The sequence below is a fragment of the Sturnus vulgaris genome, chromosome 1 (genome assembly GCF_052056855.1).
Source record: "Sturnus vulgaris isolate bStuVul1 chromosome 1, bStuVul1.hap1, whole genome shotgun sequence".
Classification (NCBI taxonomy): domain Eukaryota; kingdom Metazoa; phylum Chordata; class Aves; order Passeriformes; family Sturnidae; genus Sturnus; species Sturnus vulgaris.
The window spans coordinates 32,186,749-32,475,106 of record NC_142243.1 but is presented as its reverse complement, the minus strand read 5'-3'; the positions used below and the strand labels follow the sequence as shown (position 1 = coordinate 32,475,106).

At 39.7% G+C, this 288,358-nt stretch overlaps 4 protein-coding genes across 16 annotated transcripts; 3 read left to right on the top strand and 1 right to left on the bottom strand.

Annotated features, from left to right (window-relative positions):
- The first annotated feature begins 5,882 nt into the window (after positions 1 to 5,882).
- Positions 5,883 to 8,471, top strand: CYCS (cytochrome c, somatic). 3 transcript variants are annotated; one of them, XM_014894321.2, is made up of 3 exons: positions 5,883 to 6,135; positions 6,904 to 7,080; positions 7,231 to 8,471. In XM_014894321.2, exons 2-3 carry the CDS (start codon positions 6,912 to 6,914, stop codon positions 7,377 to 7,379), a joined length of 318 nt encoding a protein of 105 aa, XP_014749807.1. In that variant the 5' UTR covers positions 5,883 to 6,135; positions 6,904 to 6,911; the 3' UTR covers positions 7,380 to 8,471. The 3 variants fall into 3 exon arrangements, with proteins under 3 accessions (XP_014749807.1, XP_088019317.1, XP_088019323.1); XM_088163191.1 differs by having other exon boundaries at positions 5,988 to 6,131; XM_088163197.1 differs by having other exon boundaries at positions 5,993 to 6,017.
- Positions 8,472 to 46,852: 38,381 nt separating this feature from the next.
- Positions 46,853 to 131,758, top strand: OSBPL3 (oxysterol binding protein like 3). Of its 9 annotated transcripts, none has more exons than XM_088163156.1 (24): positions 46,853 to 46,980; positions 65,356 to 65,475; positions 86,321 to 86,564; positions 92,918 to 93,034; positions 93,242 to 93,295; positions 93,505 to 93,618; positions 94,333 to 94,503; positions 98,009 to 98,135; positions 98,965 to 99,068; positions 99,214 to 99,306; positions 99,907 to 100,063; positions 102,454 to 102,584; positions 105,291 to 105,398; positions 108,184 to 108,318; positions 108,992 to 109,085; positions 112,044 to 112,294; positions 114,099 to 114,236; positions 116,907 to 116,970; positions 119,951 to 120,029; positions 122,129 to 122,273; positions 123,555 to 123,699; positions 124,353 to 124,479; positions 125,001 to 125,123; positions 126,305 to 131,758. In XM_088163156.1, the coding sequence occupies exons 3-24, from the start codon at positions 86,472 to 86,474 to the stop codon at positions 126,399 to 126,401; spliced, it is 2,667 nt and encodes an 888-aa protein (XP_088019282.1). In that variant the 5' UTR covers positions 46,853 to 46,980; positions 65,356 to 65,475; positions 86,321 to 86,471; the 3' UTR covers positions 126,402 to 131,758. The 9 variants fall into 9 exon arrangements, with proteins under 9 accessions (XP_088019282.1, XP_088019290.1, XP_014749809.1 ...); XM_014894323.2 differs by having other exon boundaries at positions 46,862 to 46,980; positions 92,915 to 93,034; XM_088163168.1 differs by having other exon boundaries at positions 46,865 to 46,980; positions 92,837 to 93,034.
- Positions 131,759 to 141,674: 9,916 nt separating this feature from the next.
- On the top strand, positions 141,675 to 167,388 carry GSDME (gasdermin E). The gene is made up of 11 exons (XM_088163120.1): positions 141,675 to 141,842; positions 143,366 to 143,477; positions 145,807 to 146,037; positions 147,160 to 147,352; positions 154,866 to 155,037; positions 156,019 to 156,139; positions 160,918 to 161,106; positions 162,695 to 162,822; positions 162,939 to 163,125; positions 164,462 to 164,535; positions 165,749 to 167,388. The coding sequence occupies exons 3-11, from the start codon at positions 145,827 to 145,829 to the stop codon at positions 165,977 to 165,979; spliced, it is 1,506 nt and encodes a 501-aa protein (XP_088019246.1). The 5' UTR covers positions 141,675 to 141,842; positions 143,366 to 143,477; positions 145,807 to 145,826; the 3' UTR covers positions 165,980 to 167,388.
- A 5,527-nt stretch (positions 167,389 to 172,915) lies between these two features.
- Positions 172,916 to 227,026, bottom strand: PALS2 (protein associated with LIN7 2, MAGUK p55 family member). 3 transcript variants are annotated; one of them, XM_088163101.1, is made up of 12 exons: positions 226,864 to 227,026; positions 199,259 to 199,380; positions 194,399 to 194,551; positions 186,072 to 186,224; positions 185,352 to 185,579; positions 184,073 to 184,204; positions 182,059 to 182,158; positions 181,445 to 181,513; positions 180,274 to 180,435; positions 177,714 to 177,916; positions 177,166 to 177,294; positions 172,916 to 174,848 (listed from the first exon to the last, which is right to left on the bottom strand). In XM_088163101.1, the coding sequence occupies exons 2-12, from the start codon at positions 199,373 to 199,375 to the stop codon at positions 174,672 to 174,674; spliced, it is 1,623 nt and encodes a 540-aa protein (XP_088019227.1). In that variant the 5' UTR covers positions 199,376 to 199,380; positions 226,864 to 227,026; the 3' UTR covers positions 172,916 to 174,671. The 3 variants fall into 3 exon arrangements, with proteins under 3 accessions (XP_088019227.1, XP_014749821.1, XP_088019236.1); XM_014894335.2 differs by having other exon boundaries at positions 199,259 to 199,377; positions 226,864 to 227,019; XM_088163110.1 differs by lacking the exon at positions 226,864 to 227,026 and adding an exon at positions 226,126 to 226,144 and having other exon boundaries at positions 199,259 to 199,377.
- Between the last annotated feature and the right edge of the window lie 61,332 nt (positions 227,027 to 288,358).

The following is a 288,358-nucleotide window of genomic DNA, read 5'->3' as shown; positions in this document are numbered from 1 at the left end:
TTGCACAGACTTTGGCATCAAGAAACATGTCTGCCTGCATGGAAACCAGAGGATGGGCCAAGGGAGATAACACTGCCTGAACAGAACCCTCGCTGTGAAGTTCCTCAGCACCAGACAGCACTGATGGAGCTGCAATATTCCTTCTCTAAGACAGAGCACAAAAACATTTACATGATTCCATAAAAGAAGAGAGGAAAAAAATCCTCACAGATACCAGTACTGAAAGAGACACAAGAACTATGGTTTCAATGCTTTTTTATTTCTTTAACTGACACATTATTTTAAAAATGGAGTAACAAATAAAAAGAACTTTAATACAAATTGTCCAGCCTTTCCCAGAGAACCATAATAAATCCAAACAGTAAAGAGAAGAGCAATTAGAGTAGCCCAGGACATGTGCAGACTACTTGAGAACACTAGAAGAGCTTGAGCCAGAGGCTTTAAAAACAACTATTCTAGAGAAACACATTAGTGGGATAAACACTGGTTTGGAAAGACTAGATTCATTAAAGGCTAAATGGATTAATAAATGAGCATTACAGTCTGACTGGGAATAAACTTAGAGTGGGTATGACAAGATGATTTTTAATGTCCACAGTGGGGGCTTCAGGAATAGCTAAGGAGAGAATCAGAAAAGAGGCTGCTTCTGTTAATGAAAGGAGCCATGACACAGTTGCCAACAACAGCTGGGGATCAGAGTTACTGCCCCAATAAGGCTCTTTGCAGGGCCTCCCTAACACCAAACTTCCACATTCAAAGGATCCTCTGCTACTCTGCAGGGTGTCAAATGCCAATAAAGACAGCACTGCCATCACACACAGCGACAAACATGATTATTATGATCTATGGAGTCTCTCTGTGCACAGCACGTTCCCAAAGCCTCCATGCTCTAAGGCTGACTGTGGTCTCTCCAAACACACATTTCTATGTCAGACTATTGTGGCTTGTCTTTCAGACTCTTCTCTCCTTTTCCACTCATTGTCTAAGACAAGAATGTTTCAGAGAACTGGAAAGGCCACAGAAACTGTATTTAAACTGAAGGGAAGTCTGGTAGAGGAAGAATGGGATTTAGTAGTCCCTCCAAACATTTGAAGAACGTTTAGGATGAAGCAGGAAAGCTACCAAAAATATGTAATGTGTTATTAGGTGCCAGGCCTAGATGGCTGAAAGTGATTAATAAGGGATTAATATTGAGCATTAATTTGGGGGTTATAAAAAAATTCTAAGACCAAGAGATAAAGAAAGAACAGCTCTGCTGATATGTTGTGGTCACAGAGCTGTTTTAGATTCCTGAGAAGTGTGAACAAAAATCAACTAAACAAATACAATATATTTAAATATCTTGAATAATTTTTGCAAAGATTTTTGAAAATAAGGAAGCAGCAAAGGAAACTTTTGTGGAAAACTATCTCATAGTAGAATGCAAAGAATTACACTTAAATTGTTATTTTCTGTGGGCTGACAGATTTATGATGCTACTGCACAGATTTCAGGAACATAATATTGGAACAGCTTTTTCAGGAACAGCTCATATTGGTTCAATGCATATCTTAAGAAGCTGCAGCTAAGTGGGGATTAGAGAAGCAGAAACGGCACACAGATATTCATTAGCGTTTTAACAGTTAATTAAATGAGGGATTATTCAGTTACTTCCTATAGAGAACCTGAAGCAGGAGCAAAATACCATTGTGTTTTTCACTGAGAATTTTTTCATTGCATTCTTCTAAGCTGTCCCATCAAAGAATCAGATATATTTCCCTTTCCCTTCAAGCAAATCACCAGAGTTCAGGAGACTGGCAGGATCATACCCTGAATACATAGCTCAAACAGAACCTTGCTTCCAGCTAGTCCTTATCCACTGAACTTTCCCTTACAAAAAAGAGACACGAGCAAAGAATCATGGCTATGACTTTATTCATGTGTGAGATCTTCAGGAGGTCAGTCAGGACACCGTGCCCCAGCAGTGCACTATTTTCTGTGCAAGTATTCAGAGTACAAAGGGCTCCAAGGCTAGCAAAAGGATATAACTAAAACGACATGAGTCAGCGACCTTATTTTCCATTAGGAAAGGATACTCATTTTCTATCCCACCTTTACACATTTCAGAAACAATGAGACTTTTAGTTGTCAAAACAGAGGTGATTTATGCATTTATTAGGACACAAGAAGAGTATAGGAGATCTAAATCTAGAGGATTTAGTACAAAAGTAACTGAGCAGCATAATAAAAAAGTGAAGTATGAAGAAATTTAGTCCAAAGAACTGTTGAAGTCAACTCAGCCACAAGTGGATTTTTAGATGGATGCTACCTCCTGGAGGAATTATTTTAAAATAATTCTCCTGCCTTTTGCTCTGCTGTGAGTACAATTCAGGACAGCAGAAAAGGCAGAATATCATGTTATTTGGATATCTTGCAACAGTTAGTTTTGTTCAGCACACTTCCTAAGTAACAAAAAGAAAAAAAATCTGGGAATAGGATGAAGGCAAAAAGACTGACATAATTTTTTAAAAGCCTTAGAGACATATCCTAACAGCATAAGAAAAACATCTTTCACACTAGCAGTTTGGATTAAGTGTCTTCAGAGCTCTGAAATTCCATGTTTTAGGATTACTAACTCATCCTGGGTAGTTTTTTGTGTCTGCAAAACATCTAGCATTCATCATTGTCAGAAACAGTACTAAACCCCTAATCTGTTCTAATATAACACTTGACACATACTTAAAGTCAGATGTAAAAAGAAGCAATGAAGCTGGGCTATTAAAATCTGATTCTAAAACTACTACTGTAGTTCCAGTGTGTAATGGCCTGTGCTAGTGAAAAGGAAAAGGTATTCCAGATGTAACCACAGCAAATAACTGAAAGACTATAAATTATGAGCCTTCTAGGCAAACCACAAGGCAAATAGTCTAATGAATGCTAATGTATGTAAAATATAGAGAACTGAAATTGCACCCCGAGTCATTTTAGTTTACTCCAACAGTTCAAACCCACAAAGCTGAAAAGTCCTGCCTTTGTCTTCAGTGTTGCCTCTGGAAGTCCCTCAAAACACTCTGCCCAACACAAGAAGCCATGTGTAGGATTTCCCATATATGTTGCAGATGCCACATTTAGCAGAGAAAACAAAAATTTCGCTATTAGCCTGTCCTGTCACAGAGCATTTAAAAAAGTAAATACTGGGCATCTTGAACAACACCCTTTCCTGCACCTTCTACTGAACTTATGAGTCAGTTCTTACCACGTTGTTGCTCCAGATTCACCCCTAGTAATGCCCAAACGGGCCCAAACAGATACTAGAAATCCTCTCCATTCAAGATACCTCTTTTTTACTGGTGAAAACACATCCCTAGCCTACTATCTTGTTACATCAGGCAGAATTTCTGCTTCCACTAATAATATAGTATGGAAACCCACTAACACTCTGTATCATCTACACCTTCAGGAAAGGGTATTACATTATGACTGCTGGCAGCCAGTCACACTGCAGACATCTACGTGGTCAGTTCTAAGGCTGAGAAGATAACAGTTCATTTCACAGACTGATTTTAGTACACTAATCTTTAGCGCTGGAAAGCTCAAAGGTTGAGTATTTTCCCTGAGAGCATTATTTCCTTATTTCAGAAGTTTAATAAAAAGCAATCCCGTTGTCTTGAATTAAGCTGCAGTCTTCAAAAACAGCTTCATGGAAAAAACCTGAAGAAAACATTGCCACAATGTCCCTCTGCATGCATCAGAAGGGTTAACTGTGAAACACAACACGTAATTCTCAGAATGGAGCATACATATTTAAAAGGCAAAATGCAACAGAAATTAAGAGAGTTACAGATGCTTGAAGTTTGCATTCTGTGAAGAAAGGGAGAACCTCTGAACAGATGTCAGTGGGCATCAGTCCACATCAAGTGCTTAAAGAAGCTTACACTGCTGTGATTTCTTAGAACCCCTTAAAAGGTGCTTTCAGCTCCCTCCTTCCTTAAAGATTGGAGACACCCGTGGTTTTATCACGAGTCTTCTGATATTAAGTTACATCTTGTCCTTGGAATCATCTAAGACACAGAAGCCTTACTAAATGAAACTCAGTCTTTACAATCATGATAAAAAGTCTAAATATGAGAATGAAAGGTACCATGAAGGTTCTAAACCAAATGACAAATAAAAGAAACAGAGGATGCCTTTCGTTTTTAAAATAATATTTTTCCACCTCATAATGATGAGAGTATGACATGATTTGAGATTTGAGTTGGGCAAGAGCAGCAGAATTCAAGATGCCGATTTAAAGTGGTTTCATTGCACTATTTCCTCACTCTTAATGAAGAACATTAACTTACCTGTATATCATAAGCAAAAGTTTTACTGTGGCCAGTGAACTGTCAATAAGATCACAGTATAAATTGTTAAAAGTTTAAGAATGCGTATTTTGTACATAGCTTGTGAAAAAGTGTTAGAAACGGCACAAAACCTGTGTCTCATGTTCTAGAAACCACAAACTTTGGAAGGCAATGCACTAGTCTGAACTAGAGAGTGATGATTTCAGAATGGTCTTGTGAATTATCTGAAAAATTCTGCCATCAGAGGAACCCTTGATGTGTTTTTACAGTCCTCACTCCTTTCTGCTTCATGGTGACACTTCACGAGCCCTGCTCCATGGGCAATTACAGAGGCACAGCTATACCAGTTACAGCACAGCATAAAAGCACATACAGGAAAAAAATGTTTTTCAAATGCCAGACAGTGGAAAATTTTGACAGTTTTAATGTCCATAGTTAAAGCAAACAGTTCAGGTCTTGTGAACACTGGACATTATTACACTGGGCTTTTCCCACAGCTGTTCCTCCTCTTTGCCAAGGAGAGTGAGTGAGATGGCAGTTATGTCTGGAATTCACCATTTAAATTCTGTTTGGAAGGCCACAATGTGTGAATATTGACATGTCCTCTTTGAGCACTACCACACTGCTGGGCTGGCATCTGGGACAGTTTCATCCCTTCATGTGGCAGTCCCTTCCATAACCCACTCGTCTTTGTCAGAGCAGGGCGGCTTTGTCATCCCCCACACACGGAGGATCCAGCCACATACCTGCTCCCCTCCAGCCCTTTGTGGGGCCGTGCTGGCAGGCGGCCCTGGCCCCCTTCTGCAGGGGGATTTCACCTCACTTTGGCTACTGCAAACATCACTACTCTCTTGGAGAAGCTTCTAACTCATGGACAAGCTGGTGAAGAGCCTGGAGCACATGCCCTGTGAGGAAAAGCCAAAGGAGCTGCGGTTGTTCAGCATGGAGAAAAGGAAACTCAGAGACCTTATTGCTCTCTACAAGAGCCTGAAAGGAGGCTGTAGCAGATGGGCCCTTTTCTCCCAGGCAACCAGGGACTGGAGGAGAGGACACAGCCTTAAACTACACCAGGGGAAGTCCAGGTTGGGCATCAGGAGCAATTTCTTCACAGAAAGGGCGATTAGACATTAGAATGGGCTGCGGAGGGAGGTGCTGGAGTCGCTGTCCTCGGAGGTGTTTAAAACTGAGCATGGCACTTAGTGCAATGCTCCAAATGACACAATAGTGTTCCTTCCATAGCATGGACTCGACGACCGGAGGTGTTTCCCGCCGTCCCTGCTGCTGTAATTCCGTGATTGCTCCTTTCCTCCCGCCCTCACGGCCCGACCGGCACCACTCATCCCAGCCCCGCGCGCGCGACCAGCGTAACTCCCCCCACGTCACTGCCTAGGCCCCGCCCACCGCCTCGGCCACGTGTCGAGGGCGCCGCGCCACCCTTGCTTCCACTTGCTCTGTGCGCGTGCGCCCGCCACCCCCGCGCCCCGCAGCTGCGCGCCCCCTCCGCACCAGCGTGACGTCTGACGTCACTCCGCCGGGATTGGAGGAGAGAGGCGAAGAAAGGAAGGAAGTCCGGGGGCCCGCCGGTCGCAACCTACCCCGCTATCCTCCGACGGCGTGACGTCAGCGATTGCAACCAATCAACGCTCCAGAAGCCGGCACTTGATTGGTTGTGAGGGTGGAAGGCGGGCCGCAGAGGTTGGTTGCGGCGGTGCCGGGTTACATAGGGCGGAGTACAGCGTGTCCTTGGGCGCAGACGGATCGGGAGGTGCCGGGAGTGCGGTCGTAGTGTTTGAGGGCGCAGCGGGACAGGCAGGTGCGGGTGGGCGGCGGGGCCCTGCGGGGTGGTGACGGCTGGCAGGGGCATGGGGCGGGCAGCGTTGCTCTCGGCCGTGCTGAGCGCCATTCCCGCCTTCCGGGGCCGCGGCCTGAGGTGGCGGCCGGGGGGCAGCGGAAGGTCACCGTGGGGCCAGGTGGCCCCACCGCGGGCGGGGGCCTGAGGAGAAGCTGGAGGCCAGGCCGAGTGCCGGTAGAGCCGGAGCCGGGCGGTGCGGGCGTCCTTGGGTGCTCCCGCCTTCTCACGCGTGGCTGCTGGCGGGACCCCTGGGGTTGTCCCGGGTCATGGTGACAGCCGGCTGCCCTCTGCTCTCCGGCCCTGCCCGGGTGTGTGGCTGGTGCGCTTTTTCAGCTGCAGAGGAAAAGCCTGCCCAGAGTCCTGTGCTTTTACACGAGGTCGTTTACGACTAGGAACCTCCTGTTACAGCTGCACGAGTTAGGTTAAATTTGTTGTTCAGAAATTGTCGCCGTACCCTCTAAATGCTGTGAGGCAATTACTTGGTCCGAGGAAAGGTTTTTCTGCCCTTCAGGCACGTTTATCACCTTGATACCTTTAGGTAGTCTCATGATTCCATGCTAATCTTCAAGCCTAGGAGCTGTAGCTTGTGGGCAGAGAGTGTACCGGAGAATCGCCAGATTCACGTGCTGCATATGTTAGTTTTGTAAATCAGCAGGACACTTTTTAAAGTTTCAGCTCAGTCGGTGACCTTGAGGTTGCAGTACTGACCTCTGTGTGTTCTTGGTCTAGTATTGACAATGGGAGACGTTGAGAAAGGCAAGAAGATCTTTGTCCAGAAATGCTCCCAGTGCCACACGGTTGAAAAAGGAGGCAAGCATAAGACTGGACCCAACTTGAATGGCCTATTCGGACGCAAGACTGGACAAGCTGAGGGTTTCTCTTACACGGATGCTAATAAGAACAAAGGTAAACTTAAAGCTGCCCCTTAGGGTTCAAAAATACTCAGTTCTAGGTGACGGTTTTAAAAGCCTGCCAAAAATTGAGCTGAGAACAAGAATATAAGTGTTTACTATTTGGAATTTGTTAACTGTTGGGGTTTTTTTTACTTTCTTTTAGGTATCACCTGGGGTGAGGATACTCTGATGGAGTATTTGGAAAATCCAAAGAAGTATATTCCTGGAACAAAGATGATTTTTGCGGGTATTAAGAAGAAGGGCGAGAGAGCAGACTTAATAGCATACCTCAAAGTTGCCACTGCAAAGTAAAAGTTATTTGCTGCCTTATTTATTTCACAAAGGAGATGGCAATGGAAATGTCTGTGATGAGATTGATTTTTAAACTTTCTATTTTTACATGTACTGTGTCTAACCTTAAAATCTCTCTCACCTATCAGATAACTTTGCTCATGGTGGGTCACTGGAGTACACGCTTGTTTGGCAGCCATTAACTTAACAAAGACTATGTAATTGGGTTCAGTCATCCTTGATCATAAAAATTAAAAAAAAAATAAATAAACATTTCCTGCCTCTTCATTGTTTAAAAAAATGTAAATAACCAAATGAGTAATTGTCAGTAGTATAATAGCTTTGACAGCTCAGCTCTTTAACATCAAAAAGCAGGGTGGTTTTTGGCATCTTCTGCCATACATGTTCTGTTACATTAAAAACAAAACAGCAAAGGCTATAAAAAAACCCCAATCCCAATATAATATTTTTCTAAATTTAATCAGTGCTAGGTGTTACAATATGTATTAATCTGTCTAAAGCTTGTGATAAAAATGCATTTAATCTAAGTACTGTTAGTGAACTGGCAGTTGTGCCCAGCCACTTGTCTTTTATCTAGGAGAAGCATGTTACCTAATTCATCCAGACTTTGACAGCTGCATGCACCTATAGAGTATAACTCCCCTTCAGAAATATCTCCAGTTTTGGCGTGTTGTTGATGCCCTTTGCTCAGTAAATCTTCTGAGAACAGCCATTTTTAATGTAAGAGATAAACATCTTGTTCTGGGAATATGAGTGCTAATGGTCAAGCTGAGAGTTACTTAATTTTCTTAATTCAGCAGAAACATTCACCTAGAATGCATTGTTACAGGCAGTTTCAGATGAAGAGGTGCAGGAATGAATGTGCTGGTAAATTAAAAAACAAGACAAAACCAAGCAGTCTTCCTCTGTGCCTGGCTGTAGGCATCACCATTACTTCTGAAGGTTCTGTCTCGCACATTGTAAAGCAGTATTTTTAATGTTTTAACTGCATTTTTTCATACTAAATTGTTCAGAGGAATGTATTTACTGTGTACCAACAGTAAGGCATAATTTGGAGCAATCAATACTGTAAATTAAAAAAATTAAAAGTTTTGCTTGCTGTATGTGTATGAAATTAAGTGAAAAACAGTGGGAATGTAGAGCAAAGTTGGGTGTCCAGATGTACATCATTAGGAAACAAGACAAAAAAAAAAGCTCCACTTGGAAAAAGGTAAATTCTAATTGAGTTGGTGGGGGAAAGTATAAATGTGGCAAAATTAGTATTTTATACCAGATCCAGCAAAGCTCTTTCAGGGATATGGTGTTTAACATGATTTTCTGCTGTGCTCCCTGCGTGAAATGGGAGAAGACTCAAGGTAACTCAAAAGCTGTAGCTGTGCTGTAGGATGGGCTGCATTTGATTTGTATGAAGTAGTGTACTCAATAATGCAATTGCAAAGGGCTTCACTCAGAGTAAATGAGTGAAAAGAACTAAAATAACTCACAGTGGTCTCAGTGATTGCTACCATACGTGTTGTGATTATTTTTTCTTTCTAGGCTAAACTGCAAATGGCATTTCTTGCAACCATTGATACAGTATTAACTACAGCAGTTTTTTACTAAAATCTTGTTATGAGAAAACTTAATTGTAGTAGTTTGTTGCTGTTCCAATTTTCATAAGTGATGTTTGTCATAGCACTTCTATGACTATGTAGAGCTGAGTTTTTTTCCATGCCAAAGTCCTGATAGAGCAGTTGTAGGTACAGAATGTAGCTGTACCCAGCTCTGCAGTCTTCCAAGATGATGATGGAGAGAGTTGTGACACTTTGTTCTGTTAGCACTTTTATGAAAGAGGACTGTGATCTCCAAACTGCCCTTCTTTACAACTTGTTTCTTCTCTAGATCAATTAAGGAAGAAGATTTTTTTAGTGAGGTGTGATAATTCTGTACAGATTATGATTTGCAGCAAGTAAGTTACCCATCATCAGAACAACGTCAGGAGGAAGCAGAGCTGTCCTTTGCCCAGAGTAAGCGGAGGACACAATTTAGCTTGGCTCTTCTATCTGTCTGTACAAAGACAAATGTTATGTTACTTCTACATAACACTGAAGATTGAAAAAATTTAACTAATTCTAGACTCAGCATGCATCCTTGATAACATGTTAGGGAAAAGGCCATTTGGACCTTTAAAATTTCATCTTTCTATGTATACATCTCTAGATAGCAATGGCTTAAAAGTTTTGTAGTAGGTAACTAGCAGCCATTTGCCACTGGAGAAACACAATGCTGTGATGTGTTTACTAATGAATAAGCAAAGAATATTGAAAGGCAAGGAGATTAGATTATCACTTGAGGTAAGTGTTAATGCAAGGGTTTGGGTGGGTTCTTTGCAGGGTGGGAAGGGGCATCAGGATCAGTTACATAATTAAGCTTTAGATCTTTGTTTCCCAATTTATATTACGGAGTAGATAGATGGGGTTTTCCTTTGTTGTATGAAGCACCAAGTTTAGTGGTTTTCATTCTGACAGTGATACCAGTCTAGACACTTGGTATTTCAGTAGTTCCATTACAGTTCCCAATTAGGGAATCAAAGCACCACTGCCAAACATTGCACCATCCTGTAAAAATTTTTCTTGGCTACTAGTTCACAGCTTTGATGGGACATGCCTTTGAAACTGATCTTACGATATATTCACATGTAGTTATGCAAATGAATGAAGATAGTTAATGACTGGAAAAAAGGTGAAATCCAAAAGCATACTTTTTCATAGTGTGACTTGCAAACAAGTAGGATACTTACAAAGTTGCAAAACTTTAATTACTTGTATGTAAAACTGAAATCTAGTGATACAGAAGCCCTTATGTTTATTTAGTCTTAGTGTAACCACTCTACAACCAGCCTGGGAAAGTTCCATTTGTTGCTGCCTGTACATAATAACTATAAATTACACACAACTGAAAATAATTGCTTCAGATAAAGATCTTCATTTTGATAGATTTAGTCTTGTATGGGATTATGTAATACTTCTCCTTTTTTTGGTATAAAATACAGCATCAGTTTCTAAAAGATGGGTGGTACACTAGCTTCCTTCTGTTACTAGGGGAGAACAAAACCAACTATAAATAATAATTAGATATGCTAGTCTCTCACATATATCAAAGCCCAGTGAAATACACACATTTACCTCTATAGCAAGGTTTGTCATTTGCTGTTATCCAAAACACATCCTAAAATCTCATCCAGGGCTAAAGGCAACAGAAATCTGTTTTACTGCATACTGGATGAGTTGAACCATTTCAAACTGATGTCCTGAAAACGGGGTTACTCTGGGAGGCGGGCAGCCCAGAGCTAGCAGTAGGGCATGTTAACCCTGGAAAAGAGTATGAAATCCTGTCCCTTCCCCGTGCTGCAATTGCTGAGTCAGGACTCCAGATAGGTAGTTGTCACTCTGCTCATGATTTACAGCTTGCATGTGAGCACTTGAATCCTGTTTTCCAGGATTGTTCTTGTGACCTGAAATACAGAAAATATGATGGTCACCTTTTGGATGATTGCTTTCTGCTTAAAGGTCAGTGTCACAGGAGGTAAAGAAAGTGGGTGCTGTTTACTTCTGTAACACCATTCAGATTCACATCCTCAGTTTCCAGAAGGCTACAATAACCAACAAACTCAACCTGTGTGCTGGGAAGGAGATCCTCTATGCCTCTCTTGAAGCTGTCATTATGCAAAACGAAAGCCAAAAAGAAAATTAGCAAAAGAGGAACTAACTATAGCACAGTGTTCAAAACACATACCTGGGAGCAGGGGAGGTGTGTTCTCTCCAGGTTATTTATGCATTTAATTTTAACAACCTTGGATAAAAATAAACCTGTCAGTGGAGATCAGAAGTCATTACTCTGCTGGTTTTACATCTCATTAAAGCTGTTCAATGCAGTTTGCTTATGTAATGTAAGCCACTGCTTTTTTTCCTTTCAGAATCACCCACTCTCCAGATCCATCTTCCCTTTCCTCTATGTGTTAAAGCTTATTTTTGTGTGTAAGTCTGTGCTGTCCCTGTCTTACCCCCCTAGCAGTCTTCTGCTCATAAGCACTGAAATGAAAAGCTGTTAGCAGAAATACCAAGCTGTATTCTCCCCCTTACAATAATTCATAGAAATTGGTTTCTAATGGCCCTATTCAGTTGTGAGTGTCTGGTGACAATTTCTTTCTAAGATCTCTCATGGTTCTTAAGATATGGAACATTACCTTTTATTGGTGTTTTTTAATTCTAAATTTTTAAGAGCTAACTAAAGCAGGTAGTTTTATGTGGCTTTTACCTGTACTATGTCTCAGGGGCTTTTGTTAGTATGAGATACAGAAGATTATATGAGCATTCCCTGATGTATAGTCCAGATAAGAAGAAAGGTGTGTGTATATGCTGCATTTTAAAGATGTTATGGTTCTCACCTATATGGCACAAGTACCATCAATAACCTGGTGCTCTTACCCAGATTTCATTGCAGGAACGTTCCTACCTTGACTGTAACCAGCCTTTCCATGAAAGTGTGTCTCATATCTCTACTTCCACTGTTGATTTTTTGTTTGGAGAACGGAGAGGAAAGGAAATCAGACTTCTCCATACCTTGCCATGTTTGCTATAAGACTCTGTCATTTTATTTCCAGTTATTCAGTCAGTTTATTTGTTATTAATCACAGAATTACTGAATCATTTCAGTTGAAAAAGGCCTCCAAGATATTGAGTCCAACCTGTGATCGACCTTGTCAGCTGGACTGTGGCACTAAGTGCAAACAATGTCCAGTTGTTCTTGAACACCTCAGCGATAGTGACTACCATCTACCTGGGCAGTCCATTCCAATGCTTAAAAACCCTTTCCTTAGAGAAATTCATCCTGAACCTCCCCTGGAACAGCTTAAGGCTGTGTCCTCCAGTTGCTGGTTGCCTGAGAGAAGAGGCTGATCCCCACTTGGCTACAGTCTCCTTTCAGGGAGTTGTAGAGAGTCACAAGGTCTCCCCTGACCCTGCTTTTCTCCAAGCTGAACACTCCCAACCCCAGCTCCCTCAGATTTCCTTGTAGGACTTGTTCTCCAGACCCCTCACCAGCTTTGTTGCCCTTCTCTGGACTCACTCCAGCACCTCAATGTTTTTCCCATAGTGAGGGGCCCAGAACTGGACACAGAACTTGTGGTGCAGCTTCAGCAGTGCAAGGTAGAGGGACAATAATTTCTCTGAATATTAGATCTGTATTCCTTCCAGTGGTGTTTTTACAGGAAAGGTATCACATTTTCAATTCCACAGATTTTTGCCATAGTGAATAATTTTAATTCTAATTCTGATGTACAAATTGTCACTGGTTAGCTTGCCCATCTGGCCTTTCTCCATTTCACATGTTACAATTTATACTTTTCATGTCTGAACTCTATGCAGCTTCTTGTACTTTACTATTCAAATGTAGTCTTTATTTAGACATCTCTTAACTCTAGAGTGGACTCTAAAATGTACATCTCAAACTGATGTGGACTCGACTAAAGGTAAAGACTTTACTTGAAGAATCCTTCTACATGGTTTCAATTTTTTTTTCTTTAAATTCACTGAAAAAGGTTCCGTTTCAACTGGATACCTAAGAAAATCTTTTTGTGTGATCCTCAGAAACATGCTTCCAAAAAACAGCGATGGAAGTGCTGAGAAATGTCTTTAACTGGCTGCACTTGATCAGTTTCTTGCTTGCACTCAATGAACAGGAGAGGGAGCCAATGTACAAAAAAGCTGCAGAAGAGTTGTAACATGCTCTTGAAGGTAATTTCAAAAAAAACTCAGTTTGAAAGACGAATTTCATTTGTACACAAAGCAGGTTTAATGCAAGTGCTCAGCAAAAAACGCTGGAGGTGATTATCCAGATGAATACAATGATATGTCTGCAATAATTCTGTGGTGCTCTGAAGTCTTAAACCAAATCATGTTTTATATTTCATCTGGCGTGCTCAAGTTTGAAATAGTCTGTGTTAAATTTCAGCCTATTCAAATGGTAAAAGATTCAGCTAGAAAGCAAAATGTTTCTTTCTGACTGCTCAAAAGAATCTTAAATCAAAGGTAGCAATGAGTAATCTGGCTTTGTTCCTATTGTAGAGCTCACTTTGATGTCATCAGTTGAAGTATTAAGCTTGAAATGAGTATACAGGTAATATAGTTTCTCCACTAGCAGTTAGGCAGAAACACTTTTGTTTTGCTGACTTTTGTTAGCAAAAATGCACTTTTAAATCTGTTTTTAATAGTGCTTTATGGATCATGCTGTGTGATAATCTTAAATTACCCTGAAAACCATGATGTTTTACAATATATGTGTATCTAAATACTAGCATTGATACTATATAAGATCCTAGGAAAACCAAGATTTGTAACATTTAGTTAGAATTTTACTTAGCCAGGATATTTCTTATGAGGATATCAATGTTAATTTAACTATCAGTATGGGTTTTCTGGCACATGCCTGATCATGAAGCCTTTGCAACTCTGCAAAAGACCATGCTGCCTTTTGTCCTATCGGTTCATGGTCAATGTGCATTGTTACAAGTTAAGTGTGTTTTGCAGTGCCTAACTCTACCAGGAGTAGTCTGATCAGACATTAAAAATTTAGCTCATATATGTGTTTGCTATCACTCTGAATTCTCAGAAAGATGACATCTCTCTCTGTACCAGCATCCAGTGACACATCAGAAAAACTCCCCAAAGAGAGATGCAATCAAAGGCAGAGCTTGGCAGATGAAAGATACTTTCACATCAGAAAATCTATCAAAAACATAGCGTAGTCGTCTACAGATGAACTGGATCATAGGATAGAAATCAAGATGACACAAATGAAGCAAAGAAAAGGGAAGCAAAGTGGAAATTAAACAGGGTTAGTACAGGGTGACATAGGTTCAACAGGGACAAAGAATGTGTCTGTGATTTCACCTATTGCAGAATTAAGGGAAAAGCAGTGGAAACCCAGAAGTAACAAAAACCAAACTTTTATATCTTCAGTTGAAGGTTTAGAGAGAGTGGGTGTGTGTGTTCAGTGAGTGTCTCTTTGGTTGGGTGCATTTAATTTTGTTTCAGCTATTTGAAGTCATCCAATTGAGGCTACCTGGCTCCAGCAGTCTGCACTTCATTTCCACTGGTTTTACTGATACATGTCCCACATTAGCAAATCAGCCAGCTGAGAAATGGTGTGATGTTTACTCAGTGCATGTATCAAATGATGTTTGCAGAGCTGTAAGCTCTGATTCTTCAGGAATGCCGAAGCCTAATGTCCCCACTTACACACCATGTTTGAGTTACACTGCAGTTGATAGCATAGCTTTAAATTTCACTCCAGCTTCAGATCTTACCTGAAAAGTACAGGTCAGTAATCTTTAGTAGATGGAGTGAACATTTTTTACTGTAGATAAAAAGGCAACAAGAAGGGCTCTAGCACAGGAGAGAGTAGTCATACAGTAGAGTCAGCATGAAAAAGAGCCTTTGTTCCAGATATCTAAAAAATACTGGTGGGGAGCTTGGCTTAAATTACATTTACATTGCCGGTATATTTTATTTTAAATTTAAGGATGCTAGTTCTCTGAGCTGCTCTGTGCCAATCCAGAATGCAGTTGAAAGTCTCCAGAAGTGAAGATAAAAAGCCCAGTGAATCCACATCTACTGCAGTGCCATCTGTCTGGCTCTTTGCCTGTCTGGCTCTTTAACAGCAGTTTTCACTTTCTAGGTAGTGCAGGCTGATGCTCTGACTGATTAGGTTAGCCAAATTTATGTCTTTCTCTCAGAAAATGGTTTCCAATAAGCTTTTTTTATCATCTCAAGATTTCAAGAAAACTATTTCTTCGCTAAAGCAGTTAGTTTTATTTTTCTTATACAGTCAAATCAATGCTGTGTATACAACTGGTGCTATTGCCAGGACAGCCGAAGAGGGAAAGGTCACCATGAAGGCTTCTCCTGCTGCCTGAGTGAGCTGGGATAATCCCCTCCCAGGGCTTCACACCATGACCCAAAGACAGCACTGTCCCAAGTTGTGTCTGGCAGCTGGAGTGTTTTTGTCATAGCTCTAGAAAGCCTTTCTGGGTCCCATGCCCACTGCTACTGTGGCTGAAAATGGGGGGGAATTGAGGGAGAGATAGAAACTGTCATCAGTTTCTGCACTGTGGTGTAAGGGTTCGGTCTGAGAGAGTTTGCAATTTGGGATGCTGTGCCAAGAGATGTTTTTCCACACAGATTTATCTTAAATCTTGGCCTCCCCACTGCCCATTACCGATAATGTCTGCTACCTCTCACCTCCTCTCTGTGCAGCTCCTTTCCCTGCAGCAGGAACTTCCAGTAACCAGGTCACAGACACTGGTTTGACTTCCTCAAAAAGGGGGACAGTCTCCACTGATCTTCCAGGTGTGGGGAATTTTCTTTCTGCCGTGTTAAAATTTCAAAACATCCTTTATTTTTCCCCTTAGGGTTACAGATTTTGGTTCTTACTTTAAAGAACAGCACAGGATCTTAGGGTCACCAAGAACAGAATCTTTAGGTTTTTCCAAGCCTTTGGAGTAATCCAGTCACTCATCTGCTTAACTGAAAGGGTTGGGATCCTCATTTTCTGTAAGGTCTTCTAAGATTTGGGGTTTTTGATTTTTTTCCTGGGTAGGTTGTTTGTTGTTCGCTTGTTCATTTGTTTGCAAGAACTACTAATAGGTTTTAATTTAGAGCCTTTGAAAGGCTCTTCTTCATGGGAAAAGAATATAATACCATAAAAAAGAGGGCTTTCCTTTTATTTTCCTATTTGTCTATCTGCTTGAATTTGACCCTGAGGGACTTCAAATACAGGGTAATTATTGGGTAAGTGTTTCTTACTACTTCATCTGCAGATATTCCCTTTATTGGTGCACATCATGTACTCAATTTCTCTTTATTTATGGATCTAATGTAATATAAGAGCTTGTAGCTTCACTGAAAGTAATAGTAAATATCAAGTGTACATTTTAGGACAGCACTTGACATGAAAAGATTTCAGAGGCAGATTTCTTAACTTTCAGTAGAAAAGGTACTTAAGTCTAAACAAAGGCTTTAAAGTAACACAATGAGAATCTTTAACTTGAAATTTCATATAAGAACAAGAAAATATTAATGAAATTCTGAAATGTTTGATCCTCTGGTGATCCATCCTGTTTTCTTTTGCTGTCAAATGTATGTTGCAGTAATTGCTGAAGCATTCAGCCAGCAAATGCTTGGTTTAAGCTATTTTCAAGAGACATTCTGCATAAACGCAATAACTTGTTCATTTTTCTTTTATTTTTATTTAATTGAGGGCCTTGTCTCTCCCTCTCACACATGGAGGGTGGAAGAGGAAAGAGGTGCTCATGAGCTCTGACTGCTGTATAGAGCTCTTTCCAGTAGCCATGGATGTAGTCCATATGGGTGGGACTTTATTTCTGCTCTGTGTCTTGTTCATGCCTACAGTTTCTTTCCAGCCACAGAGGAGGAGACCTTCTCCCTCTTCATGAAGCCACCTTTTAAAGCAAGGCCTGTTATTTGTTACCTAAACCAGTCTTTTCCAGTGAATGTAGGTAGAACCAATCTGAGTTTGTACAGTCATGTTACTTTCTCTGTTTCTTTGCAAGTTTTAAGTGGTGCAGAGGTTTTATTTTATAAATACAAGAGTTTTCACTACTCTCAGGAATGGTATCCACTTACAATTGTAAAATTATATGCTTTGAACTTTCTAGCTGTGGGAAAATAGACATTTGTCTAAATTTTGCAGGTAGGTGCAAGGTTTGCAAGGTGCAAAGGTTTGCCAAGCTTTGTAGGAATTACATAGTGCTACAAGCACTTTCTAAGTGTTTAATAGACTTCGGTAAGTTCAGAAATGCTGAGGCTTTTTTCTTATGCTCTAATGCATATATGAGATTGTGAACCTGCCAATACATATCTAATCCCAAAAAAATGCAAGTGCCGGGAAGTCTACACAGCGTGACAGAAGTATAAAGCATGTAGTATGTATAAAGCATGCCAGAGGTGTGAATTTGGCTGTTAATTTCTTGTCAGTCTCAGGGAACCCAAGGTCTTAAAACATTGCATTGTTGACTATAAATCAGTGTGGACGTGTGTCCCACATCTGCCAAAAGTTTTGCTCCTACACCCAAACTTCATTGGATAGGATTTACTCTCCATATTTGCCTTGGTTTTATTTCCCTGCCACCATAACCAAAATAAAAACCTCATCTCAAGGAATTTCATTTGTATACACCACTCGTTAAGGCATCTCAATAGGGTCTTGCAAGACTGGTGTGCGTGTGTGTGTGTTTGTATATTTACTTATTTATTTATATATATGTATTTTAAATAATATATATATTTATAGGTTTGGGCTTTTTTCTTTAAGCGTTGAATGCTTCTGTGATTCTGTGTCCTTTCCTGAATTGTTTCTCTGTGGCTTAAAAAGTCTGTCTCAGAAAGGCTTAGAGGCCAATATTTACATTCCTTGCTTGAATTCCATGTTACTGAAGACATAGAGGAGGCAGCCCAATAATTACACTGAAGTGAATGTTTTGCTGCTCTTGCATTGAATTTCATATAGCAAGAAAAACTCATTTAATGACTGAAGCAAAAACTTTGGTTAAAAAGACTTCCTGTATGCAGAATCCCAGATTTATGTCCTTTATATCCCTAGAGGGATCAACTCTTCATCCTTCATTTATCCAGCATTAAATAGTCCATTCGGGATGAGCTTGTCTACCATGAATGGATGCTGAACTTTCCATCACCCCCAGCACAGCTCCTTCTGAAAAAGTTGTGGTTTCTCCATTCTCTTTGAATGAAGTCTTGTCTTTGTTTTGCTCTCCTGTTTGCTCACTGATTGCTATCTCAAATATATATATGTGTGTGTATATATATATGTGTGTGCGTGTTCTGTAGTCTCTTGCTGCTTCACAGTTTATGTACAGATGATAAGAAATTTAAAGTCTTCAGCATATAAGTTATTTCTATAATGATTACATCAGTGCATGAGATTTGATGCAATGACGGATTTTTATTTTTTTTTAAGTAATGATCTCTACTAATTCAGAACTCATAAATAGGATGCAGGGTAAATATATGTAGCCCAGGAAAATGTTTTTAGCAATCCTGTTTTTGCAGCTCCTTTCCTCCTAGTCAGATGCATTTTCTTGATTTGTGTCTGAAGCTCAGGAGGAAAATAATCAGCTTTTGTGGGATTTAGGCATTACAGTGGTTCTCTGTTTCTAAGCACTCAAGTAATAAAGGCTTTCTGAATTATCTCCAGCATACAGTATTACTATCTTTCCAAAATTGTCATTGTAGTTGAGTTTAATGGCTCGTCTACAGCTTAGAAGTAGCTATAAAAATAAAAAAATATGGCACCACAGCTACAGATTGAAATCCAGAAAGCTGTAGGTCTCACTCCAAGAAAATATCAAATGCATTAGCAGAACAGGACTTCATTAGCAGCATTAAAAGTTATCATTTACGGGAAGGCAAGCTCTTCTTTGGCAGATATTTCAGTGAATGACAACAGCTTCTTGAATATTTCAACTAATATGCATTGACAGCTGGTTTAGGGCAGCAGGTCTAAAAGCATTTAAAATTACAGCAATGTTCCTTAGTATAAAGATTTGTTACTGCACTAATTTTCTTCATTCTAAAAAGACATGTTTTAGAGTGTTTAGTGTATACTAATGTTCATATGTAAGTAAACCCACAGATACGTCTCCTAGCTAATTATGTTGCCCAGTATCTTTCTAAAATATAATTTTCGGTGTGGGAAGGGGTTGTTTTGGTTTGGATTTGGTTTTTTTTGGTTGGTTAGTTGGATTTTGGGGGGGTGGGTTTGGGGTTTTTGTGTCCCTGTAGAAAAATAAACATATTCTACATTTTGCTACTTTGTGACTTACAATTTTGCTTAGGGTTTGCTCATTTTTGGGACTGAGGAGGGTTGTATTTTTTCCTTCTGCTTCTCCTCCATCTTCACCTCTTTACATGAAACCTACATAATGCTCATCATGCCTTCCTTCAGCCCTGGCAGGATTTGTTGATGATCTCTTGTTTCTATGTAACCTGCAGTGAGTCCTCTCCTAGGCTCCTGCCACTGCCACGCTGAGGTTTAGCTTTCGTGACATTATCCTTCTGGGGAGGATAGATAGTAGGATAGATTTCTTGGATTGCTGCAAGCCACCTATCTGAATAAGAATATACCACTGCAGTTCAAAGACTGGAATTGTTTCCTGAGCCAGCAAACCAATATTGATAATATTTCTTATTTGTTTTGACAGGTTTTTTTTTTTTCTCTTCAATCTCATTATTATTAAAAGCATAGCTGCTATAATTTTGATTTAGGACAGCATCATTCAATGTTGCAGAAAATCAAGATCAATTTTAATTAGGCTTTCTCAATTATCTTTTACTTACAAGAAGAGAAAATCAAAGTGGATAGAAATGCTATTGTGTCTCTGAGGAAATCTTATTTACACATGTAAGGCTTGATTCTCTTCTGTTTTATAGTGACACAAATGAGGCATAAATGTTAGGCACAATGTAAATGTAGACTGGTGTAAAAGCAGCGGGGAGGGGAAATAATTTGGGCTTAAGATGGGCAAAATAGAGAATATTTAGATGCAGGTAGAGTGCATGATCTTCAAAGCAGAGAAGGCAAAGACAGAAAGTCCATGAATCTGAAGTGGACAGGAACCTGAACTCAAATCCTGCAGGGAAGTACCAAAGGTAGCTGATTTGATGTCCCTTCCCAGTCTTGCAGCAATTATTTGTTTCCAGATAGGCCTCTTCAGTCAGCAAGGTGTGCAGGTAAGACAGCTGACAGACAGAAGGGGAACATAACCATGTCATGCAAGCCTTCCCTGCCCCTCCAGGGACTGGGAAAGGAGAGGAAAGGCAGACACACTGTCCTTTTCCCATCTCCTGTTTGGTTCTGCCAAATGCACCTTGCCATACCTAAGACTACCCAGGGAGTTTCTGGAAAACAGGAGAGCCTCTCAGCAATGGTTGAGGTGCTGCAGAGCCACCAGGACCCGCCTTTGCTGTTCCCAGGCCTGGGAGCAATCTCCATAAAGGAAACTTCTCTCCCAGGCAGTTAGAGAAGTCATGCAAGCCTCATTTGCTGTCACCACATCTCAACATAACCATGAGCCTTTTTTGTGATGGAGCTGGACACTCTTGCTGTCATATTAAAGGGGATAAGAAAATGAAATTTGAGAAGAAAGAAGGAAGGTAAGCAAAGTCAAGGTAAAATCAAGCCTGCTCTTCAGTGCATTACAGAGAGGAGAGTGGAGACAAGAAAATCAGCAAGTTCTGGAGGGAAGGCAGAGGGCACCGTGCCAGTTAACAGTGGGAACTGGAAGTGCATAGAATTCACTCGTTTGCTCACATCTAAATTTCTACTAATGTTTTCAACAAAAACAGCCATTAAACAGCAACACATATATACAGAAAAGCTGTATTGTGGAAATGGTCACTACAGACCACCCTGTGGCACTAAAGAACTGCCTGAGCAACACAAGGAGCTGCTTCCTCTGGCCACCTACTGGCACTGGTTGCATGTGTCTGTCCTGGCTGCCACTTATTAACAGGAGCTTTGGCATCCCTGACCCAGCTGCAGTGTCACCAAAACAATCAAAGTTTCCTCGAGTCACTGAAAAATCGACTACATAATTGTCATTTGGCAAGTGTGTGGAGAGGAAAGAGCAAATCATGCAAGTGTTTTTGGTGTGCTCCATATGCAGCACCTAGATGGAGAAATGCATGGATACATATAAAAGGATGAAAATTCAGTTGCAGAAAGGAGTAAGGGAAATGTGGAAGGGGATGAGGAGATGGTGAAGAGGCTTTGTGGTAGAAAGAAGATCCCCAAGACTCCCATTCTTTGGGAGGAAGAGAACAAAAGTCTGGAGATAATCAAGGGAAAGGAAAGCTGATTAAGTGCTCACACAGAAATTAGGGAGGCAGACCTGATGACATTTATTATGGAGACAGCACTGAAAGGAGGACAGTCATAGGAAAAGCAGGTGGCTTTAGGAAGGAGCAAAGCAAATGCAATTTAAAAGAATCACAGATTTTCCACGAAAAGAGTGAGACATGAAGAAGACTACAGAAAGTTTATCCAGACATAAAAGGATGGTGGTGGAGAAAAAGAAGGTAAGAATCAGAGCAGGACTAGGATGTTTTTGACTGTTTTATTGAGTGTTTGGCCCATCGAACATTGTGCCCTGTAAGTGACTAATAGCTTGCTTCCCTCCCTAGATTCTACTTCTTTCAACACAGCCTACACCATCCTCTTTTTTTCTTCCTTCTGAAAAGCTGCGTGATCTTGCACTCACACAACTGAAAGTCCATAAAAATTCAGAAAAAGTAATCTTGCAGCAAAAAGCAATATTACAATAGCGAATCACTGTGCCTCCACAGGCAGCAGCTGCAGGAATGGGGTCTAATTTTCACTCTGATCAGCTCTTCAGCTGAGCATTTTCATATGCCTGTGGTCTCATTCTGTGCAATAACTGAGAAGTAACAACTGAAAACTATGGAGAAGCTTCATATTATTAATTATGTAGTTACTTCATTAGTAGGTAGAACATACATAACAGGACTACACTGAAACAATTATAAATTATTCAGTTGAAACCATACTTTTCAAAATGCCTAGGCAAACGATGCTCTATTTCATATGGTTTTGAACTTTGTATCTTATTTGTCCATAAATACATGGATCCTCTAATTTCTTTAATTTGTTCTTATGCAGAAGAAAAAGAACACCCATGATTCCACTTTCTGTGGAGGAATTTCAGAACATAGCATTGGTAGCACTAAATAGCTCATTTAGCTAAGGCTTATTTGCAAACAGATAAAATAATAGCAATTTGTGGAAGCATCTTTCACTGCTGAAATTGATAGTCCTGTAGTGTCATCTTCTGATTAAAGTTGTTTTGGAAATATGGAGTAGGGAAAACTACTACCCAAATTCTGTTTGTGTTCCTTTTAATAGTATTGGCCTACAGTTCAGTAATAACCAAAATGTTGATTATACATAAATATAGAGAAAGTTTCTATCCTCTGATAATAAATAAAAGTCTGGAACCATCTGAAGCACAGGTTTAATTTCAACTGGAAATTAAGTTTTAAAGAAGTTTTTTATGCCTGACAGGCCAGGAACATTACTGGGTCTTTGACTAGAGTATTTTCATTTCTGATCAGCTTCCTCTATTCTTCTTAAATGTGTGCTTGGGAAAAGGCCTGGTTAAAGGATGTTTAGCAGTCAAGTAAAAGCTCCTTTAGGAAGCAATGTTTCTGTACTCCCAGATGGCAGCAGAAATGGGGGCTTCTGCAATTTTCTTCCATTCTAAGCCTGCTCATCTTTTCACTCTCAGGGGTAGGTGCACCTGTGCTGTATGATGCAGCACAATGTACAGATTTTCAGGCTCATTCTTACTGAGCTATCATTGGCAGCAAAGAGAGAAGAGCTGCATTAGCAAAGCACTGCATAAGAGCCAAATCCTCCTGCTGAGAAACTACCCTGCATGCCTCTATTCTTTTATCCCTGAGCATCACAGGCACTGTGTCCAGGCATGGAAACACAGGCAGTGTTTCTGAGGGGGAGAGCACTGACTGCTTTCCCCAGTGATTCACCAGCTCGGCCTGCCCCTTAACAGTCTGTGCATGGTGTCCTGTGTCCCAAGGACATGTTCAGTCGTGGGTGACACACAGAGGCCAAGAGACCTTTGCATCTTTGGCCCCTGACCAAACTCCTCCAAGAGAGGAGAGGCAGCGGCTGTCTGGAAACATTGATCAGTATTGACTGGTTTCTTTCTCAAGCCTAAGCAGAGCAGGATCCCTCCTTTCTAAGGGAACTGGCTGTGCAAGGTCCTGAACCAGCAGCATGTGTCAAGTGCCCCTGGAACGCCTGGGGAGGCTCTGAAGTCATTATAGCCAGTGTTTTGACCAGCGCCAGGAACAGTGCTATTGATTTTGCTCTGTTCTCTTCTCATCAAGCTGAGTCGAGACTCTGTTCCTCTAAAAGCTGCATTAGAAAAATGTCAGCAGAGGATCTGCTGCACCTCCACATACTGTTCAGGGAGCTCATGGGCTTAGCTGGGCCTGATGTGGTAGGACAGGATATTGTCATTCTGATTGATTGCTGGAAATCTGTTGTTATGCCGGGCTCTGACTGTCCTGAGAAAGAAGGAGTATTGTGCCAAGCCTCATAGTGAGTGACTGCAGTTCTATAAATCAGCTTTAGTGCTTGGCTTGTTAGAACCAGAAGCAAATGAGAGGCTAAATGAGCAATACTGGTATTTAACTATGCATGAGATATGATGCACAAGGCCTGCGTGTTGGATGTACCATCAGTGGATTCAGTAATGAAGCTCTTTACTGGGGAGCACTCACTTTCCTTTAGCCAAATGACAAGAAATGCTTTTTGGCATCATATGACTGTGATACTGCAAGTTTTGCAGTGCAGAAATAAACTTGAAAATCTAATTTAACACTGAGCAATAACTTGCTGATCACTGGCTGTTAGATTTATCTTCAAGTAAATCACCTTACTCTAGACAACAGCAATTGATATTTAGACATAGTGATGTAATGGGCAGTTAAAAAAAAAAAAAGAGCAATGTCTTCATCTCTATGTCTCATAAACTCATTGTCCAAAATATATGTAGCTCTACTTAAACTTCACCCATGTCCTCTGCAGGTCTTACTGCAAGTGTTGCAGACATTTGCTGCTTAAAGAATGATGTAAAATATGAGACAAAAATGGTTGTGATTTATTCTTTAGGCTGCTTGTTGCAAGATTCAGACCCAGATTCAGCCCTCCTTAGGGCAGTTTTGTGCTGCACCCTGGGCAGAGTGCCCTTGAAAAGGGCAGAGCTGGTGTGTTTGTGGACTACACTCCAAGGTGTATTAAGCAGCAAAGGTCGAATTCTGCTTGCTCTGTGAACTTTTTTTTAAAAGTCAGAAAAAGCTAAAGGCAAAAAACCAAAAGTACTTAGTCTATAAAGAATATGCTGTCTAAAACCTGTGTTGAGATCATGTTTAGTAAACACTGCATTATCAGGACATCAATGTGATTCCTCTAGTAAAGCTGAAATCAGACTTTATTGTTGGAAAAAAAAAAAGAGGCAATAAACCATTCTAGCTGTATTTGCACTTCAGTACTGATGCCAGAAGTGCCAAGCTGTTACTCAGAGTCCAGCTTTACAAACATGAATCTACCTTTTACCTTTTGCTGAAGTGCTCTGTTACATAAGAGAGTTCTCATTTCTTTTTTTCCTGAGAGGTGGGATTTTGTTATCCTAGTTCTGCTGAGAAAAGCTCATAGGAAACACCATTATGTCCACTGGCTTTAGCTCATACCTGAAACTCATTTTTCTTCCATCAGTCTGTCCTGTCTGCATTGTCCTTCCTCCCATTCCATTTTCATTTTTCTTCTTCACCCTTCTCTGTCTCCTTGAGCAGGTAAGACCATACACCTCCATAACAGCTGGATTAGAAAGCTATGCTTTAAAGAGGCTGAATGCTAATGCCAGCTCACCAGATTTCACAGGCTGTGGATTTAACCTAGCTGCAAGGGTGCAAGGAGTGCTGCAGAAGCACAAGCCTCATCTTTATGTCCTGCATTTTCATACTGCTGTGTCTACATTATTTTGTTGATGTAGAAGTGCAGCTAATTGCTCAATGACTCTTTGTCAGTTCTTCTTTTCTAGAGACTCTTTGCAGACATGCTTCAGCCACTGGGATGATCAGATAAATGTGTCGGTAAGGATTTCTATCTGACTGCTGCTGGACCTGACAAATTCACCTTGATACAAAGAAAAGCAAGTCTTTCCTTTTTGTGTCTTACACAAAAATACATGTATAGCCTCCTACCATATGTTTCTCATCCCTTTGGGTCTGATTGTCACACCAGCAGGCTATAGCATGATGGAATGTAAGTTTCCATTCCCATGTTTTTCCCACCCCATGAAAAACAGACAAGATCCAGAGCATCCCTCACTGTCTGGAGTTTGTGGCTGAGGAGTCCTACTGTGCATTTGGACTGCCAGCAAATGTTTTATTTCCCTGTCTGTAAAGAGCCTGTACTTCAGTGTTTTGCTTGAAATGTCCCACTATCTGTCTTAAGGACTGAGGAGACTGTGGTTGCTGAACTCAGCACTCCAAAGTGTGTGCAACTATTACTGTCATTCAGAGATAATGATTGTGCTAGACCCTCTCATTCACCTGGCCTGTTTTATCAACAAAGTTTGCCCAGCACTTGCCAGACAAGTATCTTTTACTTAGAAATTATTATATAGTTATGAGCACTGATAGGACACTATTGCATGTCTATTAGAGGAGGCCAGCACAGCTGATTTGCAGAGCCTGGGGCCTAATCCTTCAACATGAATGAAGCTGAGATGGAAATGTCTTCCCACACTTCAGCTCATGCAGAAGTCAGAATGCAGAAAACCTTTGTTGTGACTGATAGCACAAGTAGGCCATAGACAATCCCAAACTGCAGGAAATGCATGTTACAAGATTAGGTAAGCATGGCAAAAGAGTCCAAGACTGATGCAATCTACATCATTTCTATCAGTGTCAGAGTTTTTGCTTTTCTCATTGGAAAATAAATGCTTTTGTATTTTCTTCAATGGAAGATTTTAAAACAAGAGTGAAGCAGGTGTGCAAGTGTCAGGAATAATCCCCATATTCTTCTTGCTGCCAGTGTCCTTGGAAACTGAGATTGGATTGAGATTTTCCTCCCTTAATTATGTCAGTTTTAATTTGCTGGCTGTTCATAAGAAGCCACTTGCCTGGAACAGCTGCTGGGGCTGTGTAAAATTAACCTGAGCCATGTCCAGGGTCTGGCAGATGGGTGCTGCTCTCCACGAGCTGACACATTTGGTGCTGACGTCCCATCTTGAAGCTGAATGCAGAAGGCTGAAAGCTGGATACGCCCTGGAAATCAGCATTGTCCTGCCTTCCTCTGAGTTTATCTTCTTAGGCCTTGCAGAGATGGATTTGCGGGGGGAAAGCGGGAGGAACGTAATTCTCCTCATCTCTAAGTCCACAGTGTGTTTTGTATCAGTTGGGGAAGTGCCCATGGCAGGGACTGTTTTCTCCCTCAAAGTGTCATCATGACTCTCTCATAACTAACCCTGAGTGATGAAATACCTTTGGAAAATCCTAATTCCCTCATTCTCACCCTAAAGGACATGATGAACTTTCTTGAACTAAGGCAACTTTGCTCTGGCTGGTTTACTGCAGCTAAAACACAAGGTGATTCCTAGGTAATAAAGGTGGTTTACCCTGGGATCAGTCTTGTGTGCTGTTGACCCAGTGTGGCTACCTCTGGGCTTTTATCTAGAAATTTTTATCTCATGGCAAGTCAGGTTAGTGTTTTTGCCCTTGTTTCACCTGTTCTCTGAATTCTATTATTCAGCCTTCAGTGCTCTCAATACAGTCACTGGCTGCAATTTTCCCAAGACTAGTTCTGTCCTGTCACTCTAAATGTTCAAGTTTCAAATTAAGGTTGTGTTTCATGGGGAAAATCAGCAACATCATGATGAGTCAAGGAGAAGTATGAAGTCAGTTGACATAACTTGAAAAGGGAGAAACCTGCACATTGAGATTTTATTCTACAAAATGCCTTTGAATCAATTCAGAGCACTCTATCATCAAGGACTAAATCCTCAAGGATTAAGGACCACTTTAGTCACATTAGGACCACTTCAATTCTAAACAAGGACAGCCACTTAGGGCTTTAATGCATGTTGATTTTCCACGGTCAGATAAATTGGCTTAACTTGTTAAAGTGTGTCCCTTTGCTTAGAAACTCCAAGTCTCCTTTGTTTTGCACTTCTGCTGTGTCCTACAGGAAAGGACTGCTGCGTCACACCCGCTGCCCCACGTGTGCACAATCCTCTTTCCTTCCCTAAGTCACTGACTCATCCTTTCCATCAACTCTTGACTCTCTTTGCAAAGTTTTGTATGCTGCAAGCTATATAAAGAAACAAATTTTATTCAACTGTATTAGCAAGCAGCCTGGAGGAGTTTTTATTTTGGGGGGGGGGGGGGGTGGGGGGGTGGTGAGGGGGGTTCTGTACAGAAACCAGTTTCCCCAAATCTTTAAACTTTCCAAAACACTCGGTTCACATTCCTGAGTTGTCAGGACTACTCTGTGGTTGTGTTTTACTTCTTCATTCAGTGTGTTCTTTATTCAGAGCTGATAATTCTTCCAAAATTATTTAAATTATGCTACAATTACCATATTTCACATAGAAATAACAAGTCCATCTATTCTCTCACTGTAATTAGAGAGTAACATAATGCATTTGAAAATAAATAGCCCAGGCATGAGGTGGTTTTATGGAACAATACAGAATAAGTGGGTGGACAGGAATGTGGAAATAAAGCCAGGATTTGAGTGGTAAAAATTGGCTCATCTTCATTAGCTTTCCAGAGCTACAATAGCTTGAACTCTTGCATTTGGCAATGAGTGGTAAAATTATAAAAATATGTAGTATCAGGAGAAACATGTCCTTTTAAGCTTTCTTTCAGTGAATTTCTGCTGGCAGCAGCACAGCTTCTGAACAAATGATCTAAAGTTAGATTTCTGTAGTTGCACTCTTGGCTATAACTGGAGTTACAGCAGAGAAGCTGTGTAGAACAAGGGGTGTCTCTGTGATAGTTGGAATGACTGGTAATGTGAGCTTGCTCCATATTGTAGTGAACTGAATAACCAGGAAATACAAGAGCACAGACCAACACTTTATGATTTGTAATTTTATGCCACTGAGCAATGGAGAGTAAGGAACATTGAAAATTTTCTTTGATTTTTCCTCCCTTCTTGCTAGCATAGCTGCTTCTTTTCCTGGAGTGCTGTTTTTGAACAACAACAACAACAACAAAAAAGGCTACATACCTTTAATAAAAATCAGGATACAGGTTTCAATTCAGGGTGCTGCTGGAAGTCGTATTCCCATCCTGCCAATCACCCCTAACTTCATATCACGAGTCTCCTACACCACAGCTTCTGTTTATAGTTTCTTACAGGCAGATTCTGGTTTGTATAGATTGGTTGGTTTCCCTTGGCATCTTTCAGGAGATCATAGCCAGTGCTCAAAAAAGAATGAAGCACCTAAAATCTGCTTCAGCCATCATTTTGTTAGCATTAAGAGGAGAAAATCAGACCTTGTCAGCTTTCTGGTGCAGAATCAGTGGATAGAAATGTGTTTTGAAACAAGACCTTATTTACTTGTTGGTTGTTGTTTAAGGAAGTCAGGTCATTAAATCCAGTTATTGATATCAATCTTTACTTGAGATTTTTTTTTGTCTATTCTATTTTTCTCTAAGTCAAAATATGACAGCTTAGAGCCATCTGATCATAGCTGTGCTATATTTATTAGTTAGGAGTCTTGATAAGATGTGGCCTTATGACTCTCAAAATATATTCTTCCACTCTTATTTACTTGGTGCTTCTGGATGAAAGCATCTCTTCAAATGGCTTAACATAGCACTTAAATATCATTAATTTGCAAAATATGGAGCATCAAAGAGAAGAATTGCGTCATGCTCTGTCCTCCCTTATTTTTCAGGCTAATATAAAATAGCATATGCTTCTGTTATTGAACTGGAAACAAGTTGTTGCTTTTCTTAAAATTTAGGTTATGGTAAAAGGCTAAACTCCTACACACTTCCATGGGAAATATCATATATATGAATCAACAACACTGCATTTCCCTCCTCCCTGATGCTAGGTGTAGGGCTTCTGATCTCTCCCAGCAATGAGGTTGTGTGTGCTGTCCCATGCCTGGTCTGATGGCTGGGGTTGTAACCAGTACATGGTTTTCATAGCTCCTGGCTGAGTTTCACACTTACACTACTCCTATTCCGAAATTAGCAAAAGTATTTGTGCAGACCTCTAGTGAGCTGTTAGATTGTTTTGCATGGCTGTCACGGGTTCCCTACAATCACTGATTCAACACTCATCTGTATTGCCACCCAGTATGCTGAGGTAGACCACAGGAGTATTGGAGGACCAAAATTTGCTCAGAATTGTTAATGCTGATAACAGTTGAGATACCTGTGGCATTTTAGATGACATCTGCAGTTCTGGAAAGGCTGGGTAGGGAGAAGTCAGAATAAAGATTCTGAGAACTTGCACAGTGCCTCCCTCCTCAGATGATAGCTGCCAGGGCCTGCCATCATCACTTATCTGCAGACAGAAGGACATGAGTAATGCTTTGGATGTCACCCCACACCTCCTCCGCTTCACAGCAGTGATGCTGCTGCAGCAGAGCCACAATCGCCCCCTGCAATCCCGGGTGGCAGCAGGAATGCAGTCCCACTCGCATTTTATATCACAAACATCTGGGCATAAATTACACTTTGGCCTTGGCTAGAAAGAAATGCAGAGCTGAATCTGGGTTTTCTTCCCTTGATTTCTGGTAGTTCTCTTACTTGAAGCAGCACACACCTCCTATCCTTCACTAGGTTCTCACTTCTGTAGGTTCTCACTGTCTAGTGTATAAGGATTCTTCTTTGTGGGTTGTTTTTCTTAGAGAGAGAAAGAAAGAAAGAACAAGTTGGTTTGTATTCTTCACTGACACATCTTAAGGAAATAAAGTGTGTATCAAAGAGGGATGGCTGATCTGAGATGTGAAGATCTGACAGATGACTGGATGGGAGCAGGAAAGAGGGAGCAGCAAGGGAACTCAGATGAGATTTCTCTCTAACAGCAGCTGGTTAACCAGTGACTGTACCTGTAGCTCTTCATACCATGTGCTCATTTGTGCTCATTTGTGCTCAGCATAAAGCCCAAAGTCTGTAAACATGAGACTATAGGAGGAGTTTGAGGTGAGGAGAATTTAGGAGAGACAATGACTGGGGCCATGGTGATGGCAGTACTGCATGAAACATGGGTGAGAGATGGATTACTAATACATGTTAGGGCTCAGGACACATAACACACATCTGTAGCTTGTTAGGCTTAGTTTGCTTTTGCTTTTCTGCTAATGGAGTAAGTTATTTCCCTCTTTAGTCCCAATTGCCATAGCTTTGTCACTGTATCAGCTCCCCCATCAACGACTAGGAAGGCAGACACAAACTTCCACAGCAGCTTGAAATTTCTGCATGGCAAAAAAGAGTGTTTCCTAGCCAGGGAATATCTCCTGAATAACTGCAGTTAGCAGATGGAAGAGCCAGAGCTCTGAAGTGTGTGTGTGTTTCTGTCAGCACTGGTTCTCTCTTTTGGTGCAGCAATCTCTACAAATTAGAGGCAGAAGTCACTACAGAGCCAGCTCATGTAAGCAGAGCTTACCCAAAGTGTAGTGTTCAGCACCTTTTCCTACTCTTGGATATCTGATGTGTTTAGTGTGGGTATTCTGCAAACATGGATAGGACTTATCGAGCTGTGACCTTGAAAGAGCTGCTGCTATGCAAGAAACCAGATTCTGCTGTACAATGCTAGTGGAAAAGTCACTAGCAGCCTACAACAGAGTAATCTGCCACTTCCTTGGTGACTGGAGTTTTTGCACTTGGCAGCATGCCTAGTTCAGAGTTAGTACAAATAGAGACTAAGTCTAGATCTGTTACCGACTTCCACTTGCAATAGATCTGATCGCTGTTCCCTTTGTCAAGGTTGCAGTGTCACCCTTTTGCAGTGCAGTATTATGTTCTTATATGACTTGAGTTTTATTGAAGTCCTAGGGCAAAACACTACAGCAATAATATTTTTGTAAGCCTCCAAGGAAGTAGTAGGATACAAAAAAGTTAAAAGACTTCCAGGATCTGTGTTACTCGTCATGTATGTGATTTGATGTAAAGCATTTTGGAATTTTGCAGGACCTGTAAAAGAAAGTGTTGTGTCTTGTCAGAAAACAAATGGCCACTGGAAAGCCTGGTGTCAGAGAGTAAACCAGAGGCTTTGCATAGTATTTTTTTCACCAGGCTGAAAGATGCTGCAACAGTATTCTTTATAGACAGACAATGGACCTAGTCTGCAAAAAATCGTCCAAAACATAAAAAGGCCACAAGTTTACTCTTCAAAAGATAGGAAAGCCAGCATTTTTTATTTTCATAATCTAGGACTGTGAAGATCTAGCAACAAAAAGTGAAATGGAAAGTGAAATGGAATTTGTATGCCAAATTAGTGACACTGTCTTTTTCCTTCTAAGAGTTCTATCACAGTCAGAGTCCTCACTACTTTGTCTTGCTGCCCTCACTAGTAGGTTTCAGAAACTCTCTGAAAAGATAAATGTTTGCAGCTTTTATGAGTGCATCACTGGAATGCTGTCAGAAGAAAATGCCTGCTCTGAGCAAGGTATTGAATTGCCAAAGAAGGTATCTCTTTATAATCAAGGAACTAGAGATCTCTGACTTTTCTCAGCTCTGCTTACAAGTGAAAAAAATGCTACATCCAAATGGATAGTTTAACATGCCCTTAAAGAAAATATATGACCTCCAGAAAGAGTTGACAAGAATTTGTTGTGGAGACAGAGAGAAGAGAAACAGATTGCTAATACAGGGCTAGTGCTTATTATCTAGATGAGCTTAAACCACAGGAAGACATAGGATGTCATTGCAAATCTCCAGTGCTTCACTTCACACCACAACAAGGACTTGGGCTTAGTCACTCAAGAATATTCACTGTTAGATGTGGGCAATTTCTTTGAAAAATAAATATTACTATGACTCAGCCATACACCAGTCAATTTTATTGCATTGTAAATCAATTCTATTCCTGATAATTTAATTTTACTTGCACACATTTTAACAGTTTACAGACTTCTTAATATTGATGAATTTCCATAAAAAATTTTTTAATTGCATCCAAAAAAGGCTCTTCCCATGCACACATATTTGAAACACCAGCATTTTTTTAAATCAGACTGGTGTCTCCTTTTCATGCTGCATTACTTTGGTTCAGGTGCCTACTTTCAAGGTTAAAGGTGTCAGTGCTCCTTTCCCACTGAGAGGTGTGCTTTGGAGTGCTTTTGTACTAGCTGAGAAATCTTTGGAGGAAAACAGTAATTATATGACAATGTTCTTTTTTTGTCTTTTGTATTACAATAGCAAAGAAATGCACAAAAGTCACAAGATCTGACATCATCGCTAGCCCTGGAAATTCAGACTGCTTTAAATAAGACAATGTCATGGATGAGACAGAGCAAATGACAACCCATCATTGATCCGGGAACTGAGCATTACTTAAAAACCAACAAGATTAGAATTTTTACCGTTCTTAATTATTTCATATACTGTCCTACTGTCACCTCAGTGTTACGTCCTTTAAGTCTCAACTTCCCAGCAGGAACATCACTGTTCAACCGGCAAGGCCATCCCTTGGCATTCACCTACACACATCCCTCAGGTCTCTAGCATCTTCCTCCACATTCAGGACCTTTCCTGTAGCTAAGATCTCCACCATTCTTTTTGCAGGCCACCTTCCTTTTATTGAGACCACTTCCTATTGGGAACCTGTCATTTTATCACCTGCTCTTCTTTACAGAATTCAAAGACCCCATTGTCCCTGGTCTCAGTAGTCTGAAGGACAACACATATGATCAGCCTGGTAACTGGTGGCTCTGTCTCGTGTCTCTTCATTAGTTGCAGGATTCAGAATCTACCATTTCCATTTAATCCAGATGTTACCAAAAGTTGCTACCAGCCTGTGCCAGTTGCAGTTAGAAGCTGGCTTCTAGGCTGAACTTGGTGGTCCATAAGTTCAGCTTTAGACATTCTCTCCAATACACGTACATCCAAATATCTGTCCCCTGTAGCTTTCACAATTTAAGTCATTTTTTCACCTAGGGCAGACAGGGCAGAGACTTTCTACCTTTCTCACCCAGTGTTAGTGTGGATTAAAGTTCTTGGGGCAAATGCTTGAGAACAGGTACTGAAGTGTATTCTGGCTGGGGAAACACTGCTGAATCCTACCCGGGTTCTACTGGAAGAAGGAGACTACTTGGGAATAACTTGTACATTTCTATCTTCCCTGGAAGTCCATGGAGGCCACCCTTAGGTTGCCAAGCTAATTCAGCAGCACAATCCTGCAAAGTTAGTCAGCATAATCCTGCAAATTTAGTCGTGAGGGAGGTGTTAAGGATGAGTTAGACTGGCCAGTACGAGAGTTAATAAAAACACTGGTAAAAATAGGCATCAGCACATGCAAAGAATAGGCAATCCTGCATTACAGTGCTTTTCAAACTAGCATAAACTCAGTGCACTAAGTCCTAGGGTGCATCCTCATGAGAGCATGGCTATATTGCTTCCAGATTCAACTCAGCTCACATGGAGCCCATGGGGACATCTCCACACTGTGAGCAGAGTTACCATGCCATCTAGTTAATTCTCCACCAGCTGACTAGGAGGAGACTGTCATTATTTTGGGTTTGGGTGGGCTAATATAAACTAAAGCTCACTTGCTTGTATTTCATACAATCTAAAACAGAAAGAATGAATCTGGTGTCTAAGATGTTATTGTTTTACTGGAAATCTGCTCCATATTTCCAGTACTTCAGTGCAGATTTTATCAGAGACTCTTCTGCCTTTTTCTTCTTCTGTATTTCCAGGAGGTAATTTCTATTTGCATAGTTATTTCAGCTGGATCAGATAGCAAAACTTCACTTCATTTAAAATGACTGAAAATTATTTCAGTCTGTTCATTGTGAAAAGAGGCCCCAGAGTGCTGGACATTTGCAACAGAAAACTATTTTTAGTCTGTTTTCTTAAGGAAGCAATGTCTGCTCAGTGAAGTTGTTTGTTCACCCATCTATCAATTTACCTCTAATAACTATGAACATCAGACTGATTTCTGGCAGATTTGGCAAATTTGCAACATTCCAGCAAATTGTATCAAAGCCCTGTGGTTAGGTAGAAAAAGCCTATTATTTCCTTCATGGTGCAGGAAAAGGAGGCACTCAGGCAGTGTTCTTTTGGGTGAGAGCAGACTGACCTGTTCATTTTGTTACTGATTGACTAGGTGCTGAGCTTGAATTCAGCTACAGCACATCTGGCCTCTTCCCTGCCTGCTAATTAGAGGACCTGGAGTGAGGCGAAACTATTGTAGGAGAGATGAGGGACATGTAGGTAAACTTTGCAAGATGAAGGGAAATCCATAGTTATTGAGTCAAGCTTTGTGAGAAACATGTAGGTAAACCAATTTGTAAGAGAGAAATGTTCACTAGTTCTGCTGTCCATGTCGTACTGTCTTCTCTTTTCCTCTGAAGTTTCTTACTCTGAATTTTTTTCTTCCATTTATATTCAGAAATCTCACCTGAATGATTCAGATCTTTTCAGCTGGCAGTTTGAAGATATCTGCCATTGCCATTGAGCCTACATTTCCTGAATAAAAAGACAGTCACCTTTCTGGACACCTCCTTCCTGAGCTGCTGGGCCTCACAGAAGCTCGAGCAGCACATCCATTCTTTACCAAACACTTTGTGCCACTTTCCTTCCTTTTATTTTTTGGGGAGCGGATACTGAATATATAACTCACATTGATACTGGGGACCTTTTTTGATAACAGTTGACAGTTATGATTTGTCATGCTGGTTATGTCTGGATAATTTTCTTTTAGGTGGGAAATTTCAGGAATTGAAAGCATAGAGATTTTTAGCAAAAAGTGCTTTTTAAATTCAACCTAAATGTGGAAGTGATAGGATGGCCACCTGAGGAGGTGAGAGGGGGAAAAAAAGGGAAAAATAGTAGAAGAATTGTTTGGGTGTGCACTTAAGGTACATGTGAGTCTGGGGAAGGAACAAAATAGAAAAGAGAGTGACAAAATGAAGGAGTAGAAATGCAAAAAGCACACAAAAAGCAATGTGGAATGTCTTTGAAAAATACCTTTAAGTTTCAAGGGCTCTGATGCAGCCTGTTGTTAACTGACAAAGACCAAAAGAAGCTACATGGCATCATATTGTTTTATTGCCTTTCATTTTCTTCTTTAAAATGTTAATACTTCACTCACTTCTTGACAATTGCTGAACACTCAGCAGATGTCTTGGATGAACTGACAGCATGCATTTGCATCCTGAGCACCACAAATTGATTTGACAGCTAAACTGGACAATTTAAACAAAAAATGGTTACAATCAAGACTACAGTTTATCATCTTGTCAAAAGAAACCCTGGAAAACACTGGTTCATTTGACACAAATATTCCATTCAGCCTCAGAGAAATACTTTACTTAGAAAAAAATACAGTCTACCCCTGCAATTTTACTGTTCCTGCTTCTTCAATGAGTAAGCATGAAGTGGAAGCCCTAACCTCGTGTCTAAAGCATTTTCTGGGAATCAAGCATTTCCTGACAGGATTCAAGTTTTTGGGTTTTTTTGTGGGGGAATACCACTAATTAAACACACTGGATTGGTAAAGGCATTAAAGCACAGCATCTTCCTAGGAATAGTTTAATCACTGCCAAGATCAGAGATTCATTCTTTTCCTTTTCTTTTTTTTTTTTTTTTTTAACAAGGAAATGAAACAATTCAATCTGCATCCTTTGGCACAGCTTATGCTGTGGTAGCCCTGTGGCATTCCCCCATGGCGTGTAGACTTCCCCACAAGAAGAAAAGGGAACTGGTTCTTATGATTTTTCCAAGTGCTCCAGTTACTACTTCACTTTTTTGAATCCGGCCCTTTGATATTTTTTGGGTCTTTTCTTGCTGAAACTATTTGGCTAGTCAGTTCATGTTTGCAAACAGTCTTGAGATGACAGCAACTACACTGACAGTTTTACTGGTGCTTTTTTAATGGTCTTCTTGCCAGCTGTGCTTAGAGCTGTCCTTGGAGGTTGCAGTTCAACCAGAGCCCACTGCACACAAGTGTGCTACAACTTACATTCCTTCCAACAAACCTTATCTTGAACTTTCTTTGTTGGTATCCTGATTTTGGCTGAGACTGGGTTAATTTTCTTCCTAGCAGCTGGTGCAACGCTGTGTTTTGGATTAAGTATGAGAAAAATGTTGACAACACACTGGTGTTGAGCTGTTGCTAAGTAGTGCTTTCTCTAAACCAAAGACTTCTCAGTTTTCCATGCTTTGCCACTGAGGAGGCACAAACAAGCTGAGAGGGAGCAGCACAGCCAGGGCAGCTGATCCAAACTGACCAAAGGGATATCCCACACCACAGAGCATCATAAACTGGGGAGAGTTGGCTGGGAGGGGCAATCTCTGCCCAGAGATGGCCATCATCATTCACTGGACGGTGAATGACTGTACTGTGCATCACTGGGTTTTTTTCCCTTGAGTTTTATTTCTCTCTCTCACTTTGTTACCTCCCTTTTCATTACTATTAGTAGTAGTAGTATTAGTACTATACTTGACTTTATTTCAATTATGAAACTATCATTGTTATTATTATTATTTTAAACCACAAGTTTTTCCCTTTCCCTATTCTCCTCCCCATCCCACTGGGGTGGGGGAGTGTGTGAGTGGCAGTGTGGTACTTGGTTGCTGCTAGGGTTAATCCATGACAGTTGGCATTTCGTTTACAATTATATTGCTTCCAAACGTTTACAGTAGCTTTATTAGATCCATCTGCTATTCATAATCCTCCCAAACTCTGCCAAACCCAAATAATCTGTATCACAAGCAAATTTTACTACCAGACCATTCATCCTTTCAGACTCTGAATACTATACAGAACAGTGGCTCCAGGCAGGGTCCTTGGGGCTTCCTGCTATTAACCTTTTTCCATTTTAAGAGGCAGTAATTTATTCTAGCTCTTTATAGTCTCTCGTTCAGATAGTTTTTAACTCATTATATTACTTTACCTTTCACGTCTGATTTTCAAGTTTCTTTCCATTCTCTTGGAAAAAGACTTTATTGACAGTGTTTCAAGACTCTCAATTAATTTTGTCTCTTCATCCTTCACTAGCCAGTATTTCAATACTGAAATAATGTTCACATCTTTGAAAATAAATGCTCTTCCTGACATTAGTAAGTGACTTCATTTTGGCTTATCCAAACTAGTGCATGGGAGGCATATTTGCTAGTTTTTCTCCCCCTATTGTTATGGCTATTTCTTCCAATCTATGATAGTCCCCCAGCTGCCTCAGAAATACACCTTTAATTCTTTACCTCAACACTGACTAAAACTCTATAACCTGTGCGATTCCTAAAATCAACATGAGTTCCACTTTAGAGAGTGAATATTGTGTTTTTTCATTTTCTCCTTGCAAAGTAAATGTTTGCCATAACACATTGCCTTAGCTTTTTGAGGTCAGTTTAACAGCCCATTTAGTTCAAAGGCCATTTTTCATTTTGCGGAATGGATTTTTTGAATTGAGCTGCTTCTTATTTTAGTTCTTACTGGACATTCTTATATCACCTGCTCCCAGTTATGTAATGGGATTTAATTTCACCTTTTCAAAGAGTCTTTTTCAGGAGTCTTTTTCCTTTGTTAGTTGTAAAAACCAGGTAGTTATTTCCTGCCATTTGATTATACTAATTATTGTGATAGTCATAGAATCTTTAGGCTGGAGAAGGCTTTAAGATCAACCATTACCCCAGCACTGCCAGGTTCACCTCTAAACCATGTCCCAAAGTGCCACATCTATGTTTTTTAAATACCTCCAGGAGTGGTGATTCCACCACTCCCCTGGGCAACCTTTTCCAATGCCTCACAACCCTTTTGGTGAAAAAAATTTTTCTGATATCCAGTCTAAATCTTCCCTGGCACAACTCTCATTCTGTAGTTTGTTACTTGGGAGAAGAGGCTGACCCCTACCTGGCCACACCCTCCTTTCAGGCAGTTGCAGAGAGGGATAAAGTCCCCCTTGAGCTGCCTTTTTCTCCAGATTAAAACTCCCCCAGCTCCCTCAGATTTTGCTCCAAACCCTTCCCCAGCTCCTTTGTCCTTCTCTCTGGACACTCTCCAGCACCTCAATGTCTTTCTTGTAGAAACTGAGCACATGATTTGAGGTGTGGCCTCACCAGTGCTGTGTACAGGGTGACAGTCACTGCCCTGGTCCTGCTGGCCACTCTGTTGTTGATACAGGCCAAGCTGCCAGGGGTCTTGGCCACCTGGGCACATGCTGGCTCATGTTCAGCTGCTGTCAACCAGCACCACCAGGTCCTTTTCTGCCAGGCAGCTTTCCAGCCACTCTATCCCCAGCCTGTAGCACTGTCTGGGGTTGCTGTGACCCAAGTGCAGGACTCAGCTCTTCACCCTGTTACATGTCATAGCCTTGGCCCAGTGATCCAGCCTGTCCTGACTCCCCCTTGAAGAGCCTTCCTGCCCTCCTGATGATCAACACTCCTGCCCAGCTTGGTGTTCTCTGCAACCTCTGACTGAGGGGGCAGTCCATGTTCTCACCCAGGTCATTGATAAAGATTCTGAACAGGATTGGCCCCAGTACTGAGCCCTGGGGCATGATGAGTGTGCATAAACAAATCTGTGTCTCTGCCAAATATTTTCCTTCTTCACTTATGAATGGAGGACTTTCTGTTTTTAAAGATTACAGTAAACACTAGTTCACCCTCAGTTCCTTCAAATGTGTACAGACCGATCATGTCAACATTTTCAGTATAATATTTGCTGAACTTTTCAACAAGTTAATTTTTATTTGGTTTTGTTGGGGTTTTAAAAATTCTATTAAAAAATAACAGCTTACTGAAATAAAAATCTTAAATGTTTATTTCAAGCTGGTAAATCTCTACCTATTTGTATTCAAAAAGAGATTTTAGAAGTGGCTGACTTTAAAACCTTATACAGATATCTCTTTCCAACACCTCTTCTGGAGGCAGAAAAGTGGAAATGCAGCTGCACATCTCTGTCATGGCTGAGGGCACTGTTAATTGAACTTGTGCTAAGTGACTGATAGCAACTGAGTGGATGGAGGTGACTGAATAACTGGCTATACCTGGGGTGCAAGTGAGTAAACTTCCTTTCATACCTTTTACTTGTGACCTCTATATTTGTATTTGCCCAAGGTGGGCTGTGTGGGAGGTTTGCTTTTCCTCCATTTTACTTTGTCAGCCGGTTGTGTCAAAGTGTGGCACTAATGCCATAAATACTCTTGTTCTTCTCTTTCTCAGCAATCACCTTTGAGTTCAATTAAAGGCTCTCATTGCTTTATCATTGTCAAAACTTTCTTAACCACAGAGACCCATTCTCAGCAGTAAACCCTTAGAAAAACAGCATGGATGAAAGGATGCATTGAGCAATAGGCTGTGTGGCCCATCTTACCTCAATTATCACGAGGAAATAGTGGGGGTGAGTACTTCCCACAGCTGCCTGGATTCTCATCAATATCTTGTGATGCAAGGAAAAATCACTGCGACTCAACATTTTGATACATTAGGTGAGGCATCTGTCACAAAACTCACTGAACTTAAAGGATGATTTTTCCATTGATTTCAACAACTCTAGATGTGGTCAGATGCTTCTGCCTGGAACAGTAATGTTACTTTAAATAAGACAGAAGATTTTATTTCTTGGATTTTTCTTCTGCCTGGAACCATTGCTGACCTCTGGCAAATAAAAAATAAAGCCTGACTGGACTTATTGACTTGTTTTGTGTGGAGCCAGGGTTATGATGTCTGGGAAGACATATTTTTCTGTCAAATAAGGTCTACTAGCAGCAGAAGAGTGGGAAGTAAGCTTACTAGTATGCATCTGAACTGTTTTAAAACTCAGGCCATGACACTAATGGCTGCAGTACAAAAAGAGGAGAGGCTACAACTGTACCCCAGCAGAACTCAACCCACCTAGCTTAGTTTTTCCACCAGCTAAGAGTAACTTGGCAGTCAGACTGAACAGTTTTCTAAATGGAAATCTCCTCATGCAAAATGAGCAGTTCATTCACAGCAGCAACATGCTTTCTACAGTTATCATACCTATGAAATTCTTACCTATGTACATATGTCCAAAAACTGTGACAGTGGATAGTTTTGCTACATTAAGTGTTACAGAGCTGTAGGTCTGGGGGGGTTGTGCTTGTTTTAGCTGGGGTAGTGTTAATTTTCTTCACAGTAGCTAGACTTCGGCTGTGTTTTGAATTTGTGCTGAACACAGTGATGATGATATGTTTTTGTTATTGCTGAGCAGAGTTTGCACAGAGCCAAACATTTTCTGCTTTTTGTACTATAATGCTGGTGAGGGAACTGGGGGTGCATGAGAGGCTGGGTGGAAACACACACAGGTGACTCCAGCTGTCCAAAGGGATATTCCAGACCATGTGATATCATGCTCTGTATATAAAGAGAGGGGGACAAGCAGGAAGAGGGGGACATCTGCAGTCTGTCTTCCCAAGTATGTGTTAGGCATGATGGGGCACTGCTCTCCTGGGGATGGCTGAACACCTGCCTGCCCATGGACAGCAGTGAATTAATTCCTTGTTTTCCTTTGCTTGTGTGTGCAGCTTTTGCCTTGTCTATTGTATCTCAAGCCATGAGTTTTCTGGCTTTTATCCTTCTGGTTCTCTCCTTGATCTCACTGGTGGGGCAGTGAGGGAGTGACTGTGTGGAGCTTGGCTGCTGGCTGGGGTTGAACCACGACAGGGTGTGAAGTATCAATAGGCACAAACTGAATGTAACTATGCCTAGTCTGAGAGCTAGGAGACTGTCTGATCACTGGAGCAGGAAGGCTCTGGAACAGCTCTTTGGTTGGAGGCCAGAAGCTTAACTTTCCAGTGAGTATGATGAGAGTTGGTTCTCTGTTCTTCTATTCTGATGCCAGTCAGGAATAACTGTTTCCTAAGTTAAATGTCTGTAGCTGGACTTGCACACATTGTTGGGGTCATGCTTGTTACTGCCATTATTGATACACATTATTATTCTGAGTATCACATGCACTCAAATGAAGTGCTAGCAATTTCAGGGAGTTCACACAAGGGAAAACTTTGCTCATGCTGAAGGAAATGTACCTTGTAGGTCCAATTTACAAGGTCTGAGCAATATAATTTATTTTCCTTTGAAGTGAAACGCAAAGGTATCTATCCTATGGTCTTCCAGATAATAATTCAGTGTCTTATCTTACCTTCTGTGTTCATGGTCCCAAAAGAATTAAATAACTTGACATCAGCAGTTTTTGTGCATTAGTGTTTCCACATTTTTTCCTCTTGTGTATATTCAAAGAAAAGGAACAGCAAAGCTAGTACTAATAAGAGAAACTGTGATCCTACTCTCAGAGCAGAAAGCATGACAGTCATCAAAGATTAAAGAATCTCTGCAGATCCTCTGAGGAAAGAAGAACAGGGACCTAACCTCTGGATTTGAAGTGCTCCATGCTATGTGCAATACTTGAAGGAGAAAGAATAACACAAGAGGCATGCCTGGGCCTCACCCAGAGCCCAGGGAAGTAAGTAGAAACTTTGGTTGCAATGGACAATTTATTAAGCCTTCCATCTGCTTCTAAGTGAGACTGAAAAGCCGAAGGACCCATGGGTGTGGAATATCTCTGCTAATCCTTTGTGCTCCACAGGAGGTTTCTGTCTTTCCTACTCCAGGCAGAACCTCTCACTAGCAATCAGAATAACCAGGTCTGAATCAGTAGCTAATCAGTAATCAGTAGGCCTGCATCAGTAGGGATAATCTGGCCTGCAGTGCACTGAATTCCACTGTTGCCCAATAGCTGCATTGCCCTCTGCCAGCTGAATGGCATCTGGCTGCCAGATTCTGCAGAGACCTGCATCACATCTCTGCAAACATGCTTTCTGAATACAGGAAACCTCCATGTACTCTGATGTTTTCTGCCTTAAGTAATACCGAAATAATAGGACTAATTTTTTTTGTTTTTATCTGACGGCCTTTTAGATAAATACTAAAATCCCAGAACACTTGAACGAATGAGTAATAGTCACCAATGAGGGGGAGGAGAATAAATGTTATAAAACAGCATCTGGTATGTATGAAACCAGCACAAGACTGAGAAATCCAGGGTCTCCAATTGCCAGTTTGTTTAACTTCTCCTCTTAAGGGAAAATGCTACTATAAAAAAAAAAAATCAGAATAACTTTCTCTTGAAAACTTAGAAGTTTCCTCTCATTTCCAAGGCAGTATTAAGTTACTGCTTGAAAAATGTCCTCGTCTGTGTGACGAAGGAACTCAGTGATTCTTAATTCCCTGTTTCTCTAGAGGTCTTGATGTTAGTTTTTCTCATTGACCACACAGTGACCACTTGACATTTGAAGTTGGCTCTCAAATGCAGTAAGCCCGGGAGCCAGACCAAATGCAAGTAGGCCCTCACAGTTTCCCTGGAGCTAAGTAAAAATAGACAAAAATCAGCAGCAAGAAAAATACTTTTAATACTCATGATGAATGTTACTATTTGGAATTCAGTGATTGCCAAGTCCACAGATCCTACTGTGGCAGCTAATGCACAAACACAAACACAAAATACACGGTTCTTGAGAGTCGACATTTTTGGCTTTTGGGTCTTTTTTAAGCAACATATGTTGCATGTTTTCTCTGTTTCTTTGTTGTGTACTGGTGCCTTCTGGGACAGATCAGCAGTGTTGTGGAAAGAGCCTGTGAAGCCATGTTATGTTGTCAAGTCATGTTATATATGTTTTGTCATGTTACACAGGTATACACTATGCGTGCTCATGGCAGCCACAATAAAGCCGTACATCTTTTTAATGTTGCTGCCTGGTTCTTCCTATCCAGCTTGGTAAATTTTACACCAGGTCAAACTTCTTTTGACCATTTGGCACAGGACCTCGTCTCGAGTGCCCAGCTGGTGGATATTAATTCCATTTTCGTTTTTCACCTTCCCATTTTGACTTACTTCTGGTCACACACCTGCTTTGCCAACATGGAAAGACTACAAGCCTTCCTGCTCTCTCGCTGCCCTCATAAATAAGCAACAATCAATATAGCAGTTTGTAAGAAGGAAAGGAGTAAAGGATGCTGTGATATCAGGTCTGCTTTCCCCCACAGCTGTAGGGCTCTGATCACCATACAACTGATAAGGCACGATCAAGATTGTTGAAAGTATTGCAAAAATTAATGAATTTTGCAACACATATGGGATGCTCTTACCTCAGAGGTATCCAAAAGGGCTTTGAAGGGAATTTAACAAGGCTATTTCTAGCTGGGGAGCCAGAGAAGTTATGGTCATGTGAAAAGAGGCCTGGGCAGCCTAGGGAGATAGACAGGCATTTAGAAGTACCAGCAAGAAAGACACAGGAAAGGTGGTGCCAATAGCTTCCATAACACCAGCCAGTAAGTGCAACAGGACAACAGCAACGTTTGCCAAGGCACTGTCAGTGGGAGAAGGCTCCTCAGTGGTGACCAAGAATAACATAGAAGGTACTGGCATAAGGACAGAAATTACATCATGGGCAGGACTGGTGGAAAGAAGAAAGCTCTCAAGGACAGATTTATTTTTGTGCATGAAGAAAGATGTTTCTTTATTTCAAGACAGATAACTCCTGTCCAGGACTGAAGATACATGTGCAGAGTCATCAGAAGAGTTAGACAGATGAATCCAATAACTGCAACATGCACAACTCTTCTGCTGCTCACACCTCAGTCACAAGAACACTGAAAAATATATCCATCTGCTGTAAATGAAGAAGCTCTTTACAAAACTTATTTGTCAGTTGTTCAGCTCAAACTACAGGACAAAACTCGTGTCTTGTAATGAGCCTTTCTCTTTGTGGTCCATATACACGGAATGGAAGCTGGCTCACTCACCAGGCTAAGATTGTTTAAACATGAAACATCATTACTTGTCTTTGAGTTCAATAGGGATGCAATAATTATTTTTACCTAATAATTAAAGGGAAGAAAAATCAAGCTGGAAATCAAAATGCAATCCCTTTCATTGCACCACTGGAAACATTATTATGAATTGTCTTTACAAAACCATAGGAAAGAGCATGCTGAAAGCACACATATTTTGGTAGAGTTTTTATTTAGACAATGTAATTTAATTCTGAATTATAATAGATCAAAGCGAAGCTGAATTTTAAAAAATACCTGTTGGATTATGCATAATGGAGTTCCTCTTCTTAATAGCTCTGAATAGATGACCGTGTCATGAGGCTCCATCAATCAGAGCAGAAAACCCAAAGAGCAAGGGTAAATTGAAGGTTAAGTGCATGTTGCTGAGGAACACCCTAACCACCTTCCTTTTATGATTATAAACCGGATGAGTTTGTGTTGATGGATCTATTAAGAACAAAAACCAGCAATCTATATTCACACAGAGGCTTTCTGCCCATACATTTCCCCCAGTGTTTACAACCATGTTGTATTTTGCCATCTCAGTTAATGAACTGTCACTATTTCTCTGTGTGTTGCTTTTCTAGCAGAAAGAATGATCTTATTCTTAAAAGTCTGGTTATTACTTTATTTCTAAACTTTTCCTTAGTGCAGTAAAAGGGAGCACTCCAATATTTTTTTCATTTTTTCTGTTTGACAGAAGAGAACAAAAGGAAACAAAGCTCTAAATCCATAACAAGATCAAACTCCTTCCTGATGTAAATCCAGTGAAATAATGTAATACAGCCCATGGATGCACCCAGTCCATGTTTTTTACACAGGAACAAGAGAAGTCCTAAATATTTCAGGAATCTCAACTAGGGCAATGTCTCTACAGCAAGACTAAAGATGGAGATTTTGGCCTGGGAGAGAATTTTATTTTTGCACTTTGTGTCTTTTTTATTGAAGGGCCTGGAGATTGTACATCTTCAGGGTGACACATGGTTACTTTCTAAATTAAGAGGTGATCTGAGTTTGGTTCTAGTGGAAGTTGGAACAGGCCACACATGCATAGGAAGCATGTTGATGCCTAACAATGTGCTACTACATCATGGAAACACTGGAAAGGTGTACCATTGACATATTCCAGGTGTCTAATTTTTCCTTGACTGATTTGCCTGCTGCAAGCTGTTTGGTGCCTTTAGTTCAAAAATTGTGCTCTTTAAAATGACAGGGGCTGCTAATTTTGCTCTAAAACCTGGAAACCTAAACCTTATCCTAAAATCAAACTTTTATAAAATCTGAAATCCACAGAATTGCTATATGCTATTGTTAAACTCTACTTGTTTGCAAACTGATAGATACCCTCTGGCAATGCCTGAATTCCCACACAGCAGCAATGTGGAGCTACATTAAACAATACAATGAAAACTAAAACTACTTCTATTGCTTTTCATTGACTTTGATGCTTGATGCTGACTAAAAAGTCGTTGCTTGTGCTTTCATTGTACAGGCAGCATCTCCTTAAGCTATCATCAGGCTGTATAGCTACAGTCAACAGCAGAGGCATCAGAAGCCCTCTCTGCTGTAGCATCACACAGGCCAGCTCTGAAAGCAGCTTTCAGGGTGTTTGGGTCACTCTGCTGCTGACGGTTTGGGAAGCCTACATTGGATAGTGTTCTTACTAAAAGTGATATTCTACGGCCTCTCTCACACCCTTACAAGGTTTTGTTCAAGGTGCCATGTACTACTCTGCTCCTGGGTTATGCTGCCTCAAATTCCAATCCGTGAATACCATTCCTAATTTTTGAGATGTCACTTAAGCTTGCTCTTCCAAGTGCTTGTGCTCCTTTTTAATGCTGTATGAATGGTATACATGAAGAAAACTGTTTCTGTTTCCCTCCAGTCGAGAAAAGCACCGTGTTCTGAATGGAATTGAGAAACAGCTGATCAGCTTTGGGCATGTGAGTCTGAGTAAAGAAACCGGGGTGGTTCTTCCCGCCCCCCTCCGTTTCTCCTAAGTGTGGATTAAATAGCACTTTGTAAGTAAAAACGGTGCGAATGGTGTGCCAGGTCACATCCCGTCTACCTCCTCGCTAGCAGTAACAATTCTTGAAAGATTTAGCGCACACATTCAGGGTTCATGGAAGCCGTCCAGCGCGCTTCTAACGGCTTGGATCTAATTAGTCATTCAAGTTGTTTATTTTTAAATAAGGTACAGAGGAACAGGATAATTTTAGGATGCCGGTGCAGGGTGGGGGCAGCGGGGGAAGAGTGGTTCTTCCACGGAGGAGCTCTTCCCGAGGCGGATGGCGAGGTCGGGCGCGGGAAGCGCTCCCCGTGAGCGGGAAGTGATGCCCACAGGCTGCTGCGGATGCGGGATCCCCCGACAAACCCTCTCCGCCGGCGCCCGCTCGCACTTCGCCCCTTAGGACGCGGGAAGCCGCGCCCTCGGGAGCAGGCGGCTCAGGGAGCCATCGCTGCGGGATTAGCTCCGCGCCTGCCCTGCCCTGCCCCAACCGCTTTAGGCGGGCTCGGGGGCTCAGCTCCGGCTTAGCCCGGGGCTGCTGTCCCCGCGTCCCCTCGGGCGCCGCTCCCCACCTGTCGGCGGGCGCTGCCCGTGACGTCATGGAAACCCCGCTGCCCCCGCCCCGCCGGCCGGGAAGGCGGGCGGCTCCGAGCGGCGCCTCCGAGCGGCGGCTCCGGGCGGGGCCGGGGCGGGGGCAGCGGCAGCGGCGGCTCCTCCCGTTGGCCGGCGCGGCCGTCAGTCGAGCGCGGCGGTCTCGCCGCCGGTCCCGCTCGTGGGTGTTCCTCGGAGCGAGCGCTCAGCCCGTACCGGCCCTTTATGCCGGCGGCTGCCGCTCCTGCTGGGCTCCTTCCTTCCTCGCTCCTGCCTGCGGGGCGCCGCTGCTCGGGAGCCATGGCGGGGGTGCCCGGCGGGCCGTAGGTGTGCAGCTCAGGTGAGTGTCCGCCGTAGGGATGGGGTGGAACGGAACGGGACGGGACGGGCTGGCGGCGGTGGCCGCTTCCCTGGCCGGAGCTCCGCGGGACGAGCGGGGCCGGGGGGCGGCAGCCGGGGCGAACTCGGCACGGGAGGAAAGTGGCGTTTTGGCGCCCAGAAAGCGCCTTCCTCGCCTGGCTGGCAGCGAGGGCGCCCACGGCTGCCGGCCGGGCGGCTGCTGCCGGTGCAGCGCCTTATCCCTCCTGCCCCCCGAGCCCTCTCCGGCCGCGCTGTCACAGCCCCACGAGGCTGTTCCGGAGCCGCAGCCAACTTAGACACCTTCCCTGCTCCCGGAGGGTGCTGCTGGCGGGTTTCTTTTGCTGCCGGAGCGCTCCATGTGGCAGCGAGACGGAGCGAGCTCCAGGTGAGCCGGGACACGCCGGACGGCCGCGGGCCCGGCGGTGCGGCTGGAGCAGCGCTCCCGAGGCTGCGGGCTCCGGGGAATCGCCCGGCAGCCGGCGAAATGGAACTTCGGAAATCTTGGGCGTGTTTGCAAAGCCATCGATCTCTGCTCAATCTGTGGTTTTCTATGCTCATGAGAGATAAAGAAGAAGGAAAAAAAAAGCCACTATTGTTATTATTTTTATTTCTTGCCTCTGTCTTAAATAGGTTAATTAAATCCAGCTTGTTTCTAGGTTGATTTAATTTCCGTTTGAGGACCAATTAGGCAATATGAGCTTTTAAATACTCCATTATTTGAGAACTGTTTGGTGTAAAGTTCAGTGACAGTGAAGTACTCTTCATTGAGACTGTTTTACTTTTACTAGAAAGATATCTAGAATAGCTAGACAAAAGGGCATTTAGTCAATGTAAGGTAATTTTCTGCCTTATGTTTTTGTCCTAGGCCCGCTAATGATGGTAACAATACTCTTCTCTCTCTGTTTTCTTGAGAAGGGACAAAGGGAGCAGTTGCTTCATGCCTTGACTTTCATCGATTAATCACAGAGTCCAGAGTGTTTCACTCATAGAGTTCAGTGTTTCACTCTACTTAATTTCAACAGAGCTTGTAAGTCCGGTTTGGGTATTTAAAGCGTATGTTTTCATGGACATTTTCTGTAAAGCTATGGGTAGTGACAGTTTTAAATGAGCTTGTTTTTTTTCTTGTTTAAAATGTTTTTAAATAAGACTCTCCAGTCTGCACTCCCAATAGATTAAGCTAACTAGTTTTCCATTGTAGCTCCTATCCATTTTTAAAGCAACAGCATTCACGAGTCTTGATTCTCTTTACTCTTATATTGCCTTCTCCACACATTGCATTAGGCCCACTTATGTCCTCTCTTTTATAATTTTATATAGTATCTGGGTTTGCATGCAGGGAAGGTGGGAGAGGCCTTTTAAGTGCTGGAGATGTTCTCAGTGTGTGTGCACTGAACAGTTGTGGTTGTGCTGAAATTATTAGTGTGTTCACCAAGGACAGGAAATGATGGTAAGCTCAGTTGGAGTCTGCCTGTTGCAACACTGCGTGGCTAGCTCATTCACTGTTGCAAATGTAAGTATACTGTGTTTTATACAAAACCTTATTTGTTTGGGTTTTTAAAGTAGATGTGTGTACATTGTTGTAAAGAACTGGGTCTTGTTCAAACCACATCTATTGTAAACAGATGCGTGTCAGCTTAATTTCCGTGTTTGTTTCATTCTTTAGGTCTTGTTACATACTGAGGAGAAAATAGGGTCAAATGTGGCATTTCCCGGACCTTATGGTTTCTAATTGTAAAACTGAGTTTTCAGTTTCTACAAATGGTGCTCTTAGCTAATGAGAAAAAGCAAATGAGAAAAGCGTCTCTGTAGAAAAGTTAATTCATATCTAAAGTGCTAATATGTTTTAGGTTTAAATTGGATTTGATGCTAAGTGCATTTCAAAACCACGCAGTGATGAACGAGGAAGAATGAGTATGTTAGCGTGCATGGGATACTTTTACAGCTCAGAAGCAGTGTAGTAGCTGTATCAGCATATTTTGATCTCATTAAATTTAATCTACTTTAGTGCAGTTAAGATTTGACTTGCCAAAGTAGCAAAGTTTTGCTGGTAAAAGGCTGGAGTATAGATACTGTGATACTAAGAAACTTCTAGGGGAACCTAATTGCTTTTTTTTCTGTATCAAGTTTCAGATAATAGGATGCAGATACACTGAGATCTGACAAACAGCTCTCTGGACCGGGACTAATATGTTACCAAATTTACCCTGCTCTGCTCCTTGAGATGCTGGATTTGCATGTCTGTCTTCTGCATTAGTGATTATGTTCAAACATTATACTTTGAGGGGCAGACACTGTTTTTAGGCTCCTGCAGTTGTGACTTGTGCGACATCCTTGAATACTGTGCCTTGAAATACATATTTCATTGCTTAAGATTCTCATTTATCCGAAGGACAAGGAGTCTGTGTATTGTAACGTTCTGTCCTGTTGTCGGTACTTCTCTTTATTCTACTAACATAACATGTATCTCCTCCATGTTAATCTCTAATTACCTTAGAGGGAAGTTTTCTGTCTGCCTTCAAGGTTGAATGATGTGGGTGTTGATGCTAATGACTGTGATGGCCTAGGTAAAGTTGTAGGCATAATAGCTAAGAAAAGCACAGCTCTGGGTCTGACCCTGGGAGGCAGGATATCTGTAACTCCTTCTCCTTCAATCTGTTTTTATTTGTTACTCATGCAAAGTTCTTGAAGATGCTTGTGGCTTTCACATAGGGTATGTGTTCGGAAATAGATTCTATTAGATATGAAGTTATGGTATGAATGAACAGCGTTGGGGTTTTGGAACTCTGTCAGCATGAAGCTTGTGCACATCATTGCAAGTCACTTGAAACATTTAAAAATAAAGTTGAGGACAGCCTCAGCTGGGGAAGAAAATGGAGAACTTAAATTCTTTCTGATTTTCTGTATTCAGCTGTTGCAACTGAGATAATTATTAAATGATCAGAGCTGTTGTGGCTGCTGAGTTTGTTTGTTTGGGCGGTTTGGTTTTGTTTATTTCTAAAATACAAATTGAATGGCAATTCTGGTACCTGCCTTGCTACTAAAAGCAGTGAGGACTCTAGGAATGCTGTCTGAAACTGAGAAATGTACTTGTCCATTGCAGCTCAGCCTGTACTGTCCTGCCTGTCTGGTGTGCCTGACTCAGTGCAAGCTCCTTAGGGTAGAATTCACGTGTTGGTGTGTGGCACTGAGCACAGCAGGGCCTAATCCTATTTCAGTGTCTGGGCACTCCATGATGTTAACCATGAAAGTAAAGAAATAGAGTTGAGCTGTTTTCAATCTGGCAGGTGCTGAGCAGGTTTTGCAATGTCTGTTTGCTATTTGCTAATGGTTCTGAGTCTTTGAATGCAGGCTATTCTAGACATGCCTCTTGAATTGTGGAAAACATGTACTGATAAGCAAGACTTGACAGGAATCCCTGTTATGTGCAACAGGAGGAACAGATGAGAGAGAGAGAACTGACTTTCACTGACCACTAAGCCCTAAGCTGAACTGGTACATTGTGAGTTGCTATGTGCATGTAGTTCTTAGAGATATCTCTAAACTAAATAATTATACATCTGCCTGTGAGACAGACATCCTAACATAGAGATAGTGGCTGCCTAATAGCATCTGGTAAGTCACAGGAGGAAGGCTGCAGATAGGGTGTTCTATGTGTCTGTTGTTTGTCAATATTGTAATCCTTGAGACTGAATGTGAAAACTCGTCCTTTGAAGTCACTGAAAAGCATACTAGGCAAGCTCTGCATTCCGTGTCCAGCCATGAGGTGTGTGTGTATATATCAAGTCCAGTTGTTAACCTACAGGTACCTGAGCTGAACATTTCCTCTCTAGTCTTTAAGTTGTGGGGGTTTGACATCTGAATCATATTTAGTTTGGCAAACACAGTTGCTGCCGTGTCAACGCTTAATTATTTCCTTCTGAACATTTTCTTTGGCAGTTGTATTAACATTGAATGTGCAAACAAATCTCCCTTTCCTCTGCTTTACTATATAATGCATAGATTGAGAATTAAGGACATTTTTCTTTTGATTCATCTTCACATATTAGCACCTTTTAAAGTCATCTTCAGATTTTGCCTGCATGCTGGTTGAAACCTGAAAAAAATCACAGCAACACTGTGGTAGTATGTGGTGCTATGGTTGTCAAGCAGCAGTTGTATGTAATTGCTGTACTTAGAACAAAGGCAGTAGAAATACAAAGTAGTAAAGGTGAGAAACTCATCCTTGTTTGTAAGTGTTTCTGTGTTTACTGTAGTGGTATCTTTTGAATTTCAGTAGTGACTTTTTTCATTATCATTAGAAAAAAAAAGTATTGGGCTTTCTGGCCATTCTGTGTATCCTCTGATGAATGTTTTCAGGGTAAAAATCTGAAATATTTCCCTTACTGAATGTAGTCATACTTTTCTCCCATCTTAATTGCAGACAATTATTTTATTACTGCTCATGATGATACTGCAGAGTCTGTTATCACAACTGTAATCTCCTATCTCTCGTGCCAGTCACTTAGGTCACATTTAGGTCATTTCTCTCTTATCTGATGCCACTTATTCTCGTGATGCTGGACGCTTTTCCTAGTCACAGTCAACACTTTTTTGCTGTTCCAATTTTAGTCTGTTCCACTTGCATATAGTTGTTGGTGAAAGTGAATGAAGCTCCTGGTGTTAATGGTTCAGATAAGGAGCAGCTGTGTGGATACACTTCATTTGCCTCACATGTATGCTCTGCCCAGAGAGTAGCTGAAACCCCTGAAGAGACAATTTCTGAACAGCCTGGCAATCAGCAAAAGAGCCATGTGTGCCGGAGACTTTATCCTTCTCAGTGCACAAGCCCATCTGTGTCACTGTTAATTCTGCTTGTTACAGAAGGTTAAGTCCTGCCCTTCAAGTTTTCATGTGAGCAGAGTAGGACATAGTTCTCTGGTACTACTTTCTTCCATCTTGCCTGTTAAAAACATTTTGTTGCAATGTCTCCCTCTTGTCCAAGATAATTGCTTTGTCAGAGTGCCTAGAAAAATAGCCTTGAGGAGGGATAGAGTTACTTCATGCTCACAGTTGCCAAAGTGAAACGTACGATTCTTATTTTTACAGAACTACTTCTGTCCTGTCTGCAGTGACAACACATGACTTCGAGACCAGTCTTGCTAAGTGTTACTGTCAAAAAGGTTCTGGTGCTACCTCAGGCTGTGAGGCATAACCGTGGCATCTGTCCTGAATGTGATGTGGAATGCATCTTTCCCATACTGGCAGCTGAGACTGCATTGGCTGTGACTGTGCTGCCAGAAAATAAGTTTGTTTAATAGTCTGATAAAATGCTGTATTCTGAAGGAGAGTGGATGATTCTATCATTTTTCAATATCTCTTGCTTGCCACAAATGCAAGTGCTAAGATTCCCTACACAAAGCTTTGACAGCATAAAATCTGAATTTAAGTGCAATTTATGATGGGAGGAAGGGAGGAAGTTTCGCTATGAATGTGATTCAGTCACTGTCAGTCTCGTATAGCTTAAAAAAAGAAACAGCAAATGTCTGTTAATCTTCTGTGGTAGTGCTCGACTGATTTGAAATAACAATGTGTAAGTCATCAGTAGCAACAGCGATCCTGAATACAGGCAAGTGATTATTGTCTCTGTATTTGGGAGCAGATGAAGCGAGCTCCAAAGGATGTGGGCTACTGAGTCTCTGCTAGTTCAGGATGACTGTGGTTAGGAGTTTGTGGTGCCTTTCTCAGGTTCACTCCCTGATACCTTGCTGCTTGCCAAAGGAAGGCAGGCTGGTACTTGCTGAGAGATGCCTTTCTACAATTTGGTAGCTGTGTGGGGTTTTCCCCCTCAGCTGGATGTATCTGTGTCAGTGCAGCTTAGAGGTTCATGGGAACCGTGCAGCCATTTACGTAGCAAGTCCATCATTTTAGCAATGATTTCACCACCTCCAGCAAGGTAGGCTACCTAGAATGCATCAGGCTATTTGGAGCTGACATTTTTGCTGAAAAATTGAAGGTGTTTGCTTATTAAATAAGCAAACAAAAAAAAAAAAGGGGAAAAGATGTTTAAGACTATGCCTGAAGAGAAGGCTTCTCCCTAACTTTTTTTTTGGTAGTAAGAGTAATTAATAGGACTCTATGGTCTACCCTGGGAACTTGTCAGAGCTCCATGTTACTTGCTGTTACTGTTAAATAGGGTTAGCTGAATCACTCAGAACAGGCATGTTCAATTTCCTTAAAAGATAACATTCTGATAACAGCCTTGTCACTTCTCAAGATATGCAAGAGGACCAGAGACAATAGGCATTGAAACAGGGGAGGTTCCATCTGAACATCAGAAAGTTTTTCCTTCCCTGGGAGGGTGAGTGAGCACTGGCACAGGTTGGCCAGAGAAAATGGAGTCTTCCTCCTTGGAGATGCTCAAAATCTTTCTGGATAACCTGTTCCACATGACTCTGCTTGAGTGAGGGGTTGGACCAGATGCCCTCCAACTAGGGGGTCCCTTCCAACTTGAACCATTCTGTGATAGTTTTACTAGGGTATTTTGAAGCTTAGTGTGGTGCAATTCTGCTCTTCAAAATCTTAGACGAACAAATTAATTTTAAAAAGCCAGCCAGAGTCTTGCCTGGGCCTTAACAAAGTCAGTAAGTAACCCTGAGGTTGGGATGCAGGTCATCTGTTGTGCAACAGGGTGCATCCATTGTTGGAGTAGGCTTCCTTGGAGAATTGGTGATGTCTGTCTGAGAGAACTTGAATTTTAGAAAGAGCTAGAACTACTGGGGTTTTCTAATTTGCTTGATACTGAAGTCAAATAGCAGCAATATGTATATGAAGAGAGGAGACTCTAGGCTAGATCTTGTCCTGTTATTGAACTCTAGTAACAACCATGTTAGGAAAGAAGAGTTAATATTTTTTGTTTGCTTTCTGATTAAGATCAAACAATGGAAGGAAAAGAGGTTAGGTGTTGGTCTACAGGATTTTGTCATGTCTTGGCAAGAAAGATACTGGTTTTTTAAGATGTGAAGTCAGTATGTTTGCTCTTATTAGTGTCAACAAATACTGTTTAGTAAATAGAATTGTGTACAACACAGATGTATCATGGACCCTCATTTGCCTGCAACTGTGATATCTGTGTCACTTCTAGGCTGAGAAGGCAGCCAGCTAGTTTAGATTCCAGGGAAATTTCTGTGCCAAAAATATCAAGATAAAGTATTTTAATTGATTTTTGTCTTCCTTAACTGAATGGTTCTGATATTGTTTTACTGAGTCACCTAACTAGGAAGTTAACAATTCATAGTTCTTACACTGCTGCCACAGCTGCTGAAATTCAGGAAGTATAAAACACATTCATTCTTTCCTGCTGTTAAAAAAAAAAAAGTTGTATCAGTGTGTTCACGTTCAGATTTCTTACTGTATTTCAAGTCCACCAATTTCAACTGCAAGACATTAAATCAGGAGCACTCAGTTATGATAACTTTATAAACCTTTTTAAATTAAGGCTCACTTATTGAATATCTCCCAGTGCTTAGAGAGTGTCAAATTGTTGAGGATGGAGCACTTGCTGAGATAGGGAACTGCTACTGTGCATAAAGTAAGTTCTTGCCTTTTAGCTGATATGCCGTTTATTTTGTTGAAACAAGCTTTTTAAACATCCTATTTCTTAGAACAAGAATACAAATGCTTCTCTGCAATCATGTTTTTTTACTCAATAAATATGGAACTTCAGATTTGGAGATAAGAGGTTAGAATTTTCCACAGAATGGCTGAATCATAGTCTTCTCTCCACACACTGACACAATTTTACAGCTTATTTTCCTGTGTATAATACTATATTGAACTTTATACTTGAAGTTCAGCAGGATCAATGCTTGCATTTGAAAATCAACAGCAGAGCCATTGCCAGGATAACACTTTGGCTGATGACACTTGCTGTTTGTTTGCTTGTTTTTGAAAGAAGAAAAAAGAAGTAATGTCAGGCTTTGACAAAATAGCATATTTTATAAATGTGGTTTATAAATCCTTTTTTTTCCCCCTCTATTGCCAGAACACTTAAGTATACAATATCACTTTCTTCTGCCATGTCATGTGTGTGCAATTGTTGGTGTATTGAAGATCCCTTGCAGATAATATTACATTTTAAAAGATCAGGTTTCAAGTAATGGGACACCATTGAGTGTTTTTAAATGCGTGCAAGTAATTGTTTTCACCAGAAAAGTTTAATGATCTGCTTTTAGTCCTAGTTGATTACTTTGATAAGCTGAGCAGGGAAAGTGCAACTTCCTATTTATTTCTGGCTGTACTGTCAACCATCTCTGTTTTTATAGAAGTGGTTTCCTTAATTTCGTAGTAATTTGGTGCTAGAACAATGGCTGTATCTCAGTGACATAAAGTGACTCTTCTCACTTTGGGAGATAAACAGCTTCCTATTTCAAGAGGCTTGAGAAATCTTGGATTCTGGGGGACAGCTCAGCATTTGAAAACATTGGTGTTTTCCTAACTGTGGTTGCCATTTCAGTCTTGGCATTCCCGACTTGACAGTTCACACTGAACTACCAAACGCTCCTTGTCAAGCGAGTTTGCATTATTTACTTTAATATGACTAGAATGCATGGTTATTATAAACACACCCTTCTATTCAGTGCAGGATGAGAGCTGTTTGCTCAAATTTAAAGAGTAGTTCAGTCTCCAGAGCCCTTCTACGAAAGGATCATGTTTGCTTGCTGTTAAGTGAATTCAATGTTCTAAGCTAAAAAGAAAAAAAAGAAGTTTGTCTCTTGATTATCAGAAAGATGCAGTGCCTTTCTGGCTATGACATGCACTCATTTCATGCAGAGCTAGAATTCTTGAGGGATTTTCTTTCTTAATATCATTGCTCACCACTCTGCAACTGCATTGCTACTTGATCTACCTTGTGATGGCTTACTTAAGAAGAGAGATGGTATAGGTTGTGCGTTTGTCGTACATTAATTTATTGATGAAATCATCTTTTATATTAGCCCAGCATCATGCACTTACAACTGATAGGAAGGGTGGCATTCAGTAATGGAACTAGGGATGAAGGGCAGGAAAGCAGGATTTTATATTTTTTCTTAAATAATAATGTACAAAACTTAAATTTTTCTCTTTTTTTTCTGGTTAACCAACTGCTTTTTTAGTTCCTTGTGGGTTTTTTTGGCCCTTGAAAATCATGAGGGTGTTTTGAGTAAATACAGCCAAGTCATCTTATGAAGCTGTTCTGCCCAGTCTTCGAATGCCACTGACACATTTGCATGCAAAACTGCTTTGTGAAATGTAGGAGGAGTGCAAACAAAACTTACAAGGTATGGGTGGGTTAGATTTGTGCTCGGATTGACTTTGAACAAGGGAATCGTTCTAATCTCCTACTTCCTCCTTGCATTGAGATTCTGAATTGCTTGTTTCTCTGTGTCTGAGTCCCAGAACTCTGGGGACTGTAGTTGTCTTTGGAAAGGCAAGCACATGCAAAAGGGTTGACATCAAATCAAGAAGAAAATATGCGTAATTTTCATTGTCAGAATTGATGTAATTGAAGCTACCTATGACTGGTAGCATAAACATAAATTCTAAAGCATACCGTTTCCTTGAGCTGCCACTTTTAAAAATTACATTTCTTTTAAAAACCCCATAAAGACACACAAAAACTTAGCACAGTAGAAATACAATGTAAGCAAGTAAAGATGAAGTAATTTCTTTTTATTAATGAAAACCTAAGAGTATTAAGGCAAGGTCAATTTTCAGCCCAGATTAAATCAGCGATAATAACATTGGCAAGTGGTATATAAATACTTCCTTGCTGAAGGTGACTGTACTGACACATAATACCACTGGAAGAGAATTCCTGGATTCTCATGTTCCATATTTGTTGCAGTCAATGCATTTGTATATTCCTTTTTGTAAAGCTCCCAAACATCATCTTAAAGTAGTGAAAGCTTGTCTCATTTACAATTTATTTCAAAGCTTGTTTGGACTAAAACTTTATTCCAGGATTCTGGCTGAAAATACCTACAAGCAGTTTGTATGTCCAGCTAAATAAAACTAGTATTTTCTCTCGGTATTTATAAGAGCATGTGCACCCTTTATAAAGCAGTTTTCTCTCTGTTTATGTAGGGGAGACTGTCTTTCCCCCAGTCAGTTTAGCAGACTTGCATTTAGGCTTGAAGAGATGCAGGGAATCTTGTGATATGGCTGATTAGGTATGCTCGTGGTATTCATTTCAGGACAGTATTCTGCTGTCAATCTTCCTTGCATAAACTTACGTATATCTCACCTCTGTCTTAGGTGTTATTTTTAATTTTTGACCAGATTAGATACTGGCAGTGCCTTTTTTTGACACTTCCCTATATGGCTCTGTATGAAATGTAACGGGTAGCTTTTTTCTCTTTTCATACCTTCACCAATTTGGTAATGAGTTGATCAGACCTGTATTCCATGCATGTGAGTGCCTTCCTCTCCTTGGTCACTTCCCACTGTCTCAGCAGAACTTGTGCTTGGCTTACTTCTTGATCCTGACCTTGCCTCCAGGGCTGATGAGCTGCATTCCCTGTCACTGCTTCTGTTCACGTGGCTCCTCTCACCTGGTGTCCCAGTTGTTGAGTGCATCAGATGTGCCTCTATACCTTGTGTCAGCAGCAGCTTTTAGCAGACACTTCAATTCCCTTGCCAGTAGTAGGACTATTAAATAAAACTATCTCCAAGATAATTCTTGGCAGCCTCTGGTGATCCATGTCCAGCCTGATAATTTTTTGTTGTCTGTGGCCAGTCAACACTTTGCAATTCTTTTACCAAAGATCATTACCAACTTGTTTTAGTGCCGCTGTTGTTGAGTCCAGATGAGATCTAAGATTTCTTCTGTTTTTAATTTTTTGTAAAAAGTTGCTCTGTTACTATTGACTGCATGGTACTGATTGTAGTAGGGCTGATGTCTTTTTGCTTTGCTCCCCTCAGCTTCAACTCTAAAGGCAGGCATTCTGTTTGCTTTCCTGCCATCAAAGAATAACTTCAACTGGGGTTTTTTGTCTGCTTTAGAAATACAGATTATAGGTGTTAAATTATTTTGTTGGCTAGAGGTGAAGTAGACACAAAGCTTGAGAATACATGAAAAGTTTATTTGCAGTTTAATGTACCTTTTTTTTTTTTTTTTTTTTTGTCAAAATCTGTAGTGGTTTCATCTGTTTTTCTTCACACATTCTCAGGAAGATGTTACTTTTAATTTCATGCTGGTTTCAGTAGTTTCCAGGTCTGTTTCATAGTCGACATCCTATTGGCTCTTTACTAAGAAATTTTCACTTCCAGGTTACTACTTCACATAGTTTCTATGAGTTGTTGAAGAATTTAATTTCTAATATCTTTTAAATCAAATTTTTTTAAAGCTATAACTTTATTCCTGTACTTTAACATCTGAGGTGCAACTTCTTTAATCAGCTTCTCTGCCTTTTGGGAGCTGTGGTGAAGTGCTTATCTAGTTGGGCCTATTTCATCTTTCAAGTTATCTATTGCATGCTGCATCCCATGAGGCATTTCCAGATTTGTTTATGCACATTTAATGAAGCAACAACTCAGCATTTTCAATTTACAGAGTCTGAACTCCTCAATCTACCTGACTACTTAAACTTCATATGAGTCAGAAGTTAATCTCTTGTAATGCCCAACTCACTGGGTTATTTTTCATTCTAATAAAATAAAGTCTGTTTCAAGGCTGGTTTCTTTGAATCTACTGCGGACTCTGAGCAAGGCTGTCCTTTTTAAGTGTGGTTGGTTTTGGTTTGGTGTTTTTGGTTTGTTTGTTTTTCAACTCAGTCGTATTCCATAAGTTATTTTGCAATAGTGTGTTTGGAGTGTTTTTTCTAAATCTATCAAAACGTTAAGCAGTGTATATTTGAATACCTCCTTCCTCTATGGGTTTTTTTTGAATAGCATATGCATTTCATTATGTTTTAGTCACTAAGATGCTGTTGTCCCTATGATATTTAATCTTGTATTTAATTCAGGTGCATTAGTTTTGTAGCAGAGTCCTCTTTTTTATAAGTACACAAATACTTAAGAATATTTTATCTTGTCATGCCTGTTTACCAGGGCAAACTACTTGTCTGCTGAACCCTGTTCTAATCTGTGCTAGGACTTTTAGCCCTTTATCAAACAATCAGAGATAAGAGTCCTTCTTGGTCACATTCTCATTTTCCTGTACTTGTGTGTGGAGGTTGTGTGGGTGCCCAACAACTCTCACTCCTCACTTTCATCTGTTACTCCCTCCCTGGGTGTGTCACCTTGTCCTTCATGGTCAGTGTCCTTGTCTCATAATTGAGAGCCCTTGAGCAGGAGAGTCCTGCTGAGTGACTCTGAAATGCTGTAAGGTTTCACCCATCTTTCTCTCTCCTCTTTATTTTAATGCCTCTTTATCAAGTCACTTGAGATATAGCTGGATCAATTGTTTGAAGTCCTGCCATATAAATAATCTCTATAGTCTGTCTGTCCCCCCACCTTAAGTAACCTTGAACACCCCAGATAGAATATGGCTTTGAATCAGCAGGGAAATACTTACAGAGCAAGGGAGAAGGGGAAAGCAAATATATGTGAAACTAGTCACTTAAATGTGACTTTTTATATTTTATAAACATAAAAAAAACCCTTATGTTGCATTTAAGTGAGTATAAATAATTAACTGAAAATACTTACGTGTCATTTTCTTTCAGTCACAAATACAGTAGTAGCTGTTGCCAAGGTTTATCAGCAGCTATTGCTACAGCTGAGGCAAACTTGCAGGTCATCAGATGTAGAGAAAAACATCTGGTCAAAAAATAGATTATGGAATTTGTCAACATCTTGACTGGTCACATCTATTTGATTTTTTTTGTTTGTTTTGTTTGAGAAAATGTCTCTGAATAAACTTATTGTGATTAGATTGAAGCTTCTGTAGGATGGTATTTATTCTGGTGGATATTATATATTTACTCTGATGGATCTTGTTGTTTTAACATAATTGCTTTTGAATTAATGCTTTCATGACCATTTTGTGAATATTTAGGCCACAATTGTTCTGACCTGTGGCTGATAATGCTGCGCTTTTTTTCTTTTTTTTTTTTTTTTTTTTTTTTTTCTTTTTTTTCTTTTGTGGCTTTCTTTACATACACGTGACTCTTAAGAGGGGAAGGAGTTACACTGTAGATGTTCTAATTTTGGAGAGGAGAGCAAAATCTCTTCAGTGTTACGGATGACAAGAAAACAAATTACCTTTTTCTGATATCTTTTCTCCCCTGCTAATCCCCAGACCCAGATTTAGAAGCGTTCTGCGTCTTCTGTGTGCTTCCTTTCCTGTCTGATGCTGCAGTTGACTGATCTCCACTGCTCCTCCCTCCTTTTGCTTGTGTGGGTTTTTCTGCTGCTATCTTTCTTACAAGGCAGGATGGGTGCATGTCACAGGGTGATTTCAGACGTGGGGAGAGGGTGAGAGGCTGCTCGGTGCCCGGGGCTTGGCTGCCTGCCCTGCCCCTGTCCGAGAGCGGAACACTCGGCTCGGGAGAGCCCCGCGGAGTGCCGGGGCGCTGAGCTCTGATTCACGGCAGCTAACACATAGCTCTGGGGCTATATTTATCCACAGAACATGCGTGATGTTTTGTACACTTTGCAGGTTTTTTTTTCAGACCTTCATTTGCTCCAAATAGTCTGTTGTGGTCAGCAGAGTTTTAAGATAAAAACGTGTTCTGTAAGAGTAACCGGATCTAGTATAAAAAGTGCCTCCAGTACCCATCCCTATTTTTGATGCTATTTATCCACACTTTGATTTGTTACTTCTGAAAGAAATATCGAATGGGAATGAGTATCATGATTTTGTGCTTTACCAGAGGTTGGTAAATGAAGTCTGCACCTGCGCTGGCAGTAGAGAGCCTTTCTGTTCTGGGGCAGCTCAGCGAGCAGTAGAGCACAGATATCCCAGTGCAGAACAGTGCATGTCAGGAGGCTCACTTTAAAACCTCTCTTAAACAGCAGCCAGACATAGTTCCTTTAACCTGTCTTATTCAGCTTGGTCTGCACCTCAGAATGGCAGGTCAGAGGGCAGAAAATCAGTGGCATACTATTACCTTTGGTCTTGTTCAGCGTAGTAGGTACTTCTTGGCAGCCCTCCAGTGTTTCTAAAGTGCTTGCACAGCTCTAGCACAGGCAATCCTGGAACTTTACAGCTGAAGTAAAGGTCCAGGCATTTGGTGATTCATATGGTCTGGTAAATATTTTCCATAAGTAGCATTATTCTTCTTTTCCCCAGTCAGTAAAGAAGGGGATGGATGAAATCAGAGAGGAAATAGTAAGATTGTCAGATGATGGTTTGGAGGGGAGAGAAAAAAGTTTGGTGTTCTGGCCTGAGGGGAAGTGGGAAAACATGTCATTGCAGCAGTGGTTACTTTTAATTTATCTCTATGGATTGTAGAAAAACTGTGAGTGCTTTAATTACATAATGACCTCTAAAATGAAGGTGAACAGAAATGCTGAATTCGTAGAACAGATTTCTAGCTGTCAGCCAAATTTCCTCGGTGAAACCCGTTATCAGCTCGGAGAGGGGAGAAAATTAAGCTTGCTGTATGGAACTTTTCATTGCATTTTTCGAGATCTTTATTGGGTATTAGAAGACAGAAGAGCGAATTTGTTTCATGCCTTTATCAGAGTGCCGCAGTCTCAGCTGTTCCAGCAGATTTCGGACCCCCGTGTGGAAGCTGTGCCAATCCAGTGGCTGCAGGGAAGGGGCAGGCTGCATGTGAGTGTGTAGCCTTGCTCCTCTTCCTGCCCCGTGCTGCCCCAGAGAGGTGGCACAGGAAGAAGTGTGTGGGCACCACGGCTGGCAAAGACAACATCCTCGACTGGAAGCACAGGGCAAGCAAGACTTACAGTCTGCTAACAAAGCAGCAAAATGGCTTAGTTTGAAAAGGTGTGCATGCCTCCATCACCTGCTGTAACTGGAAGCAGAGTGGTGGAACGGGGGAAGCGTTTGGCCTCTTGAAAAACAGGAGTTGTGAATGAGTGTTGGAGACTAATGTAATCATCTTAATGGTCTGCTTCCTGCTTTCGCTGTGGTAACGTGCCACTGTGTATGCCTGTATGCTCTTTCCAACGAGATTTTTCTCTCCTTGAAAGACAGAAAAGCTGAGGGGGAGCTATTAAATTCTGAAAGCTATATTTAGCTGGGAGCAATTAAAGCTAGCACTGTATAATGACACTTGAGACTAGCTTATCCATCAGGCAAACGGTAAGATTTTAATGTTTGCTTTCAGTCAGACTTGGCAACTTTGCTTGCATTCATTAAATTATGCATTTTAGAAGGTGTGTCTGGTGCAGATTGTTTTGGAGAAGTTATTTGCTTTCTTGCTTTGTTCCTACTTCCATTTTCAGTGTAAACCCCTATAGTCCCATGTTGCTTTTCAAAGTGGTAGCTCTGCTTTACGCTCCAGTCAGCAGATGCCTGGTTTGTTCTTTACATCATCTTTATGCTTGCATCATATTGGTGCAGTGAAATGACTCTGCAAACACTATGGCTAAAAAATTGGCTTTTTCCCGCTTTGGTTATTAATTGGATTAATTTTCCACTCTAATTTCTCTCTGTAGTCATGGTGCTACCAGCTTTAGTAGAACTTGCTGTGGGGATAAATGACTTAACTTTGAGAAGGGAGAGAATTGGCTGGTTCCTCCCCAAGGGCCCAATTCTTCTCGATGCAGACTTACACCAAATTGCACTCTATTGCCAGACTGAGTCTTTGTTACACTCCTGGTAGGCTCTTCTGGAAACAGTTAGAAATATGTAGCTTCCTTAGGACTAATACAGTACAAAACAGCTTAATTAATTGCTGTAGATTTGTTAAAAGGTCAATTATTGCACGTTCATTCTTTCCTTGGGTGCCAAATAATTAATTTTCTCAGTTCTGCAATAAATGAACATCCCTCTATGATGCTCACATGATCTATAGTCATCCACTGTGAGATATATTTGTTGCTCAGTTTGTCCTTCTATTCCAGTGCATCAGGCTCTAGAACTTTTCTGGTCTAATGTTTTTGAGTATGTCTGTACAACTATGGGTTACTTTTTTATTACACAGGCAGAGAAAAAGTTATGAATCAATCAACAGTGCTGTTAAGCTGATCTGGATTTCCCAGATGATTTTAGAAATTGTGTACCTGTGTTGCAAAATATTCAGAAACAAACTCATATGAGTGCTTCTTTATGCTCAGTGATCAGAAGAGATCTCTTGAGTACAGTGGTTTGGGGACCAAGGGGGAACACGCAGCCTTTTTTGGACCAGCAAATTGTGGGGGAAATTTCATTTTGGAAGGAGGAAAACTTGATGTCTGTGCAAAAATGTGGAAAGATTGTGGAACAGCAAAAGCATCACTTGGCTTTATGGGGTGACTAAGTGTTTGATATAACCATCAGCTTCCTGAACTGCTGATGGCCTGAGGTACCCAGTGAAGGATGCTTAGGCTGTGTCTCCTTAGATCTGTCACTTTCCTTTAGGGCCCTTCTAGGGTCCCTGTTACTTCAATATGATATGAAATATACTCCTAGTAACTAACATAGCTCTTTGTAACCTGTATCACATAATTTTTTTCCTGTTTTTCTTACAGTGCTCATGCGAATAGCACAGAGAAAGGCACAAATTTTTCAGATCTAACTTGTTGGATTTTTTTTCGAAGGCTTTTTATAAGGTTATTCTGTTGCCTTAACCATGACAAGTTTTTAATACATGATTAGTTGGAAGTTTCAAATGTAGAATGGCTGAATTTTTGAGTTACTGGGAAAAATGCCAGCCATAGATTTGGGAAAGGCTGAGTAATAAAATCATAAAGCTGGTTCATCGCTCAAATATGTTATTTCAGCTGCCTCTGCCCACTGCATGTTCCTACAGGCTAAAAATGTCAATAGGCTCTTATATTAATAGCTATTTTAGGATTCTAATCCTAAAAGGCAGTACAATGAAAGAATCTTAGATTAACAAAAAATATCAAAGTTAACACATCAAGTGTTCTTTCTTACTCTAGTTAAAAAAACTTCCACCCTTAATACTTAGATGATTAAAATGCACAGGTTCATGTGTTGAATTATCCTAAAATTAAATCACAGATGTTTAAACTACAAGCCAGATGGGGACGGTGGCATTTTTAGGAATTGATACAGAAGAAGCAAGAAATTGAGGGTTAATGTGAAATTAGGAGATATTAAATGTAGACAGCTGATAGAAGAAGGCAAAAGTACAGCTCAAAACTGAGTTGAAAATGGGGAAAAGAATTTTATTTTTCCTTGGAAAATATAAGATGGTAAGAATAATATTAAATAAGGGCAGTAATGACAATTCAAGAAATGTAGAATTTAATTTCATTACTGAATTACAGCTGTAGTCCAAAACAGCATGTAGAAGTAATAGCTAAGAAAAAGTTAAATTGGAACAGTAAATTCAAAGCTGTTATCACAAGTAATTTGAAGAATTCTCTGTTTCTCATGTTGATTTTGAAGAAAGATCAGGGAAGCCTCAGCACTGGAGAAAGTTTAACAATGTACTCGTTTTTTATAAACACTATGTGGTACTCAGACACTGGTTTGTCTGGGGCTGATTGATTGCAGACTTTTGGAAAATTTATCATCAAGCTGATATGGGAAAGACTTGGTGCAATAGAAATTCAAATCGAATAATTGGAATGAAAGACCATGCAGTCCATGAACATAAAGGCAGACTAAACCATTGTTCCTTTTTAGCTCAAATGAAGCACGTTAAACTTTGTCATAAGCAATTTCTGTTGGGTAGCGTTCACGTTGTACAGAGAAGTCCTGCAGGCTGCTAAAACTGTAAAAGTGGATTGTCTTCAGAAAAAGTACTTTTGACTAAATGCCAAACCCCTGTTTCAGTTGCTTCAAAGCAACGGCTGAATAATGACACAAGTTTGTCAAAAAGTAGTACCCTGGCATCTATTTCTGTCCAGGATTCTTCTTTCTTGTTTTGTGCTGATAAGATTGGGTTCCACACAGCCTCAGTAGTTACACACTTGTGCAGAGTTCTGGATCTTTGGAGCAGGAAGGGATTCTCTTACAAAATGCATCACTCTCATAGTGTATTAGTAGACTAAAACTCAAGTTGCTTAGTTATATGTGAGAATGTGGCTAACCTGAATTTTTAATGCATACCTTTCAGAAAAAAATATCAGTTGTAGATGCTGTATTTTAGGGAAATATTTTGCGAGGGAACAATGCACAGAAAACAAGCCAGAAAAAAATTCAGATATTCATATGTTCTACTTGTTACTTCCATTGTTCTTCTTAGGTATGAAAGGACAGTGCAGCAGGGAGTTTTATTTCTCATCTGATTTTTTTGTTTGTTTGTTTGTTTTTCAGATCCAACACAAGACTCATGTGAGCTTGCCACATCTTGCCTAATGGCATAGCTCATACTTTCACTTCTGTAAGAGAAGAGATTTGGATTCTTCCTGGTGGCAGTGATCCTACCCAGTCACTGTAAGTCAGTCGCCCTTCTATCATGGCTGTGTTGCCCTCCTTCTGGGAAAGCAGAGGTTAAATTGGTGTGGAGCCTGTTTCAGCCTAAAGAGGACAGGACCAAAGAAGCTGTGTAAGAAGCTTCCTGGTGTGAAGAATTCCTCAGTCAATGGAGAATGGGAGAGGAGTGCAGTATAGCTGTGAAGAGGCAGCAATTCAGTCCCCCTTTGGGGTAAGACATTGTGCTTAATTAGATGTCCAGAAGGAAGTGACAGGGAAATAGAATAGGTAAACCTGGAGTTGTGCTAATGTAACCTTTTATTCTGCTGAGACAAGGGTAATTGTTCAAAAATACCTCAAAGGACCTGTGTTGCTTTTGAGGCAAATGGGGAAAAAATAACATTTGTTGGGTTGTACTGTGTTTGGGTCCCCTTCAGTCTAAGGCTCTGGAGTTTCCACTGATGACCTAGCGAGTCAGGAATGGGGACTCTCACCCATTGCACCACTGCACTCTGTGGTTTGTGTCTCCTTCTGAAATGTTCTCTCTAGACTGCAGCCAAATATAGGACTTGGGCAAGGTTGAGATTATGTTATCATTGACATTGAAAAACTTCTTGTCTTGCTGGTGAGTTTTTTGCTTGAGTGCTCTCTAATTGTGAGATTTAGCATTAGGAGAAAATTCGGTCCTGAATCATATTTCCAGTCGTGGCATTTGTGGCATGTTATCTTCTCTAATATGTAGAGAATAATGCAATAAAATAAAAATAATGTAAATATAGCCACAATGCATTCTGAATACTTAACAATTTCTCTTTTGGTGTAGGAACACTGATAATGTATTTGAACTTTCTGGCTAGCTGCTTGTGCTGCATTTCAACTTTTTAATGTTTGTGTATCTGCGTGTGTATAAATACATATATTGTTGTCCTTTTAAACCTGTAGGGACTAGATTTTGTATTTTAGAGCACGTAGGACAGCTAGAATGTTGTAGGCCTTATGTGCATGTAATTTACATATTTGATTGCAGTTTTGGAAGGCTGAGTGTTCTGAACTGTGCAGTTCTTACAGTCTGTGTATAAAGGGATGTTTTTAAAGTCTGTCTTGATAGCCTTACGTGGATCTTACACTTGTAAACCAGAATTTGGCACTGCTGTTTGCACATATTTCTTATTGTACCTGTGTTTGTGTAGGTTTAATCACTGCTTTAAGCTTGGTGAATTTTTAGGCTGAATCTCTGCTTCTCTTGTGAGTGTGCAAAGGTATCACTAGCTCCATGATGCCCAGTAGGAACTTGCTTTCCTCTGGAAAGCTGAAGATGAATCATGAGAACTGAAGTATGGAGCAGGCACAAGGACTGAATCTTTGCTAGATGTGGCTGCTGTAAAGCACATTAAAAACATATGTTTTCAGCTTCTCTAAATTAGAAGCTGTAAAGGTGTCAGTGGAGGAGAGCAAGGAGTGGAAAATACTTTCACTTGGTTATTTCTGTTGGTAGGTGCTGCTATGCTGCTCCAATGGGAGGTGCCCAGTTGCTATAGGATCCTTTTACCTATGAAGATAATGGAGTTTATCAACATTATTACATAACAGTTTGCTGATAAAGCTGGGAAGTTTTATGTTTAAGTAGCAAACCAAAGTTTTGTGATTGCCTAATGACTTTGAATGCATTTCTGTATGAAGCAGAAATTAACATAGACCTGCCCCACCCCAGTGTGCCACATGTGGCAATTTTATTTACAGAGGGGGTTCCTGTGGAACAGATACATTTGTGACTTCACATGGAGTCATGCAGGAAACCTGCGAAAAACTCTGGTCAAGACCTTCCCTGCTTGTCCTAATCTTTCTCGTGTTCTCCATTGAAAAGCAAGGGTGGTAGGTTTACAGGGATACAAAACTGATAGCATTTGAACAGTTACAAAAAGGGAATTTTTCATTGCTCCTCTAAAATAGCGGCAGCAGAAGACTGAAATGAGAATTAGGATTTATCTTAATAATACTTCGATTTTCATACTGGCATAGTACAATCCTGTTGGTATATGTTCTTGGAATGCATTAATACTTTGTAACACCATGATTTTTGAGATGCATTAAATCTCACATGAGCACACGGTGCAATTTCACTGAATAGCTCTGCATTTTGAAAAAGGAAAGAAACAGTAGCTGGTGCTCAAAGTGAATTCACCTTTAAGTGGCTATCTTAAATTCGTTTTTATAAGCTTGAAAATTGAATGTATGGCTGTTACAGAAGCAACTTCCATATGTCACTGAGCCTTTAGAAAAATTCTTTACTGCTCTCCTGAATGTAGGAAAATGCAGTGAAAGAAGTGATCTTCAGTCCACATAAATTTTTTTAAAAGAAACTTAATGGAAACCTTGTGTATTCTGGTCTTTGTTGGTATTTTCTGTTAGCTTTGCCGATCTGAAATTCCTAGCTGAGTTCTTTGGTACAAATATTATGTACATTGAACTATTTGGTTTTATCTCACTTGTGAAAGATATTTAATTTTACTTTTAAAGCTGAATATTGGCAGCTCAATGCTGTCTGCTGGCTCTTTATTTATATTAAAGATTCTTTATACAGAACAAAATATTGTCTTAAAATATGCTATTTAGTACTTCTGAAGGAAAGAGAGGCCAAATCTTAGCATGTCTATGCTTGTAAATGCAAAAATGTACAACCCTGGCTTTTGTGTACAAGCTCATGACCATAAATTTAAGCCACTTCTCTCAAATGTTTCTTTTGGAATTAGCTATGAATATACTAACTTGTTCAGTGAATAGTAGCTTAGGTAAACCTCCTACAAAAAAAAAAAAAAGAAAGAAAAATGCTAAAAAGGCTGTTTGTTAACTTCTTGTCTTACTAGTTGCTATTGAAACAAATTACTTTTGTTATTGTTTAAGACCAAAACGACCTGTTACATCTGAGTATCATGGATGGCATCTGTGGTTGGGAGGGATGAATAAGCAGGTTACCTACCTCGTGGTAGCATAGTTTGTATTTTTCAGTTTAGTCATAGATACTTTGATCTAAAACAGAAAACACATGTTTAGACAAAGGAAGTGTTTGAAACAAGTAGACTACTGATTTTATATGATCTCAGATCAAGTCATTTTTAGAACTTGTTCCAGTAGAAAGTAAGTGTGAAATTATGAAAAGATGGATTAAATATACAGGCACAGTTTCATTAATACAGCATGATATTATTAATCATTTAAATGCATCTTTTAGGACAAATTGTTGCTTGTAAATGCCAAGTGTGTCAGGCTTGAGATAGTGTGACAAGGTTGTGAACTCCTCGACTCTGTGGTGCCAAGGTGACGGACCATTCTCCCTGGATTAAGGGCAGAGTATGCCACACACATGAAAATTCAGGTCTTTTTAATAGTTACTGCTTCCTGCTTTGGCAGAGACTATGAACTTTAAGTGCTTGAAATAGCTAATTAGCATAGCCAAAAGTAACTTAGAAGAACATGAGTCTTGTCTCCTGTTATGGAAACTTTCGATTGCTTATGCTTAAACGCAGAGAAAAGTAGCAACTACTGTGTCTGGTTGTTCCAGAGACAATCAGCTGGGTCACCCTTCCCATTTTAGCAATTGGAACAAGTTGCCTTCTTACTGACATTACAGTGAGAATTTTATGAAGTGGGATTCTGCATTTTGCTTACAGAAAGTGATACAGATAGTCCATATCTTACCAGTGAAAATCTTTTCATCACACCCTCACTGAGCAGAAGCATACACTTTTCATGAGCTTAGTCCTTTGATGTACATAATTTTCTTGCTTGGAGAACCCAAAAGAACTTGCTTCTTCTTTTAAGAGTAGCTCTAAGAGACCACCTCTGTCTTTCAGTATATGCTTGAACATGTGCTTCTGCCATCCTTATCTTTTTGAAAAAAGATGGGGTAAATTTTTCTTGTCTTTGCTTACATAACTTCTGGATATTTCTTTATTTGTCCACCACCTGAAGAGTGGTAGTAAAGCCACAGATCCATCAGAAGGCAGAAGATTTGTCATGTTTCAGAGGTAGCCTTAGGAATGAAGACCAGCAGCTATGTAGCTGTGTAGTTTCAGGGCCCCTCTTTCCAGTTGTGCCACAGCAAAGGTTTTGTGTGCAAAAGAATTGCAGGAGTGTGGAAGAGAAGGTTGGAGTTGTTAGTGGGCTCCTCTAGAGTGGTAATGAGGATATGAGATTTAATCCCCAGTCCTGCCATGTGTAACAGTGAATGAGGCTTGGCTTTGGCCTCTAGTGGCTGTTGCTTATTCACTGATTCCTAGTTTATGTGCCTTACACTCACATTTGCTTCAGAGAAAAGGTCTTATTCTTGTTTTAATTAATATGGCAGGTTCTTGTAGCACCAGGCATTTCAAGACTAAATGAAAATGACATTGCTTCTTTAGGTTGGAAGAAGCTTCCTACTAAGCAGAAAAATATTATGATTATTGAAGTAGTTACTTCTCAAGGAGAAATAAAGATTAAAGACTGAGTAAAATGTTAACAGTATAATTTGAGCTACGTGTATAAAGTTGAGTGGCTTCTTCAGTTTCAATCTGAGCTTCTGTTACATTAATGTGTTTTAACCTTATTTTATCCTTGTGTGCTTGCCAAAGAATGTAATGTCATAGATTTTTTCATTGCACTTCTTATCAAACCATATATGAGGGATGAAAAATGGTGAAACCTGATGAAGCATCATTATCAACAGTGATGAATAAATCAAGATGTTTTAAGGAAAATATAAAATTTGCAGAGTTTGTTTAATGAGTTTTTTAAACTTACCCAAATTTATGCATCTCACTCACAAAATGTCTGTTGTGGAGACACACGACCAACTCATAGCAAGAACTTTTCAGAATAGAAGTACATTCTCACATCAAGTTAAGTTTCAAGAACATTAACATTCTCAGAGAAAACCAAGAAAAATGTTACCTGATAGGGAGTACAACACCCTGCCTGGTAACTTGGAGACACAATAATGAGCATCAGAGCAATGATGAAAATAAATTGATGATAAAATAATGATGATAAAATAAAATTATGAAAAAACTTTAAGAAGCCTTCAGTGCAGCAGTGTGTTTTGCTGTGACTTTCACTGCTCTTCTGTTCTGAGAAGTCCAGGTGACTTCTGTGTCTCCACATCTGGAGGACACCTGGCCTCTGCTCCTGTATTTTTGGAGGATGGCAAGTTATAAAAGAAAAGGAAAATTTTTGATCCAAGACCAGATTTCATTTGATGCTTTACTTTGAAAAGTAACAAAAATTATCCTTAGTTTTTCCCCTTTAAGATCTGCCCATGATATGTTTGTCCCCTGGAGTTTTTTACTTCCAGTGCATAAATATCTGAACAATTTGACAACTGTCCACAGGTCTGTTTGAATGTACTTCAAGCTGTACTTTATTTTAAACAGCAGGAAATAGACTTTCAGAAAAATCAAAGAAACTCAAGTTATTTTTCTGCTTTAGAAGTTTAATAATAAAGAATTAATCAAAATATTGACACTAGTCTTTCTGTAGCACTGCATTTGTTTGGAACTTCTAACAAGCTGTCAAATGCTACAAAAAGAAATAATTTTTATTCTTGGGAGCTCTAACATGAGCTCAAAGGTAGAAATTGTCAGCTGCATTATTGGTCCAGAGGCAGCAGTACTCACTGTTGGTGACAGGGGAAAAAACTGTGTGTTTCTGGTTGAGGGACACCAATAAAATTGAGTATTGGTGATGAGAAGGAGGACTGGAGAATGGCCCTGTCCCTTTGTGTGTGATTTTTAAAATTTTTTTTAGTGCCAACTTTTATGGGGCAATAACTCTTCACTTGGAAAGATTTAAACCATTAATGTTGTTTTTAACACATTGGGATGAGTCATGTGCCACTCCCTGCCTGCATTTATTTTTGTCACCACTGGACAAAATCATAGTAACAGGTAGTTAGCAAAGTAAAATGTACCTTAAGAAAAGCTAGTTTATAGTTTTACCCTTCATACCATTCAGCATCTGGCCAGCAGCTTTTGAGGGAAAATCCTTGTTTGAGGAGAAATAGAAAAAACATTCATTGTTTAGCTCAAGCTATGGAACTCCAAAGGAAATTGGATTTTGCATTGTATGGAGTGAGACAGGCTGTAAAATCTAGAACCTAAAAGTTCAATGGATTTTGATTTATCATGAGTGTAGTATAAAATAAACATTTTCTATGGCTGTTTGTTCCATCTTGTCAAATTATAGTTTGTACTTCACCTTTAACATTTTTACATACGGTTTATGTTTCAAGCTTGAATTGTCTGGGTTTTTTGTTTATTGGGTTGGCTTTTTTTCCCCTCTTTTTGTTGTTTTGTGGTTTTTTTTCAAGGCCATATAGCTATTGAGGAAATCTAAAAGAAACCACTAATTAAGAGGTGGTGATAGCTAAGTAACAGCTGTTAAGGGCATGATTCAGCATCTCCTGCTGCAACCAGCTTCCCCTGCAAGTTGTGAAATCTCAATCTCTCCTGTTTTTGCAAAGACCTTGGTAAGGAAGTGCAGGGTGCAGAGATCACCACAATGGGTGTGTGGTGGGTTGACACCAGGTGCCCACCTAAGCCACTTTGTCACTCCCCTTAGCTCGATGGGGCAGCAAAAATAGAATGGAAGGCTCATGGGTCGAGATAAGGACACAGAGATGGCTCAGCAATTGCTGTCATGGGCAAACCAGTCTTGACTGAGGGAAATTAATGTAATTTAGTGCCTGTCAAATATGGGTTAATGAGAAAGAAACCTTAAACACCTTTCCTTCACACCTCCCTTCTTTCTGGGCTCAACCTCCAAATCTACTTCCATCCTCCCAGTGAGCAGAAGTGGGGACTGAGGGCTGCAGTCACACGTTGTCTCTGCAGCTCTTTTCTCCCCAGGGGGAGGACTCCTCACTCTGTTGTCCTGCTCCAGTGTGGGGTCTCTCTGATGGGAGACATTCCTCCACGAATTCCTCCTTTCCATGGGCTTTCCATCAGCTGTTGCAATGTGTGTCACCTGTGGGGTCACAGAATTTATGGAATGCTTCTGAAATGGGGTTTTGGCTTTAGCTGGAGGCCCTTTTAATAATATCTCGTAAGAAATAAGGAACCACTGATGCCATCTTTTGCCTGGATGTCTGGGTCTGTGTGGGATGCTCCAGCTGTGCTGTACAGGCTATTCACTGAAGAGTTGGACTCAGTGATCCTTGTGGGTCCCTTCCAACTCAGAATATTCTGTGATTCAGTTGTCACCTGTGGGAAGATAAATTCATGGGTTTTTTTCAGTTACATAACCATGCATCACATTTCATTTAACTTATAGTCCAGAAATCTGACTGTAATGCACTTGATATGATGTGTGCATTTAAAACACAAAGGCATTGTCATAGAAAAAATAAATGTGCATATTAATACTAGATTATAAAGAGATGATTAACACTTGAAGAAGGTGCTAGTATCACTTCAGATGCATGTATAGAAAACAAGAATATAAATATACCTATACTTTGCATAGGTACTGGAAATGAAATGGTTTCATGACCTGCAAGAATTATGGGGTTTGCCTTGGAAAGTGCAGCAGAAGTTTTTAGCCTGGTGAATGGAGCAGAGCTGCTGAAGGTGTATTTGGTAGAGAGGAAAGCTGCAGTCCACCTGAGGCAGGTGGCAGGCTGACTTATTGAGTGCAGGGGCCAGCTCAGAAGGCCCAGCCATGCAGATGCTGAGTGAAATGTCCAGATCTGAGTCTCTGCAATGAGTCAGAGCTCAGGGGCTTCTGCCTTTGCTTCCAAATGTGCTGCCATCAGTCTGGTGTAATCTAATAGGCAGTGACCTTTAAGTGCCTTTTGGCCTTGTGGCATCAAGCTGCTACTGCCACAAATGACAATTAGTAAAATTCCTCTCGTTAGACTGCAGTGAACAAGGGGTAACACTATAAGGGTAAAGAAGATGTATTTTCCTTTATAAAGAATATTGGTATCACAAAAGCATCCATATGACTGCATGTGTTTGAATTTCAGAGTATTGTGAAATAATTATGAAAACTAGCAGTGTTGATACTTATATTTAAGTCAGCAGGAGCAAAGAAGTTCTGGTTCAGTATGTTAAAAGGAAGATTGTTTAGTGGTTTTGGATAAATTGTGGCAACTCAGTTTGGACTGTTTGTTTTCACCGGATTTATTTACTTTGCTACCTGTGAAATACCCTGTTTCTGTCCATGGGCACATGAAGGCTCATTAATGTTGTTGAAGTAATGTGTCTGCTTGTTCAACTGAAGAAAAGTCAGGCCTGCAGCATCCTTGTAAGTGGTTTTGAATCTAAAAAACAGTGGTTGTTTATGTACAAAATGTTAATTGTCACTGTGCTCTCTTCAGACATAACTAACGTGTGACTTAATTGAGATAGGTTAGCTGGGATTCATTATGTTCACAGAGGACGTAATGCATTTGTCACATGCATTTACTTTCTCATGCTTAATGCATAACATCCAACTTGACAATTCCTGCACTTGTTGGTGAGTTTAAGCTTCTTAGATTTACTGTGTAAGGTGGTTAAGCTGCTGGTTTTAACTTCCATATGCCTAATGCTTTTTCCATGTCCTCACCTAGCTCCAGAAAAGTATCCCAGGCAGAGGGAATGGGGCAGGGAGGAAGACAGAGAGAAACTGAGCTGTTCAAACTGGTAAAAGGAGATGTGAACCCTGAGCAATTAATGGAGTCCTCAGGCAAAATTAATATAAAGTCGGGTTCCTCTGCACAAGGCCACAACATTTATTGGAAGCTTTAATTATTTTAAAGCCCTGTATGCTGGATTTGTATGGACAATCTGTAAGAAAAATGACAGACTTTTCAAAATTAGTCGCTGAATGCCATGGGGAGTAAAAGCAAATTTGCATTCCAATTTTGGGAACAATACTGAAATTTTGAACAGACTGGCAGTTGGTAATAGGTCAAAATTTGTATTTCTGGGAATGCTATCATTTATGTGAAAGGAAAATGTGAGCTCTGAAAGCTTTTACTGCAGTTTTGGGTGTAAATGAACTTCAGCTTAGGGTGGCTGTTTTAGGAAGCATGAAGATGCAATCAGTTTTCACTGGATGCTGTTCAGAGCCTGGCATGTGACTACCAGTTGTCCCATTTTCAAAATCCTTTTTCAAAAACCTAATGTATTGTAAGGAGAGGGATCAGAGTATTTTTTTCCAAGTAATTCGATAACTTTTTTGTACTTGACACAAATATAAATTATTTACATTTTTATGTATGCACTTCATAAACGAACTGTCCTGTGGCTGTAGTAGTATTTAAATTCAATTGGCCAAAATGACCAGTTGGAATACAGCACCAGGTCCCCAGAAATGTTTTGTGTTGTACTGTATTTTCTTTCACCTTTTAAAGGTGCGATACACGTTCAACATGATAAACAGTCTATTCCTAAAATCATCTCTTGTGATGCAGATGACAAGCGTTTGCTTGGAGGGTGGCAGGAGAATCCTGCTTGTTTTGCCATTGTGTTATATAATTTAGTAATGACTTGAAGCAGTGAGCACCCTCACTGTGATCCGCCTAACTGGCAATGTAAAATCACTCTAGAGAACAATTTTTTTGCTCTCTCACCCTGGGAACCATACGGGAAGAGTTTCAGCAACACCTCTTTTGTTATTCTCACTTTTAGTGTGAGTATCCTACTCTGGAAGATATCATGGGGTGAGCAGCCAGGTGAGTCAAGAGGTTTGAGAAGAGTCTGAAATAGGAGCTGGGGCACTGCCAGCTCCCACTGCCACCTCGTTTGTTTGCAGCTGGAACAGACAGTGGACTGATTTTCTTATTTTTTTGAGTACAGAAGAGAAGCCTGTGAAATTTCAAATGCTGATAATGACTTCTCCAAATGTCATCCTTCCAACTGCCACTGGTCATTCCCAGATTGATTTTTAAAGTGATACTCCATGTAAATCCTTGTTATTTTGGTGTAACAGTACTAAAGATTTTTGGAGTTTTGGACATATTTTATGATGTGATCTTAAAAACAGTATAATGTGTTAGGAGAAATAATTGGGTGCATTTTTATATGGAAATCTTTAGGGGTTTTTTAATTAAATACCACTCACTGTAATTTTTTTCACATCGCTCCTCATTTTCTATATACATTTAATTTTTCTACCTTTTCACTATTAAACACGTTGAACAAAATAACGAAAACCAGTTCAATGGTTCTGTTTTATTGCACAGGTGTATGTTTTTCTACAAGACATTGTGAGCTATGACAATGCTCTAATGTCTGCAAACGTCATGTTTACCAGTCAAGGCTGGATGAAAACTTTGTGCATGTTGTTTCAATATTGAACAGCCTTGGAAAAGCCAATTTTATGTCAGAAGTGTAATTTTATGCTGTGAACTTTGTGAAGGTGTTTTCCTCCTTTATTCTTTCTATATTTTATAATGTTGGAAGTATGTTCTTGAATAAGTTTCTCAGACTTCTAATGCTGAAAGTACTGCTTGGTGGCAAAATCGTAAAAAACACATTGAATGAAAGATTAATATTAGTAAAAGTTAAGAAAAAAAATGTAGGTCATCATGGGTGAAGTAGGCGTGAATGCCATCTGCTAAGAAAATAGCTTTCAGTATTATGTTTCCTGCAACTTCATATGTTGTTATTTTAGTAATTTCAGATATTTTTATTAAAAAAACCCAAACCTTTTAGTGTCCCTCTAAGAAATTCTTTGTTCTACTTTGCTCTTCATAAATTTGTCAAGAGAGTTATATGAAATAAGACTTAAGTATTGTCAGAATTCACTTTATGCACCATCCATAATTAACCACAGGTTTGATTTATTTTTTGTGTTGTAAGTCCTGATGGTCTAGCAAAGCCAGTGCCATATGCCAGCAGTTTAAAATCTAACACAAAGCTGATGAAGTAGAGAGAGAGACAGAAGGCAAAGACTGGTAAAACTCTTTTAATATTAAGCTGTTTAAGGGGACTCTACATCACTTGTAAAAACTTTTGTTTATTTATTGCTGGTTTTGTAGCCTATAATTAAAATTCAGCTTGTTAGTTCCTGTTCAAGTATGACCAGCCTCAAGAATGCTATGAGGCAACCAAAATGTTGGACTGTACACATTATAAAACTCTTCATGTTGTTCTCTGCCATCTCTGTGGCCTGCTTGCAGTGACTGGAGCTGAACTATAAAATTACACACTACTTAGAAATAAAAAATATGCATAGCTTAGTTGCACCACCCTTTCAATGAGCTCAAATCAAATTCTGTGTAAATTATTCATTCTCTCATATTGCTGAGGCATCCTAATTAAAACCTTCAATCTTTAAACCTCTAAAAATACTTGAGAATGAGAGCGTACCTAAAGCTTTTTTCAATCATGGAGCATTTATTTTTTTTTTAATTAAATTCAAATAGCTGCTAGCTTGCACTAACCCGAATCTAAATGTAAAATTAGAGACAGAGTATCTTGTTCAGAATTGTCTGGATCATTTGAAAATAACACTACTTCTACTTTCTTGGTCACCAGCTGGTGATGACTGTCCCAAAGCAAAGTGTGTTAACTAATTGCTGTGACAAAAATCGTGCTCTACTGAAGTGGATCAGGGAGAGCTCCTGTGATTTTTATTTTTTTAAAAAATGTATTTATTTTTTGTCAGGGAAACTACTGATCTCCAGGGAAGGACAGTAACAATTTGCTTGGGAGCAAGACTTTCTTTAATTACTTTGGTGGATTTGAAAATGAATAGAGTTGGAGCTGTAAGCTGTCAATGGAGGCACTGAACTGCTACTGAGACCCATAAAAGTTGTCAGCAGCTTTGTATTAACTGAGCTCTATTGCTGGAGGCTGGCCATATTTTTACCTTGGGATGTAGCAGACATCCTATTGTAGTAAACTTGTATAAACAAACTTCCTGCAGTCAAACTCTTTGGGTCTTCCTTGTTCTGGGCTGTCTGTAATAGTTACACTATTCACAGTTTTCTTTCTTTGGCAAATCTCTGAACTTGCTTTTAGATTTTGTACCCTTGTAGCTAGGCAGAGGCAGGGCAAGATGCAACATGAAGTCACTCTCTCCGAGATGGACCTTCTGATCTTCCCAAATATTGGATTGCAACTTCTGCAGCTTTGTGTTTAGTTTCTTCCCTTTCCAAGGGCAAAAATTCCTTTACCAGCTCTAAGTTGAGTCTCTGTGGTAACCCTAGTTGGATTTGTCTTCCCCTCCAGCATTTCAGACCTTGAGGATGTGGTGGTGGCATTGAGATGGGGAGAGGATCCCTTTTATGGTTCTTTCCTGTTCAAGAGCTGCCCTGTTAACCAGGCAGAGACCCTCACTTCTGGCCTGCATCTTTTTTGTCTAACCCAGCGTTGTGGTTGGTACTTCGCCATTTCTTATTAATTAGGAAAAACATTGCACAAAGTCGTTCACATTTATAATCTGGATTCCCACATCTCTCTGCTTTTAGGTCTCTTTCAGTTTGTCTTTTCCCTATGCCATGAAGATAATGTTGCAGAAAACTTGATCCGTGGAACTGCTTTCCTGGTTCCCATTGTCAAGGTGTTCATTACAAACATAAATATGAATGGATTTAAGACCAGATGTGATGCAGGATCTTCCAGGAGTGTGGTTCACGGCATCTGTGACTCATGGTTCCTGTCGCCTGCCTACATGGACGTGGGTGACATGTGTTTCCAGGCACAGGGACAGCTGCAGGCAGCCTCCTGTCTGTCCTGCAGGAGCTCCTGCTAAAGCCTTAATGGTTTTAATTTGTATTTCAAATGAACACATTTCTGTGAGAGATTTAGGCTGGATATTAAGAAGAAATTCTTTACTGTGAGGGTGGGGAGGTACTGGCACAGGTTGCCCTGAGAAATTGTGTGTTCCAACCCTGGCAGTGCTCAAGGCCAGGTTGGATGGAGCTCTGAGCAATCTGGTCTGGTGGAAGATGTCCCTGCCCATGGCAGGGGGGTTGGAACTGGGTGATCTTTAAGGTCCATTCGAGCCTAAGCTATTTGATGATTCTGTGGTTCTCTGTATACCTTTTTCCTTCATGCTGACTTTTGGTTTGTTGTTTTGTTTTTTGGTTTTTTTTTTAATTAAAAATTTGGAATTAGCAAACTTGTACCTTTTGGCATTAATAATAAAATTACTCAGCACTTGTAGTACTAATTGTCTTCAGTATATGTTATTATTTCCTACAATGCATTTCTAAAATGCTGGTGTTTGCACATTGTGTGTTTAGAAGCAGAGTGTTAAGAAATTAGTGGCCTCTCACCTAGGGTGGTATTAGAAAGTTAACACTGATCTGCTGACAACTACCTGCCCTTGTTCAGAACACTACACACCTCTTTTGTGTTTTCAAGCTCTCTTAATATGAAAGACCTTCTGTAAAAAAAAATCTACATAATACTTAAGAGAAAGCTGTAGTGCTACATATTAAAATACTAATGTTGTAAAGTACACTGGAAAAGGCATCCTTGAGTGGACAAAGACAGAAGCCTCTAATGTTACATTAAAGTGATCAAGAAGAAATATGACATTTTTATAGCTTGTCATCATTGCACTTTATAAAATGTGTAAATGATTTTCTGTGCATCCTAGGAAGAACTGAATCTTGTTACTACAGTTATTAAAGTTATTAAGATTTAAATTTTGAGGTAATAGGCCTGCTTACAAAGGAAAAATACTAAACATTCTCAAAGAGAAGCACTGTTTCCTTTGTACCTTTTTTCTTTTAGCAAATAATGATATACAGGACAAATTACAATTCCAATGTGTCATTAGAAAAACAGGTTTCTGAGAGGGGGATCAAAATTTGTTTGTTTGGTTTGGTGGGTTCTGTTGGTTCTTATGGTTTTGGTTTTTTGTTGTTGTTTTTTTGGCTTTTTTCTTTTTTTAGAAAGTAGATTATGCCAAAGTGTGAAAGGTAAAACAGCACATCAAAGAGGACAAAGCAGCTTTGTCAGATGCTGCCACTCTTTAATGAACATGTCTAGCTCTCCTGCACGAGATGAAAAATCTGTGTTGTGTTTGCTGGTCATAGCACCCCCGTGATATTTTCCTTCAGACTTTGGTGAGGATCATTCCTGGGTCACCAAAACTTTTCCAGTATTTCCATTTGGTGTTCTACTTAAAACCAGACGTGACTGGGTTTGGATTTCTTTCTCCATAGTTAAACCAATTATGTCAGCTTTTTTAATAAAATGTATTGTTTTATGTTGGCCTTGATAGATTTATGCATCTCACATCTTTATGCAGTTCATCAGGTCACGAAGAGCCAGTCTGATTCAAAGTTACACTGATACCTTCAATGATTTGACAGAAAAGTGATGTCTTTTTCTTGATGTGCAGACAGTTCTGTCTTAAGATCTTGAATTACTACATGCTGGCAGACTGACAGATATTTCCAGAGTTATCATTGTGCCTATCAAAACTGAATCAGGGACAATAAATAGTGTGTATTTCAGTAGCACTTTAGCAATAATGACTGCAGTTTGGAAAAGGAATAAGCCTCAGGGCACAGTGAAATATCTTTGTTTTAGTGAACAAGGCAAAGCCTTAAGTAGTAAGAGCAGAAAAATGAAAGACAACCAAGTTCCTGCCAAATGTTTCCCACTCAGGGATGTTATCACTGAGAGATGGGCCTTTCCAAGGTTTTTAGTACAGACTGTAAAGTGATATCATGTGCCTGTTATTTTCCTTACTGAAAATGATAATGATCTTGTCTCTCTCTCTCCCTCTCTATTGCCCGATCACCTTTTGTAAGGTTTCCTCCAGCTGAGCAGCAGTTGAGTGCAAGCAGACCTGCTCCTGGTTTGTTATTTGAGCAGAGGGAGGATTCTCTACCTCCTCAGCCCTGCTGTGTGCAGTGTATCTGCTGCTGGCCAAGGCTTTGATCACAGCTCAGGAGCTGTTGTTTTGTGCTCCACCCTCTTGGCAGGGAGACTGTAGCCCCTCTTTTACTGGGTCACAAATTGTCCCCCAGCTTTTGGGTTATTGTTCATCCATGCCAAGAGCTGGAAGGGGCTTGTGCAGAACCCTCAGTCATGTTGTGAGCCCTGAGCTGCCAGGCAAGCCCTTGGCAAGGCTCCTTCTGAAATGGGGCAGAGAGAGAAGAAGGAGAATATTAATTATTTAGGACCTGACTGTGAGCTAGGTTAGACCTGCTAGTTATTGTGCTTGAAAGTTGGGTGGAAAAGGTAGTATGATAGCTGACTATTAATATAAAATTGCTGCCATTACGGTGTGTATTTTCTGTATCATCCATCACCAAGACTTTTAACATGTCTATCTAGTTTATATACCCAGTAAGTTTGGGTTTTTGGTACAAGTGCAATCTATCACAGATCTCCTGGGAGGATGGAAACAGTGTCAAGAGTATGCATTTAAAATGAATCATGTAATGTGCAGTATTATAGCCAGTTTCTGTGGCGGATGTGAGGAAAAGGTGGTATTTTTATATGTACTCGTATTTCAGGATGCTGAATGACCTATTTCTAAAATTACGTAAGATTTTTCTAATGCAAGGATTGGATTATCTGCCCCAAGGTTTAGTGAAACAGCAAATATTTGCTTTGCTTCGGGAAGTCTAACTAGACTTGACATCGAAGCATGTTCTTGGATGTTTTTCTTGGGATGTATTCTACTGAATTGTTTCTGGGGTTTTGTTTTGTGGTTTGTTTTCTGGTTTTGTGGTTTTTGGGGTTTTTTTGCCTTTTGTGCACTGGGACATACAGGATTTTCTTTCATCAATGATGAACATTATACATGATAAGCAATCTCTTGTTAAATGCAGTATGGTTGTTGTTTGTCTAGCTTTTCCCCTTTTCCTCTGTCTCTCTTGATTAGACTATTAGGAGAGTTTTCTTTGAACTAAATTTTCCTCTTTTGGGTCACTGACATGGCATGATTAAGTTGCTACAAAAGTCTCCTTAAGGAGACAGGCTAGATGGAACTGTTTCTTTGCATCACAGACTACTTCAGAGTAGTATTTTTCATGGCTGATGAAAACATCTGCTCAAGAGAAGTTATGATTTGGACGAGCACCTATCTGATGGAAGGCAGTTCTGAAATGCTTCCTGTTATTGTTAGTCTCCCTAAGCTGTTTGAACTTTTGCTTTCAAAGACAGGTTATTAAACCTATCAGTAAGAGTTGTTTTAAACTGCTTCGTGTTTGTTTCTGCAAATTTTCTTTAGTAAAGAGAATAGCTAGTAACAGAACAGGATTTATGTGCTTTGACCTTCAGTAGTGTGAATCTTACAGTAATTGAGGAATAGCAAATACCTGCCTTGAAAAGACATCTCCAACAGTTGTACATGGTGTATCTGTAGCCTATAAATAATTCTTTCCTAATTTCAGCCAAATGAGACACCAGGATAGATTAAAGTTGGCAAATTGAACCATAACAGAGAGAGACATGAAAGCAATACTAGGAAAAGACTATTGCTTTGTTTATCCAGGCAGATGTGAGTGAATGCAATTTAATAATAGCTGCAGAGCAAAGGTTTCAGCACAAAGTCTTTTTTTAATTCTGTGAAAGTCACTCAATGTTGCTTGCAGCTCTGATTTGGTTTGCTCAGTTCCATGCTTGCTGTATCCACCTGACTCTCATCAGGCTTTATATTGTTTCTATTCTTCTATCCAAAAAACCTTAATTGACCACAGAATGAGATGTACACTTCCAGTTTTGCTTCTCAAAGTCTCTAGTGTTCCTTCACTGCTGAATCAGCTTTGGAGCAGCTGTTAAGGCTTTATTTTTCCTCCAGAACCATGGCAAAAATAATTGCATAATGTTGATTTTTTTTTTTTTTTTTTTTTTTTCTGCAGTTATACATATTTTTTTTCTAAATTTCTCTTCTTTTGTGAGATGGGAAAAATCTTTGATTTTGCTGTAAGCTTGTTGTTTTCAGAATTGTGAGAGATGAAACAATGCTGCAAGGCTGCTTTGAACGTGTGCACTTTTAAAGGTTTGAGGACAACCTCGGATGGTACTTCTGTAAAAAAATAATTGTGTTCCTGTTTTACATATTGTCATATGTTTACATTAGCTTTAATTGATGTAGAATGATAAGGCTCTTAGTAGCAGATAAGTAGAGAAAAGTGCTTTTTATCACCTTATAGTATAGTAGCTCTACCTAATATTTGATACTCATGTATGCTTAATTCTTCAAAATGCACCTGGTGAGGTCATTTGCAGAGGTACTCATGGCCTACTTTTGCAGCTGTTGGCTTTATAGAAAAGAATTAGGCCAATACTTAGCACAGTGAAAATTACTGTCCTAAATTTATTTGGATTTGCCTCAGCCTCACATTCTGAGTTGCCTTTTTGGAGTAGGCCAAAGAAAGTGGCTCTGTGTGCTCCAGAGAAATGTGGGAACAAATACAGCTCTGAGACCATCCTGTGGCATGGAAAGGAGCAAACTTTAATGAATCTGAAGCAATTGGATCGTGATGACCTTAAAAATCAATCAAAATCAAAAGTTGCAATCTTCACTTCATTAGCATAACACTGTTTTTAATGCTTGCTTTAAAGTCGTATTGCTCTTATACCTGGTGGCCTTAATTTCCACAGGTAATGCAAAATATCATTTGCCCTAGAGAGAGCCAGTCACTACTGCTGAAAGCCAGCCAAGTTGGGATGCAGAATCAGTGTTTTCTCACCTTCCTGGAATAGTAAGTGAGTTATTGTTGAAGGGCAGCCACAGTTTTCTTTTTTCTCTTCTAAACTTGAAGGGAATTTTAAAAAATGAGCACAAAGTTGTAAGTTGTTGCTGGAATACACAGCAATTTTTACAGAGGAGTTGGGGCCATGATCGTTATTCATATAGACTTTTTCAAGCTCAGATCTGGAAGTCTCAAGGTAATAAGTTAAATTACTGGGGAACACCAATAGAATAAAGCATTTTGGAGAGAGGACACATTTTTCACTCCTGAATTCTTCAGTGCTGCTAAGAAAAGCCTTTCATCCAGCCCATGCAGTAATTCATTTGAAGGAATAAAGGAAAATTCAAAAGCTCAACTTTAGAAGTAGACTGACAAAAAACACTTCAGGTGCACTCTTCTGGATTTACCTCACCTGTCCCCTGCTCCTTTTTCAAGCACCTCTTGTTAGGTAGTGAGTCATCTTCAGCTCATTTGAATTCTGGAAACGTGCCCATCTCACTCTTTCTGATTCCAAAGGACAAATGACATTGCCCTAGGAGATCTTGAGTACTTCCTTAGGTGGTGTAAGTCTGTGTCTCTCTGACGTCAATGTTAGCAAGTGGAGCAGTGCAGTAAAACTGGACCCTTGTAGTCAGTCACTTAGGAGATCTAACATCAGCCCCTGTATAAGATGAGGCAGGACAAGCTCTAGGCTGGTGTTGTGGACTCAAGGCTTTGAGCACTGGATGCAATCCTAGAGCACATTTAATCCAAGAGGGATTCAGTTTCCATGTTCCAAGACTGCTGTGCAGTGCAACCTTGTTATTACAGGAGATTTGCAGAGAAAGTACCTCTCTGCTCTCTCCTGAAACATTAGTGTAGCCAAACCTTAAGTGTGTCATTTAGACTCCATGCCAGAAACATGCTGATAGAAATATTCCTATGATTATATAGCTTCTCTCTGTGTTGAAGTCCAAGAGACTTCTAGTGTTTTTTAGTTACATGACACTTCTAGGACATCACAACTATTGTGCTGTGTGTTCAAACAGGCAAAGGACATTGTATATCTTAAATCTAATGTGTCCTGGAGATATACCCAGTGTTTTTTGCTGCAAATTAGAGCTTGTTCCTTGCCATGAACTCTGCCAACCACTGCCAAAATGCCAGGTAGTCACCAGTGAAAGCTGAAGGTGCTCATTCTGAACAAGAGCAGTGAAGAGAGCAGGGATTTATCTGAGCAAAGTGTGTTCCAGGGGCAAAGCACTTGCTGCCTGGTTTCAAGGGGATGTCTGAACAATGAGTTTGCAGGAAGAGTGTTTCTATTCCTGTTGAGACTGTTTGACCTCTGCTTGTTAATACAGATATTATAATTAAACTGTTTTGCTAAATGAAGTTTGCAAGTAAAGAAGAAAGTTAGCCTTTGTATTTACTCCATAGTTTAAAACCTGGGATGATTCTAACCTGCTTTTTAAAAAATGGAAATAAATATAAACCTGTTAAAAGTACTAGTTCTTAATGAAATACCACATACATTTATCTTCCAGATAGAAAGTGAGCACACCTTCTCCAAAATGCACTACTCCTAGTCTCAGTCATAACTTACAGTTTGAAGTCCAGGTGTTGGGCCCAAATCACATAGACCTTGCTGTCACTTTGCTGTTCTGGGGTTTTTTTTTGGCCTTCATTGTGCTCACTGTCTATGTAGCTCTCTGATGCTTCCTGGAATATTTACCAAGCTGACTCACCTTCACTCCTGGAAGAACCTCAGGAGAGTTCATTTCTCACTTCACTTGTGGAGGTTGGGGCTGCATCACAGATTTGTTCTGGAGGCAATAGAATATTTCTAACTAGGTAAAGTAAATGCCATAAGGAGAGATTGTGTTTCAGGTGAAAAGAGGTTATGTTGATTGAAATGTTACAGCAAACTCTATTGCCAGAAAGCACTGTAGACTGGAAAAGGTTTCTGTTCAGAAGCTGGATGCTTCAGACTACAGCTGCAGGGAGAGAGATATTCTGCTGCAGAGTGTTGTCTTCATCTTAAATACAGCACCTGGTTTTAATTTTGTGTTCTGGTTGGTTTTTCTTGTCTGTGGCTTTTGATGTATTGCTTTGTTTTGGTTTTTTAAGGAAAATTAATTCTTAAAATGTACAAGACGTTTTACTAGGGATCTGAAATTACTGCTTCTCTCAGAATAGAATTAAAGCTTAAGGAAAAAATGAATGGCAAACTTCAATAATCAGTGATCCCAGCTCAGGACTGTTGTGACAGTGCAAGCAAGGGAATTGTGAAGTAGTGCCTCCCTGTTTTGGTAATGAAATCTCTCTTCTCTCAGTGGAAACTTCCTTACCTTTCTCAGTGGCTGTTCTTGGATTCTTCCTAATTGCGAATAATTTGCCTGAGGCAATAAAATTCGAAGTGATACACAATTTATACAGCCACCTCAAGTCTTGGAAAGCATCACTCTTTTGTAATGTCCTCTGTTTGGATTTTGGTTTTGTTTTTGGTTTTTTTTAAAGTATGCAGTTACCATGACAACTTTTACCCACGCTGGAACTCCCTTACTGGGAGTTCCTGGCATGGCTTCTATTTGCATGTGCTGCAAGGAGCACTGTTATTAAACAGACTGTTAATTATTCTTTCCATCACTTGCTGAGACAACTGATGTGACAGTCGATAGAGCTTTCTGATTCCAGGTAAAAGTGGTCATGCACAGCTCTATGCTGCTAAGTTTTCATGCTCACTGCTTTTAGGTATTACTCTGTTATGTAGAGGGGGTTTTTTGCCTTATAACGTGAAGCCATGCTTAGTTGTTTAAATTATCAAGAAACAGAGAAAAAGATATATTTATTTGATTATACCATAATTTTTGGTGACATTTTATTGGATGTTTGCCTCTCACTTTGCATCTATTTTGGTCCATTTAATATAGAGATTTATGATTTTCTTTGTGCGTGTTTATTAATTTTTAAAAATTAATTTAAATCTGTAAAAATATGCTCGATACCGTGCTTTGTCCTCTGAATAAATAGCTACAATTAAAATGTTTTTAGGATCCAAAATTTATGTCATTCCTATTTGAGACTTGCAAATTTATCTTAAAGTGATTATTCAATTTATTTCTTATAAAATACAGTAATGTGCTCAGCTTGTGTTACCAAAGGCTTTATTATGATTCATGATAGAATGTGGCAGCAAGAGACAGCATCTGATAACTTGGCTTTGTTTCGTTTTTTTCTTCTTTTCCCTTTTAGGAGTTTCCATGGGATACAGATCATGCCACTGGACTGCATTTGGGTAAAGGACGAGTTCAGTATTTCTCTGAGGAGTCTTCCAACACATTTTCCAGATTACCTTTTAATGGTGTTCTAAGTGAGCTTATGTGAAACAAATAGTACTGAGATCATGAGTGAAGAAAAATACTTTGGTGCATCCCAGAAAATGTTGTCTCCTTCAAGAAGTACTAGCAGCTGCTCCTCCAAGCAGGGAAGTCGACAGGTACATTTTTTTCACCAAGCTGAAAGCATTGCTAAGATTGGCTGTTACTTTTTGTCTTAGATATCTGCAACTCTCTTAAACCTTGTCTTCCTGTTGCTTGCTTGTTTTATTTCATCACTTCTTTGCTTTTCTCACTCATTTTTTGTTTGTTTGTTGGTAGCAGTGTCTTGTTTTGAGTCACACATTACTGAATAGCAGGCATGTGTAAAACTGGAATGCTTACAGTGAATTTTGATTTCTATCTTATTGTATGTATGATGTCTTCATAGTGAAATAGAGCTGCTGTAGCATCTTGGTCTCAATGATTTAATCCTGAAATACCAAATCTCTTCTGTTAGGCACTATTTTTTGTGGCAGAATATTGTGTGACTGCTCTGTTTATCTCAAGTTTCCAAGGAAAGGTGTGCATGCATGTGAAAGAAGAATTCATTTTTCATGAACCTGACACAGGGCTTCTTTGAATGCCCATGTGTGCTGGCTGTTGCTGTAAAGCCATAGATAGCAAAACGAGTATTCACATAACAAGATGCATCTGCGTGCCAAATGTAAAGACTGCTTTGTTTTCTGCAGAGATGATGCTAATCTTTAAACCTCTCCCTTTCAAAAGATGTGTCTACAAGTGTTTGCACCTTGTTGAGGCTGCTGAACACAGCTTTGTTTGTGGGCAAGAAATGCTGACCTGCAGCGGCACTGAGAATTAAACTTAAATGTGCTCAATCCATGTTTGCCAAGTCGTGAGCAAAGTATTCAACATAAACTTTTATCTGTACGAGTGCTGGCTTAGTGGAGCTCTTGAAGCCGCCTCAGGCAGAGATTTTAATTGGAATTGAGCATCCCAATCCCTCAAAAGCTTTGGAGTCCTCAGCTGTGTTTTGAAACAGCACCTGCTCTTCTAGGACTTCTGGCCCTGTTCATACAGTTGGCAATGCAGCCAAATGTCTCAACAATTTATGACTTTTAAAGTGCTGCTCTTGTGAGAAGTGCTGTGCATTTCTAGTACACTGAACAATAAAATCCTTGCTCTAAGGACATCTTTTTGTTTTCCTGCAATATTGTTTCTTATATTCTCCATATGAGATTACCTTTGAAAAATCTAATTTAAAAGATTTGGTATTGTCTGTTCAACAGTTTGTGTCTATCAAGTGTTATCATGTATTATTGAAATAATAAGATTTACGTGAGTATGACTAAATCCACTGGTGTGTAATACAGCCATACTTATGCCATTTATTTGCCCTTTCCTTCTGTATGTTAGTTTAAATGACAATACTTTAGGTGTTCTATTAAGAAAACAGCGACCATCTAAAGTTGTATGAGACTGTTAAAAATCCCCTAATCAAAAAAGAACCACATGTGCAATAATTTTCAGGAGCTTTTGTTTGTATTTGTTTTGGTGTTTGTTTCAAAATCCTGGTAGAATGGTGGAATGTAACACTGTTACTGATACCTTTTTATTAATAGCATCGTGAAAGTTTTTATAAATGATGTTGCCAGGTGCTGTGCAGGTTAGGGAGTCACATGCTATGATTTTGGTGTTCTTTTCTTCATGTTCCAGCTCCATGGGGGTTTCTTATTCCTCCTTCAAACACTTGCATCTCTTGTGCTCATGGCTTGTGGGTTAGTGACAGATCTTCCTGCAGGTGCTTTTCTCTGTGCTGCTGCTCTGATGCAGTACTTCTGTGAATCTGATTAAGTAGAAAGAAGATCTGAAAGATCTTGGAGCAGGGTGAAGTTTGCCCAAAAAATAGCAGGATCTGAATTCTGAGTCTCTCATGGTTTCCTAGACACAGACTTTATTGCTGGTGTATGCCAGCCCCAAATAAGTGACCTGATGGCATGGAAGAGCAGTAGTGCCAGGTGCTGTGTCTGCTGTGGTTTAGTTACATATTGGAGGGCTGCTGTGTGAAGCATGACTCCTGTGATGCAGAAAATGAGCCACTCTGCCAGAAAGGAGTTGACTTAAGCAGAGCTACAGGACTTTGAGGGATCCACTCCTTCCTTTGTTATATTTGGTACCCATTTCCTGTCTGATATGGTACATTTGCTGTCTGAACTGAACAGGTTAACAGTTAATCCTCTTCTAGTAAATTCACCTTCAATTTGAAGCCTCATGAAAAATTAGAGGCTACTGCCACTTCCCACCACTTTGCTTTTCTCTTCCCCTCTCCTTCAGTTATGGAAAGGGATTTCTTCCACAGAGACACAAGTCAGATTCTTTTTTGTGAGGAAAGAAAACTGGTGTTGATCTTCCTTTAAATTTAAATTGACCTGTGATCGAAAGAAGGCATGTTGTGCTAATTATTTTTAAATCTAATATGTTAACTAACTTTTAAAATAGGTCCACCAGGGAAAAGCTTTGTGACAGGAGAACCATTAAAAAAACCTCATGTTCCATAAAAGAAAATTAAATCACTTCTGCCAATTTTATGAACCGTAACAAATGCCTTAGTTGCAGCTGATGCCAACCCTTATCCTCCACAAAGTAAGTTTCTATTTTTGGCAGTTTAAAATATTTGGTACAACTGACTGCATTTTGCACTGGAAGAAAGTGTTGCACTGTCATCTGTTTTGTTCAGAGAACTGCAACTGCAAGCATCAGTCTGAGAGCCATTCAGAATATTACTTCATACTTTCCCCTGAAATAATTTGCCTTAAGGAGCTTTATGATTCAGAATATTGCAGCAAATAAGAAGGCTTTTATTATATCAAACAAAGAAAATTAATACATTAACCTAATAATAGACTTATCTCTGAAAACCAAAGTCTATGGTTTTTTTCCTCAGCCGTAGCCCAAGTATGGGCCAAGGAGTGTGTATAGTGGGATTTTTTCAGTGCAGATCTGAAATGAGAACCTTTGGACCTGAGAAAAGTAAAGATATTTTTGCTCCCTTAGCCTCAAGTGAAATTTCTTCCTGGACAGCAAATGCAGTGTTGATCATTTTGTGTAGATTTTGGCCCATAATGATGCAAAATCTTCTATAGCACCATAATCTCCAAACACAACCAATCCAGACATCAGACTTATGCTAGAATTGTTAATGCCATTCATCTGGGAGTTTTGGGGTCTTTTTTGGGGGTTGTGTCTTTTTTTTTTTCAAGTTAGTGCCGTGTTTTGGGCTATCTCTTTCAGTTCCCTGTTGTGGGGTAAGAATAAGCAAAAGGGAGTATAATCTGAATGCTTTCAGGAAATTTTTTGTCTCCAACTTGCTCCTCTGCTATTTCAGAGGGATGAGTAGAGATGATAATCGACCAGCCTGATTCATTTGCCTTCATTTTAGAGAGTAAGCAGTTTTCTTTCACTTCTGCAGCTGCTCCCAGGAATAGCCAGCTGATGCTTTTTCCTCATTCAATGAGGTGTCAAATTTCTTGCAAAACAAAAAACCTGGTCAAGATCTATAGGGTCTGGGTCAAGCAAATGGATCCAAAACCAGTCATGTCAGCAGTGTTTTTGAAAAATGTGAGAGTTTGTTCAGGTAAGAAAGGTTGGATTCTTCTGGAAGGATGTAGATTCTGTTAATGCATCATGGCACCTTGCATGTATCCAGCAGATCCCCAAACTGTTAATTCTGTGAGCTTTTAAGAGGATCCATTTCTAATTCAACTAAGCTACCTTTACATACAGCTGACAATGGAAGTGTGAGGTTCCCAGAGTACAGAGATGAGTAGCAGACTTGCCTTCTACCTGAGATTTGGCAGGCTGTCAAGCCTGTTTGAGAGGAAGCAGTGCTTCCCCTTCAGCTTTTCTTCCCATTTTCACACTTTTTATTTGAGAAGGCACATTCTAGGCCACCTTGCTCACCTGAAGAACTGTGATAAATATGACTTTCCTGCAGGAATGTGAGAGATACCTTGTGTCTGGACTGGAGGAGACGTCCAGGCAAAATTTGCGTTGTAATGCAGGGAATGTCATGTCCTGTATTAAAAAGTCTGATCAAAACTATTAATGCTGTATATTCCAGATGGATGTAATTGGCTGAGCTATTTCTCAGCTGATTTCTTTCTCTTCACTCACACATCCAGTATCATGGCTCTGTCTCATTTCAGAAGTCTCTTTCTTTCTAAGCTTATCCTTACAGAAAGATGAGGCTCTGTGGTGACTCATTGCAGCCTTTTTGAGTACTTAACGGAGCGTAGAAAAAAGAGAATGATTTTTACACAGTGATAGGACAGGGAGGGATGGTCTTAAGCTGAAAGAAGGGAGACTTAAATTAGCTGTTAGGAGATTTTTTACTGAGAAAGTTGAGACCACTGAAGCAGGTTGCTCAGAGAACTTGTGGATGCCCCATTCCTGTCAGTGTTCAATGCCAGGTTGAGTGGGGCTCTGAGCAGCCTGGTCTAGTGGAAAGTGCCCCTGCCCATGGTGGGGGATTGAAACTAGATGATCTTGTAAGGTCCCCTCCAACCTGAGATAATCTCTGGTACTGTAAATCTTCCTCGATTGAGATCACATTTCTGCTTGTCTCCTACAATCAGACCACCCTTTCAGTGATACACTGTGCTTATGCTTAACCAAACTTTGTGAAAACCTAATCCCAAAGCTGGAGAAAGTTCTTTTGGTAGGTACACCACTAGAATATTGAAAAGGATCTACTATTCACTACTACCAGGTTGATTCTCAGTAGAAATGTTATGTGTTTGGTACTGCAGTTTAATATATTTTGGCAAGACAAGGGAAATAGCTTGCTCAGTATTTGGCCAAAACAGCTTCTAAGCCCTTCTGGTTACTTTCAAGAAGAAAGAAACAAAACCATAAACACAACATTTTCCTTAATCTTGCAGCTGCTCCTGTTAGTTCTTAATTAGAATTAAAAGACAAAATGTGTTCTCTCAAAAATTTTGGTTAGGACAACTGCACTTTTGACTTGTGTTGAGGTAGTACAGCATCCTTGGATGGTCTGTAGGGTGTTGATTGACAGGAGCTGCTCAGCCCCACATTTCCACTGCTTGTGGCCTGTTATGTGGTGTGTGTTGGGAGACTAAACTCAAAGCAGGAAAGCAGAGCAGCTTACAGTTTTTTTCCTATTAAATGAGGCACAAGGAAAATAAGAGACATAACGGAGTGCCACCAATAATGTGGTGGAATTACTGGATGCCTTTTCAAAGATGGTTTCCCTGTAAGGCCTTATTACACAAGTAATGAGCATATTACCTGATGTATTTTTTTTTCTGGGTTTATCGAGGTGAATTTTAAGGATTCTGAAGATGGACAAATGAGGACAGCTAGAACACTTGCTGATTTTTTTGTTTAATTTTGTTTAATTTTTCTTTTTAAGTTTTTTTTTTTTTTTTAGCCAGTCAAGTTCTTTTTGGGAATACTTCCCTATGTATCTTACAGGGAGTGCCATGAGTACTTACATATCTGGAATAGTTCTTTTTTCCCTAATTTGCTTCATACTGGTCCTTTTTGTTATTATACTCTATGTATTAAAGTATTCTTTGTCTTTTTCAAATATAAGGGGATGGTACTGGCACATACCATTTCCTGTCAGTTATTTATAGTTCTGCATCTGCCAAATCCTGGCAATAAATAATTCATGAGGTCTCTGATCAGAAATCTTGAAACTCATGTTACATTGTCATTTGTAGTTGTTCCATAAATAAAAACGATAAAAATACTATGAGATTTAGACTCTTCTCTTTTTTTGTTGCTGCAGGGTCTTTCATTTAAGAGTTCCTCATGGCAAAAAAGAGAGATTAGCTTTTAATTAGTTTTATCTGATGAACGGTGACTTCTGGTTTTCTTGTAGTTTCCATTTATGTCATATTCCTCATAGTACTTGAGCTACTTCCCTGGCTTTCAAATTTGTTTTTAACTTAGTTCGATTTAATTTATTTTATTATTTTTACTTTGGGGAGGCTGCAATTTGCACCAAACACAAAATCTTGAGTTACTGAGTTTTTGGCAAAAGAGTTTTATAGGAAAAAGGTCATCATTTTTGGTATCTTATTTTTTGCTTCATAACCTACAAAACCTACCCTTTAAACATGGGCTGTTTCTGTCTCTGATGACAAAAGGTTTTTTGAAAAATTATGGCTATGCTGTGGTTATGAACTCTGTGTGTGTATGTATGTGCAGGAAAAGATACATATAAAATTCTGGCAAGCACATACATTCAGTGAAGGATGGTATCATAAAAATTGTTTTATTCAGTGGTATTGTTTCTATCGAAATGAAAAAGAACCTTATCTCTCTGATGATACATAACAAAGTGTAAAGATGGATCCTTGATTATATTTCAACATCAATTGGGTTTTGTCTTTTTTTCTTATAGCCTTCTTCTTCTTGAATCTCTCTTAACAATTCAGTTCTTTGGAAGAAATAAGATCTACATTTGGATTTTCTGTTTAAGCAGGACAGCTGGGAAATTGTAGAAGGACTCCGGGGAGCAATGAATTGTACCCAGGAGCCACAGAAGCAGGAGGGATGCTTGCTGAAAAAGAGGAAATGGCCTCTGAAAGGCTGGCACAAGGTAGGGAAGGAATGTGTATCTGAAAGCTTGATGCCACATGAATGGGACTTGCTTGATGTGATTTTGTGACAAAAAGGTTACTTAAAAGCAAAGAAAAGTATTCTCCAAAGAAATGGAAGAGGGCAGGATGTGTTTGTGCTATTTTTCTGTTTGTGGCTTTTTTGGTGTGTTTTGTTTGTTTTTAATTCTCTTTATTTCTATTCACAGAGATACTTCTTTTTGGACAGAGGGATTTTGAAATATTCTAAAAGCCGAGCTGATGTAAGTGACCTGAAACCCTTTAAGGCCTTTATAAAGTAAAAAATATAAAAAATAACAAAAATTCCTTACTGTTGGCAATGAGAAATAGAGTTTTCAGTAGTTCTAAACAGTAGGTTGAGAGGGGAAGAAATGCTGATTTCATAAGGTAATATTTATCCTTTTGCTTTCATCTGGAATGACTGTGTTTTCACTTTTTACTTTTTTTGCAGATAGAGAGAGGAAAACTTCATGGCTGTATTGACGTTGGACTTTCTGTCATGTCTGTAAAGAAATCAACAAAATGTATAGATTTGGATACAGAGGAGCAGATATACCACCTGAAGGTAGGTCTTCAAGATTTTTATAACCTTGCTCCCAAACTAATACGACATTAGCTGTGTTGAGTGGAGCACTATTTTTTTTTGACAGCAAGAGATCTGTTAGTTATACTAATGACTTCTTTGTCTCATCAGATTAGTTTACACTTCATCACTTGAGAGGTCTTATTGTATTGTTTCAGGGCCCAGAATCAGTAACCCTGTTCTGAACAGAAACCTGGCAGATGCCTCATGTTCAGCAGCGCTTTTTTCACTTATTGCACAAGTGCTTTTATTTTCAGTAGTCGTATCTAAGTATTTTCCATAGTCAAGTATGGGGATTTATACTTGTGGAATAAATTGTTTTGAAATACATCAACACAATCAAATTTTATTTGTAATTAGTTAAACACTGACCTAGCTTTAACTATGGCAATTAAGAAATGACAAATTAAATGTGTGGGGGTTTATTGAAATTTTAAGGGTTTTTTAATCTGTAAGTTGCTCTAGTATTGTTCTGCATTGGAAGGCATAATTACTAACTGTAGTTTCTTTTTTTCCCTGACTTTATGTTGTGATTTCTGTCATGCCTAAGCTCATACAGTGCACACAAAGAAAAACTTTCCTGATACTTTGCCAGTAAAGGTCAGCCAGGCTAGCTGTCTAATAAGCACAAAATACCATAATTTCTTTTTTAGTTATTTTGGATGTGAATGTCATCAACCCTGAAATTTTGTGTAGGTGAAGTCTCAGGAGCTGTTTGATGAATGGGTAGCAAAACTTCGCCATCACAGAATGTACCGTCAGAATGAAATCTCCATGTTTCCTCATGATGCCAATAATATTTTCTTCCCTGCGTCTACTACTACGGACTCTGTCCCTGGTTTCTGTGATTCTACTCCAGGTAGAAAGGTAATAGTTGTTATTTATAAATAATGAGCTTTCATAAGGATTTAAATTAGTCTAATGTGTGTTCATTAAATAAAGGGCATAATGGAAGCTTGTGGTAGCACTTAAGTTATGTTCTAAAATGTCAAGTGGAAAATTTATTATTTATTGATTTACACCCAAGCAGTTTCCTTTATGATGCTGTTAAATTTTATAGTAGTTTTTTCACTATTTTAATCCAGTAAATTGTACTTTCACAGTGAATTTCAAAACTGTTTGAGTAAGAATCCTCATAGTTTTTGGGACATATATGGTATTTGTCTGATATGTGCTAGTGAATATTAGTCATAGAAGAGTATACTCAGCTAGGGATTTTTTTCCCTTCGGCGTTTTGCTGTATACCCTTTAGCAAATAAACCCTCTCCCCTTTTACATGAATGAAGCTGACTACTTAACTAAGGAGTTTATAGGAATTATACAAGAAGCCATCAGCTGGGACCAGTATTTATATTTTTAACTGAGGCAGAAGCATTATTCAGATCAATCCAAGGGCTGTGCTGTAGGTGGATATGGGGTCTGGATGGGTCCAGTCAGCAGTGTGCATGTGTTTTGGTAAAGTCTGTGAATTGCTTTCACAAATGACCTGACAAATGCTCAATCCAGCCCCATTAATGGTCTCTTTGCAGTTTCATGGTGTGTGTTCTGTGCCTGAACACAGCCTCTGTGCCTTCAGCTGTCTGTACATGGACTGGCTGACCCTCACCCAAAGCAGCTCTTCTGCTCCAATGTAGAATTACTGGCAGCAATGCCCTCCTTGTTCTCCTTCTGTCTAAGGCTTTCTTTTCCCTGGTGTCACTACTGTACTATCTGAGCAGACTTGTTCCCCAAGACCCACAGTTCATCCTGTAACTGAGTGTGAGTTTTAGCAAACACAGAGCAGTGTCTGAACAGCTTTTTGCTGGTGGTGGAGAGGGCGGGGATCTGTGTGAGCGGGCGCTGAAGGAACCATAAGTCACCGTGCTGCGGGAAGAGGGCTGCTGTGCAGAGCTGTCTGCACGCATCCCGTGTGCCAGCAGCTCGCAGCTCTGACAGCCTGCTCTCCTGAGGCACTGTCTGCAAGGCTATGGCAAATCTCCTGTGACCATTTACTTGTTTTCTCCTGAAAAACAGCAGGGATAGAAATGGGGAAGAATACTAAGGGCAGAAATGGAACATTACAAAGTCCATGGTGCATTTATGCTGGTGCCCTCAAAAAAAACCCCAAAACCCCAAACCTATGTGACCAGCATATCTAAAATCTATGCTTACTGTCAGGAAACTAACCATTTCTTCTTTGGCATGAAAGACTTTAATTCAGACTATTAATCCAGATTTGCACTGCAAAGAAGCCCTACTTATTTTCATGTGAAAAATAGAAGGGGATAGTTCTTAAGCTGCAGTTAATCACCTTAGCTGTGCTCAAGCTAAATGGAAGTCTGCCAATTTACACCAGCCTTAGCTTGGTGTTAGTTGATATCACTCCAGCATTTAGGTTATTTTGAGAAATATATATCAAATGAACTTTGAGCTGCATTTTATTTGCTTTTAGCAACACCTGATCAGTTTTTGCATCTTTTTTTTTATTGTTGAGAGACAGATGTAGGTATCTACACGTGTTTATGTGCAGTTCTTGGATTCTGAAACTTAACTGATCCAGAGTTTGGAAACTTTGCTGATCCAAAGCAAAACTATGTAAACTGGAGCTACACAATCTCTCTTTTGTCTGCTTCTTGGCAATCCCTACGTTCTTTCTTTCCTCATGTTCATGTCAATTATGTATATGAGTTCTGGAAAAGCTGGTTAGGTGAGGCCAATTTCTGAAGAGATAAATGTGGAATTAGTTCACAAAATGCCATATAATTGCCCATCGTTAAATTCAATTTACTTCTTTTAAAGGTGCTGAGACGATTATTTGGATAGATATATGTGTGTGTGTGTATATATATGTATATGTCTAAATATATGACTAAAGCTTGTACAGCTTTATGTAGGAATAAGCCAGCTAAGCTGCATTGATTAATTTAAAAACAAGTGTGCTCACTGATACTTACTGCTATTGCATACTGACACAATACTGAATGACGTGGATGGTGCCTTTTATTTTATTCTGAAACTCAGATTGGTGGTTATACCATAAATTTAAAAAGGCCAACTAAGAAAGCTGCAACTGACTGAGATGTAGATGAAGTTTGTTATTAATAGATTTAAAATTAGTACTACTGGAGTTCTGATATAAAGTGAGCAGGCAGTAACAAGGTTTGTAAATTGTATGCTTCAGAGAAGAGGCAAACAATTTAGTCAGCTTTTCTCATAACCAGTAAAATGTCTGTGTAATGGCACTCAGATGAAACAGTTTAAAGCTGATTATTAGCAAGATGTTGACAAAGAATGTGATTTGTGCTTCTTCCTGACCTGGGTTTTATTGAAAATGAAAGGTTTAGTAAGATGTACAAATGATTAGGTATTTGAATTATTTGTAGTTACATCAGAGGAGAAAACGGCATTGTGGGCCACAATCAACTGGTAATAGAACTGGGTAAAAATTGCTTCCCATTGGAAGCTATTTTATTAAGCTCAGTTAGCTCTTATGCAGAATTTCCATAATCTGTTGAAGCACCTGATGATGGGCACTGCTGAAATTTAACTAAGTGTGAAAATGTTTGCTGAGGTGTTGTCAAAGGGTAGCCTTTAGCCAGATAAGGTGTATGGCCATCCCTGTATTAAGGCCTGTCAAGCCAAATCCATGCTGAAGCCATTCAACCTTGTGTAAAATTTTAAATGACATCTAGTGTCAAAATTTTAAATGATATCTTGCTTTTACACTGAAAAACAGCTTTAACAAATGTGTGTGTTACATCTAAGTTACTTTTGGGGCTTCTTTGGGAAGTGAAGAGGAGGAACAGAATGTCTGAATTTGGTCCTCTTCAGATATACTTTAATTGCTTTACAGAATCACTAGGCTGGAAGAGACCTTCAAGATCAAGTCCAACCCATGCCCTAACACCTCAACCAAGCCATGGCACTGAGTGCCACATCCAGTCTTTTTTTAAACACATCCAGGGATGGTGACTCCACCACCTTCCTGGGCAGACCATTCCAGTACTTTATCACTCTTTCTGTAAAACACTTTTTCCTAATATCCAGCCTATATTTCTCTTGGTGTAGCTTAAGACTGTGTTGACTTAATTTATGCAGAACTTGGCCCTTCCTCAATGTTTAGTTTTCAGCAAATTTGCATAGTTCCTCGATTTTTCCTACTGCTTGTGGGCAGCAGTTACATTAGTTATTATGGCATTGTGCTCAATGACTATATACCTAGTCTAGATCATACACTTTTCCCCCTCCATGTAATTGATGCCTTCAGTCCTTGTCCATGTTCATGGCCCTCAACTGGTGGTTGTCAGAATTTGTGCATACAACATTAAAATATTGTTTTAATAATTGTTTTAAAATATTGTGTTAATAATTCACTTGTTCTTCTTTGGAACAGGCAGGCAGCTTGACCAAACAGAATTCAACGTCAACTGGAGGTAATTTGTCATTTTCTTTTTCGAGTAATGAGTCCAGGATTTCATCTTGGCTACAGTCTTCTGAAGACATGGAAAAATGCTCAAGAGGTAATGATATTTGAAGAAAGTTGAAAGTAGCCTAATATTTCCCCTAGCTTTTCTTAACAATGAGAGTATTGTACACTAAGTAGTCATTACTGTTAGAATTTTCTCTGAAACTGGAGGAAGAAAAGAGGTGGTTGTTGATTAAGTGGTTACTCACTTGTGTGCAAAAGAACTGGTAATTTTGCATGTGGGGGTATCAATTGTGGGCAGCTCTTCAAGGAACCAATTCATTTCAGCACATTTTCTTTCATATGGGAGCATCACGTTGAGTAGTAAAATTTGAACATCCTTAGGCTGGAAAAAGAGAAGCATCCAAAACCTAGTAACTTAAAAAGCACTAAGTCTTTGTACTTCAAATTCACCTTCTGCTTTCATGCTTTTCTAGGAGCATGAAGATCTTTCTCATGTTGGCAGAGTTTATCTGATATTTATTTGTTAAATTTCTACCTGCCAGTGAGCTTCATCTCTAATGCAGAGGAGCCTCACCTCTAGGTCTGAATGCACAATTCAGTGTTGATGCCTGTGGCCTTGTTACCCTCACCATGAGGAGCTCTGACAGATCTCAAACTGCAGAAATTATCACATTCTTCTCATTTTTCTGCATCCAGCTAGGAAAAGATACCATGATCATTTTGCACACCATATAAATTCATTCCAATATTTTGAACTTGAATATAGAATACAATTATTTCATCATTTCAAGTCTAATGCTTTTAGTCAATGAGTAACTTAAGCTAGCTGCAATCAAAATAAGACTAACCTATAAAGAAAGAAAATTGTCAGTGTGTCTGTTACTTTAGGGCAACTGAAAATATTCTCTTATTCCAAACAGACCTCTCCAACTGTCACACATATTTACTGGAAATGAACCAGCTGTTACAGAGCATGGATGTTCTTCACAGGACATATTCAGCACCTGCTATAAATGCTATGCAGGTTTGTTGTTTAAAAGCAAAACCAAAAACTATTTTCCCTTACAATTCCAAAAATATAACCCCAAATCTTAAAGAATCGAGGTATTCCTTAGTGTTGTTAGATTTATGGCAGTCTCTATTGTTTTTGTCCCGTGTGTTGTTAAAAGGTTGGACCTTTTGAAAGCCCAAAGAAGGAAAAGAGAGCACACAGGAGGTGGCGATCCAGAGTTGTTGGGAAAGAGGCTAAAGGAATGTTACAGGTAACTTCAGTCCTTTCAGAGCCCATCTTCCTCCAAAACTTAGTTGTTGATCTCTTCTTGGCATGACCACTTAAAGAAATATGAATCCTTTTTAAGTAGAGTCCTGTGTTAGCTCATTTTAAGTGGTAATATATCAGACAAAACACAAATGTGTTGTCATTGGTGTCTGCAATAGAATCTGTCCAGTTACCTTCAAGACACTGGCCATGTTTACCCATTTTCAGTCTTCTCTTACTTGTTTGGTTGTTTTTTTTTTTAAATCGGTACAGATTTTTTGCAAATTCTCTAGATAGTTTTGTGCACATTTGCATCCAGAGGCTATGTGATTAGATATTTATAAGTGGGGGGAAATAACCTAGCATATGTAAGAGATCTCAATGAGCTTGTTTTGTTGAGTTTGGCAATCTCCCATTATGGCACCTTGGGCAAAGTTATACCTCTGGTTTCATTTGCCAGGTGTCATCCATTCAAAGCTTATTGATAATTGACAGTAATTTTTTTTCATTTTTGATGTCTCCAATATGGAACCCAGGTGGGTACAATAAAACAAATTTTCTTTACAGTTTATAAAAACATCACAAATTACTATCCTGCTTACAGGTGCCTTCAGTATTTTCTGCCCCAATGAGACTGCATGCTTCCAATCCAAACTTATCTACAATAGATTTTGTAGAGGAAAAAAATTACTCTGATGGCTCTGAAACATCATCAGAATTTACTAAAATGCAAGAGGACTTATTTCATGTTGCACATAAAGGTAAATGAAATTGTCTTTTATAAATGGTTTTATATCATCCCAATTTAGGTAATGCTATGACTTCTGAGAATGCTTCCTGTTTATTGTTTAGAAAAAGTAGAAAACACTCTTCCTTTAATTTCCTTGAGGAATTGCAAGTGTTGAGATCTTGAGTTGTTTGAAAAAGGTGGCTTAATCACCACTTTTTAGGGTTTTTATTCAACCCCTTGTTTTATGTTTGATTGTTTTATTTGTTGCCAAAAGGTAAAATACCTAAAACCAATTGCTAGAAATACAGCAGACTGTACTCTCTTGTGTTTGCACGCATGTTTGTGCACATATGGGCACATTTATGTTTCTATATTCTCTGTGCTTCACTGTGGTCCAGAGTCAACATTTGTTGGTGATGCAAGGGTTGCTATGGTAGTAACCTATTTTTAGTGTATACAGAAGAGTAAATCATGCAAAGCAGCCAGAGGGGGAGCTTGACTAGAAATATTTCTTCCCTCAGAAACATTTTTCATTAGCAGTGCTTTGTTCCATCACCCTTCCACCAGAAACATTTTTATTGTTTAAGTGATCTTGGTGGGGGAGGCACTTAAGCATTTATAGCTGGAAGGCTTTTGGGAGGATTGGCTTTGTCCCCTTTGGCACACGATAATGGCTGATGGTATCAGTCAGCATCCTTTGCTTGCTGGTCCCCTTTGGTGCTGATGCATCTTGACTCTGTTATGCAAGGAATGCATGTATGTAGTAAACTTCATAAAGCCAATTATAGTCAAATCTGACGTATGTTTTCCAAAAGAAGAAAAGTAGTGAGGGTGGGATACAGTTGGAAAAGTTGCTGTTAAGCAGAGCAAAGAAATCACCTACTCAAGATCATCTTACGGGAATTGCCCATGACAGAAATTTTGATTAGATTGATCCACACATTTGAATTAACTTTGTTATATTGACTGCAGAATCATTTTACTATGAGGATAAAGATTTTTTCCCTAAAGCTACTTCATAGCACACCCCTTACCAAAAAAAAAAAGAGTAGAGGAGAAAACTCCTGTGTCACCATTTTGATACAAATTGAATAAAATGTAATATTATTAGTTAGCTAGGTAATAACTCTTGAAAAGTAAAGTTAGTACACAACATATTAAATGTCATTGAAGGTCACTGAAGATTCATGTTAGCTACATATAAAACAAAGCCTAACAGAATAGATGACAGTAGCTATATTTCCCTCCCCGCTGTGCGATACTGTTAAAGATTTCTTTGGGTAGTATAAGAATTAGCTTTGATAATGGTTTGCAGTGTTGGAATATACCTTAAGAATAATTTTTCAGAAGACTGAATTAGGTTACATAACTACTCAGTGAAATAATGAAGATTCAGGTTAACTCAGAGTGGATAATTAAAAGAGAGAAGTATTGGGAATTTCTTGTTGTTTGCCCTTATCATGCATCCATACTCAGATTTTCTACCTTCATTTCCCTGTAAATGTATTCATTCTTGCACTGGCAAGTCTCATGACTGTATTACAGGGCTTGATCAGGTCCTCAGAAGTCCTCTAGCATTCCAGTCAGATGAATGTTGAAAATCTACACAGACAAATACTGCTCAAATAAATTTTTATTCCTTGCTGTTAAAGAGAAGATGCAATATTGTAATGGTGAAAAAATCTAAATGGAAAAAAAATTCTAAAAGTGCATTTCCCCTATGAAACTCCCTGTAATGATTTTAAAACTGCATGACCCGTTGTCTGATTTAAATGTATTGGGCTGGTGATAGTGCCTCAGGAAGGAGTAGAAGTGGCAGCATAATATGCACATCATTCAGGATCTGACCCTTTGAGTCACTGAATCATCTAACAAGCTGAAATTTCTCTCTCACAGAAAGAGATGACAAAACACAACACCACAGTTGACTTGCTTGTGGGGAAACTACTAACCCTATAGCTGTGGCACAGTATGTGTTATAGCTGCCTTTTTTTTGATTTTTTTTTCCTATTTGATTTTTTTTTTCTTTTGTCTCTTCTTCTCCCCCACTGGAATTTATAAGGAATATGGAATAGAGTCATGACCATCTGAAGATTCAAGCTAATTGGGAAACAAAAGCAAGTGAAGAGCAGATGTGGTTAGTTAGCTTTGTTGCCATCTGTCACAAATAATCAGAGTAATTTTGGCTGTGGCTAATATAGTCAACACAGTAGCCTTCACCATAAACATGTCTCCTACAAAAAAATCTACCCTATAACCTTGATTAATATTACTTGTTTTTAGTAACCCACTCTGGATCTCTCAATCTAAATTCTTGTTTCTCTCGCCATAAATGATGCTTTATTGGGGTTTTATGTAACTGGTGTATATACAATTGGTTGCAGCTGTTTTTAACTATCACTTTTTATGAAATTGTTCTAGTTTACTTCACCTTGAGGTCGGCTTTCAGCACCATATCTACAGAGAGAGAAAAGCTGAAGCAGATGCTGGAGTATGATGCATCCTCATCTCCATCTGCACAAATAGTGGGCTTGAAGAATGCCTTAACATCTGTAAGTGACATACTGAAGCTCAGCAAGCTTCATTGTCATCAAATACTACTTTTAAATTTTAGAGTAGTTAATTTCTGTTTCTTTAGTGTCAACTTACTTAATCATAGTAAGTTATTATAGATGTTTTTCAAAGACTTTGCTAAATGTTAAAGGTATTGTCAGATCACTGGAGTTTGATAGATGGATTGATTTAGGTATGTAGTCTAATCTGTATCATTTGAGATAAAGAATCAGAGGGCTGCTCTGTGACCATGAGTCTACTTTCTTTCTAAACATGCTTTCTTTCTAAACATACTAAACTCACTTCTGATGGGTTGCAGGTTTTCTTTTCCTTTACCTAAACAGCACTCAAATATTCACTGTATGACTTGGCATAAAATAAAGGTGAGAGTGGCTGAATGCACTCAGCTGTCCCTTCTAATGCACAAGAGCTTCACTATGCTGCACCAAGGCACTGCAAAGCAAATTCAAGCACAACTTGTTTATATTGACTTCCAACCTCAATTATCTCTCAGTCGTCTAAAAGCAGCAATGGAGCTGTTAGGGCAGAGTTCTAAATGACAAAAGATTGTGCTCTTTAAAAAGGTGGGGGTTTGGTTGGTGTGCTTTATGTAATTGTAATTTGAGACCATAAGTTTTCAGCTTGGTCATGTTTAAAAATGTCAACCAAACTGATCTGATTCCAGAGAAATGAGGGCAATCATTACCATGGCCTTAAAATTTCAATGTTTATTGCAAACACCACATCAGATGCAGGGGAGACTCTCTGGCACTGATCACTGTGATGTAGATAATCTTAGAACTATTTCAATATGAAAAATTCCCTTTGCTTTACAAAAGCTGCATGTGGTTGTAGTTTTTAAGTGTATGACATGCCTCTTTGCCTGGACCTATAGAGGCTGCCATGTCTCCACAGTATTTAGAGAAAGTTGAAGCCTGTTTCATAATATTGTACTCGTTCACTTGCACTTCTTTGTTTCTGGCTTTCAGATGTTCCACTTCTGATATTTGAATAGGTGACTTTTATTTTTCCAGTGTTATTTGTCTATCATTTTATATCAGAAAATCAGTTTTAAGATTGTCGAACTCAAGGAACACTCAGTTTAGCATTAATTGTTTTGTTTTCTGGGCAGTGAAATTTGGTTGTCCATCTTCGTCCTGTATGTGTCCTTTAAAAAGAATTCTGTTAGGTCTTATCTGGTGCTTAATTAGTCTTGTAGCCCATCCAGAAGTCATCTGTGAACCTTGGATGTTTCAGCAAGGTAATCACCTATGAGGGATCTTCTTTAGCTGCAGATCTGTAATGTCATGATGCCAAGAGAAATTTTCTCACCCCGTTCAGCAGAGATCCTGTAGGGGAATGGAATGAGCTTCCTTTGAAGACATTTGGAAGTGTGGATATGAAAAACTTGACATATTTTTAAGACTTCCCTGTAAGAGAGAGTCTTGTGTTAATGACTTTGGCTTAGTGTTTATTGCTGTTCATTTTAGTTTTTTTTCCTGTACAAGAGGACCAAGAAAAAAATCACTCACAGGTTGAAAGCTATCAAACATAAGTCTGTTTTGCTCCCATCAGCCTGGCAGTAAAAGAAAAATTCACAGATTTAAAGTGGATAAACCACCACAAAACTAGCATGTCTGCCTCTGCTTCTCCCTCATTAAGACAGCATCCTTGACCTACACACATTCTAAAAAAAGGAAATACAGAGTGGGAAAAGATAGAGTATTTCTGGTTTGGGAGGAGGAAGAAGACAGCAGGAAGAAGAATACATTTTGTGGCAAATAATAAAAATGGGAAGATGCCATTACAGGAGAGCTATTTTGCACTTGCCTGATGAGGATTTAACACAGTGCTGACCTTTTGACACAGTAGGGATATATATACACACCTTTATGGCAAATTCAGACCACATACAGTTAAAGCCACAAATAAGTTTTCTACCCTTCATCATCACATTGAGCCTACTGTCTTTCCTGCACCCAAGAGAGTTTCCAGCACAATTTACTGCCAAAAGCAGAAGAATGTGTGGGATAAAGCGGATGTATAAACACATCCTGGTATTGATTCAGATCACTAAAATGGGATGTAAGTCTTCAATATTGGTCCAAAATTAGTAACACAATCTTTTATTTCAGAGACATTTTCATTGCAGGGTTAGGCTCTCTTCCTACAAGTCTAATTGACATCTGTCTGTCAGATGCACCCGGAATAAGTAAATAACATGTAATAAACATGAGTTTGCAGTAGAGGCTTTTTATTCTAGCCATTGCCATTATAATCTGATAGGACATGAATTGCACCTGTTACCTGTGTGAATTTGTCTTATTTCTCTGTCATTGGAAGGCAAAGGAAACTGCCAGTATGGGAAAATCAAATGGTTTTGGATGTGGCAAGAACTAATGTTGAGAGATGGGAGTGAAGGAAGGGAGCTTGAAAAGAAAAATATCCCTGCCATCTTTGACTTTTTTCTTCCACTTATGTCTCTGTTTCCTCACACTGGAAAAAAAACAGTTTTAATTTGAGACATAAGTAGTAAGATTTGAAGCATTTATAATAAATTATTTGCTGAACCAGTAAAACAATGATATGGTGGTGGTGTTTTATACTGCACTTTAAATAGTCTTAGCCCCTTTTTATACAATAAAACCACGTTCAAGTTAGTTGAGAGAACTTTATATCCCCAATATTTTTGTTAAATATTCCAGGCAATAGCACAAAACACAGATCTTAAAGACCGGTTACGCAGAATACATGCCGAATCTAAGATCATTGATTCAGCATCTAATGCAAAATCGAGCCCAGATTTGGTGAAGGTGGGTATGGATTTCCTCTCTCAGTGATGTCCGTTCCTCCAGCCCCTATATCTAGACAGTGCTGCCCAGCTGCCTCTCGTCCTGTTCTCTGTGCCTCCCTGTGCTGTGGTGTGGTGTGCTAGCAAAGCCAGTCTGCTTTCCTGGTTGTGAGTCATTTCTGATGATGCACTGTGTAATACTAGATTTCAAAGACTTTCCTTGTGAGCAGGTTTCCTGAGCACATCTTCCATTGCTTTTTGCTACTGGTTCCTGGTGTTCTCCCTCGCCTCCTGCCTGCTTCTCATTCAGCATGTACAGAGCTGCCACCTGGTCACCCTTGTGCCACTGTTTCTCTTGCCCTTTTAGTCCTCTGTTAAGTTCCATAGATCTTTTGTTGCCCATCTAAGTGCTGTTAGCCCAGAATGTTGGCTCCAGTGTGGATCATGTAAGGTTTAGAACGACTATCAGACATTTCCATGAAAGGATCAAAGTTAATGGAACCCACAAAAGTCCTTTCAGCCACTTAGTCTTCTTTGTGTGAAGCCAGGAATCTTCTACATCGAGTTAGGCAGTTTGAGATTCAAGTGATGTTCAGACAGTTTTTTTTGGCTCGCTGCAGAATGCATGTGATTATGGTGTAACTATAGGTCATAAGATGTAGATGTTAATGGTGTTAGTGAGGGAACCCAGAACTGTGTTATTTTTGATGGATTTTTCAAAATGTTAATTCATACAAAAACCTCTGCTTTGCTTGTAGTATAAATCTTTCATTAGAACTTGAGTGGATGTAATGCTGGGGCTTTTATGTAACTAATTATTTCCTTTTATTTTTGAAGACAGTTTAGTCATTCCAGAACAGATTCCATCTGTTCGCTTCTAGTTCAGTTCTGTTTTAGTGGAGCTGTGTTTTGGTCATATTTAGCTGTTCAGTTTTGGAGTTTTTTTCCCTTTAGGTAGTTGATCATTCTAATGCCTTTTGCTTTAAAACCCACGAGAATTTGAACAGCACTTTAACTGCTATCCATTGTTAGTTTCAGGAGCTATTTTCTTATTTAGTGGAGGTCCTTGCAATGACAATGGGTTATTTCTGAAACTTGTGCTATGTGCTATAGACACACAAAGAGACGCATATGACAAAAATAGCTTTCAGAAGGTCCTTTGGAGGTTGCATTCACAAATTCCCTCTGGCATGGCTTGGGATGGAACTTAAGGATGAAATCACTTATACTGGAGAAGCCTTATTTTAAGACTGTCTGAGGACTGTGATACAGTAGTGCTGCTGTGAGGAAGACGGGGCCACTGCACAAAATTTGTCACTATATGAGACATTGGGTGCTGTGATACACCTGAGAAAATTGAAGCAGTATAAAATAGTATCTCAAGTCTTTGCATCAAGGAAAAGTTTTGTTTGTTGATTGTGTAATTTAATTATATTTCCTTGGGCCAAAGTGGGAATATGGAATGAGAAAACCTGAGGCTTTTGAGTTAGATATAAAAACCTGATGCTCTTTTATGAGTCTTTCCTGCTCATTTTCCTTCTTGGATTCAAAACAGTATTGGAAACAATCCCAAGTAGCAATGCTTATGTGTGTAAGGTTGTTTTTTTTTTTAAACTTGTAGGCTAGTGTAATTGCCTTCCTACAGGAGGGACAATGTTGAGGTTCTCTTTTATCCCTGCTGTAAAAGGAGGGTTTTTTCAAGTCTTTCGTTTAGCAGTTTGTTTTGTTTCCATGTCACCACTATCAGCGTGTACCGAATGTCATTCCCTATCGTAGCTAAACCTACCAGCAGAAAAGCTTTGAAAGAAGATTTGTCACCTTGATCGTGGGCTTGTCAGGCTGTTTATTTTGTGGGCGTGTCAGACTGTTTATTTTGTTGTTCTGAAAACAAAAATACTACAATTCCTTCAAAATTATGATATGGAAGGCTAGTAAAGCACATCATGCAGAAAATCTTGGGAGCAGCTAATACACTCCTTTGGGCCAGCATAGCTCATTTCCTTTGTGTTGATGGAGTTGTCAGGGAAAACAGTAGCACACAAGCTTCTCCAACTTTTTTACTGCCACCACAGGATGAGAAGTCTCACTGGTCACCCCACCTTGGCCAGGCCACCTGTTGGAGCTGTGCTTGCACCAACGATGTGTGGAGCTTCCATGGGAGGGGCTGTCGAGGTCTCTGTGGCAGGAAAACGTGCCTCCAGCAGCAAAAGCAATTCCAGTTACATGGCTTTAATAACATGTTGGGTTTGGGTTGCATGGAGCTGTGTGAATATGAAGGAATGGTTTCCAAAGCACAGCATAGAAAATTAGTGAAGAAAAAGAGCTAGGAAAACATTACTAATATATGCTAATATATAAAGAAAGCAAATTTACCCCTCTGAATTTTGTAGACTAAGCAAGGCTTGAGGAGGAAAAGATCAATTGATTTGCTAAGATCAGGAAGGAATGTGAATCAAGGATGTAATATAAAGAGATGGGAGTTTTGTCTTTTTGTGGGCATTTTGATGATACACTTGGATATATCTGGCTAAGTCATTCAAATAGCAAAGCATTTTTTATGCAGCACCTTAGGTGATTTACTCAATATGCATTGCTGTATTTTCCTTCTTTTTCCTTCTCTTCGGTCTGTTTTACTTTGGTTTTAAATCCCACTTCGAAACACATGCTATCTTTCACATAAATTGAAGAGGAGCATGTGCAATCTTCTCCCAGTGTTTTACAGCCCTTCAAGTTAGGAGACTGTGGAATTGCATGATGAATGTTGTTTGTGGTACTTCCTCACTCAAAACGTTTTTTCTTTTAAACAGGAAAATTCAAGAGAAGAAGGCAGAGGTCTGGTTCACCAGGTCTCCAATGAAAGCAGGCTGTCTATTGCTGACTCTCTCACAGAATTTTTTGATGCACAGGAAGTCCTGCTGTCTGCTAGTTCTTCAGAAAATGAGGTCTGAGCAAGAAGACTGACATCATTCAGATGTATTTTCTTATCTGTTTATTAACATGCAATCTTTCTGACTGCCAGAAAATTTAAATTTTCAAAACATTTAGAAATTAATATGCCATTTATATTTATTTGTTGTCATTGTCTTTTCACTGTAAAGGGTAGCAATTATTATGAAGAAGCCTTATATACACAGTGAGGGAGATGGCAATTAAGTAGCTTGTATGCAGACACTGCAGACATTGTAGTCTGCCTTCAATCATTACAAAGATGCCCAGGGAATTGCATCACAAAAATACTTATTCATAACCCTCCTTGTGGTACCTGTAGGTACCTTGAGGCTGATGTCATGCATATTGAAATTTATTTGATCACTTTTTCTTCTCTTGGGCTTCATAAAAACCTTGGCTTTTGATAGAAGGAAAGCCTTCTTAGTTGTGAAGCCAAGGAAAGGAAGCATGTCTCCACTCAAGTTAAAATTTCAATTATAGTGATCTCTCCCAAACTCAATTGTGCTTCTTGGGACTTTGTAATACTTTTCTATAGTACTGAAACACAGCTTAAAGGGTTCAATTATATCAAAACAACAATTGCAGCTGAAAGTAATAATTTATATGTGCATTTGGTATTATTTTAATGAGTGATGTATCTTGCTTTTTTCCCCACCCCACACTCAGGTATCAGATGATGACTCATATGTAAGTGATATCAGTGATAATGTCTCAGAAGATAACCTAAGCAATGACATGGAGAATGAAAGACAAACTTTAGGTAAGTTAAATGGGTTTTTTATGCCACATTTTGAGAATTTTATTTCTGTTTGTTTGGAATATTTTTTTTTCTTCTCTTACTTGATAATTAGATATTACACGTTTTGAGATGTAAACAGCCTGTGTTTTTTCTCAAATAGACTCAGACTGGTTTGGAACTGCAGATTCTGGCTAATCTGCTTACCTGGGCACTGTTGATTAAGCAGGATGGTGGTTCTGTATCAGCAGGGAAACACCTCCTTTTCTTGGCTTCTCTGATGCAATGGCAGCTCCCTCTAAGTTTCTCATGGCCACAGGATTTTTCAAAGTACTAAGGCCCAGCTGTTTTCATTTTTTCAAAAAGTTATTTTTTTTCTTGTCACACTGTATTTTCAGTCTGCAGTTTAGCAGCTGCTTTCAGAAGTCCTGTTGTTTTAGCAGAACTCTGTGTTTAAAGGAACATGAGAATTATTACTCACTGGCAGCTGTGGTGCATGACTGTAAGAACTTCTTTCTTGCATGTATTAATCATGACGGTTTTGTTAGTATATGTGTGATTTTGTCCTTCTTATGGAAAGAGACTCAAAAAAAGGAGAAGATTTGGTCATTGCAACCTAATTGGCTTTGTGCCTTCAACTAACCACAATGTTCTTCCCAGTCTAACAATATATTTTTATTTTCAAAAATGCTGAACAGTGATTTCTTACTAGCAGCTGTTTGCTGATCATCTCCAAGGACCAGCAGACTCCTATGAACTTGGGTAGTTTGATATGTATTCTGTAACTGTTCAAAATGAAGAATTTTTAATTTTTTCTTTGAAGATAGGAAAGCATGCAAATGAATTTATCTCATGATCCGGACTTTAGAAAGCTGTATTAATGTGGCAGTTCATCTTTTTCTAACAAAGACTGTCATTGAAGCTCTTCAGTATAGGAAGTGCCTCTGCATGCTTCTGGTGCATGCTATTTCCGTGCTTTGGGCAGCCTGCCACTGCCATTAATAGAAAACTGGATATCTTTCTCCTACAGGGCTTTATCTGCACCATAAATTGTGGGATTATGACAAAATCCTCTGGCCACTGTAATGCCGAAGGTCAGATGAGATGTTGATAATGGTCCGTGAAAGTCATTGACTCGAACTGGAGGTCAGATGTCTAAAGCTCCTTCAGCATTCACCCTGTCTGTCACAGCTCTCTCTGTAATAGAGACTAGGCAAACTTCACTGCTTAGAAAATTTGGCATCTGAGTATTGAAGTTCTTGCTCTACTCTGTTTTTTTCAACAGCTTACCTCAATTAACGGACTGGTCCAGAATATGTAAATGAGTCAATTGGTTTTCTGCTTTTAATCAGAAGCTGCCAAAAGACATAGCCAAATTCTATTTCTGGGAGCCCTTTTAAACAGAGATAAGTTTTTAGCATTTGCCTCATTCCTGAGCTATCTAACAGAGCATCCTTCTTTTTTGCCTCTTCTGATATTAAATAAACTCTTCTGATAGGGAAGTTTAGAAGTCAGCCCTTTAATTCTCAACAGTATAATTGTTTCAGGTAGATTTTTTGATTCATAGTGCCTATTCCATTTTTAAGCAAAAAGAAAGATACAGGCAAGGGACTGCAAATAGTTCACCTGACCTTGTTAGAATAACTCAGTCATATGAGGTTTAGGACTTCTAGTTTGCCAGCGGCAGGAAAGATGGAAACACCTTTCTCAAAACTCTAAAAACTCCACGTGAAGCACGGGCTGGGAGGCATGGCAGCCATGGAGAAGTTTGTCCTTGTCACTGCTGTTAAGCGCTGCTGATGCTGTGCTTATGTCAGTGGCAGAGAAGAGGAAGTACTGGTTAAGTGCATTTAAGGGCAGGGATTCTTCAGGCATGTGTAGCACAGAAAGAGATGTGCTGCCCAGTGTGGGTTTAATTCCTTCGAGTCAGAGCTGTGTGAGGAAAGCCAGAAAAGGACAGGGGTTGACAGGCTGAGGCTGTGCCTGAACGTCTTCAAATAGTAACTGATCCTAAGGCAGGAGCTTCCTAGGTGCTCCTGAGGGTGTGGAAAGAAAAAATATGTTCTTGTAGTGGCAAACACATTCCTCTCTGAAACAAATGTGATGTACAGCTAAGCAATATAATCATTTCAGTCTAGTGCCTGTTGTGGAAGCTTGTAACTCTATTTGGCTTTTGCTACAAATCCTGTCATGGCACACTTAGAACTGTTTATCCTGTTCTGATTGCTTTGATATAGCAACACAGACTTCAGATATTCATGTCAAGGACTCTTGACTTGTTGACTTGAGTCCTTTTCTTTTTTTTTTTTTTTTCTTTTAAATAATCTTCAGCAAACCCATAGGTCTACAATTGCTTCAGCTTTTCCATCCTTAAAAGACGTCAGTTCTCCATCAATGTATGGGCGTATCTCAAAGTAACATCACTGAGTTTAACTGCTATGGAGAGCAATGTGGAAAATCCTGAATGTAAATTTGTGGCACAGTAAATTTCCCTGGTGGGAGTATGCAAAAAAGTAGGAAAAGATAAGTAGGAGTAGTTATTATCCTTGCATTTGTAAGTTACATCTCGCCTTCTGAGAAGTGTCAACTTAATTGAAGCTCTGTCAGGGAAGGAGGTTGTATGTCCCCTAAACAGATAGGAATCCATCTCTGTTACAAATAGAATAGTTATAATATTTACTCTTTCAAATTCAGTGGAAAGTCTGAGCCTTTTCTTACAGACGTTAAGGGAAAAGAAGGTCATTTTTATGCATCTCTTGTACTTGACATTTTACTTCTGTTAAAGTACATAAAATGTTATTCTTAATTTTTTCATTTTTCTAACAGGCTATCTTTAAGCCACAAGTGAAATACTTAAATGAATCGTGGGTGGAAGGAAGTTTTGACAGAAGAAAAGATGGTTGCATTTTAATTTATGTTTGCAAAGGGGATGAAACTAAGAAAATGTGAATTTAATTGTTCTGCCACTTCCTTCCGTTTCAGATTGTATTTCTGAAAGCGGAATTGGATGCAATTCTAAACGGAGAACATGTTTACCAGCTCCATGTCCTAACACAAGTAACATCAGCCTATGGAATATCCTGAGGAATAACATAGGAAAGGATCTCTCCAAAGTGGCCATGCCTGTTGAGTTAAATGAGCCACTGAACACCCTGCAGCGCCTCTGCGAGGAGCTGGAGTACAGCGAGCTCCTGGATAAAGCAGCACACACACCAAACCCCTTTGAGAGGATGGTAAATACCTCATTCCAAATACCTAGGAACATTCAATGGAATTAGAATAGAGTAAACATAAAAGCAATAATGCTGAAGAAATGAAGGTGTTCTATTCCATTGCTTTGTTTCTCTGAGCTGAGAGGCAAACTCTCCAAGTGTGTCTGTACACACTGACATAGCCACTATTTTTGACTCTTCTGCTCCATTTCTGTTGCTTTTTCAGAAAGTCTTTCTCCCCTCCAGAGCCTTGCTGTCCTGCAAGTTTAAACAAAAAAAGGAGCCTGCAGCTGTTTCTGTTTTGCAGCTCTTGCTCTCTAATATTAAAAATTTACAGCAAAAAGGGAGGAGGGGATTGAACTTAGTTCCCTCTCAAAGATGAAAGCTACAATAGATCTTTTTCAAGGGTGTCTGATCTGGTAGCACATTTGTTCATAGGGATGCTGGATCTTCCAGCCCTACATGACTCTAATATCTCTATATTAACTATATGAGCTCCATGTTTTTTATTAACTGGTTTTCTGAGGTTTTTGTTTATCCAAAATGTTAAGGATCTCAAAACCAGGCTGCATGCTGCATGCTGGGTACGAAAATGATGTCATCTATTCAGAACCCTGAATTCTGCATTTGGCAAAAGAGCAAGAGAGAAATGCATTTCAGTTGCTCTGCTTCCAGGTGTACAAGAGCTACTTAATATGCAAGCCCATAAATAAAGAATTAGAAGTTCCCTAAATTCTCTTAAATGGAAGATACAGATTTTCCCATAAGCTGAATTAAGCCTTTTCAGCTCAATATATCTTATCTCAAAATGAGGTTATTAATGAGAGTAGGTAGTCATGTTATAAATACTGCTTGAAAAATCTCTTTCCTCATTCTGACACTTTCAAGGCTTACAATTTAGGGCCTATTCGTAGGGTGTGGTCACTCACTGGAGGTTTCAGTCTATAGCTTTTTTTGTTCTCTTGAGAACATATGTTAAAAGGAAAAGGAAATGAGCAGTAGCTGTTTAAAAGGCTTCTTTTCCCTCCTTCCCACACCCAAACATCTGGAAATTACCTCAGACTGGTGTATTCTTTGCCTCTGAGAAATTCCTGAAGCAAAATTTAATGCTAGCTGTTGCACAGTAATTGCAACAGTTCATAAAAGAGCCTATCCCCAGTGGATTTGTTTTCTGAAACTGTGAAAAGATAGTATCTACACTTTCACGAGATGAGGAAAAGGGAATGAAAAGAGGAAAAAAGTGTTACAAAAGAGATTTGAATCAAACAACCCTGAATTCTAATTCCTCATATTATGCTTGAGTTGACTGCAAAAATTTGGAAGGGCTATCTGTGTGTCAGTCATGATCAACAGTTTCATGATTAGGTAGAAACACCCAGTAGCTAAAAGATAATTTAAGTCAAACAGCATTAGAAATAGCAAAGTTGGTGAAAACTCATCCAATATTTCCTGTGCCATGTTTATGAAAAGGATAGTTGATACATTTATGGAGTCACAGATATAACTATAAAAACCTGTTATTATGCAAAATTTAACAGTGACTTTTAAGGTTAATTCTTTGAACGGTGTTGCAGAATGCTAAACTGTTTCACTTTTCAGAAATGTTTCAGTTGATAAAATTTGCAGTATCTGACCCTAAAAATTCTATCCCTGACCTATTGAATGACTCTGATAATTGAATAATCCTCTAGCTTGCAGGAGGCGTGCATGTTTGTAGTCTGCAAATGAAGGGGAAAAATACAGAATCAGGATAAAGCTTTCTTTTTTTGTGTGTGTGTGTCTGTTGTAAATTAATTAATTAAAGTCCCAAATATGTGCTTCCCAGGTGTACATAGCTGCCTTTGCAGTGTCTGCCTATGCATCCAGTTACTACCGAGCTGGAAGTAAGCCATTTAATCCTGTGCTTGGAGAAACCTATGAATGTATTCGTGAAGATAAGGGTTTCCAGTTCTTTGCAGAGCAGGTATTGTATGCTGCAACTCTTAGAATTGCTACTCGATACACTGCTGAATTCTAAATGTGTGGTTGGAATCCTCTAGAATTAATGGCAAAATACAAGATTACTTTGCATTACCTGAGCTCAGCAAAACCCAGCAAGGGACCTGGCTGAATTATAAACAAAGGGAATTGTTTTTTGAGGAAAGTCTGCTAAGCCTGGCATGGAACATCACAACCAGGAGCTGACACTCGAGGAGCAAAGGCTGGCAGGCTGTCTGCTCCAGTAACAAGATAACTTGGTTAAGTAGAGTGCAATTCCCCATGCTGAAATCTGATCACAACTGCAACAAAAGTTTACATTCTTGTCATTTTCTTTTGTGTGTGATCATTAAAAATACTATATCTTCAGCTTATTAATGTCTTCTTTTATAACAAATGTATCCCTTGGGTGAGTCAATCAACCACAACTATTTCCAATGGCACCATGACTATTCTGCTTCCTGTCCAAGCCCTTAGTTGGCTGAGCCTTCCAAATAATCTCTTACCACAGCTGAGTAGGTGAAGGATGTACACAGCACATCATGGTCTGAGTGTTTATGAAGATAATTCCCCAGTAGGAGAGTAATTATTAAGTATGGGTGAAAAATGCTAAATTTAAACCAGTCAAGCTACCGAAATTGCTAAACTTTAGGTGTTTGTTAAAAAGAGATAAAACTCAGACACCTGGTGCCTAGCAAAGTAAGAATGACTGAAAAACGTCTTATTCTGTCTAGACATAACAAAAAAAAATACAAAAAGTGCAAGTGGGCAAAGGTGTGCAACCTAGAAATTTGATCAGAGAAAGAAGGCTTCCTTTAGGAAATGAAAAGTGCTTTTGACCACCTGTGAAGGTACAACATTTTGCACATTATGTTTTAGAACTGACAAAAAGGAATGTTATGTGATCTTTTCTTAGTCTCAGGAAATGTCACAGGCAAAGGTAAAAATAAGGAGGGGAAAAAACCCAACAGTCAAAGCAAGAATCAAATTTAAAGTTCATGTACTAAGATGATGTGTATAGAGCACTGCAAGTACCAGCACAGCATCATATTTGAGTGCCAAAGTGGTGAATAAAGGTTAGTACTGAGTTTAATGTTACACTGAATTAAAGGAAGATATTTTCACTGAATATTGGGTAAGCCAGTACGAAGGCTTGTTCTTCTAAAGAAGAATTTTACTACATGAGTGGACTTGTGCTATTAACAACTGTAGTTCTAACACGAGAAATAAGTGATGTGAGTTTATAGAGTGGTAAAGTTACTGTAAGAATATGGGGTGGAGAAATATTTGGAACAGAGGGCAGTATAGGAGGAAAGAAATTTAATGCAGCTTGCAAGCATTAAATATTTCTCTTTGCATCAGCAGCAGTGGCTTATTTCTTGCACAAGCATTTTGATGCTTACTGCAGATACATTGTTAGTGCAGGCAGAATGTAATTCATGGGATAGACTGACAGAAGATACAAAAAACCAAAGATGGTTTTATCACTAGAGTGAGTTTAGAATAACTCATGTTAGCACCATGACCTTAGTCTGGAATTACAACAGTTTAAGTGAGAGCTAAGTTTAACCCATGTATTATAGTGACATCTGGGGTTAATCTGGGTACAGTATGTAAGAGAGAGAGTGTTGCTCTTGTTGGATTAGGCCATAGCTGAGACTAATTAGTACTTTTATCTTTTTTTTTTTAACCAACTAGAGGATGCTCAATAAATAACTGGATGACTGTGGAAAAAAATCCTCAGTAAGAGATCTGTGAAATGAGTAAAAAAAAAAAAGTAAAAGTTTATTTGAGCCATGTGGATGGTTAAGAAATTAAGTTCATAGTGAAAAATAGCAATTTGACTTGAAAATAAAGATGCCCAAGGAAGAGCAGGTGTTACACATCTTAAGAGCTGGTCCTTGTCAGTTTTTAGTTGTGTTCACTCAGAAGGGAGAATTCAAATTGAGGAGGAGTGGTTGCTTTCACGTTGTCCTTTTTGTCTTTATTGTTGCATTTTAATAGTCTGAATTGTTTATTGGCTTTGCTAGTTGGGTGGTTGCCCTAGTTCATGCAGTGCTATTGCCCAAAGCTGATGAAATGCAGTGCATGTGGTTAGAGTTTCACACCAGAAACACCTGGGGTGTCACTGCTGCAGTAGTAGGGATTGCTGGATGGAATTTCCTGGCTTGATTTCTTCACCCCTGGCCCACTTAGAGATGCTGATCACTATCTCCTCCCTCATACTCAGGGTTTTGTGGTTATTTACTGTACTGAAGATTTTGGCCCTTTGTTGTGTTTTTGGTTTTTTGAAAATTTTTGTCTGTGCACTCAAAGTGTGGGATTTTTTAATCTGTTAAGAGGTCCTAAGGGTAAATCTAATTATCACTTTAGACACAATGTACAAAGTATAGGTAGATTTTCACTCAAACAAGATCTCCGGCCTTTTAAAATAAGCGTTTCCCATTTCTTTCAAGGTTTCTTAGGTCTGAGAACCTTTCTTAATCTCACTGCCTCCCCCTTCAGGACACAACCGCAAAGGGAAAACTAATGTTCAAATTGTAAATGCCCTATGGGAGTGAAGAAGAAAAAACAAAGGAAGCCAAACCAAAATGACTGTTCAAGTGTTCATATGTTAATCTTTTTTCCCCCCTCTCCTTCATGTCTTTGCTATTAGGTCAGTCACCACCCACCTATTTCTGCATGCCATGCTGAATCTGTGAATTTTGCTTTTTGGCAAGGTAACTCTTCAGTCTATTGTTTACTTTTACAGTGTTATAATGTTTTCATTGTATGTCTAACACAAAATATACAGAAATTAGGAAAAGTTGAAATTCCTTGCTTAAATTTGTATAAGAATGGTTTTGTGAAATGTTAGCCTATGCTAATTTGCATGCTTCTTACTTGGATCTTCTGCTGTTATAAAAATTCTCAAGGTATTTTGCTTTGTTTGGATTTTTTTTCATGTAACATTAATTGATTATTATTTTCAGGTACAAATATCTGTTCTTTAAAATTAGATTTGTTTGGGGGGGGATGTTGTTCTTTAGTAAAGAACAATTGTACATCAAGCTATTTATAAAGCAAACCAGCTCCAAAACAGCATGAAAAAACTACAAGTTAAATCCTGAAACTTGGCAAACCTTGTAAACCTGTTCTGAAAACAATTTTCAAAAATGAGCGTAACAGCAAGGATAAATACATTTACCTTCTCTTTCTCTTCTGGCATTATCACAGTATGTAAGATTTTGTGCTATTTGACTACTAATTTTTTTTCAAAAGACGTGTGTTGGAGCTTTGTTTGCTGTGAAGGTGTCAGGCAGTAACAGTACCTGTTAAGTACTGTGTGGTTAGATAATTCTGGGGTGTACACAAAACATGACCATGCCTTTTAACTCACTTAAAATCCCTCACTCAGGGATTTGTCAAATCACAATGTAGCCATATTGTAATTTGTTGTTTTCTGATTGACTCTGCTGACTTGATTAGAGTTATTACAGATGGAGCCATACTGAACACATATTGGAACCCATTAGTCTGGGTTTTATTATTCTCTGTAATTCTTTGCTTTGTAAACAAATACAGGGACACAAGAATCCTTTTGTTCATAGCTCAAAAGCTAAGATGACCAAAAATATATTCATTTTATATACAGTAACTTGAGTACTGCAAAAATAAGACTAGATAGCAGTCTGTCTTAATAAAAATAGATTAGTGATTTGTTTAACAGATCTTGATAACTGTTATGACTCAAATATTTTAACATTTCCTTTAGAGAATGAAGCTCTTCTAATGAGAGCTGAGAATCTGATTAATGTGCGAGTCTGAGATTTGGTCTTCATGAGCACAGGACATTCAATCAAGATGCAGCAGGGCTTGGGGGCTTTTGTTTGCTTTGTTTTTAAATATGGCTAGCTGAGCTTATGGGAGGACTAGACAATAACTTTTTTCCATTGTAAAGGCTCTTGTAATGAGGCTATATTAACTTATGTGGAAAGATTAACACCAATTTAATAATAAAGGCAGTTCTTTCTGTGTGCAAAGACCCTTTCACTTATAGAGTCACCTTCTCAGCTGAAAAGGAGACAGCAACATTGCCAGAGTAGTGCTGTCATCCCACCAGACACTGACCTCGGTTAGTGTGTTCCATCACCAAGAATCTCCTCCTATCTAGAACTGGAAGACTAGGCTCTGACAGGACCCATAGTTTGGAAATAGCTTTCCATGATTTATGAAGCTGGCTCTGCTTTTGCAGAGGAGTGTCAACACATGAGCACTGGACATGAAGGAAGTTTCAGCTATTACAGCAACTGTGCCTGAATTAGTGTGAGCATAGCTTTGAAATAACACTTTGCTTTTTCTCTTCTGTCCTAAAATTATTGCATGATCAGGTTGCACACTGTCTCCCAAGATGTTTCCCACAGGCTGATCTCTGTGGGACAGCTTTGCCATTTATGAGAGCATAGAACTTGGCATAATCTGGTAATGCATTTTAACCTAAAATGCAGTTAAACTCAGTAGGGTGTACCTTTGCCCTTTATCTTCCATCCCACTGCAGAAGACATAAAGCCAGGACAGAATTTGCCTCAACATCATCATACTGGAAGTAGCTTTGGAGCACTTGTGCAGTGTAGGAATCACAATAGAATCACTGTCACTGAAGATGCTGATCCAGCACCAGCCTTCAAAACCAAAAAGACCAAAAGGTCCTTTTCTCACTTGAAAGAAAAGTAACTTTTTTGTTTGCCGAGTTCTCCCCTATATCCCGTTCTAGTCTTTGCAATGATGGGCAGCTCAGTGTGGCTCACTCCTCACTTGCATATACATACTCAGGAGGTGCCTGAGTAATCTCTTAGCTGTGGTTTGAGCATCCATCTCACAACCTGTGTAAGAGTTTCCCCCCAGAATTGCACAGGAAATGGTATTTTGTTTTCCTTCTGTTAGAACAAGCATCTTTTTGAGACCAGAGTTGAATTTTCCCCTCTTTTTCAGGTTGGGCAGGGAATGGAGTTCCTAGGGTCTAAAATAGGAAGGGGTGCAATTCTCCTGAGCTCTGAAGTTACCATGAAAGTTACTGCCTGATTATCTAGCCCAATTTAACTGCACATCCTTTTTGCTGTGCTTCTGTTTCTTTCTCTTCCAGGTGCTTTTGCTCAATAAATTTGGCTAAACTTGCATTGAGTTTTTGTATCTTTTTTATATTTTTGATGAAATGGCATGAGACTTGGACACGTCTTTCTATGAGTCAAACAAAATTTCAGAAGAGCAGTTAAACCTAGAGAGGGAGTTGGACTAAAACCCTCTGCCATTTTGTGTCCTTTGAAACCTTCTTTAGTCACTTGACTGTAGATGTTCTTGTTATATTTTTGTATTTGAAATTCTTTTGTTTTGAAAATCTCTGCATTCATTCACTAGTAACTGAATTGCAAACAAATATAGGCTGCTTATAGCTTATTCAAATTTTTCTTTTGAAAAAGTTTTTGAGAGGACTGTTAAACATCTGCTACTTTGCTATTTAAATAACAAATATTGTGATGAAAATCAAACAAAGCAAACAGCAATAACAAGCCCACCAATGAGTATTTGAAGGTATCCCAACATTCTTTGAACGCTTCTGTTGCACTTTGTTATTTTGAATTTCTTGAAGATAAAGTAGAGCCCAGAAACAGTCTGATTCACCTACCTGTGACTAAACCTGTCTTTTTTTACTTCTTGTTCCAGATGTCAGATGGAAAAACAAATTCTGGGGAAAGTCCATGGAGATTGTTCCAGTTGGCACAACACATGTAACTCTTCCAGCGTAAGTGCTGCCCTTGGGCTCTGCTGCTCATGCACAGGCACAGATGCTTGCACACACTGGAGGCACACTCATTCAGAGGACAGTGAGCTCTGCTCTGCCCTTTGGAAGGACTGGTGCCTATGATTTAATTTAAAGAGAAAAGGGGAGGAAGAAAGACCCCACCGAACCAAAACCAGAAGCATAAATTGGAAGCACTGACTCTTTCAAAGGTTATGAAAAACAAACAGTGAAAAAAACCCCATCACTCCTGTATGCCTTGAAAAAAAGAAAAGTTGGTATTTTCATACTTCAGTTGAATTTCAACCTCAATGCATTTTAAACTCACAGGGAAAATCTGTAGGGTAAAGGAAGCTGTGAATTCTTTTGCTTGAGTATGGTTTTGGGGGAAGAGGTGGTGGTGTTTCTGTCTTTTATAACTAAATTTGTAGAGACCCAGACAGCATGGGGTATTCTAGGCTGTAGGCAAGGCCAACAACCATCATTGCTGCAGAAATAATTACTGTAAGTGAGAAGTAGAACCAGTTACATATCTGGTGTTTATTATCCAAGGAAGCAGCCACTGTAGTGAAGTGTTGAGTATGGTTGGTTTGTTTCCTTTTGTATTTTTAAATAAAAATCTGCAGTGTTTCAATGCTGGCTTGTCAGAACGCCCATTATTGATGAGCAATTAAAATCCCTTAAAGTTTGGCCTATATCCATCATGTTTGCAGAACCAGAGGTCTAAAGGTTGAGTATTGTTCCAATTAAATCTGTTTTCCAGTGAGAGAGTACAAAATTAATTAATCTGCCATCCGAAAAAAATAAAAAAACCAAAGAATTCAAAAACCTAGCACTCATCAAATCAAGCATGCCTTTTTCTTTTAAGTGGATAAAATTGTAGTCTAGTACAATAGTATCCAAAAGGTAATGTATAAACCATGTTATATAGCACCTGCCTTAAGCTTTGGAATGAAAGGTTTCTAGGATGTGAATGAGTGCTCAGAGCCAAGATAATTAATATATTAGGGCCTATGATGTGCTGATGAACTGGGAAGCAACCTGAATCATATGTGATCTCCATGTACTGGTTTGTATCCTTGTGTATTTGATACGGAATTGTATCAAAAATGGTGCCAAGGCTATAGGGAAAAAAATAAGCATTAGTATTAAGTAAATAAGCATTAGTATTAATTTTCATTTTTAAACAGATACATTTTTTTGGTATTTATGATAACATGTGCTGTGCATAGGTAAGGGCAGAAAAACAATTTACTGTGGGATAAATTGGCTGCATATCTGCTAGTCTGTACAAACTGTTCTGGTGTGTGCCCTTACAAAGCACAAGTGAAAGCAAGTGATTAAGGGGAGGTAGGGAAAGATTCTAATAAGGTCACAGGATGTATATGAGACCTTTGCTGTGGGGAAACTGGTGCTTTGCAAGTTGATATTTTACCTTACCACTAGTGAGCTGGCCATCCTCACCCAGAACAAATTGTAGAATTTATGTCTTCATGAGACTTTCCTTTCCTTGATGCTTTATAAAGCTTTTTTATAAGAGCATCTACTTCTTTCATAAAAGGTAAAATGTATTCCCTATTGGTATTTGTTTCTCTCTCTCTCTGTCTGCTGTTTCCCAGTGTGCAACTGCATCTTGAACTGCCTGGTGAGAACTTTTGCTCTTGCTTAAAGCACACATATTAGGCTCAGCCTTGAGAGCTTGAGCCAAGCTTATTCCTCTCAGTACATGTTCCGATCACTCTGGTGGCCCATGGTTTTGTGTTTTCCATTGTCACTATGTTACAAGCTTGGAATGGGCATCTCAGACTGTAGAAGATACTAGAATGATTACTTGTGGAAGCTTGAAACTGGTTAGAAGGACAATTGAAAGAAAACTGAATTCAAGAACAAAGCATATAGCAGAAGTGAAAAGGATATTCTGGGAGGTGGGATTGTTGTCATTGGGTTTGTTTTTGAGAAGAGCTGGAACAAGATGATGAAGCATTCTAGTAAAAAAAAATAGTTTATTTGGTTTCTCTAATCAAGTTCTCTGTAAATTTTTTCCCTCAAGTTTGAGCTCACTTGGACGTGGCATGAGACTTTTCTTGTATTTTTCCTTACAGTTTTAAAGACCACTTTGCATGGAACAAGGTGACATCCTGTATCCATAACATCTTAAGTGGGCAAAGATGGATTGAACACTACGGAGAGATCATCATAAAAAATCTTAATGATGACACATGCCACTGCAAACTGACTTTCATAAAGGTAACCACAGCAATGTTGGCACTGCCTTTTCTAACAGGCACAGCAGTGGGAGGATGCTCTCTGCTGAAGCTCAGCACTCCTGCTAACAAGCTGTAATTACCTGTGATTTCTTGAAAACTATAACTTTGAAGGAACTGCCACTCACTAGACAAAAAAGAGAAGCAACAGCTTTCTTGAGTGATTCCACTGGAAGTGGAGGAATTATGGGGAAAGGAATATCATGGAAAACCTACTCTGGGTTTGATGAGAGATGTAGGCACAAGTGCCTACTGACAGTGGTTTACCACATGCCTCCCACTGGCACATGCTGTGGTTGCATTCATTCAGCAGCTGTAGGACCAGTGCATATGCAGGGTCCTGATGCTCTTTTCTAGCCCTCTGCAGGTACTCAGAGGAGTTTAAATAAGAAGTTGTGGTGTTATTCAAAGCTTTTGCTTCAGTACAAGCAGAATACATACAACTTCTTCAAGAATTGTCCTTATAACTGAAATTAAATTCAGTTTTTGGCAATAGATGACTTCGTAGTAAAGGAAATCAATGAAAATGTAAAGCAATGCCAAAATTTCTAACCTGAGAAATAGTTTTATGAATCATCCTAAGAGACTTGCCTTAACCTGCATTTTCTGTATCTGATTGATGGAGAAAGGCTCTGCTTGACATAGAACAGACCATACAGTTACATGGGAAGTACTGCAGTGTAACCTATGTAGCATGGCATGCTCCTCAGCTAGTTTGAAATTTTTTTTATTTGTTTTCCTGAATACTTTGTGCTTTCTAAGAAGAATTCGAGTGATTTTTTCATTTTTCCCAAATACTTACTTGAAAGTACTTTAATGTATTTTCAGAGCTGCACTGGATGCTTAAAGTTCAAATATTAAAGACTGAGAGCCTGCAAATCTTACACCTTTGATATTGCAAACTGTTTAAAGTGGAGATTAATGTACGAGTTCCTTTTCTTGCTCTTCTGCAAATTTGGGAGAGATGTAGATAGTCAAGTCAGGACTCAGGGTCAACTGTCTTCTATGGGCAAAATTCAAGGTCAGCTGTGCTTCACCTCATAGTGCCCCTAAAAAAAAAGGCAAACAAAATAAACGCAATTCTCAAGTATTTTAAGAAGCTAACATACTAAGAAGCTAGTATTTTAATAGTACTAACACTATTGTAATGCACACCTAAATGAACAGGTTTCATTGCTCTACAGCCTGCTGCTGCTGGCATGGCAAAATGGCCTGCACTTGAGCTCTTATGCACCTTCTTTCCCCTTGTTCCTTTTAATTCTAGGCAAAGTATTGGAATCCAAATGCACATGAGATTGAAGGCAGTGTCATGGATAAATCTGGGAAAGTTGTGCATCGACTCTTTGGGAAGTGGCATGAAAGTTTATACTGTGGGACAACTTCATCTTCAAACTGCATATGGAGAGCAAGTCAGTGATCAGAATGGCTCGTACACAAACTGAGATCTTCTTGAGTATAAGCTTTCATCTCTTTATTAGGCCCCAATTTCTTGTTATTCTTCTGTAGAATATTAGATTTTTGTCAAGAATTTAAAATTTAGATCAGAAGAATATATCATTTAAATAAGATGAGAACATAATCCCATGGCTTCCTGCATTTTGTCCATTCTCCCTCATTATCATATTTGGGTATGAAGTGAGTATTGAGGACTCTAGCAGGAAGGAAAAAAAAAAGGAACAAACTTCTCCTCCTGCTTGTGCAGAAAATGTTGTTTATTTCATGTGTTGAACACTGGAGGATAGCCCACAAAGCTCAGTTCTGTAATGACAGTGACAGCTGAATTTCTCCCAAGATTGTGGGATTTTGTCTACTGTGTTTGAAAAAACATTATGATAATAGCATGGCCTTCATCACAGTTGTGCTGTGATTCAGCTGAGAGAACAGAAATCTGTCTTGTTGCAGTGCAATTATCAAGGGGGATGTTCTCTTTTGTCACACTATTAAATGCCTCTTGTTCCTCCAGAACTGACACTGTGGATGAGGCATAAACAAATGACTGGAGGGAGCTTGTCAATATAATAGCATTTAATTGGAATTCTGAATGTATTCTTTTCTTCTGTAGATCCAATGCCTAAAGATTATGAACAGTGGTATGGATTCACACAATTTGCACTGGAGTTAAATGAACTGGACCCACAAACTAGGTCATTACTCCCATCCACTGATACACGTTTTAGGCCAGACCAAAGGTAAGAAGCTTTAACTCTGAAATATTTTCCTTAAATAGTTCTTAATCTTCTGTACACTCACTTTACCCTGAACTCAGACTATTTTCTGTGGATAACTGCACTGTGTTTCTATTTTTACATTAATGTGTATCTGAAACAGACCTTGTGATCACTTATTGAGAGATGGTTTAGTCATTATGGAAGTGTCCTAAAATTGCTTCTTGGATGCTTTTAGATAACTGCCGTTCCAAGGATGTTAAAACTTCAGTACTTCAGGTACTGGATGTTGAGCACACAGTATTTGAATAAGAACTGAGACACTTGAAGCTTCTTTCTGCAGTGAAATTTTTACTTTTGCATATTTCCAAGTAGAAGGATCTAATGTGACTCTGAGCTTGTTACCAGAGTTCGTTTTCCTTCAGTGCTTTTTCACAGTGCAGTTGTCTGCAGAGGTAACTGTTTACCTTTCAAACACTGTGAAATACCTACTGGAAATATTAGATTCTTCTGGGAAGAATTGTCTCATATCACTGCTGCTGCAGGTGTCTAGAAGAAGGGAATATTGAAGGAGCTGAAATACAGAAGCAGAGGATTGAGCAGCTACAGAGAGAACGACGGAAGGTGCTAGAAGAAAACAATCTAGAGCATCAGCCTAGATTTTTCAGGTACTAGATAATAATTAGCATATATTATCATTTATTTAAATTCTTGTTATAGAGCTGATTCTAAATTGCCATGTAACAGGCTCCAGTTTATTCCAGGGTTCCTCTATATACTTTGGTGATGTAGAATACTCCAGACTTAGTTAAAACTCAGAATTAGGTATTAGTTTTTTATTAGTGCATTCCTGAATTATTTTTCTTTTTGCCTTGATAGCAATTGATATTTAGTCTACATTTGAATTTGCCTGAGTGAATGTAGCATCTTTGATTCTTTGAAACAAACTGAAGTAGCTGGATTTAGCTCAATTACCTCTGCTGAAGTTCTGCTGAATTCAGTGGGATTGCTTGGTGTGGAAGTGTGCAGAGTTTTTTTGAGCCTTTTGCTTCCAAGGCTATTTTTGAACATGTTTTCCCTATTTTATGTGGAGAGAATTATTGTTCTGAAGGCACTTTATCTCTTCCTGTTGTAAATCAGTTAAACAGGAGAGTTTAGGCATCAAAAGAAGAATGCTAGTAAGGATGTGGTTGGTCTTTTTCCCTCCAGCTTCTCTGTTCTCCTGCAGTGAAAGACTTGGGGCCAAAATGAATGTTGTATGGACCTATAAGCAGATCTGGGATCCTGTTTTTTCTGGATATATATCTATATTGTACTTCTGAGGAACACAGGAATGTTTTAAATAGGTGCAAAAGGGAATGCTTTAGACTACTACATCTCTGGCTGGTGAGCTAACTCATCACATGCCAATCACACCTACTAAAGGGAAGCAGGATAGAGGCAAAGTCTAGTAATTTGTGATTGTATATTCACAATGAGAATTGTGAATAAGAATGAGGATTTGAATCCTTACAATGAGGATTTGAAAGCTGAGATTTATCCTGTAGATTTAAATGACAGAATAAAGAATTTAATTATTATATAGCAAAAGTATTAGAGGAGATATGAGTTAATGCATTTGGATCTTCAATAGTGATGTTGTCTGGTGAACATTAGATTGAGATGCCTCTCCATGGCCCAGGGCAGGCACAGCTCAGCTCTCCAAGCTGTACTGCCTTGTTTGCAGGCTGCAATGAGCTGCACTGCTCCTGGTTCATGGGCTGGATTTGGTATCTGGGCATGGTGCTAAACTGCATTAGACAGCATGTGGATGGAAAATATAAACTTACATTTGTTTAATCTTTGATAGGAAATCCAGTGATGACTCCTGGGTGAGCAATGGAACCTACATGGACCTTAGAAAAGAACCTGGTTTTTCCAAACTGGACAATCCTGTCCTCTGGTGAAAGAGGAGCTAAGTGAAGACATTCTGTGCTGTATTTTTGGATCTGATTTAAAAGACGTATATATAAAATATAACTATATATCTATATCTATATATACACACATATATATATACACACTCACACAGAATGTGTGGTGTGTGCATATGTGCAAATGTGCATATCTCCAGAACTGGGCTTAATTTAGAATCTGATCATTCATTTGTTTCCTTTATGCAACTATTGCAGTGATTGTTTGAATGTATAAATATCCTAACTTCTTTTTATAAAATATTTAATAAATAGTACTGAATGTTAATAGATGGAAAAGAGAGGAGCTTTTGCACTACTTTTTCAATGTGTAATAACATCAGTTCTGAGTTAAATTATGCCTTACTGAGTTGCATTGGAGACAGTAGCATCAGCATCTCCTAGCTGTGCTGAGGAGTCAGAGTGCAAGCCTTAGTAACTCAAACTGTAGGTAGGCTTCCACAGTGCAATGAGTAGTTTAGCTGTCTCTGGGCTGGTATAAATTGCTAAAACAGATTATCAGCTGGTGCTGGAATCTGACTATGATCTTTTGCTGTCTGTAGGAAAGATTTAAGTAAGCTTTTGTTTTTATTAACTTTCTTCTTAGCTTTATGGAAGAGGTAGTTCTGAGCATTGGTGGTTTTACTGCCTTATACATAAACTGTACCCGGTTAAATGCAGTGCTAGAAAGTCAGGAATCGCCAAAATTTTCCACTGGGAAAAATTTTCACTTCAAATTTATAGCCCCCAACAGGGCAAGAGGAGGAGATCATTTGTATATACTGCTTGAGCACTAACTAGATGAAGAAGCTCTCTTTTTCCAGTAAGTGAAATCTTATACAGAGCACGAAATCCTGTGCTTCCATAGCTTCATTTGTTTTTATTCACTCAAAAATTGCAACAGTAAGACTTTTTAAAAAGTTAGCAAACTGATTGTTTTAAGCTAGAAATTTTTTCCTAGTATTTTGATATTTTCTACCTCTTAAGAAATAACATATTTAAGATCTTATATTTAAAAAATTACCATCTGCCTTATGGAGAAGTGTATGGAGTCTTTGATCTTCCTCTGTCTGTTTAAGTTCAGATAAATATTTAAATGTCTTGCACTAAATCAATTGCATCCCTTTCCTGTAATTTTATATGTATGGTTGGATTTGTGAAGCTACTAAACCATAGGTCAGAAATTTAGCAGGAAACAAATGTAGCAGAAGCCTCATTTTTGAATGAAGATTATAGAGATGGGCAGTATTTTTGGGTTTTTCTTCTATCAAATAACAATGCCATAGTCATTAACAGAGTAATTTGCATTCCCACATATCTGCAACCCAAGCCTGATTCACGGTTCTTCAAATCTGCTCTGTGTGTTTGCAGCTCTCTGGCAGCAATGCAATTTTCCACATGATAGATCTGCATCCTGTCACCACGTCCTTTTCTTTTCTTTACGTGCTGTAAAGATACAAAACAAACCCAAATGCTGGCATGTTAAATTGGCTTATGACTGGAACAACTGGACATGGCATGGATAAGGTAGACTTCTAGGAGGACAAACTAATAGCTTAGAAAAGTTTGCACTTTACTGCAATTGTGCTGCATTGTTCTAGAGAAAGTCTATTAAAAATGGATCCATGTATTATATGTAACATGAAGGAAATACTATGAAGGTTTTAAATTTTAAACAAAATCTGTAGTATCAGATTAGATGTATATTTGAACTTGTTCTATTACCTTGAAGCCTCATTGTCTCAGAGGGAGATGAATGCTTTTTCACCATTTTTCATTTTGCCCAGGATCTCTGCCTCACAATAGTTTCCATAACTTATTACCAAAGAAGTTAACATAATTATATCTAATTAATATGTCTTTGAAAAACTTCACTATCATGCCAGCAGCATGCAACAAGGCAAAGTTCACACTTATATGAAGACAAAATCTGGGCTTTGATTCCAAAGGAAATCTTAAACTTTGGGGGCTGTTAGATTTTTAAAGAAAAATGAGGTTCTCTTCATGACTTCTTCCCTTCCTGTCTTTTATCCCTGTATTAACTGTCAAAACCTGGCACAGAAATGAGCTGATAATTACAATTAGACTTACTGGTGGTAATTACAATTTATACTAAAAGTAAGGTTCATTTAAAAACAAAAGAGGGTAGAGGAAATAACAGCTTTTAAGAAAAAGAGCAAAATTTGTGGAGGCTGCATTAAGCTTGCTCATTGTCATATTTGGCAGCTACTGTGTCTGATCTGATTGCTGAGTTTGTATGTTCTGTGTGTGCAGGTATTAAACAGAATAAATCTCATATAGGGTATTTGAGTCATGATTTTGGAGAAATCACACTGGCAGTGCCAAGTCTGATTTCTCTAACACTCCAAACTGTCTGAAATACATGGGATTAATGACAAGAAGCATTGGGCTGAGCAGTGCCTTATATAAAAATTTCTTTATCAAAATTTCTGTATCAACAAAGTAAGCTCCAGAATTTTAGCATTGTCTCCATAAAAATGCCTGAGAATAATCCAGGGCATTTCCTAAATGCATGAAGCAAAATTAATGAACAAGTAATTGCTCCTTTTGTAATTCTATGATATACACCTCCAAACACAGTGTAACTAGTTGTGAATGATCCTCTGACCCCATACTTCCACCTGCAGTATAGTTTTCCCTGCTTAATTTTGTATGAGACAATTTGGTTTACTTGTTAAACTTCTGTTAACTGTATATTAAGAAGTGGAAGAAATTTGTCTTGATGTTAGTTGTGTGTATTTCTGCATGTAAATATATTCAACATTCACAAACTTAATATATTCTATAAAGTTATTCTTGGTAAAATACGAAATTTTGGTAATTTTCTTCCTCAAAACTTCAGCAGTGTTAATGTGTACAAAAGTTATATTAGCTTTCTGCAGTATAACTGAGACAACTGTTATTTTTAATAACTGACACTGAGGGACTTTTTACCCACTATTTCTACCCTGAATTGTAAAACAGAATGTATCAGGCAACTTAACTGCTTCCTTTCATATGCAGCTGTGATCCCCAAGGTGTGTAACTCAATGGATCAGTCTTAAAATTTCCTGATGACCCTTGCCTGCTGTTATAGCTCTCTTATTTCATGACTTCATAAACATTGCTTAATACGATTTTGGAGGCCAGTTTGAGAAGCACTCATGCACTCACTTTGTGTGTCTCTTCATAAAGCAAAACTCTCACTATAAACTTCCATCAAGGTGATGGAGCAGCTCAGACCATTGGATGTTGAAACCCTCCTTCATTTTTCAAGTTGTAAAGCATAGAAAGAAAAAAAAAATCCAGGGAAATATTGTACATAGGAACAGAAACCTACAGCTCTACTTTCAGATTTGCAGGCTTGATGCTTAGTTTCTGATTTTGTGTAAATTTGTAGATTTGGGTTTACAAAACAGCATCACTTGTTCAGGAGGCAACTCCGGGTCCCTTTAGACCAAGCGGAACTAGAATGCACTATTAATCACTGCATTCCTTTCTGGATCTCTGTTCTCTGAGATATGCTTGATGTGATCGTTTGCTAGCACTGAACTACTTCGTTTAGATTGTTTTTGAAATAGAGATCCAGCAGTCTGTACTTCGGTTCTTTATGCAGAGCTTGGAAAGTTACATGCCTGAAAGACAGACCAAAACCAGCCCAAATTTTGATAAGGAAACATCCTGGAAATATGTTCTTCCACCAACCAGTTTTCTTTGAAGGACTGGAAACAGGATTGCTGCTTTGTTTTAAAATCAGAAGGACATAATAGTTGCAAACACAGTCACCTTATTACCTAGTAGCTTAGTGTTGAATCCACGTCACTCTACAGTAAGAACACCAATTCCTGGGACCAGAACTAGGGCCCAACCAAGGACAGCTTTCACATTGCACAACGGTCCAGTGCTGGTCTCAAAACAAACAACCCCCCAGAAAACACAACCTAACAGAGACCTCACCCCTTTCCATGCCCCCCACTTTCCCTCAGCTGTTTACAGTCCTGTTCAGGTTTTCTATGTGGTCCTTTATTCAGTGTCTCATTTTTTCTCCTTATTAAAAAAACCTGACAAATAGGAGAACAGTCCATTCTAACAAATGATAAATCATACCTAGAGGCTGTAGTTAAATTCTCTTCCCCATAAATTCCTTCTGTATCTTTCCTTGACTGTGAATAAGACTCTCTTACACTCTGGAGTCAGACCTATTAAGGGTAGTGTGCTATGGAAATATGCAGCTATATCTGCTCAGCAGATCCTAATTACTAATGTCCTTGCATCTGCTTTTGTGTAAATCTCTTGTGTTGTTTCTCCAAATGACCAGCTGGGCAGAGCAGGAAACTCTCAGCACATCCTGCTTTGTTCAGTATGGCTTCTTTTTTGGGTACAACTCATGCAGAGGGGGCAAGCTGAAGATGAGTGCAAAACTTGGCCCATGGTGCATTTTAACAGAGAGAAGGATGACATCCAACCTGTCCACATAACTGAATACATCTTGCAAGGGCTAGAATCAGATGGTGCTATTCAAAGGAGTGACATTAAAATGAAAAGGGTTTTTGATTGAGTGTGTTTTCATTCATGAATTACGCCTACAATAAATAAAATTCACAGTGTTCACTAACTCATCCTTTCTATTTCCTAGCTACTGGTGTGTGCAACTTACTCCAGCAGCTGTGGACTCATGAGAAACTGCACATTATCTGGCTTACCTTTTGAAACTTAGTAAATGCTGTAGCTTACCACCAAATGTATTACTGTACTGCTTCGTTCTTAAATACTGTTCTTGCTGCAGCTTTTTGAAAGCAATAAGAGAAATTTTTCACATAAGTAGTTGCCATATGCTAAAGAATTATTTTAAATTGTTCATTTTTTAAAATATTAGTTGTGGGTTTGGTGTTTTTAATGCATAAAACAAAACTGTATTAAAGCTTATGAGAATGTTTGAGATGTTGATCCCCATGAGGTGATGATGTCCATCAGCTCTACACATTGGAGATGGCTGGCATGCCTGAGAATCTGAAAGTAATTGTATTAACAGTATTTTGCTAGTTCCAGTATTGGAAAAAGATCCCACATGTACGAGGTATTACATAAACAAAGCTGCTAAATGCTGAATTTGTTGTTTGTTTTGATAGGGCATTAGTGATTTCAGAATGAGGAACAATATCTTATGTATCAGAATTATTGCTGACTTTCAGACATTTGAGTTTCTCTGTAGTCAGGACCATTCCTGTTTTCTGCTTCACTCCAAAAATTTGTAATAACACTGGAGTACCTTGATGCACAACTTGATTTATTATTTTTATCTCTGTAACCAATTCAGTTAGATGTTAATAAATCATACTTGCAAAAGGTCATGGAGCACCCTGACTTTTTCCTGGGGTTGTAAGCATCTTTCTTCAAAGGTTGTTAGTGGCAGCTGAAACGAATCTCATTGCTGTAGTGATCTGTCCTTTTTACACTTTGCAAAATGGCAAGCAGGAAAGAGCTTCCATCTGCTAGAACCCTTATTTATCACTCTTACAATCTGTCTGATAGTTGTGCAATGTTCCAGTTGTACTTCTCTGCACAGCTCTGCTTCATAGCTATTGTGCCAGGCACTGGGGCAGGAAAAGGGGTAAGCTGATGGAATCCATTTACAGCTGGAAGTTTATTCTTAAAAGCAGTTTTTAGCAGACAGATGTGCAGCATAAATACTATGCTTTAGTATGAGCGTAGAAACCACAAACTAAATGTTCTTCATAAAACAACTTTTAAAAACAAGGAAACATAGTATTTACTGGATAAAATAAATAACTGTAAAGAAATTATATCAGTGTGGTGGTTTTTCCCTTAGAGATGGTGATTCAGGACAGCTCTGCCAATCAGATCTCAACTATGTCTCACAGTGCCACCATATGTGTCTAAGATGCAATATGGATGGACTAGGATCTTGAAAAATATGGGAGTAGAGAGAGTGTAACTCCTGACCAAGGTGAAATTCCTGACTGCAGTTCTGCAGCACTTTGCAGCCTCAGTGTCTACAAGGATTAGGTGGGAGGGACAATGGAGTTTTCAGGAAGAGCTGGGAAAACTGGATCTATAAATTTGTTACCATGCAAAATATCCTCAACTGTTGCACATGGCAGAATCAGGATAGATGCCAAAAGAAAAACAGTCTTTATAGCTGACAAGAATCAGCTCCTGGTTTTTTAAAATCCAGCCATTTTGGTTCTATTGGGTTAAGAACCTTGAAACTTTCTCATTGTGTTAGGGGAATTACTTCATTGCAGATTTATTTCATAGAGATCTGATATGGTTTAATTGGGATCTGAAGTAACTAGCATTTAGTTCAACTTGCTGGGAAAGTTCTGGTTTATAGAAGCAGTAATATTTTTTTTTTCATAATTATAAAAGGGAGAGGAAGACTGCAAGGGATGCTCATTGTTGGTGCCCCACTCACGAGCATCCGGGGCAGCAGGAATTTCTCTTACAGAGAATGGATATGAAGTGAATTTCTCATGACTGCTCCTCAAGCTAATACTATGCCAAGTGCCCACAGTGTGGCCAGTGCTACCCAGACAAACCAGGCTGCTTCCCTTACAGAAGTGCAAGGTAAACTTGGCTTGTGTAGACCTCGCATCCAGTTTCTGTTTAAGTTCAGTTGTTTGTTCATTTACACTACTCTATTTTAAAGTAATTTTGCTTATTGCAGAATGATTCAAACCTTCATAGGGTGAGGAAAAACACTGACAGCTGAGCAAGCTTGCTCTACATAGTAACCAACACATCTTGGCTTTTTTGTTGTTGTTTTTTAATGCCTCTGTTATATTTCTTTCGTGTTGCAAATGTTGCTCTCTGTGCTTGGTTTGTTGATTTTTAATTTAGACCTCTCTGTTTTATGCTTAAGGATTTGTAGAGTTACTCTCTATTTTTAAATGTGGTTTAAAGCTGGCCAGATACCAAATTCTGATGTATACCTATGAATTTGTATCTTTGCTTACTCTGTACCAAGGGAAATATCTGAAATTACTTTGCAAACTCTCATTTGAGGTAAATCAACATTGCTGTACTGAGCTGAGTGTAATGGAGGCTTAAGTTAACTGAGAGTTTGTCTCTGTGGGTTCACTGATATAAGTTTTTACAGGCTCTTGAAACAGTAATAAATTCCTGGAACACAAGATGTTGTGTATGAACATCCGCTGATGTTTCTGACTAATTTCACAGACTCCAGGAACTACTGCCTTCCTCTAAATATTAGGCTACTATTTCTCCCTGTGGATTTTGTGCCCTGATACTGCTATTCTAGTAAAACCAGCTATTAGAATTGAAAAGTACTTTTTTTTTTTTTGCTTAGTGAACACTGTCTTTATTAAAACTTCTTAATAAAAATTGATTTCCAAAATGACAAACTCCTTACTTTTCAGCTTGTGTTAAAAAAAAAAGAAATGTTGTAGTAAGGCAGCTTTGAATTACTGCAGTACACACCTTGAAAAATCCTCTCTTCCTTAGATTTTTATGAGGCTATGTCTGCAATGCCTAGATTGCTGCCTAAGGTAAGGAAGATTATGTAGATTTATCAATAGATGAGAACCTGTCTAATAGCTGGAAGAGATTTACAGTTTTGTTTATTACTAGGTTTGTTATAATTTCAGCAGTTGACTGAAGGCTGAAGATGAAGTCGAGAGATCATCCTACTGTCTTCATTGTTTGCTACGTGCACGTCAGTCAATGAGGCAAACCCTGTAAAGGCAACTATAGCTCTACCGGTTTTTTGGATGGAAAAATCAATTTTTCTTAAAAGGTTCAAAAATAGCGCACCAAATTATGAACTTCTTTAGTGGGGAAAATGTTTTACTAGGGACTTTGCCAAAGAGAACACTGCAAATAGGTCAGTTAGGGCAAGCTTGACTTTTTCTGAATTCTCTAGTTACTAAAGGATGATAAGCCTAGCCCTTCCTTAACATGTCCCCTTTCATTTTGGAAACAAAGTAAAGCTTCAGTTAAAGCTGATGCAATGTAGAGAACTCTAGGATATAATATTCTCCCCTTTTGTGAATATCAGGAACTGAAAAAATATAAAGCCTTAGTAGGAGCTCCATTGTACATTATCTAGGTGTAAGGCTTCCTAAAGCTGATGCTCGTGTGAGTGCTCTGGTCTTGATACCAACATGAATTGGTTGTTTGACATGATGGGAGAAAGGAATGAGAGGGAAGAGTACATATTGCAATATTATTCTAAGTGTTGAAGTGTGCAGTTGTGAGGTCCTAGGAAAAAGGAGTAACTACAGTTCATGCTTTCTCATTGCTCATTGTTTCCTTTCCTGATAATGCATCTTCTCAGGACACAGCTGGTCTTCTTTCTCTTTTAGAAACTGTATTGCTCACACTGGTACATTGGCATTGGTGAGGCTGGACAGTAACTGTGGGAGAACCAAGTAATATCCATCTCAAGCTGACAGCAACCAGTTCTGCAGGGGAAGTACAATCCCATCTCCCAGTAGCAGAGAGTTGTCTCTTTGGCAATAAGAAAGCCATCCACCCAAGAGTACTTGTTACACCTGTTACAGATGCCATTCACCCAAATCAGTGCACCGTTCAGATAAACAAGGGCAGTACAAGCAGCGAGGACACCAGTTTTAGTCCTGTGATGAAGCAAATAAATTACATTTTTAATTGTCAGAGAAAAGGCCACCAGTTTTAGTCCTGTGATGAAGCAAATAAATTACATTTTTAATTGTCAGAGAAAAGGCCAGCACATTATTTCATACATGAGGTTTTTTTCCAGCATAGTGAAGACCTGGTCTGCGTGTGGAACTGCAATATAACAAATAGTGTCAACAACCTGGAGCTGTGTGACTCTGTCCCCAGCCACCACCAATACGAATTTGCAGGACATGACTGCTCTGTAGTGGTTCCCACTCTGTTCAAACCTGCAGCATTTTCACAGAATCAGTCAGGTTGGAAGGGACCACAGTGGATCATCTGGTCCAACCTCCCTGCTCAAACAGGGTCATCCTAGAGCACAAGGCACAGGATTGCATCCAGACAGTTCTTGAATGTCTCTGGAGAGGAGAGACACTCCACATCCCCCCTGGGCAACCTGTTCCAGTGTGGGGTCACTCTCACAGTAAAGAAGTTCTTCCTCATGTTCAGGTGGAATTTCCTGAGCAGCAGTTTCCGCCCATTGCCTCTTGTCCTGTTGCTGGGCACTGAGAACAGCCTGGCTCCATCCTCTTGGCACCCTCCCTTCAGATACTGGCAGACATTCATGAGGGTCCCTCTCAGTCATCTCTTCTCGAGGCTGAACAAGCCCAGCTCCCTCAGCCTTTCCTCATAAGAGAGATGCTCCAGTTCCTTAATGATCCTTGTGGCCCTCTGCTAGACCTACTCCAGGAGCTCCATGTGTCTCTTGTGCTGAAAAGCCCTGACTGGGACACACTGCTTTTACATCCACCAATCTGTTTTGACCCTCTTTATTGTACCTGCTGTCCTTTTGGGCAACACTGTTGCATAATATAAAAAGAACTCTCATGCAATTACCAGCCCACACATTTTTTCTCTGCTTGCTAAGCCCTTGCTCCTGGTTTCAAAAAGAGCTATGTTCCTTTTCCATCCTGTTCCCTTTCGTGGGATCAACCGAGGTATGTTCTTATCCCACTGCCTGTACGACATTGAAAAGCAAAGAAACATGAGGCCTTCCTTTTGGTACCCAATGGGGCAAAACTGTCACCCATGTGGGAAATGGGATGGGCTTTTAACTTCTGTCCTCCTTTGTGGTGTGTGTTACTACAGCAGAAGATACAGACAGCTCCTGGCAGCTCCTGCTGCAGAGCCCCTGGGAAGCTGAAGGAATCTTGACTCACTTCTAGGAGCAATGCAGCCTCACCACTCCTCAGGACCCTCTTTGGCCACTGACTTCTTTGCTATTTGTGGTCTTCTCCTCAATGCATCTGCCACTTTTATGGGCCATGGCTTGCTTCAAAGATTGCTAAACAAAATTCTCTATCTCTCTAAAATTTCTATCTTTATGGGCAGATAAACTGATTTTGTTGTTGTTGTTGAGAAACCCCTTTCAGATTGTCCTGGAACAGGAATTTCTGCTGTTGCTCCTGCAAGAGAGACTAAGCTGGCAACAGGTAATGATAAGGGGATTATGGAGTTGCAAAAAGACTACAAAAGAAAACAAAGGAGGCACAAAAACAAAAAGGGAGAGAGAAAATTTGTTTTAAATCACAGTAAAGCTATTGCTATAAATGTTGTACATGACAACACGCATCTGGTGTTACTCAGTGAAATATTAATGTTAGCTTCTGAACATTTTGCAAGGTTTCACTATGGCCATGCTTCAGTTCTGCAGCAGTGCAACACAAACATCATCCAGCTGGCTGCCCCATGAGGGACTGCAATCACATACTGCCCATTCTTCAGAAAGTTCTGCCCAAATCATTTGCTCCCACAGGCGGATAGTGAGGGTTTTTGAGGATACTTGTGCATACGCATTCAGAGGATGGAAAAGGAATTGCATGAAACAGAACAAATCTGGATAGCTGATCAAAGGAAACTTACAGCCAGCTTTTCTCTCTAGGCAGCTTCAGCCATAGGCTCTTCCCCAGGGATCTTTTAACTCCTGTTGCCTTGTCAATTTTGCCCTAAATCTTCTATGTGTTCTTTAGATATGCTTTCCTTAGTTCTTCCATTCACAGTAATTTTAAGGTTGTCTATAAACAGCAAAATCACTAGGAACTGCCCTAATATTAGGGTGACATTTTTTACTAAGCTGAAAATGTAACAGTAAAATAATTGAGTGGAAGTACAATTTATTAAAACAATGTATATTACGTAAACATTTACAATCAGTTACCTAGCTGCCCATAGCAGTAGGCACTTCACAACTCTGAATGGTCCCAAGTGCTGCTGTACAGTCAGATTTCAGAGCAGTGCCAGAAACCCTGACAGAGTGCTTACAGTCTGAAAAGTGTACCTGTGCAGAGGTACAAAGATGAAGGGCTTCAGTTTATGGAGGCATGGTGACAGGTATCCTCTGCAATGTTTAATTGAAAAACAAATTCATAATATTTTTCTTTTAAATACAGTTTGTCATTTTGACATTGTAGCTCCTGTTCCAACTGGCCAAGAATTAAACATGTAGAAAAAAGAAAAAAATTAAGAAGCATGAGGAGTAATCTAAATTTTGTAATTTATTACTGATTGATTTTCTAGACTGTTGAAGTTTAGTATAGTCTAATACTTTTAAAATAACTTTATATAGGACCTACATGAAAGTTGTTTGGGGCTCGTACACAATAGTAGATAGCCATTCGTTTTGGCTAATTTATGAGGAAGTTTTACTACTAAATAGCTTGAACAATATAGCAGCCAGATGGTTTTTGATAAAACATTAATGAAACCAGATGGTTTCTAATAAACTATTATGGAAGGGTTTTGAGACGTGCAAGAAATTTTATCTATTCCTAAGTTTTCATTTATCGTTGTAAAAGGAAGTTTTGTGGTTGCCACCTAATCTACAACTTAAAGTTAGAAGCATCAAGTTTATGCAAATTCATGCAAATGGTTCTCCATATTACTATTGGAGACATCACAGAATCATCGCACGGTTGGACAGAATGACAGAGGGGAGCCCTGTGCCACAACCTGTGCACTACAGAAAGGCAGGTGTGGAAGGCAGAGATCTCTGACTGAGTTACAGCCAACAGGTTGTACTGAACATGTCTGCCTCCTTCTGCATCTCAGCATGGCACTGTCCAGTGGTCCTTCCAAGGGACTAGAAGGTCCAGAAGTGAACTCTGTTTTCCTTGTATTGGTCTGTAAAGGTAGCAGAGTTGAACCTGGAAATACAACATAGCCTCTAAAGATTGGCCAAACTCATCTTACAATATCTTCAGATGGTTAAAGATGTCACCTTCCCATCGTCAAGAGCAGAAAGGACAGAAGCTCACATGAATGGGTAGGGAAGCACAGAGGAACAGTTTTCGGGATGCTTTGAACTCACACAGCCCCTCCTGGCTCATTGCACCCTCTCACTCATCTCCCCTTCTCAGGACACGGTCCCTTGCTAAGCCTGTCACTTGCTGCTGGCATAGTGGAAGAGCTGGTGACAGCCGTAACAGCAGGAGAGGGAAAAGCTGTTGTGTGCAACAGGAAATGTTTCAGAGGACAGAATGGTAGAAGCGAAAAGTACAGAGCATCCTAGCAAAACAGGACATGAATTTCAATGGGGAAGAAAAATGAGGCTGGTTAGTTGATTTGAAAGAAATACAGAAACAAACAAAAACTGCTGCTCAGATCTTTTATTCTTATAAAAGGAAGTGGAGAAAAAAAAGAAATTATTCTCTTGCTGGTGATTTGGCTTATGTTGCTGGACCTTTAAAAAGATTTGCTACCCCAAATATCCTTCTCTTCTAAATAGAAGCTCAAAATATCTTCACACTTTCTTCTCACTTCCTCCACAGAACTGAGGCCAGCACAGCCTTTTCCAGCCAGTGTGAGGGTTTTAAAAAGGCGTAGCATGCAACACCAGAGACGTTTGGATGGCCTCTGCACACCTCAGTATACAGGCACAATTTTAGTGAGCGCTTTCTAGCCAGGCTGGATGCAGCCTGAAACAACACATTAATGACTACAAGGTATTATTTGCCATTAGTACTGCTGTTCATGCTGTGAAAGCATTTTTAAAAGTTTTTTAATTTAAAAAGCTGTTAAAGAAATTCCCCCTTGCAACTAAATTTGAACTGACATCATAATGTCAATGGTTGGAAAAAATAAGGCCAGATTATGCCATCGTACAAAAATGTTAAATCTAATACCAAATGAATATAGGATGCAAAAACCTTTTCTGTTTCTGGTAGGAATAATCATTCTGCAATGCTGACATCTTGTGGTGGCACGCCCAGTGATTTTTTAAATGTCATACCTGAGGAACTTCACACAGCCATACTCAAAAAGCCATACAACTATTTTGCTGGGGTCTTTTTTCCTCTTCAGATTATTATCTTTTGTCTAATTAATCACTTATTATTTGCATTATTCATTTTTTAAGTCGTGGCTGTGAAGTCGCTTGCCTCACCTCACTTATTTAAGAGGTAGCCAGAACCTGTCCCATACCAAGAGCAGTTTGTTCCAGAGGCCGAAGTTTCTGGTTTTCTCCCTCTGCTCCTTCTGCAAGATGATCTTCTCATGCAGGAGCAAGGCAGAAAGATCTTCTAATGCAGCAGTGATGCACTTCATGCTTCAGCTCAGGAGATGGACTCTGTGGCTGACAGACCACGCTGAGATTGTGTATTTCTCTGATACAACATTCTCCCTGTTGGCATCCCCGCTAGTCATAGAGTAACCCCTGGGAATTTTGACTGTGCAGTGCACCTGAAGAGCATTTCCACGAAGACTGAATGCTCAAGGTGGGTCCTAAATGTCTCCCATCTGCAGCCAGTTTTTGTGACAGATTTTGAAGCCTCAAAGTTAATTGCTGCACAGCGCCAAAACTGTTTGGTAACAATCTGTGTTTCTGTATCTTCTAGTTCATGAGAGGCATCTGAAAATTACCCTATGTTAGCTGGTGCCATTCAGATGGATAGAAGATTTCTGTTGAAGACTTTTTCTTAAAAACTTGGAAATATTCCTGGTGTGGGTACTCTCTATTTGGTGCGCATGCAACTGCTGACAGTGTCCTTAAAATTACCAGCAAGTTTCTCTAGTGTTATTTAAGTCCTCCCTCCCCAGTGGATATTTCCATAGCAATGTGGTTCAGTGCAACTTCCTCCCTTCATTTCTCAGAATATGCTTTAGCAGACTCTTGCATATGAAATGGATCACACATTGCCACTCCCTGGAAGAACACCTGATAGCTTATGAAACGTGTGCTATTACTGGCCAGATTATTACTGGAGCTAACAATTCTGCAGTTCAGTGCTGATCCTGAAAAGAGATCTGAGGATGTGTGGGTACTTTTTCTCAGGCAGGGGCTCTAAGAATGGAGCTTTATAAATTTCATTAGTTCATAAAAATTAAACCATCACAAATACAGGTACTTAGTTCCATTCTAGCTATTTGTTCAAATTTCTGTAAGCAGGTGCAAGCCCACAAGGGAGATCTGTTTTATCATTGAATCAATAAGGACCTCACCTTGGGAAATCAGAAGGGGTAATGGATTAAAATCAGCTGAAATTCATTGGAAGGTTTGGATACTGCACTAGCTAAACGGAAGAAATGGATGTATGTACATTTACTGATACCTTTCACCCAGAACTGCTCTTTTAAAGACATTAAGCTTTCACCTTCCCTTTGTTCCGAAGTCAGGGTGTTAGGCATTAAGGTCTCTTGATCTGACACTTGTGACTTTACCTCCAGCCTCAAATGCTCTGTGTTCAAACCACAAGGGAAGTACCCAGCCTTCACGGTTCACTTGGAAAAGATTTATTTGGTAGTTATTATCGTGAAAAAACTATTTGGGTTTCTGCAGACTCATCTGTTTCTCACTGGATCACTCCTTTGGCATCATAACTAGCCAAGTTTTTTCATTGTGGTGTTTTCAGACGGCTGAGGTACTGTGAGGGCGATCAGTATTTGACACTGCAGTGCACGAACTGGAACCCAGGCTCCACTGACCACACTTCTCATTTTCCACAGTGCTGCTGTTCAAGGTCAAGGACTGGGGACCTGGACTTCGGAGCTCCCGTTCTGTCCAGGGCGGCTTCACAAGGCCCGCAGTGCCAATCCAGAGCTGCGAACTGGAGCCACAATCGTGGCAGGGCTGTTGTTTCCAGATTTCGCACTGGCCCCGTGCACTTCTGACCACGGGCGGCCCAAGCCGGGCTTGAGAAGCTGTCACAAAGATGTCCTTATCACTCGTGTCACAGAACATCGCTGTCATGCAATTACCTGGAGGGATAAACAGCTGCCAGTGTTACCTGCCACGGTGCAGCCATACAAAACTGTCCCATCCCAGTAGGAATTCTCCAGAGGCCCACTCACAGGGCTGCCCCACACCGAGACGGCCGCGGGGGCCTGTGCCGGGCCACCGCCCCACACAGAGGGACACTTCAGCCCTTCGCTCCAACCCTCACGGCAGGACGGCCAGCGCCCCAGGGAGCTCGGGCACATAGGCGGGATGCCGAGGGAGGCAGAAGCCGCCCCGAGGGTTCGCAGGGACGCGGGCAACGCCCCGGCCCCCGCCCGCTGCCCTGCGCTGGGCGGCGGCTCCGCGCTTCAACATGGCGGAGTTGCCCCGGGCGCGACTCCCGCCCGCCCGCACGGCCCGGGCACCCGGGCGGGGCCTGCGCTCCCCCCGCCGCGCCGCTGCCGGCACGGAGCCCCCGCTGCTGCGGGAGCTGCTCGCTGAGCTTCGCCCGCGGCCCCTCGCCGAGGGCGCGGCGGGCTCGTCACGCCCCGCGGGCGGAGTGCACCGCATCCCCGGTGGCGGCGGCGGGGAGCGCCGGGAATGCCGTGAGTACGGGAGCGAGCCCGGGGCAGCGGTGCGGCCCGGCCCAACCCGGCCCGGCCGTGCCCGCTTCTCCCGGCCCCTTCAGCGGGACACGAGCAGCCGCTGCGGCCTCCGGGCCGCGCCCCGCGGAGCGGGATGGCCGCAGTGCCTGGGCAGTGCTCTGGGCGGTGGCACGGCGGGGCGATGCTCCTGTGCCCGAGGCGCTCCCGGAGAGGCGGCGGGACCGTGCACCCTGCAGTGCCGGGGCAGCGCGGGGCCTTCCCGCGGTACGGTGCCCACGGCCAGGGAAAGGCGCCGCGTCTCCCCGGGGTGCCCGAGGCTGCGGCTCCGGTCTGTGGAGGCACGTGCTGCAGAGTCCTCGAGGAACAAACAGAGGGCTTCACCTGGGGCTAAAATCCACCTAAAACCATTTGGATATGTTTTTGGGGACCATCTGCTTTCAAGGACTGTACTGCATTGTGTGGGCAGCCCTGCTAGGCTTTGTGCCTTTTTTTTTTTTTTTTTTTTTTTTAAACTTTTAATTATGTAGAAAGGAGGTGAAAGTAACTCTCATGTTTTTTAATAAAACGTAACGTGTATGTTGTCACTTCCATGCTCCAGTTCCCTTCCGATACGGACTCCTACTTCTTTAGGATTCCAAGGCCATTACCACTCCTACACGGTGGTTAATGCCTAACAGCTCTTCCAACAGAGGCTCCTCTTGGGCCTTCAGGCATTGTATTTCTTTACAACTTGGATTGTAGGAAAGAGTGTGCTGGCATTTGGCATTCCATTTGCTCCTGTGCTACCAAATTCCCTGTGTGCTATGCCCAGTGTGCTGTGTAAATCTTATGTAAGTGTAAGAAAAAGAAAATTTTTAAATTTAAATTTCATGTGAAAGATACAGAATGTAAGAAGTACCAGACAACTGTTTGGTTTCTTTTGTACTGACAGAGGCAAACACCAATTGCTTGTAAAATGTTGCTTTGGATTTAATGTCCCACTATACTAAGTTAGAGAGCTACAAAGCAAAGAAGCAGGGTGAGATTTGTTTGTGTAGATAAACACTGAAATTGGTTTCATTATCTTCATTTGATCTCATCCTTGCCATTAAATAATCCTCCTGTAGTCCGGGTTCAGGCTAATTTTTAGATTTTTTGGTAGGCAAGGAAGGTGCTCCTCCTTCCTTTCCTGCTCTCATGCCTAACTATCAATCTGCAAGAGTGCATTTACTGAGACATTTCCTACCAGCTTGATACCTTCCCTTTTATTTCTGTCAAACCAAGCACAGCTCTATTAAAATTTACAGAGGAAGAAGCTCCCAAGGCAGAGTTTTCTTAATGCTGGGTGTGTAACCACTCCATGTCCATTTGGTCAGGATGCTCTTGAGCGTTGTGGCTGTATTGAACTCCCTGATGATGGCTCTGTGTCTTTTTTCTGGGGAAGCAGTGAAGCAAGGTACTTGGGGGTATTGTCAAATTTGTGTTAAAGGTGCTATATCCAAAGAAATAAATAGGAATTTGCATGGAATATTCTTGATTTGCAGGTACACCTACACCAGCAAAATATGCTCCCTGCAAGGACAGTACCAGCGCAGCAAAGTGTGGGAGACATTGCCATCGTTTTGAGGCTGAAAACTGCCCCATCTCTCCTGCCTGGTGAGTCTTGTTAGTCCTCAAAAGCACTCTGTCCTCTTCCCTGGATGTTCCTTTTGCTAGTCAAGAGTGGTGATGGGGAGTGAAGACAAAATATGAGAATTGGTAGTATTACAGACTGGTGCAGTGGTTCCTCTAATGAGATTTAGTGAGTTTGTAAGAATGCCAAATACTAGGATCTGGTTTTGCAATTTATTTTATGATAAACTCAGAGATTGGATTGATTGTTTTTTTCCAGAGACTATGCCCATGTGAGCTGGCTATGCAGCAAGGGTATCAGGGTGAGTGAGCAGTCACATAAGGTACAGAAATGTTTGAAGAAGGCTGTTGCTGGGCAAAGGCAGCTAATGCAGGCAGAGAGAATTTTCTTGGTGGTCCCCTACATAACAAATCAGTCATCTGGCTGTTTGCAAAATACAGACTCCTGCAAAAGAAGTCCTGTAGATAAAGGAAACTAGTTTGGATTTGTAGTTTGTTTTTTGTTTTGGTTTTTTGGGTTTTTTTTTTTTGCTTGTTTGGTTTTTTGTTTTTTGCTTTGTTTTGTTTTTGTTTGTTTGTTTTGTTTTTTGTTTTTTTTTCTTGTAGTGTGTTTGGTTTTTTTCTTTCTGCTGCAGTGGATCTGCATTGCTTTATTCTGTTAAAAGTGTTCTTACTGAGATTAAAATCAGGGAAATGAAGGAGGAGACATATAAGAATGCAAAAAATCAGTCTTAGTTCAGTTCAGGAAAAGGTTAGAGAACAAGAAAGTCGGTGGAAATATTCCCTGTGCCCACAGCTGAGGTGGTGCTGCAGGGTTTGCTGCAGTTACAGTGAAAGCCCCAGAAGACTCTTCAGTAAAATGTTATGTCACTTAGACGTTGCTCAAATCCTTTTGATGCAGGTATTGTTGGAAAGCACCCTTTATTTGTTATGCAGACTAGGCCATAGAGGATTCATGAGGAGGTGAATACCTCCTCGTGAATTGGTAAATACTGTGTGGAATATCTGAAATGGGATTTAGGAAAAACATAAAGGTAAGTTTGCATCTGCAAAAAGGCTTTTTTCCCCTTATATTAAAATACGGAGCCTGTGGTCCAAGCACTAATAATCTGTATTCACGTTTCTATTTTCTGTCAGTAATTCTGAGTGCTCACTGCAATATCAGTTCTTGTTTGAAATCTATTCTGTGTTACTCTCACTTGTGTTTGTAAATGACAAATGTAAGATCTGTGTGGAGCAAGGCAGGTAATTAATCAGGAAAGTGTGGATACCCAGCTGAGTTGTCTTATGATCTTAGTTGTACTTTCCAGTCAGTGTCTGCTGGGGGACTTAAAGGAATGCTGCTGGATTTAAAAAAAAACCCTGATTTAATTCTAGAAATATCATTAGCTCAGATAACACAGAGTTGAAAAACTAGAAAGATTAGATTCTTTAAAAAGATCAAATATTAATGTATTAGAACTGTGTGTTTAGCACCTGTGAATGGTCATTTTTACCATTTCTTCTGTGACTTTAGCCAGTCTCCCTTACTGGAAAACATTCCAGGTAAATACAGGAAAATGCATTTCTGGGGATAAGGAAAACCTTACATTATAAGAGATTCTGGTAATTTTTAATTAAAATTATTGTAAAGCAACAGTAAGATAATGTATGTAGTTGTGTAGGAGATATGAATAACAGTTGCAAATAATGTATGTTCAATTTAGCTGTAGTTATGCAAATGAAAAATAGAAAATTGGAAAACACTGAAGGCAAAAAAGAGTTCATAAATAAAAAAAATAATTGGAACTTTCCAGGGGTGTAGTTCAAAAACAAAACTTAGTGACAAAGATGCCAGCTCACATATTTGGTGCTTTTTATAGAACAGTTGTTATTATCCCTCCATGTGTTTACTCCCTATTAAAAAGATCAAGATAATTTGTGTGAGTAATACCTAATTGCCTTATGTGGAGTAAGTTTTATGTTAGGGTTATAAAAGAAGGATCCTGTAGGGAGGCAGAAATCTCTGCCATTGCCCCAGTGCTCTCCTCATTGCAGCTGGTCTCTACGGGGTGCTCTTTAGTAGTAGAAGCCTTTTCATAGAATTTCAGGTAAGTTGTTTAAGTTTTCCCTCCCTAACAGATTAATAACCTGTGAACGTTCCTCTTAACCAGAATTCTTATATTAGTTACTGAGAAAACTTATACTGGGACAAGTGATTTGAGCTCCTTCCCAGCTCAGAGTGAAGAAGATGGGTGAAAACACTGCGATATTCCTTCGTTAATACCAATTCTGTGAAGAACTTCTTGAAAGGACAATGTAAATATTTATACTTTCCAGCTGCAGTTGTTTGAAAACAGATCTATTCTTTCAGGCTTTGACTGATTCCCCAGGATGTTTGCAAAAGCAACTAAGAATTTCGTGAGAGAAACTGACAGTGGAGGTGACTTGATCCCTGTCTCCCAGTTGAACGCCTCAGAAAAGCTGCAGCTTTTGAGCTTAGTTACGAAGAGGAGGAAATTCTGGTGCTGGCAGAAGCCCAAGTATCATTTCTTGACAGTCACCCTGAGTGATGTGCTTACTGAAGACAAGCCAATAAAACCAGGTAAAGCCATACTTGGGCAGCACTGTTAGTGCAGATAAAAACAGTACAATCCCTGATCTGTTTTGTTATTATTATCAATTATGTTATTAGAGGGCTCTTTGTAGAGGAATGCTCTGAAGGAATCCTGCTTCCATGGGAGTGAGATGAATGGATCTTTTCTTCATTTCACCATTTATGTAACTAAAACTGGTAGTAATAAATGTTGGTTAAAAAAGGAGAAGGTTTTGCCTGGGTAAAGTATTAAATTTAGTGCTGAAAGCTATGCAGTCCTCCTGTTTAATAACAATGCTGTCTGCAGCCACAGGAATATCCCTGGAATATTATAGAATATAATAGTATGTGATAGTAGTGTGAAACTGTACTGTGCTCCAGATCAAAAGCAGTGATTAAGCAATGTCTTGATGTTAGTAGTCCAGGGAATGCTTCCAGGCCAGGCCAAGCGAGTTTTAACACCCATTCTGTTTGTCTTGCACAGACTGTTAAAAAAGGTTGACCCTTGTACTTTTTTCTTCATCCAACTATAGCACTCCCACCCACGTTTTAAGATTAATGAGATGGAATCCCATATTTCTGGACTTGTCATAATTCCATATAGGAAAATAGATAACTCTCTAACCTGAGATGTTAATTGTAGCTAGCTTGGAAAATTAGCTGATTCTGAGTCAGTTCTCTGGTTTTTAGGTATGTAAAATTCAGAGTTGTTTTAAACCAGTTAGATTTTTCCATTTTTTTCCAGTGAGCTTTGGGATAGCCCTGTGATGAGATGTCTCAAAATAATGCCGAAATACTTGCATTATTGTACAAGCAGGTCTGCTTTGTTGTTTGCTTTGTAGCTGAAATAACTTTCAATCATTCTTTATAAATATTTCATAGTGTCTGAGTTCAGCACTTCAGTCACCTTGTTTTCCTAAAATGGCAAAATACAAAAGACCGTAGAGTAAAGCTGATGAAAACATGAAGAGATCAGATGCAAGAGTTGTAGAGATGTAAATTTCATTATTTACCTCTTCATACTGTTCCTTGCCCTCACTAACTTGTCATATTTTCTGTAAGTATCTGTTTCTCCAATCACTTAAGGACAGTTTCAGCACTTCACAGAAATTACTGTTATTGCTTTCCTAGTGATTGTGGAGTCTGACTTTGCAAAATACATGGGGAAGTTTGAAGATTATGTTCAAGGAAGTATTGAAACATCATTTTTGAAGATCAACCTGGGAACTGGAGGGAAGGGTTATGTGGAAAACCAGTCCTCATTTGGAAACTTGAGGAAGCAGGAGATTGACTTGCAGCAGCTTATGAAAGATGTCAAGGACAGGTATGTTTCTAATGTGGGTGTTGTAGTGGCCAGGAGAGATTACTGAGCTGAAAAGACTTGGGCCAGCTGCAATCACCAGCCTATTGATTTTGTTGTTTTTATTGTTGAAACTGTGTTGTCACAGTTTGAAAATTATTTTTATTGTCAGCTTTCATATTCATGACAAATCATTTATACAAAAATTGCAGTTTTCCATATTTTGAAATCTTATTAATCAGACTTTTCCATTTCTTGTTTTAAAAACATCTCTCTGTAATTTCATTTTTTGTTTCTGCATGAATTTCTACCTGGGACAAGAGCCAAATCCTCCCTTCTTTGGGGGACTGTACTGAGGTAACAGTCTTGGAAAAAAAAATTAGTTCTCTGTGTTACTGAGGCATTGAATATGGAAATTGAATTCAGAACTGCTAATGTTCGTATAAGCAGGCTTTGTCGTTTTGTGTGTGTGAGTGACCATGCTAGAAAATCGGATTATTTGAAGTTAAAGAAATAGCAAAGATGAGCAAGAACAGTCAAGGCATATTGTAACCAGCTGAACGAAATATGGATCTGTTGGTTCCTGTTATACATGTATTAACTGAGGGGAACCATATTCTTTTTTTTACAAGATATGCAACACTTCCTCACTTCCTCTCCTACTCTGAAATAGGATCTATTTGATGTTGCAATGAGAGTGTCATGGACCAAAGCCTGTTTGGCAATGAGCTGACAAGTCAGGGGTCTTCTTTCTATTGCAGACAGAATATCTGACTCATGGGAGATGAGGGTGCTTTGTTTGTGACAGCATTCTACTCTAGATTTGTAGCAGGGGCTGTAATGAATTTAAATAGCCTTTGCTGATGCTCTGAAGATGATAGATATTTGCTATCAGTGCAGAAATTGTCAGAAGCAATGTAAATTTGCTTTAGATACACTGATGTTCTAGAAATAATCAATTCTCCATTTTCATGGGAACAAATGGGTGTTCTTTTTATTGTGAGTGTTCACAAGTCAACAAATTTATTCTAATAAGGCATCTTGCTCTCTTTGTACTAAATGTGTTATTAAAAGCAGAAAATACTGGGCTAAATATGTGTACCAAGCCTGTAAAATTAATCTACATTTAGTATCAGGGAAATAGTGTCAGTCAAGATTTAGAGTCTTGTTACTAGCACTAGATAGAGTCCTATGGAGAAACAAACTAGAGTAACTTTGATTTAAGATCAGTAAGCTTTTACTTGAAGTTACCTGTTCACAAAAAGAATTCTCTCACAACAAATCATAACATCTTGGAGTTACAATCCTTTATGTAACTAAAACTCGGAAATACATTACCTTGAGTGTTGAAAATCAGTAGCTCTACACTGATCTATGTGTAACTGTAACTGAAGTTGATGTGTGTGCCACTTCATGCAAGGCACTAGGTCTTAGTTCATAAAAAAGGTGTTCGTAGCTTATTAAAGCTTATGATGCACGGTGTATAATTGAAACCAAGTCAGTCTGCCTTCTTCCAGGTCACTGAAAATGATGAGGATAGCAGAATTTTTATTTTTTTTCTCCAGTGTAATGCAGAGGCTCACTGGAAGTTGTTGGCATTGCCTTATAGATGAAATTCTACTTACTCGTTCATAAATATTCTATGATTTATGATTGATTGTGTCTGAGCTTCAAGCTTTCATCTTGTTCATGAGTATTGTGTGGAATTCAGGAGTGCTGGTGCCTACAAGTTAGTGATTTTTGGACACAAAGCATTACAGTACTTATAAGAGAATATTTACCTGTCAGGCCTCCTGAAATACGAAGCAGCAAACTGTTGATGTCATTTAACATGTGGTGCTTGTGCTTGAACATTTTAAAAATTAGGCTGATTAAGTCAAAGTTGCAGATTAGTAGCAGTAAATTCTAAAAAGTCAAAGCTGATGTGCCTTTTAAAATACATGTCGTCAGAGTTGAACAAGCTGGAAGTTCTCAGTGGCAGCAAATCCCTTTCCTTTCACTTCTTAGGTGAACCTTATGAAGGAGAGTCCTCCCGATTTTTTAATTAAATTCCAGATGCTGCATTGGCTCCTTTTTCTGAAAAAGGGTGACAGCTGAACGGTGTGGGATGAGATGCTTCCTGGTTTGCAGAAGCAGTGACGTTGTAAATGCAGAACACACTTATTAACATAATATGCCATACCTAAAATAAAGTTAAATGATAGTTTTAGGTACTCAAACTTGGCATATGTCCCTTTGCATTATTTTTGATTTTGTATTACATAGTGCATGCTAGTTCACAGAGCACTGTAACATACTGATACATACATGATTCGGGGCAGAGTCCTGTGCCTTTAGCTCCCTTGGATTGCTGTGGATTTAAGAATATATTTCATTCGCTATTTTAAGGCTTTCAGTACTGTCTGCTGTAAGGTCCTCTTAGAGAAGTTGATGAAGTGTGGGCTGGTTGAGCCACTTTTCAGTAGTGCCCAGAGATAGAGCAGAAAGCGGGAGGCAAATCTGAGACACAGGAGGCTCTGTCTGAACATCAGGAAACTTTTCTTCACTGTGGGGTGACTGAGCGCAGGTTGCCTGAGGAGGCTGTGGAGTTCCCCACCTTGGAAACATGATCCTAGGCAGACTAGGTGGCCCTGCTAAAACTGAAAGATTAGACCAGATGACTGCCCAACCTCAACCATTCTCTCTTCTTCCCTCCAGTGGAAAGGATTATGAGGATATTATAATCTGAACTTCTCATATATTAACAAATTTGCTTGCTTGTTTTTACCATTTCACTAAAAGTGATGGAAGGTGATTGAAAGAGAAGTTTTGAGAGGAGAGTGATAGCAGTTAGTCAGTTCACATCAGCTGCAGAAAAAATTGCCTGTCATACTTCCATCATTTTGTGTGAATTATTCCTAACTCTATGATTAGCATATTAGGAAAAGAGTTGTGGTTTTAGCAGCATACTCTGGCATGGCTGAAAGATACTTTCATACTGTTGCATATGGCACTTTAAGTGAATTAATGAAAATGCATATTATTGTCCATATTGAGACAAAAATAAATGTCTGTTCTTAATCTGAGTACAGTGGAAATTAAGACAATTTTGTGATGTATTGTTTAAAACTCCTTGAGTATTTATGAGCATGAGGAGAGAACCATTCAGTTTTCTACCTAAGCTACTACGTGAGGTAATATGAAGTCACAAAGTGTTGTGAGATGGGATTGAATAAAAGCAATTGTGTGTGCCTGTGATTTAAAAAATAAGGAGCATGTCAAAAGAAAATAGAGAAACTACCTGTCACTTGCAGTCTGAGAAGTCTCTGGTATTCTTAGGGAAGATGTTCTGTGAAGTATGTGTCAGGTTGTTCTGTAGGGAAAATAGTGAAATGCTATCAATATGCTGACTCTTGCAGATGCTGTGTTCTGTAAGAAGTAGGTCAGAAAGGTTATATTTGAAATGGATTAACAAAAGAAACATGCATCTGTGCTTGGTGGAAAATGACAGAGTGAGGTCTGGTAGATTTTACACTCTGGCACTCGTCTAGAGGTCTCTGTTAGAGGAGGAACAAAGCTGGGCGAGGGCTCTCATTTGCAACAAGCAGTATTTATAGGAGACATCAGACTGTTGCACATTATAAATGAAGTGGAGAAGAGGCTGTGAGCATGAACTGCCTGTGTCTCTGCAGCTGGGAGGGGAGGTATATTGAAGTGACATTGCCCAGTACAGGACTGAAAAGGTTTTTTACTTGTAAGTAGTTTGGACTAGTGAAAATTTGTGCAGACAGGCAGCAGTGGTGATTTCAGTGTGGGGATTGAGAACAGTCACAGCAATACCCATTCTTGGTATTTTAGGAAATTGACAAACACCTTGCTTTGAGGATTTGTGGATGAGTTGCTGAGACGTTAGACAGGATTTGATGGAAAAATAGTCCTATGGCCTCTCCTTTGTAGGAAATTAGATCAAATTGTGTGCTTAAAAGAAAGACCCTTAGCAGTAGGATTTAGAGCAGGCTCATGCTCTCTGCTGTAACTGTGAGAGCCTGCTATATTGCCAAGTGTTGTCTGTTTTTTCTTGTCTTTATTTAGTTTCTGCCTTTCTTCTTTTCTGACTCCTATCTGCAGCAAATTGCCTTTGTGCCTCTATTGTCTACTGCTTTCCTAATGCAGAAAGAAAAATACTGAATGAAGGTGAAAGAAGTCTTTGCATTATAGGAGAGTAGAAGTGTTTAATCCAGTTAAATGTGGAGTGAGACCAAAACTCAAAGAAGTTTATTTTATGTACATGTTGGACCTGTAAAGCTTCCAGCATAGTAAATCATTGACCTCAGGAAGGTTGCTTAAGCAGAACAAACAATCAAGCATAACCCCATAATTTGCATCTTTAAAATAATTTTTATTTATGCAGACTTATACTCTGTGTGTTGATAATGGGTCTTGGCAAACCAACATCTCATTATTTTTCTGTAGTGTTATTTTTGAGTGCTTCAGCTCAGCTCCTTGGGGTGGGATGGATAATGATAATGTAGTACAAAGGGCACAGGGCTGGTGGGGCTCTTGTACAGTACAGAGTGAAAGAGATGGTAAGAGCCATGGTTGTAGAACAGAAGTAAAAGCTCTGAAATAAGATCTGTAAAATAAAAAAAATGCAATTCCTGTGCTTTGCATGCATGTATTCTCAGGGATTTAACTCTGCCATCTTGTGTTATTCAGATACTTTCTTACATTCAGTGTTATGCTGGCAAGTCAGTTCAGTTCTTGCAAAAATACAGTCCTAGACTCAGTGGCTATTGCTCTGATTGTCAAACTTTAACCGTGTTGTGGTTTGGTCTTGATGACTGTTTTCAATGATAATTTAGATAAGCTGGATACTTGCTTACCTCATGTCATCTCCTGTTTGAGTTGCTGAGGAGAGCAGAATATTTTGCCTTTAACAAACAGGCTGTGCCCCAGTAATAACTCAGGATGTACTCAAATGCAGCCCTACAGTTCTGTTTTATGATAGAAAGTTCAGTGACAAAAGTCTAGAGGAGAGCACTTAACTGTGCTGTCCTAGAAGAAAAGGTTTCTGTAGCTGTGGGTTTGAAAGCTCTGAATTTGGAGCTCACTAAACTTACTGGGCAGAGGAGAACATCATTTCTGAGGGCTTTACAATGGGACACATCGCCCTGAAGTCATTGGAGCCTTGGGGCTGTGGCAGTGGCTGTCTCAGGCACACATTCAGCTCTGTGCAGGGATCCCAGATCACCTCTGGGCACTGCCTGGGGAGTGCTGCTGCAGCAGGTGGCTCTGTGTCCCTGTGTGTCACTGTCACTCCATAGCCCTCAGTGCTGCAGCAGCTCCTCCAGCCTTGCTTCCAGGATTTGTTCACCACCCCTCTCTGCAAGTTAAGGACATCTTCTGACTCTTCTGCTCTGCTTCTCTGCAGCTTCTGCTGCATCTGGACCTCAAAGCCAGGAGCGTGACAGGGTCTGAGCCAGTCCTGCCTCAGGCAGAATGCTGTAGAAGCAGATGGAAGAAAAAGTCTCTTGAATTATTTTGGTAATGCATTGACCTAGGGTTAGGTTATATTTTGTATGCTTCTTCAATTAAACACTTATTCAGAAATAGCAAATCTTTATTTAATAGGTATTTTTCTACCTCTGATTGTTTGAGGGTTTTTTCCTCTAAATTTTGGAGATAATCAGCAAGTTTGTCATCCTCTTAAACAGTCAAAAAATACACATGAAAGCAAATGACAAATTGCTTTTGTGCTGCTTCATTGTATTTTTTTTGCCTGTGGCTCCCTAGGTCAAATGTTAAAACTGCTAGTTCTTAATGTATTAATTCGTGTTTTCAAGAAGTTTAGAGCACACCACTTTAGAAACATAAATAATTATTATGTGGTATATGATAGGCTGGATAGATGTAACTAATGGTTCTGGTTTGGCAGACACTTCTAAGAACGGTGATGTTTGTGGTTGCTTGACATTTCTTCAATTTTTACTTAATCCAAAGGTTTATTGCATTCCAAGCATAAAGCATGACTTTGCATCGAAGGAAAAAAAAGTTATATTAATAATCTCAGGAATGTTTGGGGGTGCTTTTCTAGTGGCTGCTGCATTGCTTCAGAGGTATTTTCTTTCCCTTGTCTAAACAATCAACTTTAAGGTTTTCAGACAGTTCATTCCAACTGATTGAACTTTCACATAAGCATGTAGCTCTCCAAAGATCAAAAATTGCCTGAGGATATTTTTAATTCAATAAAAACTCCAGCTGACTTCAGACTTACGTAGGCTGCATAAATTCAAAACTCCAGAATCTAATAAATATAAAACTTTTTAATTAAAAGTGGAGATATCTCGATTTAAATGAATTGGAGTCAGACATGTCTTTCTGTCATATTTTTGGGAAATTGCCATTTAGCTCCATGAATAGCCATTTACAGTAGAAGGGAAGAGAAAAGACTGAATAATTTGAGTCAGGTGTAGCAATCCCTTAATCTTCCAACAGTTTGGCTAGACTACCTGTTCATAAAAAATACAACATCTCATCTGAGGACTTCCAGTGAATGTTTTCAAAAATATAATATAATTGACACATTTTAATCAATTAAATACTATTAAGAAGTTGCTTTAACCATTACCAGAAAGTCTGTTAACACCCTAAAAGACAAGGTAGTGATTTTGTAACATTTTCTTAGAAAATAAAACTCCTGTATTGTTTCTGGGAGTTAACTTCCAGTCATCTGCTCATTCTAAGAAGAATCTAATGTTAGAATTATTTCCAGCAGCATTTAAACAGATGCTGAATTGTGCTGTGGGGTAGAGATGGTTTAGTAAGTTGCTGCCTGGGCTAGAGTTTTGAGCTCCCTGCCACATTTAGTTTTTTCTTTAGACTGTGACAGTCCTGGTCACCAATTTTAAATTTTGAGTCTATACCAGTGAATTACACGGGACTTGGAAGCAGGTGGGGTTTTTTTTTCAGTAACCCCAGTCTCAAAATCAATGAGATCTTCTGTGTTTTCCCATTCAGCCGTTTTAAATTCTTGGTCAGTGCTGATCCCACTCAGCCTGTTGGGAGTTTAAGTGAGCACTGAAACAGATTGATAGCAAACAGCGAGGGTTGGCACTGAGGCATTGCTGTGTTTGTGCCCCCCAGCCAGCACCCCCTGCCATGGTCATGGTAATGTCAGTGCGAGCTCACACTAGGAGAGGATTCAGTCCAGTGTCCAAGAGCCTGACTGGTTGGTTTTGTTTTACCCAGGAAGCTTAAAGTTGCCTTTAGTTCCCTCCTGTTTTTTTTCTTTGCTTAGAAAGTATCCAGACAACTTCCATTTTTGCTCAGGGTAGGGAATCAAGAATTCAATATGTATGTGAGGACTTACTGTGGAATACAGATATTTAATACTGCCAAATAACAAAAGAGGACATTATAATTTTGAGGAGGCTGCTGATACAGAAACCATTGTCATTTTTACAATAAAAGCTTCTTCAAGCAATTAAGAAAAGGTGGTTATTTTTGGGGTTTTTTTTTCACAATTATAGTATTGTTAATGGTGTATTTTCTTTTTCAGAACAATAGATCTAAAGAGTAGTTTACTTCAGCAAGTAATAGAAAGAAAACGTGAAGTGCTGTGCATCTTGAGAGAAAAGATAATCACAACTCAGAGGTGTACGATATCTGAACATATCCAGACAGAAGAAAAAATCAGTGGTGTGCTGGGATGCACTGCAAAAACAATAAAGGTAAAAATTACTAAAAATTTGCAAGATACAGAACATTTGCACATTATCTGGGAAGAAATTATTTCTCCAAATGGGCTTTTTTCAGCACATTAAGAAACCACAAAAAATATTCCAAACTGCAATGCTTGGCTGTGAAAATTCTGTATGGTAAAATGTTTTTTCCATTGCATTTCTGGCAAAAGGTGCCATGTTTTCATATGAGCCTGGAATGTAGTTTCCATCAATACTATCAAATTGTGATTCTGTAGATTCTGTTTCTCTGTAGATTGCTGCCAACAGCAGAACATGAAGCAAATCTAAAACAATTCATTGCAAGTTGAATAGCAAAATGCATTGCTGAATCAAGTTTGTGTGAAAAGCCAAGTAATCGTTCATCACAAATGGTTACAGTGTCTGCTGAGTTTTCATATTTATTGGGAAACTGTTTGTTTTCAATCATGGGAGTAGAGATTAACTGCTTTATGGGGCTATCTGAAAAATTGCCTATGAATTGAGAAGGAATTACCAAAGTCAAAACATGCTCATTCATTGCAAATTTTTTTTAAAGCTGGAGGTTATTCACTTCTGTGTGCAGTGTGTGTCCAGTTGCAGGAATCCAGGAGTTGCAGTGTAACAACCCTCTGCATGTGCCGCCTTCCTGGTACCAGCCTCCAGCTGGGCACAGTAGAGTTGGGCAAGGCAGGACACTGAAGTGAGTGCCCATTTCCTAGTGACATGGGGCTTCATGTGTGGCAAAAGCTGAGCCTGGAGCTCAGCTTTGTGCTAGGACAGGGTAGCTAAGAGTGTGAGAGCTGCTCTTGACATTGTGTTTCTACCTCGCTCTTCATCTAGTTCTTTTCTTAGGTGTCAGATGTAACGTGTGCTTTGATGAGACATCATGGAGAATGAAGCATATTCTCCCTCTGTATTTTTCACCTTAATTATGTGTTCAAGCTGTACAGTAGCTGAATCAGATAAATTGTGAATAAATCTGTCTTTTAGGTTTCAGTAAGTGAAGATGGAAGTCTGGTGAAAGATTCTAGTGTGATCCTTGAAATTCCTCCTGCAACCACTATTGCCTACGGTGTAATTGAATTGTTTATAAAGCAGAATGGCCAGTTTGGTAAGTGAAAAGCTCAGTTTTTGTGACACACAGTTTAGCTCTGGATAAAGCTGTTTGCCAGACAATGATTTTTATGTTTCCTTGTGCCTGAAGGTGATCATGTTGTATGGTGTCCTTTGCCTTGATAGTTATTTTTGCTAGAAATGCTGATTTAATAATTTTAAAACTGATTTAGTAATGCTTTTTCACTTGCTTGAATGCACTGTAAACTCAGAATGACTTAGGTTTCAGGGAATGACAGGAGATCATGTAGCTCAAGCCTCTGCTCAAAGCAGGGCCAACTTTTGAACTTTGACTAAAGTTCAGAGTTAGATCAGATTGTTCATGTCCTTATCTATTGTAAAGTTTTGATTTATCTCCAGAGACAGAGATTCCATCACTTCTCTGGCTTGTTACTATGATTGACCACTGTGGTGGTAAACTTTTTTTCGTTAGTATCTGCTGTTTGTTAGATTGCTCCAGTCTGTGAATGTGGGGCTTGTACATAGGTGTCCAAAGCTGGACACAGCACTCTGAGTGCACTTTCCCAAATTGAAAATGCAGTTCCGTCAGTCCAGCAGATAGAGTCTTGTCAGTACAGCCCAGTATGCAGCAAACTTCAATAACTGCAGGGGCATGCTACTGATCCTCTCGGATTTGTTGTCCAGGTCTTTTTCTGCAATTTTGCTTCCAGCCAGCTGGCCCTTGGCCTGGGCTATTCCCTTCACCTGTTGCAGAGAGTGACCTGAATGTAAATCAATTGTCAACCAGGAATGTTGGAACAACAGTCATGTTAAGAACAGAATCATATATACAGGACTGGAATTTAAACGTTTCTAGCTTACATTTTCATTTAAAGATTGTCCTCAGAGTGGTGGCAGAAATGCCCTTGTCATGTTTTCTGGTCATGCTTTACTTATGTCAGGTCGAATATTTTTCAGATTAGAAAAAAATGTTGAAATTGGCTTTGGGGGAAGTCGTATCTCTGCTCTGCACAATCACTTGGATTTTTCTTTCTTGTCTATCCTCATTTAAACTCACGGACCTAAAGGAGGTTTCAGGGGATGTTATGCAAGGAGGAATAAAGTCAGATATTTTATTCCTATTTTATTCTAGAGCTGGAAGTTGAGAAGGACTGATGTGGAGAGAAACAGGAGGTACATTGAAGAAATAATCGGAGTACAGTTGAGATTTGAATCCAGGGATTAACTCTCCATCATACTCCTTCTGAAATTAAGGAAGTCAGTAGGCTCAGGAATAGAAGTAAATATTATGTAACCTGTAAAAAGTTTCTGAAAAGTGGAATTGCTCTGATGTAGATGAACACGGAGATAATAGCAGAGGATGGTGATGTCATGGTTATAATAGAAATGTAATTCAGAGTAATGAGGTGCAATTAAGGCTGTCTGACTACATAGTTGTATAGCTGATAGCCTACTTAGATGATTTCTACATGAAATTGTGATGTCCTGCTAGCTAAGAATACATGGGTCTTGTTAATGATGTATAGTTCTCTGCTCTTTTTCCACTTCTTCTTTTTCTGCTTTTTTTTTCATATTTAATATTAACATCTTTAAAGCTTCAAAGCCAGCACAGTTTGTTTCATGCTTTATCTTAAACAACCTATGTCCTGCCTCTTTTCTTTTTTAATTTGTGCTATTTACCCTTGCCTGAGTGCCATTGAGAAGGTAAAGGGGAGGAACTGACAGCAAAATTAGGGCTTTGCCAGCAAGAGTAGCCTAAACTTGAACTTGTTAATGTCTGAGCAGCAGGGATTGGTGTCTGTTCATGGAAATAGAAATAACCTTTGAAGTTAAATCCAAGGACTTAATGCAGTCCTTTCTCATGAGACTGAAAGTGACCAGTAGCAGGTATAACCTAATGGTATTCTCTTTACAGATAATTATGGAGTAAGATGCATGAAAGCTTTTGATTGTTTCTTTTTCTTTGCCATTGCCAGTACCTGAGTCATTCTCTAAGGAAGATGGTATATAAATTTTCTTCTAACTCTTCTGACTAATGTGACTGTACATACTTGGATATTTTTAAAAATAAATAAAATAAATTTTAAAACAAGAAGAAGGATCTAATCCTTTTCTGATCCATTTACCATTGTGCTTTCCTCCAATCATTCTATGTGATTTCTACAGGCTAATTTTCCATGTACTCCATGTAAAAGTTGTTTCTGCTAAGGCTTTGCAGTTTTGTGTCTCTAAAGTTGCACTGAAATGCCTCTTGTTCTTGCTTTACAAAGCAGGGGATATTAAAGCACCCAGCTGATTTGTTTTGTTCTGTTCATTGCTATATGTGTGTGGCTTGCTTTTTCTTAAATGTCTGTAAATTAAACAGTCCCAATATATCCACTTTTCCACATAAAGGAGTCTCTTTGATTGTTTTCACTGATAATCTCAGGTTTTCTTGCATTTTTGTTAACATTTCTGAGTAACTAACAAACTCTCACTGCACTGTTGGAGGTTTGTCATTGATAAATGTAATAGAATTCAATACAGAATTAATGAACAGTCCTCTTAATACAGAATTTTGAGTTTTTTCCTGTGAATTGAGTCCTATTACAAGATTTAACAACATCATCTGCAAAGTTTGATTTCTCTTATTAGCATCATTTTGCCTCAGGAGGGCAGGCAGTTTATTAGCACAGTCTTCTTCCTCATGGTTCATGTGAAAGCCTTGTTGTTTTCAGTGACAGTAACATGAGTGAGGTAGCCTTGTGGTGCCTCGGCTGCTGTCCAGAGTCCCGTTGCTTTGGCAAGTTCTTAGCCTGTGTTAATCGCTTTCTGCTCTTCTGTAGCTCCTTCTTCTCTGTGAAAGGTTATGCAAGCATAAAGGTTTGTCTTTCTTTCTCTATGGTAGGGATTTCTTTGTCTGCTTTCCCTTTGAAAAAGCTTTTTGCTGATGGAGTGCACTCCATGCTTTCTCATCTGCTTTGAATGTCCTTAATTTAGTGAGACAGACTCTTAAAACTGCAGAAAGGTTATATTTAGGTTTTGTGCCTGGTACATGTGAGCACTGTGCTCAATTAGTTACATTTGTTCCCTTTGCTGTCAAGTATTACTTCAAAATTGAGTTTCTTTTGCTAGCCTGCCTGTATTCTCCTCAGACTGGCTGCAGAATGCTGTGGGTGCACATTCAAATCTTACATTTGAGCCGATAAAAGATGATCAGAATATGCATTGGGCTTTGACTGTTTTCTGCATCGTTAGGGCACAGTGCTGGACACACGAGCACAGATGTTGATACTCCGGATTTCTCAGCATAACTCTTACGAAGGCTCCCTGTACCTTCCAGGAAGCCCTTAACTTCATCAGGCTAGGGACACTGGGATGGCAGGACAAGGACAGTCCTGACTGGGAGAGCTTGGCCAGTGCTTGTCACCAAGATGAGGCAGAAAGGGTAACCCAGCCACAGCATGTTATTTCCTCTGTGAAGTTACTGAAGAGAACCAGTTACTGCAGAGTGATTCTGTTAGGAAACATCCCTGGGTGATGTCCTTTAGAGACTCTCAGAAGTCTCCTGTTCATTTACCTGGAGGACTTGAGGATGGACGTTGGGCTTGGCTGAGGAAGAGGAGTCTGTCAGTGCCATGGCTTACTGAAGCTCTGTAAAGGACTCTGAAGAATTCTTAAAAATCTCAGAGAGTACTTTCATGTGTCTCCTTCATGGGTGGATCCCATTGCCTGCATTACAGCTTGTGTCTTAGTGGGTAGAAAACATACAGACTGGGGAATGAGAAGCTGGAGAGCAGTGCTGTGGAAGGGGACCTGAAGGTCCTGGTTGATGGCAAATTGAACATGAACCAGCAGTGCCCTGGCAGCCAGGAGGGCCAACCCTGTCCTGGGGACATCAGGCACAGCATCACAGCCAGCAAGGGAGGGATTGTCCTGCTCTGCTCTGAGCTGGGTTGGCCTCACCTCGAGTGCTGAAGGCAGTTTTGGGTGCCACAATGTAAGAAAGATCCTAAACTATCAGAGAGTGTCCAAAGGAGGGCACAAAGATGGTGAAGGGCCTTGAGGAGAAGCCGTGTGAGGAGCAGCTGAGGCCACTGGGTCTGTTGAGGCTGGAGGAGACTGAGGGGAAACCTCACTGCAGTTACAACTTCCTCAGGAGGGGAACAGGGGGGACAGGCACTGATCTCTGCTCTGGGGTGACCAGCAACAAGGAATGGCCCAAAGCTGAGTCAGGGGAGGTTTAGGTGGAATATCAGGAAAAGGTTCTTCACCCAGAGGGTGTTTGGGCACTGGAATGGGCTCCCCAGGGAAATGGTCACAGCACCAACGTGACAGAGCTCAAGAAGCATTTGGACAACAATCTCAGGCACACGGTGTGACTCTTGGGGATGGTGCTGTGAAGGGCCAGGAGTTGGACTTCAATGATCCTTGAGGGCCTCTTCCAACTCAGGATATTCTGTGATTCTGTGATGAAAACATCAAGAATTCCTACCTACATCTCTTGTATGCAGCATTCCGGTTTGCAGTGTCAGCAGGAAGTTTTCATGTTATTTTCTGTCTATGTTAATTTAGTTCACAGGAGCTGGTGTCACATTCTGTAGGAGGCAGCTGCACCACAGGTCTTCTGTCTGTACACACTGTACCAAACATCAGGGCTGCAGGAATGCTCAATAATTCACATGCACAGCAACCACTGGCATTCTCTCCATCTGGGAGAGATAAGACATGGAGAAATGACATGCAAGAGCACTAGAAAATACAAGCTGTCATCTCATTCAGTAATTGCTTGTGTATTTTATTAATTATTGGTTTTGATTGAATTTCTAATTACAGAGTTCTGTCTGCTAGATGAACAGCAAGGAGGTTTTGAAAAAGAAGGCGCAGAAGGCTCAGCTTATCCTCATTCAGTTCAACTCAGAGATGCTTCGTTCCTCTATCAGCCAGATGCTGTTGATAATGAGATGTACTCTGGGGCTAAAAACCTCGTTCCCAGTGATGCTTCTATAAGTATATTGAAACAAGGTATTACCAGAAATGCTTTACATGATTCTATTACAGTGAATTAAATAACCTGATAGGCAGAAATAATCTGGTACAATAGTAAGTAAAAAAATCTTGTTAGTTCATTTTAATAGCTCTTATCAGGAACTCTTGGGGGAATGCACTGAAAGAATATAAAAAAATCAGTTTGCACTAAGTGTATGCAGACTATTTCCTCTGAACATTCCAAATCCATCTGTCATAAAAACCATCTTACAGAGTCAGACAGGTTTTTTACATTCCAGATAACCTCTGCAAGTTTAGAAAGGGTCACTGAAAATAGTTTCTTATGATTTGAGAAAAACTCTCAGTAATGCTTCTCAGTTACAGGTTAAGTCTCAAGCAGACATCTCCCTTGCCTTCACTTAGCCTTGTTATTTTCTGAGAAGCTTTATAACTGACAAAATCAAAACATTGTTTAAATGGGAGTTTTCAAATTGGTATGATGGTCCAGGTACAAGTTTTTATTGTAGGAATGTGGAAAGAAGAGGCAGGAATTTTACTTGTGGAATGAAAAAAGGGAAGACCAGTCAAGGCCTCAGAACACACTGTGCTTTCCATCAGTTCTTGGTGGAGTTCTTACAGCTGGTTCTACTGATTAATATCACCTCTCCTGTCTCTAAGTTTCACCCTTGGTTAATGGTTGTTCAATAAACAATATATATAAAACACTCGTGAAAGAATGGTATGCCACAGTTCTATTTTTTGTTTTAGTTTGACATACCTATTTGCTTGCTTAAAAGGCTCGGAGATTTATTTAAATAATTTAATCTCTACTCTCTCTTGGAAAAATAAAAAGCTAAAAAAAGTTTTTGCTAAAGAATTTGGAAGTACATTTAATTCTCTGTTATTTGTATAGGTGAATTCATACAGTTGCATCAGATAAAGAAAATATCTGCCTGTGGCTGGGCTTTTTTTTTTTCCTGGTGAAGTTACAAAGGACACCTTTAAACAGAGCATGTTTCTTGACTGGAGTGACATGAAGGAAGATTTCTTTTAAACAAATTTGAGAACATTTGTATGCCCACATTTTTGGAATGTGAAAAAAAACCCAAAACATTCCAACCTTCCCGTTTGCATTATTGATTTGAAAACTTCATTTTTTTTAGCAAAGTGGTAATTTTATGTCACAAAAGATTTAATTTCAGTATCATAGTTGAATTGTGAGAAAATGAATGCAGAGCAATCCCTTCTACTTAGTGAGTCCTCTTCATTCTGCCATATAAATGAGCATTCTCTGGAGATAAACATTGAAGTGAGAGACTTAATATGTAATTAGTTGGTTAGCATTAAATATTGACTTTTAAAATACTAAAAATACAGTACACCAAAATCTTGATAGTTAGTAACTGTTCTTCTTTCTTAATGTTTGAATTGAGGTTTCATTGGCTCCATAGGAAATAACAACAGATCTGTTCAAGCCTTGCATTTTAACTTGTGCTGATGGAAATCAGGATGTTGAGGTGCGGTGATGAATGAGCTTAGGAAACACATAGCAAAATGTTATTTGTTTTTATTGGCATTTGTGTAGAAATACTTAATTTTATTTTCCACTGCTTTCTTGGGAAAGATCTGTCACAGTTGAAGACCCAGTTCCAGCCCTTTGTGAAGCTTCCGGAAGACAAGCAAAGAGTTTTATATAAAACGCTTTGTGAGCTCTTGCTGCATGAAGAAATGGTGTCTGCCCTGGGGGACACGGTAAGATGAAGAACCTTTGGATTGCTTCCTAAAAGTAATTTCAGAGTAGTACTAGCATTCTCTTTTGCTTGAATTTTTCTCTTTTCAAGAAATTCTGCTTATTCTTTTGCTTTCAGTTGGATGATATCTGCACAGGAGGCAAGCCAGATCTGGAGGAGTTAAAACTTGAACAACAAAGAGACCTCCTTGACTTCTTGCAGCTCTTAGGGTGCAGTTTACAGAGTGAGCTGTTGTTGCAGAAACATCAGCCTCGGGATGAAGAACTTTTCTCAGCTGCTCACCTTCTTGTCAGTGCTATATCTGGTATGTTGTGAAAAACCCTTTTTAAAATTTTATTTTCCTTTTAGAAGCTCCCTCCATGCTAAAGCTTTTATGGCTTTCTTTGAGCAGTTGGTGAGCTGCATGAACATAAACTGTTCTCTTCCCTTTTTATGAGTTCGATATACTATGCTTAGCATTCCTGGCTGTGAATTAAATTCAGCCCTCAATCACTGACAGATTTTGTGTGTAATTTACACATTCCCCCAAGACTGCTCAACTTTGCTTCTGCTGAGTGTGAGCATTTGCAGTTTGGCAAACTAATTTTACTTAGTGCATGTCACAGTCCTTCCCGCCTAAATGCTGAGAGTTACAAATTAGGTGTTGTCTCATGTGTAACAGTGTATATTGTTCAAGTGCAAACTAAATTTAGCAAAAATGAGTTTAAAACAGAGACACTGCAATTAGAGGGTTGTGTTGCAGCTGCTGAAACAGGATATTAAACATAAATGTCAAACAAATGCCATCCTCACAATCTAGTTGGCACCACAGTGTTAATTAAAAGCTACCTGCAAAGTCCATGACAGACATCCCTGGATTTTTCTGTTTTCTCTTGTATATAAAGAATTCCCTGACATTAAGATAATGAAGGGAAGTCCAGTGTAAATTGTGGCACTGTGCAGCAAAATGTCAGTGTGCATCCATATATGCACAGGACCCAGGTGGGAGAGCTTAACTCGATTTGTGGAGAGAGAAAAGAAACAGAAAACAGAAACCTGCTGATGTGGTAACAATTGTCAGATGCCGTTAACAGCAGGGCACAGTTAATTGAGTGTGTTGCATTATTACCTGACTTTGGACATAATGTCTGCTGCTTAAGTCCAGGCATAAGAGTAGCTGGATCTAGATTCAAAAGCTGTTTTATACCTGTTGCTTGTGGTAGGAATTACAGCCCTTTTGTTACAGAATTGAAGGGCATAAAGATAGTCCATCTCCCAAGGCAGTCTCAGCAATGCCATTCCTCTCAAACTGTGCTTTGCAGAACTTAGCATCTTGTATGGGTTTTGGGAGCATAGGTTCTTGGTTTATTCAAGGCTTAAGTCATTCATCCAGCCTGCAGACTCGGAGTTAAATACTGAGGAGATACTTAGGGAGGCAGCAAGGATGATAGGGAGGAAACCCTCTTTTTACCAGTGCCTTTTCTCAAAGACAGAGATAGTCAGACCCTTTGCCTATCCCATTCTAAGAGGCTGGGTCAGCCTCTTCAAAGTATTCAGCTGAGGAGGACCTGCTAGGTCCCTGATAAAGCTCCTGTTCCAGCAGGCAGCCTAGTGCAGGGTTCACGGGAAATGATCTTTGCCTGTGAATGTGTCCTTCACAGAGCTGCCTGATGACACTCTTGTCCTGCTGCGTGCCTGCTGTGATCTCCAGGTTGTTCCAGCCTTGTGTTGTTTGGTGAGTAACAGAGATGAGGCCGTGGCTCGTGGGCACAGCAGCAGGGAGTGGCCGTGTCCTTGGCCATAATTCTCCTCAGTAAAGGAGGAGATACCAAGATCCAGTGGGAATTTGAGCTGTAGGCAGTGCTTAACCAAGGTCAGAGTCTGATATAGCAAATGAAGCACAGAGTTTACTGCAGGTGCATACCTAACTTCTGAATATTGCTGTATTTGGGAGATTTCATGGCTTGTGAGCAAAAGAAAATTGTAACTTAAGCCCTAGTTTTATTTTTCTAATAGTCTCACTGTTTGAAAGTCTCGGTAACAGTAATCACCTCTCCTTGGGACACAGAAATTTTGCTTTGATAGCAACAGTGCCTGGACCTTGGCAAACCCTGAAGTCTCAAAACTCTGAGGCCATTTATTGAAACTGCTGTAGGAATGGTGCAGGGCATTAGAGTAATAGAACACCTCTCCTGTGAGGAAAGAATGAGAGAATTGGATTTGCTCAGCCTGGAGAAGAGAAGGCTTTGGGATGACCTAATTGCAGCGTCCCAGTACTTGCAGGAAGCTTACAAAAAAGATGGAGAGTGGCTTTCTACGAGAGCTTTTAGTGACAGGACAAGGAGGACTGGATTCAAACTGAAAGAGGGTAGGTTTAGGTCAGGTTCTGGGAAGAAAGCCTGAGTGGTGAAGCATTGGAACAGGTTACCCAGAGAAGTCTGTGGATGCCCCATCCCTGGAAGTGTTCAAGGCCAGGTTGGACGGGGCTTTGAATAACCTGGTCTAGTGAAAAGTGTCCTTGCCTGTGGCAGGAGGATGGGAACTGAATGATCTTTAAGGTCCCGTCCAACCCAAAACATTATGATTCTGTGATTTTTAAGCTTTTTAAAGTCACTTACAAAAGCAATAGTAAAATCCTTTAAATATGTAGGGGCAAGGGGAGTTCTGTTTGCTCAGAGTGACAGGTGAGTGTGCAGTGAGAGAAGCTGAACTCGGAATGACACAGCAGGAGAGATGTTTCTCCTTAAAGTGTGCCACAGAGCTTTGGTTCTGGATCAGTACGTCGTACTTGTCAGGGCTAATAGCAAAGGGAATCTTGACCTTTTGCTGCTGCCTTGTCAGCTCTCTGGTGGTTTTGTATGAAAGAACTGAGCTGTGCAATGGCAGGAACAGCAGTGCTTGGAAAATGTTTTAATGTCTCTGTCTTTTGCTCTCTCTCATGAATACAGCCTAACGTCGCTTCAGCCGATGGCACTGTGGCACTGAGCAGTCCTTTGGTGGCCACTCTCGCTGACAGAGGAAGGTTTGAGGTCGTGCAAAGGCTGTTTGCTTCATCAAACATTAATCTGGAAATGACAGAGTCTTCTGTAAAAGCTGTAACTATGAAAGACCCGAGATTCTTCCCACTTGTTCTTTATGTTGCACTGTATGGATTTCATGCATTAGGTGGGAATGTATAGGAGCTGTACTGAGTATCCAGTTTTTGCTCTAGCCTGTTGTTTCTTCTGTAGCTCTGTAATTTTGGTGTGATTGGAATCAGCTGTAGAGCTGTTCTGTTGGTACTTAGGGCAGCACACCCAGGAATTAGGGCAACCGGGGGACTCTGCAGTTTCAGTGGAAAATACATAAATAAGGTATGAAGGGAAGAAATTAAAAAAGAGAGCCATGGAAGAGAAATTGAACATAGCTGCTCTCGTAGGTGTCAGATCTGCAGGGCAGTGAAAGCCGGATTGCTTGCATTAATATGCATGGGAGAAAACAGCAAGTACAAACTGCTTTTTGTAAGCAAGCTAACAGGCAGACCCTAGAAACCCAGGGTTCTGCAATGCAGCAACTGCTTTGCTCCTTTAAGCCTGGGTGTGCAGAATGCCTTCACTCTGGAGGAAGTGCAATGAAGGGCTCTTAAAAAGGTACTCAGTTAGATTCTCTTATTAATTATTGTTTGACTTTTACGGATGTGAACTGCACGCTGCGGGAAATAACAAAGCCTCTTTTTCAATCACCAAGACCACTTTAGGGATTTATACCTCTGAACAGCATTTCTGTTTTCTGGTATGTTCTCAGTCATGTTAGCAAGTTTCAGCTGTTTAAACTGCATTCTGAGCTTCAAGGTATAGCAATGCCTTTTGTTGTGTGCACATGAAGGGTTCCTGCTGCACACCACAAAAATGATCATTTTACTCATATGACATTTTCAGTGCAGATATTTTGCTTGTTTCTTTGACTAACAGCAAAGTATTAGTAAAGCACTGTGTGCTTGAATTGTTATGCCTGTTTTTTCATCATAATTTTTTGTAATCGTGGATGGAACAGAAATGCAGCAGAGATCACTGTAAATGTGGGCTTGGGAAGAAGATGTTCCCAAGTAGGTGGAGTATCAATGCTTACAGATGAAATCGTGAGATGACCGAGAGACAAACAAGCAGGCACCTGTGTGGGGGTGATCAGTAACCAGGCCCTGCAGCGTAGCTGGTGGGTGGAAGTTCTGCTCAGTTTCCTGCTCTATTCCCACATGGCCTTGAGCAGATTGTCTAAGAAGCCTTGAAAAAGTCACATCAGTTCAGCTTTGCTTGAGGACATGGACTTTGCAGAAAAGCACTACGATGCCTTTGCATTCCCTGAGAGCTCAGGATAGCTCTGGGATGTGGGCTTTTCTGCATCTCATCTGTTAAGTGAAGCTGGTGATGTTGCCTGAACTTCGTGCTGGTGTAGAAGGAAAGATCCTTTAGGAGCTGGAAGCATGGAACTCTGCTTTTGGGAGCGGTGTGTAAGCGTGAAAGTCGTTTTTGCCCATCACTACTAAAGATTGCCTCTGTAATCGGTTTATGAAAACTTTCTATTAAATGCTATGTCAAAATAGAGTAACTTATGCATGTAGTTTCCATTGTTTTTCTTTTGGGGACTACATCTTTGACAAACAAGTGGTTCCAGTCTGGCCTCACATTGCTTTTTCAAGCTTTGATGTGGTCTTCCCTAGCAAAGGAGGTGGTAAAAGACCCATCTCACAAAGGTTTGATTTCACACCCTTACTTAACCTCCCCAAAATAGTGTTTCCCTTTGGCTTCCCCAAGAGGAAGGTTGGAGAGTCCATACCTTGGCAATGGAGGAGGAGGGCAGCAGCCTTTCAAGGAGTGTGTGCTACCTGCAGAGGCCAGCAGGCTCTGCCTTGCTGCCAGTACCCAGCACTTGCCTCCTTCCAGCTGCTCAGTCCTTGTCCCCTGGGCTTCATCCACTGGCCCATCCCAGTGTGGGCCCAGGAGAACAACTCCCTTTGTGCTGCAGTGCTCAGAAGATCTCAGGTGCCCAGATTCAGCCATGAAAACATTCCCAGGGTGGCTGAAGAGCACCCAAGGTCTCCTTGTGCATGGAGTGGGGATTTGGCACATTCATGAACATTAAAATAAACAAGACCAACTGAAAAGTTGCATTATGTAGGTGGAGCACTGAGATCCAAAGATAAAAGACAGATTCAAAGACTGGTCCTTGATCTGGTCCTTGATACATTATGTGGCTCAAATGCAGACCAAAAAAAAAAATCAGAAAAAAAGCCAGTAATGTTTTTTCAATATTAAATCTTTATTATATACAAAAATATTTTGTTGGGAATTAACAGAATTTCATCATTTGTACATTAACATTTTTATGTTTGGCTGTGTTTATTGTGAAAATATTAGCTGTGAAAAAGACAAGGCGGGGAGGTCTTAGAAAACAAGTCACAATTTAAAAACGTCCCACATAGTAGCTGACTTTATCAGTATGAAGTCACAATGCTAACAAGTCCCATATCCTAGGCCTGCTCTACAGTACTGTATTCAAACAATTAGGTACTAAATAATTTCCAGGTTTACATTAAAAAATTTAGCTAATAGTTAAGATTTTTCTTGTAGGAAGTTTTCAGCTAAAGAAACTATTTTTTACAGGAGAGCAGTTTTGAAAGTTTTACAATTCACATCCAGGTTAATTTAATATACTGTAGAAATAAAAAAACACAAAACAGAAAACCATAAGAGCTTCCATCTGGCAAAGCCAGTTGTAAGAAGAAGCAAGGTAAGGAAATACAAGGTGACAGAGTTCTAATACACATTTAAACCCAAACACAACCAAGATCCAAGTTCTTAGCCTGGTGTGAGGTCGGAGAGTAGCGAACTGTCTTGTGTTTTAAACCCCACAGAAGCAGTTCCCCTCCCTACACCACAGTGCACAAATATTACACATGGGCAACATATGGGGGTGGGGAAGGGGTGCTCAACATGCATTTTCCTAGGGGGAAAAATATATTTCAGCAATTATCTCCATACATAAATGTGTACAAGACCTAAACCAACAAAAATCATTGAAAACCCTTTTTTGCCTGTACAAAGCAGTGCTGTTCATTTTGCTTTATGCTATGGATCATGTGAAGAGGTCAGGTAATGGCGAGATTGGGTTTTTGGAAGAGGCTCTACTGTATTCAGGTAAATGTTGGCTGCTTATGGAGTAACCAACAGTTGGCTCAGCCATGGGAACAACCAAAATTGCATGGAAAAGCATGAGCATGCAGCTAGTGACATGAATAGGGAAAGGCTAAATGGGAGAAAGTGTTTCCAGGACTACTTTAACTGTGTTACCTGACCACTGTCCTAGCAGCAAAAGGATCTCCATACCCAATGAGCATAAGAAAGTTCCAAATACTGAGAAAAAAATAATTTACTTCAAGTGTAATTTATTCTATAAAATATAAATATTGCTGAACTCCTGTTGAGTAATTCTGTTTGTAGGTGAAACTGCCTAACAGGCCTTCACAAAACTGGGGTTTGCTTTTAAAGCCTGTACCAGTAAATCCCAGCTGCAGTACCAGCAGATGAACTGAGAATGCAGCAGTTGTGGAATAGTATACCACTGTGGAGAATTCAGGTAAATTTGTAGACATTGCCTGAATTACTTGCAGCATTTACCCCCAAGTTTTATCTATATTATGGGTGCTTGTGTGTGTGGGCACAAGCTCACTTTTAATATGATTAGAAGCCAAAGCTGCCTGTAAAAATAACCAAAACTGGTGATTTTACAAGCGTTTTCTATTTTTATTTTTAGGATCTGTCTTGGGCCTAAAACCAGTAAGTTACACTAGTCCTAAATACTGATGTTCTTGTTAATTACTATTTCCTCTATAATATAGACACAAGTTGAGAATCCCAGACAATTCCCATCAGCAAGCTCATTAAACATATGTGAAAACTAAGAAGTATAGACCAAAAAAGAAACCCGGGGAAAAAAGAGAAGGGCCAAGACTTCACTTCAGCACTGTCAGTCACAACAGTCCACCAAGGATAGTAAAGTACCCTTAAGGATAGAAACATTTTCAGTGGCCCAGGAGGGGTTTTTATTGCAGGGAGAGAAGGGTGCTGGGAGCTGAGGGGTATTTAAGGCAAGAGGCCCAGCAGACTGTGAGTCTTTGATCCAATACCCACCACACAGACACCAATAAAATGATCTCACCACTTCTGCAAAAGAAGCATCATGAAGTTTGGCAATAACCATGTGGTACTTGAACTCTTTGGAATTTGGGTGAGGCAGGAAACCCCACACGAAGCAAACAGCCTGTACAGATGTGCACAACAGACAGAGCTCCAGCTGTTGGTTGTGTGAGAGCTGCACCCACAGGCACAATGGGCAAGGGGCAGCAGCTGCAGGAGGCACTGTCCATGCACTGGGACACGGCCTCAAGGTTCAGTGTGAGTGGAAAAGCAAGCTACAGGAAGCCTGGATGGGAAACCACGGGATAGATGAAGGGAGTTTAGTCACAATATTGGCTCATGCATAAGGACAGGTAAGAACCCAGTTCCTGATCTCTGGAGTGTGCTCTGCTTGATCGCTCTCCACTGGTCCTTGAAGACAGCAGAGGACAACTGGCCTCAAGGGAGTACCTAGCCAGGGATTTGCTGTGTTTCAAAGAGAAAGAAGTTCCTATTTCTTAGCTGAATCACCCTCTTCAAAAAACAAAACGAAACCCTGGTGACTTCCTGAGCACTGAGCTGCAGGCAATTTATAAGCAAGTCACTTAGGTATGATTTTAGACGATGCAGTAAGTAGAGAGGGTGAGAAAAAAAAAGTCACAATTTGAGCTCAGCCAAGATGTGACACTTTATATAAACACTAATTCAAAAGCAATGAGCTGATCTGCCATCCTGCTCCACAAAGCTTTCGTACAACTAAGTACACAGAGCTGCCCTGAGCTGAGAACACAGCACAAGTCACAGATACTGCGTTGGTTATGAACTCGATTTTCCTTGCCTACAAAGATCTGTGATTCTGCTCCATGTTTACCTTTGTTGTAGATTTGCAGAACATTTTGCAAGACAGACCTTTATAAATCTCTGCAAGATGACGTATTCCATTATAATTATCCCACCAAACTTGGACTGCATCTTGTCACATGATGCAGAACCTAAAATGATGCCTTAAGGCATCAAGAGCAGACTTGCTCTAACACTTATGGACAGCAAGGTCATCACCTGGGTACACAATGCACCACAGTATTTACAGGAGAGCTGAGATTGGTGCACGCTTAAGTGAATTTTTTTTGGTGAATTCAGGGAAATAACTTACAGGTCTCGGCATACTGACCATACTTCTATGTATAACTTTTCATTCACAGGGCAACTACAGTGTTTCTTCTATAAGTCTCTATATGTACAGAATTTTACAGCACCTCATGCACTGTCCAAAACAGATAGAAATTACAGATAAATATAGATTTTTTTTTTTAGATTGAAATATCTGTATATTTAAAAAAATATACATTAGTAAACACAATAAACCAGGTAGAGAAGTGTACCAGTTCTAAAGTCTCACATGCAGGTACATTTCTGGATTAAGTCGTGGTACCTTAGTAATGTGATAACCAACATGAGCATTTTTTGTTTTACCATCCACATACATACATATACACAGACAACTATTTGATAATTTACTTTCTAAACTACTTAAATATTTATCTTGTGATACATACCACATATCTTAAACATTTAGCAGCATCTTCACCTCGCTCAGACACACCTATTGTAATCTTTAACAGTCTATGTAAAGTTTTCCTGTTAGTATCTGGAAAATGTTTAGTACAGAATGAGATAACATGAAATCCCAGTTATTTTAACTTCTCCAAAATACTCTGAACAGGTGTTCTGTGAAATGTTTTCACTTGCTCAAAATGAGCCTTTCATAGTGTCTTTCTCCCCTAATTGCACAATGTTGGCCCCTGTCCAACAGCTGACACAGCACATCCTGGCAGGTAGGGACTGTCACTGCTGTGGATGTCACTGAAACACTAGCATTTCAAGAACCTCCAAGAACATTATTTTTAAAAAGATAGTAACTGTTAATTCTCATTGCAGTCATTCTACCAGGTGGGGACAAACTAAGCACTAAACACTCCAATGTGAACCCTCAAGATTTAACAAACAGATGCAAGAGGTGCCCCAACCTGGCACACAGACATCCAAATCAGACCTGCAGATACTTCCACAGGATCTTTGTGCCAACCCAAGCGAGTCACCTTCTCTTACTGCTTCAGAACTGCACTGCAGAATTGCTCACTGTCATCTACAACACCACCACCACCCAAAGCTCAGCCATGATGCTCCACTGCCTGATTTAAGCACACGGTGTCAGCCTGTAGCAAATATTAAAGCTTTAGGCTTTAGCAAATATTCTATTCTATTCTGGAGATGGCTAATCTGGAGATTTCTAACTAGGGAAATTCTCTTGACAGTATTCTCCCTGGGATGGAAACAGAATGAGCAGAGAGTGGCTCTCCAGACTAAGCCTTGGTGGCTGTGTTTCATGTGCTTGGTTCAGGAAAATTATGGAAAAAAAGATGAAAATAAGTGATGTTTGCAATATGAAGTACTGTGGTGATAAACAGAAGAATCTTCTCGTTCCATTCATTGGGGAAGAGTGAACTCAGCCCACTTTTGGCATCACAAATAAGAGTATATTTCTAACTGATAATGAAAAGGCATCTTATCCGTCCAAACAGCACATCTTATTTACAGCATATGGAGGTCTCCCATGACACAGTACACAAACACAGTTCAGTCATGTTCAGCACAGAGTGCCAAAAGCAAGCCACTGAAATAGCCAAGCAACAGCCCTGCTATCATTTGCTGCTACACACAACACTTCATCCACTTCTCAAAGCAGCCTCTGAGCAATAGGATCACAGAACGTGTCTCCTGGGAAAGAAAACTACAAGTCCCGTGCTGGTGTCAATTTTAAGAGCTCTGCCAAACTTAAACAAAACCAGAGAAAACACATCCTGGAAAGCATAACAATAAAAAAAAGCAGTGGTACAAATTTTCCTTAGAGAATTTAATATTCCCTCTGAAATACTGAAATCTCAGTATTAAGAGCCACAAAGATCTCTTGTGCTATATGCAAGTTTAATTAATATTTTACACACACACTGGGATTTCAGGTCTCCTCTGCCCCTCTTCCCTCACAACCACCAACTTTACAGGCTGTGTAAAAACCATCTGTTGTATATGGGTGTTTTGAGGTTTTTTTAAACAGTTTTCCTTTACTGCATCCACTCCATTTTTTCTCTTCCTTGTGCACATGAAAGTCTTTTGAGAGCCCCAGGAAGCAATGCTGTTTTACAGTGTCTAAGCATGTCTTCCTCCAGAAATAGTTCTGAGGAAGAAGCCTTTTGATAGCATTCCGGGTCACAGTTTGGTGTTGAAAAAGCATCCAGAAGCCAGGTGCCTGTCGCCAGATGGAAGAGGAATTAAACACATGACTTCAATTTAGACACCTAGCCCGGTATGTGATGGTGAATGTGACTATATACAACAGCTGACAATGTCATATAAAACATAGTCACAAAAAGAGCTCATCTGAGCAACAAACTGTATTTTCCTCCTGTTCTCATTAAGCAGAAATTTACATCAGCTGAAGTTTTGATCAATGAACCTGAACCTAATACGAATTATATCAATCAGCCTACTGAGGGGATAATTGTCACTAAAAAGGAAATACACTGTAAACGAAAAACTTTTAAACAACATTGCTTTTTAGCAGTAAGCTTCCGATTCACAAGCTATCTAATGAAAAATGCAATTAAAAACAATGTAAGAAAAAGCACAGAAATGCCATTACACAACACTCATAAAATACAGCAGTTGATCACACACAAATATGTAAAAGGTAATTTAGAACCCAGCTAGACATCACAGGAGATGAAGCCACAGATCACTATATAAATACAGAACAATGTCCTAAGAAAAGAAAATGCCTTTTTTTTTTTTTTTAAGCAATGTGTTTTCACAAGCATGAATAGTCCTAAACATTAAGTGTCACCTACAAGCTCCACATTATCAGGTTCTCTCTCAAGCTACTTCACCATTATTCCAATTGCACTGAATTACCTTGCGTGTGACTTTCTAATGTCAGTACTTCAACTGTAATGGGCTAACAGGTTGGCTCCCAAGAAAGCCTAATAAGCAGCTTGCAAGGTATTGATTGCTCTATGTTATTTCAGGAGACAGATATAAGGGAACCTACACAAAACTTATCTAAATCGAGATATATCAAGAACTTGTGAAACATCAGGAATGCACCAACATTAAGCTGAAAGCAGCTGGAGCAATTGGACCTGTGTTTTTGTTACTGCTTTAAATACTTAAAATTCTGCTCCCATGGAAGTATTATTTTTTTAAAGAAGAAAAAAAAAACAAAGAAATTAGTGTTCTTTCCTAATAAGAGCTATAGACTTTTAATCAGTTAAACACTGACATTAACAAATTTTACAAAAATTGTTTCAAGTATCCTTTTTTAATCACAGTGAAAATGTAAGACCAAGATGTAAATGTTGAAGTGAATGAAAGTTTCTTAGATGAAAAAGGCAAAGGTACTAAATCAAAACATAGAAAAATGCTTAAACGCATTTCCTTCATGTGATATGAATAGAAAGGTTATCTGTAAAAAGTTAGAAAAATTAAAATAAATTACATATTTAAGTACACTTTCTCTTCAACATTTTTATAAAAATTCAGAACAGTGTACTTTTGAATATACACAGAGTAAAAATGCACAGGTGCTGTAGGTTATCATCAGTATCTACACGTCACATTTGCTGCTGTTGACTTTATTTGTTACTTAAGCTCCCATTGGAACAGCTCAGTAGACCCAGCTGATGGGGACCCACTGTGGCTCCAGCCTCAGTCTCTCGATGGCTGTCTGCAGCTTCTCAAAGGCTTTGTCCAGGTTGTCATTTACAATGGTCAGATCAAAGTAGTGGTTGTAGGCTCGCTGGATCCGGGCACTCTCGTCCACTGTTTTTTTCAGATCAGTGTCCTGTGGAAGAGATTTCTAAGGATTAGTGGATCTAAATCTTACTAAAGATTTAAAGATCAGACTTGGCAAATCTTTATAGATGCAGAAGAAGATCCCTTAGGTACATATTGCAACTGACTATTTAAAGCTAGATATAAAATATATTTTATAAATAAGGAAAGCTTTCATTTATAGTAAATTCACACAGAAATTTAGCTAAAATGCATTAAAAGGGTTGAAAAAGTTCTGAGCTCTGTCAATAATGTTAAATATGGCAAGCAAATGTTTGTCAGTCTTGCAGTTTTGGAGACTCAATAGAAGCACATGAACTTGGGCTGGTGTGCACAATGAGCAGCTAATCACTTTGGGCAACTGATGATCCAATCAGAATAAAATTAATGCTTTAGGAATGACTGAGTCAATCAGTTTTGTAAATATATTTGTGCCTCTTTTATTTCCACAGAAGGCACCAAAAATCCAAGATTTTGAATTAGAATAAAATGAAAGACAATTTCTAGCAGAATAAAGCTCTGGAATAGCTTATGGCTCTTAGACACAACATTTCAGCCTAGCTCACCTGACACCAGTCCCTCATTTATAAACTACTGGTGCATTTACTGTAGTCCTGACATGAGCTGCAATATATGCAGGAAATTTATATACCTACATTATGAAGCCTTTATAAAGTGCCTCTGAGCACTTTTTGCATTCTGCTAATCCTACATTCTTTAAAAATTCCTCTCCATTTTTGCACAACGGCAATTTTTTTTGTAAGCAGTTACGAGATTTGTTCCCCTTTACAGTATTCATTTCAATATTTTCCAGTCCTGGTACAGCTGTCAATATAAAAGCCAAAATGAAAAACTGAGTTTGTCAATAGCCTTTCCTTCACAGTGAATGACAGGAGACAAGTAAAAGTATGACCACAAGAGCCAGACTTTTTGTAATGGAATGGGTTAGGATGCTAGAAACACTACAGCCAAGTCCACTAACAAGAAAACCATAGTACTCTAAATGACATTTGTTTTTCATTTGTTCAGGAAGCACAAGAATATGAAATAGCAAATCATACTCTATATACATGTGCAGGGATGCGATGCAGAATCCGTAAAGACACATAAATGCATATTTGAAATTTAATGATGCTCTTTATTATTCATAAGAAGTAATACAGAGACGAGGATGTCCCTTAGGGAATCAAATATTAGGAAGTGCAGAAAATTATTTTTATACTTGTCTGGACAGTTTTAACCTTGTCTTCTTCCATATAAACCATAAAATTCAGGGTTCATTTGAGGCAGGAAAGATAAATGACTGAGCATCCACAGAGACATTAGAATGCATAATAACCAGAACCCATGACTAAAAATCATATACTTATTTAATGGAAATACTAACCCACCCCCCATTTTATAGCTTTGAATGCCCTGTCAGCATTTATTCAAGATATTCCTATGAAGCTGCAGTGCTATCATTATGAGCCATCAGCAAAACATGGCTCTTCTTCGTTGGGAAAGCTGAACTGCTCAATCTGGCTTTTTTTTCCTTTGCTCCTGCAGCTGGGAAAGTTCATGCCCACACAGAATATTTATACTTTGCTGCATTGGAGGAAACGTCTTATTTGTCTTATTTCCCTCTGCTACACACAGGGCCTCAGAAAAGGAGGAGGAGATCTAAGGAACAAAACATTTATATGACAAATGCAAGGAAATTCAGGGGAAACTGTTCAACACTTCTTATTCTGGCAGCTCTCAGCCATTCTTAGTGCAGCACATGCTGCTGCAGCAATGAAAACAAGGACTACCTGCATTCTTGGGGGCTTTTTTTGTGTTTTGTTTTGGGGTTTTTTGTTGGTTTGTTGGCTAATGGGGTTTTTGCTTTTTCCTTTTTTGACATAAGCTGCAATATCTTTCCCAAGCACTACAGATTTCATTTTTAAAGCACACGTGTATTATTAAGACAAACAGGAACAAAAATTTGGGTGGGGAAGGAGATGGGAAAGTCAAGGAAAGACATCTGCATAAAAGAGCAATTGCCACCATGAAATACCTACCATTTGCTGCAAATAATCAAATGTGACAGTTCCCAAAGTACATGTTTTAAGTCATTTTTGTAATCAACATTTCTCTGTAAGAGGTCTATTTTTAAGAAACAAGCAATCTTCCTTATACGTAGTATTTGATTAACTTCTACTAGGTAATCAGCAAAAGTCTTGCCAAACTTTTCTTAGAGATATTCATTTCAGAACAAATCCCATCTAAAATGAATGGTAAAGAATTTTTAAAAAGTCTAAGAACATCTTGTGCAAAGCAAACTAATTAAGAAATTATCTGCTTACAGTGAGAAGTTTGGTTGTAATTCCAGCATCTACCACAGCCTTGTGCATAGCTCGCAAAGTCTCCAACTCTGGAGCAGCAATAAACACCACATAGGGCATGAATTCTGAAGTCCTCAGTATTTTTAGGGCCTAGAAGCAAAGAAAAATAAAATTGAAAAAAAACAACAAAGTTTGAGAATGACTCATCACATCTCCCTGTTACTTAAGGGACACTGCAAAACTCATCTGTTACAATGGGAAGCAACACATAAATGAAGATTCTTATTTCTGTTTTAGAAATTCCTACACTGCCTTTTGAAATGCTCAGCATCATTCTTTCTTTGGCTTAAAAGATTTTTTACTACTCTGCAAGATTCCTCTTTCATGCAGAATTTAAGTTGGTTTTTTCCATCTTTCTAACCCATTCCAAGCAAGTGCCACAAACACAAGAATCCAGTTGATAATTGTAACCTTGAAACCAAATAAAAAGCCTTCATATTTGAAGGCACCTCTCTTCATCCCTTCAACATTATAATCCCACACTTGTTATAATAACATAAATCATATACCTGTGGATTTACGTCCAAGATGCAGGTCCTTCCTGTCTGAACAACTTCAAGGATGGAATCAATTTTGGTGCCATAAAGATTTCCTTCATATTCTCCATGCTCTAAGTATCTGCCAGCTTTAATATCCGTCTCCATTTCGGCTCGTGACACAAATCTGTACGCTTGCCCATCTTTTTCATCATCCCTTGGCTTTCGTGAAGTAACTAAACAAAAAATTCAAAATATAAATTGAATGTTTTCGTTTTATATTTGGAATATAAATAATGAGACTGGACTGCCTATTAAGTTAGGGAGACTACAATACACATTGTCATACAATTGTAATTGCTCCATGTACAGGTTTATTCATCATTCTACATAAATTTTAAAACTGAACACAGTCCCTCCTGTTCCCTTTATTTATATTCCTTCCTATATGTTGCTTACCCACCCATTTGCCTATTTCCTTTGTCTTACTCTTTCAGACCATACACAATAGTAATTCATGTCATCTTTTAAATTATTCACTTAATAAAATATTTATTTAAGTGACTTAGAAATAAAATGGAAGTTTAACTCTCAAATGCCAAACGTTCTTCTGAAAATAGCTGAGCACAAGATCTGCCCCATCCCACCCCCAAAACCTTCGCTCTCCCTATTTGCCCTGTTGTTCAGGGTAGAATTACCTGAGCTAGCTATAAAGAAAGTTAGCTTAAATATCAGAAGCAGCCCAACCACCGTAGCAGAATCTCAGTGGAGGCCAGCTAATGCTGCTTGCCAGGACAACTTCCCTTTTAAAGCAAGATAAATTCCCTGTAGAAAGATTAAAGCCAGTATTTGAGTAAATCATTATCAGCTATCCTGGGTATTGGCTACACTGTGCAGTACAGACATTACCTAAGCAAAAAAAGTAAAAATAATTTTTTTAAAAAGTAAAATAAAATGTAACATCATATTATTATTGACTTTGCTGTCCTCTCACTATATTAATTATCCGCTACTTATATTTAATTAGATTTGAACTCTAGAACATACTAAATATAACAGTCAATGCATTCCTTTGGTAATACTTCTATCATCACTTGATGCAACTTGTTGAGACAAGTGGAAAGCAATCTTTCCCTTCCAATAATTCCTATCCACTTTAATCTTATAGGAAATGAAAGTGCCAGGAGAAGTGATCATCTGAAGCTATTAAGAATAAAAATATTACTAGAACATCTAGTTTTAGTCAAGATTCTATGGAAAGATTAAAACTATAGTGGTTAATACAATATATTAAAAAGAATCATGTATCAGTTTGCAATTAATTTTGGAGAGTAACCTTTAACATTTTACAGCTAGGAGATGATTTAATAGTTCAGTTATCCACACTGAAGAAAAACCACAGCATCATGTGCTGGATTAGAGCTCAGACCAAGAACATGCTTCTTCCCATAACACAATGGATCAATTTCACGCATTTCCCACCTCCCAAAAGACATCCTACGCAAATTTGTTTAAGAATAACCTAGAGAGTTTTCTTCTAATCAAAGACCAACTAAGTTTACTGGGTATCCCACTTAAAATCTAAAGTAGAGAAGAGGTTCTATATACAATAAACAGGATATTGCATATGCATGATTAGACTATCAGATTGGAAAAGTTTACTTTTATGCCTTTGAAGAATTTCAATAACTGTGTTGCATTACTTACATATATTCAAGTATCTATATAGCATTTTAGAGAAGTAAGTAATTCTGAAGGCTTTTTTTTGAAATAGAGTAAGAATTTTAGAAGCAATAAAAAACCTCTTACTCTTCCGCCAATATAAAATAATGAAATTCTCAGGAGAAGATTTCTTTAAAAAAGTAACACTGAGAACTCAACCTTGTTATCAGGTCCACAAACCAATTCTAACTGGCCCTGGCCAGTGCTAGAGATTCAGCAAATGAGAGAGACTGGTTCTCTCATCTTGCACAGTTCATCTTTCAGACCTGTCCCTCCTCCTATTATTATCAGATCTATTTCTTGTCCACTGGAAACAGAAGTGAACAGACTGTTTTTGAAATTCTGAAAAGCACATGGCAGGAGAATAATAATGTAGCTGGAGTGGGCTTCTCTGGTCAGCAGTCAAACAGGAGAGAGCAGTTAAAAGAAAAAAAAGAGGTGAATGAGCAAAGTAGTTGAAAGAAAGGCAAGAAAACATGTTTCAGGTAAAAGAAGATTTTTTAATGCCTAGTTCACAGGTGGAAAACTAAAAGGTAGAGAAACTCCACTGGCTAATAATTACAGAAGGCAACTGGGAACTAATGGAATTCCCTCAGTAATGGATGGTGCTGACAATGAGGAAACCCAAACTGAAATATTGCACAGACCAAAACTGGTTTTCTGCATCATCAGTAACATTTAAGTGCCAGTTACAAATATATGGTCATATGTTAGTTCAGTTGTCTGAATACAGGAAGAACCTTTTGTTTTCCCACTCTATACAATTTTTATGCTCTGACAAAATCACTCCTACATTGAATCATTAGGATAAACATCGGGTACTTTCCAGTTAATCAAAGTAGATATTACAATAGGAATGCTGACAACTTACATGGCACTGTAGTTCCAAATCTAGTAGGATTCAGCACAATAAACCTGTTCTTCAAACTCCTTCGCCCCACTCCTTGGGCCCCAATCAAGACCAGGGTTTTCCTCTGAAAAGGAGGCATTTTGGCTACTTCCTCATATATCTGGATTTCATGGCGATCAAATTCTACATTGAGAAATGTACAAAAATCTTTAATACAGACTCAGGGCTGTAAGAAAAAAAAAAATCACATAGTCCTGCTATTTATCAGCAGACCCCATGTGAATATAAACAGTACTCAGAGGGCAGTAAGTCTGATACAAGACTTCTTGCTTTAAATTGGTTTGTGAATAAAATAGTTACTCCTCCACTGACAGCATACAGTCAGATTCATTTTTACTTCCAAGGAGAAAGTCTGTGCTTGATCAGAAGGGGAAAACTGTGACTAACAATTAATGAACTTCCACGGAATCATGGGATGGTTGAGGTTGGAAGGTACCTATGGAAGGCATCTGGTCCACCCCAATGCCCAGGACCACATCCAGACAATTGCTGAGTATCTCCAAGAAGGACGACTCCACAACATCTCTGGACACCCTGTGCCGGTGCTCAGTCACCCTCACAGTGGAAAAAGTGTTTTCTGATGTTCAGAGCCTGTGCTGCTTGTTGGCTCTTGCCCTGTCACTGGGCTACTCTGCAAAGAGCCCACACAACTCCATCCTCCTTACACCTTCCCTTCAGGAATTTGTACACATTGATGAGACCTGCCCTGAGGCTCCTCTTCTCCAGACTGAACATTCCCAGCTGTCTCAACTTTTCCTCATGGGTGAGATGCTCAGTCCTTTTAACATCTTTGTATGTCCACATCTCTTGCACTGGAGAGGTGCCCAGTACATTTAGGTGTGACCTCACCAATGCTGAACAGAAGGGAAAAATCATATCCTCCTCAGCCCACTGGCAACAAACATTTCACTTTTTTTTCTTAATACCCAGTTTTTCTCTGATTTCCACCCACCAAATGATGTACTCAGCACAGCCATGTCTGCACTGGTCACTGTTGCTTTTAAATGATAAAAACTAGCTGATGAAACTTATAATCAAATATTTTACTGCAAATCTTTAACTTTGGATACACTACACTCTGCAAGTTTTGAAGACTAAACAACTTTGACTTTCACGTAATATTAAGAGATACCTGCATTTCTTGTAGTGAGATACATCATCTTTTTCTTCTTTTTGCTGCTTATTGTTCCACAGAAAGGCCCTAAAAATAAAAAAACTAGATGAACTCACAATTTCTGTTAATTTCCAAAGCTTATTTACGTGAATATATGAAATTTTAGATTATTAAATTTATAAGAACTATTTTAGAATTGTATATATCCTAGGGCAAGAAGTTACATCTATTTACAAACCCATCGAATGGTACAGGAAGAACTGAACACAGACAAAAAGGTATTTTTCTAGAAAACAAAAGAGCTGAAAAAATCAGGTTTAGCTTATTAACTTTCAGTGCATACCATAACAAAAAATTTTTTAAAAGTGCACACTGCCTGTCCCACCTCATTCAGCTTTTCATCACAAGATGGCAAAACTGATTCATCTTTGAATCACTTTGAACACTAAACAGAGACGTCACCCTTCTTCCTTCAGCCAAAGCCAAAATATAAAATTCAGCATTTCACAATGATCCATGTAAACTCACACAGCAGTTTTTCCATTATTTCTATAATTTCTATTTATGAAGGCAGGAGAACCAGAAAAATGGAGTCAGAGCAAAACCTACTCCTGAAATTCATTAAATCTCACCTGAGTTGTCCCAGTCTCTCCTAACAAAAGCCTTTCTCTTCTCTTCCAGGAACTGGCTGGGAATTAAACCTGCACTTCCTCCTTCTTTGACATGACTAGCCTGGGAAAAAAAAGAAACCAAACAAATGATTATATTTAACTTGTCAGAAGTTGGTGTTGACTGACTTCCTCATTGCCAGCTTCTCAGTCGTGAGTGTTGATACATTTACAACTAAGACTTAGAAATCCAAAGTCAAATGCAAATATTAATATTCTCCTTTACAGGAATAGTGTCTTGCTATTGAGTATTAAAATTCAGAAAAGTTAAGTAAAATAGATGCAAGTTTCATTACTGGCTCCCATTACGTTAGTAAGCTCCTGCAGTCAAAAAACTTTGGCATAAAATTCCCAAGTGGAATTCTCTGGCTCCAGACATTGAAGTGTCAGGTGACAAAACTCAAGATTTTCTAGTATACAGTATACTTATTTTGTATTCCTGAGCTGCTCCAAACAAGTTCCAGTGCAGTTTATTAACTGTCATTTTTCAGTGAATGCCAGTAACACATTCCCTAATCATGCCTTCAAGCTTTTTGCACTAAGCAACTACAGATTTAAAATCTTAGTAACTTAAATATTCCCAGTAATGAATTAGCTAAAATTCTCTATAAAATAATTTAATGGCAAGCTCAATTCTCAGCAAGCTGAACACACACAAAAACAGTCATGAAGTGTTTAATTCTCCATAAATCTTTTGCTTTCCATAATTCCTGCTAACAGGAGACGTTTGCTTTTCAACTTGTATGCTTTTATCTATGAATAACTGATTTTTTACAGAATGAAATTTTCATTAACATTCTAGCATTTCTAGAAAGCATGAGGAAAAACTAAGCTTCTTTTTCCTGGGGCATGATCTGCATAGCAATACAGTATACTGATTTAACACATTTCAATTTTGCCAGATTGCGTGTTGAAGATTGATTTCTCCTGGACTCCCACAAGTTACAGCTGGAGAGTTTGAAAGGCAATACAGAAGTCAGCATGGAGCTAAACATCAAGCTCCTCCAGAGTTTTGGAGGGTCTACTTCTGAAACTAATTAAATCGGCAGCAATAAATTTTCAGCCTTTCCTCACATTTTTATTGTCTGTTATTACCATCACTGAGAAGCACCAAAATTCAGCAGCTGTTGATGTATATTGAAATATTTCTGTTGCTTTTAAAGAAGCCATATGTCTTGTTCTCAGGTAGTGTCTAGCTCTCTTTTGCTTGTTACCTTGCAAAGGGTTGAGCAAGGTAGGGGTAGAAAGGGAAATTAATAATGCTAAACTCTTTGCCAGTTTTGAGGATCTCTGTTGAGAAAGGGTCTTAAAGGTTCACTTGTCCCATGTTCAGAGGCATTGACAGTGTTTAGTTCTGTGCATAATGTCTTGGAAAAAATGAATATAGCATAAGCACTGGATTACATTTCTACTGAAGGACAGCATGTAGAAATACCACCTTAAACCAGGATGAACTGTTAATACTTGAGAAGGTGCCAAACACAGTGACCATGAGCATGTGTGATACAGCTCACAGACACGGACCACTATTGTACAAATAAAAGATACAGCCTCTCCAAACAGTTATTCCCACCCCTTCAAATCCACAAGATTAATTTCCCTCTCTTCAACTCTGAGCACTCAGGAAGGGGTCCACTTCTTCCACAGTTGCTGTCAGGGAACGCTTACCACAATTACAGTCCAACTAAGATTTTTTTTCTAGAAATTGTCCAGGTTAAACTGATTTTAAGATACAAGAATAAAGACAAACAGCACTAACAGTACAATGAGTATTACATTTACAATTTAAAACATTCCTTTTCCTTTAGTGTTTCAACTTCACATCTTAATATTAGCTTTAAACTGAATTGCAGTGTAAATATTTTTTCATGTATCTACTGTTAAATGAAAGTATATCATAATTTAAAGAATTTATTTTTAAGGCAAATGCTGATGCTTTCCAGTTTTTTATTTTACTTATTTTAATCTTTTTACCAACCTGCCACCAGTTCGGATCTTCCCGGTTTACAATCTGAAGAATTTCTCCTTTAGAAAATTTCAAACCTGCTTCTTTGCATGGGATGAGGTTGTCATTATATGGATTATAATCAAAATGACACTTCACAAAAACCTGAAATGTGCAAAAATTAACAAAGCTTAAGAATTATAAAATACATTCTGACTAATCTGTCAAACTGAAGTAATACATAAAAAAGTTTGACATGATCCAAGTTGCATTTGGCACGCAAAATACAATATAGGGGGAAAAGTTATACACCAACTGGGACAGAATAATCAACAGTGCAAACCTTGGCTGAAGTAGCTTCATGATAAAAATAAAAAAATATGTTCCATTTGGACATGCTATTATAAAACGCTCATTTTTGCATTTAAGCATATACAACTTAATTAGAATTCTGATTTTAATTACTTAAAAATACAAAAAAAATTATTGGCATGTGAGCACTCTATTTAAGGCTTGTGGAATCTTAAGAATTATTTTTTCCATGAACTCAATGTTTTGAAAGTAACAGGAGATGAGACTGCTTAAGACTCAAATTAAGACTCAGGAAGAAACAGTAGGTTGCATGACTGAACCGAAAACATCTTTGACTCTCTTTGCACCAGACTGGGCAGCAACAGAAGCCCTGCACCTGCCTCAACAGAGCACATTCCCTCACCTACTACTCAGTGGAAGCACAGCCTGTTATAGCCACAGGCATTAAGATCAACTACCTGAAGGAGCAACTTATACAGTGTCTCAAAGGCACTGATTTAGCTGAGGAAGTCGCTTCTGCCATGGAGAAATTGACAGCCTACAGCAACAACAGAAGGATAAGGAATAGCCACCATCCTAGATCCCACTGAAATCAATGAGTTCAAGCTCATCTGTTGAATTAAATATGTTTCTGAATTCTATGAAAATGATTATTTCGACACCAACCATGCTATAAACACACACACTTCACTGCATGAAGTGTGAATGTGGTCAGGTCCTCAGAGGTCACTTAAGGTCAAAGAAATGTGCTTGATATGTAGCATACAAATGCCTAACAATTTTAGACACTAATTCGAGTTAGGCAGGCATATTAGGTGAATAAACACGTTTCTAAAATGTAATTAAAGGTAAATACAGGTATCTACATTTTACTCTTCCTCCTAGTATTATATTCACAAAATAATCAAAATATATCCAACCCAGAAACTTAAAGAATCTTACACAACAAAGTACTAAGCAGAAGTTCTTTCCACAGAATCATCAGATATGTGCTACTGACCTGTTGAGGAATGACAGTGTCTCTGTAGCTGGGGAGAATTTTCAAAGTGACACTTCCACTGATGTTTTTCAGCAGCTCTTGCAATTCTTTTGGATTGTTTCCAACCTCGTGGCCGTTCACCTCTTTAATAATGTCACCTACATGCAGAAGACCTTGCCGATCTATCATTCCTCCGTGAAGAATTCGGGCTATTACCAGATCGTTGTTCTCAACTCTAAATGTCACTCCCTGAAAGAGGTACACGACACACAGTTTACCACTGTTTGAATTTCAGTTTCATTCTACCATTATCTCAAGCTCAAATACACAGCTGTGGGATATTCCACCCACTCCAATGAAAACAGAGTTACAGCTACTACAGCATAAGAGCTCCTGATACAGGGAAGCATCAGGTGACACAGAAGTGATTTCACACAAGGTTTTCATATGACTGAAAAATTACTGTTGTCCTTGATTGCATGCAATCCTGTCATCTCAGGACCAAACAGATGTTGTGTTAGTCAGTTAGGGCAGCAGTCATTCAGCCCAGTGACTGCCTGATCATGATCCCATTACTTCAGTACATAAAAGTATCTTCCTATTTCAACCTCTCAATATGGAGTTTATCACACACTAAATTACACAACATAATAGAAATAATTAAAACATAATGCAAAAAATCAGGTACATGCAAACGTTTTCACTAGCATGTTAAAGACAAACTCATCCTCAATTACTTACCAGTGGCTCTCCCGCTCTTTTGTGAATTCCAAGGATACGAATAGCATCTACTGGAACAACCTGGTTGTTCACTGAAGAATTATTGACTTCTGGGCTAGAAGGAGGGGAATCGTAACATTTTGAAGCCACAATATCATGTGCTTCCAAAAGTGACTGCAAAGGAACAGAAAAAAATCTTTTAAAAAGTCATAAGAAATAACTGTTTGTGATAGGATTTAGTGCTGAGTAACCACTGAATCTGTCCTTTAGGGACCGGGCCATAATAGACTTACTTCACATGAATAAAGTAAAAACGGACACACAAGTGCTCACATGAACTGATAAGCCTATTGCAAATAACTGATAAGCCTTGGCAAATATGCTATCTTGTCAAAAACTTCTGCTACTTCTTAAGGCAATATAGGAGAAATGTAACTAAATGTAAACTAATGTAACTAAAATGGGAAGGAATGTGTGGTGTTAGGAGGGAAGAAGACAGAAAAAGAAGTACCTAAAATAGTCTTCCACCTAATGAGACAGTATCTGAGCAAATGGTTACAGTAAATGAACAACCCACTGCAAAAAATGAAGATAACCCATCATTAGATACTTGAGTTTAATGCAATAAAATCTTCCTCCACAGTAATTTGGATAATGACAGGTACGCAACAATTTCTAGCCATCTGCAGAACGAGTGCTTCCTGCTTGCATAATGCCAAGGCAAATGAATCCAAGCTGACAGGATTTACTTTCTGGAAGACACCTTAGAGTTAATGGTGTTTTCATGTCCACATACATAAATACAAGGTAGAAGGAGGAGATCCAAATGAATATAATCGTGTTTGGAAGACAATGTAATTTAGGCATGGGTTTCTGATACAGGACATCTTAAGATAAAGAAAAATTAAGACAACACATACAGGTAAACCAAGATAAAACTTGTGCATTAAGACAGTGGAGACTTCCTGTCTTTCTGTCACCTTCTAGTGTAAGGTGTTCCTGTCCTTGGTGGGGGATCTGGGACAAGATGATCTTTAAGGTCCCTTCCAACCCAAACCATTCTGTGATTCTATGAGAGGACAAGGGACACACGACAGCCATGATACACAGTAGTCCAAGGTAAAGCATCCTACAGCACAGAGTCACACTGAGATACAGAGAGAGAAGCAGCAAACAGAGGAGATGCCTACTGGACCTCCAACTACCCAGCTTTGTTCTAACAGTGACTGGTCAGAAACAGTCTTAAGGCAGATTACTGTGTCATGTAAGTAGCTGTAAAGAGAAGACACCATGGGACTTTTACTGATACTGACATGCACATGCCAGAGGAAGACAGCAAACTACCAGAAAGCAGAGGAGGTGAGCAAGTAAGAGTAATGATTTACTATGCAGTCTGCTCCATCCTTCTGTAAGCCACCTCTAAGCTAAAGGCTGTGCAACCACACTAGGTTAGTGCTTAACTCAGCATACAAGCCCTCAAAGTGTCACAAACCTGAATAGTCATTTTAATCTGCCCATTACACGATGAACCTGCTGATATTTCAACTTGAGGTTAGAAGAAGTATCAATTCACCAATTTTGCCCCTTCCATTAAGACTGTAAAGACAGCTGCTTATTGTGGCTGCTCTGATACTGTGGACACAAACCAAATCAAATTAAATAGGAAAAACAATCATTTATTTAAATCAAGCAGCTGTCAGATGGTAGCAATTTCTAATTCTTTCCTATCCAAGACATATCCAATCCAGAAACCAGGAGAATAGATCTCTCTGTCAATGTTTGCAAGCAACATATTTTTGGATATTTCTACATTTCCAAAATGAAACTAATTTGCACCAGCTACACAGTTTTACAGATTAGCGCTCATAAAACCAGGTAGATACAGCAGTATGAGACTTCCAGTTTTCTTCTGGTCATATGCTAAAACAAATAGTCCCTGAAGTTTCTGACCACAACCCACTATAATTCTCATGAAACCTCACACAGCTGCCTGTACAGATCTCTGCCCTTTAATGGTAACGCAATTTATAGATTATAATCTGATCCACAGTCCAAAAAGCCTACTAAGATAACAGTCTCTGTCATCCTTTTCAAATGAACACACTCCGTAAAATTCTTCAGTTCTTAAATCTGATCCCATTCCACATTCTGATCCTTTTTAACCACTCAATTTTATGGATAACCATGAATTCATACAACTGCTACTTAACCATCTCTCAGTCAGAGGATCTTTTTCTTATTATTTACACAGTGCCTGAGTTACAGAAGACTATCAGGGACTGCCCACAACTCTAAAGTGGTTTCTTTAAGAAAAGTGGTTCATTGGTTTCCTTAAGGCATAGTTAACTTATTACTGTCCCACGCCTAACTCTCAGTTCTGAAACTCAAGAATCTCTACCAGTTTTATGAGCCTGTTTCCAGCCAGCCAGGTCATGACCTACAGTCCTGAAGAACACTTAAGTACAAGCACCTGGCAACAGGGGCCTTGTGTCTGTACCACTGCCAGACCACTTGCCAACATCTTATGTCCTTAAGTTACTTTCTTATTTCAGGAACACAGCTGAGTGAACTGAGAAATACAGTTACATGAACTTCTTTCTTTCTTGTGATATGGGAAAAATTGATATCCTGTGCTCCTGAAACTCCAGAGCTCCACTGGAATCTGACCTTTCCATACTGGTCCTAGAGAACTTATAAAATCAATGCCAAAGTCTGCAAAACAACATGGAGAGATCAACAACCATAGAATGGTTCAAAGTTTCCTTCATACAAAATTTCCTCCTGTAAACATGATCAACTGACTATCCAAGAATGTACAGCTGTAGAAAGGTTCTCTAGAAAAAATGCCAATATTGTCAGAACATGGCCTTTAGAAGAACTCCTACAAGCACAAGAGTTAACACACAATGGATACACACTCCTGTGACAGACAGTAAGATCTCTTTATGCAAGATACTGTCAAAAAACAATCCATAAACTTGGAAGATATTGATCTCTTTATGGCAGCTTTCTGTGGCTGCGTATACTTGACAGGTAAAAAAATAATTTAAAACATAATTAAAAATTCATTAAACACAGAAACATTAAACATTCAAAACTCTCTACAGTGCTGAAGCCAAGTTCAAACTCAACATATATTTTTCCTAAAAAAAATTCTCTACACAATCTAAACATGTTATGAAGCATTATCCTAAATAATATAGTAACTATTTCCTCAATTCTAATCCAAAAGAACAATTAAATTACAAACTGGGGGCTGTGGTGGGAGTGAATACACAAGAGTAGAATGACTATAGTCTTGAGTTCAGGACTCCTTTCCAAACACTGTAGACCTAGAACTATCTAAAATATTTCCCTTCCTCTTTTATACGCTAAATGTGTGCTAGCCTTCCCTGATAACCTTGTTTAAATATTAGGACTTAATAAATGGACTAGGGGCCCCTAATGGTCATGTGAAAAGAATGCATTTTAAAGCCCTTCTGGAAAAGTGAGGAAATCATTTATGACCTTGGAAAAATCAGGACGGCTGGTAAGAACACAGGAATATGTGGGGAAAATAACCCTATATATTGATATCTGTCTAGGACGCAATTTAAGATCACTTTTTCTAAATGAAACATCTTAAAGATATGATCAGCCCTTATAAAACTAACTAGTAGAAGACAATACTGGCTGTTTCTCGGATTAAGTATTTTATTGCCAGCAGAATCTATTTAGGATTAATGGTTTGGCTAATTCTTGAAAGGTGAAAGTGACAGAACAAGCTCTTCCAAGAAGAAGCAGAAGTGATTCTTCTGCATGTTTAACCACTCCAATAGTGTGAAAATTTTTAACTGCTTCTTCTTTCCTCAAGGCAATCTCTCTTACCACTCCTATCTGGAAAGACTAGTTACAGCCTTTTCTATGTGCTGCATATGCCAGCTGGCTCTCCAACACATACTGACCTACAGGCTAGCCATCAATACTATGAAACTCATTATAACTTTCACACTTTGACCTCTGAAAAGTTCAGTTAAAACTAAAAAGGGTAAAAAGCGGAAGGGATGAAAGAAGAGGAAATAAAGGAGAAAAGAGAAGGAATAATACAGCCACACATGCACCTTTACTCCAGATTTAGTCCTTCCCAAATGCTCTTCTACAAAAATGTGTTAAAAAATGAAGTCCTGTAATTTGTTTTTTCTAGAACTAAATTATACATTCAAACAAACTACTGCACTGATGCCTTATATATCACATTTTATACTTGCATGCCAAGGCAAGTTACAACTGTAAGGTGACACTGTGATAAAGTGGCACCATTCATTTGTAAAATACAAAGCCTCTAAACCAGCTACACAGTAGTGTCCATGAAACTTTTAAAGTGTCAGGTTGGTTGTTTGCACTTTTACTGAACTAGAGAAAGGATGCAAATGACATTTTCTGTAAGTGTGATAGACATTTTATTTTTCCTTTTTCCCTTCATGCAGAATTTGGAATATGCCTCCTTGCACCAAATGAGGCAGAAATGATAGCACTTATTTCTTGAGTATTTAGGTAATTTTCTGTTTCCTTTTTGGAGAAGGAGATATATAGTTTTCCCAAGCCTTAAAAAAGATATTATATCCACATTTGGTCTGCAATTTGTCCTAGAACTTCTTCTAGAATGGTCATAACTATGATAGCAATTAAATTTAAAAAATCAGTGCTTTGGCCTCAGCTGATTTTTTGCTTGCCTTCACATGGATAATGGAATTACAAAGTACAGTACAAAGGGCTGAAAATTCTCCCTAATTTTTTGCTTCAGAATTGAATAGCAGCAGACATACTTTAAAGAAGTAAGTAGATAGATGCTTTTGCCCATACACAGCAGCCAAAACTGCTCATTGTTTCTGCAAATGAGACTGAATGCCTCACAAGAGGCACACAGAGAATAAATTTTAAAAATATAAGTTAAAGCTTCCTCAGACTTTTTAAAAATTAATTCCAGTTCTGACAGGGTGATGAATAGGCCAGTTCTCCAGGGCAGCATTTAACTACCCTAACCATCTATTTGTTCTTCCTTTCACACTTTTTTGCCCTTTTTGTAAAATCCATGTTTTGCAGTAAAAAAAGTTGCACTGTGTTTTTCTTACATGACTCACCCAACACTATAGGGAAAAAAGCAGCATATAAGCAATAACCATAACATGAATATTTAAACTGGATTTCAAAGAAGAGTCAACAAACTACAAAACAGTAAGTCCAATGCTGATACTAAACAAATCAGAAGTTTCCATAAAACCCAGAATGACTGGACAAAACAGATCAATGGAAAGCATCAATATGCTTTAATAAAGGAAGTCATACTTCTCAAATCTAGTCAGATTCCTCGGAAGAGTTACCAAGAATGGCAACAAGGCAGTTAGAATTTTTAATACAGATCAATTTCTGTAAGGCCTTTGGTAGAAGCCTTTTAAAGAAACAAAACTACAACAGGATAAGCAGTAAGGCTTTCAAGTGGAAGAAAATAATGGTTAGAAGCCAGAAAAAATTGGTGTCAGGAATATAGTATTTTTAGTTTTCAGAATTCATGTCATCAGGTGATTTCCACAGGCATCAGGGCTCAGTTCTACACCTCCCAATATACTGACGTATCAGATAAATGACCTAGGAAATGGGGATGAGAAGTGAAATGACAGTTTGCTGATGGATTAAAACAACTGACTGCAACCTGCAGAGGCGCCTCATGAGCAATAGACTGAGAACAAGGCAAATGAAATTCAACACTGACTGCAAGGGAAAACACAATCCTAGTTTAATATATTAACTGACAGACTCAGAAATGGTATCTCGAAGATGTAAACAATACAAAACCAAACTGAGCCTAACAAGCAATCTACTCTCCCTAAGCCTAAAGGTACCTCTTCCTTACTGACAGGGTGGTCAAACACTGGAATAGGCTCCTAAAGAGGCGGTTGATGCCCTATGTCTGTCAATGTTTAACAGGCATTTGGACAGTACCCTTAATAACAGGCTTTAATTCTCAGTCACCTCTGAACTGGTCAGGCAGCTGGAGTGGATGAGCACTCTTACGTCCCATCTAACTGAACTTTTCTCTTCTATTCATCAGCTGTTAAATAGGCAAACCAAATACTAGGAACTTTTATGCCATGAGTAGGAAATGCAATAGAAATTATGACACCACTTCAGAAATCCATGCTGTATATACCTTTGCTTCCCTTCATTTTATTTACTTGACACAGACAGACACAATGAGGTCTCTCCAACCAAAAGTAACATGGAAAAGCTGATTAAGAAAAACTGTTCACTTTCTTCCTACACAAGAGGATGGGAATATTAAGTGAAATTGACAGGAGACAGTCTCAAAACTAAAAGAGCACAGGCTCCACTCAGACGGGGGGATGCCGTGAATGACAGATTTGCACATGGGTTAAAAAAACAACTGAATAAGCTCATGGAAGAGAACAACAGGTGGATGGTAATACTTCTCACTCAGAATTCTGAGCAACAAGTCACCAAATCTTCACAACAGATTTTGGAAGGTATCACTGTTGGCTTGCTCTAGCCTTACAGTCTTCACTAGACGCCTGCTGCTGGAACAGGGAAGGAAAACAGAAGAGATGTTTGCTAAATGGACCTTTAATATGCAATTAGGAAGCACGAACAAAAAATCTGAGCAAAACTGTAAAGTTAAGGTAGAATATATATGCAGTTTCACATCTGCTCCTTGTATATCAAGCAACAAAAAAAGTACAAGAAAGAGCATAAATACTGACATTCTAACTCACCAGCTATTTTGGACCTTTTACATTATATGTTTAAGCTGCTTAAGCCTGAACTAATGAAGTATCTGACACCAACATGACATTCTACCTCTCTGTAGATCTGACCACTGAACAGGAATAAATGCTGGGTTTGCCTTAGTGTTGGCTATTCACCCAGTAATTCTTACTTGATTCTTATTCACCCAAAAATTCTTATTTGATCTGTCTCCTCCAGGCCATTTCCAGTTTCCACCCCAAAGATCCTTTTCCCAAGCTTGTCTCTGGCCTTCGCCATTTCTCTCCAGAGATCATTGTTACTGTGCCTTTCAAAGTGCAGCACTTCAATTGTTATGCCCTTTTCATCTTTTGATTCATCATCCTCTTTGACTTTCAGCTTTATTTTCTCTGTCTAACACAACGGATCATTGTCAGGTCTGCCAGTGCACCAGTTGGTCCTCAGTTCTAATCCTGTTGCATTTTAATTATCAATTCCTACAAGCTCATCCAGTCCTTTTCAAGTACCAATTTCTACTATGGGATTGAAGACTGATTTGCAGGTTTATGCACCAGTAAGTCTCCAAATCAGTTTTTGATCACTTAGCTATGATGCCTTTCTGCACAAGTAAGAGCACAAGGGAAGCCAACACAGGAGAGGCAAAGGAACTGTCAGTACTCAGAAGAGCTACTGCCTCCAAAGCTGAATTCTTGAAGTGATCCTTTTTCCAATAGGACACAATACAACCAACAGCATTTCAAGTGTTTATCCATGTTAAACAGTAATATATCTCACTGCTATATCTGTATAACACGTAACTGAAAATCTGGGAAAAAAGTGTGTTTAAACTCATCTATCCCAAAAATGCCTATGACTTCATACCTGTCTGCCAAAAGAAGACCACTTATACTGTGGCAAAAGGTTGTTTATGGTCTTCTACAGAATACCTTTAGCTTACTAGCAGTCCACTGAAGTAGCAAAGTCCACTGAACCCTACCCAGAAAGGGCAGAAACTATGAAGGATTTTCAAATCTTGATCTTCGAGGCTCAGTACAGAAGCTAATCATAGAAACAGCAAAATGGAAAAACATCTGCTTTTGACAAGCAGATGTCAACACTTCACTTAAGCAGAGCAACAGTGAGAGGGATGCAGAGTCTCAGCTTCAGCTGCAGTGCAGACCAGAGCACAGAAGAATCACGTTAATTCACTCTGCAAACCGCATGTCTTACACACGAGTATGAATGCCAACAGCTGAACTGAAATGCACACAATGCTCATGATCAGGAACTGATCATAGAAATGTTACAGATGAAGCAAGCCTTCAGGGAATTTTTATGGAAACTCCAGTCATACAGGAATTAAAAGCCTGTCCAAGATTTTAACAGAAGCTCCATTAGAATTTAATACAGTGAGTAAAAGTATTTTTGAAACTATATCAAAGAATAAAATCATGCTTATTTGTAACATGGCTTCTGATTTACCTTTTATTTGGAGTAAAATCCTACATATTACAGTTTGCTATAGTTCAGGTTTGGTTTCTTTATTATTCCTAGATGTGTATGTGGAGACTGATACAGCAAGCTGGTAACATACAGTAAAAAGATGGCACCTGAAAATGAGGCTCCTTGAGAATTCCAACCAATTCTGCAACATTTTCATCCTTATTTACTAAGGGACTGATGTCTTCAAGAATTTCATTCACCAGCTCCAGGTTGTTGTCACTGACAGCCTCAAGTTTGGAATCCTCCAGTCGCTCGTGAGCCTGTAAGATTAAATACATGAGATTATAATGTAAATAAGTTTTAAGTGGTTAAAATTTATAAACTTTTCAAGTAATTTCTCAGTGCAATCTGCAGCAGAAAAGCCAGTAAAATTATATATAGGATAACCTGATTTAACTGCTGAAGGATTTTGCATGCTCAACTACATGATCCAACAAATTTTATGAGCAGCACATACCAGAGAGGCTTCTAAGTCCTTATCTCCTCTATGCTATACATACCAAGCACTGCTCTATCAACAGTATAGCACCTCAAGACCTTTCCTGCTTTGGAATCCTGGACAAGTACACCTTCTAGAAGAAGGACAAAAAAGGAACTATGGGATCTTTTCACAGTCTGCAAGAAAAACATTTACCTCTGACTCATCCCATTCAAACACCTTTTGAACAGCACATTCTACAGAAAAAATCTGCCTAACTGAATGAAATGCCAAAAAAGAGTTAGAGTCAAAGGCAGCTAGCAGTACCCTGGGCTGCATTAGAAGTGTTACTAGCAGAGTGAGTGTTACTTAGCACTAGTGAGGCCACACCTGGAACACTGGTCATTCCGGAAAGAGCTCAGTGAAGGGCCACAAACATGATGAAGGGTCTGGAGCACCTTATGTTTGAGGCTAGGCTGATCAAGCTGGGACTGTTCTGCCTGGAAAGGAGAAGGCTCAGGGAAATCTCACCAATGTGTATAAAAGTTATGCTATGCAAAGAGGACAGAGACAGCCTGTTTCCAGAGGTGACTGGTGACAGGACATTCATAAAATGAAACTCAGGAAGCTCTGTCTGAAAATCAGGAATCAGCGTGAGGGTGACTGAGCACTGGCACAGGTTGCCCAGAGAAGATGGCAGTTTCCCTGCCTGGAGATACTCAAAAGCTGTCTGGATGTGGTCCTGGGCAACCACCTCCAGGTGCCCTGCTTGAGTAGGGAGAGTTTGACCAGATGCCCTCCAGAGGTCCCTTGCAGCCTCAATCATTCTGTGATTCTTTGATAACATTTCATCTGTTTCTGGAGCTATTCCTGCAGACATAATCCTTTCCTGAACTCTGCAGACACTGAAATTCATTGAAAGGTAGATGCTTTGAGCAGGAAGAGAAGCATCTCTGAATGCTTCACTTATTTATTACAGACAGAGCTCTATGATAGAATTAGGGAATAAGGAGGCCAAAAATAACTCAGATTCTCAATTAAAAGTTATTTTCAACACTGTAGCAACAAGAAACTTACAAAGGAATAGTTATTTTGGCATATTAAAACCAAATACATAATAAGTATAATTCAGTCATCTATATATACTTCCCATAGATCTAATTTGAAGGTATGCAAGCACTTCTGCTCTCTTATTAGTGCTTTAAAACAGACAGTAAATGTTGCTAAAAGCAGAAAACTTTGCTTCCTGAAATCATCTGAGTATTAAACTGTACTTCCTATCCATAAAATACTATTTCTGCAGCCCTGATGACCAAATTATGGAAAGGTTAACTTAACATAAAGGCATTCCAAACATTCTCCAACACCAATACACACAAAACAAATGGCTGTTGATTACAAAGTTATAGGAAGCTCGGCACCTACACACTTTCTTCTTTATAAGAGAATGCTATTTTGTTCAGAATACATACAGTAAACATGATCCTTCTTTTAAAGTTTAATTCTTTTACAGCAAGTAAAAACACAAATCTAGTGATTTTTAAACATAACCCAACTGCAAAATCTTTACAAGATTAAAGAATATGGATTACCTTTTTTATCACCCACTGTTTTCAAAAAACCACCATAACACTGAGTGATATCATCTAAATACAAATATCCTCACCCTTCACTCGGAAATCAAGGCCATGCATATACTGGGGAACATAAAGTTTTATCAGTGAAAATCTCTGACCCTGTAATATGTTGAGGAGGATCAAGACATGGAATGGTATGAATAAGTTAAAAAACAAACAAATAGGAATACCTAACTTGTATATTGTGATTTTTTTTTCATTTCAATTGAACATTTCAGAAACATCAATACTGAATTGAGCCTTTCTGTGCATTCAGTATTTATCGTGACTGCCAAATGTTCAAATAATAAAGCTTATACCTCCAGCAATCTGACATCTTAAATACTAGACTAAACACTTATAGATTACTCCCAAGATGCTTCCTTGGCTGGATTGGGCATTCACCTGGTCTGCTGTAGGCTGTGCTACAATGCTAAAAGCAATAGTGTGACAGCAGAAAGGAGAAGAGCATTTTGATACCACAGTTCATTAGCAAAACTGAGGAGAATTCATGCTTGTTCCAAGTTCAATAACTGTTTTCCAAAAAGCATATTAATGCTAAAGACTAGTCAGGATTGAACACACATCAGCACAAGAAAGATACCGAAGTGGGGTTGTTCAGTCTAGAAAAGAGAAGACTCTGGGAAGACCTTATAGCAGTCTTTCAATACTTACAGGGGGCTTACAAGAAAGATAGGAACAAATTTTAGTAGGGCTTTTAGCAATGGGACAGGGCATAATGACTTTAAACTAAAAGAGGATAGACTGAGACTAGATATAAGGAAGAAAAGTTTTAGGATGGGTGTGGTGAAACACCACAATAGGTTGCCCAGAAAGGCTGTAGACGCTCCATCCCTGGAAACATTCAAGGTCAGGCTGGACAGGGCCCTGAGCCACCTGATCTAGTTGAAAATGTCCCTGCTCATTGCAAGGGGGTTAGACAAGGTCATCTTTAAAGACCACTTCCAACCAAAACTACTCTATGATGTTATAAATACCAGTGACAGGAAAAAACATTTTACAATTATAACAATTAGCTCTCCTTTCCTCTACCACCTACTGGAAAAGTGGAAAGGTTCAGTGAAAGAACTTTATCCCAAAAAAACCCTGTACTTGCTACCTTACTGCCTTTACTCTATACAAGAAAAGTGTGAAATGAATGTAATCCAGTTTTAAAAGATCAGCCAAACTCCTGCAAAATACTATAAACTAACTACTACGCTTATTGTTTGTCTTCATTTATGTAAGGACCAAAAGGAGAAAATAAGCTTGTATAGCTTGTGGCACATTTCCCCAAGTTTCTTATTGTCCTTTTTGGCATACTTTACATAATGAATAATAACTGGCTAATAAAGGAAAATGAAAAAGCTTTTGCATTTCTGGCCTGCTTTGAAATGATTCTGCTTAAATAACATAACCATCTCAGAGAACTGCCAATTCTGGTAAAACCAGCTCTTCTAATAGAAAAGCAAGTTTATGTATTTTTAGGAACAAATAGATATATATGTGAATTACATACGCTTCACCAAATGTGTTTTGATCTTATCTTTATTTAGCACTGTTGGTTAAGACTGAGGATTTTTCCAAAATAATTACAAAGAAAATATGAGTGCAGTCACGCCATATGAACACAAAACCCCTAAGTATTCTAGATAAAGCATGTGTACAATTAAAAATCTGTTTCCATTACTAGCACTTTTTTTTACATCTGTTAGTCATTAAATTCCACCTAATTGTTACTGGCCATTAAAGCACAAATTCTTGATAAGGAAAAAAGGCTTTGCAATGAACATTTTCTTCATGATTAATATTAAAGACGACCTATGCAGCAGATACTTAAAGTTTTTCCCATTGTCAGTAAAACAATGCTTTTACTTACTCTAGTAAATTTAGTACACAAATCTTTCCCTCTGCAGTCATCTCACCAGCACACAATATACTTCCATTACTTCTTAGTTTATTACTATGCCATGTCTTCAACTTAAAACAAATTTTTTGAACAGCTAAACAGAAGTAAATTCTTATATGAATTCTCATGAGAAGTTTTCCTTTCCAGATTTTTATACTGAACAAAATCCCTGGACAACAATCCTTTAGCTTTACAGAGGATTTCATACCTGCCCAGAGGACACTGCTTTCAGCTGTCTGTTCCTATTACAGAAACAGCTGTATTTAAGTCAGCTGTGTTTTCTTCATGAAAGAAGCTTATTTTTATGAAGTAAGATTAAGAACGAATATAAGTGATGTAGAATATTTGACTACATTTCCTACTGGTAAGACCAGCTACATTTTAATTACAGAGTCCAAAAACGCTTTTGTGAATATCACCTTACATATTTATAATTGATTGCTACCACCCATACATATAAGATTTTCATAACCCAAGAACAAAAACTTAGGGTAATCCATGTTTTAGAGAGCCAACAATCAAAGGCAAAAGCATTAGTCTGAGATCCAGGAAAGGGCATGGAGAAAATATTTTCCTGGTATAACAGAAAGTAGTTTTGAGCTAACGATGAAAACTTTTTTATGCCATAGGATAATGAAGGTGACTGCTCTCACTTTTCATCTCTGGCAAAAACACTGAAAGTCAGAAGGCATATGGATTTGGCACACAACAGTGGTTACAAGACCACATTAATATCAACTGCTTCTAATTTCAAATACTTTATTTTCTTCATAAATAATTTAACCACATTATTTCTCTAGTCTCTGAATTTTTCATCTTCCTTTAGATTTTTCTATATAACAATTAACCAGCATGCACAGCAATTACACTTTACCAACACCTCACCTTCAAGCTGGCCTTCAAGTCTCTTAATAAGATGTACCAACAATGCGTTGTTGATACCTCAACCCACACTCAGTATTCATACAATAATATAAGAGTTAAAACATTCCCAGATTCTACTCAAAACAGCAAATTTAAATACCTTAGCAAGTGATCTTACGATAGGGTTTTCCATAATTCCTTTAAGAAAAATCAGGTCTATTTCTTCAGCGCCTGTCGATGTCGGCAGATCAGTAAGGTTGTCTAAGACCTGCTGCATGGCTGCTGACAAAACAAAAACAAAAAGTAAATACTGACCAAAACAGGCTTCCATAAGGAGCAAAAGCTCTGAGAAACACCACATTAAAGATGCTAAGCAGTCAAATACATCTACTGAGAGCAAGGGGACAGAAGAGAAAAAGAACTTTTTTTGTGTGCGTGACTGAAAAATGGAATAAAGATTTAATCCAGGCCCAGCACATTCCTTCCATGATTTGCTGCTAAGGATTGAAAAAACAAACAAGTATAAACTATGTATAAGGTATGCATAATCTTCCAAATATAATAAAAGCTACTCATTCAGTACTCTTTTCATTTCAACTTTTTCAGAAGTTTCCAGCCCTCATACACACAGCAACCCACAAGTTTTACAATGCTTGTAGAGGCAGATTCACTGTTTTAAAAAAAGAGTATGTAGTTCCAAAGCAATTTTTTAAGACCAAAAATCTGCTTCCAAGGCAGCTCTCACTATGGGGATACTTGTGTTCACCTCCAGCAGACCTTTACAGCCACTCCTGACCCACTGCATTCTGGCGCTAAGTGCACACAGAGCAGATGCTAACACCAGCCTGGTCCCGTAAAACACTGCAATGGGAAGCACATCCTGCTGTGCCTGCCCAGTACCCTCAGACCTGCTGAGAGTGAGCACTGCTGCCCAAGGAAATGTCAGAAAATGCCACCATCCCAGCTGCCTGCTCTCCTGAAGCCATCGAGGTAAGTTATGAGAATTTGTTCTTGTTCCAAACTTTATTCTTTTAAACTCCTGCCAAGTCAAACATGCGTGCTCAGACACACACAGGTGTACTAAAAAAATCTACTGAGATCCTCAATAACCTCAGAAGCCTTGGAATAACCAGTGTTCTGCAATGCTCTGCATGTTGCAGAGTAGTATATATCAAGAGAATTAGAAAAGCCTATATGCCCCTTCTCCCACACAGGAATTTACCCTTAACTTTCCTCACTGCTTTATAATGAAAGCTATTATGAAACTTACACAGTAACAGAACAAATGGCATTTTTCAACACCTACTTTCTGATTGCAATTCTTCCTAGAAAATTCCATCTGAAGAAAAAAATTTCTGGCCATTCTTTCTGTTAAGTGGAACTGACTTTTCAACAAGCAAATCAACTCATGTGCCACATTTTAACTATAGCAGTGCATGTCAAAAGCCCTGCATTATTTTAAATGCTATAACCACACTTTTTGCTCCAAAAAAGTGATTTTTCTGTCAAACTGTGAGTAGGAGGGAAAATGACACTTTATGCTTTCAGATTTTGAAGCAGCATTATTTCTACTTTGTAAAAGACAAAGTCCTGTCAGCAATCACACATTACTTAAAGTCACGAAATTACTGTGTAAACAGTCCACAACTTCCCCAGACTAGGTATGTTTTACATCCTGACTAGTTCAACTCCAGATGCAACTGCCTTCTTTCACATTTTCTCAATTCCCAGTTTAAGACTCGTGACTTTTAACGTAGTCATGCAAGCTGTAATATCTGCAGAAGCAGGCAGATGTTTCTGGCCAATTTACGTCATAGGTGCTGCATAATAATGCAAGTGTTAGAATAATAAGCTTTCTTTACATTTTTAACAGTTATGTAAATTCTTTTTAAAGGATTTCAGGTTAGCACTTTTTCTTCTACAAATAATCAGAGAAAATGTTAAGCTTCCTTGAAGTCACAGTATGCATCTCAACTACCAGCTGCAATTCCAGCACTTGATAGTAACAAAAACATCTATAATAAACACATTCTTCATTTTATCTCCACGATAATATCCTGTTTCTTAGTTAGCCTTTCAGAATTCTGCCTTAGATCAAATTAAAAAATATAATCCCTACATAAAAACTTTATCATCAACAAGAAAATGTAAAGAGCAAGATTAAGCTTCAGACGAATGTGTTCATGTAAGTAGTCAGGGTATTTCCAAATTAATATTATATTTAATAAAGGTTTCACAAATATCTAGCATCAGAACTCCTAAAGTATATTTCAGTATTCTTAGAAAACAGCAACCAGCTTTATCAACATGCAGAGTTCAAGAAATCCACAAAAGCAGACTTGCTTTCTAGGTCATCAAAACCAAAACCAGCTGTTCTCAGAAACAGCTTCCTATAGTTGTGTTGGTTGCCTTCTCTCATGGCACAGCCATCATGGCAAGAATTTTCTTAGCTATAAATAGTGCTGCCGCAATATTAGAAAGAAAACCAAAAAGGCAAGATAAGGCATCTTTACTCATCCTGTATTGTTTATGTTTGAACACAATATGAGGCTCAATATTCCATCAGCATAGATAGTTCCCCATCTTAAAGGGAAGATCTTTCTAAGCAGTTGAATAAAACAATAATACCTTTAAGTACCCCTTTATTTTGATCAGTTACAATGTTAAGCAAAATAATTTTAGCATGAGAGAAACTTCCACAGTCTTTGCACCTGTTACCTAGCACATGGTGGGCAGAGGAATATTTATATGCTTCACCATGTCTCACTGCTTTACACTCACCTGGCAAAAAATTCAGAACATGATCAAATGTTATTTGCCAAAAAATCGTCAAGAGCATACTCCAGCAGGAATTGTGTCTGCTGGTTTATTTAAAAAGAATAGGCCACAAATACATGGGTACCTTTTTTGAGGGACTAGACAATGCATTTTAATCTGTGTTTTATGTGTATTATACATGTCATGGGCCACTCTCAAGTATAGCTTCTGTTTAATGTGAAAAGCTGGTATTTGCTAATATGTGAAAATAGCTTTGAAAGTAAGCAATATACAGACTACATATGCCTTAGATATTAATGCATGTTCTTTCAAACAATTTGATTTACCTAAAGACTAAGGGTGGAGGTGGGAGGAGGGGAAGACACTTTGGGAAATATATTATTGAACCTCTTCTTCTCTATCTATTCAACAGGCTTTTGTTTAGTCATTTCTAGTGGAAGAAATACGTATCAGACAACAAACAGGAGATACTTTGTTTCCATGTTTAATTACAATGCTCTTTCAGAATAATGTAGATACACATGGAATTTCAAGTAGCACTCTTTTAAGCAATTTCACTTTTTTCTTTCCAGGGCTAAAGCCACCTTAGCGCTTTTAGAAAAGTATCTTATTCCTGAGCAGCAGGAATGAAAGCTGAAGATGAAAGTATTTATGTAGGAAAGTTTTAAGTAAAAGATCAGGTCCTACCAAGCATGAAACAGTTGGAACCGAGGAGTTTTGAGACTATCAAATCTAAACATTCCATCAAAAATTGCCTTTTGAGCTGCACATCTCTTTTGTGGTCAATCTGCCCCTGAAATGTTGATAGAAGTTACTCACTGGGGGTAGAAAGCCCTGTAGAACTTACATTTAAATCAGGCATACCGAGGAACTAAGAACTACATGAACAAACTGCATAAACCAGGTTGTCAGAAGTGCCCCTTATTGTTGGGTACTTTGGTGTACAATAAAAAGGAAATGCGTGCTTTTCCTTCAGTGGAAAACTAATTTGGTCTCTCTTCCCTCTCTTGTCCCATCTTTTGCAGGAAAATAATAAGAACATACCGACTTCGAGAGCTCTACCATTCACCTCCCTCTCTCTCTCTGAAAACAAGCCTGTTTCTATATTCAAAGACCCATCTGGGGAAAACTTTAAACTCTCATCATAACATGCAAGGACTTCGTGAGGACACCATGAGATAGGCATGGCTGACTACAATGGTTAACAAAACCACCTAGGAACACACAGATATTACAAGAAACACACTGACAACAGCCTCCAGACACACCAGGAGGAACCAGGTAGCAGAAACAGACTCTCAGTTGAGGCAAGGTGCTGAAATAAAGGGATTCTTAGGAAACAGTGACAACAGAACTGAGTCTGAGCCGGGATTCCCAAGAGAAAATGAGATTACAACAGGCCCCTCTTCACTCCAGCCCCCGGCTTTCGTGACAGGGAATACACATAGAATTAATTTCCACAGTCAATTTTCAAAGTAACTCTTCATAACTGCAGCGAGTTTAAAGCCTCAAGCAAGACTCAGCAGGAACATACTGGTCTGCTGTGTACATGCACTGAACAACTTATTCCTACTATACACGTGACCCTACATTCAGGGAAACTAGTTTGTCATTTGAACCCCATTTCAAAAAGGGAAAAGGGGCAAAGAGATGTTAATTGATCTCTGTGGCAAACAGCATGCATCCTGAGGTGTGAGAATACAGAAATCCTACATCCTAATGCAAAATTTACTAACCAGAATTAAGTCCTCCTAATTCCCACAGAGTTCTTCAGACAACCAAAGGATGTTTCAAAGGTTTACACACCATAGCTTACAATAGTAAGTTCAGATCAAACAGACATAAAAGATACCCTGATAACTCTTTTCATCTTGTAATTGTAAGAAAAATACAGTTTTTTGCCAAGCCCTCAGCTGTGATTCTTCTATCAAATTTGATTTTATTCTTTCTTTCAGTGCCTAATTCTTATCTACATTAATTCTATGTAGAGGAAAGAGGAAGCATACATTTAAATAAATTTTCCAGATTTGCAGACAGAAGACAAATGTGTCACTCACTGGGGAAAATTAAAGTTTTTCACAGTGAATATCTTGCACAGATTTTTTTTAGCTGAGTTTCATTTTATTAGTCTCCAAGCTTACAAAATAACAGGAATGAAAAGAAAATTATGTATAATATATTTAAATAAACATGCATATTTATTTCCACATGGCCTACTCATCTGGATAGAAAGTTGTAATAAATACCTCAAGGATTACTGGAGAGGTAGGTACTCCACACGAAGTCTAAAAAGTTAGATTAAAATCTTGTCACATACATAGACTTCAGAAATAATTTTTGTGTGATTTAAAACCTTTTCAAGAGGGATATACTGAAGCTTCACGAGACACACAATAAACTCAGACAAAAGAAGATTAATTTGTAACTCTGCCAGCCCTTAAGCAATGACAACACTAATTTTCCCATTCGTGTTTAAGGTTTTTAAATAATGATGATTATGCTTAAATATAAGGCAAAGCAAAAAAAAAAAAAAGTTATTTGGTGTTGCCCACTTCTCTTCCCAGCCAAAAATTATAGCATTTTTGGCAGTCCAGAACAGAGAAAAGGAGTACCTATGAACAAGTTAACATTCTGAAAATATTTCATAAGTTCATTCACAAACAGGCTATTGACCAAGAATATATGAAAGACTGACAAACCTGTCTTACTACTGCTAGAGTAAGTTTCAGAAGCCATATTTTAAGACAAAAGTCTCTGGGGAAGCACTATGCAGTGAGCACATACGACATTATGTTTGTATTTTCACAGCCAGCAGCTGCATGCACTGAGCAGGATCACTGTCAGAACAGCTCCAGAGCAGCGAGGCTACAGGAGCAGTGCAGCTCTGCAGCCCAGCCCCGTGCTCCTCTACACATCAGTCACCTACGGCACACACACTGCTGCCTGCTGCAGGCTGCAGTGACACTCGGGCCTTCAAACACACACACCTTGCACCTCCTGTCTGACAGACACTGCCAAGCAGGGAGTGCTGGGCCAGCCCTGGACAGCCACCTTAACTCAGACATTCCTGGACAGCATTCCATTGTACCATCACTCAGGCACCTTTTCGAAACGGAACCCCTTCCTCAGGCAGTAAACACAGCAGATCTCCTCTAAAAAGACAGTAAGATTGATTAATGAAGAAAGCTTTTGTCTGAAGCATGAACACTTTACTGACTGCAGAATCAAATATGGCAATGAATTTTTAAAGGAAGAAGGAAAAGTCTAATTGATAAGAATGAATGTTCCTCTGGAGATTCAAATTCTGCTCACTGAACTTTTGCACACTGAAAAAAAATAACATAAGTGCCGAGAAAAGTTTATTAATTTTTTTTTTTACTTCATTTTCTACAAGTCTACTGGCAAGCCAAGATGGAGCTATTTTAACATACCTATAAATAGAAGCTCAAGCAGTCCCTACCCTTATCAAACATGACTCAACTATATCTTTCATGCCCATTTTTCATGACTGTGAAGGTCACAAAAGCTATAGGGAAGAGCCAACAACCCTTTCCCAGCTTGAACACTGCAGACATACTTCTTTCAGGCTGTGAAGTTTGTCTAAAAAAAGACGAAGCACAAATTTTCTGACGAACAGATGGACCTCACAGCTGCATCTTTTGGGGAAAAAAAGGAGCACTATTTAAAAATTATCTCAGCAAAGATAAAAAGGGAACAAAACATCAAAATTCCCAAACTAGCAGAATTAAAAGGTTAAGTCTTATTTAAATACATATATCATGACCAACAACAAGATACTGAGGACAGATACACTAAAATATAGTATTAAGGAAATTATGTCAGACTTCTCTTTCTTAAAGTATTGCCAAGAAAAATATTCCATAAAGCTCAAAGGCAACTAACTTAACTTGATGTTCACTAACTAAGTTTGATGCTTTGAAGACAAGCCTATATAAGTGTTAGGTATTACCAAGTTTTCTGACCTTTTTTAATTAGAGGAAGAACGATGCAAGATTCAGGCACAGAAATGATTAATTGGGGAAGGACATACATGCACACATCACACAAGTATACCGAAAAAAAAAAATCTTCAAGCACCATACAGCACAAACCAGAGCATGCACAAACAGGTCAACTAGAAATTTTTTTAAAGGTTGAATTTTTAATTTTTTTTTGTGTTTTTACTTTTCAGCTACAGATATTAATGTCATGTAAAGACTACTGTACTTTAAATGAATACTAGGACATGCCCCAGGAGAAATTTCAATTTTGGTGAAGACTGTACTACCCTTAGTTCTTCAACTACTTTGGTAGCTCAGGTACTGGAGAAGATACTGAAACAGATTTTTATACGAAGGCAAAACTTTCCCTGGATAGGCAGTCTAAGATACTACTTTGCACTCAAAAGTTACAGCAGAAATTCAACAAAGTTTCAGAATGTATCCTGTCCTCTACTCAAGTTATACAACAGGCTGAGCTTATTGCACACATCCATCATTCTCCCTGGTATTTTGCAAACAGTAGCTGGATGAAGAAATTTGCATTCTCTGCACTACCTCTGGTAATTAATGCCAGTTTTTATAAAGTCTAAAATGCCAGCAAAAGAGATGCAACAACCTAAGTGCAGTTTTTGAAGTATTGCTTTCTCTAATGTGCACTCTTCCAAATGAATCAAAGCTTTGTATCTGCATTTCTGCCACAGGACTTAGTATTATTTATCTGTTGCAGTAGGACAGAGCCTGAAGAAAGCAGGGCTAAAAAAATGCTAACATAAGTAAAGACGACAGTTATATAGCACAGGAAGAAGTTACAAACAAACAAAAAATCAAACCCAAACAAATGTAAGAATCAGTTTACTGTACCACTTTTCTTGATAAAACACTTGAGGGGAAACCATGCAGAACCATTTATAGTTTTATCCCATTCACAAATTCAGCCTAAGGGCACCTAGGAAACAATTAAGACTTATTCCTCAATTAGATCTCTTCTTCATACAAGTAGAAAAATTAGACCTGAAGAGAAAATAATGAACACCCTTCCAAAGAGAAAGCAGAACTTCCACTCCAAGAACATGCTTTCATCTTGTTGCTGGTCTCCAATCAACACTGTCGTAGCAGATAAGGCAAGCTGCATGTTGTGCCCCGCTTCTGAGACCAGGCACCCCAGCAGCAACTGGTCCATGCTCAGCCACCAGCATCTTCTTCCAACCATTTGCACTTTCATCTAGAACACTGGATACGCATTTTCTCAAAGAAAGCTAAAATTCACAAGGATTGTAACATACTCTACTGTCAGTGTAAATTTCATGGTTCAGAATATTAGTTATAGAGCCGTTCTGTAGAGTGGTTTGTCATGTCTGCAAAAAAACCAACGTACTTTCAATAAACAAAATTAGATATTCCACTGTGTAGCAAAGTAACAACACTGCACCTCCAGAGACCCATGATGAATCTGATCACCAGAGATGAGGTTGGTTCCACTGCAGTTTGCATCTCAGGAGTGTCTGCATCCTTGTGTCTGAAGGCACCTGACCACTGAAGAGTATCAGGAGGATATCACTAAAAACAATCCACACTTCAGATATCTGGTAATTTTTAAATCCTGGTTAATAGGAAATGTAGATGAAACAATTCTTTCTGCTCCCTACCCTTAATCCATTTTTTTTTGCATCTAGTAAACAATGTCTCAGTTTTCATTACTCTAACATAAAGAAGGCAATTTTCTGCCCTTTAGAAGTCTTCTCTGCTATGGGAAAGAAGCAAGCCTGGCACAGCTGCCCTGTACCTCTTCCAGTCTGCACCTTTTTTCAACATAGACAGTCAGAAGTGTGGAAAATATATCAGACAAGTCTCGTGAGTGCCTTGCACGACACCATTAATACTTTCCTCTCTAACGATACGGAGAGATAATGAGATCTATTTTGACCAACTTACAGTTATGTCACACTGTCAGCTCAATCCACTGGTCTGTCACAAAAGAGTACAAAGGATCACTTTAAACTTTACTCTCCTCCAAAATTAAAAACTGTAACTGAACAAAATGTCCTCTTTCTTCAAAGAAAACACTACACGTATATTTTGTCCCACTGCTATTACTCTAGGTTTCAAATTAGTTTTTGGCACTTCGTTTTTGGTCCTCTTTCGCTTTACTGAAAATGCTTAGACAAGGAAATGCACCAGAAACCACATATCATCCAGATACTACTGTTGCTTTTAACACTACTTCCTTTTACAGCTTCAAGTGTAGGAGACACAGAGGAATTCTAACAATTAAGAATTTTATGATGAAGAGTTTTGATATCAAGTGAAATAACGCTGTATCATAATACATTCTCAGTTATTTTATAACAACAGCAGAATGCTTTTTTAAATGAAAGCATCCAAACCCAGCACTTTCAAAATATGATTGCTCCATTATGATGCAGCCACTTCAAAAACTGCACCTCTGCCCTTTTAACAATCATATCCATATGTCAACATTTCATGCACGCACTGTTTCAGGCCTCTGCTACTGTGAAGTACTTATTTTATTCCTTCCAAGCTAAAACACTGGAGGTATTTAAATTAGAACTGTACCAGTGCAGGCCTAAAATATTTTTGAGGTTCCACTATGGATGCTACACGGCATTTGAAAAATCGCTTAATAAAATTAGATACAGAAAACAGAAATATAAGACTGCTTTTTGGAGCACAAAACTAGTTAAAGAACTTTAGAAAATATTTAGACTATGTCAACATATTCTTTAATAAAAAAGGAAAAATATATTTAATTACACTATTATTATATCTAGTCCATTTTTCTATAGAAAGGAAAAGACCCACTATGAAATGCTTCCATAGGGAAGTGTTCAGTTAATTCAGAGTCTACTTAATTTCACTCAATTTTCAACTGCATCCCAGCCTGAAGGCAAAAAATTTAGGACAGGAGTGAATCTGCAAAATTTATAACATTCAATGAAATTATCTTTGTTCCAGTACCTCAGTTTTCAATTTTACATGATCACCTCATTTTCTAGAAATTTCACTTGAAGTTCATCCCTAAACTCTAATGTTCCTACTTCCACTAAACTAATCTCTCTCATGCACACACCCCCATTTCTGCCCAAACAAACTTATTAGGAAGCAATAAAAGCAATTCAATAAAGCAATGATGTTCTAGTTCAGGGTGACTTGCAACAGGAAAATAAAAAAACATTTACTTCACTACCTTTGTCATATGACACGGTTCTTGCTTATTTTAAGGACACAGCTAAAACTTTACCCACAAAGAAAATTTCCCAAACACAGTTGGAGTGTTAGTAGTGATGTAGTGGATAGAAAATGGCTTTTTCAAATTTGTTTGCCGAATAATACTGCTTACGTTTCTAAATAGTGAAAAATATCACATAAAACCTTTGTGTTTTAATAAAGAAATGGCAAAATATGGCATGTTACAGGCTTAATTGACCTTCAGGAATGCTCAAAATACATCTCTGTCACTCCTCTAGTGAAGAGACTCCATTCTAAGCCTTTCTTTCAACTCAATGCAGTCAAGATTTACATAATTGTCTATTCATTACCCTCAACAGTTAAGTTCCTTTAGTCCTTTGAAGGGTATGTTCAAGAACCCTGGAAAAGGGATAAAAAGATCAGCTTGACACTTGTATTTTGAAGGGAACTGAAAAACTTTACAGAGCAAGTCACACTGCCTTTAGTCATGTGTTTTACCTCCTGGACTACTTCACCACATTATGTTACCAGGATTTATTCACGACTATAAGAGTTTAATGAAAAGTGGGAAATCTAATTTCAATTTAAGAATATCTAGGCACAATAACACCAGGAAAAATTTATTTCTAGTGGTCTTGGGGCAGCTTGGATTAAGAACTACATGTTTTTAAGCAAACTGCCACTTTTTGAATGCTCTCTTTGAATGTTTGCCACCTTCATTTTAAAGTCAATTTCCAATCTACTGCAGTAAATCCAGAATGACAGTGTTCTGTGTTGTATAAGGTGGGCACAGGCAGTGAAACAGCAAAGGATATCCTCAAAACTGTATGTGATGCATACTGACAGGTTTGAAATTTTCTACTCCATTTCCTCAGAATACCAAGTTGGGTTTCATTAAGTTTTGCTAAGAACTTCTGAATTTTCAGTCAGGTACCCCATCACTCCAACTGAAGCAAAACCAGAGAGATTTTAAGAAAAATTTTGCACATTTTTCAGTTCAAATGTTTGTTTGAGGGCTTTTTTTTTTTTTTTGGGGGGGGGTGGTGCTGGTTGGTTTGTTTGTCTTTCTTTCAAAAGAAGCACTGACAAATGCAAAGACAGCTGAACTTTTCTTCTTGAACAGTTCACACCACTGCAAAACTCAGTGAAAAATAATATCTGTCAAGGCACTTTATCATTTTCTGAGACAGGCAAATTGCTGAGAAAGGTAAATCTGAAAGCACTGATGTTTGAAACAACAACTTTTACTGATATGACATCATCTTTTTTATAATGGCTTCTCTTGTAAAAATAAGACTATGATGGAACTTGGCTTTTTGACTGCATCTGAGCTATAAGAAAGTTTTCAGAGGGGAAAAAATAGGTTGTAAGATTATGTCTTTCCCGACTTCAAACTGCAATTGCTGTTTCTTAAAAGCAATACATACACATCCTCATACACTTCAAACCTATTTATGCTGAAACAAAAAAAGGCACATTATCTTTGTTTTCACTCAAGTCCTTTGTTCTGTTGTTTTGCACACTGCTTAGAGGTCTCAGAGAAAGGCGGTAGGAGAGGGGAGACAGGGGAGACAGGGGAGACAGGGGAGACAGGGGAGACAGGGGAGACAGGGGAGACAGGGGAGACAGGGGAGACAGGGGAGACAGGGGAGACAGGGGAGACAGGGGAGACAGGGGAGTGCTCTCAGAGCAGTCACTCCCATCCACGGTTGTTTCTGCTCACCACTTAATTCCTCTTTCCCTGAAGAGTACTGGGCCTGAGAGCAATACAAAAAGAACAATGTAACCTCCTATGGATAAATTGGTTCTTTGGACACAAGTAGTTTTAAGATTATGGAATAATTCAACATGAAATTACCTTCAAGTTTCTAAGAAAACTTGAAAGGGCAAAGATGTCTTTTTCCATAACTTTCTGGGTGTTACAAGGTCAAAATCATATTGTCGCCAGCACTTATGAAATGTCATTAAAAAAACCCCAAGTCCTATCTCAGCAGACAGGTTATACAGCACACAAGATAGTAAGAATAGATGGAATAGTCATTGTCTCCTACAAACTTGACACTGAAGTTAAATGGCCCCATTCTTCCTCAGGATTTTGAAAGGTCTGAAACAGAACATAGTCCAGGAATGCATTTTCAGAAGTATAAATTCCTATTTGCAGAAAGGAAATCAACCTGGTTACTTATTTTTTTGAATAATCATCTCTATTTCTTTCACTTTTCACTACACTTTCTTGAAGATGTGCCCAACACCCAAATGGAATTTTGATTCCATTTCAACTTCTCAGAAACCCTGTCTATTAACGTGGCCCCCAGAAGACCTGCACACATTCCATGTGGTAGAGGAAAAGTCCTAGACTCAGGACAGAACCTGGTTGACTGTCTACTCAAAGAGCAGCTGATATTTTTAAGCAGCCCAGGCTTGCACTTTCCTAAGTCAACAGATCCTGATACCTCAGCTACATGCATCCCAAGAGTCAGCTACACACGTGTGAAGAGTTTTAAGGACTGCTGGACTGCAAGGATAGATGCTGGACCTTAGCTTGCTTTTTGGTCCAGTCAGGAAGGGAAACAGCTTGAAGAAACAGATCTAATAAAGTAAACCACATGCAGGCAGACTCTCAAATACCTGTCCCTGGACAGATCCAGTGGCACACTAAAAAAGGCACCAGCCCAGCAGCCTGGTAAGCACTTGCTGGTCCAACCTACTGGCATTAGTTTGCACGTTGAGAGATCTTTTAGATACATCAGATCAAACAAGTGTCAAAACTCCCTTTGGAATACTCAGTTTGGAAGAAACCTCAGCAGTACTAACACCATATTGCTTGGAAGGGGATCTTTTTTTACTTCATTAATATCCTTTCCCTAAATTAAGCTTACTGATGGCACCAAGTATTCCTCTACAGTAACTTGCCATGGTTACAGTAATCACATTTGATCCTGTAAGAAGGAATTTGTGTTCAATGACTGAAGCATTTGAAACATGAAAGAAGCTTTCTCAGCTGTAGAAAATCTGGCAGAGATTCTGTTTTTCCAAACACAGTGTCAGGATTTAAATACCACATCACTTCTCAGCATAAGTTTTCAGACCCAGACAAGCCAACTTTCACACAGAAGGAATCAACACTTGTTTTTTAATACCAGAGTGACTGCTTTGAATGAGCTCCTGCCAGCAGTTCAAAAAAGAAGCCAAGTCTCTGTACTGAAAAAATCTTTTCACAAATTAATTACCATGCCTCTGTCCAGAACAATGGACATCAAGGGCTATGAAGGATAAAGATTCAATCAGGCATGCATTACATTGGCTCAACATAGGATTAAATTATGGCTGAAAGGGTAGAGAATTAAATAGTCCCATGATAATTTTTTGATATACACTCTAAGTACTTGAAACTCACTATACAGTTGCATAAATTTCACATGCGCTCAAAAGTGTGATCTTCCTGTGCTTAATAAATGAATTGTTAGCATGTAAGACAAGTTAAAATAGAGGACACCAAGAAGACCTGCAATTTCCTGGTCTCGTATGCCAACCAGAAACTTAAACATGAACAGAAAAATATTCTCATCCATGCTAAATACTAACAAGATAGTGCAGAACCCTTCCCCTAAAGGATTTTAACCACTGTTCATCCATTTTCCTACTTTTTTTAATGAAGTCCATCACTCTGCAGGCAGTTCTTGTTCCAGAGAGATACCCTGAACTTGAATAGGTACCTTTTTGTGAGAAAGGAACATTTACACAGTGCTTTATGTGCATCAGATCTCTCATTTTAAATTATCAGGAAGACTATCTTTAAGTTCAAGACTGAATAAAATTAATAAATCAGTATAGTAATTCTACCAGACTTGCTTTTCAGTTCTGGGGCTTTCCAAGAACAGGTGGATACAGACTTTTCTGTATGACAGATACAGAAAAACAATGCAAAGACTGATGAAATGAGAAGTTTACAGCACAGCACAAATCTGCTTCATGCAGCAGAGCTGCAAAACTCCACTACAAATTTGAAACACAGAAATATCAATGCAACTGCATCCCAGACATTCTTGTTTTCAAACATTTTTACTTGAATCTACTGTGCTAACAGCAGAGCAAAGCCATGCAATACACAGTGTCCTATGACTTTCAAGATTCCATAAAAGATACACACATAACATCACATAACAGCATCCCAAACAAATTCACAGGCACAGCACTTCCAACACCATGTGCAAATAATCCTCTATAAAAACTCACTGACTTTAATCCTTTGAAGACTTCTGTTGGATTATATTTTGGGAGGGGCAGAAAATACATTTCAGTGAGTTTAATCACCACCAAGATGCACAAATTCAAGATCATCTTAGAGTCAGATTATTTCTCATGGGTTTTTTTGCAGTCATCACAGCATCAGAACACAGGCCTGCACACATACCCCAACATCAGAGTTCAAATCATTTAGCCAAATACCCTACCCATACACAGAGAAGTTGGTCATCTCTCCGACACAGACATAAAAGTAAAATTTTGTTTGACAGCTAAAAGTCCTGAACACCTATTTAATAGTGAATTATTTGAAAATTTATCTAATAAAAGGGAGAAAAATGGCTGAAAAGTAGGCAATACATTATGATGAACTTAGAAAAACTAGATACAGCAAAAGGAAAGGCTCATTAGGAAAAAGAAAAAAAATGTCAAATGTCTTATATATTCCAGCTAATGGCCCAGAAAACCATACCTCAACCATGATTTTTGTTAGCACTACCACATGGTGCTTACACCATGCTGGAAAGGGTAGTGTTTAAATGGAACTGTCTACCTGCTCCACCTGTCTTCATGCACACAGACTGGCACTTCTGCCTGGAAGATGACACGATACTTCTTCATTGATGCAAAAAGCAGGGAGGTTCCCACTGCTGAAATCCTCACTGCCCCTCTTTCAGTCTGCTGCCTTTAAAAAAGTTGGTTATACAATATTCCAGAGAAATAGAATTTGCTAAAATATTACTGAAAAAGCTTTAAGAGTAAGTTTAGCTGAAAGCAGGTAACCAGCCCCTGTGACTTGAAAGTTAAGGCATCTGTTAAAGTTTGCTTGGGAATTATGTAAAAAAAAAAAAAAAGAACAAAAAGGAAGTGACCTACTTGAACGAAAGACTAATTGAGAGGTTTATATGTTCAGATCCCCTCAAAACAGGCTGACAAGAGGTATTTGCATATATTTCCTTAAGTACAAACTGTGAAATGTCACACAATATAACTCTTGATTAATCCATTAGATTCATATAGACTCAAGATTTTTCCACTATCTTTCTATTCACTGCCTATTTCTTTTCACACAAGAAAGTACCCCTCCTGTTTCCTAAGTATACACAAATGCTTAAAAATCAGATTAGAGACTAAAACCAAAATGGCAGCTTAGCTGCAAAATAAGAATGAGTTGTTTGAATAAAAGCAACCTGTGCTACAGACTTTCAGAGATATTTCTAACATGTTTAATTTCCAATTTAAAATAGGATGGCCAAGATCTCAAGAGTCTCCTTATGATTCTTCACTTATTTTTGCCTTTCTTCATACTTTTAATTCACTCAGAAGCTGCCAATGAACTCTAAAACCACGTAACAGAAGCTTTAGCAAGATTCTAATTTTGGTCACAGATAACTAAATAGAGCAATTCTAGATAATATTAGCCGAGATTTATGATGCATTCAACATCTTCAGATGCACAAGAGTATTTTTGGGCATCACTTGGAAAGACAATATTCAATGTACAGCTGGTAAATTTTACTCCTTTTTCCCTCCTATTTCTATAAGAAATAAGACGCATATTCATGCTGCACTTTCTCAATTTTTTTTTCCAAAGGATCTATTTCTTCAGCAAGAGAAAACACAAGTCCGGTCAAGGCTCAGTTTCAAGGTATCAAGACAATCAAATCATAGCTGGTTTTGAGAGCAGAAGTTAGATAAACCTTTGTCACTTCTCTGAGCAGGATGTACCAGTATTTAGAGGAAGACCTGCCCTCTTGGTGCAACTCGGGATAAGAAAGGTCAGTCAATTTTTTCTGAACTCCACGTACGTTGTGTTATATTCTGTTCCCTTTCTGTTCCATGAATATTTTACCAAATAAATAAAAAACCCCTCATATTTACCTACCACTATCAAAATCTCTTCTCCAAAGAAAGCATACCTAAAATGCCTAGATCAAGTTCTTGGTAATGGAATTGCTCTTATTTTTATATTTTATACACTTCCCTACTTCTGTCAAGCCTGAGAGCTTCCACATTCCACTCAGGCCAAACTAAGGGTTTGTCAATGATTACACTTCCTACTAGAAGATAATTATGAAAAAGTATCTTTTAAAGCCTTTTTAGGGAATGAAGCAATGTCCCAATACAGTTATTGCCTCTAACTGACGAAAGGATCAAACATGAGAACTGTGACTTTTACCAATGAGTGAGAAGATGATAGAATGGAAATTAAAGGGGAAAGAGCTTTTTACATCTCTCTCTGAATCCTTGACACCACATTTCCAGTAGGTAGTAGAAACTATTTCTATAACACTAAGCCTTTATTCTGTATGGAAATCACTGCTTGGATTCAAAGATCATGTGTCAAGCTGATTTCACTTGAAAACACATCTCCAGTTCACTGTTAACAGGATGATCTAGAACACATGATTCCATTCTTTTTCCTTATATCACAAAACTGAACCTAGAACCTTTAAAGCAATTGTGTATTGCTGTAAAAATGTGTTTTCCAAGTGACATTGAATCTAAAATATTCCTAGCTACCTGTAGAATGACTGAAGTGAATGAGGCAAAGATGAGCTAGCTGCTTCAGCTTGCACCCAATTTTGCATATAGGTATAGGGCAATGTGAAGGGGAATGTTAGGAGGGATGCTTTGTAAGCACGGCAATTGAGACAGTGATGTTTCCTTATGATCCATGCATTTCCACAGATCAGCTGAACATGCTTCTCGGCACAGGATACCACACTGTCAGATTAAATTGAAAGAGCATTTCTATTGCTAATCGAGAAGTTTTCCCTTTAGCTTCAGATGACCACCTTTCATCAGCACAGACATGTAAGTTCAAAGGACTCAGTGACCAAACAACTAAAAATTCAAACTATTAGAATGTTCCTTCTTTAATCCCAACACACTTTATCTTTCTGTGTTTATTAAAACCCCACACAGAAGGCAGAACCACCTTTAAAGCCATACCAAGATACTGGCCAGGGCTAGGTCTACCTCATACAAGGTGCCTGTGTGGAAGGCAGGATCAGAAGGAACATGTCACATGGCAGCAGTCAGATTTCTGGAGATCAGGTACACATATAAACAGGCACACAAGCTCCAGTGTTTGGAGGCTAAACATCTATTTCTGCTGTTTCACCTGGACATATCATTAGGCAGGATGGAGCAATGGCCTACCAAAGAACAACCTGTGGGTAACCCAGTCAGTCTGACATGCTTCCTAAATTAAAATATGGGTAATCATTAATCTGCTTCAAACTTGCCACCAGCTGTTACCAAAACAAGAACTAGTAGTGGTTCAATCTTCACAGAAGACTATAATGCTCCACATATCAGATCTCAGTTATCAAGCACTTCAGTGAAAATCCATTGTCAATTATTTAAAGAAACTAAACAGTAATCCAATCCAAGGATAAGAGTTTCTCATGTTTAATCAAACAGATCTCCAGTGCACCCTAGCAATTTATGTATGAATACTAGTCCATTAAAAAGTTGAAATGGAAATGTCTTGATGGTAAAAGCCCCCAATACACATTACGTAAACAATCCACAATCTAATTTAATTTTTAAAATTCTTCAGGTTAAATATTAGACAGATTCTGGGAGATTACCTAGGGAAAACATCAAGTATGCTTACTTTGTTTTATGCTTTCCTAGACAGTTTATGGATGCTGGGCTTTCTCTTTACAGACAAGCGTTCTCTTTTTTTAAGATACATATGTATGCATATACACCCACACACATATTAACGCATGTATATATAAAATACTACATTTTATTAAAAAGTCCTTCTTTTTCTGTATGCTTCCACATATGTATGCAGTCACATGCATGCATGCAAACAAATAAAATACAGGTATTTTTAAAGGGCATTTAAAAGACTGCGACATCCAATCCATTACTGGTAACAACCCTGCCCAGTTCAAATGGATCAATACATCGTAACACAGGGCAAGATCATATCAAACAAAAGAAAGTTCCTGATGCAAGGTCTTTCTTCAGTGCAATATTAGAGAGTAGGAACTTTTTTCTTACAGGTAGCCACACCCACAGCTGCCAGCGTGTACCTGGTATTTCAGGTCACCTTCTTGCATTTATACTAGCTCCCTAATGATTTGCAGAAGGGCAGAGAGAGAAAAAGAATGGCAAATGTGTAACCTGTTCTCTACTTGGGGATGGACTTCCTGGAGACCTTCAAGTCTTATGACTTTAGCATTATCAGTTATTCTGCCGTCTTAGTTTTCAATCCCCTCTGCAAAGCCATCAGATCTTTTTGGAAGCTGCTAATTTGCAGGCCCAGGGCAATTACATAAGATGTTATTTTAGTCATGAACAACGCATTAAATTTTGGATTCTGCTGCTGTTGCACATTAGCACAATGAATTCTTCACCAGTTTTTGGATAATGATGTCTAGCCACTTGGGGACCATGTTATGCTTCTTTATCCCAACTGGAAACTGAATTTAAGGCTATCCAGACACTAATTATTCTGGCCCCAGCTTCTTCTCATCAAGTGACGTCCATGTTTCCTGTCTTCTTGAAAATCGGCTCAGAAATAACATTAATAGAAGCTCCTGATAGATTCTGCATGGCTTCAGATGCTGCACTGCATGTTAGAAAAAGGGGCTGGATGGACCTTCAGTCTGACCCAATGACAGTTCTTATTATTTGAAAACCTACTGTATTTAATGGGACTCAAGTACTTTCAGGTTTGCAATGGTCTGAAGTGTCATGTAGCTATGCTGTAGGACTTTTGACAAAACAAGTAACAAGTTTTACCCTTTAACATTGTATTCACTTTTGCATTAGTACATAATACTTCTGCACTTCGAGACCAGATGCCAACAACAGAACTAAAATGATTGCCTCTACAGATATCCTGGCTAGTCCTGAACACAAACAGGAAGTCATATTCTGAGACCTCAAAACACCAAAGATTTCCTTCTATTCCAAAACAGCACTGTGTTATTTTAAGGGTAATTTACAAATTAATCTCTGTGGTCTTCTCTCATCTACTGCTTAAGTGCATTGCTATGTCTTAAATAAGTAAAATCCAAATACAAACAGGTCATTTATATAAATGCATTTGCATCCAATTGTGGTTCACAATCATCTATTCAGAGATTTGCCCTTCCTGCTGAAGTTCATGAAAAAAAGAGGAAAAACATTTTCCTGACTCTCTCCCCTGACTAACTCAGCTCCTCTGTTTACTTCACACTGACTGACTTTCTGTCCAAAGATCTTGTAACAGAGGTAAAACTAGTAACTTGCTTTATTCATGAAGCTTAGTGCCAGAAACTATTGGGAAGATTTCAAACCCAGAACTCTGGAAATACAGATTTAACAAAAACATTGCTCTAGCTAGACTTGGTTAAATGTCACAGTTGAAAGATTTAGTGTGCTTACTCTCTGCTTATTAAGTAAATATTTCCAGTATCTCCAAATTAAGAAACTCCACAACTGAGACTAACTGAATACAGCATGAGCTGTATGAAATTGAGGATCAGAACAGATACCTACTTGAAGTATATAAAGGGTGAAAAAAAGTTAATGTTAATCCTTCAATGCAAGTATTCTTAGCTTTCCCAGTCTAGTTATAAGGAAGAATAGTAAGCATTAAAAATGATCTAAATTTTGAAGTAATTACAGAAAAATAAAACTCAATGTATTAACTCACCCTGGAGGAAAAAACAGAGTAATCTAATTCAAACTAGTCTATGGCTGTCCAGAGAGATTACCTCCTGGAAGTACAGTAATTATATTTGTAAAGTAAAATCATTTATGCCTGGGGTAGGGAAGCCCAAGGGATTTTATTTTTTTATTATTATTTGAAATGCGTAAAAGCTTTATAGTGACATCCATAATGAGACAAGAGCTTTGTGCACAAAAGTACAGGTTCTGTGTAATGGCCTTCATCAGAAGCAGTAAACAGGTGTAACTGGTAAGACTGTATCACACCAGATATCACATATAAACATACAGTTGCACTTTTCCATATAGGGCCCATACAGTCTAAGCTAAGTAACTGACTGTTCTGAAACTCACTACAGAAGCATTTTTTGCCAAACTTGTAATTAGACTAATTCTTACAATTCTAAAGACAGGAATCTTAATAGTTTCACTGAATGTTCCTCTGTAAAGTTTTTTTTTGCTCATACCTTACAAATAAAATTACTTTAAAAAACTCAACCAAACACTACATTCGTAGGAGCTCAAACTTACTTAAGTGTCTTAGTTTAACAATTCCAGTTAATAGCACGACCTAACAATACCATTCTGACAGTCTCACTGTCATACAAAACTCTCAAAACAGTTGTGGTTTTTGGAGAAATAAGGTGTGTGGTCAAACAAGGCCTAACTTTGGTCTTGTCTACAAAAGAGAACTCTACCAGGAGCCAGAAGTTCATGGTTTGAACAGTTAAAAAGAGACAAAGTAAAACAATACCAGAAACTTGAAATCATATATGAAGCAGTTACCTCAGAAATTTCAAATTACAACAATGCACCTTGAGACCTTCCACTTTATAACAAGTCCACCTGCTGAAACAGTACACCCTTCTCTTTTCCATTTCCTATTCATTAGTACCAATGAAGTTCTTCCTTCTGAAGGCCCCTGAGGCTTTCCTGAACAGCATGGAATCTGATGTAAGACTGAGAACTCTGTGCTAAACTTGGTAAGAACTACACATTTCTTTCTGCTGTTGTTTAATTAGTCTGTGCTGTTTGCAGAACTATTTGCCAAGATTTGACACAGTTAAATGTGCACACTTTAATTCATAGCTAATAAATTCTGTTAAGCAGTAAACCTGCCTGCTTCCAGGCGACAGCACAAACAGTTCCAACTGCACCAATCTCCCCATCTAATAGAGTGCTGGATGGGAAAGGCATTTTTTTATCAAACTACAAGAGCAAGATTTCTAACCGAATCAATTTCCGGCAACAGCGGACTTTTTTTTTTAACGAATGCAGCCACTTATTTGTTAAGAAGCACATCAGTGTACTCAGCTAAGCAAGCAGGTATCCGCACAGCAGGAGCTGGCTTCTGTCACTCACCCCGCGGTGGCCCCGAGCCCATCCCAGCGCCGCTGTCCCGGTGTGGCCACTGGAGAGCGCACTTGAGCCACCTTTCCGAGCCGACCCGTGCGTTCGGGCTCCGCACTCGGAACTTGGAAATCATTAAATACAAAACCCTTTTCTGCCCCTTCTTAACAACAGCCTAAGACTCTTACCTTCTCACCAGTGTACACACCTAGTTAATCTTCCATTCCAATAGCACGCTTTCCAACAATGTCCGGATCCCTATGACTTACCCGTTGGGAGCCAGTGGTGTGTGTGTGTGGCAAACACAAGGACAGACGGAGGGACGGATGGATTTTTTTTCCTATCAAATTATGTGTCAAACACAAGAGACAATTCAATTCTTCGATGCTCTCATACCCCTTTATCTTTCTGTATTTATGGCCTGTCCTCAAAACTGCCCAATCATTTCTCCCCTCCAGCAACGGGAACATGAAGTAGACGTGAGGATTCTCAACCATCGGTCCGAGCAATTCAAGCACAGTCATTACTGCTCTGTGCCCAGGTAATGTTACAGAAGTGCTGATTAAAACTCAACAACACAACTTACCAGTTTATCTTGCTTCCCAAAGCACAATGACTCAAAGATAGTGTGTCCATTTGATCCCTCTTGTGACAAGACACCTGTGAGATTATCGCAGAGCTAATGATGGACAACTCTTCTCACACAACAGGCTTACATCAAGGTTGAATTTTATCCATGCAGCAAGTGAGCCACCTCACATAAAGCTATGAAAGAATGAAACTAAATTCATAGAGCCGAAACTAGTGTTTCACTTGATAAATAAGCCTCAGTTGAATACTGCCTTAAATACCACACATAGCAATGTACACCCAGAGTCTGTCCTCAGGGAAGATCATGTAAGACAAATGCCAAGTGCAACAAGCTCCTGGAAGTTGTTAAAATACGACAAGGATGAAATCTGTATAAAGGAGCTCCACTGGTCAGAAGTGACTGAATCAAGCACTGCTCATTCCATGTTGCTGTTCCGTACCAAATTTAGTGTAGGCAGCAGAGCTGTGCCAGTAGATCTGAGAAGAGGGACTGACTGTCTGCCTGATTTGAATTCAGATGACTGAATGCCCTACTGTCACACACTCCATGAACATTAAGTTTCACTTAACAACTTCTCCCTGCCTGCATGTTCTTTACTGAAGAATGCGTAAACTGAACTTTCAGTTGTTAATTACAGCTCCTTCTAATGATCTGAAGAATGCATGAGAAGCTGTAAGCAGCAGTATGACTCCAGTAAAATTAATAATCAGGCAATTTCTGTGCTGTTACCCTATCCTTTGCTACAGCACAACAGCTCACAATACAGTAAGCCAGAATAGCTTGGAAAGGAGAAATAAACTTTTCTCTCACTGAATGTGCTAGAATACAGTCTGTCTTCCCAGTTTGAGAACTTCTGCTGCATAAGCAGTTTCATCTTGCCAAAAAGACCTCTGTAAACTTCAACAGATGATCAGGAACGGCATGGGGTGGAATTTTAATACGGTATGTAAAGGCTGACTTACCAACTGGCCCACTGACCTGTTAAAAAATAAATCAACATCACATAAAAAGTTGTTGACAAGTTTTACATACAAAACCTCTGACATGATTCTGCAGTCAGATGTCTGAACAATTTAATGAATGAACATGGAATCAAGTATTTTTTAAAAACTTATCACGGAATGGAATAACAGTCAGAATGGCTGATACATCTTTCTTTTATTCTCCTGCTGATTTATTTGAGGGCTCCTCTACCTTGTGTTACTAGTCTTCAGAAAAAACTTTACCAATCTTTTTACCCTCGGTCTATTTACCTTCAATCTACTTTCCTCCATCCTGTGCTTGTATATTTTAAAAGATACCATTTAAACTTTTCATTAATGCATATTTGACCAGTGGGTAGAGATAATTAGAAAATTAAACCCAAACTATTTGAGTAGTCACTCTTATTACAGAAGTAATATTTGGATGCTCTTTCAGTAAGAGGCTTAAGTAAACCATCTTAAAGTAAAAATTTAAACTTTTTCTTACATCCTAATTTTCATTATTTCAACAGAATCTTGATAAAATGTTTGCAATCAAAATGTAAAGGCTTAAGCTTATTTGAAATCAACAGTTGTGTTTCCACCTACTAGGAAAGGTGAATTTAACTGAAACAGTAATTTGATCCTTTGGGATTTGGGTAAGCAGATGCTGCAAGAGAAGCGATGTTTTTGTGCAAGACACAAAGAATTTTTGTATGTCAAGTGTCACGATGTTTTGTGCCCCTCTCCCCCATAAACAAGTTTGTAGAAACCACTGTCATTCTCTGCAGCAAGTATGGATTTCACTGAGTCCTGACTCTCAAACAGTTCCTAGTCGGAATGTAAAACTAGTCAATACTCTTAAAAACATGTATATGTAATTTATTAAATAACACTTGTTGCTAGTAAATCTGAAATGTCATCTGATTTCAGTACCTTTCTAATTTCCACCATGGTTTCACGAGACCTCGACACTAGAATGAGTTCTTTAAAAAACTGATGTATAAAGCCCATGGAATGGTTGCTAATATGAAACACTGTTAGTATGAAACACCTTTTTCTTTTAAGCCACAGACCTTGAAAATAATTAAAACATGATAAGAGTAGACAACATTCTGTTTTTCAATTCTTACTGTTGTTATTTAACAACGATTGTGAAATTACTGTAACTTCAGAGACTCTAATTAACCCAAAATCGGAATGTAAATGTTTACATATGGAAGAACCCCTGTCCTAACCTCTCTCTTTTTTCTGGTCTCTATTATTCTTGTAAGAGTGACATCAGCCATACCTACATAATTCAGGCTTGCTTTATTCTGAAAAAAAGCAATTTTAAGCCACAGGATAGCACATTACCATCACTATGCTTTGTTGTACTACAGTTTCGCTGTAGTATAACCTGAGATCCAACTGCAGATGCCTATAATGACCATGGAATAATACAGCCCTCGAACAGAGTTTGTGACCTGCACATCTGTATTTCAGCCTGTCTCTTGCATGTCACTCTGAACTAAACTCACTCTTCTCCAGCACCCTCTATGAGCTTCTTGTCTTGTAGGGGAACAGTAAAATCACTTTTCCCTCTCACAGACTTGCTCTTAACCCCGCCATCATATTCTACATCGTATTTCCAAATACAAATAAGTCCAATAGTGTCTGCACCCCTCCAGTTGCAGGATGCTTCTAAAAATTCGGAGTTTTACCACATGTGCAAGGCCAACCCTTCCAGGTTTTATCCATTTTTAGTTTAAGCTCAGAGCATGATGGGGCATTTTATTTGAACATATGTGAGCTTTTCATCCTTTCAGATCTTGAGACTATTATTCCTTCCACATCTGCATGGAGATTGTTACAATCCCAAGTGCATACCTGTCTTTTAAGAAAAAAGAAATTCCTCCCACTTCTTCTTCACCATGAGAAAAGATTCACTTATCAGTGTCCTGCACAGAGGATCAAAGGGCACTAACAAGCCTGGGACAGTCACACCCAGTGAGAACTTTAAATCACTTGGCAGAAAGTATGGGTTTAAAGCAGGACACTGAACTTTTAGAAAATGGCATTCAAACTACAATTTCTACAAACAAATACATTGAGAATAACACAAGAATTCAGGGACTGAGTCACTGTGTAGAGACTCATACTAAAGAGTCTTTTGCTGGTCATTTTGGTACTATAAAGCTTTCTCCAGCTCACTGACCTCTGTTTCTGCACACAGAAATACCAAACATATGGACCTAACAGCAAACTGGAGTTCAATGCTGACTGAAGGTAACCAGAGTTTGAGGATAATGCTCTAATCACATCCTTAACAACTTAAAATAATGCCAAATTATTTGATCGATTACTTGGTTTTCCTGCTTTTAACTATGGTTAAATATCTACTAAAAATGCCAAAACTAGTAAGTCATACTGCCAATATTTCTGTTCCTTTCTGCCTCCCTGAGGTTCACATACACACAAATTCAAAAACAAAAAAGGAGAAGATCAGATTTAAATTTTATGCTCCAAATAAGAAATGTCCTAAAAGTCAGGGTTCTTGCAGATACTCATCCTATTAGCCTTTGTTAAGACTCTTTCATATTATTCAGGCATATTTTCCTTACTTCCTATTTTTCTTTTATTAAAAAAAAAAAGAAAAAAGAAACCATCATGATTTAATAGCTTCCACTATTTTTAAAAGAAAAAAAAGGCACAAGAAAGAGGTAGTTCAAAAAAGGTCCAATTGCACATACGTTGCAACAGCTTTTCAATCATTTAAGAGACTCAGAGTATGCAGTTGGCCCACTAATAAAGCAGCAGAACAGATACCATTCCACAGAGCTAGTACAGTATATTTGTCAATAATTTCCATATTAATTAGTTCTCAACAAGACAAGCTGAAAGAGCAGTGATCCATAAGATCTAAAACAAATGCAAGCACCCTGAGTTCTAGAAAGCTGAATATAAACCCTTTTGGTTAGATGTCAAAGATTCCATTAAAAAACAAACAAATAAACAAAAAACTCCAAAACCTAAACAACAAAATAAAAACCTAGCAATGCTGCCAGCGTTGTGATACCTCAGTACTGCAGATTTTTCACAGCAACATAGATGTCAGGTAATCTATCTAGTGCAATACTTTAAGAACAAATTAAAGGCATAAGATCATCAATTCCAAGCATTTCAAGGGAGGGAAGAAGAAACTAAAGGTTTCTCTGAAAGGTCCTTTAAAAAACCCATTTAAATGAGCTCAAACTAGACTCCAATTGTCAGCACTTCATTTAAATGAGAATTTTCTCTATGTCCTTTTCAAGAAGAATTTTTTGGCAGATGTTGTATGGTCCGGCCACATGTCAAAGTGTTAAAAGCCAACCACCTCAGCAGAAATAAATGGAAACATTATGATGCTAGTGTCAACCCAACCAGTTTAACAGACACTATCTGTTCAGAAGCAGCATGCTAAGATTTCAAAGCCTCCTCTAGTCCGACATCTATTTATAGTTGCTCAGTCTCTGTACAATTTCTCACAGCCTCTCCTCCTCCCAAAGCCAAGTGGGAGAAGTTTAATGGATATAATCCTGGGCCTGGTGCCGCAAGATGCCCAGGAGACCTGCAACTCTCCTCCAGCAAACCCATGAGCAGGGAGACCAGGTGTTGGGAGAAGAGACCGGTCGAACCTATGCAGCAGCCAAACACATGGCATAAACCTTCCCCCTCTGTTTTAGGAACACACACATTTTTCCTCAGGCAGCAAGTTGAGAGTAATGAACCACATCAGCATCAGAGCTTCAGCAAAAGACACCAGTCTGCTTCCTCCTCAACACCGAGCAACAGCCTAAGCCAAGACAGAAGCTATTCAAGTCAGCTTTGACCCCCGGACAGCAGCAATGTCATCCAAGCACCTTCCCACCCACAATGTTACCACTGTACATTGCACCTTCCTCAAAGAAACTCAGAGGCTGCTGGCTTTTTTTCCGTGCAGTCTCTACCACCCAGCCGTGCACGTTTTTTCAAAGCACTGATCCAGGTCGGCTCTCCTACATCTCCATCAGATGTGACATCGCGGGAAGGGTGCAGATATTTTCCTGCATACGGAGCACAACGCCACAGGCTGAACTCTGGTCCAAGCTCCGCACATCCATCCCTGGTGCCTCCCCTCCTACACCTACATCCACTTGCCTGTAGTACTCGTACAACGACCGAGATGACAGCACTGCTGGAAACTCCTACCCACCTGATCACAACCACATTTTCGCCCCTTTTCCCCAGTCAGAGGCAGACGGAAGGGGAGGGTTGACTTCCTCGGGTAGAAATTAGGCAGGGAAAGGCCGGGGCAGAGATCAGGAGAGGAAGAATCACCCCAAAGCGAGAGGAGATAATCCCCGAGAGGCGAGGCTGCGGAGGAGCATAAACGCGGAGGGAGGGACAGCGACAGCGAACTGGGGGAATAATCCGGCAGGGAAGGGGGGAGATAATCCCCTCGGAGGGGGGACGTGGAGGATCCCGGAGAGGGAGGGGCGGGAAACCTGATAATCTCCAGGAGGAGAGAAAATACCGGGAAAGGGGGTGGGGGAAAGGGGGTGGGGGAAGAAGGGTGGGCGGGTGGATAATCCGGAGCGGCAGATGAAGCGCGAGTCTCCCGGGGACGCATCCGGAGGCGGGAGGAGGAGGGTTAATCCCCGCTCCAGGGGCAGAAATCCCTCTTCCCGGACTCCGGCGCTGCCATGTTCACTCCCCTGCAGGCCCGCCCGGCCCCGCTACCTGCGGACGGCTCTTCCCGCCTCACGCCACTCGCACACGGAGCGCCTCCGCTCCCGCCGCCGGGTCGAGGGGCTCGGCCGGGATGGCTGCGGGACCCCGCCTCCTTCCACCACCATTTCCCCGCCGGCTGGGAGGCACGGGAGAAGCGAGCAGCCGGGCGGGCGAACCCTCCCTCCCCGCCCCCCCCGCGCACGCCGGTAGGGGAACTCACCGGCCGGTACCGACTCCTGCCGCTCCCCGTCCCCTCCTCCCTCAGCGGGTGCCGCTCGGCCCCATGGACGATCCCGGGCGCGCGGGGCTGCCGGAGGGACGGCGCGAGCCGGAGGTGCCGCCGCTCTGCGCCCGCCTCGGCGCGCGCCGCCGGCGTGGCTGTGGCACGCGCTCCCGCCGCCGCTCCTCTGCCCCGCCCACCCCTGGCGAGAGCGCGCGCTCGCGCGGGGCCTCCGCGGCAGTGGCGCGCGAGCGCCTCCCCCGCCTTTGCCTCGCCCCCGGCGCGAGTGTGAGTGAGAGTGTGCGAGTGTGAAAGTGAGTGCGAGAGTGCGAGAGTGAGAGTGCCGGTGGGTGTGAGGGGGCGCGCGTGACTGCGCCCGTCACAGCGTGAGCGAGCGCGTGTGCGCGCGTGCCCGCGTGTCACAGGGTGCGGGTGTGTGGGAGCGCGTGTCTGTCTCTGAGGCGGCCGTGGGGGTGGAGCGGGGACGTGTGGGGACACGCGCGCGTTCCCGTCAGAGCACGCGTGTGTGTGAGGGGGGCCGCCGTGGGTGCCGAGCGTGCCCGTGGGTGCCGAGCGTGCCCGTGTCCTCTCGCCGCATCCCCCCCGCTGCTCCCGGACAGCGTTCGGGCTTCGGGCTCTGCCCGGCCCGGTTTGGGTTCTGCCCGGCCCGAAGGGGACACGTGGCGCTGCCTGCTCAGTCGCCGAGTACGAGAAATGCCAGCAGAGAAGTCACACATTTCAGAGGGGAAAGGGAACTCGGGGAGTTTCCCCTGATGCCAATAACCTGCAAGACCATTTAAATGGAAATAACGCTGGGAAAGTGATATCCCCGCACTTCTGGTCACTGTTTAAACATTTCGTTTGTTTTGAGCAATGATTACAGAGCAGCTGTCGCTTTTTTTTTCCGGGGAGGCTCTCACTTTGGATACTCGCGGACTTAGGGAAATTTGGGTTGCACACGGTCAGTCCTGCATGCAGAATTCTCGCTAACTAAAGCTGTGGGGTTTTTTGGTTTTCACCTAGGGGTAAAATTTGCTCCAGAAACGGAATGCTCATATCCAAAACAATCTGTCATTCCTCAGCTTGTTTTCATTCACTTATTCCTCCTCATACAGACTTTCCTGGAAATTTTTGAATCCAAGCATACACTTTAACTGCGATCTGCATAGTTACACTGTTTTAAGAATACCTGGTAGCCCGGTGTGGCATAAGGTAAACCTTCATAACAAGCTGTTTGCAATTCGCACTCGCTTTATCTTTGGGAGCCATTGATGAAAAGGGAAAGCCAGAGGTGTGTGGGGGCAGAGTTTTAAGAGAAAATCCACTAGTTACCCATTTTCATGTTAATGTGTCCAGATTCTGCTTTCCTGCCAGATAACGACTAAACTGATTTCTGTGTCACCAACAATATCAAAAAAAGCAGCTGATATTTATGATGGGCATAATTACAGAAACTGGAACACCAGTCAGCAGGTGAAAAACCTCTCTCAGATTGTCCAATAAAGTCGCATCAAGTAAATGAGATCCTGTGCACCTCATCTTAGGAAAACTGTGTGTAAAATTCCTTTAGGAATTATTTTTACTTACTCTTCAAATTACAGTAGCTACCCTGTGCTGAGAGCTTCATCGGCATGTGGAATTATATATCGCCAGGTCCAAAGAGCTTACAGCCCTCCTGCAATTTCTCAGTGAAAAAGTCCAAATTGAACATATTTTTGGGAAATTGCTTCACAAGCAGTTATCTTTTCCGTGTTAAACTGAAAGGAAACTTAAAATGGCATGAGGGATTCTAAGCAGCATAATGACCTATTATGACCCTTTCAGTGTTTTAGCCCCTGCAGCTATGATGGAACAACTGACAGGCATAAAAAATCCTCACTCCCCCCAAAATAACTTTAGATCATTTTCTCTCCTTTGCCTGTAATTTATTTTTTATTGATGTTCTAATTGAACCAGAGCCACAAAATGCATAAATGCCACTTTATCCTATATTTCACAACTCAACATCTCAAAATCTTGTTGACTTCTTCTCTTACTGTTTCTGCATTTGTGAAAACTGAACATAATTCTATTAATGAGAAAGGGTTGTAGCAGTTTATGCTGACATCTTTTATGATATCATGACTTTACCTTTGTGGCCAATAAAAGAAAATTGCTTCACTGCAAAACTTAGAGGTTCCTTATTGCAGTTCAGCTCGAAGCTTTAATCCAAACCTGTGAAATACAAGACCCCATTTTTGGCTGCAACAGAAATATCTAAATACAAAGTACTTTGACTGCTCCACAGTCTTTTGAGCGTCTTCCACTCTGGCCTCTGCAGCTGCTATTTGGCTATTAGAGCCCTCTAGGGAATGTGTCCCAAATGCTCACACACCACTTTTTGCCCACTATTTAATCCATTTGATCCATTAGGGTCAAGGAAGAAATAGAGATGTATTATTTTCGAGAAGAACTTAGAAACTGATGTTTACACTCTGTCAGGAATTATCATATCCTTTGGGTTTTTTGCTACTTACGTTTGCATGCCGCTCATAGCAGAAATCCCCCGTACAAGGATGGTCCTTAGGACCCTGCTGGTGCTGTTCAATCAGAGAGCTTTGAACCATTCCCACAGTGCAAAAATGACTGTAAATCTCTTTTATGCATTTAATGGGCAATTACTGCACTTCAGCCAAGCCTCACCCTGTTCCCAGTTTGTGGCAGAGAAGACAGGACCTGGCCAGGGCTGACTTACGTCCCAGCAATTTCTGGCTAGTGATCATGGTCAGCCAGGCATTGGTTAGAAGAGTGCCAAAACCGAGTTTCTTTATGCCAGGGATTATCTCAGTCTCTGTCTAGCCGCAGGATTCAGGCAGCATAAGGGCTGTCTGGTAGGGCAGCCCCAGCCCTGATACTTTTGCACTGATTGATTCGTATTCATTAGAACTGGAGTTTATGACTCCACAGAGCTTTGAACTCAGCCTTTGATGATACAGATCTCACTTGAGAGCTTTTGCTATGAAGTCTTCTGCTCCTTTTTGTAAAACTGCAGGGGCCAGGATGGCTAATATCCTGTAAGTTCTCTGCTGATGCTACCAGCAACAACATAGAGGTCTTTCTCCAGGGTTTTCTGGTTTAGCTAGGGTTCCTACCCTGGTGTTAGAGGAGTTAGAGGAGCAGACATTCCAGTGTACAGTATGTGGAAAGGAGGATGTGGTTTTCAGTCCTGTTATAGTTCTGGATGTACACATGGAAAACAAAACCTGTAATTACCACCAGTGCTGCCACAATAGTGGAGAGATTATCTGCTGGCTGGTGTCAACTGTGCCAAAATTTTCTTTGTCTTATTCTCTGCAGAACTCTAGGTCTGAATTCTGAATTCTTTATCACTGTTGTGATAGAGAACAGTGTTGTTCCCCTTTCCATACTTGTTGTGGCAAACTGGTGTTGAGTGAAGGACTTTGAGGTGGTGTAGTTCTTTTTAAAGGAGGTTTTAAGCTGATTGCTGGCATACTCAGCGAATCCAGTGTTCCGCACATTTTATTTAACCAGTATCTAATTTGGATAATCATTTATTTTGATCAGTTTTAAGACAGATCTAACTTTAGACTACTTCTTTATTTGATAACCACCAAAATATGCTGTCTTCATGACCTGAAAAAATTAAGAAAATGAAGTGTCAGTTTCTTTGTATTTATCACTATTTGGAGATTTTATGATGATAACTTGTTTATGCATCCATTGACATACCTTTCAAAATATTTTTAATAAGTTTTTTGTGCCAAAGAAAGGAGCTAGGGGATTATTAATTATCGTTATCATTATTATTATTTAAATTTATTTTTGGTGTGTAGTTTGTTTTCATTTCTGTATCAAGACATAGAACATTAAAAAAGAAATCCAGCAAATCCAGCAAAATTTCAAATTACACCACTTTCCAAGGTATGAGTTGCTCCAGAGTAACTCATTAAAGGATCACATTGATAATTACAAATATTGATAGTAAAATAAAACCTGCTTTCTTTCAGGAGTGGGTGATCAAACCCAAAATATTTAGGAGAATGTTGATTTACATGGAAAGGTGGTATGAAAGAATAAAACAAAACAGTACCTACAGAGTTAAAAGGTTACACGTGTAATTCCTGTGCTATTTTCATCACTGAGGTCTGTTTGCATGTGGAATTCAACTCCATAGAAGGAGATAATGAAGACAAATAGTATGGCTTTATTTTTAAAAGGGGCGGATAATTTCATGGCAGCTTACAACATTGGTAACTGGGCAGGCTAAGATAATAAGGCTAATCAAATCTCATGCTTCACAGCACTTGTTCCCTGCAGGGTCAGGAAAAATCTTTCCACTGTATACAACACTATACAATTAGCAAGGTTATTATTGGGGAGCAGAGGTACAGCCTTCTAAAGCAACAAGCTTTTGCCATTATCAGAGAACAGAGGCTGTACTTGACCCAACAGAGAAAAGAGTTATTTTCTTGTGCCTCTACACTGATGGAGTTTTAGAATTACTATTCTCAGTGTTGTTGGGGTTTTTTTTAAATCCCTGGAATGTGATTACCTAAGTGCATCACTGTCTGAAATCTGTCAAAAACTCTTCCACCTGTGACTGCTAGCCCAATTCAAAACTAGCTGTCACTAACTGGACCCGGGAATTGCATCAATTAAGCTGTTGCAGGTTGCAAGTGCACATTTTCCTCTCATTAGGTCAGTAATGTTGCAGAATTTGCATCTTTGCAGCCATGTAGGCAGAAAAACGTAGTCCCAAATGATGATGAATTTTTAGTTAGGATCTGAAATTACATATTTTTTTAAATATTTAGTTTGGGAAGTACCCTTCATTTTCTTTAATTGCCTGAACATATTGTTGTAGGTGTTCTGTGTGTATACTTGTATTTTATTTTCTATCAGTGTGTGCATCAGAGAAATTATATTAGATGCAATTGAAAATATTTAGCTATTTTTTGTGCAAAATTTATGTTCTTTATGTGAATGTGATATTCCTTACGAGTTGGTGGGTTTTTTTCCTTATGAGGTGGAGGAAGCATGACAGCAGAAACAACATTCTTTAAAAGCCCATATTATGAAAATAAGTCTCTTTTTATCAGCTATACCTCAAACACAAAGACAGTTATTTCAGAAGTGCTAATTATTTTCAGGTGACCTATACTTTTTCCCTATGCACAACCTGTATGCATTCTTGGTTCTCAGCCCACACACTGTTCAGAGCAGGGAAAAAATCCACCAAAACACAACCTCATCCACAATTTGAAATTTGGGCTAAATGACGAGAAAATCTAAAAGCTTAAGAAGAGCTTACATAAAGACAATTTCAAGATTTCTTCACAGGTGTAAAAGTGCTTATCTTTATTATATAAAGAATATCCAACCCCTTTCTTTCATTAGAATGTGTGGCCATGAACTGTAGAAGGTTCAGGTGAATGAAATGGAATCAAAAATAATTATTTTGTTTCCTCCTTGAGTCTCAGTAACAAGTCCACTAAAGGATATACTGTCTACAGTATCCTCCTGAATACAGTTAGGCACAAATAATCCATAGAGCTGAACCATGACTCTGTTCTGTTACTGAATAGCTGGGATGATTTAGTGATGACAGACATAGCTGTTTTAGGTGCTCAATGCCTTTTTTCCTTCATTCTTCACTAGCAAGGTCTCCCAGGCTTCTGTGCAAGGAGAAAGAGAAGTACCAGCGGTAGACAAAAATCATGACAGAGATTACTTGCAAGAACTCAGCTCATGCAACCCAGATGGTTTGAACCTGAAAGAGCTGAGTGGGTTGGCTGGTATCTTCACAAGGCTGCTCTCTGCAATGTTTGTAAAGTAATAGAGATCAGAGAAGATACTTGACAACAGAAAAAAACACAGATTTGCACCCATTTTCAGAAAAGTCCAACAGGAGGATTTGGGAAACTGCTGGAGGGCCAGACTCATTTAGGTAACTGGAAAAGTCCTGGAGCAAGTCCTCTCAGAACACATTTCTAAACATATGGAGAAGGTGACCAGAAATAGTCAGCATGAGTTTGCACAGAGTAAATCATGTCTAACCAGCCTGAAAATTTCTATGGTAAAATGGTTGGATTTGTGGATGTCAAGACCTAAGCAAGGCAGAAGAAAACTTAATAGACTACAGCAAGATTTCTGACACTGTGCTTTTAGCCAAGTTCCCAGGTTTCAATCTGTGATCTTTCAGGATCAGCAGACAACTGGATGGATTGGATGGTCAGGCCAAGAGGGCAGTGGTTAGTGGACCATGAGGACAGTAGCAAGAACAGCAAGTGGAGCACCACAAGGGTCTGTTCTGGAACGTGTCCTGTTTCACATCATTAACAATGACCTGGAGGAAATGTCACAGTGATGTTTGCTCAATGGATTTACGTGAGAGCAGGTTGGGTTACAGTAAAAATGCTGATTGGGAGAGCTGCCCTCCAGGAAGACCTTTGCATGCTGAAGGAATGGGCCAACACAAACCTCATGAAATTCAGCCAGGACAAATGCTGAGTCCTGCGTCAGAGGTAGACCAACTCCTTGCACTGATTCAGGCTGGAGGAAAATGTGTCTGTGTGGTTGGGCAGCAGCTGTTCTGAAAAGGCCGAGGGGATGTTGGTAGACAGCAAGCTGAATATGAGCCAGGGGTGTCCTCTGGCAGCGAAAAAGATCAACAGAAACCAAGACTTTATTAATATAGGAGGAAAGTCAGTATATTCTTGCCCCATTACTTTTGCTAAACCACATTTAAATACTGCACCCACTTTGGGGGGCTTGGGTCTCCCACCACATTGAATGAAGTGAACCAAGTTCAGCAGAGGGCTACCAAGATGGTTGGAGGCTGGAGAACTTGGCCAGTGAGGAGAAGCTGAGGGAACTGGGCTTGTTCAGTCTGGAGAAGGGAGGGCTTTGAGGGGGACATGACACTAGTCTGGCAGTACCTGCAAGGAGGTTACTGAGGAGATGGAGCCAGGCTCCTCAGTGGTGCATGACTGAAAGATAAGAAAAAAATAGATATAAACGAAACCAAGAGAAATTCAGTCTATAGAAAAAGAAAACCCGTTTCATAACAGGAAGAAATGTCTGCCAAAGTAAGTCATACATTCTCCATCCTTGGAGGTTTTAAAGACTCAGCTGGATAAAGCCTGGAGCAACACAGTGTGCTCTCACAGTTGTGCTTTCTTGGACCACCAGGGTAAGCTAGAGACCCCTTGGGTTCCCTTCCTATCTGAATTACTCAATGATACAGTGGCTCAATGAGTTCACAGGGGCTGTTTCTACAGTGAATAAAGTTCTGATATGTATGGTTTATTCAATACAATGATAAATCTTAAATTATACTGGGAGCATGGACCAGAATCTAAGCCACAACTGCCCAGCTGTGCAGTAACAATCTGGCTGTAGTTCCATACTCCCCACTGTTTGCTCTCCTCCTGGCCTCACCAACTGTGCACTTTTGGTTGCTCTGCTTTAGGAAGAAAGCTTGCATACTTGGAGTCTTTTTTGGCCACCAGAAAATGTCTTAGTTTTTTCCCTTTCCATAGCCTCCTTCCCAGAGAAGGGGGCCCCCAAAGTGAAAGAGAAGAATTGTGAAAATTATGCTTGTGAGATGTCTTGACAAGATATTCATACCTGAAAATAATTTCTTGAAAGAAAATGTCGATATTCTCCTATTTCACCATCTTGCCTTCAGTCCAAGCACACAAAGATTAAATTCCAGAAAAACAGAATACAGACATTCTTATTTTCCCAAAGGTTTCCTTTACACTGCCACCATGATGTCATTTATACACACTTGAAAATTATTTTACACTATGTGATAGCTGTAAGGGGACTGTAGTTTAAAGAAAAATCAAGTCCCAAGAAATTTTTGTCACATTCAATAAAATCAGAGTGCCAATGGAGAGGATTTTAATTAAAAACTTCAAATAAACTCCAGGGAATCAAATAATTTGTGAACCTAACCATATCAGAAAAGCCACAGCTCAGCAGCCTACATGACTAGACTCAGCTCATTTCCTAACAGTGCTCTCCTAACAGAAAGTCTTGCCAGAGAGACTATGTATCCTCATGCTTCAAGGCCAAATTAATAGTCAGCTGGGCACAGAAAGAACCGTCCCTTACAACAGAGAAATGAACTTTAAATTAGCAGCTTCTACCGAAAGGTCTTCTTCCCTAAATTGTTGTTGTAGCTCTGGCTACAAAAGACAGCTCCTTCCCCAAACTCTTTGGCTGCAAATCTTCTCAAGACAAAATACATTGCCATTCATGTCTCCAGCTCAATGGGACGCCAGCAAAAAATTGTGTCTCCAGTGAAAATCTCGTAGAAGATAAACAGTGTCAGTAGGAAGCACTGCTGCCCATTCCCTGCTATCTGCCATAGCAAATTCATTTAACAGAACCCACAGGTCAGTCTGGCAAAGACGACAGCAGCATCAGAAGACACTTGGCTGTCTGAATGAGGAAATAAAGACCAAGTACTGAAGAACAAAATATAAGGTGGTTTTTAAAGGTACATGGATTGGAAAGGAGAACAAAGAGGAAAATAACTGCTGATTGGGTATTTTTCTTTTTAAAAAGGACTCAATTTACTTACAACTATATTTATGGATCAAATTCTTATGACAAATATGATACCATGGGAAGAGCCGTTCAGGAATTGTTCTGCCAGTATTGATCTTAGATAACTTCCATTTCCTCTTTAATTTTCAAATGCTTGTAAGACTATAATATGTAATTTTAAGAATTGAGCCAGTCCTAAAAGTCCTAAAAGTATTTGAAAGAAATCTAATTATGGTCACTACAGCAAGCCAGGCTTTAAAAAAAAATAATTGGCTGTAGCACATGTAACAGAATATCTTCATTTAAAGACTGATTACTTATACTACATGGTTTAACAGACCCCAAATGTGTATTTTTTTTCCCTCAAGTTAATTTCTTTCACAAAATTGCTTATCATTTGAGAAAAGTTGGCTTGTAGGACTAATGGTATCCTTTTGTTCTGAGTTTTGCATCCAGTCAAAACACCATTTTTGCTGTGGAGTGCATTTTGGAAAGCCAAGCGAAAATATGGCCTCCTGAACCTCTTTGTGCAATTTATTTTGGTGAATGGGGATGATTAGAATACAGATGTATGGAGTTGTAAACACAAATATGTCTGTGGGAGCTACAGAAAAAACTCTCATTTCGTTTGCCTCAGACAAATTTCTGTAAGAGGAGGCAACTGAGAGCAAGCTGACTAATATGGGGCAGCACCTGCCAAAGGGGAGGTACAGGCTGCTTACTTTATTCTTCTCAGAGGACAAAGGCTGTTGGCAGGGTTGATTTTCTGTTCATTGGCTAAACTCTCTCATGCAAGATATTGTTTTTGCAGATTACCTAGGAAATATAGCAGAATTTCCATCATCCTTGGTCTTTGAAAACCTTCAGACCCTCACAGATACGGTTCATTTTGTCTTGAGAGCAGGGACAAGGATTGTTTGATATTTGACTGTTTGGTCCTTTGCATTCCTACTTTTCATCTATAGAGAATAATTTATAAAACAAATGGAAGTTGTATTTATGCAGTGTTTTACATTGTACTGGATTATTAAAATATCTCCTATGATCATCTGTACAAAGTAAATCTTTTAAAGAATCTGTAATATATAAAAGTATTTTCTTTTTTACAGTATTTCTGAACTGTATACCCCTTCCCTTCTTGTTTTTCAGACTCATCTATTTACATTTAAGATCTATAAAGGAAGGATTGTCTCCATTCTGTGTCTGAACATTGCCTAATCTGTTAAAATTCCACTTCTTGTTGGCCCCTAGGCCCTTCCATGAATAAAATTAAAATAGTAAATTAGGATTTCTAGTTTTTAGGAACATTACATACAGGGTCCTCATTTTTGTTGTGAATTTAGATTTTAGCAGACCCCCTCCTAGGTGTTCTGAAGCATTTTTATGCCTTTGAAAAGCTTTGTACACATCACAGGGCTTCTTCTCTACTTCTTTAATATTTTACTAAAAATCAAATGATGTGAAGTTCAGGACTTTTTTAAAGCAAAATTTAGAAGCAGGAGTGCCTGGAATACACAGCTGATTTAGTCCTGTCAGACAAGGATAAAAATCTTTTTTTTTTTTTTTCTGTTAACAGACTGCCATAGTTTTTTAATAGCACTTCTTTCCTATCTGATTTCTACTCATTAAAAAAAAAAAACTCCAAAGCAAACAAAAATTAAATAAGTCTTTGATCAAAATTGGAAGTTGGCAGCAGTAGTTTCCCAGGAATATGATTACTCAGAACAAAGGTAAATAATAGTGGTAGCTGCCTGCAACCTAGTAGTGTATTGGACTTCCACCTACTAGAGACCAAATTACTTTATAAGCTCTGATACATGTTTTGCAGCAATACTGTCTATTAGTCCAGCACTGGAATCTGGAAGGGGGAAGGGAGAAGGAAAGAGGACATGCCATTGATATTCAACAGTGCACAGCTGTGTCAGAAAAAAAAAATTAAGAGAAGAAGTAAAGAAAGTATTCAGCTCAAGGCTGAAGTGTTCAAAGTGGTGTACACAGAATTTGGCCAGGTCACAAGGCCGTGTGATTTCTTCTAATCACAATCTGATTGTTGTTTCAGGTTTCTGAATTTATGTCTCATCTGGATTCCTATTTGTGTGTGAAGAATGCAAGACAGGGCTCAAAGGACAAAAGTGACTTATAGCAAGGCAGGTCCAACCATTCTACAGATGCATCCACTCTCAAATCACCAGTACCACTGCTCACCAAAGTTCATGTTTACACACACTACTACTGGTAAAGCCAGTGGTTGAGGTTGTGTGACAGCTAATATGCTCATTCCTCACGCTGGAAATTAATTTAATTTACTTAAATGCAAAGCAGTCAATGTCAAAATCAGACTTACAATGCCAAACCCCAAATGCACGTATCAGCTCTTAAAAAAGTTGAAACAAGTTCTTAGAAGTTTGAATCCGTGCAAGGTTCACATTCTTTCCCCAATGGTGAAGGCTGATCTCTGCCACTTAGAGCAATCACAGCCCTTTGCTGTGCCCTTCGACAGTCTCAGGAGTAAGACCAGCTTTAGAAAGAAAGTGGTGTCAAATCATCATAGGGAACATGGCATAAATTAGCCCTTCCAGGGTTAAGAGAAGTGTTTCTATCTTGAACCAAAAGCCAACACAGAGCTGTCAGTCCCTACTGGGGATCCACCCTGTTGCCACAATATGCAGCTGTCTTCTCTCTTCCACTCAGAGAAGCAGAAGGGAGCATATGGTTTTGTACATTTATCTTCTGTGGCATGACCTTTTTACCTCTACATAAGGGAAAAGGAATGTTGAGAAAGTCCTACCTTTTTAGTGGTGTATTAATAATAATCAAGTGCAAATTCATAATCATCTAAACTAAACACTTGAGTTTGATTTCTATTTAACAGAAATCTTAGCCCAGCAAATATGATTTCTGATTATCACTTACATTTCCAGGGTACTATATTAAAATGACAGCTTTAAAATATCATTATAGAGTGCACTAGAAGCCTTCTCCTTTTTAGCAATCTATTTTTTCCATAAATAAGAGTATGAACTCCTTGAAATAGATTTCATTAAAATGGATGTTTATTGATAAATTTTACAGAACCAAATTGCTATAGGAATAGCACACAATAAGTCATGTATTACTTGACCATTAGTACAGTTTTGGGTAGCTGAAGTTTCCCAATCCAGAGCTTTTAGAAGCGCAGTAGGTGCATTTTAATAGGCCATAAAAATATGGCATCTTGTGCCTTTCTGCAGTGTATTATGGAGTGAAACAAGCTGCATTGCACTGAGAACATATTGACTGCTTTTGGCCCAAAAAATGGATGAGAACACTGTGTTCCATACATGTTGGGAGAACTGGCAAATTGTGGCATTTCTCCCTGATGACAGAGAGCTTCATAATAAGTTGTGAGTCATACAAGGTAGGAATCTTGCCTAAACTAAGACATTTTTGACACTGCAGGCAGCCTGCATGGTGTCCAGCTGGCTCTCCAGAAGGTGCCAGCCTCTTCTAGATCTTCCTTCATCTTCACTGTCATTTCTCTGCAGATGTCTCACATACTTGATGTCATCTGGTGGACTTCATATCTGAATGGCTGCCATTGCAACCTCTACCTCCCATAATAAACCAGCTAGACTAGTACATAAATACTTCAGCCATGAGCTAGGGATAGAGAGACATATGGATTGACAGGTGGATAGGTAAGCTGTCTCCAGACTTTCCATGGAGCTTTGCTGTTGAGGTATTCTCGTTCTTCCCAGATGATAGGGAGTAAGTGACACTCGGTGCAGTTGAGTCAGCTGAGCCAGCTGATGCATTTCTCACCAAGAGCTTCTGCTGCCTCAAAGATTAGTTCCTGCAAGGCCTTCTCCCTGAGCTCTTTGGCTCTTCTTCAGAAGGGGCAGAACTAAGAACCACTGCCTGTTAACACTTCACAAAGCTTCTCAAGAATCTCAAGTGTCCTCTCTGTGGATATCTAACAATGACAGCAGTTTCAACCTCATGCATTGAGGTTTCCTTATCCAGTCATGATTCAGTCAGTCTTATCAGAGTTCAGAATTACATTGCCATAACTGCTGCAGATATTGGAAAGAAGGGGAAAAAACTAACTGTTAAGCCAGAACAGATTAATTTAGAAATGTTTTAAATGTGCCTGTTACATTATTGGTCTCAATACATACTTTTTTGGTTTAGTGTATGAACTTTTACATGTTTATATTTGTGTCTAGTACTTTATCGGATCTTAAAGAGCATATAACATTAAATTATCCCAAACTTGTTTGCTGTGATAACTTAAAAGTATGGCAAGGCTTTTGAGTTTTCTAGTGCATTAAAAAAAGATTACATTAGTGCTTCAAAAATAGAGTGAAGTAAATAAGTTCTGACAGTGTAAAGAAAGGCTGGAGAGAATAGAATCAAGTTAGTAAAAGAGCATCTCTGTTTATTCAGAACAGAGTTTGATGTGCTAACTGTTAAACATTAATGTATTATCTTGATGGATTTTGTACCTACACACTTTAACATCACAGACAAAAAAGCTTTAAAAATAGCTCACTGTAATATGTGCTTCATTTATTAAAAATGTATGGGCAAAACAGATTGCATTTTTCATCGTCTTCACATTCTTGTCATTGTTCTCACAGTGAAAATCACAAATTCTGTTTTGAAGCCGAAAATTAATTGCAGTTGTCATTAAGGGTGGGTGTTTACAGATGTTATTAATTGTCAAAATAGTACACTGTTCTCATCAAGAGAATGCTTCATTTATACTCTAGAGAGCTGAAAGCTACCATAAGAAGGAGAGAAGAGCACTTAGTAGCTTTTGAGACATGAAGAACATGGCACATGGACATTATCTGTTTCTTGCCTTTTTTTATTGATAACTTGCAATAGTTTTTACTGTGTGAAATGTCTTTTATTGACTTTCACCAATAACATTGGCAGCCAAAACATGCTTCTAGTCCTTCTGATTTTATCATACCTCTTATGAAGTCTTGGAAACTGGGAATATTCAAGATTGATGATGATATGAACAGCATCCAAAAGCTTCTACACCTTGTGTTCCTCTTCTAATTCTGCTAGTGGCCTAATCCACGGAGTCGCAGACTCAGAGAGTCACAAAATTTCCATCAGATTTCATTAAATTCAATAGGAGATTCAGACTCCATCTATTTTTTAGGATCAGGAAATTAATTTCTACAAGAAATATTTTATGCAAAATATATCTGCTCTAACAAAAATCTTTCCTATTTAAGAAGTGTTTAACTGCTTTGCATCTATGGAAATCAGAATTAGCACTTTTAAATTATGATCGGAAACTGAAGGCAGGACTGGCCTGTAATTATCTTGCCCATTCCAAAATAATCTGAATCTTAATAACATATAATTGACTGTTCTCTTTCAGGTATTAAAATACTCGTGATTAAGACCGACATTTCAAATAAACAAGTATGTATGCAAATTCTGGCAGGTAATAGAAAATGTACAGAATGAACACAATGCCTATATTTAACTTTCAAATTTTATTTTTCAGATTAGCGTGTTGAAATTTTTCAAAATTTTTCTGTTGTTTTAATACGAAAATGTAAGTGAGTCTTGTGGTCAAAACATTAACTTTAAATTCCCTAGTATGGTATCCTAAGCCAGCATATTTAAGTACTAACATTATTTATTCTCTATACACTTCAGTAGCACCAAATAGCATTACTGTGACAAAAACATATACTAAGATGTCCCTCAGAATTTTTTCTAATATATGTTTTCTGTTGTTTTGAAAGTCAAATATAAGGGCAAAAAGTGGTCTATGTAAAAATAACCAAATGAGTAAAAAAAAAGATACTGCAGCTGAGATGTATAGCTCATCTCTGCACTGCTTCACACTGCAGAACCACTTTCCAGCACCGTGGTGTTTTATAAATATGTGTTTGACAGCTCAGTAGCAAAGTATATTCCCACTTTGGGTGAAACATTGCAATTCTGGAGGATGTTGATTCATTGTGAGTTAGTCCAGTTGGCAAGTTAATTAATGTCAGTCAAAAAGAAGAGTTATAAATATCTCCATACACTGCTCTTCCCTTTGCTTCTTCAGCCCTACTACATATGATGGTTTTGACCCAGGCATGATCATTAGGTTAGCTTGAGTTGTGTCTTGCTTAAGTTGATCTTTTAAACATTTAACCCTTGCTTTAACACAGCAGCTCCTTACTGAAGGATGCCTCAAAGCACAACCCTTTGAGGCTCAGCAGGAGCTTACAGGCAGATGGTGAGTGCTTTTGTGCTGAAAAATGCTTGAAAATGATCACACAACAGAATGCTTAAACTAAGATTCCACCTTAGTCACACCGTATTTCTTGCAGGATTCTTCAAAAATATTTTCCAAATTAGGGGTCTGCTGAACATTGTCAGGAAATGGGTCTGTTGGGTTTGCAAAAGCCTGGACAAAAATGTGATTGTACCAGAGCACAGTATTCTTCTCAGATAAGATGGCAGCAGCACAGTGCTTGTAGGGCTGGAGAGGGAGAAGCACTGCAATCGTGTTTGTGCAGCAGAACTGCAGACATCTTCTATTTTCATTTGACAGTTTGCAGGTCCTTGGTCCATACAAACATCTGCAGATGACATGTACATCACTCTGTGCCCCTGAGGGAGTAGGTACCAGCTGACAGCTCTGCAACTGCACCCCTGAGCTCAGCCAGCTTGGGCTTTGATTCAGCTTTGCTGAAGGTGACCATTGAAGTCTTCCCACATCCTGTCTGAGAAATCACATCGACAAGTTTCCACTGAGTTTTTTAGCTTTGTTTTTTCAACTGAGACTTTCCTCTCCACAAATTGTTTTCTTCCTGGTTCCTCTGTCTTGTTTTAATGGAAAATACCAGGTGCTGCTCATGTCCCTGTAAAACAGCTAGAGACACTTGGGCAAGGGATGTGGTGAGAAAGACTGGTACATGGCCAGAGCATTTCCCATCAGGTGCCTTCCTCCTCTCTGTTTACTGCTGCAAATCCTTTCCTAGCAAGCCATCTCCGCCCCCACACTGACTTTAGGAGCTCAGGTGTTTATCACAGAGCACAGTGCTTATCACAGAGCACAGCCTCCCACTCTCTGGGCCAAGTTCAGGAAAGACAGACATTTCAATGCCTCAGCTTAATTACGCACATTATTTATTGGCTCCCACATCTTTCCATTGATTGTTATGTCAGAACCTCATTTAACAGTAGCGGAGTGGCAAGGAACAGAGGGCACCCAGGGGCTTAAGGCATTTGCATTGTTTTCCTAAAATATCCTGAATCATGCTGATATTTTTCCTTCTCTCTAAGGAATTGGATAATATACACTAAAATCAGAACTTAACATTTTGACACATTAAGTCAAGGAGAGTTTTGCCATCAGCTTTATGCAGCACGATTAAACCATAGCTGGACAGCTGCTAGCAGGGTAAAAAGCTATTCATGTGTTAATACATTTTTATGACATCCAGATGTATACATTTACAAGCCCAGGAAAGGGCAGCCTTGCTAATTTGAGTTGTAATATGTATTTTCTAAATTGACAGAAATATTTCTCTGTCTGCTGGTCTTTAATATGTGGTAGATCCAGTCACTTGCCAGGAAGATTTCTAGTCCTATACTCCACTGCTTATTTGAAATATTTATGTCTCATAATAAATTGGGAAGAGCTTTGTCAGTATAATAATAAGATAATAAGCAGGAACATAAAAGTCTAAAGATGCAAATTCTAAGGAAAAACCTAGCTTTCTTCTGAAGTGATCAGCACAGGCCAACTGATGTCAAATTGTTAGAAATTTGAATGAATGAAGAGTTTCTCTTGCTCTGGTCCTGCAACAAAGACAGCATCTTAGGGGATATTAGATGCATGACCCTCCAGCTAGAAAAAAAATCAGATTCTTCCATGTCCTGAAGTTAAGATTCTTTCATTTGTACTGTTGTGTCATTTTTTTTGGTGCCTTACAGGAAGATGAGTCATTAGGAGAAATGAACATGGAGAAGGCTTGACACCCTGGCAAGAGGAAGATAGGAATAATGAATATGGGTGAGGACATGGGAGGAGAAGGCAGAAGAGATGACTAGAGTGTTGATATTGCCTGCAACTGACAGCCTCAGAAAAACTAATTAGGGCTGAGGAAGCTGAAGAATTCTATATGAGAAAATGGAGTTTGAATATCAATAGGCTCTTCTCTATTATTTTCCAATTTTAAATCCATTAAATTTGAAGGGGCTTAAAGTTTGGGAAAACACATTTCCTTATTCTTGTGACATGATGAACAATGCAAGGATTAGAAGGTAATAGTTTTTGCAAGGGTCCAAACCCATGTGTATACTGGGGTTAGCAATAGCTAATGCACAACTGAAGTTGCACTTACAGAATTCCCTCTTTAAGGGTTTCCATGAAATTCAACAGTAAACTGGGCTCTGTTTCTGAATAAGCTTGGCAATGTCACTCAGTATTTGCCATCAGACAAGGAAAAAGCATTGTACACTGTATTTTTCATTTGTTTTGCTATTATGCTGTTTTAAGAATGATTTACCATTGCTTGGCTCTGTGATTCATTTGATCGTTTTCCCTCATTTCAAGATGAATCGTAGTTTTTAATCTGTTTGCTGTCATGTCTCATTTCACAGAAACACACATATTGCTCCTATTGCCATGCAAATAGGTGCTATATAAATAAAATGTATTATTATGATTATCAGAGTGAAAGAACTCCTAGTCATCTGTTACAGAGTGTGCTCTTTGCCAGACTCTGTGCTTGTGCTCACAGTCCGTCTTTCCCCAGTTCTGCTGGCAGAGCTCTGGTGAGATGGTGTTTCTGAGCTGAGAAACATCAGGAGGACCAGAGTAAATGGAAGTAATGGGGCAGATTTATCACTGATACTTCCACAGAATTACAGCTTGCTTTCCTGAGGCACAAAACAGCGATGGGAATACAGCTGTGAGTTCTGAACTCATCAGACCTCAGGGAATGGAGATGGCAGGTGAGCATTTGGGTGAGAAGCCTCCCAGGAGCACCCGCAGCCACAGTCTGACAACTGTATTCCCCTGTCTTTCTCCTGCACTTACCTGCTGTCTGCTCTCCTGCCTCAGCTGCCTCCCTGAGGAGTAAAAGCAGCAAGTGCAGGCTCACAAAAGCATCCCCCCATCTGCCTTTGCCCAGCTTTTCTTCAGTCAGGCAGTGCATGGAAGAGCACACATGGGGATATGGGAAGCAGTTCTGGGGAACAGCTTGACAGGGCTATAGGTCCTCCCAGTCTTACTAACAACACTGCTACAATGTAGTGAGGGTGTTTGTCTGAGTGTTTGAATTGTAAACTGAACTCCCGGAGATATGAATGTGACAGCCAGCCATCTCTTGCTTTGCTCAGAAGGATGAGGATGCCTGACATGTTCACTTCAGAATGACATCTGCTTGCCGATAAGAAACCACAAGGAATGTATTTTGGAGTGCTGTCTGCATGGGTGTGTTGGGGGGAGGAGGAAGACATCTTACTTACATTCTATTAATCAAGTTGTTCTGCTATAAACCAGAATTTATTTTTGTGCTAAATTAGGCCAAAAAATTAAATGTGTTTCCTGGATTCCTGGGTGGAAAGAGCTGATCTATATCAGTTCCAGGGGCTGATCTATATCAGCTCCAAATGCACAGTGATTCATTATATTCTCTGGACTCCTGAGAGAGCCTAGTTAGCCTGCATTGGTTACATCTTGCTGCTGCTGCCGCCACATAATGTACCTACCTCTCTGCTGGCATGTAATGTACCTACGGGCACTAGATTTCCTAATTACTTGTGTTCTTACTGCAAGCCAAGACTGGCCATATTTTATAATGCTCCTAAGGGAACGAATATATTCAGCCTGTTGAAGCTGAATGCTCTCTGGATTCTTACAGGTTTTCTTATCATTTATCCCAGCCACCAGCTGGGGTGTCTGACAATCTGCTTCTATTGGATTTCTGAGGACTACATGCAGGGGCCACACCAGGGAGCTTGCACTTACATTACAGGAGTACCTCAGAGTGGAAAGAAAAGCCTAGCCAGGTTTTCCAGGGCACAGGGAGAAGGAGACTGCCAGACTGCAGTAGCTCTCCATGACATGGAAATGTTATTGTAAGGTTTAGGACAGGACACGTAGAGGATTTTAAAGCCCAGTATATATTGTACTGGGCAAGGGAGCATGGAAGGCAGGACAGCTGCTTAAGGAGGCAGATTTCATGTGATACAGTCTCAGGAGATTGTTGACTCTGAAACAGGAATTAGAAGCAGGCAGGGCAAGAAAGGGCTGAGGTATCTGGAGAAAAGCACAGCTTGAGAACACAGAGACTACAACGTATGCATGCTTTAACCTTGACCTATAGAGACATACTCCACACCACAGTCTCCCCTTTCCTTGCAGGACTCTAACAGCTGCTGATGGCACTATCAGGGAGAGGGAAAACTATCTTGAGTCCTTGCTGTAGTATCACATGTCATGTCAGCAGCAGTGGTGACCAGTAACATGCAACATGTTTGCAGAGTGAATGCAATGCGGAGAACTTGCTTGAGCGTATTGGAGGCTGACAAGAAGTGTATAGTGCAGATAAATCAGGAGACAAAGGACCTCAAATACCTCTGTGGTAATGCAAAGGGGCATGGGAAGCTGCACATCTGATGTGAGCCTGAAGAAAGCTGAGCCCACGAGGCACTGCAGTGTGGACACAACTGTGTGAAGCCAATTGGCACGGTGAACTTGAGTGCCTGTGCTCACTGCTCCAAGCAGCGTGGCTGAGTCACTCCCCACTGAGCTGCTCTCCCCGCTAAGGCTGGCAGGCACTGAGTGCTGGGAATTGGGTAAGAAACAGCCCAGCTTCTGCAGAATTTGGTAATGATGTCTGCTGCCTCTGTTCTCCACCCTAAGCCTTCTGCAGCTCAAGGGCAGCACTGAGATCCTCTGCTCTTTTGGTGCATTTCTGTTCTGACATCTGCTGAATCCTTGAAGAAACATCTTATGATAAGCTAAGGCAGAAATATTAGTGTATTTTTAATACTGACAGCTTTTATTACCTAGCTGGCAAGTTATCCAAAACCAGCTCTGCATTTGTGCAGAACGGTCAGAGAAGAAAGCTGCCAGCTGACTTTCTTGACATCTCTGTTCTTAGTTAACACACCCTGGTGTCCCCTAATGTCAGCCTTGTCCCAGTTTTTACAAGTGATCCTCTTTTAAATCCAGCTTTTCATAGCCACTTTCAAAGGTTGTTATAACTCCAGTGGTTCACTTGTATCAGCTCCACGGCACCTGTTGCACCTTCTACCTTCCCCATCTCCATGCTGTGCCTCCCAGCAATCAGGGAACAGCGACTTTTTGCTGGCAATCTCTGCTCAGCAAGGAAGGGACATCCCTAGGGATGCTTGTCTTGCTGGAGTGGTGCTTGATTCATGACAGAGCATTCTGCAAATGTACTGAATTTCATTGATTTGCCAAAGGAGAACAGTAGAAATAGTTGTGAACTTATCCCAATAAGAAGCTTTTCCCTCATAAGTAAAAACCAGGTCTTTTCTGGAAGAAATATCACTACTTGCTTTGATGAGACCTTTAAATACAACAAGACAACATTTGATGCACGGTAAAAACTATCAGAGAACAAAAAAACCAATGGTTCTGGATGTATTGCTGATCTAGACAAACTGACACTGACTCATTGCCAGCTCATGCAGAACATAGCCATGAAAATTTACAATTTTAGCTGTTTTCTGCTGAAGTGAAAAGCCTGGAAGAGTTGTACATGCTCACTGAGGTGTACAGTGTCAAGGGACAGATCAGCAGGCTTCCAGATGCTGAGCACATGTGAGACATTTATGCTGGTCTGAAGTAACACTTCCTGTCTGAGAAAAGAATAACCCCTTACATGCTACAGGAATTGTCTGGGGACTCAGTTTCTCTGATTTGACTGTTTCTAATAAAAAATGGTATTTCTCATTTTGAGTATCAAAGAGTTGAAATAAACATCAACAGGAAATATTGAGATAGTCTCAGAAACAGCCTGTAAGCAGAAAAGCTGAGCAAGGAGGATTTTGAAGTTTTCTGATACAGACAACGCAAATACCCCTGCAAATGGCTGAAATGTGCCACTTCAGAGCTGAGCCTCAAATCCTTGAGCTTGATGGGACTGGATGGACTGTGAGGGCAAGCTTGGGTTTGCTTCTGTGCTTGGGTTTCACTGCCAGGAAACCAGGATGCTTCCTCCAAGCTGGAGGCAGAGGATGAGACAAAATTGCAGACAACCGTAGGTAAGCAGGGAATGTCAGGGAGCAAAAGTGCAGCAGCAATAAATGAAAATGACTGTGTGGGTGCACCTTCCAACTAGCTCAGCTGCTGTGAAACATGGGATCTGTGGAAAAGATAAGGGGGTTCAGGCAAGGGAGACAGCTAGTTACTCTTGGACTGAAAAAGGGGGAAGAAGGGCCTTCCTCTGTCACTTTACAGAAAATCCTGCCTCTTGATGAAAGTGGTTATTTGACAGTGTGAAGTGCCTTCCAACACTTCCATTTTATTATCTGTATGACTGAAGAGTCTTTCTTACAAACAAAAGTGGAAGAAGAAGGAGAAAATTTATCTGGAGTTGCTGAACTTTTATTTACCACTGAATCTTAAAGACAACTTCAAAACTGCCATGTTCCGACTTCCATGACAACTTGCTCAAGAACTAGGATATCCATCATGAAATACGTGTTCTAAAAAAAGTCCTCTGCAGAATTTCAGCTTCTTCAGCTGAGTAATTCAGACTATCTATATCTCAGTAACATCTGGTATATGTGTTTGTTGCTCAGCTTTGGTTTGTAAATATGTTTGCTCTTAGCAGCATTTGTTAATATAATTTTCCTTGTATGGGTGGATTATTTTTCACTGTGTGGCACTGTTAGGAATTTCCTATTTGTAACAGCATATCTTGGCAGTTCTGTCAAAATACACACAATCATTAAAAGCTAATAGGTAACCAGTATTAAATTGCACTGAATGCTGGTATGTTCTAGATCTAAGTAATCCTGAGTAGAGGCTATTGATTTTACTGATCTGTGAATGTTCAGCACTTCTGAGACCTGGGTCTGTAAAGTGGTGTTGTTTTTATTGCTGTCCAAACTAATAACCTTAATGCCTAAGAATTGTTCTTTCCTGTGTTGAAAATCACAATCATATTCTTAGTGTGACTCTTACACACTCTGCCAAAAGACCAGTGCAAATGACTGCAATTTCTAGCATACGAAAATTTAAAATAGCATGATAAGACCGATCTGTACGTAATCTGTCTTTATCACATCAGATATTGAAACTTCCTGGCAATTTGAGAAAAAGCCATTAATACTCATAGCCCTTTATTAGCCAAGCCAGATTTGTTTTAATTTTCCTTTGGCAATAGCAGTAGCTCGTTGAGACAGCACAAGCAGCTACACCTGAGCAGAATCCAAAAAGGACACCTTGCTTCCACCACAGAAATGTTAACTCTTGCATCGTGGCTGTCAGAGAGCTCCCAGTGCTTTGGTGGCAGGGCAGTCGTCCAGACAGTCACACATGCAAAGCTGGCTGTCACTTGCAGTACAACCCTTCTTTTACTCAGCATACCCCAGTGTGGAGATTCACCTCACCTGGACCACACCCCATTCCTGAAAAGCTTCTCGTGCTTTTCAAGGCAGACACTCCTGGTTTATTTTGCTAGGCAAGAAGACACAATGCAATCTCCAAATGCAGAATTTTTTTGTGCTATGAAGTCAGGTATTCGTAGAGACATCACTAATATCATGAGGCAATAATTTGACTTAATTTGACTTTGATTAAGCCCATTTCTAGGTGATTAGTTTTTGAGTGAGTCCCCTGTAATATGATTTTCATTCTGCTTGTCAAAGCTGTGAGCTTGCAAAATCATTCAGGCCCTCCCTTTTGGACTCAGTTAGCCTGAACTGTTGGGTGATGGTGACTCCCTTGACATTTTCCTCCTGAAGGTGATGGCAGAGCTACCTTTCCAGTCCTTTCCCCCACCAAAACCAACTATTTTTGTATTCTGTTCTCATCACAATTCTAGTGAGAATCGTGCTTTGCAATTTAAATAGGGAGGAAAATGCAGTACGTTTTTATTTTGTTCACAGTCCAACCACACATCTTAAAAACTTTGAGCATTTCATTTATTTGAAGCCAGCACATTAAGGTTCATTTATACTTACAAAAATATATATGTTGAAGTTGTTGTTGTTGAGAGCATCTGATTGTTATTCTTTGACAGAGCTGTCACTAGAGGGTCCATTTTGAGCTCATTCATTGAAAGCTGTGGCAGCAACAGCAGCCAGCCTTAGCTCAGTTCTGCCTCCAGAGATTTGCAGAGAAGCTATTTGGAGTTTATCATACAGTTTTGCAAAACACTACAGCCTCGGCAAGCTGTCATAAAGAGCCTCTCTTTCCAACTGGGCTAGTTTACAAGTAGTATTTTATTACTCTCTGCTCTGTTTTACCCTACACCTTGCACAATCTTTCTTCACCTCTTCTACTCTGCTGATTGAAAAATTCTGAAAAACGATTCTGAAAAATGCTTGGTATTTTTAGTGCATTTATAATTCAAGAGCTATACAGCTCCACTCCAAGCAGAGCTCTTTGAAGCTAAGCTGTTCCATGTCCTGAGCCCCCTGGACAGGACCTGCAGCCGAGAGCCTTTTCTTGAGCAGAACCACTTCCCAAAGCCACTCTGCAGGCTGTGACGAGTTCCCACCCATGACTGTACCATTTGATGACAATCAGACATTTCCATCTGCTGTTTTCATATGAGCATTTTTAACTGGAGCACCAAGAGCCACTGGTGTCTGGAAAGCAATGCACTTTCATCCTACTAGGAGGATATCTGAGCAAATAAAAAAATCCATGAGGCTGATTTCATTCCTGTAGGTTGCTCTGTGTATATTGGCTCTGCCACAAATCTGTCTCCCAGGAGAACTCCTTTTGGAACTGGCCCAGCAGCTCCATACTGCCCTTTCCTCAGCATAACTTCACAGGGGTTTGAGGGAGTTCCGGGTTAGCAGCTTAAATTTGGGGTTGTATCAGGCTTGTCATCTTAATTACACTAATCTGCGTCAATAGAAACCTAGTGGTGCCCAACCCACCGGCTCCTGGCACTCCAAGCAGCATTGCTGCTGAATCTCACAGTTCTATCTCAGGGCACATAAACATTTGGTGCTTTTCCCAAACTCTCAGCTCCTTGAGTCAAGTGATTATTTGCGCACACCAGCTTGTAAAGGTGAAGAGCCAAGTTCTTGCCACCACTCTGCCCTTTCCAGCAGAGCTAAAATGTCATGGGAAGAGAAGCAATACGCCCTATTTGACAGGTAAAATGTAGTGGATGATGTGGTCTTGCAAGCCAGGTGCACACTGCAAGCACATTTCTGAGGCTCTGAGGCACATGCAGCAGGAGCAAGGACACAAATGAAGGGGCTGGGTTTGTGCAGCTGCCTGACCCCCTGGGGATGCTACGATTTTAGTTCCTTGCCTGATGCAAGTACATCCCTCAACACTGTGTTTTCTGACTGGCAGAGGGAAGCATCTGCCACCTGGAAGCTGCTATTTTGCACGACTGCCTGCAATTTTGCATGACTCCCTTCCAGCTTTTATGGTTAACTCCTGCTCCATTTTCTGTGTCTCATAATCCTCAGAGGCAGTGTGTCCTCACATACTTTTCTAGTGGAGAAGGAACTGTCTTTTTCCCATACATCAGTTTCATCAGTCATATGAATTCCATGTGAGACTTAAAAACCATTGGCCTGCATGGAATTCTTGTACCAATTTAGTGGCAGTAATTCAGGTGATTTTTCTCTTCCACTCCTTGTTCATCCATGTTGGTGGGTGACAGCCTGTAACAAATGCATTTGTACCTAGTAGATTTCATTAGCATAAATTACATCTCCTTCATGAGGAAATTAATACCAAACATTTCTGCCATTTCATAAGATTCTGAGAACTATTTTTTAACCCATGTAAACAATGATGATTTACAGCTTTGAAGATAAGTGACTAAAACCTGCACCTCTTTTTTTTGCAGAGGGCTCTGTTCATTATAAAATTAAGTTTTCTCAAAATTTAATCAATAATAACATATAACATAATGCAGAGTCAATCAGGTTAATTTGTTTTTTCCAAGACATTCTGGTACTTAAAATAGTAAACTCTTTTAAAAGCATGTATTTGTGTCTCTGATGTCTGTTGATATAGCAGCAATTTCACAGTTGCCAGCAGTAAGTTTTATGGGTGATCACACCAGGAGTTTCACTTTTTTTTTTATCAGAGTAACTCAGTTTCCTTGTGCAGCCCAGCCTGGTCCTTCAAATTTTTGTGTTGTCTTCCCAAGCTACGTTTTGTTTCCACACAGCCTGAAAAATCTAGCAGGTAGGTCTGCTCTTTCAAATCTCTTTTCTGACATGAGGAGAAAAAAAAAAAAAGGAAAGCTGAGACCATCGCATCTGATTTAGAAAATGTTGCATAGCTTCTGAAACCTATACTGTCTCATCCCATAACCCCATTACTGTGGGCTGCCAGGAGTTCAGCCACAATTGCAGTTAGTGCTAGCATTAACCAGAATGGTTTGTGTTCCCTCTCCTTCCCTTCCTTCTTTGCAATTTCTGCCTGGTGAGAAGTGAAACTGATGCTATTGCTTGCACTTGTGAGAGGAAGGACAGCCTTCTACACACTGCTGCCTGGAGCTCCATCCATCTGGGTCAGTGTTTGTGGATGTCTTTCCTCACGTCCTTCCCAGACTGGGGTTGCAGGGATGCAGTGTGGTGGTGCACACTCTGCTCTAGCACCCCTGTGCCATGAACCCTGTGGGTGCAACTCTCTTCAGCAGGGGCACACAAATCCTTAGTGGAGAGATGGTGAGGATAGGAGCCCCAGGTCCCTGGGGACCCCAAGCCTGTGTCACAGGCAAGAGCTGATGGGGATCTCAGGTGGGAACTGTGGGTGCAGGCTGGCACAACATCCTCCTCCGTTTCATGCAGAGTATTGAAGGGCTCATCATACAGCAGCTTTTGATCACTACCCCCTTTGGATGAAAGCCAGAAGCAATGACGTAGAGATGAAAGCTTCTGTATCCCAAAAGCAATCCCCTAAGCCATCCAAGTCCCTCTAAAGCTCTGACTATTCGCTAGCTGAAGAGTTTTAGGTTGGTTATGTAGCACAGATAAGAGGAAAAACACTCCTGTAGAGAGCCATAGCATTCTTTTTATTTTTTATGCTCAGTCTGTTTCCTTTCAAAGTATTTGTTTGCTTGTTTGTGCTTGCTCTACCTCTGATCTTTGAGAGATTCATGCCCACTCTATAGTAAGGGGAATGAGGCCAGCATAGCTTCTGAAAATGTGCTACCTCCCGCACTTCTTCTGTAAGTTCAAATAAACAAGTCTTATTAGTATAGACTATTCTATTCAAATTACTTTTTTATGCTACTGGAGTTTATGGACTTAATTCAGTTTTAACTCTTACACCAAAATAAGCAGTAAAATACAACTGAAAAATATGCAGTGCAGCCAGGGTCACATTTTTCAGCTGATATGCTATATGGCTATTAAGGATGCTTACTTTTTTCCTATAAATTTTCATTTCTCCTTCTCCCAAAGTCAACAGAGGAGCAGTATTATTCTTCTGCCTCTTCGTAAAACTCATTGTGTTTCATCGTCTTTGGTACAGGGGCTGAAGTCCACAAAGCACTTACACATGTACGGAAAAATCCTCAGAACAACTCCCAGAAGCAGCTGATTAAAATCAGACTGATTTAAGAGACAGAGAATATACTGATCTGCCTGATTTTAATCAGCCTGGTTCAGAAGATTGCTCCGACAGTCCATGTTATTTTCAAACGCTTGATCCCTGTGCTATGTGAATTTGCTATTACAGCAGGGTCAGTAAAGTGCTGTCTCTGGTGACAGCAATGGGAGTTCTGCTACTGACTTCTGTGGAATCAGGATTCACCAGGGATATAGCTGGAGTTTATCTGCTTTTGGTTTGACTGCTGCAGCATTCTCCCATTTCTCATACCAAACATGGATATTTGCATGTATTTGCTATCTGTGGACATCACTGACTTTCACCAGATAACCCAAAGCAAACACTAAATTTAACCATTTAATCATTTAATCATTACAAACAGTACATTTAAAATTATTCTACTAGTGAGGGTATAACATGCAAATATCTGTAACATCTCATTTTTGAGCAGATTAATCTTTGTGAAGGGGTTTGATGAGCTGTATAAAGGCCACTAAAATCACTGTGCAGGATTTGAGTGAAGCTAAAGAGCTCACAGATCTGGACTCTGATGCAACGATTTAAGTTCGCAGAATGAAAGGTACCCAGGAGACCTCTATCAAAATTTCACTTTTTTCCCTACTCACAGATAGATTTCGGTAGTATCACATTCCTTAGCACTCTCGAATCCAGATCACAATGTTTTAAAAAATGCCTCTTTCAATGCATGCCTAGAAACATGCTAATTCACTGCACAATTCACTAGAGAGGAACAATGCAGCTTGCTGATAAATGTCTCTCTCTAATCTGCTTCTCACTTGAATCAGACTGGTGTTGCACGCTGTATAGCTGGTAGAACTAGTCTAATTTCCTGGTGTGATAGTTCAAGGACCTTAAAAAACAATTCTATGCTGAAAAGTGTATGAAGGTGTAAATAATTTAATTTAGAGTTTAGATGTTCAGGAATCATAAATAGAATTCAATTAATTAATAGTCATTTGGCTACATTCACAGCAATGTGCAAACCCATTAAGAGGCCCAAGTTAAATTCTAAATAGAAAGTTGAGGGTGGCTCTACATTTAATTTAAAAGCTTTTTTTTTTTAACTAAAAGTCTAACTGCATTGTGGGCGGTGTGCTTCTACTGCTGAATAATTTCTGAACGTCAGAGCCCTCATCACTTCAAAAAAGGTGATCAGCACCTCAAGGAACATGGACCTAACTCTAACAAACAAGAGAATTTTTATCACTTAATGTTAATGAACCCAAAATTTCCAGTAAATACGCAAGTGAAATTAATTGTGGTGATAGTAGATTAATGCACTATTTATTATTTTTATTCAAGCAATTGTAATTATCGAAAGAGAAATGGAGGTTCATACACATATTAGTTTAAGCTGTTAAATAAAACCTTAAGAACTCTATAAATCTCTTTGAAATTTCCTTCTAGTTTACATTCCTATCAAGGAAAGTATTCTAATGAGGAAATGAAAGTGTAAGTATGCCAAATCTGAAGTTTTAATTGAGTTTGTTGACAATACTCTAATAACAGTAGCAGAGTGCAGGCAAGGATTTTGAAACAAAGACAATGAGTCAGCCAGCTGATGAATGGCAGCTTATATGCAATTGAATATATAATCATATAGAATATTTCTTCCATGTTCCATTAATAAGAAAGTGTGTGAGTGTGTGCATTGAGTAAGGTCAGCTTGAGACTGAGACTCTGGAATCTGTCTCTGCAGCTGAACAAGTCTGGATTGGTGCTGTGGTCCTGATTCGACTCTCACTCGTATATTTTTATCACCAGCTGTAGTACACAGAGGGATTGTTTCATTCAAGCTGCACCTATAGAGATAACAAGAAGCTGGTGGGGAGATTCCAGCTGCCTGTGCTCCAGCGCCTAAAGAGCAGTTTCTCCAGATAGATACTCATGTTCCCAAACTTGCATTCACCTGCACTGCACCCCAAGGTCAGAGGCTGCTTTTGACAATATTTGCTTTATTTGTTTGTTCAGGATTTTTTTTCCATTTGCCCAATCAAATGAGCGCATTAGCAAGTGGCCTGATGATCAGCTAGTAGGGCATGATGCCAGTGGAGTGAGGTACTCTACTAGAAGTGCTACTCAAAAGCACATCCAGCCACGCTCCTCTCCTCACCCAGAAGAAAGAAATCTGAAAACCACAATACATTATCTCTGAATTCTGGCAGTGATACTACTCATGTACTCACAGCCAGGATCAAAATAAATTACTGGAAATACCAAACCGTTTACATATATAAACACTATTAACCAGTTGACTTACAGCTCAGTCAAAGAAGAATCACAGTTTTCTTGAAATTCCAAGTCTTATGTAAAATATGATCTGCTTCTGGCTTCAGAGTAAATATGTGCTTTTGTTATCAAGCACCTGACATTTGCAGGATAAATCCTGTGTGAATTTTAAAATAGAGAATGAAAGTGAAAATCCTTCTCATTTGATGAAAGGTAAACTGAGTAGTTCCTGGGAAGAATACAATTTTCTGCTCCTGAAAAGAAGCACCTGGATATTGTCAGGGCAACTTAATTGACGGTTTCTAGCAGATAGCAAGAAATGAACACTACAGACCTCTGTTTGTGTCACCAATGTAGATCACAAATCTTTCCCATAGAATTGGACATTGCTGAGATAAGTCAGAAACAGATTTTACTGCAGGAAAAAATAAAATTCAATATCACATTGAAAACTTTCATGCCTACACAACAAGATAACTGTGAGGGAATGAAAAATAGCAATTTCCCAATTAATTTGATTTTAAAATCAAAACTGCAATGTTTACTTCAGTCTTTTTATATTCCTGTCATGAGAGATAGAAAATGTTTCTTGTTAAACAGGTAGAATGAGAACTTCAGAGCTTTAAAGACTGCTCTGAGTATCTCATAAATTTTACCTCATGATCACTGTGGTTCAAAATCATTGCCCATTCTTGGCACAACAGAAGGAATGAGTGACTGAAATTGCATTTCTGTGGTCTGGGGGGATAATGACCTTCAGAAAAAATATATTAATAGTTTCTTCACTATATGACTACACCAGAGTTATTCCAACAGAGAATGTGTCCACTTTTTCTCAGAAAAAAAATTATTCTTTTCTGTAGAGAAATTCCTACTATACACAAAACACCGTATTTTTAGGACATAGGGGTGCCCCACTTTACATTAGTAAAACTAGTGTTATAAATGGTATTTTTTTGTACTGTGTAAGTTCTATATCCAACCAGAAGAATAATAACTACAATGAAACAGAATCCGATTATGTTTTGCTGCCATTTATCAGTAAAATTAACAATGTATTAATGCAAGACTTGTGCATTGCAAAAACTTAAGCCCTAGTGACCTGAGGTTAATATTCATGTATTTAGATTGCTGTCAATTCCCAGGATTTAAGAAAAGCCTGGGATTTAACAGAGTGGTTAGAGTAATCATAAGAGGCTGTGGTTAAAAACGTTGGATTGAGCTTGAACTGTCAATCTCTTTTAAAAGCAATGTACATATAAAAACAAGGTTATCAGGAGACCATGAAATGTCTTTTGTCATCAGTGAGTGAGAGCTTCAAGAGCTACAGGCTCTCGAAGTGGTAAAACTCACAGAGGCTGGGTCAGAGAAAGGGCTTGGAAAGCCCTGCAGCTTCCCCAGTGTGGACTGAAATGTCTGTGTTCCTGTCTGCTTCTGTGGCAAACATTTCTCAGGCTTTTTCAGCTGGAATAGTTCTTTAGAAGTGCCTATCTTAACAGAAGAGAGCCACAGGAGGAAAAACTTTAATGCAGCCATGCAGCTTCATGGGGAAGGAGGGAGCTCACAATTCATGCAGTACCAGATACAAAGCTTCATATAGAAATGTTTCTGTTCCAATTGTCTCACATATCAATATATTTAATAATGTTGAAAAAAACCCAAAAAATATTAGTGTTCTGGTTTTGGCTGGAATAGAGTTAATTTTCTCCCTAGTAGCTGGTATAGTGTCTGGAATTTAGTATGAAAATAATGTTGATGACATACTGATGGTTTCAGTTGTTGCTAAGCGGTGTTTATGTTAAGTCAAAGACTTTTCAGCTTCTCATACTCTTTCACTCAGAGGTGACAAGAGGTTGGAAGGGGACACAGCTGGGACATCCAACCCAAACTGGCCAAAGGAATATTCCATATCATATGACAACATGCTCAGCATACACACTGTGGGGGAAAGCTGGTCAGGGACCTCTGCTCAGGAGCTGGCTGGGCATGGGTCTGTGGGTTATGAGCAATAGCACTGTGCATCACTTGTTTTGTACGACCTAATTATTCTGATGTTGTTGTTATTGTTGCTATCACCATCATCATCACCATTATTATTATTATAATTACTATTATTATTATTCTCTTTCACTCTGTCCCATTAAACTGTCTTTATCTCAACCCAAGGGCTTCCTCACATTCACTCTTTTGAGTCGTTGCCCTACCCCACTAGGAAGGAGGACTCTTCCATTTCTCCTGAATGAGAGGTTGTGTCAAGTTTAGTTGCCAGCTTGGGTTAAACCACGACAGGTAGAAAAGGTATGTGGAAAAAAAAAAAAGTGATTTCTTTTCCAGAAGTACTGTACGACGAGCCTCAGTATAAACTGTTCCCTCTGGAGTGGGAGGGATGGAAGCCTGACAGTCTTGGGCAATGGCAGGGACCATAATTTCTCCATTGCACTGTCCCTCCATCATCTGGATAAAAAAGAAGATGCCCCAAGGTATTTCAGTGGGCCTGGAGTAATCAGTGAGGCGAGAGGGAGATCAGGAGACCAGCTCTTGTCTGTAGCACTGTCCTCAGCCAACCCCAGGGATTTCCAACTGGAAATCAGAGCTACAGCTAATGCTGCTTGACACAGAATTAACTCTCCCAGGGCCTCCTCTTTGCTTCTGCAGAGCTGCCACAGAAAAAAAACCTCAGTTGGATTGTGTGCTCCCCACAGGGTTGCACTGCGAAGAAGACCAGAAAGACAGAGGAGAGGTGTGAATTGAGAATCCCTTAAAAGATCCATCCTGCAGCCCCACAGGATAGAGGCTGAGGGAGAGTCCATAGTTTAAAATTATATAAATATCATATATCTCCCATATCTTGCCCACAGGAATAACAATGGTCTGCAGCAAAAAGCAGCATGAGTTCTGTATCATCTTTCATGCTAGTGTATTTGGATTGAAACTAGAAAATAAACTCAGTGTTTCATCACTTTTTTAGGCTTCAAACATGTATGTAGCACTTCTTTCTGTATCTCTTACAATTGCAAACTGAAGCAGGTATTTTATCTGTTATAACAGTTTAGCACTGCTTAAGAACATTACAATGATTTTCTCCACAGTCATTTTATCAACTTATTTTTCAGGTGCAAGTCAGTATTTTGTAGATTGGCTAATTTAACATCTGCCCGGTGGAGAATGGTAACAGGAACTTTTACATCTAGAATAATGTGAAATGGCCCCAAACTCTGCACCAAGACAGGAGAGAAGCAGCTGTGGTGTGGGGCCCCTGGGATTCCTTCAGCAGCATCACAGAGCCCCAGGTGCCCCAGAGGGGTGACAGGGTGACAACACACAGGGCATCCGAACCTCACTGGCTTCCTGGGCATGGGGGCCTCCTCCCAGGCAAGGACAGCTGGTCCATGCATCTGTCATCGAATAGAGAGCAAGCAGGCAGGCGTTCCTTGAGGTTGGATATCGAATATAGATTTCAGACTGCAAAAAGGAGCCCTTTCCAGAACCGGGCTTAGCCAAGGGGTGTCGAGGAACCAGGAGCAGCTGACCCCTTAGCTGGGTGTTTTGTGCCCTGTGCAGTGACTGATGATCTCTGCCCTGTGGGCTGGCTGAGAGCTCTTTACCAAGAGCTCAGCACAGCTCGGGACCTCCAGCTAACTGGAGCGTGTCAGCCCCGGATCAGCCCGGAGCTGCCTCAGCAGTTACAGGGGCTTAACCTTCGCCCATGGAGCCCTGGTTCAAACTCGTCAACATTTGCCATCAGTAATGCAACAGCACAGATTCTTCCTCTGACGCAGAATGAAGAATTTCTGAGGGATTTCGGAGCAAATCAGGGGTTAAACATTACTCTTGGAGCTTCCTTCATACATGGCTTTTTTTCCCCCTCCTGAAAAAGAGGGTTTTTGCAAGCCATGCAAATGAGTGAATTCAGCATATAATTCCAGAGTGCTGTGCAGCTCTTCTCTTGCCACATACACAGACACTGTTTTTAGTGCACATCATCACATAGTGATTAATGGCAACATGGCATTTACTCCAGGGAATGCAGCCAGCTTAAACATGAAAACCCACATAGACTCAGATGGACAGACAGGCATATAAATTTTATTTATTTTGTCAGCCAAGCAAGAAAACTGTAAAAATAAGAATACAAAAATCTGCTCTGATGTTTGCTTTACTCAGGGATAAAGTGATTTAACAGAATTACCAACCATGATTTTTTCTGAATAGGGTTACACACACTGGCCTGTCACCACCCCTGTAGCTAAGCTGCACTCGGCACAGTACCAGATGCAGGAGAGAATAGAGAGAGGGACTTTCCACTGTCCCTTGATTCCTTTCTTTTGGTGTTCCCAAGGGATAGTGTCAAGACACCAGCCCCAGGAACAGCCTCAGCTGTGGTCACAGCTAAGGGGCTGCTCAACAGCAAGGGGTCACTGGCCTGGAGTAACATTTACACCGTGCTGCCTCCTCCTCACCCAGCTGCTCTGTGGCAGGAGCTGTCACCCAGGGTTCTGCTGGGATGGAAAGGCTCCTCAGGAGATCATTTAAATTGCTTTACGGCCCTTTCTATTACTCTGGAGTTGCAGAAGTGCTATATATATTGTAACACTGAAGTTCTGGTCTGATATTTGTATACCATCTATATTTCATCTTTTATAGCCATCAGAGACTATCAATGACAAACTGGCTCTCCAGATACTAAAGGTTTAGTGTGACTGGTACAAATAAATGAAAAGGACAAAGGTTTGTGCCATAAATATCAAACACAGAGTACAATTGAATTAGGTTATGTTTTACATCTCAGATTAAAATTGCCCTTTCTACTTAATTTTTCTGATTGGAACTTAAATCTTTTAAGGTCAGAGGTTCTCGGGTAGTTTTGTGTTAGCTGATATGCTCTTTTCTGATATTCTCATTGGTATTCTTCAATAGGACTTTCTCCTACCTTTTTGTCTTTAATACAAGAATTTTTTCCTGAAGTTGTTTCAAGAAAAGCAAACAAATCTCTTTTTTTAAAAGGTGCTTTTTTTAGAGAAAGATTGCCTTCTGTGAGAATCATTTATCCTAGCATGGCATTGTAATTCAGTTTGCTAGCCACCTACAAAAAGAAGCTTTTGTGAATAGGTTTGAAAGGACATGAGAATAGGAATCAGAAGACTAATGCCATTCAAACATGCTCCTCTATGTAACATTTTTGTGATCACTTTCCCTCACTCCGTTTGACTAGATGGGAGCCTCAGAGGCTAAAAAATATAGAGTATACAAATATTATTTACTATCTAAATCTTAGTTAAAGTCCATTTGAAGGAATATAAAATCCTCCATTTATTTAGTTTACATGAGTACATGAGCATTTCAAAGGTAACAACATATACAACTTACTCATTTCATGCTGGGAGGGAGGAAGGCAGGGAGGAAGGGAGGGAGGAGCCTTTGTTTTTATCACCAGATATATATTTTTAATTGCTGTCCATTCAAGGCTGAATTTTAAAATATCAGATATCCAAGGGAGTCAAAGGCAAACATAAAACCTCTCACACAATTCAGGCACACCCTTGCCATATTCCATGCAAGTGTTTGTCTATCTTGGACATATTTTCTGGTCTGATGTTTTAAATCAAGCCCACGTAGAGAAATAAGACTAACCAAATTATCACGCTGTGCTACATGTCTTTACACAAACATTTCCACAATTTTTACTAGAGAACCCCAGATAATAGGAAATAATAATGAACTCTTTTATAATACAAACTTCATACTCTGTGCAAATTGCAGAATTGTCAGGAAGCCAAATTTCTTGTTAATATATTATGAACTTCTCAGCTATTTGCATGCAGCAAGGATATTAGAATTATAGTATTTTAAAAATAGACTCACATAACATTTTTTAGTGTAATCAACCATGGATGAGGCCCATCTGTCATATCTAGTCTGTATGACTAATTGTTAGTGGTCTGTAATTGAAATTTAAATTTATTAAATGAACAGAGATGCCATTATAAATGCACTAATTCAATATGTGGAAGGGGGATGGCAGGATATGAAACTGGGCACTAGCTTCTGAGCCCTGTTTTTGTTTATACATATTCAGATGAATGTGATCCTTTCTACAACTGGGCCAATCCTTCTGCAAGGCCCATCAGAGCTGGCTGTAAGATGTCTAAATCATCACAAACATCCTCCTCCTCCTTTTTCCACACTTCAGAGGGGGTTGTGAATGGAAGATGAGCTTAGGCTTGTTAGATGTTTGTATTTTATAGGAGGTCCTAGAAAAAAAAGAGTTCTTTGTTATCATTGTAAAATATTTTACTGTCCAAGAGATGACCTGTGGTTTCATGCACACCCTAACAGTGGCTTTGACACAGCAGAGTGTCAAAGAACACACATGCAGACAGCACACAGATCTGTTTTACAGACCACGGAAGAAATCTTAGCCAGATTGATGGCAGAACTCCCATCAACTGCAAAAGAGTCAGGATTTCTCTCCTTGGAAGTGAAGTGCATTTCTGTGATGTGCTGAGCATCCTCAGCTGTCATCAGGTGAACTCGTGGAGAAAGGAGGTCACTCAGCCCCTGCAAAATTGAATTCTTCATCCCTAGAAAGCAAGGCAACATCTTCATGCTTGGTAAGAAAGTATTTTCAGAATGACTACACTGGTAATTTTTCTTCAGTGGAATAAACAACCACTGAACATACACAGATGTCATCACCAGATGCAATTTCTTGGTTGGTGCCACTGTAGAAGCAGAAAAACCACCAGTGATCTCTGCATTGCTTTATTGTTGCTTTATGTTGTCACTTATTTTAGAAACCTCATACTTGTTCCGCTAATCTGTTTTATTATAGCTGTGTTTTATCTTTCTGTTTGAAAAATAAGGTTAAGCACCAGATTTAATCCCAAGGATATAAGATCATGCCTTCTGTGAGAGCCTGTAATTCTTTAATGACTGCAGCACTGACATGTTGGGTATGTGCATGGGCAAGAAGTGGGGCACATTTTTTAGCACTCGTAGCTTCATCCTGCAGCCTCCTGAGCAGCTTTAAATTGCAAGTACTATCCTGAGAACTGAGGACACTTGGTGCCCTGCAGGGGCTGCCAAGGATTTCACAGAACTGGCACTTTTAAGAGTGCAGCTCTGTGTGTTTTGAGAGATGAATTTCGGGACTCCTGCCACACAGAGGTTTTTTCCCAAGTTTTTTCCTGGTTGTTTTGAAAGAGCTACTTTTTTATATAAGAACGAAACCAAATCCACTCCAAGTAAAAAATGCTCATTTAAATAGATAACCACTTACAGCAGATGTACCAGAGAGAAGTGTCAGAAAAAGGCTGGAAATGCTAAGGCTATTAACATAAGAGGTCAAATCAGACGCTGCTCTTGGATTTGGCAGAGGCTCCACAAACAGCTTATGACCAGAGAGGTCTCCCTTTTGATTAGGTATGTCGTTTTTGCTTTTCAGCTCTGCCTTGACCCTTTTTACATTTTCTGTGGCAGTGCTTCTTTCCAGAGCACAGTTGCAATAAGGGTGGGAAATTTTGGGGCACTGTTAGGAGACTGCAAGCAGTTCTCACACAGAAATAAACAAGACCAAGGGCAAGGTTTTGGAGAAGAAATGTAGTATATGAATATGAATATGAACGTTATGGTTGCTCAGTTGAGAGGCATGAGGAACCACTCTGGGAAGAGAAATCAGATCCTATCTTTGTCTAAAAACATTAATGCCTTCATTCTGACTACTGAACATAGAGCAGGATCCATAGCCATTCCATTACCCATAATTATAATGATCAAGCCTGCGTGGCTGCAGCTTAAAAGGATATTTTTATATTCTACTAAACATTGCCACAGTTGATGGGATACATTCTTCTTTCAGTGTGAGCAGCATTGTCCTTGATGCTCAGTTAACGTGTCAGGAGAAACCGTGGACAAACCCTGTGTGTGTTCCCACCTAAGCACCCAAGCAGAGAAGGGCAGAGTGGCATGGCCCTTGCTGAAGAGGAAGCTCATGAAACAGCTTCATTTTCCTGCTCATAACATTCAACTCTGCAACAACTGTTTGTTTTATGATCTAGCAGGCATTTTGCCCACTTTGTGGCACGTAGCCTTCCCTCTGATGCAGAGCTCATACAAGGCACTGCTCTTTCCCAGGATTGCTGGGGTGTTGCAGGATTTCAGGATTGCTGAAAATTGTCACATTTGTCATTCTGGCTGGAAGAGAGAAACTACCATTTTGACAAATCTTTTGTACATCCTTCTCTGGATACTTCTTGTTGGCTTCCTGACTTATACAGTTGATGATACTTTTTCTTTATACACCAGTGTCACAAATGTTAGCAGCCTAGGTCTGGTCTTCATTATTCTTTTGTTGCTTTTCCAAAATACAATTTTTCTTCTTGGCTCCATCACTTTTATGGTGAATTGCTCATGTTTTGAATCCTAGGATTTTGCTTACTTTATGCTGGCAATGTTTCTTGTGGTTTGCTGTAAATTATAAATTATCAAAACAATATAGTATTTCAGAAAATTGTGTGGGAAGAACAGAGGGAAGAAAGGATTTGTGTTTGTTTGCTTTAAAAAAACAGTCTCCTGCCTGCTTTTACTGTCTCACTCTTCCATCAGGCTGCCTCCCTAAACCTAAGGCGTTCTATTTTATAAACCTTCCAAGTGATACAGGAGCAGAATTTAGGGAACTTGAGAAACTTGAGCTAATAATTTCCAACAGCAATTTGAAAATGTTACTGTCAGCCTCAAAGAACTGTCCTCATGTCAGCTCATGAGATCTCCCGCAGTGGGTGCGTGCTAATGCCTTTCATTTCACTGAGCTGCATGCCATAAAAATCCATCCTCTGCTGCCTGTTCTCTCCGTGGGATCCATTCCCACTCACCAATCCCCAAGTAGAGGCCAAATTCATCTTCTAAACATTGCAGACTAGATGCCCAGCCATGTAAACTGGTATCATACTGCTGACTCAAAAATCATAAAAGACAAAAAAATCCTAATACTTTAAGCTGAACCCTCATGAAATATTGATGCAGGACTCAGGGTTGGGAAAGTTCTCTTGTCTTATGCCTCAGACCATGAAATGTGGCTAAGATCTGTGGCATCAACAAGCCATGAATGAACTGTCTGATACTCTTCTGCAGCTATTTGAAGTTCTTTTTCCCCCCAAGTCCCAGCCTGGTTTGCTCTGCCCAAGCCACCTGCTGGGAGATGGCGTGCTCTGCAGCCCGTAGGCTTTGCGGGCTGTCACTAAGTGCTCGCTGTCAAGAGGACATCAGCATCTTCTGATCTGGTAAATAAAAATGAGGTCAAGCCTATAACATTTTCCACTGAGTAAAAATGCATAAATGTTGCCACTTTGATTAAACTCTCCCTTTTCTCCGCTCATCTTAGGGATTTATTGCTTGCACGCAAGATTATCACAATCATAATTCATTCAGTTTTGTACCTATGTCTCCTAGTTCTTATCTAATTATTTCAGCTCTCTGGTTTTGTAAACTTTTATTTCTCAGGCTGTGCCCCTTCCCATCAGGAAATGTCTACTGGGGTCAGATCTGAAAGCAATGCACTATGATTTAGCCTCATGCCTTCCATTAATGTCAGTGGGAATCAGGCTGCTAAACCCTGAACACTGTCTTTAACTCACAGCGTTTGAGCTCTTGTGCATTTATAAGCATTTATTCTCATGTCAGACACATGTGCTGGCAGACTAGCCAATGGAAATGCCGTTTTTCCTCCTTTTTGACTTGATCTAGCAGTGGAGATGAATAAAAGCCTGGAGGGAGTGCAAATAAAAGGGTCAGACAAAGAAGGTTAATGCTTTCTGCACAATCTCATCACAGGACTTAGGAGTGCTCCTAAGGCACCCCTACGGAGGAGATTACGTGGCTTGGTCAGCAGCGTGCACAGGACAACACCAACACTGAGCTAATTACACGAACACAAATTACAACAGCTTTCAGGATCAACAACTCGCCTGCTAGCTCGTGTTTAAAACTGACTCCACGTGTTACCAGTCCATGTAAGATAAAGCAAAGGTGCTAACAAAACTGACTACTACTTCCTTATGTCTCTCCCCCCCTTCTACACAGTTTGCATGGGAAAATTTACATGAAGCATTCAATCGCTCTTAGTAATGTTTCTGTTGTGATCAGCCTGCCCAGACATCCCATCCCTCTGCCAGAGAAAACTGAACGAGGGAAAAATACTGAGTCAGAGAAATGTGTGAAAAAGATTTACATGGTATTTGCTAGCATCCCAATAATCAGCTCTGTAATTGTGCATTTTAATAAAATCCCACATGTTTATTTGAGCTGCTGGAGTTGTTCTGCTTAACAGAAGAGAAGAAGGCAAAGCCCTGCCCTAAATTCTCACATCCAGACCTAAATCCTGCAAATTCCTGTGCACTGCTTAATTTTCTACACCTGAATGACCCTCGGGGTCAGAGCTACCCGGTTATGTTGTTAGCAAGGTGCTCCACTGACAGATTCACACTGAAGTACCTGCAGGCTCCTGAAAGCTCCCCGGGTGCAGCTAAGTTTGTGACCTGGGATGCACTTGGCTGCATCTATTTCTGCAGCTCTTGGAATGCTGTGCAAACAGCACCTGCAGCCTGTGGTCACAGGAGATGCAACACAGTGCTTGGATAAAGCCAGGGAAGGTCAGTGGGATCATCCAGACAAGAAAATCTGTTTAGGGAACCACATATTCTGTGTGGACATAGCATCCAGTGTAAAGGGAGAGGACTCCATGAGGAGCCTTGATCAGTTCCTAAGAAGTGTGGCAGAGCACCAGATGGTTGTGGTCCATGTGGAAAAAGTACTGTAGGAAAGGAAGGGCAAGGAGAAGGGAGAGTGGCAGAGAGAGATGATGCAAGGTGCTAGAGGTGAAGCTGAAGCTCTGAGGTGCTGACAATCAGGATTTCTATGGAAGCTGTCTCTGAGATGCTCCTGGAACACATATCTGCCAGGGAAAGAGAGGCAGAAAGACAACACTGAATGCCTTGTTAAGAAATAAGATAAAAGAACAGGCATGTGTAGTCTAAGTGGAGGCATCAACATAACAGGCATCAGAAATACAGTGGAAAGAGAATGGTAAGTGGGTTCTGTAATACCAAATATTCAGCATATAGAGTAAGCCATGCTAGAATCAATAAAATTAACAAATTACCTCATCAGTATGAAACATAAAATCTGTGGGGTTTGAAATTACAGACTTAATATGGTGTTATCACTATAGCAGGGGAAGAATATTGTGTATGAAACTGCCTCTTTTACCAGGATGTTGACACCAGCTGCAGAATATGGGGGAATTCCAAGATGCCAGAGAGGCAGGAAGGGCAGTAACAAACACCAGACTTCAATAATTTGCATGCAAATGGTCCAGATATTGTTCAAGAATGTAATATGAAACAGTCAATAACTATTGCATTGAGGAACTGCTTAAGGATATTGATCAGAAAACAGGCAATTATGGAATTGGCTTGGAGGAGAAACTTATGTAAATGAGGAATTTTGTTTAAAAGAAACAAAATGCAACAACAAAGAAAATTAATTATTTCCTGAAGACATGAAGTCTGCTAAAGGATGCTGTGCTGAAAGCACAAGGCCAGTGCACATTATTCATCAAGCAGGCTTGAAAATGGGCAGTACATGGTAGCTTTGAAAATGGTTAGATAAGGGAGGTTATTAGAAGAATAGCTGCAAATCCTTCAAACAGCTGAAGTTGGATCCAAATGAATAAATTAGAAAGTAACAGACACTCTGGAAGATTACATGTACAATGGCAATTTGACAGGCAAAAACGGGTTTGATGAGTTTCTAGCAAAAGGAATCAAAACTAGCAATAAATCTCCTTTTCCTGAGCATCAGGATCAGGAAGCTTGCCAGAAAATCAGTGGAGCCCATTGATCACCAGAATTCGAAGGAAGCATTCAGAGAAAATACAGCTGTTAGAGAAACTAAATTAATCCTTTAGATTCTCATATCAGAAACCATTTTGGAATGGGGTGACTCCATTAGCAAGTTTGTCTGAAATAGCTGTGCCCAGGAACCAGGTCTGGGAACATCAAAACAAAATCAAGAGCAACAGGTTGCCAAAACCCAGATGATATCACCCAGGAGTTTCAACAGACCTCAAGGATGAAATAACTAAATGACTCAATGCTTAAAACTGCCTTGATATCCAAGGAGTTTTTATCAAATGCCTGGCCAACTTTTTTTTAGCAAAGGTTCCAGGGGAGATGGGGAGAAGATATGGGAAAGAACAGACCTGGAAGTCTGAAATATTTGCACTAGGCAAATTAGTACAAAATGTAATGAAGAACAAAATTCATTGACACTTCAATAAATTTGATTTGCTTGGAAAGAGTCAGCATGACCTTTTCCATTTTTACAGATTGGAGTTGTTTGACGAGATCAATGTAAATACAGATAAGAGCAATTCAGTTGATACAGTCTACTTGGATATCTAAATGCTTTCAGCAAACTTGTTTCTTGATTCCCCAAGACAGGCTTTTGAGGGGAGTCCAAAGACTTCCCTATCAAGAGAAAGAAAATCATTACATAATAAAAAGAAATTTAAACGATAGTAAGCAGAGGAGGGGACCAGAGTAATTCTGCAGTGTTGTGCAGTGCAACAATTGCTGTCAGGGTATTCATAAGCAACCTGGAAAAGGCAGTGAACAGAGAGAAAAGTCTGTTGACAGCAGCAAAATATTTATATTGTTAAGAACAAGGGCTGACTTTAGAGCAAGGCTTTAGTAGTACTTTAATGAGACTTAGTGACAGGACAATAACACAGTAAATGTGACGCAGAGTAGGTAAATATAAAGGGATATGTAGGGGAGAAAAAGCAATCCCAGTTTCACAGACAAAATGGCATGCTGTGAGATGACCTTCAGCAGTCAGGAGCAAGATCTTGGGACCTATTTTGCAGATCTGTGAATATGCCAGCTCGGCACTCAGTAGGGGTCAAAAACCAACCTTAAAAAAAGTATTAGGGCATAGTAGGATAGGAATAAAGAATAAAAGAAGGAAGAACATTATGCTAGTGTGCAAACTCATGGCTCACCTGATTAGTATTATGATTAGTCTGCGAGGTTTGGGTCTTTTCATCTCAAAAATGGTAAAGCAAAACCAAAGAAGGTTCAGGGTAAAGCAGAAAGTATAAGCAGCTTCAATACCTGATTAGATACAGAAAGCTTCAGTAAAAGCAGTGAGTTTACCAGGACAGAATGTTTCAGTCTGGAAGAGAGATAGCTCAGTGAAAGAAGTATACAGTATGAAGAGTATGGTGAGGATGCTCAGAAATAATCACTGCCTGTCTCCTCCAATAACAGGGATGGGGAGGAGGGGCATGAGTGGTGTTCTCCAGTGTAGCTCTCCAGAGCTACAAGAAGCCACTACAAGTTGGAGTGAACATTGGAGACACACAGATAGGAAAGCCTTTGGAAGCTAGTGAATACAAAAAAAGACATCTATCCTGGGAAGATCCTGACAGAAAATAGCTTAAAATTGTGAAAGTACAATTTTGGGTGTCTGGAGGAAATGCCCTGCATGCTCATCCTGCTTTTATTCTTCACTAGGCATCTTACAGAAAGATGACCCTGAGCTAGCTCAGTTTTTGGCTTGAGTGGGTGTGATCCTTTGTGTGTTTTTGCACAGGCAGTTACACACACAATCAGGGTGTTTATTCCCATCCTAGGCTGGGTGTTCCTGTGTGAGTGCCCACACCAGCAGGACCATAACACCACACACACATGCTCACACTACTGCACCTCCATCCCTGTCCATCTCTCCCACTGCCTTGCAGAAAAGATGGCTCTGGGTATACAGCCAGAGGGGAGAGAGATGGGGCTCTGTTGGGCAAACACAGCAAAAAGGAGGCAGCTGCTCTGTAGAGTTGCTGAAATGTCAAATCCTGCCTGGAGAACTCTGCCTATGCACTTCCACAGCCTTTCCTTTCCCCAGCTCTTGTCTGATGCTGTGATCTGTAGGCAATGTCCTCCAGGTGGGTGATGGCTTGGGGGTCCCTCTCTTCTGCCAATAGTTAATGTGCCTAAGAGTGCAGGGTGGTCCTTCTCACCAGGGACACGACCAGTCCACCCAGGGACTGCTGAGCCTGGAGGATAAACATGTAATAAAACCCAGGAATAACATACTGTTGTCAAGTGTAAAGAAACCTTTCCTTACAGCAAGATGAACTGGCCTTACCCTGAGGCTGCTGGCAAGCATTAAGCCTTGAAAACCAGCCCACTGGTCACAGCCCAATCCACAGGGTGCTCATCCCATCAGAAGATTTAAAATAGCAACAGATAATGTTTGCATATAGCCCTAAGCCCCTTTAAGGGGCCCAGACCAGCTACTCAAACTCCATCATTAGACATTTTCTTTAGATGTCTTGTTTTAAGGCCAGCTAGGCCAATCCCACCCTTAGCCTTTTGAATCCACTCCACCTTCCCACTTTGTTTCTCTTTGGGCTTATAGAGAGTGCAGTTTAATACTTGAAGTTCTTTATTGGCACTATCTTATATCTCACTGTAACAACTCCCGAGGACATCAGGGCTCCACACCCTACAAAGAGTTTATTTAGAACTTAAACTTAAATCGAGCCACACCTTTCTCTCTTCTTTTTCTAAAGGTATCATTTATATTTTAATGGAAACAGATACTGAAATGGGAATTTCTGTTCTTCATGGAAGAAAAAAGTATGGTAAATCACAGGGAATGCCTGTTTGTATGAAACACTGAGCTTTATTTTCAGTCTCAAGTGGTTAAAACTAGTTAAGTGATTCAGATTAGCAGCCGTGCTTGGGGTATTTATCTAATTGACCTAAGCTTGGCAAGCTTTTGATGTTCCTTCATCAGTGACACGGCTCTGTGGTACTAAGGATGTAGTCCACAGATTTAATTAAACTGAAAAGTACTTTGGTTTTTATGTTGGAGTTTTTTTTCTCCAAAAGGATGGACTCTTCCCATGAAAGAAACAAAACTGATGGTGTCAAGGATTGGACTTGATCTAACATCAGCTCCTGAGGTTTTGTGTCTACATCTTCCTAAAGTACCTGAAAAGAGCCTATGCCCAAAACTTCTCAGAGCCAAAAAATATTTGGCAGATCTGTCTGTCAGGTGGATGGACTTTTCCCTCTTGCTAAGCAATACCTCTGTTTCAGAGCCCTGCATCTTGTTGAACTGCACCCTCTTTGAAGAGTGGATGAGAGGCCATAAATACTCTCCAGCACTTGCAACATGGCTCTGAGCCCTGGAGAGAGAGTTTATTTCCACTAACCGCCTTCCAAAAGCCTCTCTCCTGTAAAAACACAACAGATGAATTCACAAATTCCAGATTTACGTTCCCTCGCATTTGTGGGCAGGTGATCAACTGCAAAAGGCTAAATGATAACCACGGTGGCAGCCAGCTCCTGAGCTAAGTACCCTTGAACTCTCTTCTGTTGTAGCTTTCTCTTTTCTTGTCAGTAATCAAGTGGGCTGAGTAAGAGGCTTTGTGACACCAGAACCAGCTTCTGTGAACCCCTAGCAGCCTCCTATCCCTTCTGTCTAATGGGTCAAGTTCTTCCTAGAAGCTTGGCAGAGGAGGCAGAAGAGTTCTTGATCTTAAGGTTGAAGACAGTATCCCAGACTGGGATTTCCTTAGCCAAGGAGAGAGCAGTGGATGCTGCTGGAAGTGGTGGTGATGTTAAACGGTCTATATTTTAACAGGAATTTTTTTTTTAAATAAAAAGTTACATTTATTTTGTGAAGGAATATAGGCTCACAGTGGAAATGTGAAATATTTCATTAAATTCTGAGAGTAAAAACTCACAAAATAGTAATTTATTTTTATTTTTCACTTGCTTGAAAAGTTAAGTTTTGTCATATAAAATAAAATTTAAAACATACCAGACAGAATCTCTGTTCAGAATCTCAATAAAAAATTGCTCCTTTCCTTCCAACGCTGGGGAAAACCTACAACTTTTAGCTCATGCAAATCTAACAGGTTGTATGTTGATCTGACTCTAACTTCCTGAGGTTTTTCTTTTCACAGTATACCTCCTTTATGTCTCTTCATAAAGTGAGAAGGGAGAACTTCTCATTAACCATTCTTGCATTTAAAAGCATGTTATAAACTTAGTAATGCCAAAATTGTCCTTCTGAAAGTTATGTTTTTCTTAAATCACTCTTTAGATTTAATGTTCCTTTCATTCCCCCTCCTTAGGAGTGCATTCATAATTCTAAATGACTGGAAAGAAGAAAATCGTTCTTTCAGAGAGAAAAGTGTGTGCATTCTTCTCTTTCCCTGAATAGCAAAAACACAGCAGTATCTCAAAGTGCCAAGTCCTGCACTTGAGTCACAGCAGCCCCAAGCAGTGCTGCAGGCTGGGGGCAGGGAGGCTGGAAAGCTGCCTGGAGGGAAAGGACCTGGGGGTGCTGGTTGACAGCAGCTGAACATGAGCCAGGGTGGCCAAGGTGGCCAAGAAGGCCAATGGCATCCTGGCCTGTGTCAGCAACAGAGTGGCCAGCAGGACCAGGGCAGTGACTGTCACCCTGTACACAGCATTGGTGAGGCCACACCTCAAATCATGTGCTCAGTTTTGGACTCCTTTCTACAAGAAAGACATTGAGGTGCTGGAGAGTGTCCAGAGAAGGGCAATGGAGCTGGGGAAGGGTCTGGAGCACAAGTCCTGTGGGGAGCATCTGGAGAAGGCTCAAGGGACACTTTGAGAGTGACACCTTGTCACTCTCCACAATGACCTGTAAGGAGGGTGTAGTCAGCTGGGGTAACAAGTAACAGGATGAGAGGAAATTACTTCAGGCTGTGCCAGAGGAGGTTTAGACTGGATATCAGGAAAAATTTTTTTGTGGAAAGGTTTGTAAATTATTGGAACAGGCTATCCAGGGAAGTAAGGATGTCACCATCCCTGTAAGTATTCAAAGAACACGTGGATATCACACCTGAGAACATAATTAATGATGAGCATGGTGGTAATGCTAGGTTGATGGTTGGATTTGATGATCTCAAAATGCTTTTCCAACTTTAATGATTCAATGATATTCCAAGTGTTGCTCTGGCTTTTTCCCTTGGTGGAGCTCCTTCATACTTCAGGCTTTTCTGCCAGATCTGTTCTGCCAAACCAGGACAGAAACCAGGAGTGATCCTGCCATTCATGATTCTATTGGTTACAATATCTGCTTGCACTTTTCTTCCTTGGTGAGGCTCCTGAGTAAGTCAGGTTTTGTTTTGTTTTTTCTTTTGTTTGTTTGTCTGTTTGTTTTGTTTTATTTTGTTTTGTTTTTTTTCTTATTCCTTCTACTAGAAGGGCAACTTAGAAATATCAGCTTTGAGGCAAAAATCTTTGGGTGGGTTGATTTTTGCCTGCAAAAGTCCATCTATAAAGGGGTTAATTCGGGTGTGATAAACACATTTTCATCACCCCTTTCTGTAAAAACTGCATGACCTTTACAGCCACACATATTGGATCATATTTTGAAAGAATTTGTGGTAGAAGGTTTATTTTATTGTTTATTAGTTAAAATTCTTCCATAGAGCATCAGCCATGGACAAACTAGGTGCCTGAACACTGCTTATTAGAAATGCAAAAGATTAGATAATGGGGTATCTGGAGAGGAAGAAAATAGCTTAATGCAATTATTTTAATTATTTCAATTTCTTTCACCCCCATTTCTTATTGAATAGTTCCTGACTACAGGAAATGAAATTCTTATCTAGAAATTAGCTTTCTACAACACAGATTTCCATACATCATTGGATATGTTGGCTTATTTTGCATTTAAATCAGGAAAAGATCTGTGCTGTTCCACCTCTGGAGCAAAATATTCCTTCTGGATGCTGTAGGAAGAGCAGCCCATGACCAGAAGGAGGATTTTTTTCATCTGAAATGATCTTATCTGAAAGCCAGGGTTTTCTCAGATACTGAGCTGCATTTGTGAGTCTGATTTGAGGAATCCAGTTAGAGGTAAAGACGTTCCCTTAGCTTTCATTCAGGTATTTCATTTTAACCATGATGGCAATTAATTTGTGTTCATCATGCAGCCAACGTCCCTCTGAATTCAGAGTGCTCCAGGCAAACAAAAGATGCTGTCAAGGTCAGTGTAATTTTACCATGTGGCAATAGTAGGCAAAGGTAAATTGCTTTCTCCTATTTCAATCTAAATGCTAAGTGCTCCAAGCACAAAAAATTTATGTGTACTCTTCTACTGAAGGGGTGCCAACGAGGACAGCAGGCATGTTGCACTTATCCAAGAAGCAGTGCTTTAGCAGTGACCCAGGAAAGGAGCTGGTGTTATGTGTTCCTCACAGTGGGTCTGACTCAGTACTGCTCTAACTGTTCAACCCTCCTGTGAGCATTGAATTCAGCAACTAGTCTAAAAAGCACTCAGTGTTTACATTTCTCATGGTGAGAAGAGCCACAACTGTCTGGAATCAGCCTTTGTTGAATATCTTTGGGTCATTGATATCTTTTCCCTATCAAGTACCTAGAGGGAAATGTAAAAGTTAAATAATCCATTTACTCAACTTCTAACACTGAAAGCTGATGGCAGGGCTGGCAGCTTTGTTTGAGCTGTGATACAGGCTAGAACATTCTGACATCCCCCCATTTGAGTTAATTGATTTCTTTTAAAAGTCAGTGCACACATGTAATGCAGTAGGAGCCAATAAAAACACCAATTTCATCAGCCGAATTAAGCACAGAACATAATAAAAATTTAGAAGAGATTAATGAAACCAAGAACCATGAGAGATAGATACATAGATACAATATCTAGGGACACATGAATTTGCATACAGCTAAACACAATTAAGGGGAAGATGTCTGTGCCAGGTGTACGAGTGGGAGGTGGGCTCCTTCACTGGGAGAAGCTGCTGCAACAAGGGGAAGCTGGAAGATGCAGTGGTCTTTCCAGCCAGAGGCTATAAATGTGCCTTCATGGGCACAGCAAAATTGTACCACCCTCAGAACACCAAACTTGTACATATTTCTAATAACATAAGAAAATGCATGAAGCCGTGCAAAATTCTGCTTCTATGCTACTAAACCCATGTTAAAACCGAACATACCTGCCTTTGAATAATGAACATGGGATACTGGTGCTATTTCCTCACTTCCAGGTTGCTCAGCTCCTGCTTCCCAAACAGCCATGTCCCTTGGCAGTGCTGCTGTATTTTTCATTATGATATTCTGTACATGCAGTTTTACAAAAAAAAATTTATCACTTTGTCCCTGGGGCTTTGGCTCTTCCCACGCTTTTATTTGCTCGATCTTTTTCTAAAACTAGTCTAGGCTTTCTATTCCTCTGCTCAGTTTTTTGTTCCTTTCTCCATCTTCTGCCCCTCTTTTTAATAAGAATTGGGTTTTGTTTCTGTGACCTTTCCACACCGTTTGACCCAAGTGTCTCATAGTCTTTTGATAAATCTGTTTTCACAAGATGTAGAGACGTTTCCCCTATTTGAATCATAGAATGGTTTGGTTCAGAAGGGACCTTAAAGGTCACTTAGTTTCCAACCCCCAGCAAAGGGCAGCAACACCTTCCACAGACCGGGTTGCTCCAAGCCCCATCCAACCTGGCCTTGGACACTGCCAGGGATGGGGCATCCACAACTTCTTAGGGGCAACCTGTTCCAGTGCCTCCCCAGCCTCACTGTAAAGAATTTCTTCCTAATATCGAATCCCTTAATCTCCTAATCTAATCTCCTAATATCCACTCTCAGTTTAAGACATTGTCCTTTCACTACAGGCCCTTGTAAAAAGTCTCTCTCCAGCTTTCTTGTAGGCCCCCTTTAAGTACTGGAAGGTGCTGTAAGGTGTCCCCAGGTGTCCCAATGCCATTTGAAAGATGAGGGGCCGAAGACTTGGGTGTTTAGATGCAGAAAAGTCTGAAGTCAATGAGGAGTTAACTGCCTCAGTTCCTTCATGGTCCTGGATTACAGTGGTTTCCTTCACATAGTGGTTCCTATTCCACACAAAGTTTTGACTTGAGGACATGATGGACTCTGTGTGCTCTGTTGTTTGAGTAGACACTGAATACTGTGTTTCATCACCTACTTATGATTTATTTTGTTGTTCTTTCTGCATGTACACAGGAGGGAGTAAAAAGCTGCATTTTCAATGGGTAGCAGTTGAAAGGAAGAGAAATATTTGATATCTGAGAGAAATAGACAGGAAGGTCCTGATGCTTAACGATAGGTGCCTCCTGCATAGCTTAGATCTTGCCTTTCTTCCTCATACAAAGCCCTGTAAGTTTTGTGTGTGCAAACAAAAGAAATCTTCAAATGCAGCTGCATTGCATTATATGGATTTTTCAGGATCCCAAGGGGTATTTTCTCAGTAACAAATCATTACCCGGTTCTAGAAAACATTTGTGGGAGTAAGACTCAGCTCTTTAAATCTTAGGCATAAATAGGGTTCTTCCCAGGAGTGGAATGCTGCTGAGGTTTTTTCCTCAGGAAGCCCTGGAGCCTGAGCAATCAAACATTAGCAAGGAGGGAAGCACTGAGTGCTCTGAAGGAGAAATGGGGAGAGGGAAAGAAAATCTATTTTGATGCTTTTATCCATTGAGCTTGGACGTGTGTGTGTTTGTGGGTGGGGCAAAGTGTGATAGACCACCTTTCATTGCCAAGGCTTTGCTATTTGATGTCTGTGGTTGGTGGGGGATAAGAGCCACCTACAAATATTACAGTATTTTACACTTGAATATCTGTCCCCAAACCACTTTGTAACAAACCAAATCCTTTGCTAAAGATATTAGAACTTCTATTAAAAGCAGTTTCACTGCATAATAAATCCTAATGGGATGAGTTGCTGAAGTTACTGGTTGCTTTAACAAGTACAGTGTCAGCAGGGCTGAAGGAGTGGAAGACTTCAGAAGGGACTCTGAGAAGTTGTGGGCACGTACAGTGATAACAAAGTGATAGCATTTTCAGAACTGACCTTGTTCCTACTACTTAAAAGAAACCCTCCCTGTGATTAAGAGACTTTTAGGAGATCTCTGTATCTGATAACGACATTGTAATGGATATAAACACTGTCACATGCTGGGAGTGGCTGATCTCACATGATAATCAAGATGCTTGTGCTGCAAAACCAACCCGGTCGTCCTGAATTACTGCATTTGTATATTCCCCCCAATTTTGTGACTATTTTAGTGTGACGACAAGACGATCTGCCTCAGCTTGTGTGAGAGCCACTGTCACAGCAGCAGAGGAGGCAGTGCTGCATGGCCTCTCGCCCCCAGGACTGAGGGAGCTGCTTTCTCCCCACTGCACCCTGCAAAGGGCATGGTCTCCACATCAGCCTGAGCCTGACTCACCTCCTGCTAACCAGGACTGCAGAGAGGGTCACGGTGACACATCTATCCAATTACACTGAAAACACAACGCAGAGCTCACTGGGCAACCTTTGTACCTGTGGTCAGGAGAAAACAGCCAGGCAAAGGCACCTTGCAGCTTAACAGCCTGCTGTAGCCAGAGATGAATTGGGAACCTGAGCGGGGGTGCACAGACAGGCCATGGTGTTAATTTCTGCCACAGCCTCCCACCAGGCTGTGGGTGCATCTTTCACCCTTTCTGCTCCTGATTTTCCAGCCACAGAAGAGAATAGTTCTTCTTCCCCACCTCCCAGGCGTGTTGAGAGGATAAACACGTTGGAGAGATCATAGCTGTTCAGACACTCTGGTGTTTGTGGGGAGCAGTGGGAACACAGCAGCACCAGAGATAGAAACCTGTGGGCAGACATGTCTGTGTGTGTTATCCCGTGGGTTAGTTACTCACCCCATGTGCTCAGACTCGATAGACACAAACACACAAATTGAGCACAGTTATCTGCCCCACACTGGCTTTTACAGACACAGTTGCATAACCTACTTAGATAAGGCAGCTTCTCAGCTTCTTTTTTTTGAGTATAACATGAAGAAATAAAGTTCTCTTTGAATATTTTGGCTTTCCCCCCGTTGATATATTTTCTATTCAAAAAAACAAAGCTTGTTTATTTTCATAAAATAAATAATGTACTCCCTCTAGTGTCAGAAATTGTATATAGGTTTAAAACACGCTTGATCAAATGTTGCTATAAATGCTAAAATAACGTGCAATTTCATTTGTACACATTTTAAGGTTAATAATTTATAGTGATACGTAGAATTAACAACAGTCCTACCTGTTGCTGCTCTGCCTTCTCAGCACTGCAGCTATAGAAAAGAAAAATGTTATTAAACAGTGCAATAAAACAAGTACTTGTCCTATTTATAAAGCCAGGTCTCTGATTAAGGCTTTTTGCCATCCTCTTTAATTCCAGCTCCAAACTACTACTTTGAAAGGGAACATCTGAAAAGCCAAATTGTGTAACAGAAAGGTGCCAAATGGGAGAGCTAGAGTCAGGCAAAAATCCAGGGAAGGACTCCTGAAATCCATCAGAGAAGAAAAAGGGAGTCTCCTGAGTGCCCTGAGGTCTATCATGATTTCATGTGCATTCCCAGATCATCTTTTACCACAATCTGTGAGCACAGGTCTTTAGGCTGTTGGAGCACCCAGGGCAGTTCCTTGGGGCAGTGAGTACCAGGCTGAACACTTCAGCTGCACAAGGTGCTCAGTGCATCCCTGCTTCTGCTTGAAGAGGGCCAAAGGCAGTCATGGCTCAGGGGCTCCATGCTCCCCCACCCACCTTTTTCAAACCATCATTTGCTAGAGTTCTTCCAAAAGGTCTGGGGAAAGGTGTGTCCTCTGTTACACAGAGGAGAGCAACTCCTATCATGTTGACCAGGATATTGGATGTCCTCCATGGGTTTCTGCTCTGCTGCTGTTTTTAAATCATGAGTAGAGGTAACACCCTCTGTTTTCCACTAATTGGAAAAAATGAATGTCCCTGGCAGCTGGCCACCTGCAGAGACTCTGGTTTTCCTGCCAAGCAAGGTCACAGAAATGCAGAGCTTGGTAGGGTGAGAGGTGGCAGGTGAAAATGGAAAACACAGGAGGGATTCCAAGTCCAGGAGAGGCTCAGTCCCTGTGTCTGGCCTGGGTGAGTGTTTTCATGCTGAGGTGCCTAAAGACAGACACACAAATATTGAGTCTGAATGTTGGCAGGTGCTGACAACTCACAAACAAAACTCCTTTCCTTTAGCCACCTAACCACTAATTATACACATCTAATTCTATCCACCCAGTTTGAAAGAACTATGATTACTCTTTCCCTAATCTTTCCTCTGAACATCCTGCCCAAGACTGGCATGCTGGGCTGTTGGCAGTGCAGGGGGGCAGCAGGCAGGCACAGTGTGACAGTGAAGCTGCAGAGGGGCAGGGTGGGTGCTGCATCCACAGGCATTGACCATGGCCCCAGGTAGGTCTGGAGAAGGTGCTCACCTGGGATCTGCATCTATCCAAACATCAGCTCCAAAGCCTGGCTTTAGGGAAGTAAAAAACCAGCAGACCTCAATGCATCTGTTTTCCTAGAAATATACAAAGCTGTGCCCTTTAAGTTGTGCCATGGCATGGCTACTCAACCTTCTTACTAAAAATATAGCCAAGACTATGCTGTGCATGCCCACACGTCAGGGTCAGATCATCCTGCCTCCTCTTCACCTGTTTGCTGCAGTCAGGTAACACATAGGGCCAGGCAACAAGCAGGGATCACCACCAGTTGGGGTTGCACCACCCTCTTTGGTGACCTGCTGGTTCCTCACGGCTCAGCTGTTTTCTGCTTTTGATCATACTCATCTCATCTATCTCAATTCAAGATTAATTTTTTAAAAGCATCAGGTACTGTACTGATGATGGGAAGTTGTTGCCCACAAAGCTGTGTGAAAACCACTCCTGCCCACCTGCAACCTAGTGATTACCCTCAGTCAGGACCTCACAGTTCCTTCCTTTAAAAGGAGAAATAAAATGAGTGATCTTCTTTGAAGCTATTGTGTTTCTTTATAAATTGCCTAAAAATGTTCTTTCCCTGAACAAGTGAACAAAGAATAATTTCTTTACTACAAACCTCAGCTGATTTTCAGTCAGGCCTTGACCCAAAATTTTTCTCTCTTTCAGTGACTGCAAATATTTTTTCCAGTATTTAAAGATTCTGACACTGTAAAGACCCTGAGAAATTATGGAGAATGCTTGGAGGTGCACAGCTGTGAGCTGAGAGGCAATAAAGGGAAATTGCAACAAGGGAAATTCAGTTTGGATACAAGGAAATTTTTTGCCACCATGATGATGGTGAAATACAGGAATATGTTGGGGAAAGCAGTTTTTGGAGACGTATCCAAACTCGGCTGGAAATGGTCATGAACCACCTGGTCTTTTTGAACTTTCTTTGAGCGGGAGCTTAGATGAGATGACCTCCAAAGGTCTGTGAGTAAAATGATGCTATCATTCTGTGGTTACATGCAAGAAGATTGCATAAGCACCTTTCAGATATTATTGTGACTTCTGCCTGTTGCATGGGTAGCAGGAGCACTGACTAAACATTGTCAGGGCAAGAGGACATAGACACAAGCTGCACCAAGGGAGAGGAGGTTGGACATTAGGAAGAATTTCTTCACAGAAGGAGTTGCTAAGCTTTGGAACCGACTTCCCAGGGAGGTGGTAGAGTCTCCATCCCTGGAGGTGTTCAAGAAATGACTGGATGTGGCAATGTCTTGGTCTAGTTGACATGGTGATGATGGTCAAAGACTGAACTCGGTGATCTTGGAGGTCTTTTCCAATTTAAATGATTCTGTGATTCTACAAACTAAAGATTCAGTGTGTTTACCTATCCCACCAGTTTCCAGCCTTTTACTTGTCTATTCTCTAACATGTGGAGCCATTATCTCATCTCTACTAAAAACAACTGTTCTGTCCCTGCCCCACTAGAGGGTGCTTTAGCAATATAAATCTTAAATGCTTGATTTAAGGCTCATTACTGACATCATACTACTGAGCTACTCTGCATATTGGAGACTGACAACTCTTTGAGACTCTCTGAAAAGCGCTGCAATAATGGATCCAGAATGCAGCATTATGCAAGTGTGATAACCATGCAAACAACACAAATAAATACGCACACATAAAATTTAGGGATCATTTCTTTAAAGCTAAGAAACTGGAAAAGTCTTTGCAGTATTTCTTTCAGTAGCAGCTGTCTTCAATTTTTTCTCAGTTTTGTGGTACCTGGTACCTTGGGGCATCTCTCCATAACTAGACATAAGAGACAGTCAACGTTCAGATAATATTTGAGTTGGTGTTGGTAGGATTTGCAGTGTTGTTAACTTTTGTGATTTCACTGGAGCATCCTGATACTAAGACATTTTGCTTTTGTTACTATTTTTAAAGGACAGCCGTTACAGCATCCTGTTTGCTTAGAAGGGTTAGCATTCCTTGGTACAAAAACTAAGGAAAATATAGCCCCTCTGAAACCCTCATCAAAATCCTTGTGAACCTCTGTGCAGCCATCGTTGGCAGACAGGCTTAAGCTGTGACTGTTAAGTCTTCAACTTTAAGGTAAGTACAAACAGGGCCCATCCTGATAACTCTCCTGAAGATCACGGGTACACAAGAATGGAAGGAAGATGTTCTCCTTTAGCTCTTGTCATAGGAGTGGTTGTAGATGTCATGAATAATCTTTTCACGGTTTAAAAAATGTAATGGGTCACAGGGTGTCAGATTGTTGGTGATGCTGTTACACCCAAGCTCTTTTAGTTGCCATTATCTGCTCTCTTGCTGAAACTCAACAGAGGCCTAACATTTATCATCAGGTAAATATGGCAAATGGTGGCTGGGGCATTGCTCAGGCTCACTCCACTGCAGTTTTTGAAATGCATGACAGCACAGTAATAAACCTGCAGGCAGTTTTATTGTAAGCTACAAATCTGTCATTTAGACCCATGAGCAAAGCGTTCTGCCATCAGCACGTGGTTGTCCTGGCTTCAAGAAGAAGAAGCCAACTAAAAACAGCATTAGTTTTGGAGAAAATTAGATCTAGACAAAGATATAGATATATATAATGTGAGATATGGTGGAATGAATAAAAGGAGTACTAGCCTTACCTTCACTTTTTATTTATAAGCAATGGCTGAGTTTCAATGCATCCAGATGAGACCTACAAGAATTCAAATTAGAGTTCTCTGGTACATCTGGCCTCATCTGGCTGTCCTGGAAGCTAATCCACTCAGCTAGTGGTAGATTAAAATAGTCTCTGACTGCATTTCAGACAGACAAAAATTTCTCTCCCTGGCTGAATCTCCCCTTTTTTTCCATGAAAACACTTCCTTGTGTCTTAGCACCTTGTTGAACTCCATCGTAACACACAGGTAAGTGTTCAAGCATTGGGTCAAGGCAGAAAGAGGGTGGTGAAAATAGGAAGATAAGGGGCAATGTGTGCTGTGAGGGGGTTTACACCTCCCACAAAAAGAAAGAGCCAAACTGATAATGTAAAGAGAATGGGTTTCACAGGTATGAAAACCTATTGCAGAGAAGTAAAATCCTACTGAAAGCCTTAGAGGAAAATGAGCTCGGAAGGCTTGGCATCTCCTTGCAGAAGCTACATGAAGGATGGAAGTGCAAACCCCATCCTGGCAGAGAAGGCAGTAAGACAGAGTCACAGACTAGCATGGACAGCCACAAGCTCTTCTGCCTCCTCAGAGAAAGGAACAAAGCTCCCAAAACCCCTCTGTCTATTAAGGGCAGACTGAGAGGATAACTGTTTGTGGACACAACCATAAAAGCTTAGGAGCAGAAACAGATACAGCTCCCCTGGGACACAGACAAACAGCGTGTATTAATACTTTCATAATATTGAAATGACTTAAGTAAGAGTCATCTAAACTTGTAACAGAGCAGGAAAATTATCTACTGATTACATGGTGAAAAGTATCCTCAGTAGTCACTAAGGGTCACTTGGGAACATGTAGTTAATGTAGTTAACACCAGCAGCTGAAAATAAAAAATCAGGCTAAAGCAGAGAATGGGTAAATTGACAGTGTTGATGAAGGTTAGAGTTTCTCAGCCCTGCTGGTTCAGGAAGGTCACACAGGGTACTGGGCTCCAGTCACACACTCAGTTCAGGGGTAATGGCTCAAGCCAGGTGAGTATTCACAGTGTCCTGCCAACCTCTCCCCGAGCTTGGAGCTAGCCACTGCTGCTGCTGTGAACCCATGAAAGAAAAGGGAATGAAATGTTGAAATGTTTTTCAGCCTGATCATAGTCCTGTGTCCAGCTCCCTGCTCAGCCATGCCCAGCAGAGGGGTAGGAATGGGGCAGGACCTGTGGCTGTGGACACAACCTCTGCTGGGAAGTCACTCTGCAATGCAAACTTTGAGGAGCCAGACAGAGCAGCCTCAGAACTGTTAGGGAGCTTCAGAGAGCTTAGTTAAAACAAGAGATTCCATAGCAGAGAAAAGTTAATGCTATTCCTAACACTGGAAAGAGGAGATATAGGGCCAAAAAATATTACTGACTAGTCAGCTTATCTTGATTTCCTCTCCCAAATCTGGAGGGACTAATCAAGCAACTTGTAACCATAAAAAGTATATGAATGACAGCCAACATGGTTCTGACAATAATAAATCAAGGAAAGTATATTTCCTCCCATGACAGGGAAACTAGCCATGTGAATTGGAGAGAGGCACTCTCTACTACACCCTGCTACTGCTTCATTACCTTCACTGTCACTACCCTCTTTTCACTGGCCTGTACAAAAACTCATAAAAAAAGTGAGTGAAATGTATACTAGCTGGAGGCATTATCAGTGGTGTATAACTGGCTGGGGAATCCATACTTAGGTAATAGCAACCCGTAGTTCACAATCAACACAGAATGATGTATCAAGAAAGATTTCCCAGGGATCTGTCCCCCATCCAGTATTATTCAATATTTTCATTAATGACTTAGATGATGAATTAACAAGTATACTTTATTAAATTTTCAAGCAACACCAGTGCTGGAAAGGCTACAAGCATGAAGGAGGACAGAACCAGAATTTAGAGCATTCTTGATAAATTAGGAAAATGGCCTGAAAGTAATAGGCAAAAATTCAATAAGGACATACAAAGTTCTACATTTATTTCTCTTAATGCAGGATGGAAAATGTCTGGCTAGGCAGCAGTAATGCAGAAAATCACCAAGCTTTACAGTGAATCACAAACTGATCATGAGTCAAAAGTATCACACAGCTGCAAACCAGGCAAACCTGGTGTACCTGAGTAAGGCTTCTGTCTCTGAGTCAGATGAAGAAATTTCTGTCTGCACTTGGTAGTAATAAGGGTCTGGCTTTTGTTAGCACTAGCTGTGAAAAACACGGGCCAAGTGGGGAGGGACCAAAGGGGAATGGAGAGGAACAAAACCGGTCTAGAAGGCAGGACCTATGCTGTGAGAAGAGATTGAAAAAAAAGGGACAGTTTAGTCCAGAGAAGGAAAGGCGAAAAGGAAATTATACCAGTTCTCACTTGTATAAAAGATAAAAACAAAGAGAAAGTAAACTTTTTCCATACCCATCCTGAGAAAGACAAGCAATAATTAGTTGCAATAAAAGGAATTTAGAATGGGTATAAACTCTTTTCCCTGTGCATCCTAAGAAAGATAAGAAATAATGGATTGGAATAAAAGGCATCTAGACTTGAGACCAACAAAATCAGTAAGGTTAGTAAAGTCTTGAACAGATTGCTTAATGAGGATGTAGACAGTATTTAAAAGTTTTGAAGGATGATCTGGACACTCATCTATGAAGGATAAAACCAGTCTAGGTCACACTGCCTGGGGCAAGGAAGGTTCTGCTCTTAAGGAAACATCATAAGCTCAGCTTTCTAAGACTCTTGACTGGTAGTATGAAAGTTTTCAATGAAAAGTATTTGGCACAGATAAGAACCTGTTTGAAACCTTACTACAAAAAACATTAATCACAAGTTTAAGAGAAGATACATGCACAAGTTTAGGGGAAGATACATTGTTCTGCTCACATCACTACCACAAGTACATTTTAAGAAAATAAAAACTAAAACAACAACAAAAACACAAAAAAATCCCGCACAACAAAAAACAAACCAGAAATGAACATTAAAAAAAAAAAAACAACAAACCAAACAAACAAAACCACAAAAAAGCCCCCAAAGAAACCCCCCAAAACCCAAAACCCAGTATCCCAAAATACTGTACCTGGAAGTTTGGAACAGCTAATTTCAGTCCTACAGCCTGGGCAATACTGTGATCCTCACATGTCTCCCCATTACCCTGCCACTTGCTGTTCTGCCATATCACAGAATCATAGGAAAGTTTGCGTTGGAAGAGACCTTAAAGTTCAACTTGTTCCAACACCTCTGCCGTGGGTAGGGACACCTTTCACTAGACCAGGTTGCTCAGAACCGTGTCCTGGAACACTTCCAGAAATGGGGAAACGAAAGCATGATGTAGCCATGCTTTTTCTGCATACTACATTAAAAACTTGCACTTCATTTGACAAGTTTCGTTTTAGGATATGATTGTTTGATTGTCTCTGTTGAGCACCCCGGGACAGTTTAGATGGCATTTTATAAAAAGTCCTTTCTAGGCCTCTTTGGGGACAAAACATGTCAGAGGTTAATGTATGTCTATCCTAGTATTTACATTGTGTTTGTACTAGCAATTCTGCCATGACTTGGCCTGATATTTTTGAGATTTTCGTGCAACCTGGTACAACTCTTCTTTTCTCTGTTACACTCAACTGAAGGCAGCAACATCTGGAGACTTTCCTTTGCTATTTCAAGGATCTCTTGTCAAGGAATATATTTGGGTGGTCACAATGCCCATATGCCATCCCTGGCAGCTGTGTAATTCCACTGCTTGTGTTGGTAAGCAATTAGATTTTTGTAAACCTTTCAGCTAAGACTGAATAGTCAAGGTTAGAAATGCCAGCCTGGTATTTCTGAGCTGTCCAAGACTCCAGGGAGCTTATAGGAAAAAGCAATAAATAAACTAAAATCAGAAACATGAAATATGTTTGCAGGAAGCAGTCTCTTCATACAGGGTTTTTCAATGACCCTTTTGCAAGTCCCTGATGACCACAGCACAGGGGTAAGGTGCAGGTAGGGTATTTTTTAAAATATCCTGCCGACTCAGTGAACTTTCATTGTCAAGGAAAAATAGGGAGGTAACTGGAAGGTCAGGAACTTCTAAACCTGCTAGAGAAGCATAACCTGCCTCTTCTCTTGGGAAGCTGCTCATTTCTCACTGTGAAAGTGTCACTTCCCAGGGTAGGTCTGGGGAAAAGAAATGTCAAACAAATCCTTTCATTAAAAGCATAAGTATCTCTTTCACTTAACCTACTCATCCTGTTTGAACAAAAAACTGGGGCAACCAGATTCTGCAATCAAGTAATAATTTCTCATGTGTAACTATTTATCATGACACCATAGGTCCTGTCTTGCCTCTGAAAACAGAATAGGTTCTACCTGATGTTATTTCAGATGCATAATGTAATCCCATTTCATCAGGACAAAGATCAACTCCCTGATAATACTGTTCCTATTTTAATCAGTAGTTTCTTTATTAAATTGGTTTACTTTAAAACATTCACTTAAGACATTTGTACACAGTAAACTGCATTAGCCAAACTCTACCAACTTGGCAAAGTTCAATAAATTCCAAAATCAAGGATGTGCCTATGTTAGTTCATTTCAACATGCTCTTATGCAGGCACATCATGACACAGCACTTAATTACAACGCCACATACCCTTTATTCCATGGTAGTGCTGGACTACTTACTGCCCTGGATGGACTGAGATCAATTAACAAGCAATTTCATTTGTCTCAATCACTATGTGGCTTCAGGCACATGTGTTGGATCCTGACTTGAATAATAGTTTAACTTTTCTCATGGATTTTATACACACGCTTCCTCTTAATACTTTGGGGCTCAATTCACTATTTCATCTAGGTGCCAAAGTAGTCTGAGGAGCTGACTGTGGTTGATGAAATGACCACATCCTAAAGCCTTATTTCTTGTTGGCTAAGCCACAGCATCACCTAATTTATCTTGGCCTAAATAATTTCTTACTCAAATAGATTACTTTCTGATTCAGGTCAGCTGAAGTACCCATCTTATCTGTGGGAAGTTCTTAACACAAAGCAACTCAATCAAGAATGACAGAATCCCTTCACTAGGGATCTTCTGATGGAGAGCACGGAATGGGGCTCCACAAGGACCCTTCAGGATGGGCTGGGTAGAAGATGATGGGATTCACAGGTGCCTGGGGCAGACCTAAAGGAGTCCCTGGTGTGTAGAAAAGCCTCTCCAAGGGCAGCTGGGAGGAGGAAGATTAATTAACCCTGGCCTTTGGGACAGATGCTGTAAGGCAAATGGGAATAAGGGAATGGAGTATCTTTTAGCCTCTTTAACCAAGAATTCTTCTGGAATAGGGGTAGACATTTTCGAAGGGAGAATCCATCTCAGTGTCCTTTATCTTTCTGCATCCATTCCCAAACACAACAGACTGTGGCCTTATCCTCGCTAGAAGGACTAGGTGTGCTGTAATTAGGTTCAGTCACAACTGAATACAGTAAGACTTAAATTAAAATAGAAGTAATTGCAGTTATTATAGAAATCTCACTAAAAACTTATTTGTCTTGAATAAGATTTAAATCTGTATCTTCCAATCCTAAATTGAGAATTACACAGATATGTGTGGATCACAAGGGCCTAGTTAATACAGTAATTACACCAGGGACCTTGAACATGCTCTCTACAAACAGGATGGAGAGCAAGAGTTTTCATTGCTATGCACTGTGAGTACAGCCTTTCCTCATGTAAAAAAGTGGAATTAATGGAACATTTTGTTTGATAAATCGTGCAACAGCATTGCAACATTTGAGTTGTTGGTTACCACGTTTTATGGAAGTAAAAGTCGTGACCACTACTGATGGGTGAAGACAACAGCATATGTCATTATTTTACCTTTTGTGTAAAGAAAGAAGAGTAAGAAGCATTGTTCAGTAAAATTATTGCATTTGGTTGTGGTTTCTATGCCTGTCAGATAACAGTTAGCAGGACTATTAAAGTGCATTAGCTCTCTGCTGGTGTTTAATGACAAACAAACATGGTCCATATTCATCAAGCAATTATTTATACCACGACCTTTTATAGAGCTGTGAATTACCCTTAAGACTTTTGCAATGAGTGATATTTCTAATAAACTGTTAATTTTGCTCCATAAGTTGTTCATATTTTTAAGCTGGGAAACTAAAAACTGTGAAATTAAACCCACAGTGCAAGCTGTGAAAATGGGATCTATGAGACTAGGACACAGTTTCAGGTCACTCTAATGTAATAAAAGCGCATCATGACAGCAGAAATTAAGGAGAGCTGCAGATATTAATATCTGCACAATAGACTTTTATGAGAATAAATAGAAGTGACCTGCCAAGGTAAAGAATGTACACAGATTTCTTCAATGCTGCCGCTGGGACAGGCTCAGAAATGGCATCTGCATCAGACTTACCCTCAGATCTTCAGCTGCATCAACTCCATGACACGCCTTCATCCCTCACTCAGCTCCCTGCCATCAGCATGGGGCTGACACACACTCTCAAGCTCCCTTGTGTCAGCAATGCAATTTTCTGCAACACAAAAAGTAGAAGGAAATTTTGGGGGTCAGGCCACACACTTCTCAGTAAGGCCAAATGGTTTCTGATGGCAGAGGAGGTGCTGTCTCAGAGAGGAGCTCATGCTCCGGATACACCTGTCACAACATTCATGTCCTAAATCAGAAACTTGCTTAGGCTTTGTTCAGTTCTGCCAAGGGGCCTGATTTTACAGGACTTCACAGACTAATGTTGCTGATGGACATCTGGAGAGCTTATCATGAGGGTTTGAGCTTAATTTCCCACATTAAGATGCTTAAATACTTTAAGGAGAAAAGTCTGGTTCTAAATGACCTTGAGTAGCTTTTTCTCATTTTCAGAACTGATGGAGGCTCTGCAGACTCTGTCCACCAGACTGCAGAG

What these genes read in the sequence shown, in the direction of transcription:
- CYCS (XM_014894321.2), top strand. Translation starts at nt 6,912, where the DNA reads ATGGGAGACGTTGAGAAAGGCAAGAAGATCTTTGTCCAGAAATGCTCC. An exon ending in GGATGCTAATAAGAACAAAG is followed by an intron (nt 7,081 to 7,230) that starts GTAAACTTAAAG and finishes ACTTTCTTTTAG; the next exon opens with GTATCACCTGGGGTGAGGAT.
- OSBPL3 (XM_014894323.2), top strand. Translation starts at nt 86,472, where the DNA reads ATGAGTGAAGAAAAATACTTTGGTGCATCCCAGAAAATGTTGTCTCCT. An exon ending in ATTCTAAAAGCCGAGCTGAT is followed by an intron (nt 93,296 to 93,504) that starts GTAAGTGACCTG and finishes CTTTTTTTGCAG; the next exon opens with ATAGAGAGAGGAAAACTTCA. An exon ending in ATTCTACTCCAGGTAGAAAG is followed by an intron (nt 94,504 to 98,008) that starts GTAATAGTTGTT and finishes TCTTTGGAACAG; the next exon opens with GCAGGCAGCTTGACCAAACA.
- GSDME (XM_088163120.1), top strand. Translation starts at nt 145,827, where the DNA reads ATGTTTGCAAAAGCAACTAAGAATTTCGTGAGAGAAACTGACAGTGGA. An exon ending in AGACAAGCCAATAAAACCAG is followed by an intron (nt 146,038 to 147,159) that starts GTAAAGCCATAC and finishes TTGCTTTCCTAG; the next exon opens with TGATTGTGGAGTCTGACTTT. An exon ending in AAAGCAGAATGGCCAGTTTG is followed by an intron (nt 156,140 to 160,917) that starts GTAAGTGAAAAG and finishes TTCTAATTACAG; the next exon opens with AGTTCTGTCTGCTAGATGAA.
- PALS2 (XM_088163101.1), bottom strand. Translation starts at nt 199,375, where the DNA reads ATGCAGCAGGTCTTAGACAACCTTACTGATCTGCCGACATCGACAGGC. An exon ending in TCGTAAGATCACTTGCTAAG is followed by an intron (nt 194,552 to 199,258) that starts GTATTTAAATTT and finishes TTAATCTTACAG; the next exon opens with GCTCACGAGCGACTGGAGGA. An exon ending in TCTCACTACAAGAAATGCAG is followed by an intron (nt 180,436 to 181,444) that starts GTATCTCTTAAT and finishes TTCTCAATGTAG; the next exon opens with AATTTGATCGCCATGAAATC.